The following is a 288,358-nucleotide window of genomic DNA, read 5'->3' as shown; positions in this document are numbered from 1 at the left end:
AGAAGGTGATACTAGATGTCTTCACCCTGAGTCAGCAGGAATGACGTCGTGAATTATCGCGATCAGGCGACAGACAGAAAGAAAGTATTAAGAGACAATTCTATGCAATTAACATTATCTTGTTCAATGCAAGTGTGTATGTGGTTGTGACGCGTGCCATCGGTGGCTTTTTCGAGAGCACCTGGTATCATCACTATTTGATAGTGATTCATATACACTTCCTTATGACACAGATGGACTCTCAAAGTCACCCTTAAATATTCGTTCAATGTAGCAGTTGTGCCGTGTGGTTTGGCACAAACCAATATTAAGAAATAGAAATATTAAACAATTGCGCATTGTTAAATAGTAATAATAGTTCAATCATTTACCAACAGCAATATAGCTATGATATACCATGCTTCGTTAGTCCAGGCACTGTTCATCCTGAAACATCGGAACAAATACTGCTGGGGATGTCTACATATAGCTGACGGGACATTACTGCTAATCAGTAATCAGGAAATTCTTAATCCGGACAATTTCAGTAGAAACGACCCCGAACGGGTTTCACTGTCCTACATACCCCTGAAGATCCGGGTTAGAATTGGTCTTCCGTAACCCATGTTTTCCGTAAGAGGCGACTAACGCTGACTTGGTTGATGCGAGTCATCGTATCCCATTTGCCAAGATCGATGATCCGGATGCTAATCAATAATTGTCTGGTGGAGATCGATCATTGAGACCGCCGTCTGATTGCTGAAATATGGCGTTAAACAAAAAATAGTGGTGTCAGTGTCAGTGAGTATGGTTTTACGCGGCTTTTAGCAATATTCCAGCAATATCACGTCGGGGGACACCAGAATATATGCTTCACACATTGTACCCATGTCGGGAATCGAACCCGGGTCTTCGGCGTGACGAGCGAACGCTTTAACCACTAGGCTACCCGACCGCCTCTTAAACAAAAAATAACACAGTGCTACTATTTAAAATCTTAAATTGTTTCAAGTCTTGTGATAGTTCTTTTGGAGCTTGACGAATGCAAAGTATTCTGGCGCGCAACATATTTATGATATACTCGGAATCGTACAGTCCTTTAGCAGAGATTTCTTATGATTATGTAAATGTTTCTGTTGCGTATATTTTCAGGCGTGTGATACTGCGTAACATGCAGTTGTACTAAGAGATGCCCATGTATGTAGATAGAGGGATGTAATGATCCTAAATGAATGTCGCATAACATGTGTTACTTGTCTTGACTATTGGCACCAGCGCTCTGTAAATGATGGTAATTGATACATTAGAAGGCACATGTCTAAAGGTGTCCGTACTATAATCAGTCTTACTCATTAAAGGAATGTTTTTTTGTCTCCTTGTACGTGTTTTTGCATAAGAATAGCCGCCCACATTAATCATTCGCTAAACATAATGTCATGTTTGAGACAACATTAAGTTGCAATTTATCCCATGACATTTGATTGGCAAGCCAAGCAGTGTTTTGCGTTTATGTTTGTAAGTTTGCGCTGCATTATTGCGAGGATCAATTTCACTTACTCTGTATGTGAGTCTATAGTTCTTCATGTTAATGATTAAATAAGCAATCTGTGAAGTAAATCTTGTTTATTTATTTATTTATTTATTTATTTATTTATTTATTTATTTTTATTTTATTTTTTTATTAGAACTGACTTCAATTGTATTATGCGTTTACGGAAGTATGAACGTAAACACAGACTTCCCTAATATATAAATTCGTTACACGGATTATAATAACGGCCTGAGACGTTAATAAGACGAGTGCTAATAAGTATGGTGCTGACAAACTTGGAAACATTTTTAGTGCGAATTTGTTACACGGCCACAGGTTTCTGGCACGTCTAAGTTACGTAACACTGCAAAGCGAATTGGTGCGTCTCAGGAGAATAATTATTTTGGCGAATCTGGAATTGAACCCCATACTCATACGATCCTGACGCGCCTAAGGGACGCAATTGGACATAGTGAATTGCAGCGGCTTTGAAGACTATACCAGTCGTGCTCTGAGCGGGTCTATGACCACTCTGTAGTTAATATAAAATCCGAGCAAACAGTTCCATTGCAGTTCACAAATCGCATATCTTACAGACACTGGAGAAGAAGAAGTGTTTACATCACTGAAATAATTTGACAACGTTGCTACTGATGTCAGTTATCTGATCTGTTGACGCACAGATTCAAAAACATAAACATATACAAGTGTACAATACATATACAATAGATTAATTCAATTCTCTGTGTGTTCTGATAGTACCCTTTTCTCGTTCACGTTTTTGTATCGTTCTCCCTTTCAAAATATCTCAGGAACTTCTAAGTTTATATACCTTGCCTAAGTGAATGATTGGTCATTATACATGAATTTAGTTTCTGTGCTTGGCACTTATAATACAGTTGCATTTTCTTTTCTTTAACGCCGCTCTTCGCAATATTCGGCAATATATCAAGCCCTGTTCCCTGGGGGGGCACGGGTGGCCCAGTCGTCTAAGGCACCGCTATTTGCTGTGCAGAGTTGCGTCCCTTTCGTACGCCAGAAACATATGATTGTGGGTCCGAATCACGGTTCGCCCCGATTATGTTTCTAGGTTTGTCAGGTGGGTTTCACCGAAGTGGTAAACGTCTGAGACCTGCATCACTTCGGACTTTCCTCCCACTTAATATTAAGCTGACACGCCGCGATATAATTGTAATACTGTTAAAGAGAGGCGTTAAACCCAACTCACTCACTCACTCCAGGAAATCATGTTTATTTAAACATTTATGACTTGACGCTGACTAAAATTTAACCAAATCCAATCAAAAGTATATAAACGAGCAGGTATATCTCTGTCAACAATAGTGTCTGCATTACTACAACAAAGCTGAACTTGGTGCGATATGTAGCCTTCAATAGAAAATACATGGCGCTACGTCTCAAGGTACAAGATTGCCGAGCTAGGTCTTTAAATTGTCGATATATAGAATAACATGTCAAGATATAATGAATAACATGTCAACAAGTACACGAGCTACATCCGTGAAAATATATATTGTACTGAGTGTGGGTTAATATCTTATGTACGTGCCAGCTTCATTATGGGTGATTAAGGAAGTTTTGTGAGTTTCGATAGACTCTGACGTTAACGGGGTAACGTTGCTTAGTTGTGTCCACATAACCGCTGTGTTAACATTGACGTTTTGGGGCTGAAGAAATGTTACTTGTAATGGGATCATAAAGTGCACTCCTCCCCTGTGAAAACGCCAGTATGCGTGAGCTTCCCCCCGGCGAAATCCGCCTGTGATCTCAAAGCATCACAAATGTATCTTAGCAACACTTCAAACATATAATGCAGCAGCTCCACCCAAGAGGTTTTCTCTTAGAAAATTAGTTAGTTTAATATGCCCTTATTAGCGCATAAAATGTCAATTCAAAAACATATTGATCGACATACCGCATTGTAACTCGCCTGATCTTGGTGGTATTTAAGTGCACATTTTCGCTAGGGATATTTGTAAAAAGAAGCAAGAGGGTTTAAATTACTTTTGTCGTAAACCGTAGCCGAGATCAAGAAACTGCTGTCAGTATGGAAGCTTAAACGGAAAATAATTCACTAATCTAATTTTTTTCTGAAATTGAGCAACAATGTGACCATGTATACACCTGACACGTAGTACCACGCACGAAGTAATGAACAATATCCATACATTTTATACACATTTGGATGTTATCCACGAGAGAAGACGCTTCTTCATATTGTAATAAGTTTATGATCGGAATTGGATCAAAATCTCCAAATGGGTCAATATGAAATATCTTTCCAATCATAAAACTGAACGCATTGCTACCTTCAACGCAATTTGGTATCTTAATGATCGTTGCAATGCAAGAGCAATGGGATGATTTTTATCCACGTTACTGTTAAACGTCACGTCGTTTTAGACAGCGTTCAACGTTAATTTTCTTGTCGAGTTGTTTTTGACGATGCTTGTGAAACAGGTTCGTGCAATATGAGTTAATAGGAATCCCATATGAAATAGAATATCCTCCACAACTTACCGCTGAGTCAAAAGCAAAACGTATGTGCGTTTGGGACCAAGCTGCGATGCACTCTATCAGTCATGGCGTCCCACAGTGCCAACCGTTAGATACGTGAAATTGGTTTTCAGTTACATTTAGTAATTCAATTTCATTGAATTAAATGAATTGGCAAACTGGGCTTATGGCAGCAAGTAAATGCTTAGAGATGAACTGGAGTGCCCGGGCACCCCGGGGACGGTTGTGATAGGTCCAGTTAGAGACGTTATGCGGTGTGCTCTGTAAAAGCTTTTTAATTCTATGACAAATCTTATCAGTACATCTTGGTTATCGTATAGTTGCCCTTCTGATGCCCTGTCCTGATCCTAAGTGTCAAACCAATTTAGTGGAATATAAATGGTAAACCAAGAAATGCGACGGTAATGCGAGATTTATTACTGAGATTGAAACGTCAATGCATTATTATCTATGTTTTATAATTAATCGATATGATATTCAAAAAGTTCAAATTGTGCTCCTCGGAGGTTTTCTCTGTGGAAATGGTTCGCGTTTGAATCCTCGTCTGACAGTGACGCACGTAAGATTACTTAAGGGAGAGTCTGGTTTATCTATGTGTTCCAGAACTTATTTTGTAAGTGAAAACATGTAAGAGGTTAACATTGATAATTGATATATTCAATGTGTTTGAATATTTTAGCCAGGAATAGAAACACTTCATTGTCAATAAATGATTGTATGTTTGTAAACAATGCACTGCAGGCTGTGTACAACTGTAAGCAATAATTGACCAATTGTAGCGTATATGAGAACAGTTTAAGTGAGGTAAATAGTGTTTATCACGAACCATGACATATGAAACGTAAACTATAATCTGTATTGTCAACATATCATGAAATACGACCATGTAAAGCAATACACACAAATCCGTAGGAATTATGAGTCTCTGATAATGTTGGCGATTCTCAGAAAAAGCTAAATAATTATATCATGCAACAACAAAACATATACGTTGTAGTAAGTCAGAAGCTAGCTATAGTTATAGATAACTATAACGGTAAAGAACCATACAAGCCCGCATAAGTTTTAAATTTATTGCTGTTGACGGTTGCTATGTCGACGGTTACAAGAAGTTCTGTTATAGTAGACAGTTTGGATAATGTTGTATAATTATTTCAGGCAAGATAATTGAATTCAATAACGAAACTAATTACAGCTGTCATTACAAATGGTATTTTCACAACTCGTGTGTGCTTTTTGGAAGCCATTTCAGTAGTAATTTGCATCATGGCGCGGTTTTGTCTCATTAGGAAATCTGGTTGTCCACATCGTGGCATTTGCGATTTTAAAAACACCCGAGTTGTCAATAAAAGTCATTTAAACTTAGCACGTGGTATTGTATTATTAGATAGCTCGTGATTTGATCAAATTCATTTTTTGTAATCGGGACCGAATATATTTACACGATTAAACATTCTGTTCTTTTATTTGGCATTTGGTTTTGTCCATGTGGACATTACACCGCAGACTGCTTAAAGCTTAATTGACACGTCCATGAAGAAGATATGCATTTTTATATTCAATGAATATCTTTTATTTGACTCAGGTTTTTATTCCAATTTTTTAATTGACTCTGACGAATGAGCATCGCCGCACCTTGTCATCTTCCCTCATTAATTGGGCGTGGTGGGGCACATTATTCAGTAATTTGAACATAACAAAACAGTGACCTTCACACGAACACGTGTCTCTTATACTCACATAGTTGTTGGTACAGCTTGGATAAGTCTACACAACATGTTTTCAAAGCAAATATTCGAGTGTCCAGTATACACGAAGGTATCATAAATCAAGTGTCATAAAGGCATATACAGTAAACTACGGTTATAACGAACACGCTTATAACGAACTGACGGATATAACGAACTTACTTTTGGGTCCCGACTATTTGCTGTAGTTATACTATGTATATGCTTATAACGAGCTACGGTTATAACGAACTGAAATAAGTAGTCCCTTTGAGTTCGTTATAACCGTACTTTACTGTACTTTGGAAACTATTGAACATTTCACACGGGGAGTATATTTACATCGTGATAGTTGTTCTTTGGCCATTGCGAATACAAATAAACTACCGGGCAAAAGAAAGTTTTCACTTTAAAAATAGTTGAATAAAAAGAAATAACGCTGGTACAGGTTTGAACCCCCGCAGTAAACATTCGCCCAAATGCAACATGACCACAACCACAACGCGGATTTCGAACGCAGCTTTCCAAATCATGCATTGTTGAAAACGTGCAAAACGTGATTTTGAGACATTGGTCCAAATGCACGTGCGTGATTGTGGCATAAATACCGACGTTGGACAGAGCAGGCATTGAGTAAGCAAAAAAAAACCAAGAATATGCCCAGACTTACGCTCGTACACAAGCGCAACGAGACAGAGCGATCGGTATGGCCGATATGGGGGCTACTCAACGTCAGATAGCCAGAACTTCAACTGCTCCCAGACCACCATCAGCAAGTTGATAATCCGCTACCAACAGACAGGACAGACTCAAAATCGGCCAAGATCGGGAAGACCGAGAGTGACAACACCGGCCGAAGACCTCTACATCCGGCAGATTCACCTCCGAAACAGATGTGTGACGGCGACGTCAACGGCGGCAACAGCACTAGGGCATGCCATCAGCAGACGAACAGTCCTTCGACGACTTCGTACGGCTGGTATACGAGCCTACCGACCCTTCCGTGGAATGGCCTTGACCCGTCAACACCGTCAACGCAGACTGCAATGGGCACGAACTTACGTCGGTGGAGTGGTCTATACAGATGAAAGTCGGTTCTGTCGGTTCAGGAACGACGGCAGTCTTCGAGTTTTTCGACGAAGGGGAGAGCGACTGGCGCCAAACTGCATTAGAGAAGTTCACCCGTTTGGAGGTTGAGGCGTCATGGTATGGGGTGGCGTTTGTGGCCAGATTACAACACGGTGGTTATCATCCGAGGAAACCTGAATGCTCAGCGATACAGGGATGAAGTGTTGAGACCTGTTGTGGTGCCCTTTATTCAACATCAGCCAAGAGGATTAATTTTGCAACAAGACAATGCAAGGCCTCACTACGCCCGAATTGTTCAAGACTACCTGAACAACGTTAACGTGAACGTATTGCCATGGCCACCTTGTTCTCCAGACATGAACCCCATTGAAGATCTCTGGGATCATCTTGATCGTCAACTGGGCCAACATCTACCGCCTCCAGCGAACCGACAGGAACTTGAACAGACTCTATTGAACTTATGGAACAGAATTCCTGTTGACGTTATCCGCCGACTGACGACGTCAATGAGGAGGCGTGTGTTGGCGTGCATGGATGTCCAGGGTGGTCACACTCGCTATTGATGACGTGTTACCTGACTACTGTGTCATTAATGGACTCTTCATGCACTTTTTCAATGAACTCTAATTTGTGTAATTTTTAATTTGGACCTCATGGAAAATGATTTCTGTTTCTAAATCAATCATCATAAATTTCACGTATGCCTTTGTTTATGGTGTTTAGTCAAGTGAAGTCGGTGAAACTTTCTTTTGCCCGGTAGTTTAGTATTTAACATCGCCTTGTAAATTATGTACCCTTAAAACAGTAGGGGATCATGAAATATATATGTTAATACAATAAGAACAAATATAAGTGTTGACGACAAACATCATATACAAGAACGTTTATGTCTGTAAAACTTAACACCAAAACAATCCCTATAGCTTGCACGTTCCGCACGCAGTGGTGCCACACAGGTGCGTGGAGTGTCATTCCTGATTTCGACACTTTCAAGGAAGGTCGATTAATCTCTGCGGACCATTGTTTTATGTCATTCATAATAATTCTGCTCACCATACAATTGTGATTTACTGATTTCATTCATTTTTGTGCGTGAATTAGCGACGCGGCGTCTGCAACGAGCTGGCCTCCTACGGACTGTGCTGGGAATAGGCAAACGTCCGCGTGCGGTGGTCAATACGTCGGATGTTTCACAGTTTATGATTGGCAGATGAGGACAGGTACTAACAAACCCAAACTTTTGACGATCCCATGTCAACGACAAGAGTACAGGATCAAATGATCTGAAACCAGGCCCTACGAAATCGAGTTCAAACTGCGAATCAATTTGCAGCAAACTTTCATCCGGCTGCTGGGGTACGATTAGAAATAGTCTACATGCAGTTCATCTTCATGACATTGAGTGAGTGGGTGCGTTGAGTTTAACGCCGCTTTTAATAGTATTCCAGTTATATCACGGCGTGTCAGCTTAATGTGGGAGGAAAGCCCGAGGTGATACAGGTCTCAGACGTTTACCGCTTTGGTGAAACTCACGAGCACGGGTATGGTGCTGACAAACCTAGAAACATAATCGGGGCGAACCGGGATTCGAACCTACAATCATATGTTTCTGGCGTGCCCAAGGGACGCAGCTCTGCACAGCCAATCGCGGCGCCTTAGACGACTGGGCCACGGTGGTTATCATCCGAGGAAACCTGAATGCTCAGCGATACAGGGATGAAGTGTTGAGACCTGTTGTGGTGCCCTTTATTCAACATCAGCCAAGAGGATTAATTTTGCAACAAGACAATGCAAGGCCTCACTACGCCCGAATTGTTCAAGACTACCTGAACAACGTTAACGTGAACGTATTGCCATGGCCACCTTGTTCTCCAGACATGAACCCCATTGAAGATCTCTGGGATCATCTTGATCGTCAACTGGGCCAACATCTACCGCCTCCAGCGAACCGACAGGAACTTGAACAGACTCTATTGAACTTATGGAACAGAATTCCTGTTGACGTTATCCGCCGACTGACGACGTCAATGAGGAGGCGTGTGTTGGCGTGCATGGATGTCCAGGGTGGTCACACTCGCTATTGATGACGTGTTACCTGACTACTGTGTCATTAATGGACTCTTCATGCACTTTTTCAATGAACTCTAATTTGTGTAATTTTTAATTTGGACCTCATGGAAAATGATTTCTGTTTCTAAATTAATCATCATAAATTTCACATATGCCTTTGTTTTTGGTGTTTAGTCAAGTGAAGTCGGTGAAACTTTCTTTTGCCCGGTAGTTTAGTATTTAACATCGCCTTGTAAATTATGTACCCTTAAAACAGTAGGGGATCATGAAATATATATGTTAATACAATAAGAACAAATATAAGTGTTGACGACAAACATCATATACAAGAACGTTTATGTCTGTAAAACTTAACACCAAAACAATCCCTATAGTCTACATGCAGTTCATCTTCATGACATTGAGTGAGTGGGTGCGTTGAGTTTAACGCCGCTTTTAATAGTATTCCAGTTATATCACGGCGTGTCAGCTTAATGTGGGAGGAAAGCCCGAGGTGATACAGGTCTCAGACGTTTACCGCTTTGGTGAAACTCACGAGCACGGGTATGGTGCTGACAAACCTAGAAACATAATCGGGGCGAACCGGGATTCGAACCTACAATCATATGTTTCTGGCGTGCCCAAGGGACGCAGCTCTGCACAGCCAATCGCGGCGCCTTAGACGACTGGGCCACGGTGGTTATCATCCGAGGAAACCTGAATGCTCAGCGATACAGGGATGAAGTGTTGAGACCTGTTGTGGTGCCCTTTATTCAACATCAGCCAAGAGGATTAATTTTGCAACAAGACAATGCAAGGCCTCACTACGCCCGAATTGTTCAAGACTACCTGAACAACGTTAACGTGAACGTATTGCCATGGCCGCCTTGTTCTCCAGACATGAACCCCATTGAAGATCTCTGGGATCATCTTGATCGTCAACTGGGCCAACATCTACCGCCTCCAGCGAACCGACAGGAACTTGAACAGACTCTATTGAACTTATGGAACAGAATTCCTGTTGACGTTATCCGCCGACTGACGACGTCAATGAGGAGGCGTGTGTTGGCGTGCATGGATGTCCAGGGTGGTCACACTCGCTATTGATGACGTGTTACCTGACTACTGTGTCATTAATGGACTCTTCATGCACTTTTTCAATGAACTCTAATTTGTGTAATTTTTAATTTGGACCTCATGGAAAATGATTTCTGTTTCTAAATTAATCATCATAAATTTCACATATGCCTTTGTTTTTGGTGTTTAGTCAAGTGAAGTCGGTGAAACTTTCTTTTGCCCGGTAGTTTAGTATTTAACATCGCCTTGTAAATTATGTACCCTTAAAACAGTAGGGGATCATGAAATATATATGTTAATACAATAAGAACAAATATAAGTGTTGACGACAAACATCATATACAAGAACGTTTATGTCTGTAAAACTTAACACCAAAACAATCCCTATAGTCTACATGCAGTTCATCTTCATGACATTGAGTGAGTGGGTGCGTTGAGTTTAACGCCGCTTTTAATAGTATTCCAGTTATATCACGGCGTGTCAGCTTAATGTGGGAGGAAAGCCCGAGGTGATACAGGTCTCAGACGTTTACCGCTTTGGTGAAACTCACGAGCACGGGTATGGTGCTGACAAACCTAGAAACATAATCGGGGCGAACCGGGATTCGAACCTACAATCATATGTTTCTGGCGTGCCCAAGGGACGCAGCTCTGCACAGCCAATCGCGGCGCCTTAGACGACTGGGCCACGGTGGTTATCATCCGAGGAAACCTGAATGCTCAGCGATACAGGGATGAAGTGTTGAGACCTGTTGTGGTGCCCTTTATTCAACATCAGCCAAGAGGATTAATTTTGCAACAAGACAATGCAAGGCCTCACTACGCCCGAATTGTTCAAGACTACCTGAACAACGTTAACGTGAACGTATTGCCATGGCCACCTTGTTCTCCAGACATGAACCCCATTGAAGATCTCTGGGATCATCTTGATCGTCAACTGGGCCAACATCTACCGCCTCCAGCGAACCGACAGGAACTTGAACAGACTCTATTGAACTTATGGAACAGAATTCCTGTTGACGTTATCCGCCGACTGACGACGTCAATGAGGAGACGTGTGTTGGCGTGCATGGATGTCCAGGGTGGTCACACTCGCTATTGATGACGTGTTACCTGACTACTGTGTCATTAATGGACTCTTCATGCACTTTTTCAATGAACTCTAATTTGTGTAATTTTTAATTTGGACCTCATGGAAAATGATTTCTGTTTCTAAATTAATCATCATAAATTTCACATATGCCTTTGTTTTTGGTGTTTAGTCAAGTGAAGTCGGTGAAACTTTCTTTTGCCCGGTAGTTTAGTATTTAACATCGCCTTGTAAATTATGTACCCTTAAAACAGTAGGGGATCATGAAATATATATGTTAATACAATAAGAACAAATATAAGTGTTGACGACAAACATCATATACAAGAACGTTTATGTCTGTAAAACTTAACACCAAAACAATCCCTATAGTTTGCACGTTCCGCACGCAGTGGTGCCACACAGGTGCGTGGAGTGTCATTCCTGATTTCGACACTTTCAAGGAAGGTCGATTAATCTCTGCGGACCATTGTTTTATGTCATTCATAATAATTCTGCTCACCATACAATTGTGATTTACTGATTTCATTCATTTTTGTGCGTGAATTAGCGACGCGGCGTCTGCAACGAGCTGGCCTCCTACGGACTGTGCCGGGAATAGGCAAACGTCCGCGTGCGGTGGTCAATACGTCGGATGTTTCACAGTTTATGATTGGCAGATGAGGACAGGTACTAACAAACCCAAACATTTGACGATCCCATGTCAACGACAAGAGTACAGGATCAAATGATCTGAAACCAGGCCCTACGAAATCGAGTTCAAACTGCGAATCAATTTGCAGCAAACTTTCATCCGGCTGCTGGGGTACGATTAGAAATAGTCTGCATGCAGTTCATCTTCAAGACATTGAGTGAGTGGGTGAGTTGAGTTTAACGCCGCTTTTAATAGTATTCCAGTTATATCACGGCGTGTCAGCTTAATGTGGGAGGAAAGCCCGAGGTGATACAGGTCTCAGACGTTTACCGCTTTGGTGAAACTCACGAGCACGGGTATGATGCTGACAAACCTAGAAACATAATCGGGGCGAACCGGGATTCGAACCTACAATCATATGTTTCTGGCGAGCCCAAGGGACGCAGCTCTGCACAGCCAATCGCGGCGCCTTAGACGACTGGGCCACCCGTGTCCCATCCCATGACATTGAAGAATCATTCTGATTGGTTACACAGAGGTACCCCTTTTCCTATTCCATCAGAATACGGTGTACGTTCGATATCAGAGCAACGGCTTATCAAACATGATGAAATAAGCAGTCTCTCGAGTGTCGCTATCTGCAGCTAAAAACGGCGTATTCAGCAATACTCCAGGATGTTTGCATTGGCATTGGTTGTGCAGCTAGCTATAGGCTCGTTTCTGCCAGTAAATTATCGGGTTAATGTTGAACATAACTACAGATCCGGATTGTCCTCTGGGGTCATGTAGTTTGTAAATAACACTACCACCGTGAACGACCCGTGAAGATCCGGGTAGAATAGGTCTTCAGCAACCCATGCTTGCTGTAAAAAATGACTATTCTTATCATAAGAGGCGACTAGAGGGATCGGGTGGTCAGGGTCGCTTACTTGGTTGAAGCATGTCATCGATCCCAATTGCGTGGATCGATGCTCATGATATCAATCACTGGATTGTCTGGTCCAAACTCGATTATTTACAGACCGCCGTCATATAGCTGGAATATTGCTGAGTGCGGCGTAAAACAACAAGCAACCAACCAACTATTTTGGTAGTGAGGGGTAGCCAGGTCGAATTTCGGGTGGAGAGATCGTCATTGGTATTATGTCTTACGGTCAGACAAATGTTTCAAACCAACTGCTAAATAAGTACAACAAAATCCTGGGAACAAATGGATTCATTCAGCCTTTTTTGCTATTTCTACAAACCGTCACCCCCAGAATTCATGTTTATTTTCAATAAGTTGATGATCACGGTGCTTCTTAAACACATGCTCATGATATAGTCTGAATTGTACAATCGACTCTGCTTTGGGCAGAGATTTCATATGAATATGGAAAGGGTTTGTCGTATTTCACGCGTCCCTTCGATTTCCAAGAAATGGCTTGGTTGAGTCCAAGCAGTGCAAATATGCAACAGGTTGCGATGACATTTAATGTATATCTATTGACGGTTATTTCTAACTAATTTTCAAAAAATATACAAAAATATTTTGAATCTGACAAAGGAATTTGAGTTACTTTATGACTACCTGTGTTCGCTGACCTATGTACCCATATGTATTTATGCGTTACAAAAGACTACTGTTTTGAAACCGTTCTTGTCGACATGGCAGAATGGAGATAAATCTACTGTGTTTTGAAAAGTAATGTCGTCCTACGGTAGATTAGATAACTCTTATTTTTACAATTGAAACCTCGCTTTAAAGCGCTACTACAGTGCAAAACACAGTTTATCTCCTAATTGACTGCTTTACACACGAGAACAACAGCGTTTATGAGGGCATAACAAATTAGTTGTCCTATATAATAGAACCCAAAAAGTCTGGACCCTGACAGTGTGAAACCAATCATCCTGATTATTGTTGGGAACGTTTCATATATACAAACGCCATTACTTCATGCCAAGGATTCGTTATTCCAAACATGTGTAAGTGGGGTATGTTTAACTATGAACGGTACCGTCCAGATTTACGCGGGTTCAGTGATTCTTTTGTACCATATTGCTGTATATGAAACTGCCTGGCAAATGAAAAAATACACACGTTTGTTTGATGGTTGCTAAAAATGAAACAAACAAGACATGGTTATTCGATGGTGATATATCTAACGCTGGTATGCAAGGCGATGTTACGTACATCATGTCAGTGCGTATCAATGTTGGTCAAGACCGGTGAAGATCAGAGGTAGAATAGGTCTTCAGCACCCCATGCTTGCTGTAAGAAGCGACTATGCTTGTCGTAAGAGGCGACCAACGGGATCGAGTGGTCAGGCTCGCTGACATGGTTGATGCATGTCTTTGTATCCCATTGCGTGGATCGATGCTCATGATGTCGATTATTGGATTGTCTGGCTAGACTCGATTATATACAGATCGCCGTCATATAGCTGGAATATTGCCGAGTGCGGCGTTGAACAACAAACAAACAAACAACTTTGGTCAAGTCCAATGCGTATGTGAATATTTTCTTTTGCCCGGCAGTTTAGATACAAGATCACCAAGAACCATAGTTCGGATTCCGTCTACATGTATATGCATGCAATATCACTACATCTTCTTCAACACAATGAAAGTAAAGACTACGACTGGGCCAAAACACATCCTACAATGACTGTGGATGATATACAGAATGCGGTTGATTGCAATATCACTATTATCAGCATCTACACTATTACAGAACGCAACAGGGAAAGGTCAATTTTGTTGGCTTCTATTGAATATCCTTGTCTTTGAATGACGCTGTTTTCAATTCAAATGCTGAGCTTTAAATAAACGTCCATTGTGATTTGATTATACGCTTTTATCGAAATATGAATATGATATTACTATATGTTTAAACAATTTCCATAAAACGTACGTGCCTATACATTATACATATACCTTTTACATACATGATGTCCACTAGTATTTGTCTTGCAATTAGAAGATTTTAATAGAGTCTTCCCAAGGAGGGCGCTGCTAAGAAGCAGGGAAATCTTATGCTGAGCACGAACGGGTTCTACTTGAAGTATTGCTCTAAACGAAGTTATGAAAGGGAAAGATTGAGAATGAAGTGCCCTGTCTGGTGAAGAGGATTGTTATGCCAGCACTGTCGGCTTGAGAAGGCTTCATCTTCATCCAGTCCCTATGCTGACAGTTGCCAAGAGTCTCTAGCGATTTGGTTATTGCTAATTTTCCGTCTGAGCGACACTCCCAACTTTGGAACACACCACACGTTTAGAGGACGCCATCTCTGTTCTTGGATCTCAAGAGGTGCCACGACCATTTAAAGGATACTTTAATCATTTAAAGCCGAAGATACGCAATAAAACCAAAGTTTATCAAGTCATGCACCAGGTGGTGTGACTTCTTAACTTTCGGCTCCATAAATAAAATCGATCACTTCCATTATCATAAGACATCTCTAGTAACAGCAGAGTCCGTTGTACTATTCCGACTATCATCATGAGCATGTGTTTCTGAATTATAATCAAATAATGCTGATATCAGATGTTCGCGAAAAGGTGAGCGTACCCTGCCCAGAATATAAGAATATAATACTTTCAACATGAACAAAGGACGACGTCTCATTCATAAGGGTGCTTCAAAAATCTACTCAATGATCAGTAGCTGCGTTTTGTTTCTTCACGGAACGTTGTAAATAAATGAGACAAAAACAGCGACAAACTGGATTTGCGTATGAGGCATAGCTCAGTTTTCCGACCGCTAGTACTCTAAGTATCTCATTTAGAGTCCTCATGTCAATAGATCTTTCCCTCATGTCTCCTAACAAACACATCAGGTAACCAGTGTAATAACCATTGTTTCAAGGTAACCTGACCAACGCTGTTTTATAGTGACCTCAGCAAGATGTGTAACGAACGAGGGAGCTCTGTCGGGCTGAAAACAAATCTGTTAACGAGGGTCCGTAGGGACTTAAGTTGTATCTTTAAACTAAGCTTTGTCATGACATGATAAATCCGGCCAAAGTCTCAACTGTGAAAATAAATGCCAGACTTCGAATAAACGATGACTAAATTCATGAAAAGTAGCAGATTGAGTCACAGAAGATGAACGAGTCTAGCGCCGTGTTTGGAGATTGAAGTATATAATGAATATTCATGTGAATATCCAAGCTGATCGCAAATGCGGTTTTGCGATGTAGCACTTAACTGGACACTTAATTGCAAGTATGTAACACCCATGGCAGATGATGGATATATAAGAACATAACATAAAACTGTTCATTGTCAGCTAAAGCTATAATTCTTACTCAGTTTAATGATAAACGTATATCGGATTTACATACGACATGAGAATTGTGTTAAAGATACAATGTCTGTTGCAGCGTCTGCAAAAACATCCAATAGTTTCTGATTAGGATTAGGATGAGTAAATGTAAGCGACAACACTCTTTCCATGGTCATAAGAAATCTCTTCTAAAAGCAGAGTCCAGCGTATGATTCCAACTAATCATAAGCATGTGTTTGTGAATCACTATCAAGTCGTGATGAAGACATGACACAAAATCAGGATTAAGAACTATTTGCATTATCGGATGGATGGATAACTGATGGTATGTTTTCAGTGTAATGATATATATTTTCATCTGAAGCATATGACAGTGCATACCTTAAGTATACGAAATAAGTAAAATGAGCATCTTTCATGTGTTATTAATCCACATAAATAGAAAAGGCATCACTCGTGTTCTTACTTTCGTAATAAGTTCGAAGACAGTACATTAATTTGTGTGACGATAGCTATTTATGAAGGTCGTGTGTTTGTAGGTAAAACGGCTTTGAAGCTCTAATACTCTATATATTCAGGAAAATGGTAATATTGTTCAAAGAAAACCCAATACAAAGAGTCTTGATCTTCATGCATTTCTATACATGTTTGTCACATAAACATTGACAGGACGAAGTACTCTGTTAAGAAATAAGAAACGGTCAGACACAAAAGGTTTTTACAGACATATACACAAAGTTGATTTAAAAGATCTTAGCTTTGCCGGTAATGAGTTAGACATGTTTGATATTAGTCAAGCGGATGCCAAGCGTTTACATGTGATTGGCTTGTGCATGAGACAATAGTAGAAAACATTTAAGTCGTAATAACGTACCCTTATGCCATATAGTCACTTGAAAGCGACTTTTTGAAAGGGATAGGGGCTTGACATTTTCAGTGAACAATGGTAATTTCCTCACAGTTATCTATGGTAGGTTAGTTATTGGCAGGGTTGTCTGCATTTCCGCCCTGTTCTTTGTTGTATATATAACTATTCTTGTCAGCTTCAGTACACTCGGGGCTACGGAATACCTTACTTTATCCTTTTGTTTTCATTAACTTTGTCATTAGATGTCATTTCGTCATCAAACGGTCATACACTCCGCTCCTGAAGTTCCCTGAAGTGGGTGATGTGAATACTGATGACACCTGGTCATTGTAGTCACTTGTTTTTAAAGGACGACTTTGATTTTTTTGTTTAGGGGCTACATGTTAGATATCCATATAGCTCTATATCACCATGAGATACAGATATCCAATTATTAACTTCACACTAGGACCTTCATCATCCTGCTTCGTGTTAGACATTGTAGATAAGCCTTCATCTCATATACATATACATGGAAAAGACATAAAAGGATTGGACTTTACATTCTTACCATGTGTAGTCTTTTCTAAAAACTTTGGTGGTCACTTTTGTAACCTTGGAGAAGGGTGAGGCATAGCACACACATATAGTGGCTGAGAGGGGACATCGCTTTCTCGCTTTATCGCTTTCTCGCTCTATCGCTTTCTCGCTTTATCGCTTTCTCGCTCTATCGCTTTCTCGCTTTCTCGCTTTCTCGCTCTATCGCTTTCTCGCGGTACAGCGGTATTCCCTTTTGGCCACGATATGGGTCGCATGCGTCATGTGTTTCTATACGATAAAAAGTATATACGTAAAACAACATTAATGAATTGTCCTCAGTGTGTGTGTGTGTGTGGGGTGGGGGGGGGGGGGGGGGGTGGGGGTGGGGGGGGGGGGGGGGTGGGGGCTGATGTGTGTGTGGGGGGGGGGGGGGGGGGGGGGGCTGAGATTTTTCCAAGTCGCATTTCCAATTATACTTATGGACGGAGAATGTTGAAATTTTCTCACTATCTACTTAAAAATAATTTAACAGTACAGACATAGGTGCTTTTATAACAATCCACGTATTTCTGCGTACAAAATGATTTGATTGATTTATGCCCCTATTTAGCTATTGGATCCCCCGCCCCCAGGCCAAGGTATCGAAACAAATAGCAAATAACACCGCTCAACAGCGCTGAGTAGTACGTACTTCCTAAAAGGCAATAGTGTTTTCCTAAAAACAACGCTTATATCAATGCTTATTCTGTTTGCGGAGTAGATGTCATCAAAGTGGAAGTCCTCACCCAAGCAATGGTAATACTACCGGATATTCATTATGTAATTTCTAGTTTTGGGATGACATATTGTTCTCAGTAACCGTAATGTGGAAATAGATAGTTGATTGGTTTTATATTCAAGTTGGTATTTCCGCTATTCAAAGTGTTCAGTGAGGCCGTCTTATCAACAGTCATTTCTGAGACATAAATGCTAAGTTTAATTGCCGCATTCGACGTAATAAGCGCCCCGCTCTAATAAACGCCCACGGCGTTATTTGCTAATATATTGGCTAGTGAACAATCCCAGCACCCCTCCCGATTGATTAATGTAAACAAGACTTATTTATTCGCGTATAATAAGCACTCGTTATATGCACACTTAATTATGGGCAATTAAATTCGGGAAAAATATATCTGTCGTACCTAAACATTTCAGGCTGTCAGAATAAACCCAGAAATTCATCTTTCAACTCAACTTTTTTTACACCAAAATAATATTCTAATTTTGAGAGCGCCCTGTGCGCTTATTACGTCGAATGCGGTAATTAAGTCTACGCTAATTTGTTTGCATTTATTATTAACTCTAACGTTAATTTCAAGATTTACAGTACATACTATTCAAAAGAAGTTAAAGAACACCCGATTCCTTCATATGACTAGTCATTAGAGGAAGCGATAGAGCGATAGAGCGATAAAGCGATAGAGCGATAGAGCGATAGAGCGAGAAAGCGATAGAGCGATAAAGCGATAGAGCGATAGAGCGAGAAAGCGATAGAGCGATAAAGCGATAGAGCGAGAAAGCGATAGAGCGAGAAAGCGATAGAGCGAGAAAGCGATAGAGCGAGAAAGCGATATTTCCCATAATGCCGTTCATTAAAACGGTTTTGCTGACATTTAGTGATCCATTCCTGTAATTCTCACCGCTATTTTGCCTCTTATGATTAGATTTTTTAAACATCTTGTAGTAGATAGATATGTTACAAAATACACACGTAATGTTTTCTCGTTTAGCTTGTATATTTTCTTGTAGTGTAATAAATAAGCAAGATTCACAGAATACAGATAGTCACTGTTCATATTTTCATTTTTTTCATAGTATCCTCCCCTCATTCCCCCATCAATCTTAAAACTGATAATATATTGACAAATAATTGTCAGTTTTATTAGCCAGTTTGTATTGTTTTACAACGTCCAAAGAATTATTTTTTTCGGTCATTAGATTTGGAATTGAAGCCGAATATATGCTCGTCCGATTTCGGGATCACAATTATGTTCATGCAGTTAAGTTGCATGCACATTATGCAAACAAAAGATGTACATGTACACAGTTATGTTTCCCTTACAAAATACAGATGAATTAGATATATGTCTCTATCTTAAGTCATATATACGACTTTCGAGAGCGTCATTAACCCGTAACCCCATTCCTTGGACAACAGAAATGAAATGCGTCGTAGATATTTTTTAAAAACAACTCGTTTCTTATAATGACTTTCGATCAAACTGTCTTCGGGAATTAAATTTAATGCTAAAGTGCTTGTAAAATATAGTTTAACTTTCCCGCCAGGAGAGACTAGATATCCAATTATAGTATAGGCTCAGACAGGAATATACATATTTAAGTAGCAATTCTCTATCCATTTTAACTGTATGGTTAACAATTGTGCGTTCTGATGTGAGTTCTGTAGTTATCTACTACCGGACACACACACAAACACATACACACATACATAATTTTGACAAAACTATACTTAAGATATACATAGCATATTATAATGATAGCTGATTTAATATATGTTATAGATAATTATAGTAATGCATTCCGTATTGTTATCAACCTTAACTATGTGGCCACACTAATTATGTCTCTCCATATGTGTAGTTAACACAAGTACACATATCAACTGTGGTAACGCCACAGCGATGGGGGCAGTGGGATAGCCAAGTGGTTAAAGCGTTCGATCGTCAACCCGAAGACCCAGTTCGATTCCCCACATGGGTACAATGTGTGAAGCCCATTTCTGGTGTTCCCCGTGATATTACTGGATTATTGTTAAAAGCGACGTGAAACCATTCCCACTCACTTACTCACAGCGGTGTTTATCAAATTACTATATGCAAGTACATATATTTGTAGATTTGCACAAGACAAGAAACACAATTCAAGTTAAATGTCAAAAAGAACATTTACGGACAACCAAATTATGACACACTGTAACATCATATACTACCGAAAACTAGTTATAGAACATCCAAAATTATAAGATTGTATTTTTGGAAAACAATCAGCCATGACTAATTAACCAAAGTCTTCTTAACTTGTATATATAGTATATATTTAGATTTTAACCTGATTTATTTAGAACGTATTGCCATGATCTGCCACGCGCTTACGGCGAGATGGTCACATACAACTGAAAAGGGCTATAAATAAATCAATTATATTATACGCAAAATTCGGTGGATTGTTTTAAAATCACCGACGTCTCTACAGTTAAATTATGTTTTAAGTAAATAGTGAGAAAAGTTCAACATTACCTCCCAATTGCAGCAGATATCACATGCGGCCCCTATAGTGGTCAAGAGGGGATATTGCTTAACCGCGAGAAAGCGATAGTGCGAGAAAGCGATAAAGCGAGAAAGCGATAGAGCGAGAAAGCGAGAAAGCGATAAAGCGATAGAGCGAGAAAGCGAGAAAGCGAGAAAGCGATAGAGCGAGAAAGCGATAAAGCGATGTCCCCTCTCAGCCACCATACACACATGCACTAGCATTCACGTACGTGTATTATACCTTAAAGTCTCTTTCTATATCTCTTTTCGAAACGCTTTCTATAACCTGCCACCTAACGGACAGCGCATCAGAGAATACAAGCTGTGATGCTTTGTCTCTGTGCACATTAAAATACATTATGTTCATAATTCATTGTAATTCTCGCTACTGAACACTTATTTTTATTATTCATTTTTACTCACAATATAACACAATATATCGTTGTCTGTTTAAGTGGTCTTGAAACTGTGTTTTGATAAAAGTGACGTCCTTCCTGGGTACAATCCCCCTAGTTATAATGCAGCCTTGGGTGTAATGCCATGTTGTTCTCAGAACGGATATCCGAAGTGCACACTTCCCTGGCTATGGAGCCGCCATGGTTAAAATGTCAATGCCAATGTTTTTTGCAGAACAAACTTTCCAAGTCTCTGGTAATAATGCCATTTTTTATAAAGAAATTGGCTGTGGTTAATCTTTTTGAGACCATTCCCCTTCTTTGATATCAACAAACTAGTTGCATTGATCTCAGTTGTTTTCACTGCTAATCCTCACATAGAGAATCATTCACTTTCTCAACACCATGACTGATGAAGAGATCATCCGCTCAGTTACCAACACAGATGACTCTTCCCAAGATGTGTTTCGGGTTGATGATGAAGATGATGTGATGACTCTGCCCCTACCATCAACGTCTACGACCAAACACTACATCATGGAGGTGATAGGACACCAGCAAATCCACAAGCTAGGGCTTTGGAACAGTGCTCATACTTGATTGACACACTGACACAATTATCAGCTGGCTCTAGGCAGACTTATGTCAAAGACCTTTTTCCACACTATCTGAATTAAAATTGTTCCCATTTGACCCCAGGGTTGGCAATGTATTTGATGCAGTCGTGTTTCAATAAACAGCTTGGATTGAATGGATTTGTCTCGGTTCTTAGTTAATCTTCGATATGTCATGTCAGTAGGTCTGGTTTTCACCCCACTAGTTATAATGGCACCCGTCATAACACCAGAATTTCCCCCTGACAAAAGGTGGCATTGTAACCAGGGAGGACTACTACTTTCTACTCTAATCAACATTGATTGCGTTGCTAAGATGGGAGGTGAAGTATGGTATATTTTCGCATTCATGATTATGACACTTATATAGTGACGTGTGTGTGTGTGTGTGTGTGTGTGTGTGTGTGTGTGTGTGTGTGTGTGTGTGGCGGGAGCGGGTCTTTTTCCAAACTTACATGTTTAGATATTGTGCCAAAATAGAGAGTTGGAACACAACTGAAACAGTACGCGTGTTCAATATGGCATCAGTCTTGCATATTTTGTCTGTAAATATCTGATCTGGCAGTTTCCAAATCTCAGACAGAACATGATAGATTTCCTAACACTGTAAGCAGCGGAAAATTATGACAATGGATGGAACTGAAAAAATAAAGGTTGAATATTGAGCATACAATACGTCTAATTTGGTGATCTAACAGTGATCTAGCAGTAGAGATATGAGAAACTGTTCATCCATCTTGGAGTGAGTGAGTGAGTGAGTATAGTTTTACGCCGCTTTTAGCAATATTCCAGCAATATCACTGCGGAGGACAGCAGAAATGGGCTTCACACATTGTACCCATGTCGGGAATCGAACCCGGGTCTTCGGCGTGACGAGCGAACGCTTTAACCACTGGGCTACCCGACCGCCCCTCATCCATCTGATGTCATTGCCCACTGTTGTCTAAGCAGAAACAGTGGATGCGTTGGGGTTAATGCTACTTTGAAGAGTAATTTACGTTAAGGTGTGAGAATTCAGTGTGGGCGTTAACGTGCATCATTTTGGTCATAATCTGGTTGAATCCGAGATTCGAACCCACGATCAGCAGTTTCTTGAATGAGGAAGAGACGCTACTCTGCAGGGCAAAACGCAGTGAATTGGACGCCTGGACAATCAGTGACCCTCCAAATAAGGTATGGTACACGACTGGAGAGTGGTAAATGTCAGATACCTAATCTGTGTGCGGGGTTTCTCCATCAGTACAGGTGGCCCGGTCAACTACTTAAAGCGTCACAAGTCATAGTGCAGATATGCGATCCTTTAGAACCTGCCCCGCCGGTGGCAACCGTCACAACCACACACCAACACAAGCCAAGTGTTCATCTGAAAAAGAACGGTAATGTATGGTATAAGTCAAAACAGGGAATTGCTTCGGAAATCGTTTTTGTCACTGAAGCGTGAAATATGGAAATAACAATAAAACATCATTGTGTAAAAACTTTTACAAACTCAAATAACAGTATAGGATGCCATACAGTGAAAACCCGTTTCATGGTATTCAAATCAATGGATATAACATTGGACTAAACTATTTACATACCACTTCACAGGCTGTCCATAATGAACATTCGACGCACAATCTCATAGCAGCATTGCAACACACTATCCCTACAATTGAATACTCAGTAAGATGCCATAAAGTGTATACAAAAGGTCGGTTCAAGGGATAATCCTGAACGAAGGAACAAAATGGATTCCATTATTTCCATTTGATTTCCGCCATGAAAAATCGGAGGAACATTAGCCACGGAAGACGGGACAGAGGATTTCCAATATCCTGTTGTAACAAAGAGGTGTAGGTCGTTTTCGGAATCCTAAGCACTTTGGGGAACTAGTAATGCACTCCGTCCTTGCATCACCATATTAGCTTGTATGCCTGATATACTTTAAGCATACCTCATTGGAGAAACATGCAAGATTTCCGTAACTAGGTGTCCAATTACGACCACGGCTATGTATTAGGTGCCAAAATAATGATTTTATCAATATGTTCGCATTGGTAAATTGGCATCATTCGAGTGATATACGCGTCTACATTTGACACGATGGTCTCGAGAGCATCTCACGCCTTGGCGCCCCCTCGTCAGCGCAAGTAGTCATTACTTGGACAAGAAAGGATGGCAGTTTTGTACTCCCTGCCTGGACATAGTAAAAGAAAGACTGCTAAGCAGCAGCACACTGATAGACATTTTATATATCCGCATGACTGGTAGACAAGTTTAGACATTTCATCCTATGAATCAATGCCTTATTAAACACGCATTTTATGGAATATTTTCATTCAATAATTATGCAAAGTTTAATAAAAACGATTACTATAGAAAATGGAAAATTTCATTACGATAATTATATATGTATGGTCAAAGATTAATATTTTCAGAATGAAAATAATAACACTTGGAACTGTAGATGGAACTAATGAAACTAAATAAGTAGGTTTGATCGTGTGTCTACGTTTTGTCTTGCTATGCACTGCCGTTTTACCATGAGTGCTATACAATAGTGATGTGTACTTGCTGTAACTGTAAATGTTATTTAACATGGAAGATACAATTTCTTTTCAGTTCTATTTTCTATGGGTAAAGTAATCCCAAATATTTCATGTTTTACCCCTCGGGCGTACTTTCAGTTAAAATGCATACATTCTATTATGATAAATAACTTGGACCCATTCCCTACCATAGTTTCGTTAAGGAAGTGACGTATCAGTAACTTCGCGCATATTTCCTCTCGCTTATCAATGTAATTGATTGGACAACTATTAATGGCGTCGTGTATTTCGAAGTTATTAGGCGAATGAATCAAGAGTATGAAAATGTATTATCGAGGATGACGAAACAGTAATATCGTGATTAGTTGATTTATACACACTTTAACCAATTGAGCGTGTAGACAAATATTTCTCTATCAACATAAAACATCAAAAACATAATGTACCGCTTGAAAAAAGATAGGATATAGATCTCTAACTTATACCAATAACTTACATCAAGGGATCTGTTTTCAAAAGTTTGAATGGTTGAATGCAATTTTCCGGATTTCAAACCAGCTGCGGCCAGATTAGATTTCTTTATAAAAGTCACCTTACTATATTGATGAAAGCTGTCTAATCGAATGTACTCTCCTGATACATATATCTTTGCACATTCAGACAGGCCTGGGATATAAAGTAACTCGATATCGGCCGGCCATATTGTGATGAAAGCTATTTATCAAATTCCATGTGATTTGGTTTTAATTACAAAGAATAAATCGAAACCCTGGGGAATTATGGAAGACATCACCAAGGCAACCCATCCTGGTGACTGATTTTCAAAGAAGTTGCCATAGATGCTATACTGTTTATGTGCAATTCAATTGAAAGCCTTCGGATGCGTGTGAACCACTCATTCTTGCAAGCCATCATAGACAGGATACTTATTGGGTGTGACAACGCCGGCCAAATCCCAACAAAGAGAGCAAGGTGCCTGAAACCTTGGAAGAATTAACTGAGTAATCAAAGTCAGTGCTATCAGTGTCGTTTCAAATTCAATTTATGTAAGGTGGTCTTTATTTATTACTGTCACATTGGGAAAATTCCTGACTATATCTGATTCGTAGTAGTGATTGAGTGAGCATGTTTTTACGCCGTTTTTAGCACTATTCCAGCAATAACGCGACGGGGTACATCTGAAATGGCTTGTACCCATGAGTGAGTGAGTTGGGTTTAACGCCGCTTTTAACAGTATTCCAGTTATTTCACGGCGTGTCAGCTGTATGTGGGAGGAAAGTCCGAAGTGATGCAGGTCTCGGACGTTTACCACTTCGGTGAAACCCACGAGCACGGGTATGGTGCTGACAAACCTAGAAACATAATCGGGGCGAACCGGGATTCGAACCCACAATCATAGGTTTCTGGCGTGCCCAAGGGAAGCAACTCTGTACAGCGAATCGCGGCGCCTTAGACGACTGGGCCATGCGTGCCCCACTTGTACCCATGAAGGGAATCGAACCCAGGTCTTCGGCGTGTCGAGCGAACACTTTAACCAGTAGGCTACCCCATAGCCCCCTGACTCGTATTAGAGTGACCGAGTTCGGGCCGAGGATTAAAACAAGTCAGTGACTTCATCAGCTTCGTAGACATGGTGGATGTTAAAAATAACTTATCCCAACACCGAAGGGAAAGACTGGGTAAACAGACGATTTCCTGCAAAAACATCATCGTTCCTCAAAGAGTCCATTATGACCTTTTTGTGAACCACGATTAACCACAAAGCAGGTAGCTGTTTATTTTTGATCTTCCTGTGGACTAAACACTCTCGACCTCTCTCAACTTCGCCACCAAATGGACGGACTTGATAAATCATCCACTTGAAACCCGGGCTAGATCCACTGATCGAATCTTTCCTAATTACAATGTAAATAAACGGTGGAGATCAAACGCCCCGAAAAGATCCTTAATTCGTGACAATTCGGAAATCATCGAGCAATTCAATTATTTCAATTTACCCATGTGTATTCTCACCAACATTTGTCTGCAGCGTAGCGCCCGGAGGATACCACGGCGTTCTTTAGAGGGGTAGTTGAACACTTCGCCGGCTAATTTAGTTTGGGTGGTAGTAAGTTCATTGCCATCGGGTGCCCTCAGGGCAGGCAGGCTGCTTGTAAATGTTTATGTTCTACCAAAGGATTTCAGCATCGTTATTCATAGAAAGTGGATTAAAATGCTCTATTCAAGGACAACGTTGACAAGAGAGTGTTATGTTTGGGGTAATGATGAAAACACGTTATCTTCATCAAATAAATTGTCTTTAAGAGTTCAACTCCTGGCGCCGCGAGCTTATTTTGATCTTCCTCCAGAGGTGATTTCGAGACTTTTGAAGTGATAACGGAAACTTTACTCAGTTTTTAACTGTCACTGTAGCTTCTAACACCAATGTTTTCAGTCTGATGGCTATTTCCAAGTATTCCATTGATATAAAAATTCAAAGAAGTTCTCATAAGCAATTCAAAGGAGTCACTTTTTAAAAAACGATGCCCACTTATCCAGCCCTGAAGTCAGAATATTGGGGTGAAAGCACATCACAATATTTTGATACAACGCTTGGTAAACATGTTAGAGTACGGTCTAATCAACTAAAGAAACGATAACACCAATTTCTAAGATTACCATTTTTTATAAACCGAAAGCAGTATGTCTGGGTCAGGCAAAACTCTATTACAGTCTTTCCCGTCTTCCCTGTTTCTCAAAGGCACGTGGTTCCGACTTGGTCATGCGAGTGTCACGCAATTGTCACGCAAGAAATTGTCTGTCTCTCAACTTTGATATTTGCCCCGATTACATCGTCTGAACTCATTACGTGGTTAGTGGGGTGACAAGCTGACTGATAACACGAGATGGGGACAGGTCTTGGTTGTCACATGCCCGAGACATCTTCACGGTGATCCAGTCAAATCTAATACTAGCGGTGAACACTGTGGGCTGAGTGTTGAACGATAGCACTGCATTCTGTTAAAGGTACATTGTCAAAAATAAGTTTGGTATTGGGTTTTGAGAGGTAGTAGCAGTGGAGATGGATTGTGTTGATGGATGATTCGGCTTCTATTGTTATTGGCAGTTTGAATTAACATTTGTTGTTTTTGGAATGCAAGGGAAGGCTGTCGCTGCCGCTGAAGAATCACAGTGATTGTAATGAATGATTGTTTATCGGCCTACCCCCTTGCTAGTGGGAAATGGTATCCAGCCAAGTGAGTGAGTGAGTATGGTTTTACGCCGCTTTTAGCAATATTCCAGTAATATTACGGCACCAGAAATGGGCTTCACACATTGTATCCATGTGGGGAATCGAACCCAGGTCTTAGGCGTGATAAGCGAACGTGTTAACCACTAGGTGAAAGAGACAGTAAAATATTTTGGCAAATCATAATTAGAAATTTCCTATGCCTCATGTACATAAAAATGGCTCATATAAATAAAACGCGACAAAATTCCATTTCAATATTCATAGGAAATCTATACTAAAAGCTGAGTCCATTGTACGATTCCGACTAAGTCATAAGCATGTGTGTTTACGAATCACGATCAAATAGTGGTGATACCTGTGTTTTTAGAAAAGATTTGCCTTTCCTCCCCCACCGGCGGCATCCGTCACAAACACATGCAAATGCAAGTCAATTCTTCATCGGAAAACAAGAGCCATTACTAATAGTACAAGGCAAAAGAGGGAATTGCATCGGACATCATTTCGGTCTCTGATGCGTCAGTTTGGACATGTCCTCCACATTTTTACCATAAAATTTGAACTGTTGCATGGAATCACGGTAGTCTAGGACACACACACACACACACACACACACACACACACACATGCATGCACGTCGCTATATAAGTGCAATAATCTTGAACATACTGTATATGTTACCCCATTTCACCTCACCTCAACTCATGATACACATACAACTCATAATGGTGTCATTCAGTTGTTGAGTCAAAACTAAGTAAAAGAAGAATTGAAATTAAAGTTATATCGAATAAATAAACCTACCTTCGCAAAAGCAAAGACAAATTGGAGACAGAAAAGTCAAGTTGTTCATTGTTCAAATATGTTGCTCATGTGTCGTTATGTACTATCGGGAAAAGAATACTTAAAAATTTGTTTCTCATGTGTTGATTCTGATAGATTGGTGTTTTTGTTGTCAGCAATATCACAGCGGTATCACAGCGGCCTGTACATCATCGATGATTCTGGGCTAGACAAACCAGTCACTGATATAACGGGCACGTCCAAAGCCTCTTACGGCAAGCATATGTTACTAGGGACCTATTCTAACTGAGCACTGACAAAACAGTACACAACTAATGGTTATTCTTCATTGTTTGGTACCCTGTTTGGAAGAGCAATTAAACTTCCGGATCGTCTTTAATTTGGAACCAATTTGCAAAGTTGATGAAAACAAGGGGGACTTGAGAGTGTCAAGATTGCTCGAGAATACGCCAACGCCTAAATTCATTTGCGACAGTTCTACTAGTGGACTGATTCGGTCTGTATGTCTAACAAGTGTCACCACTGATTTCTCAACCGGATAATTACTTTGGTTGACCAACGACTGCAATTAAGTTTCGTAGACTTGAGCGTTCCAACAAATATGTCCATTATTAAGTCGGATAGTACAGGTGGGCGAGTTATTTTTAAGTGTATAAATTGAAGGGCAATATAAACTTTACCTCTCAGTTAATTTATCATGTTTGATTTAATTATTGAAAATATCTTACGTTAGCGATATTGAACCCAAGAAACTGTACTAGCGCTTAGTCAGCACTTAAAGAATGTTTCTACCAAGTATTTTTTTAATATAGTTTGATTTAACACTTTTAGAAATAAAAAAAGTCGCATAATACACACCTGATTATTGTTATGTTAGACATCTTATCTTTGCAAATAAATGAATTTGATTTTGGGCACAAATGTACAACATTTAAACATAGTAGGAATCATGTGGTTGCAAATATATTTCTCACCCCTCTCTGTATTGAACCAATTAAGTTTTACACAAACTTACCCTGCCATAGATTACGTTTTACAAAAAGTTGCAAACCGTCAATTACATAAAAAAACAAAATCCATATACTTTCCTTTGCCTCTATGTGAAAATATATGTTAAACGTAACACATAAATTATTTTGAGAAATTATCTTTTTACGATCACAACTTGTAAATTTTAAAATGTTTTAAAATAAACAGACTGAATTAAAGTCAGTTACATAACGAATAAAATTGCGTTGGACTACGTCGTCCGACTCTACTCATCACACACTCATACAGTTGTGTTACTGGTGGCGATATACTAAGAGCAACGTCTGAGTTGGGCTTGTGAACTGTGCTGTAGGGCGTTAATGTTGTAGACCTCGCTGTCTGATTAGTTTATTATTGGGGTTACTTTGAACGCTGCCTTATCGTAAAAAAAGAAGTTTTCCATGTTTGTCCGGGTAAGAACTATTTCCGTGACTATGACTAATGCCTACTGACCTTCAATATGAACACGGACAAGACCATTTTTTTAAAACTTTTCCCAGAGTTTAAGAGTAATACAATCTTCCGTCAAAAACATATTTCGGATTGCGTAGAATGATGCATGGACGACAGACGTCAGCAGCCATTTTAATGACGGCGTATTTTCGGAAATGAAACTCAAAATAAGCAATCAATATTGCAATTTTGAAATCAAATACACTTTGAGTACAAATATACATCTTATATTCTGTAAATTAAACATTTCCTGCTTCTTTCTATATATATCGCAAGGGTCTACATGACATGGTGACGGACGTTCATTCCAAGCACAGGTCAGTGCGTGGTTTCAACCTTCTTGGAATATCTATGATATCGATGTTGTTCATGTATTGCAAAGGCCGCTGACAATAGTTTGCAACTTTTTGGGATCAGTCCAGTTGCAAAGCGATATTATCGTGATGGATGTGTAAGCACTGTTCCAGCAATATCACGGCGGCGGACACCAGAAATGGGTTTCACTCAGTTTACCCATGTTGGGCATCGAACCAGGGTCTTTGACATGACGAGCGAATGGATAATTAACTTGGCTATCCAACCGCCTTATCATAATCATTATGGCACTGGTACTGTGAATACTGCAACAGCAAATATGTTACCTCAACGACGTCAAGGGAATAATTTATCGTTGGCACTATTAAAATATATCTTGTGTCAATTTGTGAATAACCACTTGTCTGGATATTTGAGAGTGTTCATGATTAAAACAATGACTGGTCTTAATGTAGGGGTAAGGATGGATGAGGTTTAGCATAACCTCAAGTAAAAGTACTGGGGCTGTTGGGTCTCATACTGTATATGTACGCATGAATGATATGACGGAATACTTTAAATATGCATTTCAGAGGGTGATAGGGTGTGAGCTTTTTTAAAAGAAACTATGAATATATGAATCTGCTGTGTATAATAGAGGACGCTATTACTTATGATAGATTCGGCATTGATGTATTTATGTATTAACACATCTGTAAGACTTGGGGCAGTGTGTGTGTTTCTCCAAGGTATGTCCTCTAGAGTCAGCAACCAAGTAATGAACATTGTCATGTGTACTTTGTGACAATGTGTACTTTGTATGACTATTTTGCTAATGGCGTCAACGTGTATGAGTGTTTGATGCTCTGAGTAAAAGTCCAACAAGGTGTTATCTCCCCTTGGGACTACTTGAAACAACATAATTCCATTAGCTGTCGGATTAGCATCAAATGAAGAATTGTTTCACTGTGAATAATGCTTCTCGTCCCCCAAGAAGTTGGAGGGGGTCTAGAAATGGGTGATATTCGATCGTCCTTCTGTCTGGAGATTGAATACCTAACAGGATAACATGACGACAATGATACATAACTGTCAATATATATCACAAAAATAGATATTTGAAATCGTTCAGAAAAATGTCAATAAATCAATAAAAAATCCGAACACCCCGAAACCAAGTGGTAACCAACACTCAATCGATAATGGGGCATAAATAAGCCCTCTCGCGTCATAGAAATTACGCAGGAATGTTCATACAAGAGAAACGCTAGTTATGCTATTGCCGTTTTCAAATAATAATAATAATAATAATAATAATGTCACGCTTGCATCCCATTGTTCTCCCCATCTGTTGACTGACATTGGGAGAGTACCCGGGTTTGCTACCAGGAATACAGCCCTTCTGACAATCTGGGTAATGCAGAGGGCTGCTGTGTTGGGGAGTCTTCACATTCTCAGAAAAGTTCTGGGTGGGTTCGACTAGGCAGCGCTTCCTGGGACAAGTCCCATTCGCTGTCTAGGCTGCGTGCAGAGGGGGGAAGGACCCTGAGCTGATGATGAGCCTAACCAGCCTGACTGTGCCAAGATCACCCAAACCCTCTTTGCTGCATTTTTTAATCTGTAAATAATGATAATAATAATATTTCATTGATGGTTCTGTACTGCTGGACAGTACAGAAATGAAAGTCAACCAAGCGAAGTGACATATCAAATCGACCCAGACTCAGTTTTTCAAGGAGAGGCTATCTGAACGACCACTGCAACCTTGTTTTGACTTTGCCAATCCAAACAGAAATTCTGATTCATATCCAATACCTTTTAGTGGTATTGAGGATAATGTTTTTTCTAATGCCATGCCGTGAAATATCTTTCAAATAAACCCTTAACCTACAAATCAGACTTCTGGCCATTCTAAACAAACTAATTACCATGAATTCGGATTGATCCATCAAATCACAGTTACTCTTATTGAAATAGATGATCTGAGGGCTGTATAATCGTAGAAGCTCATATTCATACAAAGATTACTTCCTTCTAAGTTATTTTCGGAAAGCATTTTGAAATTAAGCTGTATTTGCAATGTCGTTAACTCATTTACATATTCAAAGTATGTGTTCCAATACATTCGGGTAGAAGGCGACCAAGAGAGGTTATTTATGAGAGAGAGCTTGAACATTGTTTATTCCCCTATGACGTCCGTATTAGTATTTTGCGCCACAAAACGTGATATTGTGATAGTGACGGACGTTGTGGACTAATATTAACAAGACTTTCGTGTTTTCTTTTGGGGTGTTCATTTCATGTTGTGTTACATTATACCTGCCGTATATATGCGAGTAGAGTATAATGATCGACAATGGACTTAGCCCATAAAGCTTCACTCAATAGCTTCCCTAGAGCTAAAGTGATCGCATTTAATTTTGTCATAGTAAAATGGAAATAACGTTTCCTTTCATGTAGATGTAGATTACTTCTAAATTTAACTAGGATACCGGTACATTTAAGATCTGAAACCTCTTTAGCACGGTTATTATCTACAGGTAACCCAACTCAATATCTTCCCTGAAACTAAAGTGTTCGCATATAATTTTGTTTTGGTAAAATGGAAATAACGATACTTTCAATGTAGAACTAGATTACCTGTACATTTAACTGAGCTAAAATTAACATTTGAAACCTCTTTTGCGCGGTTATTATCTTCAGGTAACCTCACTCAATATCTTCCCTGAAACTAAAGTGTTCGCGTTTAATTTTATAGTAAATTGAAATAACGATACTTTTCAATGTAGATCTAGATAACCTGAAAATGTAACTGAGATAAATGTAACATTTGAAACCTCACAATTCCATTTAGCGCGGTTATAAACTAGCTCTCTACTTAAAACGCGGTATGTTTATCTCAGAAACACATGAAGCAAATGAAATTATGAAAAAAACGGAAGCCAACGTTTTCATCCCAAAAAAAGCTTCTTTACCAAGAAGAATTAGACTATACAGGTACATGCCTACTGGGCTTATTTCCGAGTTAATTATATGATCCATACTCACTCCACGGAATTACTTTCTACATCCAGAATTGTTCTGGGACAAATCCTAATTACAAACCCTTCATCAATGTTTCAGATCCACCGCCTTGAAATCAGCACTAGCGACGCCGTTGTCGACGATTTCTTTACGAGCCTGAAATGACAGCCTATGAAAAGAAGCTGATTTATTAACTCAAACTTACTAATATTTAACCTCGATAATTAAGACGTAGAAATGCTGCCATGTGGGGGAAATATATCACAATGTCGAACGGAAGAGGATAAAGGGGAAATGGAGGGACGCTTCCAATGTCGGCGCCAGAAAGATGTATGTGGGGAGGTCAGTTCGGGAAGTTCATGCAATGATCAAAGTTGCATAAACTTTACGGGCGAAGATCTATTCCATCACGACCTGACTAGTAAAACCCCAGCTACCAGACCAGCCCTTCAACAGAAGAATGATTGGTTGAAGAATGCCACTCTCGACGAATCGGATTACAAATCCGAACTATTTGCTTTTGTCTAATATATTTTCTTTGAGTAATGTTGTTAATTCTTCACTTTGACGTCGCTATTGTATAGCGCTTCTCTTCTTAGTTTACCTCATTCATATCTGTCAAGATTTCAATATTGGTAGGACGTTTTTAACCATGCCTGTCTCCGTCTGTGAAGCCAGGAATCAGATATAGTGTGGAACTCTTAGGTGTATATTTAAATTACTTGCGCGTTGATCTCTATATTTCACGGCTTTAGAATTGCACGCATTCACCTGAGAGATATTTAATATGCTTAAGAGCAGCTCTTTGGCACTTTGTTCAAAGTGAAAAAAAACCACATTTACAGGCGGAAAAGAAACACGAACTCATTTTGTAATAATCGTGGTCTATAATTGCTAATGGAAGCGTATATTGAGAAACTCGAGACTGTCATGATAAATAACATTCAATCTGGTTCAAGTGATTAAAAAGACATACATTCAGATGAGGTACAGCAGAAATCTAACACGTGAACAATTCAACGATTCATCATTTTGATACAGAGGCAATGGGCCCTTTAAAACTGAAATCCTGAATTTGATACCATTAACTCCAACGTACGACGTGTTGATGAAACGTTAATGCAGTGGAACACTATAATGGAATGGTTTTACAAAATAGGGGATTTTTTAGAGGGATGAGTGACTGCTTAAAGTACCTAAAACATTTCTGGCACGGCGTGGCTGCTTTGTCTCAGAGGAAGAGGATTTCCTTTTGCGTTTGTTGTTCCCAAAACACTGAATGTTCTCATTGTTAGGGCAATTTGCATGGATATATGACCAATATGAGACAAAAATGTAAACTGATTCCGCTGTTAGTTCGCGCAGTTAGCTTAGAGATTTTAGCCAAATGGCGCGGCAAAATACTGTGATAAAATCTATGTCACATGCGCTTAACGTCCTTAATTACGAATGTGAAAAACATAGGATCCATCTGTACACCTGCTCTACTGCTCTACGTTTATTTAGGCGAAAGCAATATGATTATTTTACTTTAAAAACAAAGTACAGGTTGTCAAGAAAGAGGCGCGTCGTGACTAATGTTTTCATTCGATACCAAGAACCAATAAATGTCATGCTGAGTGTCGTCCATTCGCAGCCTACGCAAAGTACCACCACCTGCACGTGATCCCTGAAACATAACCCTAACACAGAACAGTGATCATTATTGTGAAAAACACTTGACGATTGAAGTTGAAAATTACGTTTTCATAGTGTTTCGGTATATACCTCCTCAAACTAATTTAAGGACAATCCTATTCTTTCATTACTATGTGCCAGATTAACTGTCGTAATCTGAAAGACTCGGATACTTTGTTTCAGGTATGAATATGAATTGTTTGTTTGTTTGTTAATTTGTTGTTTAACGCCGCACTCAGTAAGTTTCCACCTAGTGACGGCGTTCTGTAAATAATCGAGTCTGGACCTGACAATCCAGTGATTGACATCATGAGCATCGATCCATTGGATACGATGACATGCATCAACCAAGTCAGCGAGCCGGACCACCCGATCCCGTCAGTCGCCTCTTACGACAAGCATAGTCGCCTTTAAGGCCGACATATAACGGGCATATTGCTAAGTGCGGCGATAAAACACAAACAAACGATTAAACAATTCATATACATAACTGAAACACAGTACCCAAATTGTACATATTCTGACCCCAAATGTGGGTAACACCTTCTTCAGAACACCAAATATAAGTGAAATGGTTATGTTCTAGAGAAATGAGATTACGGACAATCTATGAGTCAGTGATAACCAGTTTTATTTGACTAGGAATATCACTTTGGTCCCCATTGGGATTACGGGTTATAATAGGTTCCCAGCAATGAATGCTTATCGTAAGAGGTGACTATAAAATGAATAGGGTGGTCAGGCTCGGTGACATGGCTGAATATGTGTCATCGTATTGTTGTATGGTAGTATTTAATGTAAATAAAAGCGACAAAACCTTTAAATATTCATAAGAAATATCCGCCTAAAACTATTGTACGATTCCGAATAAGTTGTTTCGGATTATTGTTGTGGCAGCAGACTGAGGCGCTACAATATTGAGCGTATTGTTCTTTTGTTTAGCTCGTGTAATTGAGTGACCTCCCTTAGTGTTTACAGTCCAAACTCCGTCCCACCGTTTGACACCTTCGTTACCCTCCAGGTATGAAGAGCGCCGCTGTGAGGAGCTTGACAGTATAACATTCCGGTAGACGACTCTGTTCGAGGAGCTTCGATGTAGAAATTTCAAGAAGGCTGGCTGTACCTATATGAGTGCGAGAAAAGGGCGATTCGAGGCTTCCTCCTGCGACCTGACATATGCCCTATTAGCTTGCCCCGTGTGGAATTCGACTTTTTTTTACCCTGATTCAAGAACCAGATACTATATCGATGTAAAATCCCTGCAAGAACAGAACACGTGCCTCATCCAAACTATTCAGCTGCGACAAATATATAGATATTCCTGTGTGCAGGGAGCTGAGTAATATGGTGTATTATTTACTACTGCTGGCACACTTTTGTATTGTATTTTTACTATAAACCTAATCCTGTGCTTTTCATTATAATTTCATGATTGTTCATTGATCTTCACAATTTAGGTCGGTACGAATGTATAACGATTTCTGGGTTCACCTTCGCCTTTCAAGTTGGCCATCAATATGTAACAGTATCCCGATGACGTATAATATCAGTTTTCGGTTTGGAGCTGGAATAATACTGAGTGCGACCTTTAACAAAAACAAAACGTATGTTGCATGTAGTTACACAAACACTCCGTCTCCGTAGGCAGATTTTATAGGTTGTTTTCATTGTCTTTATTGTTACAATAAACATTTTCTTTACCGGGGCTTTATCCCGACAAAACGACCTCATGTGTGTCATCGGCGGCTCAACATATTAACTTATTTCAACAAAATAGGCAGCTTTGAAAGGTTGTTTAAGCTCATTAGAACGTTTTGTGTTACAAGAAACATTATCTTTACCGTGGCTTTATCCAGACAAAACGGGACCACCTCCGTGGTCTAGTGGTAGAGCATCTGCCCGGAGAGCGGAAGGTCGGGGGTTCGATACCCGGCCACGTCATTCCAAAAGACGTTAGAAGACAGAACCTGTTACCCTGGCTAAAGCAAGAACTGGTCTTATCGGAGTCAGACCCGTAAAGAATATGTCTTCAGCAACCCATGCTTGCCGTAAGTGGCGACTATGCTTTCGTAAAAAGCGGCTAACCTTGATCGGGTGGTCAGGCTCGCTGACTTGGTTGATGCATGTCATCGATCCCAAATGCATGATATTAATCACTGGATTGTCTGGTCGAGACTCGATTATTCACAGACCGCCGTCATATAGCTGGAATATTGCTACGGCGTACGGCGTTAAACAGCCAACCAACCAGCATACTGTTTCTTGAGTAGTATCGCTATTAAAGTGTAATGGTCTTGAACGCGACCATAAACCTCAGTTGACCTCGTCTCAGTTAATCGTGAGCGTGACAACAGCTGACAGTACCATGATACTAAAACAAATCATAGTAGTTATTCAGTTAAGTCAAAAGTTAAGTGAAGTATTTCACCTCCCTTCACCTCCAGACAGAACGACGTCATGTGTGGTTTCGGCGCAACTACCAACGCTGACTCTGTACAGGAAATGTAACATTTTCGCTGAAATTGAAATACATCATGGGAGTTACAAACAGAGCACTATTCTATTCGACTATTAACGACAACAGTTGTAATTATAGTGTGGAAATAACACACGTTCCTCTTCGCATGGATTCATCCCATTGTGATACGGTAGTCGTTGAGATACCTTGAACGGTGTGAATATCTTTTTCGACAAGGGGATTGATGGGTTTTCAGCTATTTGGCTTGAAAAGATTCATAGGAAATAATACCCGCCTATAATAGAACAATAGAGTGACGTCACAAATATTTATTTACCACGAGCATTTTCAGCCAAATAGCTGACACCCCCCTTAATCAACATGAACTACTCTATTGTCATCTTGTAGCACACATGCAGTCGCCTGTTTCATTTCGACACAGGTGAAGTGGCTTGTGTTTGCACTTTGGCTTCTCGTCAAAGACAGATCTCAAAAGCGTGTATTCGTGACGATATATAGAATCACATATTTTCGTTCTTTCTTCAGGACCCAGTTAGAGGAATCTGTTGTGAAATAAGTTGGATGCAACGCATCATTAATATAGTACCATTATTACTGCATAGTGTATAGATTGAACTTGCTGCTAGAATACGGTGGGTTAATGGTTTACGGAGGAGGTGGTCGAGGAACGAATTGATTCTGGAAGAGTTGTGCGAGGAACAAATTGTTCGAAGAGGAAGGGCAGTCGGGTAGTCTAGTGGTTAAAGCGTTCGCTCGTCACGACGAAGACCCGGGTTCGATCTCTGGGTACAGTGTGTGAAGCCCATTTCTGGTGTCCCCCGGCTTGATATTGCTGGAATATTGCTTAAAGCGGCGTAAAATCGTAATCACTGACCGACTGTTCGAAGAGGAGTTGTGCGCGAAACGAATTGTTTTTAGGGGAGTTGTGTGAGGAAGGAATTGTTTCTGGAGCAGTTGTGCGAGGAAGGAATTGTTTCTGAAGCAGTTGTGCGTGGAAGGAATTGTTTCTGGAGGAGTTGTGCGAGGAATGAATTGTTTCTAATGAGTTGTGCGAGGAATGAATTGTTTGAAATGAGTTGTGCGAGGAATGAATTGTTTCTGGGGGAGTTGTGCGAGGAATGAATTGTTTCTGGAGGAGTTGTGCGAGGAATGAATTGTTTCTAATGAGTTGTGCGAGGAATGAATTGTTTCTGGAGGAGTTGTGCGAGGAACGAATTGTTTCTGGAGGAGTTGTGCGAGGAATGAATTGTTTCTGGAAGAGTTGTGCGAGGAACGAATTGTCTCTGGAGGAGTTGTGCGAGGAATGAATTGTTTCTGGGGGAGTTGTGCGAGGAATGAATTGTTTCTAATGAGTTGTGCGAGGAATGAACTGTTTGAAATTAGTTGTGCGAGGAACGAATTATTTCTGGGGGAGTTGTGCGAGGAACGAATTGTCTCTGGAGGAGTTGTGCGAGGAATGAATTGTTTCTGGGGGAGTTGTGCGAGGAATGAATTGTTTGAAATGAGTTGTGCGAGAAACGAATTATTTCTGGAAGAGTTGTGCGAGGAACGAATTGTTTCTGGAGCAGTTGTGCGAGGAACGAATTATTTCTGGAGGAGTTGTGCGAGGAATGAATTGTTTCTGGAGGAGTTGTGCGAGGAACGAATTGTTTCTGGAGGAGTTGTGCGAGGAATGAATTGTTTCTGGAAGAGTTGTGCGAGGAACGAATTGTCTCTCGAGGAGTTGTGCGAGGAATGAATTGTTTCTGGGGGAGTTGTGCGAGGAATGAATTGTTTCTAATGAGTTGTGCGAGGAATGAACTGTTTGAAATTAGTTGTGCGAGGAACGAATTGTTTCTGGGGGAGTTGTGCGAGGAACGAATTGTCTCTGGAGGAGTTGTGCGAGGAATGAATTGTTTCTGGGGGAGTTGTGCCAGGAATGAATTGTTTGAAATGAGTTGTGCGAGGAACGAATTATTTCTGGAAGAGTTGTGCGAGGAACGAATTGTTTCTGGAGCAGTTGTGCGAGGAACGAATTATTTCTGGAGGAGTTGTGCTAGGAATGAATTGTTTCTGGAGGAGTTGTGCGAGGAATGAATTGTTTGAAATGAGTTGTGCGAGGAACGAATTATTTCTGGAAGAGTTGTGCGAGGAACGAATTGTTTCTGGAGGAGTTGTGCGAGGAACGAATTGTTTCTGGAGGAGTTGTGCGAGGAATGAATTGTTTCTGGAGGAGTTGTGCTAGGAATGAATTGTTTCTGGAGGAGTTGTGCGAGGAATGAATTGTTTGAAATGAGTTGTGCGAGAATCGAATTATTTCTGGAAGAGTTGTGCGAGGAACGAATTGTTTCTGGAGGAGTTGTGCGAGGAATGAATTGTTTCTGGAAGAGTTGTGCGAGGAACGAATTGTCTCTGGAGGAGTTGTGCGAGGAATGAATTGTTTCTGGGGGAGTTGTGCGAGGAACGAATTGTTTCTGGAGGAGTTGTGCGAGGAATGAATTGTTTCTGGAGGAGTTGTGCGAGGAATGAATTGTTTCTGGAAGAGTTGTGCGAGAAACGAATTGTCTCTGGAGGAGTTGTGCTAGGAATGAATTGTTTCTGGAGGAGTTGTGCGAGGAACGAATTGTTTCTGGAGGAGTTGTGCTAGGAACGAATTGTTCCTGGAGGAGTTGGGCTAGGAACGAATTGTTTCTGGAGGAGTTGTGCGAGGAACGAATTGTTTCTGGAGGAGTTGTGCGAGGAACGAATTGTTTCTAATGAGTTGTGCGAGGAATGCATTGTTTGTAAGGGAGGTATGCGATGAACGAATGTGTTCGTCAGGGAGATGTACGATGAACAAATTGTTTGTGAAACTGTGCGAGGAAGGAATTATTTGTTAGGGAGCTGTGCGGCGAACGAATTGTTTGTAGAGGAAGTGTGCGAGGAAGGTATTGTTTGTGAAGATGTGCGAAGAACGAATGGTTTGTCGTGTAGGTGTATGAGAAACGACCTAAATTGTTTGTTGAGGTGTTGTGCGAGAAACGAACTGTTTGTGAAACAGGACTGCGAGGAAGGAATTAGGAAACAATATTGAGTTGATTTTCAGATAGAAGAATTGTAATGAATCAAGGTTGATTTGCCCAAGTTATTGGGAAAACACGTATTAAATGAAGAAATAATGGAAACGCAATATACTTAGATAACATCATTTTATAAGATAATGAGAATTTGACACTATTGGCCCCTAACCTGTTCCATTTGTCTTTGTCATTATGTTCTCTATAGGGACTATTGTCTTTCGCGACATAAACGAATTGTTCTAAATGTTTAAAAATATTTTGATTGAGCAAGAAAAACATAAACTGGACCGTGTTAAATATTGAGTTAAAAGTAGAATCAGCATCATTAATAGTACGTGGTTGAAAAAGCTTAACTGCGAGGAACTGAGGGATTGTGCCTACCAGGCAAAGAGAAGAACACGTTGAATGCTCAAAATAACTTCTGAAAGAAAAACACGGTCAAAGGCGAGAACCCATGAGACCACCTGCTACGACAATTTCCAATTGATTCTTCAGTCGAAAACATACAATTCAACAATTTAAGCCAGTTTTTATTTGAAATCCTGTTTCACGGAGAACGATTCACCGCAATAAACGATCTCTGAGAACATGTCTTGTAGTTGTACCATTTGTCACTGTCAAATACAGATCGTCATAAAAAATAACTCCTTAATCTTCTGTTGATTTGATGCTTGATTAACAAAAATACGAATTCCGTTTCAGTTCTTAAAATGTGGAATAACTAATTTAACAAAAATTGATTCAAAGCACATCAAGTGCCTTCAGTGGAATGTGAATATTGGCGTTTTTACAAGATAGCCCTAGCGATTGGGACACTGGAAGTGCGGACGATATATCAGGGGACTCTTCATTGTAATGTTTGAAATTATATCTTAGTTAATTCAGTTGAGATATTAGACCTGCGTCACATATTATTGTACAATAATATACTTTGACAGTCGGGGGCACGGGTGGCCCAATCGTCTAAGGCGCCGCGATTCGCTGTGCAGAGTTGCGTCCCTTGGGCACGCCAGAAACCTATGATTGTGGGTTCGAATCCCGGTTCGCCCCGATTATGTTTCTAGGTTTGTCAGCACCATAGCCGTGCTCGTGGGTTTCACCAAAGTAAACGTCTAAGACCTGCATCACTTCGGGCTTTCCTCCCACATTAAGCTGACACGCCGTGATATAACTGGAATACTGTTAAAAGCGGCGTAAAACCCAACTCACTCACTCACTCACTTTGACAGTCATATTTTATGCGCTGTAAGATACATACAGTAAATATAATGAAGGGGTGAATGTTGGTGTACGTACTCTGCAATATTCCAGCTATAAAACGGCGACCTGTAAATAATCGAATCTTGGCCAAGCAATCATGTGGCTTATAAAGTGAGCAACGACACATTTTGATCACCTGATCCTCATTATTTGATCCACCTGTGAATATCCGGGTCAGAATAGGTCTTCAGCAACCCATGCCTTCCGTAAAAGGAGACTATGCTTGTCGTAAGAGGCGACTAACGGAATTGGGTGGTCAGGCTAGATGACTTGGTTGATGCATGTATTCGTATCCCAATTGCGTACACCGATGCTCATGATATTAATCACTGGATTGTCTGGTTCAGACTCGATTATTTACAGATCGCCGTCATATAGCTGGAATATTGCTGAGTGCTGCGTTAAACAACAAACAAACAAAGCATTATTCGATCCTTACGAAATGCTTGAGCCATCCCCACGTGTAGCTAAGTAAAACTATGATTTGGGGTCATGTCTGTATAACGCTTGAAAATATAATGAGTGAGTGAGTTAATATTTAAAGTCACATCGGCACAATTTCAGCCATATTGTGACTTGAGCAAGTTATACATTTATATTATATATAAAAACCTGTTGTCGAAGGACAGTACAACAACTAGCAATACATCACAGATTATAATTGTAAAACTAGTTCTAGAACAATAAAATGATCAGATTATAATAGACGATACAATATAAAAACGGGCTGTAGATCGTCAACCACCATACTAGGGACCATGGGGACTTCTGCTACCTACATGGTACCCCAGCAGGATTTACACCATCCCTCTGGCCACTGACGATGATCAGAAAGATTAGCCAAACAGTTAAAATGAACAAAAATACAACGATTAAAATCACAGAGAAATGAAAAGATACTTTTAATGATACCGGACTTACGTACCTTCCCAGTGGGACAATTGTTTTACGATACTTCAACCCCCAATGAAGATACAGCCACTAGCAATTTAAGTTATGAATTCATTCTACCAAATTAAAAACCATTTATTGTATTCTATACATCAATACAATCAAAATGTATCTATCAATTCTATTTCTTTAAAAAAACGATGGTTAAATGAGTACTGATTTGATTAAAAAGATCCTTTATGGATGAAATTTTGAAATACTTATCCCTTGTAATGGAAAAATCAATGCAGTCAAGCAGGACATGTTTGACCGTGATTCTTTCATCACAAGGGATGCAAAATGGAAGATCCTCACCTTTTAAATATATATTTGAGTATACCTGCTATGGCCAATACGACATCGTCGTATGATGACCTTTTCAAATCTGGACTGACAGCCCAAGTAGGTGTAACCAATATTTGGTTTTATTGCATGTACTTTATTGATACCTACTTGGGTGTCCCACTTCTTTTGTATAAGATCTTTGATGTAAGATCTTATAACAGGTTTTTAATCAGTGTACGGGATCAGAAGAGGTTGAAAATATAAATAATATTTGATAAAAAGGTATTTCAGTGGAACTTTGTTATTACAAAAATGTACCTCAGAGCCGCTGTTTGTTTGTTTGTTGGTTGCGTAACACTGCATTTAGCAATTCCCCGGCTACTTGACGGCAACCTGTAAATAATCAAGTCTGAAATGTAGTTATGAACAGGATTGGCATAGTCTTCTGGTAAAGGGTAGTCAATCTTTCTCGTATTCTCTATTCAAGGTATCGTTTGGTACAGAGTTGTATCTTAGCTGTATGACCGTCAGTAAATTGAGAGTGGCGCTAGCTCGGTTTAGATGTTTTTCGCATCAGCTGTGTGTTGAAACTGGGAGATATGCAGATATCCCACGTAACAGAAGACTATGTTGTGTTTGTAATGCTGGGTATGTGGAGGACGAGTTTCATTTTTTGTTAGTTTGCTACGGTTATAACAAGATACGCATGGATCACTTACCACAGACATTTTATGAATATCCGACCATACAAAAATTTAATATCATTATGTCTACAACTGTCTAGCTATCTATATCTATCAAGCGATGTCACTTCGTAGTACATTATTGTCAGAACAATAACAGCTGTGTACATCACGTCCATTGTAATACAAATGTAACTATGGGCCGATGGCCTACACTTACGACATAAACCGAATTGAATTGAATAATCAAGTCCAGACAATCCAGTGATTGATATTGTGAATGACGATCCAAGCCGACGGCGTACAATGACAAGCTATCAACCAAGTCATCGAACATGGCCACCCTATCCACTTGGTCGCCTCTTACGACTTGCACAGGTTGCTATGGAAATGATCTAACATGTAAGATAGTATATATGTCAAAACGTTCGCTAGTCAGGCAGGAGATTCGTGTATTCTTACCAACAAGGAAGCCTCGTGCAGCCCATTCTTGATGTCCCCTGTTGCTGTTGTGTTGAAGATGCGAACACCTTATCTAGTCTCCAAGGTACACAGTAAAACACCCATACACACTCATACTTCAAGAGATATCTTGATCAGTCTTTCCAATGTTATAATATATGAACATATCAATGTCCAATGATGATTTAACAACTCTATACCTTGTCCACAGAGATGTGAAAGAATAAAATGCCTTAATGATATCATTAAAGGCATTACTGTTTAACCAGCATGTCAATAAACCAATCTGTTTTATTAAAGATTTCTGTACAATTCTGGGTGCTCTAAAAACAGGGTTAAGTTCTTGATGCCGATTGATTCTTGAGTTTGTACCTAATTGTTCATTCTGCTTGGTAACCCATTCAGCTAACAAACGATCAATGCAAATCATATCAGTAGCAAACCGTCCGCTGAGAATTCCCTGGTTACATGAGTTTTCGGACCAAATGTGTGCCTTTCAAAACGTTAACTACCTCAAATCAATGACGAATCAAAGGTTCCAAGCGTATTTTGGAAGTTGCAACATTTTACGTTAATAGTTTACATTGAGACTGTACATATAAAAAAAACAATTATTTACATACAAATTGTGAATTGTACAAAAATTAGGTGAAGTGACCGTCCTCTATCAGATTATAAGCGACAAAACCAAAACAATCATTTCCATAATCAAACGAAATCTATTGTACGATTCTGACTACATCAGGAGCATCACAAGCAAATGATGATGATACCAGGTGTTCGCAAAACGGTGAGCGTCTCCTGCCCCACCGGTGCACCCATCACAAACTCATGCAAAGGCGAGTCAATTGTTCACCTGAAAAAACACGGGTCATAGAGGGAAAAAAAAGTCATAGAGGGAATAGCATCGGACATAATTGTTAATACTGACGCGTCAAATTTGACCATATCATTTCGAAATATGAGTGAGTGAGTGAGTGAGTTAAGATTTAACGTCACATCGGCAGTATTTCATCCATATCGTGACGAGAAGTACATTAATAATAAACATATTTAGACAATATAAAAAGCTGTCAACGATGGACAGTACACTAACTAGAATATCACAGAGTCTATTTAAAACTAGTTCAGAATATATAAAAGTCATAAGTATTAGTGAACAACACAATATAAAAATTGGCTAGAGATCGTCAGTAACTAAAGTGAGATCACCATACCAGGGACCATGGGGACTTACAGTGCCTTTGCTTCCTCAATGGACACTGGCTGGATTTATATCATCCCTTCAGTCACTGGCGATATTTTACCAGTTAAGCCGAATATTAAAATGACAAAAGTTCTACGTATTAAAATTCTGGCATGCATATAAACACTTCGAATGATGTGAGACTTACATACCCTCTTAGGGGGATTTTGAAATATGAATGATTACTATCAGCTGTATAATAATTTCACTGTTCACATTCTTCCTACCTCCTTGTGAATTTTATCTGAAACGTTTCCATTTGCATTCTAGCATAACGGCAAGACGAGTTGAGGTTTATGGTATATATCAACTCTGCTTGGGTGAAATGGTGGATTGTTCAGATGAAATATCTGATTGAAATTGTATTTTGTCAAAAGTTATGACCCTTGAAACATGAAGCGGTCGGGTTTTATCACAGGCGCCGTGTTCAAAAACTAATAACAACGGCCGAAGCAATACAGTCGCCCTCCTTCGTGTTTACAAGTTCGTAACTTTGACCAAATACATGTTCAAGCGAAATTGTTGGTTAATTTTTAAACTTGGCGTATTGACAAGTCCGCGATATTCTTTAATATTCACTCTGACCGAGATTGTGAGATGCCTATCTTCGATTACGCAGGTAGCTTTCTAGATGGTGTTTCTAGATGTCAACGTAATAGCAATGCTTACGCCTATGCGGCCTACTTCAGTTTGTTTGTTTGTTTGCACTCAAAAATATTCCAGCAATGTGGTGGCGGCCTATAATTAATCGAGTCTGGACCAGCCAAACCAATGATTGATATTATGAGCATTGGTCTACGCGGTCGGGGTAAGATGACATGCAAAACATGAAGTCACCACTCGATCCATAAAGTCGCTTCTATTGACATGCATAGGTATAACCAGGTATTACCCGGAGTCCCCACGAGGTGCGACCTGCTTCAAGTTGGGCTTACTTCAGACATAGAGTGGACATACTCGAAATTCACTTTTGGTAGTTGGGTATAGAGGTGCCCTATTTCCCACGTTCCCATGTGTCTCTGAGTTGGACGGTACGCTGATCAGGCACTGCGCGAATCATTCGATATTCAATCAATCGATTACTTAAAACATGTCTAGAAAATTAAAACCCTTGTCTAAATATGACCACGCTAATAATACATAAAGTGGTTTATGTCCAGAAAATGCATGTTCGCAAACTTTTGTTCATCATCCTTGGTTCAGGATTTTCATGGAGTGTTTTAACAGATTTTAAGAATGCTTCGACAGTTATTTCCCCTCATTTGTTGACTGTAAATTGTGAACACCACGGGAGGGTTCAAATCTAACGAAATAAATATTACTCATGTTTCCAGTCATATACAAATTAAATTCACTTTTGTCTTTACATAGGCTTCAGAAAACATGAAGTGTGATTGAGGCTACATCAAGGGCTGTCAGTTTAAGGTGGGAGGAAAGCCTCAACTATCTTAATATTTTACTACTTTGATAAAACCCATGAGCACTGGCACGGAGGCAACAACTCAAGAATCTCTAATCAGCTTGTCATATGGCAGTGTAATTTATTGTTAAACAATGCTTGTTACTGTATTACATTGTTTCTCTTCAAATTCAGTAGAAACCCATTGCATTGTATTTTGACAATGTTTTGTTTGTTTTTTGTTTAACGCCGTACTCAGCAATATTCCAGCTATATGACGGTGGTCTGTAAATAATCGAGTCCAGACCAGAAAATCCAGTGGTTGATGTCATGAGCATCGATCCACGCAATTGTGATACGGTGACATGCATCAACACAGTCAGCAAGCCTCACCACCCGATCCCGTTAGTCGCTTCTTACGACAAGCACAGTCGTCTGTTACAGCAAGCATGGGTTGCTGAAGACCTATTCTACCCCGGATCTTCACGGGTCTATTTTGACAATGATTAGTTGTCAGGAATGTGGTACTATTTAATGTAAGCAGTGGTGAGGAAGCGTTAGAAACATGTGGAATATTTAGTGATGTTCAACAAAGTGACATAGGACTGGTCTTGCACTGTTTAGAAAGGGATGGAAGCTGGTTAGACAACATAAGTGGAGCGGGCACGTCCCTATCTCATCTCACATTTCATCTGACATTACATCAAAACCAGCTCCCGTGAGAAGATCACTTTTGCCCCTGGTGTTCAGCCTAGGCCTATCTCGGAAGCTTGACCACTGCTGCGGCCATGCGATTATCATTCTTGTCATTGTCATTTCCACTGCTGTCACATTTTATACTGCCACTGAATATTGTACTTCCACTTATTGTGTACTGCCATTGTAAGTGCTGTGCAGTAAGTTTAATTTGTAAAACAATTGTTGATTGTATACCATTTGTTAGTTGTTGTTTGGTTTCACACTAAATTCCTTTACGTTCAGATTTCTGGGTTAACATATTGTTCTTATTTGGAATGGTCAGGAAACAAACTCATATTGACAGAGTTATTGACATGCATTATTCAACATTACAGTGATTACACCAGGTGTGAGAGACGATAGTAAGCATGTCATACTGGCACCACTCATTGTGTTTCATATCACACAACAGTACAGGGCGCACCACCCATTGTGTTTCATATCACACAACAGTATAGAGCCTACCAGCCATTGTGTTTCATATCACACAACAGTATATAGCTTACCACCCATTGTGTTTCATATCACACAACAGTAAAGAGCTTACCATCCTTTGTGTTTCATATCACACAACAGTATAGTGTCTACCACCCTTTGTGTTCCATATCACACAACAATACAGAGCCTACCACCCTTTGTGTTCCATATCACACAACAGTATAGAGCCTGCCGTCTTTTGGGTTCCATATCACACAACAGTATAGAGCCTACCACCCTTTGTGTTCCATATCACACAACAGTACAGAGCCTACCACCCTTTGTGTTCCATATCACACAACAGTACAGAGCCTACAACCCTTTGTGTTTCATATCATACACAAGTACAGAACCTACCACCCTTTGTGTTTCATATCACACAACAGTACAGAACCTACCACCCTTTGTGTTTCATATCACACAGCAGTATAGAGCCTACCACCCATTGTGTTTCATATCACACAACAGCACAGGGCCTACCACCCATTGTGTTTCATATCACACAACAGTATAGAGCCTGCCACCCATTGCGTTTCATATCACACAACAGCACAGAACTTACCACCCTTTGTGTTCCATATCACACAACAATACAGAGCCTACCACCCTTTGTGTTCCATATCACACAACAGTATAGAGCCTGCCGTCTTTTGGGTTCCATATCACACAACAGTATAGAGCCTACCACCCTTTGTGTTCCATATCACACAACAGTACAGAGCCTACCACCCTTTGTGTTCCATATCACACAACAGTACAGAGCCTACCACCCTTTGTGTTCCATATCACACAACAGTACAGAGCCTACCACCCTTTGTGTTTCATATCATACACAAGTACAGAACCTACCACCCTTTGTGTTTCATATCACACAACAGTACAGAACCTACCACCCTTTGTGTTTCATATCACACAGCAGTATAGAGCCTACCACCCTTTGCGTTTCATATCACAGAACAACACAGAACCTACCACCCTTTGTGTTTCATATCACACAACAGTGTAGAGCCTGCCACCCTTTGTGTTTCATATCACACAACAGCACAGAAATTACCACCCATTGTGTTTCATATCATACAATAGTACAGAGCCTACCACCCTTTGTGATTCATATCACACAACAGTACAGAGCCTACCACCCATTGTGTTTCATATTACACAAAAGCACAAACCTTACAACCTTTTGTATTTCATATCCCACAACAGTATAGAGCTTGCCACCCTTTGTGTTTCATATCACACAACAGTACAGAGCGTACCACCTTTTGTGTTTCATATCACACAACAGTATGGAGCCTACCTTCCTTTGTGTTTCATATCACACAACAGTAAAGAGCTTACCACCCTTTGTCTTTCATATCACATAAGAGTACAGAGCCTACCATCCTTTGTGTTTCATATCACACAACAGTATAGAGCCTACCACCCTTTGTGTTTCATATCACACAACAGTACAGAGCCTACCACCTTTTGTGTTTCATATCACACAGCAGTTTAGAGCCTCCCAAGGATTGTGTTTCATATCACACAACAGTATAGAGCTTACCATCCTTTGTGTTTCATATCACACAACAGTATAGAGCCTACATTCCTTTGTGTTTCATATCACACAACAGTAAAGAGCTTACCACCCTTTGTGTTTCATATCACATAACAGTACAGAGCCTACCACCCTTTGTGTTTCATATCACACAACAGTATAGAGCCTGCCACCCTTTGTGTTTCATATCACACAACAGTATAGAGCTTACCACCCTTTGTGTTTCATATCACACAACAGTACAGAGCGTACCACCCTTTGGGTTTCATATCACACAACAGTACAGAGCTTACCACCATTTGTGATTCATATCACAGAACAGTACAGAGCCTGCCACCCTTTGTATTTCATATCACACAACAGTATAGAGCCTACCACCCTTTGTGTTTCATATCACACATCAGTACAGAGCCTGCCACCCTTTGTATTTCATATCACACAACAGTATAGAGCCTACCACCCTTTGTGTTTCATATCACACAACAGTACAGAGCGTACCACCCTTTGTGTTTCATTTCACACAACAGTATAGAGCTTACCACCCTTTGTGATTCATATCACACATCAGTACAGAGCTTACCACCCATTGTGTTTCATATCACACAACAGTATAGAGCCTACCACCCTTTGTGTTTCATATCACACAACAGTACAGAGCGTACCACCCTTTGTGTTTCATTTCACACAACAGTATAGAGCTTACCACCCTTTGTGATTCATATCACACATCAGCACAGAGCCTACCACCCTTTGTGTTTCATATCACACAACAGTATAGAGCTTACCACCCTTTGTGTTTCATATCACACAACAGTATAGAGCCTACATTCCTTTGGTTTTCATATCACACAACAGTATAGAGCTTACCACCCTTTGTGTTTCATATCACACAACAGTACAGAGCGTACCACCCTTTGTGTTTCATATCACACAACAGTACAGAGCGTACCACCCTTTGTGTTTCATATCACACAACAGTATAGAGCCTACATTCCTTTGTGTTTCATATCACACAACAGTATAGAGCTTACCACCCTTTGTGTTTCATATCACACAACAGTACAGAGCTTACCATCCATTGTGTTTCATATCACACAACAGTATAGAGCTTACCACCCTTTGTGTTTCATATCACACAACAGTATAGAGCTTACCACCCTTTGTGTTTCATATCACACAACAGTATAGAGCTTACCACCCTTTGTGTTTCATATCACACAACAGTATAGAGCTTACCACCCTTTGTGTTTCATATCACACAACAGTATAGAGCCTACATTCCTTTGTGTTTCATATCACACAACAGTATAGAGCTTACCACCCTTTGTGTTTCATATCACACAACAGTATAGAGCTTACCACCCTTTGTGTTTCATATCACACAACAGTATAGAGCTTACCACCCATTGTGTTTCATATCACACAACAGTATAGAGCTTACCACCCTTTGTGTTTCATATTACACAACAGTATAGAGCTTACCACCCTTTGTGTTTCATATCACACAACAGTATAGAGCCTACCTTCCTTTGTGTTTCATATCACACAACAGTAAAGAGCTTACCACCCTTTGTCTTTCATATCACATAACAGTACAGAGCCTACCACCCTTTGTTTCATATCACACAACAGTATAGAGCCTGCCACCCTTTGTGTTTCATATCACACAACAGTAAAGAGCCTACCACCCTTTGTGTTTTTTATGTCACACAACAGTACAGTGCCTCCCAAGCATTGCGTTTTATATCACACAACAGTATAGAGCTTACCACCCATAGATTTTCACATCACACAACAGTATAGAGCTTTCCATATCATCTCGGTGACATCCAAATCACAGCCTGAGCATAGTGTCACCGGATGAAGTGTTTCTAACATTATTTTATTCAAGGTCAAGGTGGGCCAGTTTAATTACAACAGGTACTCTGTAGGTGTAGGAGGCGGTCTTCCAATGTACAGGGTGCACCCTTGAGATATTTGCCGTTCAAGACAACAATAAATTACAAACTTGCATCCATGGGGTTGCAACCATGCAACATCATAAATCTTTTTTGCATATGATAACACATACTAAAACCTCGTTGTAGATGATTCAGTATACTTGCAACTGAATATTCACCTATTGTGTGACGCTGAAATAATATAATAAGACAAATTCATTAAAAAAGCTTTATTTTCAAAATTACATCTAAATTATATCACATAAAGCACCATGGCATTAGAAACTAAACATAATGGAGATAAGCTATACATTCTTCGCTCAAATTTGAATTAATCCTTTACGTATGTTTTGCCTTAAAAATAAAGCAAAAAGTATTAGCTGTCTTTGTTGTACATGATTGCAAGAAACATAATGAGTGTCACATACTCCTCTAATGTGTTTTACATTTATAGTTGATCAACTAGTTGATAGGTAAGAGTCTTTTCGCATTTTATTTGATCTCAGTTCTACCAATACAGAGAAACAACATCCACCACAAGACTTTGGAAACCTTTTTCTGTGACTACATCAGCAATAACAAAATATTCATGAAAAAATTGTTTGCAATCTTAGCTCAATTATCACTCAACTCTGTGTTAAAGTACGAGGGTTACACTTGTCTTATCATTAAGCTTGCTTTGTAGAATGGGTCCCAGATCCAGAATTTGTTTCAAAACATGTGCAAAAGGTGTTGCGTTGCAAGGAGAGACAGAAACCAGTCTCTTTGTCAATCCATCTGACAAGTGATGATAGTGCATCTTAGTCGCATAGGTTACACAGGTATTAAACAAAAGATCTGATCATTTATTATGTGTACACAAAAAATCATAAAAGGTTACAATGAATTTTATCATGTCATATCAACACTCCTTTCTCTCATTTGCTCTTTTGCCAAAAGGGGTCCAAGGTTGACAACCATAGTATCTGCAGTATACTACATGAATATTTTTAGATAAAGTTTAACATTCATTTTGTACATAATACCAAAAAAGTCAAAAATAGAAATATATGAACAAAAACATATATTAGGTGCACCTGTAATCATCGCTGGGACTAAAATCACAGTTCATTTTCATGGTATAGGTTGTTTTAAGTTGGTCTGTGATGTTTGACTAAGATTAAATTGAGTATTGAAAACAAAGCAATATTTGTTTGGTTAAGGAAGGGGCATCACTAAACTTAGATTCATAAGGTTTATGCAATATTTTAACAGTATCGGTATATAAATTTAATGGTTTGGTGCATTTTTCATTTGTTTAGTGATGAAAAGGAACACTTTGTCTCATTTGTACAATTCACGAAAAAATACATTAATATTAATTATCCTACCTATTTAAGTCTGATCCAGTTTATTACTGGTAAGCAATACTGTCAGCAACAGGGCATTCAGAAGCTGAAGAAACATAGAGAATTTTACCATTAAATTTGCTTTATTTGTTAAAAACCATGAAAGGTTTTCAATATTTCTGTAAAATACTTATGGCCAAACATATTACCAAGAATCAACACTTTCAAGAAGTGAAATCTGCAAAGCAGATCGTAAACATCAAAATCCTATACCATTTAGGTGTACAAAGTCATGTACATTTCAGTGGTTTCAATATCAAATATTACATCATATTCTACCTACTACTTCGCTACTTTACAAAATGGGATATGTGGACAGTGACTTGTGTAGTTATTGCTCAAATAATAAGATACAATTTACACCTATTTTGGGAATGTCAAAAGGTACCCCCTCCCCCCCCACCCCCCATCCCATCTCGTCTTATATGGAAAACTGGCTTCTCAATAAAGGGAAAATAAAAATTCATATTTCAAAAGAAAAAGTGGTACTCATTCATATCTCACATAACAATAATCCTGCAAACACCATAATACTGGTGCTGAAAAATTTCATAGTTAACAAAAGAATTCCACACAAAATGCAAACTTTCCAGTAAATTCAATGGGAGCTTACTCAATAATACTTATTAACAAAATATATTTCAAATGGAAATTCTAATATTGTTTTGTTTGTTTGTTTTTTGTTTAACGCCACACTCAGAAATATTCCAGCTATATGACGGCGGTCTGTAAATAATCGAGTCTGGACCAGACAATCTAGTGATGACATCATGAGTATCGATCCACGCAGTTGGTATGATATTGGATATTTCAACAAGTGTCATCTACTCTTCTCTTAATGTACAGCAACTATATGTGTAACATGCACAACTATATAATGAAAATGAAACAGAATAAAAAGCTAAAACAAAAATCATGAAAGAATAATTGGACTACTTCTTTGTTGGCATGTTCAACACACCATTGTTCAGCAGACATATACAGAAAGATAGACAGACAGACATACAGACAGACAGACAGACAGACAGATAATTGAAGGCTCACTCTGTGTGTACAATATATTAAGAAATAATTACTACAGTAAATTATACAAAGACATGAAAAAATAAATTATGCACACACACCATTTCAAAGAGAAATTACAAGAGTGTTCATAAAAAAATATCCGCAGGGAATTTAGTATACACAATAAAACACAATTGGTATAAGATAGAGTGAACAAGGACATAAGTAAGAAAAATGACATAAAATATATAAAACATAAATCACAATAGGATGTAAACAGATTATTAGTATAGGATCTTTAAACTTTAATTGTGTAATACCGTATTCGACATAATAAGCGTCCAGGGCGCTCTCAAAATTAGAATTAGGGTGCTCTTATTAGAATATTATTTTGGTGAAAAAAAACAGAGTTGAAAGGTCGTAAATTTCGTGGTTTATACTGACAGCCTGAAATGTTTTTATACGACAGATATATTTTTCAAGAATTTAATTTCCATAATTAAGGATGCATATAGCACATGTATTATACACGGAAAAATAAGTCTTGTGTACATTGATCAATCGGAAGGGGTGCAAATTGGGATTGTTCACTAGCCAATATATTAACAAATATCGCCGTGGGCGCTTCTTAGAGCAGGGCGCTTATAACGTCGAATACGGTATGGGTACTTTGGGTACATAAAGACATGTCATCCTGTCCTGTCAGATGTGACCTTATTGCTATCCTTCAAATCCTTCAAGAGGTTCCAGACAACATGATATCATAGCACAATCCCCCAGTTGGGAACATCTACCAACATCAGCTCAATCCATGAAGTGGTTGCAGACAAGAAGACAAACACTGAAATGTTTACAGATGGCTTGGTGTTAAATTACGAATACAGTTTAAATAAACTTATGCTGCCTTGATCTTTCAGTGCTATGAAGAATCTACTTGTTATAATCTACATGTATTATTCACTGTCACATTGATAAGGAGTCAGAGCTCCAGATAAGCTGCGAATCTGCGTAAAATACGCATCAAAAATGCAGAAATATGCAGTAAAATAAAATCCAAGCGTGTCAAATACGCAACAAACATTGCAGATTCGCTGCAAAAATAAAACTTGTGTGTATCATCAAAATATTGTGAAGTAACCCTGCGTATTCGATTAGCAAATCAGCAACTTATTTTGAAATTATAAATGGACATTCTGTCAACCTTGCCAAACTCCACAATGACAGTTACATCATGATCATTTGCCATCACACTTTCTTGTGGAAGTATCGTGATATTTTTTAGTCCTATAAAGCTCTCGAACCCACACGACACCAGTTTGCAGGGACTAGATGAATAGTGTTTTTAAATATTTAACTTAAATACCTACATGTGTAAAAACTAGTGGGTAACAGAAATTTGAATACCCAGATAGAATTATTGATACCCAATGATTTTAAAATGCATGGGTAAAATACCCACAACGCCAAAAGCTTATCTGGAGCTCTGTAAGGAGGTAACCAATGTAGCTATTTTGTAGAAACACTCCCTGAATACTGATGAGTGCGTGTGTGAATCGGGTTTAATGCCGCTTTTAACAGTATTCCAGTTATATCACGGCGTGTCAGCGTGGGAGGAAAGCCCAAAGTGATGCAGGTCTCAGATGTTTACCACTTCGGTGAAACCCACGAGCACGGATATGGTGCTGACAAACCTAGAAACAAACCTAGATTCGAACCCACAATCATAGGTTCCTAGCGTGCCCAAGGGAAGCAACTCTGCACAACGAATCGTGGCACCTTAGACGACTGGGCCACCCGTGCTCCCCTTCCCCTGAATACTGAGATGAATAACTCCTGTTGAGTCTAGGCACTTAATACCTTAATACCTTAACACATTGGGCAGCAACATATCTACATTTCTTCTTAATGTTCTACAAAACAGATTGTCTCAGAAAATCAGTAAAAGTATGAAGGTTAAGATATATTTGAAATACACTTGAATCACCATCCCCAAAAGAACACAACATATAATAAATACACTTAAATAACCATCCCCAAATGGAGTGAGTGAGTGAGTTGGGTTTAACGCCCCTTTTAACAGTATTCCAGTTTTATCACGGCGTGTCAGCTTAATGTGGGAGGAAAGCCCGAAGTGATGCAGGTCTCAGACGTTTACCACTTCGGTGAAACCCACAAGCACGGGTATGGTGCTGACAAACCTAGAAACATAATCGGGGCAAACCGGGATGCGAACCCACAATCATAGGTTTCTGGCATGCCCAAGGGACGCAAATTCTGCACAGCGAATCGCGGCGCCTTAGACGACTGGGCAACCCGTGCCCCCCGCCAAATAGAACATAACATATGTCTAAATACATTTGAATCAAATCCCCCAAATCACTGCTGCACGTTTGTTTCCAAATTCAATTTAGATCTACAGGTAACCTAGCTCTACATTGAAAACACAGTATGTATATCTCCTTAATCACCATCCCCAAATGGAACACATCATAAAATAAATACAGTTGAATCACCATCCCAAATAAAACACAACATAGAGTATCAATCTGAAACACCGAGCTGAATAATACCTGGTGAAATAAACATTGCATGCAATTTAAGTCCTCTGAGATACCATGGACACCCCTCTCAGACACAGTATACTGACTCAGACCTGACCTGTCCTTGTTTTAGCACCTTAATGCCGAATGCCAGGCAGGGTAAAACAAGTACCATATTTTAACATATTTTGGTGTGACACTAGATCGAACCCCCAACCTTCCACTCTCCAGACAGACGCTCTATCCACTACACCACAGAGGCAGTTGTACAAAACATTTTGTCTGAAGTATTAATCAAATGGACATGATGAACAAGATGCATATTGTTGATGATCTCAGGTAATTTACAGTTCCTTAAGGTATAAAATATCAAGTTGAGCATAGAGTTTATAACTTATTAGAATGTGTTTATAAAAATACAACAAATAACATCCTTGAGTACCTTTAACAAATACATTAACATTTGTAGAAAGAAAACCAAACTAGTTTGGAATAGCCAACCTCATTAATGTAATACAATATATCTTATATAAAAAATACTTTTGCTACTTGCACACACCCCATGTAGCTGATGTAGGAATCTAAAACGGGCAAAACATCAACAAATGAAACAAATATGGCAGCCAAAGGGCTTCAACGTAAATAGAGAATCTCACCCGAGTGTCTTTTGATATCAAATATATCAACACGAGTTGATAAAAGTGGAAAAATTGCGAGGCTTGCCGAGGATTTTTGCCTCATTTATCAACGAGTGTTGATATATTTGATATAAAAAGTCACGAGGGTGAGATTTTATTTATCATCCAACATCATTCCTCCAACTTTTTCAATTTGTAGACAGTAATTAGCATTGTTTTCAGTGTAAAAAGTACTGCTAACAGCTTCATTAGAGATGTCATTTGATTGTGACGTCATGGTAACCGGTGACGTCACAATGGTCTGCAAAGCATTGTGATGTAATTTCATTGCAGCGATATCTACAGTGTAGATATCGCTTGATCTAATCCAAGCCATATCTCCTGTGGGAGCCAGTTTTGGATGATAAACATGGTTAATAGTTGGATTTCTTACACAATGTGTCTTTTCTGACAATATAAATGGATTTGCTGTTGATAACAAAAGTAAACACAAGGGAATCAAGCCCGCAGTTGATAACAAAAGTAGACTTCAATGCTGGGGAATATATTGACCAAAAAATATAGTCAGTAACATTAAAATACATTGAATATGTGACCATTATTATCACTATTTATGTATAAGATTCTGTGAGCAACAGTAGCAATTATTACAAACAGTGTGCATTTTATATCATCTTTATCATCTATCTGTCTAGATCTATGTACAAGGCTTTTTTACTCAGACTTGCTGAAAGTCATGTTTTGCAAATGAATTAAAAGATTTCCTGTTTGGTTTTTTATAAAATGTACAAATATTCTATAAATCATGTACAAAACATTTTTATGAATATATACATATATAACACCTTGTCAAAAAATCTCACAAAATGTAAAATGTTTTACATTAGAAAAGCAGACATTCATACAAAAACTATTCAATACATTTTATTGTAGAGTACTTAATCAGGTTTCTGTACTTGGATGGTTTAGAGAGAACTTGACTACCGTAAACCGTGATGGCAATCTCTATATCCCAATAACATCTTGGTTTTCTGTTCTGGTTAAGAGTTCAAGCCGATATCTCATCACCCCGATTGCAACAATACACTTTTGTTAATATCATCCCATCATGTCAATAACATCATGTAAGATATTATGAAAGACCTTTAACCGATTCAATTATTTATACCATCCAGACACAGATAATATTATTGTATGGTGATATTCAAATTTCATAATTCGCCATGATTCGAGTGATTCACCATGCCCAAGATAAGGCCACTCTTTTTATGCTTTACATTTGATCAATCATTACTACAAAATCTAACAGCTACATTTTTCGTTTCTTTTTACATACTCACTCATTCATTTTTTAAATATTTATTTTAAATATTATTTTATTCTATTTATTTTATTTTTTTATTTTTATTTATTTTATTTTTTTTGGGGGGGTGGGGGGGTGGGGTGGGGGTGGGTGGCATTCAAGTTCTTATTTTACATAAATAGTACACACCTTTAATCACTTTGACCACCAACCAAATGATTTATAACAAAATTTAAACCAAGTCATAACATGTTACATCAGCAGCCATTACAAGTATACAAGTATATGCAACAACAAATAAAAAGGGGACCCAATTCTCAAATTGGTTAAAGCAAGTGGATTTGGATAGAGGCATTTTGTCAACTTTACAATCCAATTGTATCAAGAACCAGTATTTACAAGATACTACATGTGCTGTCTTTATGGTAGGGATGAATTTGTTGCATTTCATGACATTCTACCATGCATATGCAAATTACTCAATTCTGGTTGTGAAATCACAAAATACACCCTCTGATTGAAACAGCACATTTGACGACTGCATTACCATGGAAGCCAATTTTCACAGAATAGTACCTTTTTCAGTCATTGTCAGTAGGCATATGTAAATAATTATATCTACAATCGTAGGTTACAAATTGCAAAGTTGTGGTTACTACAATATTCAAAGGATATGTGGTAATACATTTCTCCACAAAACAAATGAGAAATCTACAAAGTGAATGTGTTTTAAGTTTTGGGGACAACAGAGAGCATGGAATTTGGTGCTTTTTTATATACGACTTTGATGTCATATGTTTTGCGTCACAATGAACAATATGACATCCATCATAATGGGGAGGTGCGGAACTAAAGCTTTGCAAAGCTTGCTTAGTTTTCTTTAAACTGCACATTCGGTTCCAAATTCAATTTAGCGCGGTTAAATCTACAGTTAACCTGGCTCAACACTGAAAATAATGTTTATCTCCTAATTTCCTCATTCAAAGATGGAGGAAGAAAATCAAACAAAAATAAATCAATAATTTAACCCTTTTTGTGAAGACCTGGAGTCATTGGTGATTTTCAGTGATCCATTCATATAATTCTCATTCTATAATTTGCCTTTAATGCCTAATTGGATCTGTTTTGACAGGTAATCGACACTGAATATTCTTGTTGACATGTTATGTTTAACCAAGACATCATCCATCTAGGTAAATTTAAACCTAACCAACCAATGAGAGACTGCGTCAGAATGACCCTTTCACATAGCATAAAACAGTGTCATGATGCTGTGACAAACACTATCAACACCAGGCATAAAATACCCAGTCCTCTCACAATAACAGCTTGAGAATGTTTGAAAGCACTAAATTAATCAATGTCTTTATCTTTGAAAAATAACATATACACTGGTGTATTTTCTGTCTGAACAAAACATACATTGCAACAGTTTCAATTGAAACTACTGCAACAGAATGCTGTATACAGTTGCTGTTTGCTTTTATTTGCTGCCTGTTCTAGAACTGTCCAGCAAGTGTGTCCTGGCACCAGTCAGTTCTTTCATCTTTTGTTCCAGGTCAGCTTTCTGTTTGCATTCCTGTGAAATGAAACGTTTTTCATAACAATTTCCTTCCTTCCAGCTTCATAGGCTTTAAGGTGAAAATGTGAAAGTTAATAACAGATGGTTTGGTTTAGTTTAGTTTGTTGTTTAACGCCGCACTCAGCAATATTCCAGCTATATGACGGTGGTCTGTAAATAATCGAGTCTGGACCAGACAATCCAGTGATTAATATCATGAGCATCGATCCACGCAATTGGGATCGATGACATGCATCAACCAAGTCAGCGAGCCTGACCACCAGATCCAGTTAGTCGCCTTTTACGACAAGCAGAGTCATCTTTTACGGCAAGCATGGTTTGCTGAAGACCTATTCTACCCTGGCATCTTCACGGGTCTAATAACAGATGGACTGACAGAAGGATGGAGCCTTTGGTGAATGAACTATAAATGTACCATTTCATTCCATGGATCAATATTTGTTATCATTTGTTTTACAAAAGCACTCAAAGGGAAGAATTTGCTTGACATGATATCCTGGAAGTATCTCAAAGATAACGCTTAAAAGCATTTGGCATGTCACATACCAGCATTTCATTTGCTGTCGTTTTGGTCAGTGAATAAAATACTTACATGATTTGAAAGCACTTTCTTCCTTCGAAGACTCTCCAGTTTGTCTTTAACGTGTGTGTGTTTGCTGAACAGGTGACCTGGGGACAACATCAGCTCTCCTTCGGCTCCCACTTGATGGGTTATCTAAAGTAATGTCATATGCCTTTGGCCCAGACCAACTGAAGCCAAGGACGCAGTAGACCCTCTTTAGACACATGGTTCTCTTTTTTGTTGGTTTGGAAGTTGGAATTGTGAGAGGGAATTTGGTTCCTCCCCGAAGCTGAAGGTCCAATTGCACTTCCTGGCCACTCATTAGTAGTGTCCCCTCAAGGCGCTGGAATCTTCGTCTGGCCTGGTCAGACCGCCAGTACTCATCGTCCCGCATTCTGCCTCCTCTCTTCATCAGTTCCTTCTGGTACACAATTTCTGTCAATCCTGAACCGTTACCAAGAAAGAAAAGAGTTGTATCCTTTTTTCGTGAAAACTGTTCCAAGTCACGATGCTTTGGGTAGTTTGTGAAAAAGGCCTCATTCCATCTGTTCACAGCTTCCTGGAGCTTTACTTCAGAACAAGTATTACAAGCCTGTGCCTTCCTACTTTCTGTTGGGAAGTGAAAAAGAACTAGATAGAGATACGTCTCCAAATAAGGCCTACCATCAGGCTGCTTGGCATTGTACAGCTTCATACTCCATTCTAAAATTTTTGAATATGGAATAGGTGCAATTTTTGATGATTCACCAATATGAAGGGTAATAACTGTATTCAAAATTGTCACCAAGTCAAATGCTGTACAAGCTTTAGCTTTCACATTTTCCTTCATCAGGTCATAAACTCTCACCAGTCTGTCTTCCCAGTCCACATGATTCTCATACTTCAGAGAAAGGGCTCCTTGCAAAGATGTCACCCCCATTCTACGTGCATACCTTCTTCTGTATTCACAGGCATCTTCATCACTAAGAGAGCCCGGTATTTCAGTAGACACCTCTCCAAAATGTGCACTCACACTTTCCTTAAGTTGAATAAGACTTTTTCTGTCAAAGTGTTGGTCTAACTTAAATTCCTCTCGTGAATCAGATTTTATCTGCACAGATTCATCTTCCAGTTTTCGAATAGTTTTGAAAGCTGATTCCCCTAGTGATTTCATCATCTCTTCTTCATGTTTCTCTAAAAAGGAGAAAGCGTCAGTTTTAAAGTCCTTGTCAACAAGGTACCTGTGGAAGTCCCTTGCACCAGGGAAACTTTCAAAGTGACAAAATGTCTCAAGTAAACGGAGGATGACCCTGAGTTCTCCAAAGCAGCCACCATTATTTGTCTTGAAACTTTTCTCAGTTTCACTAAGGATTTGTTCCTTTCTGAAGATGTTCATAGCTTTCTGTGCCAGCTGGAGGATCACACTGGCATCCTCTTTGCTGATTTTGACTCCTTTCTTAGCCCTTTCATAGTACTCGAAAAGTTGCTGTTTATAAACCTGTCCATAAGTATCCCAAAGGAAGGAGCTATTAGGGCGATTTTGTGTCGCAATACCAGCATACCTCTCTGCCTCAGTCCAGTTGCTTGTATGGATGTAATATCTTGCAATCTGTTGAGCAATCATTGGATCATGTGTTTTCCTGTGCACTTCAACAAATATTTCAGCTGCTTTTTCAGATCCTTCAGTTTCATGAATATGCAAAATGAGAGGTGAAAATCTTCCAATTCCATCTTTTCCTGTGACTCTTTTCTTCACAACATTCTTAATGATAGTCAAAAGTTTGTTGGTGCTGCCATTTTCATAATCAAATATGACAGATGACAGAAACTCAATCATGATTTCACTTGTTTCTAGACAGTTTTCCTTTTGAATGTAACGAAGAATTTCCTTTGCAAGAAGAGGGCTGGTGATCCTTATTGTCTTTATGTGTGAGCCATGAACTCCTCTTTGTGATGACTCATTCACTAAGACACGCAGAGAAGTACTCATTTTTGTTTCCCACCCTTTTTGCCTTGATCCACTTCTCTCCAATACTCCAAACTGCAAAATTCTCTTTTGTCTTAATTGCTTCTCAGTGATTGGATCAAAAGCAGACACTGGCATTGTTTGGAAATCTACATCATATGAGTTCAACAATGACAAGTACCTAATTAACACTGACTCTTCTGTGTCATCAATTTGTCTCATGAACTCAATGACTATTCTCTTGATGTAGTCACTATCAAAGTTGGTCTTCAGAATATTGAAGCTAACCAAAAGTTTTGGATCAACCTTTCTGTCTTCATGAAATTTCCTTTCAAGGGTTTCATATTTCCTTTGAAACCATTCTAGTTCCCATCTGTGAAGTTCATGCTTTAAAAGAATTTGTGTTCTATCAGATCGTTGAATATCCACACCGCGATGGCACCATAGGACAGCACAGAAAATGTTCAGGGTTTGATCCTCATAATGGGAAGCCACTTTTGCTTTTTCCTCAAGTTCAAACAGCAATTGATGAACCTTATCCTTCTCTTCATTGTCGATGAGAATCAGAGGTGGTTTCCTTGTTGTTGGCTCATCATAGCTTCTCAATTTTGCTATCTGTGCTGCCGTTTCATCAGTGATCTTCCTGACTACGCAACATCTGTACTTTTCCTTCAGATCCCAGAGAATTTGCCTTGATGAAGTTGTCCCTCCTGCACCTGGCTGATGCATCAGTGTCACCAAATTTACCCTCACGTCCTCATCACGGTTGGGGTTTTCTAGAGATTTCTCCACCTCTTTTATAAGGTCCTTATGCTGAAGCCTCTTTAAGACATGGTTGTCTCTGAACCAAAAATTCATCCACTGAACTTGACTTCCCCTGAAGAATTTCTCTTCAACTTTCCTCCTCAACAGCTCCCTTGACTCAGCGTTATTCAGGGCTTCATCTGCCTCACACTCTTTGCTGCTGAGTATCTCCAGATCACACATTTCAATTCTTATTCTGTCTTTCAACACACAAAAGGCTCCAGTTGAAGTGGGCAGTTCACACACCCCTGTTTGTTTAGGGCTAATAATCTGTGTGAAAGTGGAGTTGACATGTCTCCAAGGCATCCCAAGAATACATCTGTTGTCCAAAGATTTCTTTGATACGACATTTCGCATTATTAGTTGCTCTTTCCACAAGTTGGCTATCTCTTCTGTTTCTGCAACAACCATCCACTGGTCTTTAAACTTGAGAATCACTTCATCTGCAGCTTCTAAAAGTACTTCATAATTCTTTGAAAAGAGGAATATCAACAAGATACCTCTGCCAAGAGGAATGCTTGAATGAAAGAATCTAAGGGCCTCCTTAAAGCCATCAAAACGTTTCTGTTTCCAGTCATATGGTTGCATTTCTTCCATTCTAAGTCGGCTGTAACCATTACAAAAAATCCATGACTTTTCTGTTGAAAAATTCAGAGATTCAAGATCCTTTTCTGAATATCCACCTGCAATTTTGTCAAAGTTTTCAGTTGTATGGACTTCATAAACTTGCCTCTTTTCATTTGCAGAATAGATACCTTTGGAGTCACTGGTTGGATCAAAATCAAAGACAGCCTTGGTATCAAAATACTGGATGAAGGACAGGTTTTCTTCAATATAGCCATGATCCATGGATGTGTCTAGTGGACTTATCAGTAACACTGGATATATTTCATCTTCTATTGTTTCACTGCCACCTGTAAACAGATTGAGAATCTTCTTCCTCAAATCTGGTGGCACATAGGAAGGTGATGATTGGATCTCCTGTTGAAGTCTCAATTCTGTCAGGCTCTTCTTCTTCTTCATAAAATCATAAATGTCTTTTTCAGAAAGTGAAGTTATGGTTCCATCAATTAATCTGTACAATTGTTGCTTCTTGGCCTTGTGTGCACCTACCATCTTGCCACGAATAAAGAAGGCTTCCTCCATCACAACCTTTCCACTGGGAACAACATCGACCTCCAACACCCAGAGTGGTCTGTCTTGTGTCTCAGGATCAGCAACTTCTATAAACTTCCCGGACCGAACTGCCTGAAATGCTATGTCCTGCTGATCTTCATAAAATGCCTCTCCAATCAGTTGTCTGATGTTGTCTTCACACTTCTCTCTGTCAAGATGAATTCCAACAACTTGTCCCTGGCCAAGATCAGAAGGCAATGGATTGATGCCGACATAGAGCGTTCCATTAGTTCGGTCATTCATGCAAGCAGATGCAAACATCACCGTCTCCTTGGCAATCTTCCTGTACAAATTTTTCTCGCCTTTCTCAAGTTGCAGAAACTTCTTTACAGGGTTGATCATGTTCTCTCGTGAGTAGCCTGATATTTCTATCATCCTTCCCCTTGTGTATCTATCTGTTGGGGATACAGGGAAGTCAAACCTCCTGAAGTGCTCTTTGTAAGGAGCTGCAGCAATTGATCTTGCTGATGTATCACCCTGTCTAGTTAGCTTTGTTTGTTCAGATGCAGATGCAGCAACTGTTGTTTGTGATGCATTGCCCTCTGTAGTAGTTTGTGTGGTTAGCACAGATGGAGCTGCAGCAACTCTAGCTTCTGGTTTATCAGTTTCACTAGTTAGTGTTGTATGTATTGGGAGTTTAATGTCCTGCTTTGTAAATTCAGTTTTTTGTTCTTTCATCTCTTTGATTTTCAACATTAGTTTACGTCTCTTCCCAAATGAGAGTTCCTTAGGGGAGAATTCCTGTTTGAAATCTTCCTCTTTCATTGTCAAGAACACAACTCCATCAATATCTAATTCTTTGAACTTTTCTGCAAAATGTTCGCCAAGCTTAAGACTCATAAAAATGGGTGTTAGATATGTAATCAGTTCCTCAACTGTCAGTGACTCTATATCTCTGTGGTGACTTGCAGGTTCTGAAATGAAAATTGCATAGCATAAACAATAACAATGGTGAGAGGCTGAAAATAATGCAGAAGTATATTATTCTCAGTTAGTCCTCACAGTCAATTAAAACTTGTTGCCAAGGCCAAGTGACTGATTGAGTTGGGTTTTATTGAGTTGGGTTGGGTCTATTGTAAGTGACCATAGTGATAAAGAAATATATATCGCTGGCGATTTTAATGCCAGAACAAAGGATTTTCAGGACTACATTCCAGATGATAATATTAATTTTGTATCTAGTAATGGTGATAGCATTGATGGATACCCAACTGACGATTTTTGTTTGCCTAGATCTAATAAAGATACTTCTCATAATAACTATGGTAAAACATTGGTCGAAACATGTTGTACATTTGGTAAACATCTATTCAATGGCAGATTGTGTAATGACAAATGTGGTAATTTCACATGTTTTACACATAATGGCCAGAGTGTTGTTGACTACATGATGTCATCAACAGCTATCTTTTCTAATGTATCAGATTTTGGTATAGCTTTGAGTGATTCATCAAATCATTTTCCATTGTACTGCTCGTTAAGAATTTCCTTGGATGATATTAATAATGGACATGAAGGTTGTGTAAGTAAGGTTTTTTCTGATACTGATAAGGGTCCTAATGTTGTCAGTGAGTGGCCAAGATATATATGGAATGGCAATGAATGTCAAGTATTTATGGAGAACTTTATATCAAACCTATCAGATGTTCATGATGTTTTGGGTGATCAGATTATCAATGATGCTGAAGTAGCTTTAGACTCTATTGTCAAGATATATAAGTCTTCAGCAGAACAGTTTAAAAGAATATATAAAGGATGCCCTATAAGAATATGCAATCAACCTCCATGGTGGGATAGCGATTTAGAAGATTTAAAAAATAGAAAGTATCATGCTCTTCGGGCCCATAGAGACCAGGGTTATGACTTTAGTGAATTTAGAAAGTTGCGAAACTTGTTTAAATCTAAATTTAGATTCAAGAGATATGTTTACCAGAATGATATGAGACAAAATTTAATTGACTCTAGAAACAATGCTAAATTATTTTGGAGAAGGCTAAAACAGGTTGCTTATGGTGAAAGCATTTCACAAAGAATTAGTAGCTATGATTGGATTTTAGTAACCTTCTGTGTGTAGATAACATATCCACTGAGGGTTTTGATTATGACATATGTAATACGGAGGTAGAAGAGGCATCTATATTTAACTTAAATGGCCCTATTACTATGATGGAAGTTTTGTTTCATATTGATATGTTGGGATTAAATAAGTCCCCTGGTCCTGATGGCCTTGCTGCTGAATTTCTGAAAGCATCATCAGATTATATTCTACCTGTGTTGGTCTTATTGTTTAACAACATATTTGATAATGGTGAATTCCCTAAAGAATGGGGGAAAAGTATACTATGTCCTTTATTTAAGTCAGGAGATAAACACTGTATTGATAATTATCGTGGAATCTCTTTGATAGATATTATTTGTAAAGATTTTTGCACTACTCTTAAATCCAGAATGCAGCTTTGGTGTGACGAACATAATGTCATTAATGAAGCACAGTTTGGCTTCAGAGCTAATCCCTCCACTATTGATAGTATTTTCTGTTGCAATCTATTGCCCAAAAATATGCCCATAGGAACAATGGAGGATATATTGTTTATTCATAGAGTGAGTGAGTGAGTTAGGTTTAACGCCGCTTTTAACATTATTCCAGTTATATCGCGGCGTGTCAGCTTAATGTGGGAGGAAAGCCCGAAGTGATGCAGGTCTCAGACGTTTACCACTTCGGTGAAACCCACGAGCACGGGTATGGTGCTGACAAACCTAGAAACATAATCGGGGCGAACCGGGATTCGAACCCACAATCATAGGTTTCTGGTGTGCCCAAGGGATGCAACTCTGCACAGCGAATCGCGGCGCCTTAGACGACTGGGCCACCCGTGCCCCCGTTTATTCATAGACTTTTCAAAGGCTTTTGATTCGATTAAACATGACGTTTTGTTAAAAAGCTTAAATGAATTAGGAGTTAGTGGCAAATTTTTTAAGATAATAGTTTCAATGTATTCAATTTAAGTGCTTGTGTAAGACTCTCTGGTGGTTTATCAAATTATTTTAGGTGTAACATTGGTACGAGGCAGGGATGTACCTTAAGCCTGCAGTTTTTTATTATTTTTATAAACAAGTTAATGTACTTCATGCAAGAAACTGGTGGCAGGGGTGTCTATGTTTCACCTTCCTTTAAAGAGATGTTTGTTTTGATGTTTGCTGACGAAGTGTCATCTATGGCAGATTCATGTTTCCAGTTACAAAAAAAGATATATGCCTTGGAACACTTTTGTGATGTAACGGGTATGAAAGTTAATTTGAATAAAACAAAGATAATGGTTTTTCGTAATGGAGGCCCTTTGCGTGCATATGAGAAGTGGTATTTTATGGAAAAAACAGATTGATGTTGTATCTGGGTCTGGTTTTTACGCCCAAACTTGTTTCACTTACCGCCCAAGCACAAAAGGCTTTATTGGCTATTTATACATATTCCAGGAAATTCGGTAATTTATCATGTAAAGATTTGTTTAAAATATTTGATGCTACAGTTGTACCCATTCTTTGTTATGGTGCAGAGATATGGGGTGTGAATAACTGTAGGAGAGTTGAAAGTGTACAGATACAGTTAAGTAAATGGATACTTAAAGTTGGTAAAAGTACTACAAATAATATGGTTCTAGGGGAATGTGGAAGAATTCCTCTCCAGTATATTTATATGACAAGAGCAGTTAAATATTGGACTAAACTTATTTCTTTAAATGACAATAGATTACCATTTCAATGTTATAGCATGATGTTATCACAGGATGGGAGTGGAAACATATTCTGTTTCAATTTGGATTTGGATTTGTTTGGGTTGCACAGGATGTGGGTCATATTGATACATATATTTCAACATTCAAGCAGGAATTGTTTGATAATCTCCATCAAAATTGGGTTGAGGTAGTTCTTCAAAGACATATTATTATAGGCAGTTTAAGTCATTACTCAATGTTGAATTGTATCTATCCTATAATCTACCTTTATCTGTCAGGACAGCCATGTCAAGATTTAGATGTGGTAATTATGGACTTGCAATAGAAACGGGACGTTAAAATAATATTGAATACTTAATGCGATTGTGCCCTTTTTGTCTCAAGGAAGGTATTTCATCTATTGAAGATGTATTACTTGTGTGTAAACAGTATGATACCTTAAGAAGTATGTACATTGTTAATCACTTTAGATCAGCCTCATTACAGGCGTTTATAAGTATTATGTCATCAGATAATTATAATGTTATTCATGATACTTGTCAGTATTTACATAAAGTTTATAAGCACAGAATTGCATTCTTAAAGGAAGAGTGATATCATAGTTCATTTAAACATAATGTTCAATGTTAAACAACTTTTGTCAACATTTGAAACATGTACCACACTTTCTTGCATAAGTATTCTGTCATCATATGATCATGTTATTCATGATACCTGTCAGTATTTACATAACGTTTATAAACACAGAGCTGCACTCTTAAAGGATGTGTGATATTTATAGTTCATACCAACTTACTATTTATAATATTAAACAACTGTTGGCAACATTTGAAACATGTACCACATTTTCTTGCAAAAGTATTAGGTCATCAGATAATTATGTTATTCATGATACTTGTCAGTATTTACAAAAAGTTTATAAACACAGAGCTGCACTCTTAAAGGATGTGTGATATTTAAAGTTCATTCAAACACACTATTTATAATGTTAAACACCATGTACCACATTCTTGCAAAAGTATTAGGTCATCAGATAATTATGTTATTCATGATACTTGTCAGTATTTACATAAAGTTTATAAACACGGAACTGCACTCTTAAATGATGAGTGATATTCATAGTTCAATGAAACATAATGTCTCAATGTTAAACAACTGTTGGCAACATTTGAAACATGTACCACACTTTCTTGCATATGATTGTACATCTGCCTTTATATTAGCGTAAGTGCAGTACATGTTAATAAAATCAAGCATGTATTATGGGCCTTTGGCCTTTATACTGTAATAAAGAATCTGAACTTATCCTGTCTCATATATTGCATATTGTCTCATTTTAAACCTCGATCGCAAATGCAATCATGGCCATTGTACACAAATTGAAAGATCCTACATTAAAGCACCCCCATCTGTGACACACCTTCATTCATCAAAGTCGAAGGACAATTACCGGTAGGCGAGTTGATCCTCAGAGAGGTAGGACAAGTGGGCAATATAAACTAGTGTCCAAAAGAAACGATACCAACTTATTTTCAAAATTGTTTTTTACTAAGTGAATTGTCAAGTATGAAAACATGCCAATTCGTATTGCACATCCCAAACACAGCATTGTCGATAAAAAATACTGGGAACACGTGATCACTTCCGGGAAAAAACGTAAATTTCGTGAAAGTGACATTTCCCTCTCTAGCATGTTCTGCACGTGCAGAAAAACTGTATAAAACGGCTGATGAGACACGTTGATATCACTGCAACAAAAAGAACACAAGATATGCCACGTTTGACAGCCATCGAGAGAGAGAGAGCCATTGGAATGGTCCAACAAGGAACGTCACATGCGGACGTCGCCAGAAGGTTGGGCTGCGCACGCATCACTATCACCAGGTTGATGCAGCGGTTACGTCAGACAGGCCCAGGTGTGGAAGACCACGAGTAACCACGCCCCGTGAAGATCGTTACATCCGGGTATTACACCTGAGGAACCGCACCGTAACAGCGACGTCCACGGCGGCTACAGCACTGGGACACAGGATCAGTCGACAGACCGTCTACAGGAGACTACGGCAGTATGGTATCCGGCCACGTCATCCCTACCGCGGACCGCTCCTGACGCCTCACACCGGAACAACAGACTGATCTGGGCCAGGCGAGTTCGACGTTGGCAACGGCGGGACTGGGCACGTGTTATGTTCTCTGATGAGAGCAGATTCCTCATCTTCAGAAACGATGGACGGCAGCTTGTATACCGACGATTTGGTGAACGTTTGCCGCCTAACTGTATCCAACAGGTCCGGCCGTTTGGAGGTGGAGGGTTAATGGTTTGGGGTGGCATATGTGGTGACGTCAAAACGATGCTTGTCGTAATTCGTGGAAACCTGAATGCACAGCGTTATCTTGATGACATCCTACGGCCTGTTGTGGTGCCCTTTATTCAGCAACAGCCTCGTGGACTCCTTTTCCAACATGACAATGCAAGGCCACACACAGCAAGATTGACACAGAACTTCCTTGCCAACGCCAACGTACAGGTTTTGCCATGGCCCGCATGTTCACCGGACATGAATCCCATCGAGCACTTATGGGACCACCTCGATCGGCAAATCCGACGTTGCCGTGTGCCTCCAGTCAACGTCCAGGACTTGGAACGATGTCTCCTCGAGGAATGGCAACGCATCACTCCCAACGTCATCAGACATTTGACGTCATCAGTCCGTAGGCGTGTTCTGGCATGTATTGATGCTCACGGTGGACATACCCGCTACTGACTTGACTTTGAGACGTGTGGTGTGACATTTCCCGTTGTTTCTGTGATCAGTGCTCTAACGAAATGTTCATTTTTCGACCCCACCCATCTTTAAAGGCTTGTCATATTGGTTGTACAGATTTTATTGAAATGAAATTTTTGTACAGATGTTGTGAAAGGATTTCTCAAAAGCATAACACCAATCCTAAACTTCTGCATTGTTTAGTTTTTCTTTTATGTCGTTGCAAACAGGTGGTATCGTTTCTTTTGGACACTAGTTTATCATGTGAGACAATATAAGAATATTAAATTTAATGTAAAATTAATCTTTTTCACTTATCCTGTCTCACATATTACATATACAACAGTCAAGATGGCGGGAGTTCAATTCGTCCAATAAGATCTGATGGGAATGGGAATATAAACCTCTCATGTGCTAAATTGATTTATGTCAATAACTGGTGTCAACCCAATAGGCACCCGGCAACAACAAAGATATGATTTATGTCAAATAACTGATGTAACCTTAACAGGCACCAACACTAATGACTATGACCAGGGCTAAGAATAACCAGGTACGCAATAAAACAGGATTAACATGCAGGCAGAACATGCATGTGATCTGAGATGACACTGCTGAGTGTGAGGGTGAGGAAAGAGGCTTCGCCACGTTTGAAGTCGGAAAACGGAAGAGCTTAATATGTGGAGGAGAGTAGGAAACTATAGTCATACCAGATGAATGGGCATGACCAAAAGCAGTCAAAGCATTCAAGTCTTCTTTATCTTCCGTATTCCACTCCCTCCTCATGTTGGCCTTGAAGAACTTGTTGAGACAGACGTCAGGTGGCTGCAACAGTGAGGTGCATCCACCGGGGATCACAGCCTGCTGTAATTTGCTGTCCACCAACTTCTTTATGGCTTCACACAAATGGGCATGGAACATGTCCCACACAAGCAGGAACTTGCAGCCTCAGCAGCACTGGGTCTCTTCATCCACACATTCTCTATCCACTTGGGTACTAGAGGCTCATCCATCCACCCTTTTTCTTATACTGTGACGTACCTGCCACTGGGGAAATTGTCTTTAGGCATCGTCCTCCGCTTGAAAATCTGAATTGGGGTTAGCTTGGTCCCATCAGCCAAACAGAAGTGTTGCTTCTCTGCTCCACATGTACGTACTGACACCCTTGGTGTCGATGGTCCTGATCCAAGCATGTCGAAGTTAAGAGAAGTTTCATCCATATTGCCGATCTGGCGTAAATCATAATTAACTTTCTTCCACTCACAGATGACAAACTCTTGAAAAAACTCCACTTCAGGAGGAAGTTTCTGGACAATGTGGGTTTTCTGCCTCAGTGCGAGGTTGTGTCGTCTCAAGAATTGCAAACACCAGTTTCCCGATGCCTTGAACGACTTTGGGAGATCCATGTCCTTCCTCGTCTGATAAATATGGAGAGCTCGCTGCTGTATCATCATGCGTGTGACGATGCATGCTGACTGTCGCAAGTCATCGATCCACTGAAAAAGAATATCTTCGAGTGGCTTGAATGGAGTCTCTGATCCTCACTAGGCCTTCTTCATCTTTGGCAGCTCCTCCAGTGACAGCTTTGCTTTCCTCCAATTCCTTGAGATCTTCTACCACATCTTCTTAACCATGTTAACCCCCTAATCCTAGGTATGAAAAACTTGCCTTATAAAAAGCATGTCTGCTCTGTCTCCTCAGCCGAGGGACACACAGGTGACATAGTGTCCTTTGCGATAGGATGCGACGTATGAGGCAGAACTATTGTTTCTACTGAAATGTCCCAGATGGCGATGGTAGGGGTGTCAGACTGATCATCAGACATTGTTGAACAGCCACCTAGGTCAAGGTAGATTAAACTTTAGCATGGTGTAATACCCATTCATGTTTATCATGAAACAACCACATAGGTCTAACTGTGGCGTGTAACGAATCTGCAAACCAAAATGGATAAAAGTAATCCATGTTCTCTACTGCTTGATGAAGTTAAGCAAGGAGCAAAACCTTGGCCTTGTGCATCATGGACAAGTTGCATACGGGTAGGGTATTGCAAAGTTTGCTTTCGCAAACAAGGTTTCCACCCTTAGTTCGAAAAGAGAGACAAAATGCAATATGTGAGATAGGATAAGAAAACAATTAGTTATATCACAGCTTTCCAGAATAATATGAGAGAAAATGATGCTAGATTCTACAGTTACATCTTTGGTGAAGCTGACATAGCAGAGGGTCATAATCAGGTTGAATCTGGGATTCAAACTGCAATCATCACAACAGACCAGATGAAATTACACTTTATAAGCAGAGAAAGTTTCTGCAGCAGGGCTAATAATCCATTTGTAATGGACTTACCATTACTGGTACCATGAGTAGGTGCTCCAACATTACTGTCTTCACTAGTACCAGTGCTAGCAGCCGCAGCAACAGCAACAGCAGATACTGTAGTAGTTGGCACCTCAAGAGGAGAAGCTACTTTAGGAACCACTACTTTTTCTTCTTTTGCACCAAGGTGCAAAAATGTGGGACTATCTAAGTCAAGGAAATGAATGGATTCGAAGTCTATGCAATGCCCTCAAACATGTTTGGCTATCCATGTACACATTGAGATTGAATTTATAAACCCCAAGGTGAAAATGGTGCAGTAGAGCACTTCTTAATGATGAACAAAGTATCTTAATGACAATTATCATTCACACATAGTTTCAACTTTATGTGTCTTTTAGTTTCTGAGAAGAAGAAAAGAAATGAAATATCATTCACATTTGATTTAGAACACCTACAAAACAAAAATGCTCATTCCTTCTAAAGTTGAAAATGTGAAATGTTATTAGGACAGACAATCCACTGCCTCCCTTTGTGGTATATTATTACTGCATGTTATTGAGTGCTGTAGAAACACATGGTATTACCATGATTACATATTGTCAATATTGTCTTCTGCATTTTGGCACATTGAAAAGAAATGAAACTTGTCTGTAGGCCTTTTTTTGACAATTGAGATATTCAGGACAGATCTAACAGTGTGAACGTCACATATACAATATTTACAATCAATATGTCAGCAGATTGTTAAGGATACACCATTCCCTTCCTGCCTGGCTCAAAGAGAACTCCCGAGAAGACCTCAATGACAAAGTCTTTCAGTTTGTTATCCTTCCAGTCAAAGTTGACACCTCTTCCCCTCAGTACACAGACAGCATTCCTCACATCAGGCAAGGTGCAGCTTTTCCCTGCCTCATCCACAAAGTTCTTCAGAAGTATCTCCCTCACCATGCTGTTGATGTCGTAGCTGGGCTCATCTACAATAAATACCGTATTCAACGTAATATGTGCCCAGGGCTTGTATACATTGATCAATCGGATGGGTGCAAATTGGGATTGTTCACTAGCCAATATATTCGCAAATATCGCCATGGGTGCTTATTTGAGTGGGGCGCTTATTACGTTGAATATGGTAAGCAATATCAACGTTTCTGGACCTCTGGTACTCTGGTCAGTATCTTTACCATTCAAGTGGATGATTCATTGTTGGGTTCCCTGTCATTTTGAATAATAACACGTTTTACCTTGAACATCACTGGCATCAACCTCTGTTTTGTTTAGTCGATCAAAGATGTATTTCTGATGCTTCTTAACAACACCCAGAAACCACTTATAGCCATTTAGGCAAGACGGTTTGTGTTTCAGGATATGCAACAGTTTCTCATTCTTGTCAGCATCCACTGGTTCATATTTCACCCTCTGTTCATCTTCATCAGTCAGTATATCATCTGGACAGGACTTGAGGTCATCGAGGAGGTAGACGGCGGTCAGCTCCTTCCTCAGAAAATCCCAGTTGTTCTGGATCTTTGCCCAGTCTTTTCTGTCCATCTTCTTTGTTCACTGCAAATACATAATGTTTGATATGTCAGTGGGTGCTGCTGTGGTTAACATAAATCCTTATCTACATGTCATTACGAAGGACTAGAATCGACTTAAAGAAAAACCCGACAATGCGTGTTCTGAAGACATGTTTGTTCATTAAAAATGTGCTCCAAAACACACCCGGAAACTATAGATCGCGCTTCACGTGCAGTCATGTTAGTTTTAAAGGGGAAGTGTACACGCAAAAATCACTTTCTTTCTTTTTGGAAACAAAACGCAATTTTAGAATTAATTAGTATCTGTGTTTGAAAATATACACTCATTTCTTTCACAGTGAACGTAGGAAGCTCACAATAGTGTGAAAATGATATGCCGTTATGAGGCCTTCGTTTTTCGAGCTAAACAGGCCTGAGTTATCCCCCTTAGATTATGACGTAATTGGTGCCAATTCAACTGGGTCCCTGTCTATTCTCAACGCAAAAGATATCAAGTACCAGTTTGCGGTAAAACAACATGGCCTACGACACACTCCGGCGCAGTGGTGACTCAGCATAACACTATGCTGGCTGGCATCTGAGACGCTAGAATCACACACCTGGACCTACACCACGTGAAGCGGCTCTAACAAAGCATGATGACGTCATAATGTTTATCAATTGGCACCAATGACGTCATATTGCAAGGGGCATAAGCCATGGTGTTTTTGTTGTGGAAATAGAACACTTGGTAAATGTGAAAAAAAAAATAGTTTTAATGCGAAAAATATGTTAATTAATTGTGATATTTTTATATTTTTGTCTATGACACTTCTAGGTTAACACTTTTAATGTGGAAAAAGTACAAGAAAAATAGGTTCATTTCCGTGTGAACTTGCCCTTTAAATAAAGAATCTGTTCTTCAAAGCGCACCCGATGCATAACGATCGCATCGCCTGAACACACCAAAGTATGGCTGTGACTGCACGTGAAATGTGAGGGTTGTGAACAAATATAAGGCGGTAGCGCGCATCAATTAGTTAGTTGGTGAGAGTTTATTAGAGAGTTTGTTAGTTTGATGGTTAGAGGTGAGGTGAAATTGGGTTTAACGTCGCGTCCAAGATTATTGCACTTATATAGCGACGTGCATGCACGTGTGTGTCTGTGGCTGCTTGTACTAGTCCGGACTAATGCCAATTTATAGTGCTAGCTCACTGAGATACCATGCCGCAGTTTAACATGAATACCCCACTCAGACACAGTATACGGACTCCGAGCCGACCAGTCCTTGTTTTAGCCCCTTGATGTCGAGCGCCAGACAGGGTAACAACAAGTACCATCTTTTAACGTCTTTTGGTATGACGCGGCCGGGGATCGAACCCCGGACCTTCGCTCTCCAGGCGGACGCTCTACCACAAGACCACGGAGGCGGCTTAGATGGTTAGAGAGATGGTTAGAGAGCTGGTGTTAGACAGCTGGTGTTAGACAGCGTTAGACAGTGTTAAGACTCCCGTAGGAGTAACCAATACATTAGCATACAGTAACTGTTAGAATAAGCATTAGTTCTAGATATTTAGTTTCTTTCATTTGAGGTTTATTCATCTTTCCTTCACATAATAACAGGTAATCACGTTTAGTTCCTTTTAGATCTTCATAGTTTTTTAATAGGTTATCACGTTTAGTTCCTTGTTTCTTTCAAAAAAGGTAAGTCATACAAATTTAAGATTAGTTTTCATTTAAGTTAAACCACGCTCAAATATTCAGTTCCACTGCGCAACAATGCGTCTAAAAGAAGTGCAGCCTAGGAGGGGCCATTGGGTAGCCAAGTGGTTAAAGTGTTCGCTCTTCATGCCGAAGACCTTGCTTCCATTTTCTTCATGGGTACAACGTGTGAAGCCCATTTCTGGTGTCCCCATCCATGATATTGCTGATATATTGCTAAAAGCGGTATTAAACCATACTCACTCACTCACTCATTACATCTCCGACTGGTTGCAAATCATAAAATAATTTGTTTGTTAATAATCTCTTTATTATTCACCTACCTCAAAATACATATGTATGTGTATACAGAAAATTGGGGTGTAGGGTGGGTTTGTGTGTGTGGGCATCCTCTTTTTTTAAGCATACTATGCATTTTGATGTATAAGAAAGCATAAAACTAACTATTTTGGTGACGTCAACAAAAATGACAATAAATAAAGTTAAGTTTACATGGTTAACAAACGCAAATTGTTAAGCATTCATGTTTTTTGTTTCAAGTCCAACTCATACTGATAAGGAAATACACAATACGATAACCACAGCTCTTGTGGTAGATGAGGCAAATAATTGAGGCCTGGTATTATGAAGCATACAAACATAAATTAATGGTTCATATTTGAGTGCCAAATGAGATTCCAGGGGTTTGGCCTTGTCAGTTGGGTGTTAGGGGTTGGGCCTTGGGTAAGTATGTTTGTTTGTTTGTTTGTCTGTTTGTTTATTTTTATTTTTTTTATTTATTTGTTGTTTAACGCTGCACTCAGCAATATTCCAGCTATGTGATGGCAGTCTACTCAGTTCGGATAAGATTACATGCATCAACGAAGTCAGAGAGCCTCATTAAACCACCAGACATGACAAGCATAGACAGCTCTTAAGACAAGTAAAAATTGGGTTGCTGAAGACCAATTCTAACCCAGATCTTCAGGGTGGGCCTTGTGGTTTAGTGGTGTCCTTTCCCCCTCCTGTTTGAAGTATACTCTCCATTTATACAATAGTAATAGTTATTGTAATCAACATTACAACTATCTCATTTGTTGCCAGGTTTTTAACACAAAGAACATGTCTACCTAACTCAAAATGTTTCAGATATTTGCAATCATTGAGAACTTGTGATCACAAAATGCAGCACACTTTCCCAAAAAGCTATGTCTACATTTGCATGCCAAAACCCATCACCTTAAAGTTATAATACCTACTTGGATATCCAAAACAAACAGATTTATTTCAAAAATATCTTACTGTTAGGCCAGCCTTCTTATTTCTTGGTTTACATACTTGGTGAGAAATCTTGGTCATAAGTAGGTTGGATAAAAGATAAAATATTTAAGATATTTCAGAATACAGTAAGTCATGAAATTAATGCTTCACCCCATAATGGGAATGTTGACTCCTGGCCTAAAATATGTCATGAATGTTAGGCGAGTAGCCCTGCCTTTGAACCATAAAAAAGCTAATCAGTAAATGATAATACCAAGACTGGAGACATATAATTCCATGATACAGTATAGGGAGACAACAGAGACTGTGAATATCATTTGCTATTTTCACAAACTGATCTTCAACTGCTTCATATGTGGTCAAACAGGCATGAAATAACAGCAGGAAATTCCACCCCAAACAACACATATTCCAAGGAGATAGGTAGATACTGGTTCAAAGTGTTGTTACATGAGTTAGCACTATCCTTTGAACTTGAATGAGGAGTGTCATATATTCAACACAACTCATGTTGCTTTACTTGGGTCTTTATACAAACGTGACGTCTCATGGACTAGAGTAGCTTCCCTTTGATAAAGGGCAGTAACTCTGATGGGTGGACCAATAGATTGCCACAAAAGGCAAGGCAACAAAATGTGAAGGCAATTGGTTTCTTCCCAAATATGTAGTTACGCCACTGTCTAAACACACAGGTTGCAACTATTTATAGAATAACCCACGAGGTACGAGTGATTACGGAAAATATGTCACGAGTGAAATTAATGTTTTAAGTTAAAACATTAATTTCACTCGTGACATATTTTCCGTAATCACTCGTACCGAGTGGGTTATTCTATTTATTACCCATATTCATATTAAAGACATGTTTCAAGAAAAAAACAATCAACTGTCGCCGATCAAGAATCAGCTGTTTTGTATCAATCCGCGTGTGAAAAAACACTGTCCACTCACTCCAACCGCATTACTCAATCAACGTCTTGCTACGCGTAAAAATATAGTTCTGTTAACAAAACTTGAAAGATCACAGTTATATTTCTGTCTGAGTTACACAGCGTACACTATCTAGCATTGCTAAAAGAAGACAATTTTCAAAAAAAGGTTCAACAGGCTTTTTAATCAAGGCTTGTTTTGACAAGACCTCTCATTGACAAGACAATAGCCGTCGTGCATCACCATGGACATGAATTTCACATTGAGAAAAGGATTGCTGTCAGTGTCGGAAAGAATGACCCGACTTGACCCAGATATGAGACAGCCGAAACCAGGAATGACAAGAGAACCGGCGTTACAGTTTAATCCGGACAACAAGTTTAATGAACATCGTTTGTGATTTGAGACAAGTGTGGCTGATGGGAAACATGTGCATGTGGGATTTTAGGAGGACTTGTCAAACGCGCTTGTGGAGTGGACAGTCAGATGACGGGAGTTTGTTGATATTTTGATGTGATTCATAATGGTCGAATACCTGTCGATAGACTAACACGGTATCTGGAGACTTAGTGACAAGCTGTCCGCATTCACGGAGTTCATTTAGTTCAATGTCGGACACAGGATCACCTCGCTGGGGTAAGTTTTCTTTTCCTTGTATTTTTAATTATTTTTGTTTTGATTTCAAAACCTATTTGAGTTCAGCAAAGTGCATCGATTTTGCAACCAGATGTTGGTAATCTTGTCGCTAAGCGAGTGCTACCATGATCTCCTTCAAAGTAGGCATTTCGAATTCTGAACTGTCTGATGTGCATGCCGAAATGATAAATTTGCAAAGAATAATGTTTAGTTGCACCTTTCCTGTGTCATTAACCCTCATAGTCGTATTGTGCCCGAACGTCAGTCAGCATACCGCTCAGCGCCGTACTGTGCTGACGTCACGGTTACAAAAACGTATACATTGTATAAAAAAGTGTCGCGTTCTTATTTCTTAACACAATGTTACAAACTTAAATTCTACGAAATGGCGTATGTTTATAATGTCTTTCGGAAAGTCTAACTGTTGTTGCAAAAGGAATTTGTTTTTATTCTAATGCCATCATTGAAAGTGTGAGTAGTCTTATTTTTCGTGTTTTTCTTACCAGTATAAATTTGAACTAAGTTCATGTCAACTTGTCAAATTTAGTCTTTTTCATTGTGTTTTCCTTTTCATTGGCAGTTATCGATGTCATCATCGTTCACAAAGGCAAACCTGTCTATACAAAGTCCGGTTTTGGGGATTCGTGTGGTCGAAAGATTTGCCAAACAGCAAGTCCTCTAACACAGACGCAAATCCGGACTTGGTGGTGTTGATTTTTAGCGCACTAGAAACAGTTTCTGGCAACATCACAATCTGAATCTTGGAACTTCAATCTGGCCATATGCAGTTTTGACAACAAAGACATTAAATGTGTTCAGAGGTTGAATTATGCGAATAACTCTTCCTGTCAGATCTCCGTCTACTTTAACGAGGTCATTTAGTTTGACAGGTGTCAAATGGTCAGCCATGTTTGTTTACAAACAATGCAGTTTTGTTTTTTGTAATTACGCTTATTGTAAACTAAAACTCGTGCGAAATAAATGCTTTATTCATAATACTGTGAAATCATGTGGTTGATATGAAACTATGTTCTAGTCTTATAAATCTCGATTAAGTGAGATTGTAGCACGTAAAACATCTGAATGAATGCCCTGGATTTGTGAATGAACTCAATGAGAGAAAAATAGTCCCGTCGACCAATGAAAATTGACATTGTTTAACTGACCAATCAGCTTCGAGAATCACTAATTGCACACTGTGCAAATATCAAAAAGTTATTACACTGCATATTTGAGCCCATATGGGTAATAAATCACCTGTTGCCACTGTCCAACTAACTAATCACTGACCTTCTTGACATAATGTATTTTAATGGATACTTTCTAGGAAAACTTGCAATTTTTAGGTATCATTAATGAGAGGTGAGAATATAGGTTTTGGGACAAAAGAAGTTCAAAATGACATTATATGATAAAGAGGTTATCAGGCTTGGGTTTTGGGATGGTAAATATTACTACCCCGGTAATGGCTTTCCTAATACAATGTTCATTTCTAATAAAGGATATTTACCATCCCAAAACACACTGGCGAGATGAGTGTTGATATATTTGATATCAAAAGAAAACAGGAGGATTTTACTTATTAGCAAATTTCATTTAAGGATTGACTGTGTATTTTTTTCGGTTCATTGAGGTATGAATCGAAAAACCAATGTTCAAACTGTATGAATCCTCATTGCGGATTCTTACAAAAGTTTGCACATTGGTTTTTAGATTCATACCTCAATGAACCGAAAAAAAGACACAGTCAATGCTTATAATTACATTCGACAGCATAAAACATGTTTTATCTACAATAGTTTAACCAAAAACAGTTGTATATATCAAAACAGACAAAAATGACGAGATTGATAAACATTCCAGGTGTAGGAATACATACTGTGGCGTGACATGAATCAGGTGATTGTTAAAATTAATGCACATAAATTGACACACCTACACTGTCAGTAGCCAATCAACGGAGAGCAGGATCAATACAATGTTCATTGGACCTGTCAGTTAAGACAAGAGGCGAAAAGAACTGCAACAGTCAAGACTGTAACGAACTGGAAGAAATATGTCCGGGGGAAGGCGGCTGTTTCAAATTACATGGTCAGTTACCGCCAGATTCAAACATTACTTTCCTGAGTACGGTAAAACACAGTTGGAAAAATGCTAGTTAGAAAGAAAACCCAAAGACATGAAAGTTGACCGGGGCGAGCAGAAAAAAACAGGCGAGCGAGCCTGCACGTTTGCTGTTTCATTCATTCTCGGCCATCGGTTTCAAAGGGTAGTTTGGACAATGCATATGCATGAAAGTCGCTAAATTTCCTGTGCATGACGATACACGTGAGCAGAAAGGGAATTCCCTCGGCTGTAATATTCGGATTACCCGACATTCCGAAGTAATAAAAGAAGTGCGCCTCGGTGGGCGTGGCTTAATTTTTTACATTCATTAGGAAATGAATGCAATAACACGTGACCAATTCAGCTAATCAGAATACAGGAATTTCAATGAACACAACGAAAATTTAATTATTAATTAATGATGCAACTGATGGTTGTAATTTAAAAAAGTATTTTGGCGTTTGAAGTCTATGGGCAGCCTTGGATAAAAAATACAAAGTTGAAAAAAAAGACAAAAGTACGCAATAAAGGTCAAATATTACGAATAAAGAACTAAATGTTACTAAAAAGGTCAAAATACAAAACAAACAGACGCCGGTTAAACAAATACAAAGTTGAAATAAAGGTCAAAAGTGTGCAATATTAATAATCAAATGTTACGAAAAGACGTCATAAGAAAGAAAAGGACAATGTGTTCGAAAGAACGTCAATGAGCACAAAAGGACGTTGACAATAAAGAATGCCAGATGGCGCTGCAATTTGTAAAACATTCTGAGTTTAATCGGCTTGTATTACGTCACACCTCGTGCATTCGCCGTCTGACGTGATATATATATATATATATATATATATATATATATATATGTACACATTGTGTATATACATGTTGCGTTTAAGCACTGTCACTGGCCAAGGGCCTTTTCATAAATAAAGTATACTGTGTAATCCGACATCTGACTAATTAGTACATGTATTTTGTATACAACCTTCAATATACATTCATTTGATGCTAAACTAGGATTAATTAACAATGATCCAATAACTGTTCATGCTTGGTGCAACACGAGGGTGCTATGATGCCGAGTTTTGTTTCAGATGCACACATTGTTATAACATCTGAACAGTGAACGTTGTGCGAGAATTTGTTTTATTTAACAGTTTTTCAGAAACTGTGTGCGAACAAAATGCTGCCTAATATCTGAACGTCAAAAATATATAAATAGATTTGTATGCACATGTATAACGTTACACATTCATTAGGAAAAATAACTTGCCATAAATAAAGAATATAGATTTTCCTCTATGACGCCAGCGTTCGTTTTCAAACCAGATTTATTTCGCTTATTTACATTAAAACCGTTTATATTTGTGACAAAGACAAGTTGTAAGTTGATGCCGAAGTGTACGAGTAATTCAGGGATGTATGTATCGCAGCTGTGTGTGAAATATTAGTGATGTCATAGGCGTCCCATAACCGGCATACGTGAAACATGACTTTGTAAACACTATCCAATATGCCGCAAAGTTCACTTCGGCGTTCGTGTTTGCTTATTTTCCAAAACATTTTAAACAATTCTAGGGTTAATAAAAACTGGCATATATATATATATATGTGTGACGTCAGACGGTGCACGAGGAGTGATGTAATACATTGTGCATCTCAGCATGGTTCACTCCCAAAACTTCTACATGCCAAAACGTCTACATGCCAAAACATCTACAGAGAGTTGTCATGGCTGACTGAGTTTACCTATTGTTATAATGGTATAGTCAAAAATCGCACAGTTAGACTTTGGTGCCGCCCCACCCAGCAGGAAGCGAGTTTACAGAGACTGAAAATCGCCTGAGACGTCTTATGGACATGTTGACTCAAGGACAGAAAACCCTTATCGAGTTCCTTGATGCTGTTGGTCATCTTCTCAAACTTGGTTAAGAGAATTGAAATATAATAGTTTTAGTGCTGTATGTGACAGAGTGAGGCCAGTTCTGACATTAAATTAGTGTGTGTACTATTTATTTATACCAGTGCTAACATTAAGTTAGTAAGTAGTCTAGTGCAAAAAGTTTGTGTACCATTTATTTATACCAGTGTTATATGAGTAAATTGTCTTCATTGTCTTCAAATTGTTTTGTTTTGTTGTATGTTGTACACTTAATTAATTGGACTGTTCCAATCAATGCCCAACAGGTAATAGCCAGGAGATTAGTGGTGCAGTGGACCATAAACTTTGTTGTTTTAAGCTGTAGAAGTTTTGGCATGTAGAAGTTTTGGGAGGACACCCTCAGCATACATGTAGTTATCGTATACATAGCGGAACAAGCCGATTAAACTCAGAATGTTTTACAAATTGCAGCGCCATCTGGCGTTCTTTCTTTTATAACCGGCGTCTGTTTGTTTTGTATTTTGATCTTTATTAGTAACATTTAGTTTTTTATTCGTAATATTTGACCTATGTTGTGTACTTTTGTCCTTTTTTTCCAACTTTGTATTTTTTGCCCATAGAAATCATCTTAAAATTTATAAGATACATTAGCGAGACTTAGCTCCTTGAAAGATTGTATTATTGACATATGAAATGTCAATGAGTAAACAATAAGTGCAATATAAAGACAGATAAAACAAAAATGTCCCCATACTAAATGAACTACACATTGAGGTTTATTGGTTTCACAGACTCTTGGAATGCTGTAGATGCATATCTTATGGATGATTGAAATATCATAAGCTAGTATTAATTGATTCATGTGACACAATTTTTTATAGCTCGTCTTAAGATTACATGGCATGCAAGCATCAGTGCCGAAACATTTGAGTCTACTGGCCCCAATATGGCTCTCAGCAACATTTTAAGTGGAGTTCCGTGTTGAGCTTACTTTCTGGTCCATCACTTGATTGTCTGATTTGTTGATTGCTGCTGTCCTGTGGCAGAGTACTGCTGTGTTGCATCAGGCAAACAAACAAACACTTACCATTTTATGCAAATTGTGTGAGTGGCCAGCACTACTGGTATAGCAGGACATGCTTACACTTTTCGCAAACAACTGGTATCATCATTGATTTGCAGTGATCCAGTCATAGAATTTTCTCTACTATTTTGCCTTATATGCCCATGGTATCTGTTTGGACAGTTAATCGAGACTGATTATGATCAGGCGTTGAGATCAAGAGCCTACAGCACATTTTGAGAGAATAAAGAGGATGGTCAAGCAAAGGTCCAAATTTAAAATATTGCAAAAAAATAATAGCTGAATTTCAAGTTTCGACTGTTTTCATTCTGACATCTTTATAATGCTTTACAATTGTATAATAATCTGTCTAATGTCAATTTACAGTCAAAACTATCAAGAAATCCCCAAGAGGACATAAGCTGTCATCACATATGCAGACTGCTATTTTGTTCTGCAGCCCTTGGAAACCCAAGTATATTTGGCTTTCTTTTTTCAGCCTCGAAAGTAAACAGTGATTTGATTGTTCGCCATTTTCCATTTTTCTTACAGGATGTAATGTGTATGTAAATTATTAACAAAGAGGGATTTCATTGGCTAAAGTGTATACAGCAAAAATTGGCAATATGATGTGTCCATAAGCAAGATGCCAACATGAATATTATGGGAAATGAAAGTAATTTTTATTAATCATATAATAGGTAGGTTTCTTTGCAGGATAAAGCCAACGATATAAAAACGGTATACATTGGGGTCATATATACGGATACAGATGCAAATATGAATAGTCAGGTAGGTACTTCTTTCAGTGCTTACAAACAAACATGGCGTCGCCCTTGTCAATAGTTTTGTTTTAAGCATCAGGTATCTGGACAAACTACTGGGATAAATGTTATAGTCTACAGTTTAATTCCAACAATTGTTTAAAATACTGAAGATTAGTGTATAACTGGAAAGAAGCTGAAACATTTTACAAGTTTGGCGACTTTGGAGATATATTTATGAAACAATTAAGGGAGGACACTAGTCTAGCGGGCTCAGTTTCCATATCTGTTCTTGTAGACCTCTGTGGCTTAAATATGTGACCTTTCCCCCCATTTAAAACAGTTGGCCGAAATATGTCCGAAATTGTTGCCTTGTTTCATTTTGTCGCTGTGTGTACGTCTGACTTTGCCTGTGCTGTCATAACATTGCGAAGAACAGACTCATAGACTAGGGTTAGAGTGGCATTCCTTTGATACAGAGAAGTTACAACTGACGAAGATAACATAAGTTCACTTTGACAAAGAAAGGGTTAACTAATATGTTTAACAATGGAAATTCTTATTTCCACCTGCCCAAGCTCACTGGTTTTGCCATAAAGTATGAACGATAAAAAGTTTAGCCTTAGTAACTTTTTCCAACATGTCACAGCTGTAATTTGACAATATGAACAATTATGCTGTAGCAACTACTCGTTTCACCAAAAAGATCCTTATTTCCTGCATAATTACCGACTCTCAGGAAGTGTTTGAAATAAGTGGTATGAACTGTTACATCAATAACATCATTACATTTCACCCCCAATAACCATATTTCAATCCATATCTCTGAGCTATAATATATGGCACAAATATGTGAAATGTGACCATCAAAGATTTGTAAAACCAGCTGACAATTCATATGCAATCATTGTAGTGAAATAATTCGTACATCTGTACACCAGCCCAAAGTCTATAGCAATTTTCAGTAAAAATTCCCAAATGGGAACTAAAAATGTCCTGTTTCATGTAAATATTTTTATAACTAATATGATGGGATGGTCGTGATTTGTGAATTGTATTCCACTGATAACATGAAAATGAGGAACAGGTTTAATTTTAATATTGCATTGAATGCAATGTCACATTGCTATGCTAAAAAACCTCTGGAAATATGAAAGTAAGAACTTTAAAAAAATCCCAATTTTGAGAAAAATAACAATTCTTTTCCAAATTTGCTTGCCAAGGGCACTGAGTTTGGACTCTGGGGTAAATCCCTGGTATATGACTGCCCTTGATGGTTGAATTGCAACATGTTTACACATATCAACATAAAACTAGATAAATACATCATAATGTAACAACTTTTGCAACTATTCCACCCTGTCCAGAACATTTGTCTACAACATATATTACTTGCCATTGGATGCCTGTCACAGCATAGGAAAAAATACAATTTAATATCATCTGCAAAAAGTTAATAAATATCTGGACTTAATATACATCCCTGTTTGACACCAGTTAAAGTAAAGACGAAAACAGGGTTTACCACCAGAATGTGAAGAATCTACCTTACCCTTCAATGTTTACCCTTCATGTTTACCCTTCATGTTTACCCTTCGTGTTTACTTATTAGAGACAGATATCAATTTCCAGCTAAGCTTGCAACTGTGTAAAAATGACCTATTTTGAAAAATTGCAATATGATGATCGTTTGTTAAACAATTTTTTTATTCGGGTATTTCGGTATTTTTCAAACCATCAGAGCTGGTCTGTCCAATTCATGTCGCTGTGCACATTTTGGTTTTGTTGCAATTATTAGATTTTGAGTTAGTGAGCCATTCAACGGTCTCACATCGAATCAAACGGACTGTAGTTGGTGCATGCTTTTTTGCAATATACCTTGTAGTTACAGTGAACGTTCATGGACTGGGGAATCTGCCATGTTGTAATATGCAGAGGCCTGCCATATCTAGTCTACTGTCTGGACAGTTGTCAGCTGACTGTCTCGTTTTCAAAGAGACTGCAGTTCGAGAAGTTGGTCAGAAGCGAGATTTCGAGGATTTGTTCAGATTATGCTGGTTGTCATATTTGCCACTGTGTACTTACCGTTACGTTGAACTTCGATGATGAAACTCCAAAGATCAGCCTCTCGTAACCGACCATCTTTTCCGATAATCCATTACCTGTTCTCCGAAAATACAACTCCGCAACAACGTTCCTGTACTGCTGCGACCTTCGTTATTTTTAGACTTCTAGTACTTTCCAACTTTCGAATTAATTTGCAAAGCAGTTAGTTCCCTTTATCTCTTTAATAAACCGGTAGTGGTGTTTGCAGTGCGCGAACGCTTAGGGACATTCAGCCAAAAATCATCCCCAAACTTCTACATACCAAAACTAAAAATATAAACTCATTGGTCCTCTGCACAGCTATTCCATTGCATGTTACCTTGGCGTAGTTATACGTAATATATCTCACCGTTACCATCGTTAAAGTTATCAATACACACACTTAAATTACACATGCCTTGAATGTTACAGTCCATAATCTTGTCTAATCCCTTGTTTAAGTAACGATTTGATGCTACTGTTGTCACTGCCTCACCTAATCGGTATCTCCTTAATCCGTCCTTAAAGAATCTACCTCAATGGCTTGTCGTAGTCTCAGAAAGAATACTTACCATTACTACTAATAATTTGGTTGGTTTGTTGTTTATCGCCGCACTCAATGTTTCCAGCTATATGACGGCGGTCTGTAAATAATCGAGTCTGGACCAGACAATCCAGTGATTAGTATCATGAGCATCGATCCGTGCAATTGGGATCGATGACATGCATCAACCAAGTCAGTGAGCCTGACCACCCGATCCCGTTAGTCGTCTCTTACGACAAGCATAGTCGCCTTTCACGGCAAGCATGGGTTGCTGAATACCTATTCCTCCCCGAATCTTCACGGATCTTACCACAAATAAAATCTAGCTAGATCTATCTGATTGCGTCTTGTATCTTGAGCCGTGCGAACATCATGACGTCACGGTACAGTTACGGTGTCTATAGTTGCCGAAAACCAGGTTGTTTTCTGCTAACCTAATATGACATCGTATACGGCAAGTAAAGACACCATAACAAATTTATTACGCCGAAAAGTTTCCGCTATTTGTATAACCGACAGGATCAGTACATGTTTTCGATACAACGTCTTAATGTAAACACAAAAGGGAACAATGGAGTGCAGAGGAGATATTTCCCACCCCGTCACTCGACGAGAGAAACAGGGTATTTCACTGGACACATGAAATATCTTCTATGTGCAATTTGATGCTGTCCTACTGTAGAGTAGATACTGCTCTTTAGCGTTCAAAACACGGTAGGTTTATCTCCATTCTTCCATAACGGCAACAGCGCTATGTAAACGGTGCTCTCTGGTAACGCACTATATGCACAGGGAACAAAGTCCGCCATTTTTTAACATTCCGGAAAGGGCTCACATGTAGATATATACTAGCCACATAAGGAAACTGTGCACGGAGAAAATATAGATGTAAGGGCACACCGTCCACATATGAAATATAGGTTTGAACACAGCAATTATTGGAGACATTCAAACGCTCATGCACGTGCCATACGATATGACGCCATTGATGGGGGCCTATGGACGTGCAATGTGTTACTGCACGTGCATCCTGTGCAGCTGTACACAGCATGTGCAACTCAAAATTCGCTGTCACTTTGGAAAGCATGATCTGTGGCCATTCAAAAATTCAAAACATCTCAGGCGCAGACACAAGCATATCACAAGCAAATCATGCCAAGATTGACAGCTGCACAGCCTCATGAAGCCATTGGAATGATCCGAGCAGGAATGAGGCAACAACAGGTGGCAACACATTTCCAATGCCATCGTAACACGATATCGGCATTGGTGAGGCGTTATCAGAACACAAATGACGTTGCCGACCACCCACGTTCAGGACGTCCCCGAATAACGACGCCAAGACAGGACAGATGGATTCGAGTTACACATCTCCGACACAGGTTGCAAACGGCAGTAACGACGTCCCAGACAATTCCTGGACTGCGCCGTATCCATCCCAACACTGTCAGGAATCGTTTACGTCAATACGGGATTCGACCACGACGCCCTGTCATACGTCCCATCCTGACACACCGTCATCGCGTCAACCGTCTAAGATGGTGTCGAAATCATGTTCACCAACCTCAAATATGGTGAAGAAATGTTGTCTTTACAGATGAATCGAGGTTCAACATTTCCCACAGTGACGGGCGCCAACGTGTCAACAGGCACGTGGGAGAACGTTATGCACGCAACTGTATTGTGGAGAGGAATCGTTTTGGAGGTGGCTCTGTGATGATTTGGGGTGGGATAACAGCACGGCACCGAACCCCTTTGGTGGTTGTTCAGGGCAATCTCACCGGTGTTGGCTACAGAGATCAGATTCTGAGGCCTGTGGTCATTCCTTTCCTGCAACGTCATGGCCCGGGAATGACATTTCAACAGGACAACGCTCGTCCTCACACGGCTAGGGGCGCAATGGATTTCCTTCACCGTAACAATGTCATGTTACTGCCATGGCCTGCAAATCCTCCAGATCTCTCCCCAATAGAGCATGTGTGGGATGAAATGGAGCGCTGTCTGCGTCGTCTTCCACATCCTCCAGATAACGTCCGTGACTTGGCACAGGATTTGAGGAGGATATCGCAGGCCATTCCCCAGGCCTTCCATACCCATTTGGTGGACTCCATGCGTCGCCGATGCACTGCTGTGATTCACGCACAGGGTGTCATACCCGTTATTGACTTTGTGACTTTGTCATTTGACCCCCGACTCCATTTTGATCTTCTGACGTCATCGTAACATATGTTGTTCAGGTCCCGTTGACATTTTCTAATGGTCCGATCATTCAGCTGCTACAGCGTCTGCATCATTTTGTTCTTGCTGTGTTGTATTTCAATCCAGAATATATTTTCTCCGTGCACAGTTTCTTTATGTGGCTAGTATCCATGGAACAAATATTACTTAAGTTCAACATTAAATAACCCATGGTCCTAAGTAGTTCAACATAAGTGTTCAAAACACACAGTTGTTTTTTTTCCAAAAGAAGGTGATAAATAACCCTCCAAACCTAGCTCAATGTCCAATAAACACCGAAAAAATAATCTGTAGCTAATGAACATCTTCGGTCTCCATTGTAGTATACCTGCCCATTGAGCTCGTGCGGGTACTTTCACAGACATCTGCTTCTTGGTTCATTGTCTCGGGGGGATAATACCCGAGAAGATCAGAGTGAGAATTAGTCTTCGACAACCCATACCATTCGAAATAGGCGACTAACGGGACGGATTGTCAGTCTCTCTGGCCTGTTTCATGCATGTCATCATATCCAAATTGCGTTAATCGATGCTCATGATATCAATCACTGGATTGTCTGGTTCAGACTCGATTATTTTCAGACCGCCGTCATATAGCTGGAATATTGCTGAGTGCCGTGTTAAACAAACAGAAAAACTTGAGTAAATTAAAGTTCTGTTCTGCTCTGTATTTTCATACCAGTTGTCACTCCATTATAATAAATAAGTGAGACTTCTAAAATGTGTGAACAAAAAATATTTCATTATGTTACAATCAATGTTTAACATCGACACTTATCACGCTAAAAAAACATAGATACAACGAGGGGCGATGGGGTAGCCTGGTGGTCAAAGCATTTTGCTCGTCACGCCGAAGACCCAGGTTCGATTCCCCACATGGGTACAATGCGTGAAGCCCATTTCAACCAGCTTCTGGGGGTGGCCACCCCCCATCCCGAGTTTTCAACATCTTGTGATATTTGCTATGCGCATTGCCAACAATAACATGTTGATTTGGTTCTTAAGGTAAAATGAAATAATGATTTACAAATAGTGTTTGTGATTTTTTAGGTAGGTCTTTGTTTGGACTCCTCCCAAAAGGAAATACCACTTTATAACGTCACTGTTCATCGTATTTAAAGCAGACACGTTGGTTAAAGTAGACCTCTTCTCCCTATACTCTCGACAGTCACACAGTTCGCTCCGACTTGGCCCGGGCTGTCAAAATCAACTTTAAACAGACAGATGTATCTTCAAATGTGATTACCTCTATAGATTAGTGTTATATCTACATATACACCACTTTATAATGTCACAGATCGCAGTATTTATAGAAAACAAGGGGCTCAAAGTGAAGCCCTTTTCTCTCTACATTCTCAACATAGTCTCTATCAGAAGTGTTTGGCTTGTGTTGGGTCCGACTTGGCCCGGGCGGTCAAAATCAACTTTAAACGCACAGATGTATCTTCAAATGTGATTAAATCTATAGATTAGTGTTATATCTACCTAGACACCACTTTATAATGTCCAGGTGTATCGCATTTAAAGAAATCTGCGCCGTTAAAGTGAAGCATTTTTACTGTATTTTCTTTAAAAAATCCAAGTCAGAAATGTTCGGTCCGACCTGGCCCGGGCTGTTAAAATCAACTTAAACCTCACAGATGTATCTTCAAATGTGATTAAATCTATAGACCAGTGTTATGTCTTATATCTACCTATACACCAATTTATAATGTCACAGATCGCAGTATTTATAGAAAACAAGGGGCTCAAAGTGAAGCCCTTTTCTCTCTACATTCTCAACATAGTCTCTATCAGAAGTGTTTGGCCTGTGTTTGGTCCGACTTGGCCCGGGCGGTCATAATCAACTTTAAACGCACAGATGTATCTTCAAATGCGAATAAATCTATAGATTAGTGTTATATCTACCTATACACCAATTTATAATGTCACAGATCGCAGTATTTATAGAAAACAAGGGGCTCAAAGTGAAGCCCTTTTCTCTCTACATTCTCAACATAGTCTCTATCAGAAGTGTTTGGCCTGTGTTTGGTCCGACTTGGCCCGGGCGGTCATAATCAACTTTAAACGCACAGATGTATCTTCAAATGTGATGAAATCTATAGATTAGTGTTATATCTACCTATACACCAATTTATAATGTCACAGATCGCAGTATTTATAGAAAACAAGGGGCTCAAAGTGAAGCCCTTTTCTCTCTACATTCTCAACATAGTCTCTATCAGAAGTGTTTGGCTTGTGTTGGGTCCGACTTGGCCCGGGCGGTCAAAATCAACTTTAAACACACAGATGTATCTTCAAATGTGCTTAAATCTATAGATTAGTATAATATCTACCTAGACACAACTTTATAATGTCCAGGTGTATCGCATTTAAAGAAATCTGCGCCGTTAAAGTGAAGCATTTTTACTGTATTTTCTTTAAAAAATCCAAGGCAGAAATGTTCGGTCCGACCTGGCCCGGGCTGTTAAAATCAACTTAAACCTCACAAATGTATCTTCAAATGTGATTAAATCTATAGACCAGTGTTATATCTACCTAAACACCAATTTATAATGTCACAGTTCGCAGTATTTATAGAAAACAAGGGGCTCAAAGTGAAGCCCTTTTCCCTCTACATTCTCAACATAGTCTCTATCAGAAGTGTTTGGCTTGTGTTGGGTCCGACTTGGCCCGGGCGGTCAAAATCAACTTTAAACACACAGATGTATCTTCAAATGTGCTTAAATCTATAGATTAGTATAATATCTACCTAGACACCACTTTTTAATGTCCAGGTGTATCGCATTCAAAGAAATCTGGGCCGTTAAAGTGAAGCATTTTTACTGTATTTTCTTTAAAAAATCCAAGTCAGAAATGTTCGGTCCGACCTGGCCCGGGCTGTTAAAATCAACTTAAACCTCACAGATGTATCTTCAAATGTGATTAAATCTATAGACCAGTGTTATGTCTTATATCTACCTATACACCAATTTATAATGTCACAGATCGCAGTATTTATAGAAAACAAGGTGCTCAAAGTGAAGCCCTTTTCCCCTCTACATTCTCAACATAGTCTCTATCAGAAGTGTTTGGCTTGTGTTGGGTCCGACTTGGCACGGGCTGTCAAAGTCAACAGATGTATCAAATGTATTAACATGTATACAAAGTGAAGCATTGTTTCGCCTTAGCCAAAATTCACCATAACCTTATAGATTTAAACGTTGTATATGTCATTTTATCTGTAACCTTTTGACTGAAATCCTATTCTTTTGTAAAGGAAAATAACTTACACGTTTAGAGGCCTCCCAATCGTAAATCCTTGGTAGAAAACGATTGACAAGGTAGACGTTACCCATAAAATTGTGTCTACCTCGTCATCCGTCAACTTCAACAAAGAGAAAACAAATGTTTCAACTGTTAGATGCATGGACGTAACACATCCTTCGATCATTGTAGTGGTCAGTTTACTGACCCGGTGTGTTGACATTTGTCATCAGCAGGTTGTCAGTTACTGACCATACCAAACCACACCACGTGTTTGTGTCTACGTAAACATACCAATTGTGTTTTTTAGATCACAGACCCCTACGTATGAAATGAGTCCTTTATAATTGAAAGAAACGCCGGAAAGGATTATTCCAAATAATTAGATACTGGCAGGCTGCGTAGACGGGGCGTAGTTGTTGGCATCTAATTGTGTCACTATTAGTACGATGCATGTACTACATGCCATTCCACTTCCCGTTATTAGTTATACAATATTTATAATTCCAAAATAAGTGAGTAAATGCTTTTGACTTCCCCATTCTCTAGATTAATCTAAGCTTGTATACCTTGTTTGATCTCATTGTAGTGTAAGTTTTGCAGCTATGTTGCTGAATAAATTGTAACTTAAGCTGTTTATTCAAACAACAGATAACGTGTGTTGAAGTCTTGGCATGTTTATATGGTGTCATAAGCTATGATCTTTAGTCAAACGTGTTTTGAATTTATAAGAAATGTAAAAAAACACTATTTCAAGACTCACACATGTTCCTTTTTTATGCTGATTCAGAAAACGCAACATTCATATTCATATTTATTGTAATGTGAATTTTAAACATGTGTTTTAACTTTCTCAATTATGTTTTGCCATTTTACGCAATATTTGTTCTTACATCAGGTGTAGACACTTACGGTTTCTTTCCCGAACGCAAATTATAATCTCAGACGATAACTAAACTGTAATTAGGAATATACCGATGCGGGTTGAGAATGCATTTACAAAACTGATTCACATGTACTCATAGAACAAACGCATAATATTTCCAATTGAGAATTATTCGTAACGTACTACTGGTTAACACATGTGAACACATCTCAATGTTGAAGATTATCGTGAACTCTTAGTATTTGTGCTTACATCTGAGGTACCACTTAGGGACCAGGTTTTCGTACCTTAACATATGCACATGTACATCTTTTTTTGCAAGAAATACACTTTCTTCACAGAAAAACAGTTCCTGCACCCGAACTTGAGTTGATAACCTTAATGTTTGGTTTCACAGTTCAAGCATCGTCTCACAATACGCTAAATTGATTATTCGGAGAATCGTTTTTGCCTTACTTCAAGTCTTGTGTCTCATCGATCCTTCTCATTGCCTCCGTATATGCACTTTAAGTGTGGAATTAATCCAAATTACACCTTAAGCTTGCTTAATTGCCCCTTGCTTAATTGCAATCAAGTAGGTGTTGCGTAATCAATCAACCATTTGCCCTTAATTAGCTGTCTTGAGCTGTAGTTAAGAACGGCAGAACTAATGGGCATGGCCTCAGCCCTCCATAATCAAGAATCCAAAAACACAAAAAAATCCTAATACTTACCGACTCCTTAAGTGGACTGTAAGCCCTCCAAAACAAAAATACCCAAAACCGACCTAAATTAATAAATCAAATACTTAAAAGCTCCAACGACCTAACTAAGGCAGGCAAACAAATAACCTTCTGGTGGATACCCGCCCACGTAGGAATATACGGTAATGAAAACGCCGAAAAAGCAGCTAAACTATCCCTCAAAATCCCAGAAATAAGCTTAAACTTACACATCTCAAAATCAGAAATTAAAAGTGTAAACAAGCAAAAAATCACAAAAAATGGCATAACCTATATCTTAACTCAAATAGCCAAATCAAAAAAGTGCTCAGCAAACCACTAACCAAACCAAAAATTCTCCATCCATCCAAAAAAATCGACAGAGTAATCACTAAACTCCAAACAGGACACACCAACCTAAATAACCACCTAAAAAATTTAAAAAACACACTACAGGTAACTGCCCACACTGCAAACAACCAGAAACCCCAGAACACGCACTCATCCACTGCACACACTACCTAACACATCGAACCGCATTACAAACCACCCTCAATCTAAACAAGGCTCTAACTCTAGAAGCAATACTAAACCCACAAAATAAACTAGAAAACTTCAAGGCCTTAGGCGTATTCTTAATAAAAACGGAACTAATAAAACGCATCTAAAAACACAATAACCTACCAAATCAAAATCACATAAACAAACAAACATCCACCATACCCAGCTCCCTTAGTTCTCCTCCCCAATCCCATCGGCATCTATTCCAAATCTCAAAATTCCCAAATTCTATATAAGCAACCCCTAAAACCCCCCTCTTGGGTTGCACAGACCACTTTCGCCCCTTTCGGAAACACATTAAATGGCCTGGCCGGGCCCGTGTGCGAAATACGCATCAGTCGGAAAGCGCACGTTAAATCTCCAAAGTAAGTAAGTAAGTAAGTAAGCACTGACATCCTATTCCAAATATCACGATCAGAAATGACTGCAATACTCGTTGGCGACTCTTTGGTCAAATATCTTGGACGGTACACTGAGAGAGAAGACATAGTTACGAGATCTCTGTCAGGAGCCAAGGTGGCTGACGTCCCCGATCTCCTCTGGGACATTGAGAGGTTTAAGGTAGGAGACGTCTTCATATCATATCTTTTAGCACTTAAAGGAAGTAACATTTTGCACATTATGAGGACTGTTCCACGCACGTACTAATGAATAATCAGTCATCATAAACTCACCCCAATGATAATTGAAACCGGTATAGATGTTAATCCATTTGATGATACATCTGTGTGTTCAAAGTTGATTTTGACCGCCCGGGCCAAGTCGGACCGAACACTTCTAACAGGGATTCTCTCAAGAAAATACAGTAAAAGAGCTTGACTTTAACGGCCCAGTTTTCTTTGAATGCGATATACTGTTACATTATAAAGTGGTATATGGGTAGATATAACACTAATCTATAGATGTTAACACATTTGAAGATACATCTGTGTGTTTAAAGTTGATTTTGACCGCCCGGGCCAAGTCGGACCCAACACAGGCCAAACACTTCTGATAGAGACTATGTTGAGAATGTAGAGGGAAAAGGGCTTCACTTTGAGCCCTTTGTTTTCTATACATACTGCGATCTGTGACATTATAAATTGGTGTATAGGTAGATATAACACTAATCTATAGATTTAATCACATTTGAAGATACATCTGTGCGTTTAAAGTTGATTTTGACCGCCCGGGCCAAGTCGGACCCAACACAAGCCAAACACTTCTGATAGAGACTATGTTGAGAATGTAGAGGGAAAAGGGCTTCACTTTGAGCCCCTCGTTTTCTATAAATACTGCGATCTGTGACATTATTAATTGGTGTATAGGTAGATATAACACTAGTCTATAGATTTAATCACATTTGAAGATACATTTGTGAGGTTTAAGTTGATTTTAACAGCCCGGACCAGGTCGGACCGAACATTTCTGACTTGGATTTTTTTAAGAAGATACAGTAAAAATGCTTCACTTTAACGGCGCAGATTTCTTTAAATGCGATACACCTGGACATTATAAATTGGTGTATACGTAGATATAACACTAATCTATAGATGTTAACACATTTGAAGATACATCTGTGTGTTTAAAGTTGATTTTGACCGCCCGGGCCAAGTCGGACCCAACACAAGCCAAACACTTCTGATAGAGACTATGTTGAGAATGTAGAGAGAAAAGGGCTTCACTTTGAGCCCCTTGTTTTCTATAAATACTGCGATCTGTGACATTATAAATTGGTGTATAGGTAGATATAACACTAGTCTATAGATTTAATCACATTTGAAGATACATCTGTGAGGTTTAAGTTGATTTTAACAGCCCGGGCCAGGTCGGACCGAACATTTCTGACTTGGATGTTTTTAAGAAAATACAGTAAAAATGCTTCACTTTAACGGCGCAGATTTCTTTAAATGCGATATACCTGGACATTATAAATTGGTGTATAGGTAGATATAACACTAATCTATAGATTTAATCACATTTGAAGATACATCTGTGCGTTTAAAGTTGATTATGACCGCCCGGGCCAAATCGGACCCAACACAAGCGAAACACTTCTGATAGAGACTATGTTGAGAATGTAGAGTGAAAAAGGCTTCACTCTGAGCTCTGTGTTTTCTTTAACTACTGAAATATGAGACAATAAAGTGGTATATAATTAGATATTATACTAGTCTTTAGATATAAATAATGTTAGGAACTTTAGAAGTGCTTGGACAGTTATTAACACGTGTCGTGTCAGTCTTTCGACATTCGCGAATATCCACTTCCAGAAAACATCCTGTGTTGGTTTAACACGAATTAGTAAAGGTTAATTACCTTAACATGTTAATTAAGGAAAGAAGAGTAGTCAAAACACTGTCGTTTCCTGCCCAGGACATCACACCCCTACACGCTAGGGTCGGTGAGAAGCATTCTAATCAAGGAATACACACAGTCAAGACGCTGACTTTTCTACGAGACTCACGGTATGTAGTCATAATCATCAGTTAATTACATTGTTGAAGGTGCATTTTTATTCAAACTCAATTAAATGAGCAAAACTATACGTTTGTGGACATTTGAGATCTGCCTAGATATGCGCGTTTCGTTTTATTATTCTGCAATCCATTTTTAGTATTACCCGCTGGCCCGGCCCGGCCCGACTTTTCTTGGCCCGACTTTTAGGCAATCCCGTATCGCGCAATGACAGCCAAGACAGCGATGCGTTCGTTAGACATCAACAGCTTTGCGGAAGATAGTGTCACGTGCATACACAAGCCACGCCCACTCATGACTATTGTAGACTTAAGACCATTGTAGGTTTAAGGGCACAACATACGTCTTTGGTCAAATAGTCTTGACAAGTCTATCATTCGGTACTATCTCCTGGAGTACTGCCAGGCCCTTTCTACAAAACGAAAAGTCTTCACTTTGAAATGGCAGTGTTTGATGTCAGGATCGAGAACTTGGAGACTTTTGTGAAAATTAAACGAGTCATGTGGAATGTAGTCACACATACCTCAATCAGTCTCCGATGATCGCCAAAAATCAGCATTAGGCCAGCTGACCCCCTCCTCAGGACCTTAATTATCACTCGCTGTTACGTCAGAAAATTCGTAACTCCGTTGCAACGTTCAGGTTCATTATATGGTCTCTGGTTGAACTCATAAATGACAGTGCAAGGAGCCTACAGTAGTAGTTTTCTTTTTAATCTTCTCGTACTTTCCAACTTTCAGATTCCTTTGCGAAGCAGTTAGTTCCCTTCTCGATTTGTTTTTCGAATAATTTTACTTTTAGATCACTATCAATTAATTAAAAAAACATATCAACTAGTTACCAATGACTCACCTGGCAAACTGGCCATTACTGCAGCATTGGGATAAAGACAAACTCGAGTATTGTCTACCACTAAACTTACATTGGATCAAATGGTCGTTCCCTAGTGTTGTATATAAATAAAAATGAAATGTCCACGAGTATAGTGTTGCCGAAATTGTTTGCTACAAGCGGTATATCTTATATGTGTTGGTATACTCTTCCATGTTATGAACTGCAGTTTTTTCAATGCTGGATTTTGTATAGGCAGTCATAAATATTTTGGAAATGATAATTGAAGGTCATTTTAGGGAAAATTGTTCTGGAAGGTAGATTCTTTTCTTTTCTTTTGATTATACTCTACCCATTCATGAAAGGGACTGATTTATTTAATTACCCGTTCACTACTGACTAACAAGTACACAACTGGCTAACTCGTTCACAAACTAGTTAACCGTCCATAACGATAATTAAGTACATGTATTCATTTGTGGAACCCACAAGCTACAGTTACCAATTGGCTTTCCCGATCGTTCGTGTACACCCGTGAAGATTCAGGTTAGAATAGGTCTTCAGCCACCCATGCTTGTCGTAAAAGGCGACTATATAACGCTCGCTGAATTGGTTGATGCATGTCATCGTATCCTAACAACGTGGCTCAATGATCATGATGTAAATCACTGGGATATCTGGTCGCCATATAGCTGGAATATTGCAGAGTGCGGCGTTTAACAACCAATAAACAAACAATGTCCGTATATCTTGGGAACGTCTGAAACCTATGATCGTTGGTTCCATCAGATTGTGTTGGTTGGGCGCCGCCATTTTGTTTGAAGCAAATGCAACTTGAGAGGTGGAATTTGACTGGTCAATAAGAGGGACATAGAAGGGACATAACTTTACTTTTATATTCCCATAGTTTACTCCCTTCAGTTTCAGTACCTTTTTTATTGTTGGTAGTCAAGAACTTCTGTAATTCAAGTACCAGTATAATCTGGAAGTCAAGAATTTCCTTTTTAGTCCAGGAGACTAATACTAGTACGTATGTATGTAATATGTAGCTGGTATATGATTGCATAGTTAATGAGCTTGGTTATTTCTACTTTGTTTTTGTATCAGTGAACTTTGCCTGTGACGATTGGGGGTCCAGTCACTTTAGACTGTCTCTCGTTAATTATATCTACCTGATAATAATAAAACTGTGAACTTTTACAACGTTGTCTATCATTTATTTATTTACATTTATTAACACCCTAGTTTCAGGAGCTCATCTCTGTGCAAGCATCTGATGGACAGCTGGGAATATACCATCTTCCTGAGCCAAGGGCGTCAACTGACTGTAAAAGTCCTGTTTCTACCCTTGTTGAACTAGGCTGGGATTCCGGAGTTACATTTTGACTTGACTTAACAAGTCTACGCATAGTCCAATCAAAATCGCGTAACGAATGACATGGATTTCAACCTGCAGATTTCGGTCGACAGCAGGATTTGCAAAGCATGTGTACCGCCAACTGGGCGTCGACAAATATTTTGCAATGTGTTTCATGTTGTTAATTAAGGTGCTCAAGTGATTTGATTCACTTCGCGGGGTAAGACCCGTTTAAATACAACATAGATCTTGATTATCGGTCAGATCGACTGGACTGGGCGCCGCCATTTTGTTTGAAGCAAATGCAAGTGACATAAGAAATGAAATCTGATTGGTCAATAGGAGGGACATTGAAGGTACATAACTCATAATTGCCGCTTGTGGCGCTACGATCGAGCCTGAAAATTCCAGCCTAGTTCGGCAAGGGTGGACACTGGACTTTTAGAGTCAGTTAATGCCCTTGCCTCGGGAAGATGGGCATATACATGACCAGAATTTAATTGAAGTGTTTCTAACATGATGCTATTCACATTCAAGGTGGTAAAATGTTCTGAGGTTACCTGCAGCTAGTGCAGGTGACGGACTGGTGTTGGAGGCAGTGTTTCATCAGAGTTCGTCAATTAGGAACGCTAAAATTCAAGGCTTTCAGCTGTTCATTTCAAGGCTTTTTAGTTGGGTTATTAGCCTTAGTCTGTCATTTATTAAAATACAACATAGTATATACTAGTCATGACCTAAAAATCATCCTGAACGTCACAAATTTTCCAACAAGATTTATTTTCACAACCAAAAACTACATTATCAGTCATCAGAAGACGACAAATCCCCCGGCCCCAACATATTCGAAAGTAAGTCCAACTTGATGAGAGAATTTCTATCTAATCTATCTGTCCGTATATAAGAGTAGTTGTTGAGCTATCAAAACAATATCATGAAATTGGGATTTGGAACTTTGTATTTCTATGTCAGGAAAACACCAATATGAACAGAGTCAACCTTAACAGCAAAGGCACCAGTTGACAACCTGGTCTTTTTGTGTGCCAAGTTTCATGAAAGAAAACCTATCTGTTTCAATAATATGGTCTGGACAAATGCACCACTAATGAAGGGAGTCAAACTTGTTGCCATGGAAATGGTAAAAAAATCTACAAACAGCAAAAGGCACTATAATATGCCGGGGGATAAAAAATAATAAGTCTGTCATGATTTTTAGTACTTTTATTAACAAGTATATGGTATTTTGTACAAATTTAATGCTTTTCAAGCTCCCACTCCAGCTTGATAACAGTGTAAGAATGTACACTGAAACGTGGCTATATGCAATAAACCATAAGTTGTTAACCATTAAGTTGTATGTTTTCTTGCTTTTGAAGCTTTTTGGGCGATTTTCAAGGTTGACAATAACAAACAAGGCTTTCAAAGAGGGACCTTAAAATTCAAGGCCTTTTCAAGAGATCAACAGGGATGCACCCTTGAGCTGGTTCCAGGGCAATACTCAACAATGCAATCATCGAACATCGCCCACTAACCACCCATAACAAATAAAAACATACAGAAGCAGTAAAGGTTGCAACTGTATATTCTCTTTTAGTAATGCTGATAAACAAACAAACAAACAAATACAGTTCAAATTGAATTACTTCATTAAGTCTCTAATGCCTTAGTGTTTTTGATTATACAGTTTATTCAAACTCTGCAAATATAATAAAAGTAAAAGGTGATCTTCTTTTCATATTTTACCTCAGTTCAATCCAATATGTGGAAATACAAATTCACAATGAGATGGTGAAAACCATTCTGTGGGAAAATTTAGCCCCTACTCAAAAAGACATTGCTATTAAACTATCCACAAATTGTCTCTATATATGAACCAAAAATGTTGCAGTGCAAGGAGAGACAGAAACCAGTCTCTCTATTAATGGCTGTATTGCAGTTTGAACTCTTAAGAGGTGTCAGACAAGTGATGACAGTGGCTATCAATGTCTTTTGTAATCTAATAGGGAACAGGACTAATTGAAATATAATTTTGATTATTTCTTTTGATTTCATATTAATAATTTAACAACTATGTGTAGCAACAACAAAAACACACTATGAAAGAATACTGTACAGTTGCCTTGTAAAGTTTGGTAATACAGCTGAGTCTTATAAGGTCATCACTGTTATGTGCGTCTCCACTATCGCAAAGCCATCATCATGTGTGATGATAATCCTTTTATTAACAGGAAAAACAACTGAATTTTCTGATCAAATAATCAACATTTCTTTTGAAGCAAGGATAAAACATGCTAAGACTTAAAAAAATAAAAGAATTGGTTCTCAGGCAATGGCCTTTGAAAATATAGTGTGAGCAGGTGGTGTTTTTTTATTGAGGGTGTGTGTGTGTGTGTTCAAACTAGTATGGAACCAAATGAACAGTTGTGAAACCAAATAAACAGTTGTCTACAATCAACCCGGGAATGGGCCTCCCTATATAAATGTATTCCTTGATGTGTAAAATACTGGAATTCAGTATATGTCTACTGTTAGACTTGGAATATTTAAGTATTTTTAAAAAAAAATTAAATGGAAATAAAAATGAAACATGCAGCAAACTTTATGATCATGCGGGCGGTGCCTGAGAACCAAGACTATTATTTTTTTTAGCTTCATGAGTAAGATTTAATTAAAATACAGAAAGTAAAACAAGTTATTTATGGTTCATCCTCAATGTTTACCACTACAATTGTGTCACAAAATGGATGACAGGTTATATCTTGTAAACATGATAAAAATATCTTTGCATTATGCCATCCCTAATTTCATTCTACAGTTCATCAATTCACAATAAGTTGAACATATGAGAAGAATTGTAATATTGGCACATAAACTGGTGGTTTAGCATTGTCTAATGTGGCTTGACAAAGACAATTAAGGTTACAATTAAGATATCTTTGAACTTGAAAACTAGTAAAAGTATTACATATATTAATCGTATAACACTCTCTCACTATATAAATACATATATTTATCTACCAGACTTATAATGCAAGGTGGGTTCAATGTCAATCTGTATATTACTTCAGTTGTATCACAGTGTGGTAGTCACATCAGTGTTATCACGGTGTGGTAGTCATGTCAGTGTTATCACAGTGTGGTAGTCACATCAGTGTTATCACAGTGTGATAGTCACGTCAGTGTTATCACGGTGTGGTAGTCACATCAGTGTTATCACGGTGTGGTAGTCATGTCAGTGTTATCACAGTGTGGTAGTCACATCAGTGTTATCACAGTGTGATAGTCACGTCAGTGTTATCACGGTGTGGTAGTCACATCAGTGTTATCACGGTGTGGTAGTCACGTCAGTGTTATCACAGTGTGGTAATCACATCAGTGTTATCACGGTGTGGTAGTCATGTCAGTGTTATCACAGTGTGGTAGTCACATCAGTGTTATCACGGTGTGGTAGTCACATCAGTGTTATCACAGTGTGGTAGCCACATCAGTGTTATCACAGTGTGGTTGTCACATCAGTGTTATCACAGTGTGGTAGTCACATCCGTGTTTTCACAGTGTGGTAGTCACGTCAGTGTTATCACAGTGTGGTAGTCACGTCAGTGTTATCACAGTGTGGTAGTCACATCAGTGTTATCACAGTGTGGTAGTCACATCCGTGTTTTCACAGTGTGGTAGTCACGTCAGTGTTATCACAGTGTGGTAGTCACATCAGTGTTATCACAGCGTGGTAGTCACGTCAGTGTTATCACGGTGTGGTAGTCACATCAGTGTTATCACGGTGTGGTAGTCATGTCAGTGTTATCACAGTGTGGTAGTCACATCAGTGTTATCACAGTGTGATAGTCACGTCAGTGTTATCACGGTGTGGTAGTCACATCAGTGTTATCACGGTGTGGTAGTCACGTCAGTGTTATCACAGTGTGGTAATCACATCAGTGTTATCACGGTGTGGTAGTCATGTCAGTGTTATCACAGTGTGGTAGTCACATCAGTGTTATCACAGTGTGGTAGCCACATCAGTGTTATCACAGTGTGGTTGTCACATCAGTGTTATCACAGTGTGGTAGTCACATCCGTGTTTTCACAGTGTGGTAGTCACGTCAGTGTTATCACAGTGTGGTAGTCACGTCAGTGTTATCACAGTGTGGTAGTCACATCCGTGTTATCACAGTGTGGTAGTCACATCCGTGTTTTCACAGTGTGGTAGTCACGTCAGTGTTATCACAGTGTGGTAGTCACGTCAGTGTTATCACAGTGTGGTAGTCACGTCGGTGTTATCACAGTGTGGTAGTCACATCAGTGTTATCACAGTGTGGTAGTCACATCCGTGTTTTCAGTGTGATAGTCACGTCAGTGTTATCACAGTGTGGTAGTCACGTCAGTGTTATCACAGTGTGGTAGTCACGTCAGTGTTATCACAGTGTGGTAGTCACATCAGTGTTATCACAGTGTGGTAGTCACGTCAGTGTTACCACAGTGTGGTAGTCACATCAGTGTTATCACAGTGTGGTAGTCACATCGGTGTTATTACAGTGTGGTAGTCACATCGGTGTTATCACAGTGTGGTAGTCACATCGGTGTTATCACAGTGTGGTAGTCACATCGGTGTTATCATAGTGTGGTAGTCACATCGGTGTTATCACAGTGTGGTAGTCACATCGGTGTTATCACAGTGTGGTAGTCACATCAGTGTTATCACAGTGTGGTAGTCACGTCCGTGTTTTCAGTGTGGTAGTCACGTCAGTGTTATCACAGTGTGGTAGTCACATCAGTGTTTTCACAGTGTGGTAGTCACATCAGTGTTATCACAGTGTGGTAGTCACATCGGTGTTATCACAGTGTGGTAGTCACATCGGTGTTATCACAGTGTGGTAGTCACATCGGTGTTATCACAGTGTGGTAGTCACATCGGTGTTATCACAGTGTGGTAGTCACATCGGTGTTATCACAGTGTGGTAGTCACATCGGTGTTATCACAGGGTGGTAGTCACATCAGTGTTATCACAGTGTGGTAGTCACGTCAGTGTTATCACAGTGTGGTAGTCACATCGGTGTTATCACAGTGTGGTAGTCACATCGGTGTTATCACAGTGTGGTAGTCACGTCAGTGTTATCACAGTGTGGTAGTCATGTCAGTGTTATCACAGTGTGGTAGTCACATCGTTGTTATCACGGTGTGGTAGTCACATCAGTGTTATCACAGTGTGGTAGTCATGTCAGTGTTATCACAGTGTGGTAGTCACATCGGTGTTATCACAGTGTGGCAGTCACATCAGGGTTATCACAGTGTGGTAGTCACATCGGTGTTATCACAGTGTGGTAGTCACATCGGTGTTATCACAGTGTGGCAGTCACATCAGTGTTATCACAGTGTGGTAGTCACGTCAGTGTTATCACAGTGTGGTAGTCACATCGGTGTTATCACGGTGTGGCAGTCACATCAGTGTTATCACAGTGTGGTAGTCCCGTCAGTGTTATCACAGTGTGGTAGTCACATCCGTGTTTTCACAGTGTGGTAGTCACATCAGTGTTATCACAGTGTGGTAGTCACATCAGTGTTTTCACAGTTTTATGTAGAAAGCCAAAATCGATTCAAATTAAGTAGTCATACTCAAGAGACCTAGGACTCTGGCAGATTGGCAGTTCCCACAAGTTTGATCCAAGGCCTTCAAACAACCATTGTTTGTGTGCTTCTACGATGTTGTATTATGAACGTCAATCTAGTAGTGAATGATTCTCCAAGTTACACCTATTTACACCTACATTTCACATGTGCACTAACTACAAAGTGTTGCCTTGAGCTAGACGTGAGGCCCTGGAGCATAGCCCACATTAAATGCAGCCAATCATTATACAATCTCATTAAAATCATATCTATGTTCTCGCTGCCGCTAAACAAAGATCTGAGGACATCCCATTACAGGTCACGTCAGGACGACCTTTCGAGAACTTTGACCGATGACTGAAATGACATCAGCCAAGTTGACATCAGCCAATTAGAAAGCAGCTTTCTCAAGCTTTACGGCACTTGTTTTAACCTTGCGAATTCCATTTCTGTCTACGCTTGAAAATATTTTGACACAGTTCTCGATTAATATTTTGAAACAAACAAAATATGAACAAACATTCCTGAATGTCTAATATATGGTTGAGAGAGTGGCAGTGCTTCCTACGAAATGTGCAATGTGTCCTCCGTTGAAATGTTTATCCCACGGAACCGAGAGATAGATGATAATTTTGACGGAATCAGTCGTACGGGCCGTAACTGTCGTTCGGAATACCCTGTGTTAACGTTTTCGAGGTTGCATGGTTAGTAAATACATTCCGACTGTCACTTTCATGATCATGGTAAGCGACGCTTTGATTGGTCGGATGAAAGGTCGTTCTGACGTGACCCGTAATGGGATGTCCTCAGATCTTTGTGTAGCGATAGCGAGAACTAAGATCTGCTTTTAATGAGATTGATCATAATATCACCCCGCCGCATCAACCAAAGGATGTTAAAAGATGATACCCTGCCTGGTGCTCAGCATTAAAGTGATATAACACAAGGATTGGTCTGTCGTCAATCCGTCATGGCATGGCATTAACAATGGTAATATGGAGGAATTGTGTGATCCTTCAGTCATAGTGCTGAGGTCGTTTTGTACAACAGCACACTGGTGATGACAATAGTCTACAACAGTTAAGTAAAAATACATATAAAGCATTCCAAAACTACAATTCTGGAACAATGTAAAAAATCTTTTAGACTACTATTAAAAAAGGCATAGAGAAACTGTACAAATAAACAAGTACCCTGTCCTGGACTACGAGACAGAGATTAAATTTGGCTGGGTTTGCAATGTGTCCATTGGTGTTAGTTGATGGCTTCATCCAATTGAAAAAAAACAAAATATCATAATCAGGGCCAACCTTTCGAAGTCAAGCATGGTGAGGACGTGTGTCGTGTGTATGTGGAATGGTGAACATGCTTCCAGAGTACTGGAATATATATCTTTTTGGCTAAAAATGAAAAAATAATATCTGCAAATAATCTCATGCATGTGTGATTGTCTTGCATGTGTCATGTCTGAGATCTGAGATTATTTAAAGCTTATATTCTGTAGCCTTTGGCAACAATAAATCCATAGTCAAAATGTAAAAACAAAGAATTCAATAGCTGAATTTCATCTTTAGCCATGTTGTTTTGTTAAATAGTTTTTACTTATTGCCTTTTCATATGACAGAAGATCCATTAAACAAGAAATTATGGCCTAAACAGAATCAGCAACACCTACAAACTGGGTGATGTCTAACACCTTGTCAACAGTTCCCTTCATTAGATAACAATGGTGAAGATGTGTGACCAGGGTTGTGGAGGAGACTGGTCTTGAGACCAATAGTGGTATCGGTTGCTTCTGACAGTAGCAATTCAGTACCATCAGTGATTTGAGATAAGAAATTCTCAAGTGACAACCGCAGTGATTGTTGGTTTCATGAGATATTTCTAATTTCTTTGTTATAATACAGTTATAGGTGTCACTTCTAGGCAAACATACTGTACTGACAAGTATTGAGCTTAGATCAGAAAATGCTGACATTCAGCTGCTTAGATAGACATGGTCAACTGAATAACAAATAGTGTTGACCTAGTGTTGACCTTGTGTTTGAGAACCAAGAATTCTAAAGCCTTACTCAAACCAATGTGGCAAAAATTTAGTCCAACAACAGAACAAATTTGCTGCAGCATAACACAAATATATCTTCAGTGTTGTCCCAACCATATTCAACAATATACAAAAATTTAGGCATGTGATCAAACTAACAGAAAAAGAGGACAACCACAAGGCTGTAAACACAGTAAATAACACAATGACACATACAGACATTGCTCATGGGAAAACAACAATTTCAACATGGCCTGATAAAGTACAAATTCTGACATACATAATTATCCCTTCAACTACCTTTTTATATGATAAATCAATCCTGTAATGTTGTACTAATTTTGAAACACTGATGTAGATTCTGAGATCTAATTGTAATTACAGCAAGACAAATTTCATCTGTGATGAATCAATTAGGTCCAGTAGTTTCAGAGATAAAATGGAATACGTAGCTGACATCTGACAATTGATGGCACAGGTGAGATATCAGCCATCTAAGTTGCGACCATTGGGTCCAATTTAGTGACCAATTTATCTACTGCTCGCCACTCGGCTACCTAAAAGTCAACATAACTGGTGACAATATCTGTTTGAAATATCTGTTGGTTCCTAAAAACTTAGGTTTGGCTCCTAAAATATTCATGTTTGGAGCCGCTTGGCTCCCTAACAAAAAAACAAGGGCTGGATATATAGATATAATATAAACATGACATCGTTAATCTCCTTCTAAAGTAACCTGCTGCCTTTGTTTGATTCAGTCGTCCACAGCAAAGGGGAGTTCATCTATGTCAGTTCCCCCAGCAGTTCAGTCTTGGCATCATTCAGTTCGTCCAGCTTTCTCTCAAGTGATGTCTTCTTCTTAATGTCCTGAAAACAAGATTTAGAAGCTTTGATTACAGAAGGCATTCAACACATCAACATGAAAAGTAGTAATGAAAATAAAAGAAACAAAACAAGGACTGGTGAGTTTAGAGTCGATTTCCAGAGAGTGAGGTAACCATGTTAAACTGCAGCATGGTATCCCAGTGGGCAAGCACTGTAAATCTGGCATTAGACCAGACTAGTGCAAGCAGACCAACACACACAATCATGCATGTAAATGCAACATAACCTTGAACACAACTTTAAAAACCATTTCTCCCCACCTCCACCTCTAACACACATCGAGCATGTCCCTCAGTGATGTGGATTTTGCCCTATATAAATAGCCTGATTGTTATTATTATTATTATTATTATTGAGTTGAGTAGGTAAGGCAACACTTTTTTTATATGTCAATGGATTAGGGGTAGGGTAACAAGACATGTTAACATATAGCTCACTCTCTATTTCATGTATTTCATACTTACAGCTTTGGAGCGTTTTTTCTTTTGTCCCAGTGCTTCCAGCTGCTCTGTACACTGTGTTATCTCAGCCTCTATGTCCTGTAGTTTCAGGGTGTAGATATCATGGCCACGCTGGACAGATGGTCTTGGGAACAGCTCTCTGCTTTCAACAACAGACTCTTCCCCATTGGATGGGTTGTCAATAGTGATGTCGTAGGCCTTTGGTCCAGACCAACTGAAACCAAGAACAAAGTAGACCCTCTTCTGCCACATACTCCTTTTCATTGTTGGCAGCGATGTCGGGATTGTGATGTGGAACTTGTTTCCACCGGGAAGCTGGAGTTGAACCTGAACGTCCTGACCACCCACGAGCAGAGTGCCTTCAAGGCGCTGGAATCTTCGTTTTGCTTTCTCAGACTGCCAGTATTGATTGTCACGCATTCTTGCTCCTTTACTCAACAGTTCCTTTTGGTACACAACCTCTGTCAAGCCAACGCCTTTGCCTAGAAAGAAAAGTGTGGTATCCTTCCTCCTGGAGAACTGTTCCAAATCGCGATGTTTGGGATAATTTGTAAAAAATGCCTCCCTCCATCGGACCAAAGCTTCCTGTATTTTCACTTCAGAACACATGTTGAATCCCTTCATCCTTCTGCTGTCAGTTGGGAGGTGAAAGAGGACCAGATACAGGTAAGTCTCCAAATATGGTCGGCATTCTGGCTGCTTAGCATTGTACAACTTATTGCTCCATTCTAAAATCTTTGAATATGGAATGGATGCTGTCTTTGAAGATCCAGCAACATGAAGGGCAATAATTGTGTTCAGTATCGTGACTAAATCAAAACCTGTGCAGCTTTCAGATTTGACGTTTTCTTTCATCAGATCATAAACTGCAATCAGACTGTCTTCCCAATCTTCTTCATATTTCAAAGCAAGAGCTCCTTGTAAGGAAGTCACACCCATTCTCCGGGCACGTCGTCTTCTATATTCACAAGCATCTTCACTACTGAGAGATTCTGGTACTTCATCCGAGTCTTCTCCAAAGAAGGTATTTACATTTTCTTTAAGGATAATCAGTGTTTTTCTGTCAAGCGACCAATCTGGCCTGAATTCTTCCCTTGAGTCACCTTTCAACTGTACCATCTCATCCTCCAGCTTCCGAATGGCTCTAAAAGCTGATTCACCCAGTGACTTCATCATTCCTTCTTCATCCCTGTCCAGAAATGAGAAGGAGTGGGGCTTGTAGCATCGATCAACAAGAAACTTGTGAAGGTCTTCCCCTCCAGTGAAGCTCTCAAAGTGACAAAAGGTATTCAATAACCAGAAGATAACCCTCAGTTCCCCGAGGTAGCCACCATGATTCGTCATCAAACTTTTCTCAGTTTCACTCAGGCTTTGCTCTTTTCTGAATATGTCGATAGCCTTTTGTGCAATTTGAAGAATCTCACCAGCATCTTCGTTTCTGATTTTCATTCCTTTCTTGGCCCTTTCGTAGTGGTCCAATAATTGTTGTTTGTACACCTGTCCATAGGTATCCCAGAGGAATGAGTTCTTGGGACGACTCTTTGTTGCAATTCTGGCATACTTCTCGGCTTCAGACCAGTTGCTTGTGTGGATATAGAATCTTGCTATCTGTTGAGCAATCATTGGATCTTCAGTTTTCTTGAAAACTTCAACACAGATGTCAGCAGCTTTATCAGCTCCTTCAGTTTTATTGATATGCAAAATAAGTTGTGAAAACTTGGCAAGTCTTCCACCTTTCTGCATGACCCTTTTCTTAACAAGATTTTTGATAATATTCAATAGTTTGTAGGTGCTGCTGTTCTCACAATCAAATATTGATGAGGAAAGAAACTCAAGCATGATCTCACTGGTCTGAAGGTTATTTTCCCTCATGATGTAGTCAAGGATTTCCCTAGCTAGGAGAGCACTGGTGATCCTGATAGTCTTTATGTGTGTTCCATGGGCACCTCTTTGCGATGATTCATTCACCAAGACACGTAATGAGGTGCTCATAGTCGTCTCCCATCCCTTCCCCCTCAATCCACTTTTCTCTAATATTCCAAACTGCATTATCCTCTTGTGCTTTGTCTGCATTCCAATGATTGGGTCAAATGCAGAAATTGGAATTGTTTGGAAGTCACCATCATATGTGTTGATCAAAGAAAGGTATCTGAGAAGTGTTGACTCTTTAGTGTCATCAATTTCTCTCATGAATTCTGTGACAGTTCTCTTGATGTAGTCAGGGTCAAAGTTAGTCTTAAGGATGTTGAAGGAAATCAGAAGTTTGGGATCAACTTTTTTATCCTCATTAAATTTTTTTTCCAGGTTGTCATATTTCTTCTGAAACCATTCAAGCTCCCATTTCTGAAGTTCATGCTTCAGAAGAACCTTTTGTCCTTCGTGAGACCTTGTCAGGTTCACACCTCTCCTGCACCAAAGGACAACACAGAATACCTTGAAGTATTCCTCGTATCTTGAGGCCACCTTGGCCTTTTCCTCCAGTTCCAGTAGTAACTGATGAACCTTATCCTCCTCTTCATTGTCAATGAGAATCAGAGGTGGTTTCCTTGTTGTTGGCTCATCATAAATTCTCAATTTTGCTATCTGTGCTGATGTTTCATCAGAAATCTTCCTGACTACACAACATCTATACTTTTCCTTCAGATCCCAGAGAATTTGTTTTGATGAAGTTGTCCCTCCTGCACCTGGCTGATGCATCAGCGTTACCAAATTAACCCGCAAGTCTTCATCACGGTTGGGGTTTTCAAGAGCATTTTCGACTTCTCTCATGAGCTCTTTGTGTTGATGTCTCCGTAAGACATGATTATCTCTGAACCAGAAATTCATCCATTGGACTTGTCCTCCTCTAAAAAACTTCACTTCAAGACTCCTTCGTATTGTTTCTCTGGACTGTTTGTCTTCCAGTTCCTCATCTCCTTCACATTCTCTGCTGCTGAGTATTTCCAGATCATTCATCTCTATTATGTTCCTTTCCTTCAGAACACAAAATGCTCCAGAAGATGTTGGCAGCTCACATGTTCCTGTCTGTTTGGGGTTGATAATGTGTGTGAATGTTGTATTGACATGTCTCCATGGCATCCCAAGAACGCATCTGTTCTCAAGAGATTTCTTTGACACAACATGACGCCTAGTCAGTTCATCCTGCCACAAGTTGGCTATTTCCTCTGTTTCTGCAATAACCATCCATTGATCCTTAAACTTAAGAATGACTTCATCGGCTGCTTCCAACAGAACTTCATAGTTCTTGGAGAAAAGAAGGATCAATAGCATACCCCTTCCAAGTGGAATGCTTGAATGAAAGAACCTCAGAGCTTCCTTGAAACCTTCAAATCTCTTATGTTTCCAATCATATGGTTGCATTTCTTCTTTAGCCAGTCGACTGTAGCCATTGCAAAAAATCCAAGATTTTTCTGTTGACAACTTAAGAGATTCTAGAACTTTATCTGAGTATTCCTCTGCATTTTTGTCAAAGTTATCAGTTGTATGGACTTCGTAAACTTGCTCCTTTTCATTAGCTGAATAGATCCCTTTGGAATCACTGCTTGGATCAAAGTCAAAGACAGCCTTGGTATCAAAATACTGGATGAAGGACAGGTTTTCTTCAATATAGCCATGATCCATGGATGTGTCTAGTGGACTTATTAGTAAAACAGGATACATTTCATCTTCTATTGTTTCACTGCCACCTGTAAACAGATTGAGAATCTTCTTCCTCAAATCTGGTGGCACATAGGAAGGTGATGATTGGATCTCCTGTTGAAGTCTCAATTCTGTCAGGCTCTTCTTCTTCTCCATGAAATCATAAATGTCTTTTTCAGAAAGTGAATTTATGGTTCCATCAATTAATCTGTACAAGTGTTGCTTCTTGGCCTTGTGTGCACCTACCACCTTGCCCCGAATAAAGAAAGCTTCCTCCATCACAACCTTTCCACTGGGAACAACATCGACCTCCAACACCCAGAGTGGTCTGTCTGGTGTCTCAGGATCAGCAACTTCAATAAACTTTCCGGACCGAACTGCCTGAAATGCGATGTCCTGCTGATCTTCATAAAATGCCTCTCCAATCAGTTGCCTGATGGTGTCTTCACACTTCTCTCTGTCAAGATGAATTCCAACAACTTGTCCCTGGCAAAGATCAGAAGGCAATGGATTGATGCCGACATAGAACGTTCCATTAGTTCGGTCATTCATGCAAGCAGATGCAAACATCACCGTCTCCTTGGCAATCTTCCTGTACATATTTTTCTCGCCTTTCTCAAGTTGCAGAAACTTCTTTACAGGGTTGATCATGTTCTCTCGTGAGTAGCCTGATATTTCTATCATCCTTCCCCTTGTGTATCTATCTGTTGGGGATACAGGGGAATCAAACCTCCTGAAGTGCTCTTTGTAAGGAGCTGCAGCAATTGATCTTGCTGATGTATCGCTCTCTCTAGCTGGTGTGGTTTGTACAGATGGAGATGCAGTTGGCTCACCCTGTTTGTCCTCCTTTCTCATGACTCTCTGCACTGACATGCTACTGTCACCAGGCGGTGCAATCTGTGGATTTTGTTCCAATACGGCCTTTATCTCAAACATCAATTTGCGTCTCTTTCCAAATGATAATTCTTTGGTGGAGAATTCCCGTCTGAAATCCTCTTCTTTCATTGTTAGAAATACAAACCCATCAATGTCTAGTTCGCGAAATTTTGCTATGAAATTTTCTCCAAGTTCCAGTTTCTGAAACATGGGTGTTAAACATGCAACAAGATCCTCTACTGTCATTGTCTTCATGTCTTTGTGCTGACTGACAGGTTCTGAAATGACGAAGAAGTGTGATTGCTTAAAGTTTTAGAAAAACAAATATATACTCACTTCCAAACGAAACACAAATCCAAAAGTATGAAATGTCCTAAAACAAAAATGTATAATATTACCTTTTCTAACCATCAGTCCATATGGGAGAATATAAATGAAGAAACCAGATAACAAAAGAAAACACCTTCCAGCACCTTAAGACTAATGAAGCTTGCGCTGCTGGAACATTATTCAATCTGTAATGGACTTACCATTACTGATATCAGGATCAGGTCCTCCAGCATCCCCAGCTCCACCAGCTACTGCAGCAGTGGGACCAGCACCAGCACCAGCACCAGCATCAGCATCAGCACCAGCACCAGGTGCTGTAGTAGGCACCTCCAGTGGAGAAGGTACTACAGGAACAATTCCTGTTTCATCTTTTGCTCCAAGATTTAGAAACTTGGGACTGCCTTTGTCAAGGACATAAATGGATCAACAGCAAATAGACCAATGAGCAATAAAGCTCCCTTGATAACCTTATTTTTCTAAAACAAGGAAAACTAGAAAGGTGTTTGCATTCCATACAAAAACAGAAGCTTCCCATTGCACAGCTTTCCTGAATGCTCTAAACCCTTCCCAACAGAAACACATATTTTTGACTTTACCAAATCATGTGACAGACAGACAGACCAATATCTACCTATATTTATCTATGACCCCTAATGTAATGCAGTCCTTAGCCTCAAGAGCACCATCATGGTCACTTGTGGTAGAGCATCTCCCCAGAGAGCGAAACGGCGGGGGTTTGATTCCTGGGCGAATCACACCAAAGATGCCTGGCACTCAGCATAAAGGGGCTAAAACAAGGACTGTTGTGCCTGAGTGGGGTATTCATGTTAAACTATGGCATGGTATCTCAGTGGGCCAGGACCATAAAATTGTCTGGACCAGTATAAGCAGCCACACACACATGTACATGTATGTGCGTGCATGTCACTGTATAAGTGTAATAAATTTGAACGTGACGTCAAACCCCCACTTCACCTCACCTTAGACTGAAGTTACCCTAACCATAAGTGATAAGCACTTCTGGCACAACAGAAATACTGAAATATAAAGTTCCATGCCCATAAATACCTGAATAACAAAGTTTTAAACACTTCTAGCTTAAACATATGACTTCCTGTTTCGGGAAAACTATTTTGAAACATGTGCTCAAAGCAGTACAACTTTGAAAAAGAAACTACCCCAGTTAAAATGTTTCAAGCATATCCTGTCTAATGACCTTGACCTTCAATCTCAGCCACAACCAGCCAAAAAGTTTAATATCTAAAGCAAATCTGGCCCTACAAATGTAAAGTTACTGTTGCATACCCTTAATAGTCAGAATAAAACAGAAGAATGTGTGAATGACCTTGACATTTAACATGACCTTGACACATGCCAAGCTCACAAGGAATTGCTTCAGAGTTATTGATAATCCTAACATCTGCCTTAAGTGATTGATTAAAGGGGTCTGCTTGACAAATTGCCTCATAAATTTCCTTTTAGGCCCAATTGAATCTGTTTCTGCAGATAATTGTGACTAATTATTCTCTGGGGGTGACCTTTTGAATTGTGATGCTTTTACAGAGAATATTGATGTATCCATGACAGTACAAGAAAATAGGCATTGCAAATGTGTCATCAAATTAAGGATACACCTTCTTCCTCTATTGGCAAGGGAGGTATTCATGACAAATCTAACAGTGTGAACATCAAATATACAATAGTTACAATCAATATGTCAGCAGATTGTTAAGGATACACCTTCTTCCTCTTGCCTGGCTCAAAGATAACTCCCGAGAAGACCTCAATGACAAAGTCTTTCAGTTTGTCATCCTTCCAGTCAAAGTTGACACTTCTTCCCCTCAGTACACAGACAGCATTCCTCACATCAGGCAAGGTGCAGCTTTTCCCTGCCTCATCTACAAAGTTCTTCAGAAGTATCTCCCTCACCAAGCTGTTGATGTCATAGCTGGGCTCATCTGAACATTTGTGAATGAATAGGTTTCGGCAGCAGTATTGAGACAGTATTACTACTGAGTAAGACTGTTGTTTTATGGTGTAGTCACCAATTTTGCAGCTCTACCACATCTTCCCGAGGCAAGGGAGTTAACGTGAGTCTAGAAGTCCAGTTTCCACCCTTGCAGGAATTTGTCACCCTTTCCAACTACGCTGGAATTTTGTGGCTCAATCGCAGGGCCACCAGTGGCTATTGCAGGTTATGTCCCTTCTATTGACCAATCAAAATTCCACTGCTCATATCACTTGCTTAAGCTTCAAACAAAATTGTGCCACCCAGTCAAGATGATCATATATAATAAAGATCAATATTGTATTAAAAAAAGGTCATACATAGCGAAGTGCATCATGTTACTTAAGTATGTTGATTTGAAACATGAAAAGATTTGGAAAATATCTGTTCATGCCAAGTTGATGGTAGACTTGTTTTGCAAATCCTGCAATCGACGGAATCTGCTCACCAGTTGCCATGGTATTTACAAACCGAATGCCAATATTGTTACGTGATTTGGATTGGACTGTGCATAGTCTTATTAGACCAGCCAAAATATAACTCAGACATTCAAGCCTAGTTTGGTAAGGATGTGGACTGGACTTCTATAGTCAGTGAATTCCCTTGCCTCGAGAAGACGATCAACCAAGGCTGCCTGTAAATACTTAGGACTGGGACAGGAAAGACAGTGGTTGGTAGCATGAACAACAATCCCTACAATCAGGACCTTTGTCCAAGCCAGGTCACATGTTGTAGAACCCAATCTTCTCCCTATTCCGTGGGAAGGAGCCTCCAGGAGAACTAATGACAGGGGACTCCTGTGGCATGCAACCTGTGGCAATTCCAAGTGTGCTACCAAGGGCTCTACCACAGGTGCTACAAGGGTGCTACCAGGGATGCTACCAAGGGCTCTACCACGGGTGCTACAAAGGTGCTACCAGGGATGCTACCAAGGGCTCTACCACAGGTGCTACAAGGGCTCTACGAGGAGCTCTGAGATGCAACCAAGGGCTCTACCAAGGGTGCTACCAAGGATGCTACCAAGGGCTCTACCACGGGTGCTACCAGGGTGCTACCAGGGATGCTACCAAGGGTTCTACCAAGGATGCTACCAATGATGCAACAAGGAGCTCTGAGATGCTACAAAAGGCTCTTCCAGGGATGCCACAAAGGTTGCTACCAAGGTTGCTGACCCGTGAAGATTCTGGGTAGAATAGGTCTTCAAGAACCCATGACTGTCATAAAAGGCAACTGTGCTTGTTGTAAGAGGCGACTAATAGGATCGGGTGATCAAGCTCACTGACTTGGTTGATGCATGTCATCGTATCCCAATTGTGTGAATCGATGCTTATGATGTCAGTCACTGGATTGTCTGGTCCAAACTCGATTATTTACAGACCGCCGTCGTATAGCTGGAATATTGCTCAGTGCGGCTGCAGTGCATCAAAACGTTACTGCTTAAATGTTTTTTCTATGTTATTCATAAAAATGTTACAATCACTCACTCTTTGTATGAAGATAGAAAGCAGAGTGGTGGGGCATAAGGGATTTATTCTCCCAATCATAAAATTATTTCCCTCCCATGTGTGATATATAGTATTTTATCTAGATCACGTCAAGCAATCACATATCACCATTCTGACATGGAGGTATGATAACACTTCTTACCCCCAACATCACTGGCGTCAAGCTTTGTCTCCTGCAGTCGATCAAAGATGTATTTCTGATGCTTCTTAACAACACCCAGAAACCACTTATAGGCATTTAGGCTAGACGGTTTGTGTTTCAGGATACGCAACAGTCTCTCATTCTTGTCAGCATCCACTGGCTCATATTTCACCCTCTGTTCATCTTCATCAGTCAGTATATCGTCTGGACAGGACTTGAGGTCATCGAGGAGGTAGATGGCAGTCAGGTCCTTCCTCAGAAAAACCCAGTTCTTCTGGATCTTTGCCCAGTCTTTTCTGTCCATCTTCTTTGTTCACTACAAATATGACAATGTTATATCATAAGGTTTGATATACTGGTCATTGAGAGTGAGTGAGTGAGTAAGTGAGTTAGTGGAATTGGATGAGTGAGTGAGTGAGTGAGTGAGTGAGTGAGTGGAATTGGGTGAGTGAATGGGGTTTGTCGGTTGAGTAGGTGAGTGAGTAAAATGCTGTTCAATGCAGGACGAAAGACATCACTCACTCACTCAGATAAAAGCTTTAATAAATAATGCAATCAGTGTCTGAAATAATTTTTACTCCCAACAACCTAGGCTGGTGACTAATAAATGTAAGTAGCCTGTCTTGAAATTTACAGACCAGCATTTGTTTTAAATACATGCTAGAGAAGATAGCAAACAATTAATCATCTTTCTCAGAGGGTAAAATTCCTAACATGGGGATTCTGAGTTATAATAGGTCCCCGGGAATGCTGGTGGTGACCTAATGGATCGGGTGGTTGATTGCGTGTCATACGGAGTGGATCATTATTCACAATATCAATCACTGAATTGTCTGGTCCAGACTTTATTATTTACACACAGAGAACGACGTCATACAGCTGGAATATTGCTTAGTGCAGCATAAAACAACAAACAAACAAGTATATATTTTTAAAATCTCAGCTCCTCCACATACTCATCCCTAGAATATCAAATGATCGGTCAAAAAATATAAATAGTTTTTCTAATTTCAGCTGTTTTTTTGCATGTCAGGGTCGTTAGCTGACAATATTTTTTCCAAGTGTTTTTAATTTGCTAAAATGTCAGGGAAGTTGTCATTAATTGTTTATATTGTGGAATCAGTGAAAACACCTTCACATATTCTGGTGTCAATACTGGACCATATTTACAGTCCTGAATTTACTACAATCACTTATCATCAAGTATGAGACCCGTGAAGATTCCGGGGTAGAATAGGTCTTCAGCAACCCATGTTTGTCGTAAAAGGCGACTAACTGGATTGGGTGGTCAGGCTCGCCGACTTGGTTGATGCATGTCATCGATCCCAATTGCGTGGTTCGATGCTCGTGATGTCAATCACTGGATTGTCTGGTCCAGACTCAATTATTTACAGACCGACGTCATATAGCTGGAATATTGCTGAGTGCAGCGTTAAACAACAAACAAACAAACAACATCAAGTTTGATCTTACTGACCAGGACTTCCTTAACTCTGGATTCTGAAATTAAATTAATTTATTAGTGGTGTAGCTAGTATGCAGCAGAAAAATGAAAAGCTTACACTTTTAAATCATTACAAAAATGAAAAATAATAAAGAAAAGTGCTATTTTGTATCCTTCTTTCACTCGTTTGTTGTAGTCAGATGATCTTTGGTTAATTTACAAGTTGATCCGGCGGCCAATGTGGAAACTGTCGTTGGCTCAATATTGTTGTGTTTGTTCGTTGCATTAGTTTTTGAGGGTATCTGGATTGTATCAAAATGATGAAACTGGTCTACGGTTACTGTATGTTATGTCCAGAACATGGAAGGAAATCTTTGTGATACCTTTGGTTTAGATAAAGTGTACAGTAGGGGTGTCACGATTATCAAATCCATCGACAATTAGATGATACGATACATGTAACACGTTTATTTGTATTGATTCATATTCATAATCTGTATCAATTCATATTTTAACATTGTAACATTTCACATTTCATTCATATCTGAATTATTTAATACTGGGGGCACATCTAAGGTATTTCGTGAAAAGGGAGTTTGCTATTTTATTTAATAGTGGAAAATACTTTTGTGGATACTCAAGTTTCATCTGCAATAAAGTTTCAATTGAATAAAAAAATTCTATTTTCAAAAAGACAAGATTATCAGGAAGTTTTAAGCCTTTTAATAGAGTTTATGCCCTATCAAACATAAAAATACATGCAAAATTGCTGCGAACTGAGTATTGATCGTATCCTGATAAGTATCGGAAGATAGTAGTCATATCGTGACATCCCTAGTGTATGTGCTGGTTGTATTTGGTCTGTTTTTGCTAAACATTATACATGATTCATAAACTGTACTGTTTTATGCTTTGCTTACATATTAACTTCCCCGAGCTACACCCCTGTTTATCATGTAATTAATGCTCCCGAAGTCAAATTCACATTTACATATTTCTCTTTCATGTCCTGAAAATGACCCTCATTTGCTGCCACATACTATGGGGTTATGCTAATTGGGGGTATTGCACAAAAAACATCATTAAAATTTGTTTGTTTGTTTGGCACCAAATCACCAGCACACAAAGTCAGCGATCTAACCCACTCAGCCACCGAGGCTGTGGCAGTGTGGGTTCGAATCCCGATCCCATTATTCGCCTCTAATGGCAAACATGGTTGGTTGGTTTGTTGTTTAACGCCGCACTCAGCAATATTCCAGCTATATGACAGCGGTCTGTAGATAATCGAGTCTGGACCAGACAATCCAGTGATTAATGTCATAAGCATCGATCCACGCAATTGGGATCGATGACATGCATCAACCAAGTCAGCAAGCCTGACCACCCGATCCCGTTAGTCGCCTCTTACGACAAGCATAGTCGCCTTTTACGGCAAGCATGGGTTGCTGAAGATCTATTCTACCCTGGATCTTCACGGGTCGGCAAGCATGGATTGCTGAAGACCAATTCTACCACGGATCTTCATGGTCGGGCAAGCATGGGTTGCTGAAGACCAATTCTACCACGGATCTTCATGGGTTGGCAAGCATGGGTTGCTGAAGACCAATTCTACCATGGATCTTCACAGATCGGCAAGGTGGGATGCCCTCCTGCACTCACCATCTGGATCTATGTGGATTAGTCTTGACCCGCTAGACATAGTGGTTGACCTAGACTAACATCTAGTCCCCTAAATAAACATATCTTACAGATAAAAACCAGTTGTTAAATTATCTTTATAAAAATAGAATAAAAAGGAGCCCAGACACTAGGGATGGGTAACTCGGGTACCCGGGTCGGGTGGGTACTGAGTAGGACCCGGGTACCCACAGGACTACCCGTGGTAAGTCACGTGATATATTGTTTAATGACAAAAATTATCTTGAACTCTACGGTTACACTACAAGCCACTGAGGTTCCCATTTCTTTCTGACTATGCACCCATTCCTTCTGATTTTTTTCATATGGTTGAATAAAGATATAACTTAACTCAGCTTCAGTGTATGGATGACCAGGTTGTTTAATACATGTATCTAAATACGTGTTGGCAGGGCTATGCTAAAAATGTTCCCAATCGGACATTTTGAGACATCTCCTGAGGCCTACAGTAGGTACTCGGGTAGGGTCGGGTAATAGAGGGGTGGGTACCCGGGTAGTATATTTGGATTCATCACAGCCCTACCAGACACTCTTAGTTTTCAGATACTGCACTAATCTAGACTTGCCAAACATATTATACTTGCATGGGCTGTATTGGGGATATTTGTTTCATGGTTGGTATGACGGACTATGGTTGATCAGCTGTTGATAATGAACATGATATTCAAAGCAGCTGCCTCATTGAATAGGTCTTCAGCAACCCATGCTTGCCGTAAAAGGTGACTTTGCTTGTCGTAAGAGGCGACAAACGGGATCGGGTGTCCAGGCTCGCTGACTTGGTTTGAAGCATGTCATCGATTCCCAATTGTGTGGATGGTTGCTCATGATATCAATCACTGGATTGTCTGGTCCAGACTCAATTGTTTCAAGACCACCGTCATAGAGCTGGAATTTTGCTGAGTGTGGCGTAAAACAACAAAGCAACCAACCAACCCTCATTGACACTCTCTAATCCCCTTCACCCTCAATGACAAGGGAGAAATTTTGGCACTATGGGGATTTCTCTAATTGTTAGATATATATACGTTTACAAATTAATTACTCTGTATGCTGCTACTAGATATCTGTACCTATCTCTCGAGACCTACAGGCGGTGGTGTCGGGTAATATGGAGGTGGGTACCCGGGTAGTAAATCTGGTCTTGTTCCAGCCCCAGTTGTGATAAACAGAGGCCTGGTTAACATATCCTGTCAAGACAGTCAGTTGGTCAGTTGGCTCACAGGAACTCGTTTGTTGGTCAGTTGATATATATCCCCTATATGTAACATGGTTGGGGGGGGGGGGGGATATATATTTTTATTTACTGACCAACAACGAGTTCATGTGAGTTCGCTGTCTCGTTTTCATGTTCAAAGACACTGCGCGCAGCTCGAGAGGTTGGCTAGAAGCGATATTTCGAGGGGGTTTGTGTTCAGATTATGCTGGCTGTCATATTTGCCACCGTGTACTTACCGATACGTTCAACTTAACCTTTCTTGGCAGACAAAACACCAAACATCAGCATTATGTAACCGACCATCGTTTCCGATAATCCATTACCTGTTCGCCGAAAGCTCAACTCCGCAACAACGTTCCTGTTCTAACGCATTTATTGACAACGATGTGAGGAGCCAAAGCAGTTATATTTTTAGGTTTATGGTATTTTCCAACTTTCCAATTCATTTGCAAAGCAGTTAGTTCCCTTCGTCCCTTATACAAAACTGTTAGTAGTCTTGCATTGCGCGAACGCTAAAACCCCTCAACAATAACTCATAACAAAACTTCTACATGCCAAAACTAAAAACAGAAACTGATTGGCCCAATACACAGATAATGCCTTGAATTTTTCCTAGGGTTAGTTATATCAGCGGCGTAGCTTGGGGAAATTCAAATGTTAGCAATCTTATTTTTCTTAAATACTTAATTATAGGCTTATCAAATACAGGCAGGCCCGATCAACTTATCTAAACCAGGGACATCACGAAATATACTTACCCCATTTTGTACATATCACATTTTAAGTATAAAACAGCTACTAGGTTGATTATTGGGATCAAACCCAGATGTCCTCATAAAATATAAATTGTCATTGCAAGAGAATAACCACTCTTGATTATCCACCGAAACCATTAGGCATAAAGGGCAAGCTAGCTGTGAAAGAAATATGAATGGACCACGGAAATTCAGTTATGACACCAGGTGTTCGCGAAAAGGTTAAAGGAAATGTAACAAGCAAACAACACCGAACCAACTCAGCACCGACAATTTTGACACTGGTAGGCGGGTCATCATATGTAAATTAACAAAAGATAAAATAGCTATAGACTTGGAAAACATGATAGATTCTAATTACAAAGAGAAGTTGAGACACTATGAGACAAATGCATATCTGGTCTGGCCGAAACCTATCACCTCTTGGAAGGATCACTGTATTAAAATCTCTAATCATTCCAAAACTAAACCATCTTTTTGCTTCTATACCTAACCCCCCAGAAAGTGAAATTAAAACATTTGAAAAAACATGCTTTAGATTTATATGGGGAAATAAACCAGATAAAATAAAAAGAACTCACCTGCGGTGTGAAAGATGGAGGATTAAACGCTCCTAAACTTAAAGAAATTATACAGTCTCAAAAAATCACACTAATTAAACGATATTATAAACAGACATCTAAATGGTGCAAATTATTCAAAGCCAATTTACCGAAAGTAGGTTCTGCAGAAATATTTGAATATAATTGTTCGAATTTTAAAGATACTCTCAGTCCGTTGATTCGTAATACGTTTTACAGCGATCTTCTCTCAGCCTGGTGGGATTTTACATCCATTGTCAACACATCCAAGTTAGTTACTAATACTATAGCCTCAGAAATCATTTGGAACAATAAAAATATTCTAATAGATAATAAAGTAGTTCACTATCCAAATTGGAGCGAAAGGGGTGTACACTATGTCAATGACCTTTTGTGCAAAAACGGAAACTATCTACCATATGAACAGTTTAAAGGCAAATACAATGTGAACACCAACATTTTAAGATATAGAGGAATACTAAGCGCACTAAAACAGTATTGCTCAATACACTTTGTCGACTTTAAGGACATACAGACCTATCAAAAGCCATTCATACCTACATATCTGTCTGAACTACTGAATGGCAATAGCCAGTCATACTACAGAACCTTGATGAAAACATTTAATGTCAATAACCAACATTGTGCAAAATGGAACCATATTTTAGAAAACGATCTCGAGTTAAGCGTGTGGCATACTTATAACCATATACCATTCCGATACACAAAAGATACTGAACTACAATGGTTCCAGTATAAAGTATTACATCATGTACTACCAACAAACAAAAGACTTTTTAAAATGCGACTGGTTGATTCGGAGACATGTATTTTTTGTTCAAATAGTAAAAAATCTGTTTCCAATGTACTGGCAGACTGTAGCAAAGTGAAACCCATATGGCAAAAACTGGAAGAGTGGCTATCAGATGAGATTCAGGTTAAACTCACATTAACAAGAAAAAACATTCTGCTTGGATCTGATCAGCGACACAACGATCCTATAAATGTAATTATCCTACTTTGTAAATTCGTAATTTTTAAATATAGATATTCAAAAAAGGTACCGAACTTCCAGTTTCTTAAAAAAGAGATTTACAAATATTACATGCTTCCAAAATACACAGCTCTCATAAGTAATGGTATCGATAAATTCTACACATTTTGGTCATCTTGTCATCTTTTGTTTCCCACACAATAATTCTGTTCTCAACATTTGTTTACTGCCTATGTATTACATTGTATAGCCCATGTGTAAAAATGCAACAGAAATAAAGTTAAAAAAAAATAAAATAAAATAGTTATAACAAACGACTGAAAAAAAGAACCCACGAAAGCACTTTTTTATAATCGGTTTTTTAAATTTTATTTTTGTAATAATTTCAAAGTGTAAGCATTTGCTTTTTGTGCAACATGGTAACTACGCCAGTCAAGACGTAAATTATCTCGCCGTTATCACACCAAAAGACCGGGGTTCAATTCCAACCATGGGTACAATGTGTGAAGCCCATTTCTGGTTTCCCCTAACATATCTTGCTAGAATATTGCTAAATGCGGCGTAAAACTATACTTATTCACTCTTATCAACGATCTGCTTATAAACGATCTTTTTGTTAATCCCTATCAACAACAAATGTAAAGACGAAAATAGAAGAAATAGTGATCGAATCACTGGATCGCAGAGAGTAACATAAAATTTACCATAGAGGAATGGTCTGATTTTATACGTACGGATTTTGGTGTTTGGGGAATAGAAAACATTGGATTTCCGTTCTCGTTCGTTGATCAAACCAGTTTCGAATTTTAACTTGATCGCCATTACCAGAACGTTGTTGGGATAATTCCATGATCGCCTATGGACATTTGGTCAAAACAGCAACTATAAACCCATATGGAGAACCAGTTGTCAGTTAAAGAAAACCAGTTATTCAGTTTTCTTCTGACGTTATCGCTCTGTGTGCATCTTCCCGAGGCAAGAGAGTTAACTGTCTTTAAAAGTCCAGTTTCCACCCTTGCCGAGCTAGGCTTGAATTCCTGGGCTCTCGTACCTCTCGTATCACCTGCATTTGTTTCAAACAAACTGCGGCGCCCAGTCAAGACGATCTGATCGATAATCAAGATCTATATATTGTGATAAAATGAGTTTACATCGCGAAGTGCATCAAATCACGTGAGCACCTTCATTAAAAACATGAAAAGATGTAGAAAATATTTGTTGACAACGAGTTAGCGGTGCACATGTTTTGCAAATCCCGCAATCGACCGAAATCTGCATGACAGATTACGAACCGGATTTCGATTTCGGAGCGCGATTTTGATTGGACTACGATAGACTCGTTAGTCCAGCCAAAATGTAACTCCATAATACCAGCCTAGTTCGGCAAGGGTGAAAACTGGACTTTTATAGTCAGTTAACTCACTTGCCCCGGGAAGATGTCTGTGTGAGAAACATCAAATGTGGCATTTGTTTTCCTTTATATATTCAATTATTAAACGTCAACGCCAGAGTACAACCATTCTTTATTATTCCCCTAAACAGATATATTTTGGAGTAACAGGCAAAAGCGTTGAAACTTATATAAATGGATAACTGGAAATGAGTGTTGACACAGGTGTTCTCAAGCAATGATCCATAACGTATACAATACGGTAGTCTGTTGTTCAATATTACAACGATATTTGGAATGTGGCCAGTGACAGCCTGATGGATCAGATATGAATTCCCATAAGTAATATTTATACCGATATTGTCTCCTGTGACAACATCCATATGTTTGGTTCATTTGCTTGATTTGAAATAACATTTATGTAATCACAAATTACAGTACCTGATATCAAGACAATCCGACTATTAACACACACATGCATGTACAATACAAATTATTAAGGGAAGCTCCGTACATCGACGAGCAAGAGTTACTAGACCGTAAGACATGCACACGCAATGCTGAAAGTTTCAGAAAGCCTCGTTATGAATTTTGTGATCACTTCTGACAGCAATCGCAAACAGATCGAAGTTGACTTCGTTAAATCGAGTTCGTTATTCATTTTTATAACCATCCCTGTCCCACAATTAAAAAATACGACTAAAATAGTGCATACACTTGCAAAATGAAGCAATGTTCATTCAAAAATACCAACGAAAATAATTGTTTTGCTTGTGACTTTCTTACCGTTGCCCGATGACCTCCCGCTGACGCTGAGAGTAGATCGCACATCGAAGGTAAAATTCTGTCGTATATCCAGGCACGTTTTGCATTTGTACACACGTTTAGCTAGAGATCGGTAATATTAATGTCTGATAGAATTTTTAAAAATCGAAATTGTGAGGATGCTACACATGCAATCCTGCAGTGTGACGACATTTTCTTCAGATTTGGTTCGAACGTTGAATCGTGTTTGATAAATTTTCAAATGGAATACTCACGTTGGTACTTTTAAATGAATACTGATTCCCCTATTCAATTGTAAGATTTGAAAATAAATTGAACACCACATAAACACATTAAGTAAGCACTTACCGTTATATCAAATCAAAACCGCTTGTGCCTCGAACGTTTGCCGTACCTTCTATGCGTCGGCTGCTTGAAAGGACGCGCGAAAATAACAGCGCCCTCTATTACAAGGTGTTAATTAGGAGTAGCTTCCCTTGAAAAAAGTCAAGAAATGTTTCACAACGTTGTAAAAACGTTGGGCCAACGTCAGAATTCCGACCGCGACATTGCCAACCTTTGCCAACGTTGGCCCAACGTCTGACTGCTATCTGGGTTGATGCTGAACAATAAAGACAACAAACAGGGGCAGCATGTGTTACAGAGCACATTGTCTACCCTACATACGCATATATACACACATGAACACTGCTGAACACAAATAAAGACTGCTTTTATACCATTCTAACACAATACTATGGAAGACTTGAAAGGACATTGTCGCGTTGTCGCGCTTTGTTAAAAAATATTAAAATATGCAGTAATTATTACAAACGTCAAGGATTCCATACAATACTCACTCTGACCCTGTTCATGAAACTATGCGACTATACCGGTAGCTTAAACACAGTTGCTGTATCAATTTGTTAGGTAGATATACTACCCAAAAGAAGTTAAGGACCACCCGATAGTAATATTGTTAATCTGTCATGGCATGAATGAAAGAAAATGCGAGTTTCGTGGCCTAGTTATCATGTAGAATCCATGTACGTGTTGGGTTGTCGTATGTTTAACAATGGGGCTATAATATTTCTATGAAAAGAACACGTCAAGGCCTAGTATGAGGCAAACCAAGTGCCATTGACATGCGTTCACTCAGTCTAGATTCAACCCGTTTCAGGAAAATAAATGTATATTTTTCATTTTAAAAAAGTAGCGGTATATCATACTATTGTCATTGATGTTCATAACGAATTAAAAACCTCAATATTGCAACATATTGGTAACAAGGGCTGAGTTTGTTAAAATTGTAACGTTGTTTTGTTTTGTAATATTGTATATGTTATAATATGATAAGATACTACAATGCGTGTATTAGGTATGATCGGGGAGGTGGGGTAGCCTAGTGGTTAAAGCGTCCGCTCGTCGCGTTGGAGACCCGGGTTCGATTCCCGACATGGGCACAATGTGTGAAGCTCATTTCTGGTGTCCCCCGCCGTGATATTATGGGAATATTTCTTAAAGCGGCATAAAACCATACTCACTCACTCACCTGTAGTCACCCACTCACTCACCTGTAGTCACTCACTCACCTGTAGTCACTCACTCACCTGTAGTCACCCACTCACTCACCTGTAGTCACTCACTCACCTGTAGTCACCCACTCACTCACCTGTAGTCACTCACCCACTCACTCACCTGTAGTCACTCACTCACTCACCTGTAGTCACTCACCCACTCACTCACCTGTAGTCACTCACTCACTCACCTGTAGTCACTCACCCACTCACTCACCTGTAGTCACCCACTCACTCACCTGTAGTCACTCACTCACTCACTCACTCACTCACCTGCAGTCACTCACTCACTCACTCACCTGTAGTCACCCACTCACTCACCTGTAGTCACTCACTCACTCACTCACTCACTCCCATATGAAGTGTGAAATGCATTAATAAACATTTTATTTTCAACATGAAAAACTAATACAAAATACTTACAATTAAATTGTTAAAATATATTTGTTTAACACCGCATCCAGTCATGTTCCAGCTACATAACGGCGGTCATTAATCAATTCTGGACCACACAATCTGGTGATTGATCACTCACTCTTAGGTATAATGAAATAGCGTTCCCTGCCTAGATGATGGTTGGTATTAGTTGGTTTGACAGATATTAAGGTAAGTTGAGAAGACCCATATTTGAACAGATTCATATATCTGTGCAGAACAGGGCCCAGTTTGAAATCGAAAACTACAACTTAATAATATATGTCTTATAACTTAAGAACTAAACCTTGTCCAGGTTTCAAAGTTAAACTTGATAAGGACACACTTTTCCCAACGTTAAATTTCGCTTCATTAAAGTTCTCAGTGTTTATAACAACACGGCCGCTTTTGGCATTGGCGGGTTCGTTGGTGTAATCGGCTGTCGACGAATCGTGTCCGAGATTCATTGTAACGAGATATCGGCCAGTGTTGGCGGTACCTCGCACATAGGATAGTATATTATCGTTGACAACCGCAAATTGAACATCTGGATCTTGAAAGGCAGGGGCCTCTCGCAACGTTGCTAAAGATTTGTAAATATTCAAAGAGGAATCTTTCTTTTTCTTTTGTACCTGGAAGAGGAAGAGGTAGAAAAGATGGATGCAGTGTTATTACATGAGGATCTCTGCAGTAGTGAAGGTATGATTGTGAAAATGGGTGTTTCTAGACAACCGAATTAGTGTCAAATTTATTCTATATTTCAAATATATTCCAAAACCCACTCAAAACGGATAACATTTGCATTTACTTTGGCTAAGCGTATACTTTGTTAAAAGTGGCCTATCATTACGTTCATTGCTAAATATAGTAAACATATTAATCAATTGATTGGCTCTGTTTTTGATGAAGTAAAATCTATACAATTTCAAAATAAAAGAAAGAGGAACAACAAAGAATTCAGTAATATTTAGCATGATATAAATCGACTTACACACTGTCAAGTAAAATAAGAAATATTTAGATTAAGTAATTAATAGTATATTTTACTCCGACCTACTTATGAGTGAGTAAACTGTAAAATAGAATAGTGTGCCGTGACACAATGATCACATATTTGTTGTTCTATACCCATTGGTCTATAAACTTCTAGTAATACATAACAAAACAAATCGGGCCAGAGAAAAACAAATATCACTAAACACACAACCTATGATACAGGTAGGTAATACCTCTAAATGGAGGGGCACGGATGGCCCAGTCGTCTAAGGCGCCGCGATTCGCTGTAAAGAGTTGGTGTCCCTTGGGCACACCAGAAACCTATGATTGTGGGTTCGAATCCCGGTCGAAGCAAGGTTGAAACGAGTGCCGTAAAGCTCGAGAAAGCTGCTTTCTAATTTGGCTGATGTCGACTTCTTGTTACTCATATCAGTGATCGGTCAAAGATAGCGAAAGGTCGTTCTCACGTGACCCGTCATGGGATGTCCTCAGATTTTTGTTTAGCGGCAGTGAGAATTAAGGTCTGACTTTAATGAGATTTACCTGCACGTTGCACGTCTTGTAACCCGGATTGACGGGAAGCCATGGCTTGGAGGAGGAGGTGAAACCCGACTGACTGGATGCGTCCCACTGGAGGGGAGAGCGGCAGGGGTCCCGGGAAAACTCAGTGTAACGCTCCTGAAAAGGGGTTGCAAGAACGTAATGCATATATAGTCAAATAAGGACTGAAATATAGTCAAATAAGGACTGAAATATAGTCAAAATAAGGACTAAAACATTGTCAAATAAGGACAAATCGTAGTAAATAGTTATTTTAGAAATTGTTTCTGAAATCGTGGGTCAATTCAAATATGGTGTAAATTTGTGTTTTACTTATTAAACAGACGTTAACTTTAAGTTTTGTTGAGTTATAAATTTAGACTTCCACTGCGTATCATCGGGCCTGCACGTTTTTAAGCGCTGCACGTTTTTAAGCGCTCGGCCTACTTATGGATTTTACCTATTTTGATTACGTAATCTTTTTATACAAATTTAAGCCCAGGACAAGAACGTGATAGGAAGAATGAATATCGTAAGATTGATGAAACAATACTCACAAATGGAATGAGAGAGTAACACCTTAACATAAGACCTGACGCGTTAAAAACTGAAATGACACGTGTCAAAGAAGTAACAACAAACAAATATCGAAGTTATGCTAAGCTGTCCTATGCCTTTAAACGTGAGTGAGTTGGGTTTAACACCGCTTTAAATTTAACAGTATTCCAGTTATATCACGGCGTGTCAGCTTAATGTGGGAGGAAAGCCTGAAGTGATGCAGGTCTTAGACGTTTACAACTTCGGTGAAAGTCACGAACACGGGTATCGTGCTGACAAACCTAGAAACATAATCGGGGCGAACCGGGATTCGAACCCACAATCATAGGTTTCTGGCGTGCCCAAGGGACGCAACTCTTTACAGCGAATCGCGGCGCCTTAGACGACTGGGCCACCCGTGCCCCTGCCTTTAAAACGTCATATTGAGTATCCAGTATTTTGCCTACGTTATGAGTGAGTAAGTGAGTATGGTTTTACGCCGCTTTTAGCAATATTCCAGCAATATCACGGCGGGGGACACCAGAAATGTGCTTCACACATTGTACCCATGTCGGGGATCGAACCCGGGTCTTCGGCGTGACGAGCGAACGCTTTAACCACTAGGCTATCCGACCGCTCCCCTACGTTATGGGTCCAATGTGGCTTGTTAATGTGGAAACCTCTAATAGCGCTTGAGGTGCAATTATAGGACTGGTGCAAATTTGCCATATAGAAGCGTGAGTGAGTGAGTATGGTTTTACGCCGCATTTAGCAATATTCAAGCAATATCACAGCGGGAGACACAAGAAATTGACTTCTCACATTGTGCCCATATGGGGAATCGAACCCGGGTCTTCAGCGTGACGAGCGGACGCTTTAACCACTAGGCTACCCCACCGCCCCCTATATAGAAGCGTTCTTCAACACTTCTTAAAGTAAATCCGGTAAAGGAGACCAATCAAATCAATGTTTTAAGTTAATTTAAGCCCATGTGCTTAAAAGCGTTTTGTTTTTTCCGGAAAACGAGGGGGCTTAAAAACGTGCCGTCCCGGTTCTGACATTTGTCTGTGTTGATTCCAGATAGGCACTGTATTTGTGTAAAATCAATGTCTGTATAAACTTTCTATATCATGTTATTTTGTGACAGGTTTCTGAACAATCTGTTTACCAGTATAACATGGGCCGGAATCTCATCATTTATTAACAATCATTCGACTCCTTGCATCGGTAATTTCATCTGAATCAAAGGTATGCTTGGAACTGGTCATTCTGTGGAGTCCCTAGTTAGAAGCCGAACTCGTCCCCTTTCCCGCAAATTATAGGATGTGCGTATGCTTAGTGTTAGATAACCTGAATTAAGGTAAAGTCTTCGAAATCAAGGCGGTGTGGAAGCCTAATGGTTAAAGAGTTCTCTTGTCTCGCTGAAGTTTGATTCCCCACATTAGTAAAATGGGCGAAGCCCCTTTCTGATGTCTCCCGCCGTGATGTTGCTAAAATATTACTAAAAGCGGCGTAAAACCATACTCACTCACTCTTCGAAATCTAGTAAAATTAGTCCTGGCCATTGAAGGAACATTCATTGAGAAATAGCCTAAAGGTAATACGCCTAGGCAATAAACCCCAAGTTCTACGTACTGGGAGAGTCTAATTAACAAAGTGATCCTCTTCACTACAGGGGTTCGATTCGCCACATAGGTATACTGTCATATGCATATTGACGGGTCCCCTCGCCCTGATATGGCTGAAATATTTGCCATTGTAGATACACCCACTCACCCAAGCACGCACGCTCTCAATCTCAATCACTGGATTTCTGGGCCCACGATGGCCCCGTCGTCTAAGGCGCCGCGCTTCGCTGTGCAAAGTTGCGTCCCTGGGGCACGCCAGAAACCTATGATCGTGGGTTCGAATCCCTGTTAGCCCCGATTATGATTCTAGGTTCGTAAGCACCATACCCGTAATCGTGGTTTTACCGAAGTGGTAAACGTCTAAGACCTGCATCACTTCGGGCTTTCCTCCCGCATCCAGCTAGCACGCCGTGATATAACTGGAATACTGTTCAAAGCGGCGATTTAACAAAGTCACTGAATCCTTTGTACCTTTCCAAAGTTGATGCCCCAGGGGTCCTGTGTCTCCTCAAAGCTGACCTCAATCTCCTCCATGCCCAGTTCCTCGCCGTAGTAGGTGGTGGGCGTCCCCTTCAACGTCAGTAACAGCATGTTCATGACGTTCACGGACTCGACGCCGAAGCGTTTGGACACCCGCTTACGGTCGTGGTTACCCAGCTATATCACCAACAAAGGCAAGAAGACACAGGAAATCATCTTCAGTAATTCGTACTATAATTCTATTTCATGAATAGTCTCTGCCTCACTCTAATTCAGGAACACTGCATTACACATATATGGAATCACTTAGAAATGTGACGTCACACCAATGAGATTCAATGTCGAACATTCACGGTGTCACAATAGATTTTTCTGATGTGCGTACGAATGTGCGTTTTAGGGCCATTTGTTTTGTTTGGTTTTTTCGATACTATCTTGAAATTTCAACTTAGCATCTTGAAATTTCAACATAACATCTTGAGATTTCAAGTTAGTACCTTGAAATTTCAACATAACAGCTTGAAATTTCAAGTTAGTATCTTGAACTTTCAAGAAAAAGGAAAAACAAAACAAATGGCCATAAAGACTTCCGTTACGAATGATATGCGCTTTGTGAATTACTCTTGAAACTATTTCCATAAAATATCGGCTTTAAAAAATGTTGCTCCTCGGAACGATATTTGCCATAATACATACGCTGCATATCCTCATGTTTGGATTTTTCGGGAAATGCGACTTTTAATTTCTGATGTTTCTTTTTAATTTCTAAGTTATTTCTTAATTCAACCAAATCAATTAAATTGTCCTTCTAAATAACTGTCGTATCATCAGACGTGAAGTATGAATGCAGTCATTTTGATGTCCTGCATTTCGTATACGTTTTCACACAGGTTGATACGTTCATTAAACATATGCCCACATCTTTGTCAATCACTCTTCATAATTACCACAAACTTGGGCCATTCCCCGGCAGGCAGATTGTCATATTCATTACTGATGGCCTCCATAAAGCAGTTACCCCCACAGTCGGCCTTGAGACCCTCTACAAGGTCAAAGTTGAAGGGCATAGCGCCATAGTCATAGTACTTGTTCCTAATGGCCGGGGGATCATACAACTCCACCACGATAAATCTGTAAACAAATTGGAAAGACAGTCGGATAAATAATGTCCAATGATGTCTGATGCAATTCCTTATTTTGAGCACATTTTCCCTTGTTTTCTAAGTCAAACAATTGACTTGCCTTTGCATGTGTTTGTGACGGGTGCCACCTGTGGGGCAGGATACGCTCATCTTTTTGCGAACACCTGGTATCGTCACTATTTGATAGTCTTTTGCTTGTTTGTTTGTTTATAACGCCGCACTCAGCAATATTGCAGCTATATGACTGCGGTCGGTAAATAATCGAGTCTGGATCAGACATTCGAGTAATTGACTTCATGAGCATCGATCCACGTAATAGGGAAACGATGACATGCATCAACCAAGTCAGCAAGCCTGACCACCGATCCCATTAGTCGCCACTTACGACAAGCGTAGTCGCCTTTTATGGCAAGCATGTGTTGCTGAAGACCTATTCTACCCCGGGACTTCACGGGTCGAAAGTATGACAAGGAGTGTTGTCGATAACAACTTCTATATTATACATACACAACGTTTCAAGCTACTTCTTGCCCCTTCATTTGGTGATTATATTAACCCAAATACTCCTTGTCATATGTCCAACTTAAATGCCTTTGAAAGACTCTCCTCTCGAATTTACATTAAAAGTAGCAGGCACTGGCAACCATCACCCCAAACCCCTCTATATCACTATATATTAATCTGCTGGGACATTTCCATTTGGTAGTGCTATTGAAAATGTATGACCTTGATCATCTGACCTTGACTGACCGTCCTTGGCCTCATATTCGTCCATGACCTTCTTCCATCCTCTCACAACGTCCCCGATCTCTGGAAGGTTCTCAGTGTGAATGTGCGTCAGATACTCGTACTGGAACTGTTCACAAAACCCGTATGACTCATGTCAGTTGTGTCTAAACACCATTAGTCAGGAAATACAGAAACAGGTGCTTAGCTCCGTAATAGTCACTAAAACAGGTTCATGAGCTTCAAATTATTGACACTGTACAGTCAGAATGCGTGTTCTGATCCTATCAGCATAGTTCGTGAGTGAATGTTGTGGTCACGGCGGTCAGTAAATAAAAGGAAATGGGACATGTACACCTGTGTTTGATAGAATGACCAAGAGCAGGTCTAGCATTTTTAAATGTCAAAATCCTCTCTCAAATCGGGTAGCCTAGTGGCCGAAGACCCGGGTTCGATTCCCGACATGGGTACAATGTGTGAAGCCCATTTCTGGTGTCCCCCGCCGTGATATTGCTAAAAGCGGCGTAAAACCACACTCACTCACTCACTCACTCACTCACTCTCTCAGATAATTTTACTGCCTACAACACACCACATTCGGTCTCTGGCGGGTTATAATGTCACACTATCAACTAGGTTACTCTCCAGGAATAAACGGTGGTCGACAGTGTAGGCAAGGTGATAGTGGTACATTGTATAATCTGTTTCATGTGTTTCTAGGGGGCCGTAAGGCGCCGTAATTCGCTGGGCAGAATTCGGTGTGACTAGGAGTTGTAACATGTAACATACGTACGGCGGGTAGGGACAAGTAGCTTTTACATGTAACATACGTACGGCGGATAGGGACTAGTAGCTTTTACATGTAAGATACGTACGGCGGGTCGGGACTAGTAGCTTTTACATGTAACATACGTACGGCGGGCAGGGACTAGTAGCTTTTACATGTAACATACGTACGGCGGGTAGGGACTCGTAGCTTTTACATGTAACATACGTACGGCGGGTAGGGACTAGTAGCTTTTACATGTAACATACGTACGGCGGGTCGGGACTAGTAGCTTTTACATGTAACATACGCACGGCGGGTAGGGACTAGTAGCTTTTACATGTAACATACGTACGGCGGGTCGGGACTAGTAGCTTTTACATGTAACATACGTACGGCGGGTAGGGACTAGTAGCTTTTACATGTAACATACGTACGGCGGGTAGGGACTAGTAGCTTTTACATGTAACATACGTACGGCGGGTAGGGACTAGTAGCTTTTACATGTAACATACGTACGGCGGATAGGGACTAGTAGCTGTAACGTGTAACATACGTACGGCGGGTAGGGACTAGTAGCTTTTACATGTAACATACGTACGGCGGGTAGGGACTAGTAGCTTTTACATGTAACACACGTACGGCGGGTCGGGACTAGTAGCTGTAACGTGTAACATACGTACGGCGGGTCGGGACTAGTAGCTGTAACGTGTAACATACGTACGGCGGGGCGGGACAAGTAGCTTTTACATGTAACATACGTACGGCGGGTAGGGACTAGTAGCTTTTACATGTAACATACGTACGGCGGGTAGGGACTAGTAGCTTTTACATGTAACATACGTACGGCGGGTCGGGACTAGTAGCTTTTACATGTAACATACGCACGGCGGGTAGGGACTAGTAGCTTTTACATGTAACATACGTACGGCGGGTCGGGACTAGTAGCTTTTACATGTAACATACGTACGGCGGGTAGGGACTAGTAGCTTTTACATGTAACATACGTACGGCGGGTAGGGACTAGTAGCTTTTACATGTAACATACGTACGGCGGGTAGGGACTAGTAGCTTTTACATGTAACATACGTACGGCGGGTCGGGACTAGTAGCTGTAACGTGTAACATACGTACGGCGGGTCGGGACTAGTAGCTTTTACATGTAACATACGTACGGCGGGTAGGGACTAGTAGCTTTTACATGTAACACACGTACGGCGGGTCGGGACTAGTAGCTGTAACGTGTAACATACGTACGGCGGGTCGGGACTAGTAGCTGTAACGTGTAACATACGTACGGCGGGGCGGGACAAGTAGCTTTTACATGTAACATACGTACGGCGGGTAGGGACTAGTAGCTTTTACATGTAACATACGTACGGCGGGTAGGGACTAGTAGCTTTTACATGTAAGATACGTACGGCGGGTAGGGACTAGTAGCTTTTACATGTAACATACGTACGGCGGGGAGAGACTGGTAGCTGTAACGTGTAACATACGTACGGCGGGTAGGGACTAGTAGCTTTTACATGTAACATACGTACGGCGGGTAGGGACTAGTAGCTTTTACATGTAACATACGTACGGCGGAGAGAGACTGGTAGCTGTAACGTGTAACATACGTACGGCGGGTCGGGACTAGTAGCTTTTACATGTAACATACGTACGGCGGGTAGGGACTAGTAGCTTTTACATGTAACATACGTACGGCGGGTCGGGACTAGTAGCTGTAACGTGTAACATACGTACGGCGGGTACATCAGGTCGGTTGCTCCTGGGCTCGTCCTGGAAGATGTTCTCCGACTCGAACAGTTTCATGATGGCGTCCACCCGGATACCATCCACTCCCCTCTCCATCCAGAACCTCAGCACGTCCTGCAACAGTTGGCCCAGCAGAAACGACACGAAATTAATTAAACTGTGAATTGTAAACAAATCGATGACCTTGAGGCCATTGTAATCTTGTAGAACTATCCGCAGTTGAGCAGATCAGACTGCTACATTCATATATTCGGAGGACGACGTATCTAACGTCGAATTATGTGGGCCATATAATATTAATATAGATTCTACGCTGTTCGGGGAAAACCTTCGACTCTAGTCGGTCAGTCAGAAGTTTCAAATCAAAATAACAACCTCTGACGGTCTCATCAACAAGGAAGCTTATATTTAAAGACAAGTGCTTCTTTCTCAATCCAAACACACATGCAATGAGTAATCTTCTTTTGCGTTCATTCCCTCAGGGGGTTCAAATAATACATTAATATACGTATGTATGTACGAATATAGGTAAAAATGCAGATATTGCCACAGCAATATTTAAAGATACAGTACTTATCCAACGTCGACTTGTGTGGGGCTAAATAATAATAAATATAAACTGTATAAGTCGAAAAATCGTATTGTGGAACCAGTTCGGTTTAACTATCGGTCACACACTACACTCACGTTGATGTCTTCCACAACGTCTGGATTTCTAAAGTTCAAGTCAGGCTGTTCCTTAATAAAAGCATGGTAAAAGTACTGTTTCCTTGTCTTACTCCACTCCCAGCCGCTGCCACCGAAATAGGAAAGCTGAAAGGAAAGGTAGCGATTGGTTGAGGAGCCGTATAGAACTTACGTTCATGTCTTTTACTACATCTGGGTTCCTGTAATTTAGGTCAGGCTGTTCCTTCACAAATGCGTGGTAGTAATACTGCTTTCGCTGTTCGTTCCATCGCCAGCACTCCCCACTAAACACGCCCAGCTGGAAGAACACAGCATGGCATGAGTTGGGATTTTGACTTTTTTGTTTAAACACAAAGCCCCCCTGGTTTACATATAGTACGTGTCAGCTAAAACTTAAAGAAGAATATCTTTAAAAGATACCATGCCGCAGTTTAACATGAATACCCCACTCAGACACCGTATACTGACTCCGAGCCAACCAGTCCTTGTTTTACCCCCTTAATGCCGAGCGCCAGACAGGGTAACAACAAGTACCATCTTTTAATGTCTCTTTGTATGACGCGGTCGGGGATGCTACAACTCATTCAAACTTTGTCCATTATACCGTGTTTCCTCGAATAAAAAGGATCTCAATTAAAACGCCGGGTAATTCTATGTACAGAATTCTCCACAGTATTGCCTCTGCAAGGGGGGAAGGGGAGCCAGATGTACTACTTGTGGTTAAGGTGCTCGGTACATGGCGGTGGATTGACTTTACCCAGTTGTTCGGCGGTTTCCTCATTCCAAATGATGACTTGCCGTCACTCCACAGGAAGTAGTCCCTGTACTTCCCCGTCCCCTTCAGACTCTCCTGGAACCAGGGATGCTGGTCGCTCATGTGGTTGGGGACAAAGTCGATAATCACTTTGATATCTGAAATGGTCATTTCTGGAGATAGAAAATTTGTCATTGTCTTCAGGTTTCCCATTCAAACTTCAGGTTTTGAGAAAATAATTCTGATTTCTTTTCAAACATAAAAAAAATTTCAAGCCGGTGTCGACGTAATGGTTGTTGCTTAATTATGGTAGATAGTAAATTAGAAGTATAAAAACTGTTGTCCATCGGTCTCGGGGGAAGATGGGTTGATGTACCCTCTATGTTGGTTTATATTCCATAAGTTAACAGAGGTAAATCAATCTATGTCACCCGAGAGACCGGTGGATTAGTATTTACGAATGTATCTTACCGCACACCTAGTAAAAATGCAGGTACATGGATGTCTTATGCACGCATGCTTTGGTCACAGTAAGCCATTTATCCACTTCGTTCATATTTCGCATTCATCGAAGCAGCAAATGACAGAGAAGCGCAATTCCCCTCTATCTATTTCATTAGGGGAATATTGTACATATCCGGATAATGGCGTCCGTTGGTATGTTGTAAAATGTAAGACCCGTGAAGATCCGGGGTAAAATAGGTCTTCAGCAACCCATTCTTGCCGTAAAAGCCGACTATGCTTGTCGTCAGAGGCGACTAACGGGATCGGGTGGTCAGGCTCGCTGACTTGGTTGATGCATGTCCCACATTGCGAGGTTCGATGCTCATGATGTCAATCACTGGATTGTCTGGTCCAAGCTTGATTATTTACATACCGCCGTCATATAGCTGGAATGTCGCTGAGTGCGGCGTTAAACAACAAACAAACAAAAGGCATAATGTAAAGCAAACAGTTCGGCCCATTCGAGCTCTTTATTGAAGCGTCGTAAAAAAACAACATTCATGCTAGTTTTGATATAAAAAAAATAGTTTTAAAAAAGCATAAAAATACTACAAAACAATTACAAACCCCTGCTGTGACTTTCTTTGACTAAATCGTCAAAGTCCTTCAGTGTGCCGAAGATGGGGTCGACGTCGGTGTGGTTGGAGATGTCGTATCCGAAGTCCTTCATGGGAGACGTGTAAAATGGACTGAGCCATATCGCCTTGATGTTCAGATACTGGAAGTAGTCTAGTTTCGAGATGATTCCTGAAACAACGTTCCGTCTGTCAATGCTGTGATCGGTATTAGACATATCTTAAAATAACCATCATGTCATTTTATTTCAACACGTAATCATAACGTGTTAATAAAAATATATGGAGTGAGTGAGTGGATTGGGTTTAACGCCACTGTGGACAACATTTCAGTTACGGTGGGTATGTTTAATGTGAGGGAGGTCAAATACTGACACGTGACGGGTGTGGATCAAAATTGGGGCTATCTGGGTTTGAAAACAACGGATCTGGGTTTGAAAACAACGGATCCTAGAACGACTAAGGGACGCAACTCTGTATAACGAGTTAACGAATCTGTTGTAGTTTTTACTTTTTAAATAATTGATATGTAGAATATAGTGTTATTTCTCGCTAGAAACTATCCGTTTTGTCACAGATGCAATATTTCAAGATGCATCCCCTGTTTACAGTTGCATTCATTTTTACTGAACTGATAATTCGTGAAAATGGGGTCAGTGATACAAGGTCACTATAAAGCACAATGCCATGTGTGGTGAGTACGCTGAATAGATGGATTAGAGGTGTAACGCTATACGTATTGATATCGCGCTGGTCGATACATTAGCATGAAAAGAACTTGGAATATCCCGATGATTCGTGAAACTACATGACTCTACTTCTGTACTTGACGAAATGTACATGTAATAGAAATGGTCTCTATGTTTTGCAGACTGCAACCAGCCTTCCAAACTGATCCAACAATGATTGAAATAACATTTCAAAACCACATGGAAAAATGTGTGAAACCCATTACTGCTGGAATATCACGGAATAAAGCGACATCAAACCATGCTCACTCACTCACTCACTCAAAACCATTCACCTGTTGTAGATCATAACTTGTAAGATTTGCCTAGAAAAAGTAAAGGGCCAATGCAGGTTTAAAATCATGTAAGCATTCACGAATGGGTTCATTAATTTATTAGTACTGAAAATGGTGCGAATAGTGTCGTACTATGTACCAGTCTGTCAAGATATGTACAGTACTATGTACCGGTGTGTCGAGATACGTATAGTACTATGTACCAGTGTGTCGGGATACGTACAGTACTATGTACCAGTCTGTCAAGATATGTACAGTACTATGTACCGGTGTTTCGTGATACGTACAGTATTATGTACCAGTGTGTCAAGATACGTACAGTACTATGTACCAGTGCCTTGAGACGTACAGTACTATGTACCAGTGTGTCGAGATACGTACAGTACTATGTACCGGTGTTTCGTGATACGTACAGTACTATGTACCAGTGTGTCGAGATACGTACAGTACTATGTACTAGTGTGTCGTGATACGTACAGTACTATGTACTAGTGTGTCATGATACGTACAGTACTATGTACCAGTGTCTTGAGACGTACAGTACTATGTACCAGTGTGTCGTGATACGTACAGTACTATGTACTAGTGTGTCATGATACGTACAGTACTATGTACTAGTGTGTCGTGATACGTACAGTACTATGTACCAGTGTCTTGAGACGTACAGTACTATGTACTAGTGTGTCGTTAGACGTACAGTACTATGTACTAGTGTGTCGTGATACGTACAGTACTATGTACCAGTGTCTTGAGACGTACAGTACTATGTACTAGTGTGTCATGAGACGTACAGTACTATGTACTAGTGTGTCGTGATACGTACAGTACTATGTACCAGTGTCTTGAGACGTACTGTACTATGTACTAGTGTGTCGTGATACGTACAGTACTATGTACCAGTGTGTCGAGATACGTACAGTACTATGCACCAGTGTCTTGAGACGTACAGTACGATGTACCAGTGTGTCGTGATACGTATAGTACTATGTACCAGTGTGTCGAGATACGTACCGTACTATGTACCAGTCTGTCAAGATACGTACAGTACTATGTACCAGTGTGTCGAGATACGTACAGTACTATGTACCAGTGTCTTGAGACGTACAGTACTATGTACCAGTGTTTCGAGATACGTACAGTACTATGTAACAGTGTGACGTGATACGTACAGTACTATGTACCAGTGAATCGTGATACATGTCTCGCAACAAGGAAACATTTGGCAAAACATCGCTCTTCGAATCGATACAAAGTTTTACACATTTAGGGTTTTACATTATTATTACACAATATCAAAATACTGGGATACCTTTTAGTGAAACAATACAGTAGACACGCTATAAAACGAATTCGATGTCAGCGCGAGAGAGAAAGACCACGTGCAGCATGCGGACAATTGAAGTCATGACATGTAAGATTGAGCACCCTGTCATCCCCTGCCCCGGTGCGCACCCATCAGCCTGTAACTGCTATAACTGTGGATGCGACTTATCGGCGGAGTCATTTTGGAGCAGACCAGACCAAGTCGTAGATAGTTGTGGGTTGTTTGAATTGTTCATTCACAAAGTTTTAGACATAATCATATTGGACAGTTTGAAGCAGTATTACACATGTGACAGTTAAGCATACATCAGAACCATTTCTGAGCATAATAACGTGAAGATATATACAATGAAGGTTTTACTTCGAATGAAAACGTCATATCTTTCGCTCTTCAAATACAATTTCCGTATATAGTATTGCTAGTATCCTTGTGGACAATCCGCCGCCATTTAACCAGTCAAAAATCAACATAAGCAGATTAAAGGGGTGTTAATATAATTCAACTGTTAAACCTAAGTTTTACAATTCAAATGTAAAACCTCTAGGAATGTCAGACTAGAACGTAGTACCTCTCACAAGGTTACTGTAAGATAGTAAGATACCTACAACACTACAGGCAAATGTGGCAGTGTGTTTATGAGGCGATGAACAGAAGCTTGCGTATTTCCAAATACATAAAACCAGTCCAAAGCCATGGGAGAGTCCTGGACCATGCCTGTGGAATATCTGCCTTTAATTTAATCAAAACCAATCTAGATGTTTAAAATAGGCAAGTCTAGCTAGCTATATTCCATATCAGCATAAGATAAATATTAAGAAGGGTTTAATGTATATACAGGTTTTCAAATTATATTGGCCAAGCAATGGGATTAAACACGCACGCACGAACACACACACACACACACACACACACACACACACACACACACACACACACACACACACACACACACACACACACAAACACTTACGACCCATTAGCGTCCTTACCCCTTAAGTCTCCGATTCCATCCCCATCTGAATCTTTGAATGACCGAGGGTATATCTGGTAGATCACCGACGTCTTCCACCATTGTAGGTCAGTGTGCCCCCGCTTAGCATACAGCATGTACCCTCCAATGGCAGCTAGCACCACGACTAGCTGAACCAACAAAAAAACGGTACTGAAATTTTGTTTTTCATTTTGGACATCTTGTGGTCGTTCCTCACTTCTCGTCTTCAATGCTCCCTTCATGTTGTGTGACGCGAACGAGGACGAATCTCAGAAATGCTAGCGTTTTTCAAAATATGCTCTGCAATGCTGATCGGGAATATTACCGAAAATATATGTCTCACCGACAGCTCGCGATGAACAATGCACTCTCACCCGTTCTGGGTCAAGTCTGTATACATTTCACCTTATCCTCTAGATTCAAGGTAAGGCGATAGCGACCACAAATAACATTAACCTGTTTACGTGTGCATCAAAAGTAACAGTACTCAAGACGCAAAATTTATCAACGATCAATAGGTGTTAATGCATAAAGTCTTCTTTTGAACTGAAATTAATACCTAATAGGAAGTACACGTGTACGCTTTGGAATAGCTACACTATGTAATACGTAAGCCGTCAGCTGATTGGGGCGTTCTTCTTTTTAACCTACCCGAGATATGTGACACCGATGTTGTTTGACGAGCTGGGAGGAAGAGGTTCTCTTGTTGGTCTGCCTTATATATATTCAAGGACATGTGCTCATGGTGTTTGTTCGTGTCATCATATACAAACACTGAACCATTATGACACGCGGGGGTTCGTTCAAGCCGACCTCTAGTCACAAATGAGATTTCGTGATAATGATTTTTTAATCTCGTGATAAGGAAACGGTCTACACTGCAGACAAGGATCTGTATACAGTAACACACGATCCCATAGGTAAATTGTGTGTATACATAGAGTAGCACGAGGTGTCTGAAATTCGGTCGTGTCCTTGAACAGGGGCAGAGTATGTTTTTGTTTATTTGTTTGTTGTTTGAAGCCGCAGTCAGCAATATCCCAGCTACATGACGGCTATCTGTAAATAATCGAGTCTGGGCCAGACTAACCAGTGATTGATATCATGAGCATACGACGACATGCTTCAACCAAGTCAGCGAGCCTGACCACCCGATCCCATTAGTCGCATCTAACGTCAAGCATGGGTGCTAAAGGTCAATTCTAACCAGAATTTACGCGAGTGATTATACAGTGAGTGGGTGAGTGTATGTTTTACGCCGCTATCAGCAATATTCCAGCAATATCACGGCGGGGGACACCAGAAATCGGCTTCACACATTGTACCCACGTCGGGGCTCGAACCTGAGCCTTCGGTGTGACGAGCGAACGCTCTAGCCACTAGGCTACTCTACTGTCCCTAGAGTATACTAAACAATGGGGATAGAGTATATACTGCACCTATTAGCTTAGTGAACGATTTAAAACTTCGATCGTTTTCTTTGAAGATTTAAAGATTTACTGGTATTTGATTGGGCTAAATGTGGACCATATGTTCTTCCTTAAGATATTTTTAAATTAAAGATTTATAAATAAAGATCGTGTTCTTTACATGAGTTCTGTTGAAATGTTATTTCCATCCCTCTTGAGTTGTAAATCGGTCCGAAAGGGAAAAAATGAGTGACTATTTTTTATAATCCAATACGTATGAAAACTAAAAGAACTTGTTTTAGTCTGTCTTAAGACAAGTTGTTTGTCAACTTGAATCGTTCAGTGAGTTAAATTATATAAATTATGTGTAATGTATGATCATACGTTTGCCTTTGAGTAAATGTATGTATATAATTTCTACAGTGAACATGGGCGAGATGGGGTATGTACATAAAAATGAAAAGACCCACAGCATCCCTAATCCAAATCAATAAATTGATGATCATATATTTTATCACGCTTCAGATACAGCAATTTTAACATTGCAGTATATACAGGAAGACACCATTCTACACCCCATGAAGAAACACTCTGGTCATATTGTCTCAGTAAGGGAAAATATTTTGCTGAAGTTGAATTGAATATTTTGTTTGTGTGTGAATTTTATAATCTCCCAAGATAAATACATAACCATCCCATCCATACACTCCTTCATATATTGATTTCATCACAAGATTATGAAATATTGCATAACATAAGTGTATTCCTCTTGAAGGTTAATCTAATAAGAAATACTGTTCCTTAAATTCGTTTTAACACGATTACACATCTACTTCTGTATGTATTAAGTATAAATATATTGTGCAGACGGTTATATATCTGCTGAATTCTTTGATAGGCATCACTTAGAGTGAGTGAGTGAGTTTGGTTTTACGCCGCTTTTAGCAATATTCCAGCAATATCACGGCGGGGGACACCAGAAATGGGCTTCACACATTGTACCCATGTCGGGAATCGAACCCAGGTCTTCGGCGTGACGAGCGAACGCTTTAACCACCAGGCTACCCGACCGCCCGCATCACTTAGAAGTTGACGATGACAAAGGAGACACAATTTATGGATAACAACGTTGTTTAAGAAGTTGTTATCCATAGATTGTGTCTCCTTTGTATATCTCTGCTATTCTATAGTATTTAGGGCCAGTGGCCTTATACTGAATAAAAATATCTGTCTGTCTGTCTGTCTGTATAATTGATGATCAGTTATACAACGTCCGGCTACACTCACAATTATACACACGCCGTTGTTTGTTGACAACGCTTTGTACATGGATTTGAGGTGTAACGGTTGAAACACGTATTGATATCCTGATATTCACGTTGATCGATACAATGGCATGGACTGAACTTGGAATATTCCGATGGCTTAGGATTCCTAAACTATGGCTATCAGTCTATTCACGGTGACATCAGCATCATATTTGCCTGGGGGGCCCAGTCGTCTAAGGGGGCGCAATTCGCTGTGCAGAGTGGAACGCCAGAAGCCTAACGTTGTGGGTTCGAATCCCGATTCGCTGCGATCAGGTTTCTAGGTTTGTAAGAAGTTAGCACCATACCCGTGTACCCGCGTCATGTCGGGCTTACGTCCGTGGTATATATAACCGAAATACTGTTTATTGGTAAAGGCGGGGTAAATCTAAACTACGCTACTCAGATACAGAACAATATACACACACTTTACATCTAAATATTCACATATTTCTTTTCGCACAACCACGGACTGGTTATATAGGTCCGTGGCACAACATACTGATTAAACAATTGAATTGCACATGTTCCCTTAATATACTGTTGAATTCATTCATTAATTCATTCATATGAGAGTATGGAAGCAAACTCTCACGACAAAATCATTTGTGACTTCTGTTTTCATCATTAATAAATTATTTTATCATTTAACTTAAGCATTTATCCATGACATAAGCTTATGACATAAAAACATGTATGTCATACCCCAATGACATAAGTATGCAAATTAGATATGCAAATTAGATAACCGGAAGAGCGAGCGGTTTGATTTGAAACTATATATTGTAAGTGAAGTTACACCAGAGATATAATCAGATTACACAGAATCGTTGTTGTTACCGTTATTAAAGTTTCAATTATTCTGCAAAAGTCTGTTCAAGTATTTTGTTTAAAATAATCCGAGGAACTTTTTTTCTCAGCGAATTGTTTATTTTGGTTTACATGGCTATGGAAAACATGTATCACTACGCACGATCTATACGTAAGATTTCGACAAGTTGCTGATGTTAATGTTTAATGCAATTATTCCTTAATTTGGAAGCAAAAATGTGAAAATGATGAATAGAATTCATCACTCGTGTTTTTTAATATGGGAAATATCAACCTCGTCCCGTTAATCGGTATTTGCCTCGCCAAAGGCTCGGCAAATACCGATTAACTAAGACTCGGTTGATATTTCCCATATTAAAAAACACTCGTGATGAATCCTCTATGTAATGAGCTGACTTGATTTCATCTTCAGACAATCCCACAGTTGCAACGGGAAACCCCCTTTGAAACGGAATTCCCCGACTATTTCCGAATGACCAAAGGAAGTACAAGGGAAGTAACTCTAAATAAAGGACGAAAACAACGCGAAAGCTTACGAAGAACGGTGCAATGACGATGCCACATGTAAGATGTGTTGATATTTATCATTTCACTGTTATGATTGAATACTGACGGTTATTTCTTTCTAAAGTCGTTCAGGAAGACGACTACATAGAGACTCATTTTCATTTATTCCACGGAGGCTTTTTAACTTGGACGTATAATTAGCTTTCAGTTCATGCAAACCGGTACAGACAAACAACTACTTGCCTACTGTAGTTGTTATCAGTGGTCATCGGTGTAGCCTGGTCGCGGGACATCACATAGTCTGTCTTACAGACCCTGATACATTTATATCAACTACAGCCCATGCAAGTTTATAATGTTTGGCAAGTCTAGATTACTGCAGTATCAGGCCTGAAAATGAGGGTATCACTGGGCTCCCTTTTTATTAGATTTTTATTAAGATAACTGAACAACTGTTTTTTCTGTACGATATGTTCATTTCAGAGACTAGATGTAAGTCTAGACATCACATAGCATATTCATGGGATGGTAACAAAATAACACGATGGTTTCAACATGTTCAAGATATTACTGTGTAACTAACAACAAACAATTTCACAGACGAGGACGAAGGACTTCGGCCTCGTCTGCGAGTTTGTTATTATTATTAGTTACATGGTCCTGTGCTTCAATTGAGACCACTTATATAGGTGCGATTATACAATCTGTTTGCCACCAAATAGTATTATAACAACTAGATATATTTCAACAAATATTATTCTGTTTTGGAAAAGATGTATGTTTGCATACCTCTTCGTTGTTTATGGTTGGTTGGGTTAGGGTAGATTACCACAACTCTTTCCTTGGATCCTTGAATAAATATAGCGGCTACATTTTATATGACCTTATTGCCTTATCAGTTAATAAGATTTTTGTGATTTATCTTTCATTTGACTTGGTTCCGAGATTCGGGTTAGACTTGATGTTTAGTGACCCATGTAATCATGATGTCAGTCATTGGATTGTCTTGTCCAGACTCGGTTGTTTACAGACCACTGTCGTATAACTTGAATATTGCTGAGTGTTGCGTTAAACAACAGATACACAAACAAACAAATTATTATTATTTTATCATTTCTGATTAATAGAGATGATATTTCCAAGGAAATAAGTCTGCATACAATATGTGTTACTGATTCAGTGTGTTGCTGATTCAGTGTGTTGCTGATTCAGTGTGTTGCTTGCAGATGTAAGCAATGGCCGACAAGGAGGACCAGGAAGATGAGCTGACAGCCCTGACCAGTATCTATGACGACAGCGTTTTGACACTCTCCCAGGACGGGGAAGAGCCAGGGGGCCAGTTTGTGGCCTGCTTCCCCCTCCCCGATCCATTCTACATCCAGATAGATCCCCACAGAGAAAAACAGCAAGATGAAGGTTTGTTGGGGCAGTTTCAGCCTCCTTTTCATCAATTTCTATCAAAGGAATTCATCATTAATTTTCCAAAAATATTTCTAATGGCAGATAATAAAGTAAAATGTAATTACCATGATTACTCAAATTTTTTTAGTTATCTGGTTTATCTTGCCCAGATTAAATTCCTAACAGGCTGTCGTGATATTGCATAATTATTGATAACTGTGGTCCTGGATTTACCGAGGATTCAAAACAAAGTGCTCTTGGTACATGTTGTAAGCAAAGTGGGGGAAATGTTACTTCAAATTTTTCTGAGGTATTTTAATTATTGTATGTGCACTAATATTAAATGAAGCATCTTCCTTTTATTGGTCTACTTACACTCAGTGCAATAGAAGCTGTCTTGATGAAGCCTTCATATTAGCTCTAACTGTACTGACATGAACTGAGAAGTTATTAATTCACATGTGGGAATTTGTACTGCCATTTGATGCCCACTTGGGCCTTATATACCCTCTGAGCAGATCTAGATACAGTTTTTGTTGGGTATGTAGAGGATATGTATCGAGTTTGTGAGTGGGTGAGGAGAAGATATTTACATGAGTGACGTAGCCAAGAGTGAAAATATCCCCTTTCCCCCGTCACATATTTATTATATACATTTTGTGTAGTTGTTTACCTGAAAACTGTTTTTTTTCTCATTACAAATGTAAAACCTTGAGAGACATTTCGAGGGAGTTTGCAAAATCTTAAATAATATAGACAAAAGTAATAATAAATATTTGACGTCGCCAAAATTCTTTGTCATACATTTGTATGTGATGATATAGAACATCAACCTCATCATAAAATATTCTTGAAATGTCTGTTGGAAGCTAAGGAATACATGCTGGTTAAGTAACAAAAATGGCGCTTTGTGAAACAAAGATTCTCAATTGACAAGGTAAATAAGAAATTTACAGTTATGGTGAAACAGTGTCAGGAGATAAACAAACGGCAAGAAGTGACACTAACTCCATAAATGACCGTCTGTCAATATTTTTGCCTTGTCAACTAACAAGGAACTAACGTGTAAAGGCAGTCAACAGTTTGTGTACGGGCCAGACACTTATGATAAATGAAGACAATTTGTTGGGAGATAAGTCTTGTATGCCAGTTGTTCCGTCTAAGTGTTTTGTTCATTGCTGTGAAATATTAAGTGTTCTGTTCTGTGAATACCAAGTGTACATGTCATTACCATTAATTGATTGCATTTTTTAAGTTTGAATTTCATGATTTACATTTCAGCGAATTCAAACAATGTGACACAAGATTTAACAGAAGTGAAGTTTCTACCGCCAGTGACCTTGAACTTTGCCCTGCCCCCCGACTACCCGTCCGTCCAACCCCCACAGTTCACACTGTCGTGTAAGTGGCTCACAAGGCACCAGGTGAGTCATTCCCTGATTTCAGTAGTTGATCATTTTGCAGATACAGGTGTGTTTAATTTTGCATTGCAGAACATTCACAAGCTGCTTATTTCGGAATTGTTTTGTACGGTTACTTATTCCAAGGGAGTTGCCTGTGTTAGTGTGTTTATGTTTTAATTGTTAAAGTGACATACGCGATATGGATTCAAGGTTAGTATTAGTCGCCAAAAACCTGTGCTTGTTGCCCTCATGGTGAGAGGAACTGTTTGTTTGTTTAACTTTAAGGATCCTACCCATGTTTGTTTGATTGTATGATTGATTGTATGTTTGTTTTAGGAGCCTAGCCCATGTTTGTTTGTTTGTTTAAGGAGCTTATCACATGCTTGTTTGTGTGTTGAAAGAGCATATCCCATGTTTGTTTGTTTGTTTGTTTAAGGAACTTATCCCATGCTTGTTTGTTTGTTTGTTGAAGGAGCATATCCCATGTTTGTTTGTTTGTTGTTTAAGGAGCTTATCCCATGCTTGTTTGTTTGTTTGTTTGTTGAAGGAGCATATCCCATGTTTGTTTGTTTGTTGTTTAAGGAGCTTATCCCATGCTTGTTTGTTTGTTGGAGGAGCGTATCCCATGTTTGTTTGTTTGTTGTTTAAGGAGCTTATCCCATGCTTGTTTGTTTGTTTGTTTGTTGAAGGAGCTTATCCCATGTTTGTTTGTTTGTTGTTTAAGGAGCTTATCCCATGCTTGTTTGTTTGTTTGTTGAAGGAGCATATCCCATGTTTGTTTGTTTGTTTGTTTGTTTGTTTGTTGAAGGAGCTTATCCCATGTTTGTTTGTTGTTTAAGGAGCTTATCCCATGCTTGTTTGTTTGTTTGTTGGAGGAGCATATCCCATGTTTGTTTGTTTGTTGTTTAAGGAGCTTATCCCATGTTTGTTTGTTTGTTGTTTAAGGAGCTTATCCCATGCTTGTTTGTTTGTTTGTTTGTTGAAGGAGCATATCCCATGTTTGTTTGTTTGTTGTTTAAGGAGCCTACCCCATGTTTGTTTGTTTGTTTATTTGTTTGCAAGAGGCAACTATATGGATCGTGTGGTGAGGTTTGGTTATTATCTTACCCCCACAGCATGGATTGTTCCTCACAATATCAATCGATGGATTGTCTGGTGCAGAAACGATTATGTCATACAGTTTGAATGTTGCAGCATTAAAGAAGAAACAAATACATCATTATAATAATAATATTGTCCTTTCCCTAGCTGTCACGTCTGTGTCACAAGCTTGATGAACTCTGGGAAGAAAACTCAGGATGTGTGATTCTGTTCATGTGGACCAACTTCCTCCAGAGTGAAGCGTATGATTTCCTGGATCTCTCATCTCCGCTAGATCTGTCCAATGTTGTGTGCCTCCGAAGGACTAGCAAGAGTGATAATGTCCTCACCCCCAGGACTAACCCAAGCGAGGACACGCCCTCCAGCTCTGACCCCCGTGGTATTCAGGACATCGCGTCCCAGCAGTTGCTGTTGCCGGCGATCCGAGACTTCAGTCACCAGGAGCAGCTGCGACAGTTCCAGAAGTCGGTGTATTCCTGTAAGGTGTGCTTCATGGAGAAGCTGGGGTCCCTGTGTATTCAGTTCATCCAGTGTGACCATGTGTACTGCAAGGATTGTATGAAGGACTACTTTGTGATACAGATCGGGGAGGGGAACGTGGCCGCCCTCACCTGCCCCGAGGACCAGTGTCAGTCACAGGCACATCCTGCTCAGGTGGGTTGGGCACGGTTTTGCACAATGCACAAATTTGCATCCAGTACACACAAATGTAGAGAATGGATGCAGAAAAAGAATATAAGATGTACTGCATCTTAGGGACGCACAATAATATTCACTGTACCTACAATGCTTCAAGAGCAGTTGTGGGTGTCTGTTATTTCATCAGGCCTCAAAGTTTAAATTTTTAAGTATTTTTTTCCTGGTAGCCAGTGGTAAAATTAAGAAGTCAAGCCAATAGTGTAGGTAGCCAAAATTATCATTTATCAAATAACTATTATATGTACAAGTCACAGCATTAGCATGATTAGTCTTGGAATTGAATATATTAGTGGAAACTGTACTTGAGTTTTGACAGTAGCCAATTTGAAATTTAGGTCGCATTGGCGACCGTTTAAGTCACAACTTTGAGGCCTGAATTCATCGATAAATCATAACCACTGTCCACATGATTGTTGGTTCATTCTAGGCTCTAAAGTAATAATAATACATAATAATAATAATAACCGCATTATCGGTGGTTTGAGAAGGAAGCCAACTCCGTTTGCCTAATCGAAAGTTCGAGGTGGGCTCACATTCGAAACTAAACGCACTTGTTGTTGAGAATATGTACAGTGTAAACTAACCCGCATTACGAACTGCTATTTTGTCTATTTAAAATAAGTATTATTACTTATAATTGGATTAGAATGTACAAACGCGATGACAATACAGCAGAACTCACTTCTACGAACATCGCCAAACTAGGTCGCGGGGTCATTAATATTCATGAGTTATTCCTTTTATGGAACATGTTCTCGGAAAAGTTTGAGGCTTGTATCATGACTGTCATGTCCGAGATCAATTCAAGTGTAGACATGTTTCAAGCGGCAAACTTATCATCAGATTGATGTGTTATACTTGAAAAAGTAGAATGAGTGGTATTGCCTCTGTAAATTTAAATTGAAGTAGATCTAAGTTTCTTGCTTTGTAACTATTTTTGCAAAACTAGTGTGGTCAGCTATGATGACGTTATTCAAACTTCAAAGACTTTGTGTGCATTTATAAAGATATTTCCCATCAATATTACAAAATGAGAATAATATATAATGTCACATACCCATGCAAATGTGAGCCCACTAGTCTAAATGACTCAGTCAACCCAATGAAGCCCAGCGATTTACAAATGTGGGCCCACCTGTTTCGATCACTATAAGACGGGAACAATGTGGGCTTACATTTTAGAAAATGGTTATAAGTAAGCCAGGCTAATGAAGCTTAGCGATTTATAAATGTGGTCCCTCCTGTTGCAATCACTATGACGGAAGAACGTCTTCCTACTAGGAGATATACAAATGTGGGCCCACTTGTTTCGATCACCATATATGACGGGAACAATGTGGGCCCACATTTGAGAAAATGGTTATCAGCACGGTTATCCATCCGTACACTACACAATTTCATATTGCCTGCAAGGACCCTTAAAATATATTATTGGGGATCCCCTGGACCCCCATTTGTGAAGGCATGTCAGAACCTGGTGTGACTGTAGGCTCGGTTTTGGTGATTGATTGGTTGAGGGAGAGATGCCAACAATAGGTTTATAAAGTCAGTTAACTCCCTTGTCGCGGGGGGATGCATCTCCTGTGGAAGCCAGATTGAATGACAAAATTCCTCTCTCTGTCACAAAGGTAAAGGAGCTGGTTTCCCCTGAACTGTTCACTCGCTACGATCAGCTGCTCCTGAAGACGTCCTTGGAGACGATGACAGACGTGGTGTACTGTCCCCGCCCCGTCTGTCAGTTCCCCGTCATCATGGACCGGGAGAGCAACATGGCGTCCTGCCCCTCGTGTCATTACGTCTTCTGTGTTCTGTGCAAGCTGGTCTTCCATGGACTGTCACCCTGCAAGATCAAGTCAGGTGAGTCCAGAACTGGTACTGGTAACCTGGTAACGGGGGGTATACCATGTATACCCTGGAATGCAGCCCCTTACCTAATTATACCCCAACCTTTTAGGTTGGGGGTATATAGTTATACCAAGGTTCCGTCCGTCTGTCCGTCCGAAAACTTTGTCCACAAGATTTCTCTTAAACTATTCAGTGGATTCTTCTCAAACTAAGTGCATATAATCTGTGTCATATGGAGGGGTGCAGTCAACATGGTCAAAAGAAAAAAAATGTTTTTATTCATTTTCCATTTTTTATGAATTTTTCATGACTAAACATGCTAAAGCAGAGATGACACCGAAAAGGTTGAAGTTGGGGGTATTAGTAAGCTCTGCTTACTTTTTCACTTTTTCAGTTATTTCACTGAAACTAGATATTTCCAGGTGAGCTACAGGGCCACGCTTGGCACTATTTTTAAGCTATTTAATTTGAAACTACTGACACACTAGGCAGGTCGGGGGTATTAGTGAGCCACACTCACTTTTGCCCTTGTTTAATGTTGTGTAACATGTCCAGGGGAACCATCACTTCAGGCTTTCCTCCCACATCAAGCTGACACACCGTGATATAACTGGAGTACTATTCAAAGCAGCTTTAAACCCAATTCACTCACTAAGTGAAGCTTTTAATTTATGTTATTGGGCTACATAGAAACAGGCAATTTGACAAAAAAGATACTTAACTATACTTTTTGCTCACTGTAAATGCACCAGCTTATGAAACATAATGAAGGCATGGCGCTTATTTAGTTTCCATATGGATTCAAGCTTTGGTCACTTGATTGGGTAGCCCAGTGGTTAAAGGGTTAGCTCGTCACACTGAAGATCCTGGTTTGATTCCCGACATGGGTGCAATGTGTGAAGCTATTTCTGGTGTCCCCCCACCGTGATATTGCTGTAATATTGCTAAAAGCAGGGTAAAACAATACTCACTCACTCACTCACTCACATACTCACTCACTCACTCACTCACTCACTCACTCACTCACTCACTCACTCACTCAGATGAACAATAAAATCAGTAATAATATCTTCTATCGCTAGAACTTGTAAATTTGTTTCAGTCTCCCTAATGGTTTTTAACTAATGGTCTCTGAGCGTGCACATTCTTATGTCACTTGTGGTATAGTAAGGTATACAACTTTTGACTTGTCTCTGGGACCCAAATTTTGTAGCTTGTGATCCACAGTTTTTACACCCTGGACCCGTACAATTAAAAGCTGTGAGACCCATAGACACCAATACTAAAATATTTATTCCTCTGTTGGTCCACCTCGATGGCCTAGTGGTAGAGCTTCTGCCCAGAGAGCAGAATGTCGGGGGTTCAATCCCCGTCCATGTCATACCAAAAGACGTTAAAAGATGGTACTTGTTGTTACCCTGTCTGGCACTCGGCATTAAGGGGCTAAAACAAGGACTGGTCGGCTCAGAGTCAGTATACTGTCTGTTTAGGGTTTTTGTTAAACTGCGGCATGGTATCTCAGTGGGCTAGGACTATAATATCGGCCATTTAGTCCAGACTAGTACAAGCACACACACGTGCATGCACGTCGCTATAATCTTGAACGATACATTAAACCCCATTTCACTTCACCACCTAGTTCCTGTATTGATGAGGATATGTTCTTCTTGGCTTGATGGTAACCATGGTAACCTGACTTTAACTGGACCAAAAAAGAAGTAGCGGTACAGGACTTAATGCTTCATTTTACAATATTGACCTGATGCAGCGAAGAACTTTAAAAAGATCTCAACTTTGAAGAACTTAATGATTTTCCCCAGTCCGTGTGCCAGGGGCACTTTGTTAGAATCCTACATATATCCCTGTGGGAATTGGGGATCAAACGAAAGGTAATGTACCAGCATGCATTGTATTGTCAGGAAAATGAATTTTTACACCCCAATGTCAAGCAGTGTTTGATGGCCTTCACTGTCTTTTAGTTACTTAAACCTCTTCAACAGTACGTTACTGATCAGTGAAGCGTGATCTAAACCGAGAGGTTTTGACAGGTTTGGTTCAGATACCAGATCTTTAGATACAGTATTAATTGCAAGCTTGTTGCAGATGAGTTGAAGAAGTTACGAGAGGAATATCAAGCAGCTGATGAAATGGGGAAGAAGTTCCTGGAGAAGAAGTATGGGAAGAGAACAATCGAGCAGGCCCTGGAGGAGACGTGGTCCAGCGAGTGGCTCGAGCAGTACGCCAAACAGTGTCCTTCTTGTGGTACACACATACAGGTGAGCAGTACACCAAACAGTGTCCTCCTTGTAGAACACATACAGGTGAGCAGTACACCAAACAGTGTCCTCCTTGTGGTACACACATACAGGTGAGCAGAACACCAAACAGTGTCCTCCTTGTAGAACACATACAGGTGAGCAGAACACCAAACAGTGTCCTTGTTGCACACACACACACAGGTGAGCAGAACGCCAAACAGTGTCCTCCTTGTTGCACACACATACAGGTGAGCAGTATGCCAAACAGTGTCCTCCTTGTTGCACACACATACAGGTGAGCAGTATGCCAAACAGTGTCCTCCTTGTTGCACACACATACAGGTGAGCAGAATGCCAAACAGTGTCCTTCTTGTTGCACACACATACAGGTGAGCAGTATGCCAAACAGTGTCCTTCTTGTTGCACACACATACAGGTGAGCAGTATGCCAAACAGTGTCCTTCTTGTTGCACACACATACAGGTGAGAAGTACGCCAAACAGTTTCCTCCTTGTAGAACACATACCGGTGAGGAGAACGCCAAACAGTGTCCTCCTTGTTGCACACACATACAGTTGAGAAGTCAACAGACAGTGTACTTCTTGTGGCACACTCATACAGGTGAGCAGTATGCCAAACAGTGTCCTTCTTGTGGCACACACATACAGGTGAGCAGAACACCAAACAGTGTCCTCCTTGTAGAACACATACAGGTGAGGAGAACGCCAAATAGTGTCCTTTTTGTAGTTCACACATACAGCTGAGAAATACACCGAACAGTGTCACACGGATTTATGAGGATTTATACAGAATGCACTCTGGTTTTCACGCATATATCTTGATGAACACAAAAACATATTATAGTCATTCATAGCCTTTCAGCATGTTTAGAATAAAGGAATGGTGCTTTAGGTGCTTGAGCAGTATATTTGTGTACATAGATATACTCGAAAATATGGCAAGGAGAGAAAGTGGGCAGCAAAGCTACTTTGAAAGCCGACCCTGAAGAAGTAAGCCTTGCAAGGTTTAGTTCTACACCGCCTGTTGCTATTATGACCGTAAACATCCAATTAATATGAAAAATACTCATAACGGATACAATTTTCTAACAAGAAGGATAAATAATTCACAACATATGACTTTAGCTCTGAAGGTATCTGTGGAGCAGCAGTGTTAAAGCAGTTTGTTTAGGTCTGTTTCCTCGTTTGCAGAAAATCGATGGTTGTAACAAGATGACGTGTACCAAGTGTCGGTGTTATTTCTGCTGGCTGTGTAACCACACCCTGTCCAGGACTAATCCCTACAGCCACTTCAACATGTCCAACAACTCCTGCTTCAACAGACTCTTCGAAGGGATGGGGCCAATGGATGGGGACTTCTTTGATTTTGAAGAAGAAGAGGACTTCTTAAATCTTATCTGAAGCTTTCATTTGGTACTGCTAATAATTATGGTGTTTGAACAGAAATCTGTGCATTATAGCAATTATTTCCTTGGTTGTTTATCAGGATTTATTCCTTATTGTTTATAGCGACATTGCTCAATTGCTAAAATTTCCAATATGCCAAGAGACATGAAACAATGTGAAAAAATGAAAATAGTTTTTGGGGTTGATTTATATAACGTCTCAAAAATTATCTCAAAATATTATGTTTAACAAAAATATAAACAAAACAATGTCATGAGTACTAGTAATTCTTTACATTCAAACACAGAATTTAGTTTTTTCAATTTATTTAATTAATTTAAGGTTGACTAGTCTTTTAGACAGTAAATTAGTGTGGCTTGGCTGTTGTTGTAATTTACAGACAAGGAAGGTAGTCATTGTTGTCATTTTGTAATAAGAAATTCATGAAGATTAGGAATCGGCAGTGTACATGTATATTGTTCTGTGCATCTTCCAAAAGGTCACTCTTGGCAGTTGGTAAGAAAATTATTCAAATCACACATCAGCTGACCAAAATGTTTTGCTGACTTTATGGCACATAAAACTCAAGCATTCTGTGCATTTATCACAATTGTGCTGAGTATCAGTTAGCTTTCAAAGATCGACATGCTCTGCATGTGTGATGCTGGGACTATGAATGACTTTGAGTTTGAATTATCCGTGTTTTGAGTCTTGCACATTTCCCATGGTTCAGTGACTGTCATCAAGTAGTGGTTGTCTCCCTTTGTTAACCGGGACATTTTAAATAACCACTTGAAACGAGTGACTGTCATGAGGTTAGATTGAGTTTGACTGAAGTAGTTGTCTCCCTTTGTTAACAGGGACATTTTAAATAACCACTTGAAATGAGTGACTGTCATGAGGTTAGATTGAGTTTGACTGAAGTAGTTGTCTCCCTTTGTTAACAGGGACATTTTAAATAACCTCTTGAAATGAGTAACTTTCATGAGGTTAGATGTGTGTGTGAAGTAGTGGTTGTCTCCCTTTGTTAACAGGGACATTTTAAATAACCACTTGAAATGAATGAGTTGAAACCTGGCAATTGGAGTCAGAAGTGATATTGGGTGCATTAATGCCAGTTATTTTGCCATGACTTAGGGAGCCCATTTTATGTTAAAGGCATTTATATGTTCAGCAAGATTATATAAGAAGTATGACTGCTCAGACCTACGTGGGGATTCCGGTTACAACTGGTCCCGAGAAACTATCCTAGTCGTAATAGGCGCCCAAATGGATGGGATGGTCAGGCTCAGTAACTTGGTTGAACGGGTTTCATCGTACCCAATGACATGGGTCATTTTACACAATATCAATCAATGGACTGCCTGGTCCAGATTCGATTATTTGCAGACCGATATCATATAACTTGATATTGCTCAGTGCTGTGTTGAAAGACAGATGTCATCCTCAGAGAAAAAATAGCTGATTCTATGATATATTTTCAGTTTCATCCCTGATGCTTTCATGTATAGAAACACATTTCCCTGGGACTGGAAACACTGCAGATGCTTTTTAGTACAGTGCTGGTCTCATGGTTTTGGAATGTGTGTCTAACAGATTTTTATTCAGTAGGATTTATGTTGAATCAGGTATCTAGTATTGAGACTTCAGAGTCAGGTGTTTCAATCTGTTTTGGTAATTAATACCTTCTTAAGTTTAAGATGCTCCACTGTGTGTTAACATTAAATAAAAAAAACTGACAGTGACTTACTAGTCCTGTAGCAAAAGCTTTGTGTTTTAAAACAAATTGTTAAAAATTATGTGAATAAATATTGCCCTTGCAATATTTAGTTTCTACTTGAATATTTACATCTTGTGCCCGGAATTGTTTATCCATTCTTGCTGAATTTATGCATTTATCAAGTTGACATGAAAAGGGATTGTTTATGTGTATTGTTTTGTCATCATGAAGATGCTTATGTGTGTACTGCTATTGACATGTCTTTCAAGTTTTGTGTACAAGAGAGAAGCGATGAGTTTGTCTACCCCAGGTATTTCAGAATCCACTGAAGATTATTAGCCATGTCTTGTTGACCTTGGACGGCATGAGTGGCCTAGGTGTCTATGGTGCTGCAATTTGCTGTGCACAGTTGTGTCCCCTTCCAAAAGCTAGGATCATGGATTCGAATCCCAGTTTGCTTCGATTATGTTTTCGTGTTTGTCTGCATCAGGGCCGTACATGTGGGTTTCACCAAAGTGTTATTTTCTAGAACCTGCATCACTTTGGGATTTCCTCTCACATCAAGCTGACATGCGGTGATATAAACTGGAATATTGTTCAAACCGGCCTTAAACCCATCTTCCCGAGGCAAGGGATTTAACTGACTGTAAAAGTCCAGTTTCCACTTTTGTAGAGGCTGGAATTATGGAGTTATATTTTGGCTGGACTAATGAGTCTATGCATAGTCCAATCCAAATCACATAACGAAGTCAACATCCAGTTCATAAACTGCTGTGCAGATTTTGGTCGATAGCAGGATTTGCAAATCATGTGCACTGTCAACTGAGCATCAACAAATATTTTCCAAATCCTTTCATGATTTGATGCACTTTGCGAAGAAAGACCCCTTTTATAACATTATAGATCTTGATTATGGGTCGCCGCCATTTTGCTTAAAGCAAATACAAGTGATATGAAAGGTGGAATCTGATTGGTCAGTAGGATGGACACGAACCCAGAAATTCCAGCATAGTTCAGCAAGGGTTGAAACTCGACTTTTGTAGTCAGTTTGCTCCCTTGCTTGGAGAAGATGCCTTAAACAGTCTCCATCTTATTATAATAATGTGTAGAACTAGTTTGTCACATTACCTTCATCAAGCAGAAAAACAAAATGGAACCAAAAAACAGGATTTGAAACATCATTTCCAAAAAGTTCGGAACACACCAAGATATTTCCCGGACTTTTTTATATTATTTTCATAGTTGATGATGGAAATAGGGCCTTCATCCAGCCTACAGCCTCGTTGTTTTAATCTTTTAGCAGCATGATTGAACGAGAAAGGCCTCATCGTGAATGTATATATGTGAAATGAGTTACCATGGTAACTATGAATTGTATCTATCAACCATGTCTTTTACAAAATGTGGTGTCTTCATTTTACTAAAATTTGTTACCTACTGAATGACCCTGGAAGGTAGTTCTAGTTTAGTTATCATTTGTTTCTGTTGGAGATGTTCGGATGTTAAAGTGTATGTTCTTCTTGATGTGGTGAAACCCAGCTAGTCCCAACCTGCTGTGCCAGAAATCACACCTTCCCGATGGGAACTCCTGAATTATTAAGTGATTTCCTATATTATATATGTTACAGTCAATGTGTAAAATAAACAAAAAAAACAATGTGTAAAATGATTGAAATTTTCACATAGGCAATTTTCAAAATGCCAAAATATTTCAGTCACTTTTAATTTATTTTCATTTTATTTATCAATATAAGATAGCTATGCGATAAATCGCAAAGAACAATGAAAAACGAAGTATGGTTTATTTTACGATAAAACATTGTTGTATCATGAGATGATTTCTGGAGATTCGAACATGCACTCGCAACTTGAAGAGGTATATTGGATGACGTTATTTTTGAGAGGGGAATGTCTAGTGAGTTGTTCCCAATAGATGGAGGCGGAAACAGATAAAGCAGTGGCCGTACTATCACATCCAAAAGTGGGAGAGATACGAAAATCGGTATTTGGAGAGAAGGTACAGGTAATCGAGGTGAGGAATATCCTGGAAATACCAACCTGTGCATAAAATGGAGGTCGGATTCTATTGAGGGAGTCATTATTTAAATATGTGTAAATAGTTTTAAAGATTGTATATTTTATCATCACCCTTAAAGAGGCTGTACATAATGTTGATATCTCATATAAGAAACGACTGAAGCCCTCATGGTTTATTCTCCCTGCAGTGTTTTATTGTACGCTTATGGATAAACAACTCCCGCTCTTCTATTTCTGAAATATATCTTGATAACGGCTTCCAAACATTTTTTATGGTCTATTTCATCACCTAGTGACTTAAAATGATGCGATTAAAAGAAAACGAAAGACAATGTCTATTTTGTTTTGATATTGTGGCTGGCTTATAGTCCCAGAATAATCGTCTATTTTGATGCTTTTAAGCCGTTTTTAACTTCTTCATAACTCTTAGTCAAAAGACTGCCTGAAAAATAATGGTAAAATATTACTTAATACTTAAATATTTAGGCATTTTGTAAATTGCCTCAGTGAAAATTTCACTTATTTCACATATTGACTGTAACATATACAATAAATAAGTATTGCACAGACAAAATGTATTTCTAATATTACCTTAGTTTGTTGATCAAGAAATGTGTTAATCAGGTCGATAGGGACGAGGGTGCCAACCAATAACCTCTAGGCGTCCGGCATACCATTTAATTGGATGTGTCTTATCAGTGTACAGCTGGTGGGTAAGTTAGACATAGAATGCATGAACATGCATGCTCTCACTCTTTGCAAGAAAAAAGATGCAAATTATTTTTTACATTGGCATCTGCGTTGCAGATACACATTACATTCGGCATACTGCACTGCCAACAGGCTCGGCATCTGGCGTACTGGAAGGGCTTGGCACCCTCAAGGAACACTTCCAGATTGGCATTGTTTCTTTGTGAGCTGGTGTATGTATCTCCTTAATTGTACATTTGTGATCTTCCATGCTGGTCATAGAACATTCTTGCAATCATGGGAGCTTACTCATTCCTGTTGGTGTTGTGTTCGTTTCTTTACACAATAGAATAAAATATTAGAACAAAAGGAATATATTTGTTAAAATTGTGTTCACTGCTTTACACAATAGAATAAAAGGAATCTTTTTGTTAAAATCGTGTTCACTACTTTACACAATAGAATAAAGGAATCTATTTGTTAACATTGTGTTCGCTACTTAATACAATAGAATAACACAATTGAATAAAAGGAATCTATTTGTGAAGTTATTTTCTTTCAGTGGTTGTCATGTGTATGGTAATCAGTTTGTCTCCCTCCAACAATGCAAGGTGAATATAAAGATTACTGCACGAGTGTTTATCAGATACCTTTTACCTCACGAGTTGTTTCAAAACGAGCAAAATCGTCATTAATTTAACCCAATCTTTCGCTTTAATTTTAAAACGAGTTGTAAGATAAATGGTGCAGTAATTTATTTATTTCCCACCCTAAAATCGCACCATTTTAACAACTGTCAATTATATTAATTCTTATGATCGCAATGGCATATTAACTGCTTACTACTCATACCTAGTGTGACCCTCCAAACAAAAGTTTCCGACACATCTGTGGATTATCAAGGCGATGATGAAAATGCAAATTAAATAAGATCAAAGAACATTTATTAACACACTAAACCCATAATGTTTCCACACAGACGTGACCCGTGACGATTCCGGGGTAGAATACACAGACGTAGGCCTTGGTGAATTCGACTGAATCACGAAAAACTTATCAATGGATTTCAATCAGGAAAATAGTACGTCATCATGGTCATAGTCTGACCTTAGGTCATCACCATGGAGTAGCCAATCACGGACCTAGTGTTTGATCTCACACGTTTGACAGTGGCGGATCCAAGGGGGCGGGTGTCGAGGGGGTCTGAGGGAGGACCCCTCTCTTTTAACAATGCTGGATCCGCCCTTGTGTTTGATACCAGTTATCTCAAATGGGTTTCTCAACAGGTGTGTAACAAAAGAAGGTTTAGAACGGGTCGCTTGGATAATCCTGATCCTGTTCAGAAAGTGTCAGGAGTGAGTGAGTTGGGTTTAACGCCGCTTTTAACAGTATTCCAGTTATATCACGACCTGTAAGCTTAATGTGGGAGGAAAGCCCGAAGGGATGCAGGTCTCAGACGTTTACCACTTCGGTGAAAGAAAGTATGTCAGGATGGCCGAGTCGTCCGAGTTACTTAAAAAGCCGATATTAACTGCTGGAGGTATATGACGGTTTACTGCATTGCCTACAGCCGAAAACGATTCGCACAGGATCATTATGTCCTGTTCCAGTTGGTTTGAGAAGGATTGAATTCCAAACCATTGTGTTTCGCAGTGCTTACTAAACCATGTTAGCTATGAAATTATGTAAATGTGTATGGCAGAAGTTGATGCCAGTGAGCGCCCACGTGCCCCGACAGAGAATGAGAAGGATCCGGCGTGTGGCCAGTTATCAAAGACGCAACAGTTTGCTGTGTTTTGTTTTGTTGTTTAACACCGCACTCAGCTACAAGACGATGGGCTGTAAATATCGAGTCCGTACTAGACAATCTAGTTATTCCATCACGAGATACGATGCACCAAGCAAAGTCAGCGAGTCTGACCACCCATCAAGCTTTGTTTGCTGAAGACCAATTGTAACCCGGATCTTCATGGGCATTGCTGTGTAGATATGAGTTCTTCAGGTGTATAAGGTCATCTTCGAATCACAGATTTGCGAAATTATGATCGTGGTTTCATCAAAGTGGTGCATATTTTACGACCAACGTCACTTAGCTCTCTCTCACATATGATGTTTGAAAGGCATTAATTATTTAACATTTTATTTTCAAAATAAAAAAACTAATACTTACAATTAAATTTGTTAAAAACAACTGTTTAACACCACATCCAGCAATGTTTCAGCTACATAACGGCGGTCATTAATCAATTCTGGACCACACAATCTGGTGATTGGTATGAGCAACGATATACGGGGTCCGGGCACGATGACAGGCCATCAACCAAGTCACGACCACCCGATCCATTAAGGCGCAACTTACGACCAGCATAGGTTGCTGGGGGACCTGTCATAACCAAGACTCCCCACGGTCCGTCAGTTGTAAGAAACTGGGTCCACTTGCACAAAGCGATCTTAGCGCTCAGATGATCGTAACTCCCATACCTAAACGTAGGCTTACAATAGTCGTAGTGCATTGTGCAAGTGGGCCCTGCAGGTAACAATCACATATCCGTTTGAAAGTTTGCGTCCGATGTTTGTAAGGACATGCAGAGTCCTTGACATACGAAACACCCTGGGGGCCTTAAAAAAGTACTTCAATTCAGAATGTCAGAAAATAATGATTTCGACGCCGGGGCTCCGTTCCACAAAGAGATTTTAGTGGTGAGATGATCGTAACTTCCAGACAATCGTAGCGTTATGGTCGCTTAGCGGAACGGGGCCAAGGGCAATAATGCCTATAATTATGTACATCAAGATATCGTGGGATTGATACAAAATGGTCAGAAACACTAGTTGGCTTCCAACACATCAGAAAACCTCAGATATCCCAGGAATGCAGCTGGTAGCCTTGACTCAAGTCTCTAATGTTGAGGTCAATGTTGACCGGAATACACTGGCGAATCTTTATCCTGCACAGAGATGTCAGCCTGAGCGGTGTGGAGCTACACTCGTGGATGAAGGCTAAAAACTCCACCTTCCCCATGTCTGACAGATCGGATTCTTCTACAGCTACACTGAATACCCTCGCAGACTCCTCGTCCATCTCGAACCCAGCCATCACCATGAGTTTTAAACACTTGAGGTAGTGAGGCTCTTGTTCCAACGTTATGGACGGGAAGACTCTCCACAACGACCTCCAGCCGTCACATTCAGGGTAAACTCCACAGGCTAACAATAAGTGTATGGTTCTGACATTCACGCTGCCACAAGCATACTGTAAGCAATTGAACCCAGCACCATTTACCATGCTGACATTAGCTCCGAATTTTAGAATAACCTCAACACTTTTCCAAGAGTCAGGTTTGTCCATTCCACAAGCAACCTGAATAGCGGGTATTAAAGAGAAACTTGAACACATCCGGGATACGTCTACGTTCAAGTCCTTTCTCGTCGTCAAGAGGCGCAGTCTTGACGTCAACCCAGCATCATTAACGCAATCTTTGAAGACCGTGTACAAGAGACCTACACCTTCTGGGTTGTTACTGGCAATACAGTTGTAAAGACAGACACCGAACAGCACGGTTGGGTCTGATCCAGCTACCAGCAATAATCGGATCAGCTCGGGCTTAGTACATGTTGTTGCCTTCACTAATGGCGAGATGTAGTTCATATTTTGGTGATTGACATCCGCGCCGGCTTCAATCAAGAGACGAGCTACAGTCACGTGTCCCTTTCCACATGCATGCATGAGGGGTGTGTTCCCATCCTCATCCCAGACATCGACATCACAGCCCTCGTGGAGGAGACACTGTACAAGGTCTGCCGACCCGGATCTACTTGCTTGGATCAACGGCCAGTACATAACAGGCATGCGGAGGTTGCTTGGGACGGGTCGTGATATGTTACAAACTTCTACCCCGTGGTATAAGAACATGTTCGCTATGTAAGCGTCACCTAACATACACGCTGTTGTGAAGGGAACCACGTAATCCACCCTCTCTCGGCTCGTGTATGCCTCTAGGTGGCGGCGGACAGCATCGTGGTCCCTGCGTTTCACCGCTTCAGTCAGAGCAGCGTGTTGAAGAGACCTCACAGTCCCCCAGGTGCCAGGTCTTTGGTCATAATCCGTCATCACCTCCATGTAATCGGTGGGTCTCGGTAACATCCTGAAAAAAAGAAATCACGAAAATTATGTTTCTGCATTTCAATAATTAGACCCCCGTAAAGATCCGGGTTAATTGGTCTTCAGCAACCGATTGCTTGGCGTAAGAGGCGATTAACGGCATCGGGCGGTCAGGCTCGCTGAATTGGTTGATGCATAAGTCGCATTATATGACAAGCATGTGTTGCTGAAGTCCTATTCTACCCCGGATCTACCGGGTCAAATGACTTGCTTGATCCGGGGTAGAATAGGGTGGTCAGGCTCGCTGAATTGGTTGATGCATCAGTCGCATTATATGACAAGCATGTGTTGCTGAAGACCTATTCTACCCCGGATCTACCGGGTCCAATGACTTGCTTGATCCGGGGTAGAATAGGGTGGTCACTGACAGGCTCGCTGAATTGGTTGATGCATCAGTCGCATTATATGACAAGCATGTGTTGCTGAAGACCTATTCTACCCCGGATCTACCGGGTCCAATGACTTGCTTGATCCGGGGTAGAATAGGGTGGTCACTGACAGGCTCGCTGAATTGGTTGATGCATCAGTCGCATTATATGACAAGCATGTGTTGCTGAAGACCTATTCTACCCCGGATCTACCGGGTCCAATGACTTGCTTGATCCGGGGTAGAATAGGGTGGTCAGACTGGCTGACTTGGTTGATGCATATCATCGTATCCCAATTGCATAGGTCGGTGCTCATGGGGTCAGACACTGGATTACAGACCGCCGTTATATAGCTGGAATATGGTTGGGTGCGACGTCAACAATTAACTGTGAGTTAGTAAAGTTTTACAGCGCTTTTGGCAATATCACGGGGAGAACACAAGAAACGGTTTCACGTATTGTACCCGTGTTTGGAATCAAACCCGTGGCTTCAGCGTAACGAGCGAACGCTTTAACCACCACGCTACCCCGGCTCCCTTCCAATAATCAAATTTAACCACCACGCCACAACAGAATCGTGAAATATCGCGATTATTAATTAACAAAGATGGCTGAAATTTTGCAAATACATATAAAGGGAAAAGGGGGGCACGGGTGACCCAGTCGTCTAAGGCGCCGCGATTCGCTGTGCAGAGTTGCCTCCCTTCGGCACGCCAGAAACCTATGATTGTGGGTTCGAATACCGGTTCGCCCCGATTATGTTTCTAGGTTTGTCAGCACCATACCCGTGCTCGTGGGTTTCATCGAACTGGTAAACGTCGAAGACATGCATCACTTCGGGCTTTCCTCCCACATTAAGCTGACACGCAGTGATAGAATGGAATACTGTTAAAAGCGGCGTTAAACACAACTCACTCACTCTAAAGTGAAAACAAGCCTATCTAGAGGTAAGGAGTATTACCAACAGTAATGACAATTGCAAAGGGCGCTTTTTCAAGAGCTATCCATATTGCTAGCGATAAACATCATCATTGACTTTTCATCAACAAAAAATAATTTCTGCTTTTGTAACAAGCACTACTCCAGAGCGTATCATGCGCGTTTAATGAAAGATCGCATACAAATGAAAACCGAAAAAATCGTAAATGTCTTCTCTGTACATTTTTGTTAAATACATTATATTATAACACGTGGATTAAATTGTATACAGCACAAAATCCCGTACTTTCAAACGGCAGTTCGTTGGTTTTGGACGGGAATTATATATTACGCAAACCAATTAAAGAATGACCACAATTGGAAGGCTGTTTGTTGCAGTACCCACCAGCCATGACAGATTAACTACAGCCACATGAAAATAATGCAAAAAAATATCTTAAACACAATACTGTTCCCAGCGCACTCACCTCCTGCTCTAGAAGATGCGTCAGATGTGATGCCTCTGCTGCTGCAGCTGTTGTCACAGGACCGTTTGATACCGAGGAGTGGTGGTCACCTTAACACACACGTGAATGGGGGGGACTATATACCGATGTCATGAAGCATCATCCGTGAATCTCCGGTATCATTACGTAATTCTTAAAATTATTTGTTTATGTGTTCGTTTACGTGCTTGTATTGGTCGAGTCTTCTAAATGTGTCAACATACTGGCGATTATAGAAGGGTTTGTTCCCACTGTGCCGACAGATAATTCGGATTAATTAAGATTAATCAAGTTAATCCGGATTAGCCGTCATGCCTTGCCGCACTGCCGACACCAGCCAGGTACTTATTAGCTATGGTGAAAAGTGTTCACGAAATATGTCGAGGATGAACTTTCGTGATATGATTTAACGTGTCATATGTAATTGTGAAAAATGTATTTATTTTCCCCATCTTGTGTTTCCCATCTTGTTGTTGGGTTGTAAATGATTGTATGTCTGAAATCAATAAATTTAAGAAATTCATAAATTGTGTTCAGTGCTCCTTTTCCATCGGACCAAAACTTGCCGTCTCGATATTCCCCATTTTAATCCTTCTATTGTCAAAGGGTAGATTAGCTAAATTACCCTAAACAATGGCTGCCGGCACAGTGAGAACACCCCTTATAGAAGATCAGCTGTAGCTGAGTTTACACGAGCATAGGCCGTCGCAAGCATGTTATGTTGACAACAATAACAAGTGCAGAGTGCTTATATATACTACTTAACGTTTGATAATTATAAACATAGTGTCATTCTATCTAAATATACACGACATATTATTGGAATAGGTTTGTTGTATAATGGAAAGATAAGACATATTCCCTATCAAAAGAGGAGATGATACATTGTGATTGCAACTGATATTCGTTTGAAGCAATGTGTTAATACAAATACAAATTTGTAATACAAATGAGAAGGATTAGCTGAAGCAATATCGGACATGGAAAGATCCTTCTTTTCCCCGATAACAACAAATGTCTTGTTATTGTATGCTAAATATCCTAAATATCATTGTGACAATAATGATACATTTTATATTATTTTTTATTGACCATAGAGGAACCACGATTTACACATCCCCTGACATACCTACGTGGTTAAGGGTTACTGGGGTGATAGGGGTCGTGCACCAGAAAAGAAGGATGCGGAGGAGGAGATGCTAGCAATATCTATGAATTATATAAAAAGTTATGAATTGACCATTTTTAGATTATCGTGACACTGTGTGAGGTATGAAACTTTATCGAAATGCAGGGTCTTTGTAGTTCTTTCTTCATACCAGTAAAGGAATATTTCAATTAGGGTTCTAGTCTAATAGCAATAAAAGAAAATATGTTCTATGGTTTTAGATTCTTTATTGTAAAAAGAACATAATTCATCTTTACATTTTCCAAAAACTAGGAAAAACGATTTAGTTGTTATTATTCTATGGATATGTTTGTACTGAAAGTCGTTGAAAGGCATTTGGAAGTGATACGCATAAGGAACAGAATTTATAGATTTATGGATGAGGAACACAACGTTTCGGGGTATATGCTTACTCCATCAGGTGAATAAATGATATCAGGCAGAGAACATATATGTACCTGTAAGAACAACAAACCCAAGAAGATGTCTATTCCAGAGCACCCTGCAACTGTGGCTACCAATACATTAGAGAAACCCCCAACAACTCAACACCAGACCTAAAGAACATCAGACCTCTGTCAAGAAACTAGGCCTGAAATCCGCTATTCCAAAACACACCCTCAAGTACAAAGGCCATAACATCATGTAGGAAGCCACGTCATGTCCACCACCACCACCAACAACAACAACTGGCGACAAAGAAAACTACAAGAAGCCATTGAAACCAGGAGACACCAGCCACGAACCGTGAGCAGGGAACAAATCTGCTACGTGCTTGGGACTTATTGCTTTGATCTTTGTCGGTGCTAATTATCCAGCGACACTCTTACAATCATTAATTATCATTTTCCGTTTAATTCTATCACGTTTCCCATTACAAAATATCGAAACTGTAAAGAGTTAAGCTTCTTGAAAAATTGTTAACTTGGATTAGGGAGGAATGAATGGGGCATAATTTGGGATTTTATTATTATTATTTTACTCCGTAGAATTAATTGTCTCCTTTTCCTTGCATAGTTTATCTGTTTTTTCGAAATTTATAGAAATTATATCATGTAGTGGAATATGGGGACATTACTGTCCATTTGAATATATATGGGATTCTCTATTTACCTTTTACGGAGAATGGAATCGACTTGGTCAGATAATCCAGATTGGTTATTTTCGGGCGCTGACGTTTTATATTCAGATATACAAACATTGTGTACAATCCAGTCAGATGCGACACACGTTCCAAATGTTGAATAATACACTTCTGTCTGGACTCAAAGGCGTAATCGGTCTGCCTGTATTTACGTTTTCAAGGACGCATAATTCGGGATTTTATTATCATTATTTTACTCCTTAGAATTAATTGACTCTTTTTCCTTGCTTTGTTCATCTGTTTTTCGAAATTTATAGAAATTATATCATGTAGTGGAATATGGGGACATAACTGTCCATTTGAATATATATGGGGACAATGGATCCCCCTGTCTGCAGCCTCGACCGAGTTTACAATAGTTCGAAATATGTCCTGAGTTTAATGTTGCACTGAAGCGATTTTCCTGGAAACGTTTGACGCTCTATCCACTAGACCACTATACATATGTAAGGTAATATATGTAAATTGTAAGATAATATACATAATAATATTAGATAGAATTCATACATTACAAATCTTATTTAACATATTTGGCAATTTGTAAAATCTTAATAGTCTTTTTAGTTTATATTTCGCGGTTCTTTAATTAGTAATGGCGTAGAACGGAACTCCGAATGTTTGACAGGTAATGTTAAAGTACTAGTGCTTACAAGGTATTTTTCACCCAGTTACTGATTTATTGATATGAAATATTACATATTCTTGAACCCAAGCCATTTTCATGAGTACATGTACTTCATAAAGCTACAACACCGCGCATGTTCAGAGAAGTTATAGTGATGTTCATTCTCCTCTACAAGGATGATCCGCTCCATTTATTCTTCGCCTGACCAATTATTGTGAAATGAGAAGAGTATGCACATGCACCTCTTCAGAAACAGATCGCCCACTGGCCCCTAGCGTTGATTTGCCAGTCACCAATCGTGATTGATGCTGATAATTATAGCTCCCTGCTTACAAACAACCTGGCGACAATGCGAGTATTGACCACGGACATTCTCGCGTGATTGTATTGCTTCTGATACCCTCGTACTGGTCGAGCGATTCCTGCATTTAGAATCAGAAGTGTTAATTGGTCTTTCACTTAGATGGACGCACAAACAGCCGCGTATTGGTCCAGCGAGTTAAATCACACAATCAGAATTGTTAATTGATACGTACACTTACGCTGTGACACAACGGTCACGATCAAAGAGCCGGGAATAGTCTGCTTTATCACAGGCACATCATCAGTGATGTATCATGTCTTCAGACATTAAACAACAGCCTGCTACAAAACACACGCGACATTAATGTACACAGATGTACAATCAATGAATAAAATTCATTTCTTACACACCCGTGGGTGAGAAACCCATTTGAGATAACTGGTATCAAACATAGTTTTGAGATCAAATTCCAGGCCCGTGATTGGCTATTCCATGGTGATGACCTGAGATCAGATTATGACGGACTACTTTCCAGATCATTGATTGGTTACCATGACGTCACATTCAAATGACATTACTGATGGCTCTGCTACTGAAGTTGTTAGCAGTACTTTTTACACGACACTGCTTATTACTGTCCGCAAACTGCCTCGGAGTCTTTCCACTTTTATCAACTCGTACGCGGGTTGATATATTTGATATCAATAGACACTCGGAGGTTTTCTATTTACCTTTTACGCAGTATGGAATCGGTTTGGTCAGATAATCCAGATTGGTTATTTTCGTGCGCTGACGTTTTATATTCAGATATACAAACATTGTATACAATCCAGTCAGATGCGACACACGTTCCAAATGTTGAATAATACACTTCCATCTGGACTCAAACTTTTGTACGCGGAGAAGGCGTAATCAGTCTGCTTGTAATTACGTTTTCAAGGACGCTTTTTTACAACCAATTATAAATTCAACATCAACCTGACCATTCTGAAGAAGGGTTGTGAACCAGCGCGAAAAGGAATTAGCTAAAGTGCCAACCTTCAACATGATTTGTTGACCTTGGCCCGTAGGGGTCGTAATGATTCCACATCACCTTTCAGACCAACGATCCTTATTCAGTGAGTGAGTATGGTTTTACGCCGCTTTTAGCAATATTCCAGCAATATCACGGCGGGGGACACCAGAAATGGGCTTCACACATTGTACCCATGTCGGGAATCGAACCCGGGTCTTCGGCGTGACGAGAGAACGCTTTAACCACTAGGCTACCCGACCGCCCCTTCCTTATTCAGAGTGAGTGAGTGAGTTGGGTTTAACGCCGCTTTTAACAGTATTCCAGTTATATCACGGCGTGTCAGCTTAATGTGGGAGGAAAGCCCGAAGTGATGCAGGTCTCAGACGTTTACCACTTCGGTGAAACCCACGAGCACGGGTATGGTGCTGACAAACCTAGAAACATAATCGGGGCGAACCGGGATTCGAACCCACAATCATAGGTTTCTGGCGTGCCCAAGGGACACAACTCTGCACAGCGAATCGCGGCGCCTTAGACGACTGGGCCACCCGTGTCCCCCCTTATTCAGAACATCGGACCATAATATAACAGGTATTCTACTTCACTGTTGTTTGAAGCTTACATAAAAGCCCAACAACCAGTCAGTTGTGACATATCCTCAGATGAAGACTTGTTACCGACTCTGGAATTCCTTCCTTACTTTTGTTTGCTTGTGGTTTAGCGCCGCACTCAGCAATATTCCAGCTACATGACGGCGGGCTTCCTTACTACGTATACGGAAACCAGTACATTGAATGATTTTAAAGGAATTTTAAAAGGTGAAAAAATGCACTGAAACAAATTTGATTTAAATTTCCAACCTTTATCTAAGGGCAAACTATGGTATAGACTCTAATGCATCTGATTGTGTGCTTACAACGTTTTACTTTAGAGTCGACAACAGTTTTTATACAAAATAACTACTTTTTATCAGTCACCCTACTTTATATTAGTTGCCCTTGACATTATAATTGATTCAGTATTTGACATCTGGAGGGGTAGTAATATAAGTCTTTACTTGATTATTCTAGCTTCACACATGTTGTGAAATAAATATGATTAAATCACGTGTATTAGATATTACAAATCTACAATAGGAAATGAATACTATGGAATCACTGTGCTTTCCAAAGAAGCAGTTGGGTCAGTTGTCTTAGGTGCCGCAATTCGCTGTACAGAGTTGCGTCCCTTGGGCACACCTGGATGCGGTTGTACAAAACAACCTTAACGCTACGACTGTCGTAAGTCTATGTTAAGGAATGGGATTTACGACCACCTTTGCGCTAAGATCGCTTTGTACAACGCCACCCAGAAACCTATGAGAGTGGGTTAGACTTCCGATTTGTCCTGATTATAGTGAGTGAGTGAGTGAGTTTGATTTTACGCCGCTTTAAGCAATATTCCAGCAATATCACGGCGGGGGACACCAGAAATGGGCTTCACACATTGTACCCATGTCGGGAATCGAACCCGGGTCTTCGGCGTGACGAGCGATCGCTTTAACCACTAGGCTACCCGACCGCCCCCGTCCTGATTATAGCTATAAGTATACCCGCGCTCGTGCTTCACCATAGTGATAAACGTCTAAGACCTACATCACTTCAAGTTATCGCATAACCTCAAGCTGACACGCAAAAAAACTGGATTGCTGTTCAAAAGGGGCAGTCGGGTAGCCTAGTGGTTAAAGCGTTCACTCGTCACGCCGAAGACCCGGGTTCGATTCACAATGTGTGAAGCCACTTTCTGGTGTCCCCCGCCGTGATATTGCTGGAATATTGCTAAAAGCGTCGTAAAACCATACTCATTCACTCACTCACTGTTCAAAGCGGCCTTAAACCAAACTCTCACCAAGTGGTGTTTGATGTTTAAGGCCGAAGTATTACAGTTATATGACGGCGGAGTCAGACAATGCGGTGACTAACACCATGTATGCACATCGATCTATGCATTTGGGATATGATGTGAGGCATCAACCGAGTCAGCGAGCCTGATCACCCGATCCCCTTAGTCGCCTCTTACGATGGGAGGGGGTCTCCAGAGAAGCAGTAATTATTGCTACAATTCACCAGCAAATGACAGATAAACAGACAGATTACAGGTCACTCAGAGGTCATTATATCCAGAGTTTATTGTGAACTCCCAAACAATGAATGATCTGTCAAACATATACTACTCAAAAAAGTTTAAGAACACCCAATTCTTACATAGAAGAAAATAATAGTCTGTTCTTTAACTTCTTTTGAGTAGTATGCATAAGCAGTAGCTTGGGAAGTGATCTGGTGCACAGACCTCAGATCACAAATGTTTTAACTGGCAATTGCCTTCAAAGGGACAATTGTCCCAAGTGGAATGTGTCGGGTAAATGTCCAACTGACAGTTAATAGTACATGGTACATACATGGTAGAGATGTCACTTGTCGGGTTCGTAAAAAGGCGACTATGCTTGTCGTAAGAGGCCACTAACGGGATCTGGTGGTCAGGCTCGTTGAATTGCTTGATGCATGTCATCGAATCCTAATTGCGTAGATCGATGCTCATGATAAATATCACTGGATTGTCTGGTCCAGACTGGATTACTTTACAGACCGCCGTCATATAGCTGGAATATTGCCGAGTGCAGCGTTAAACAACAAACAAAACTTGTAGGGTTAATGTCAAGCATAGTGTTAATGTTAATTGTAGTGTTAATGTTCAGTTGCAATATCCATTAGGCAATTGTTTTATAGGGTCCATGTCCAAGAGGTAACTGTAGAGTTAAGAGTACGATGGCAATATAAATGTGGCAACTATAGGCACAATGTCCAAGTGGCAATTGATGGGATAATGTCATAGTGGCAATTGTAGGCTTGATGTCTTGGTCTGCTTGGCTACCACTGATTCTCACAAGTTACCACAAAGTGCAAACTTGTTGCATTAATATTTACTATCAAAAAGCACAAACTCTGTTACGTTCACAGGTAAAATATCCAGGAACACTTTTCTACTAGCTCACTTTAAAGATGTCAGAAAACCTCAGATATCCCAGGAATGCAGCTGGTAGCCTGGATTCAAGTCTCTTAATGTTGAGGTCAATGTTGACAGGAATACACTGGCGAATCTTTATCCTGCACAGAGAGGTCAGCCTGAGCGGTGTGGAGCTACACTCATGGATGAAGGCTATAAACTCCATCTTCCCCATGTCTGACAGATCGGATTCTTCTACAGCTGCACCGAATACCCTCGCAGACTCCTCGTCCATCTCGAACCCAGCCATCACAATGAGTTTTAAAGATTTGAAGTAGATTTCAGCTTGTTGCTGTGATATACCCGGAGAGAACACCTTCCATAATGGCTTCCAACCCTCAGTCTCTGGGTTAACTCCGTAGGCCAAAAGTAAATGTATGATCCCTACATTGACATTGGAACAAGCATGTTGTAAGCAATTGAAGCCAGCATAATCTTCCCTATGGATCTCAGCTCCTATCTTCAGGATCAGTTCCACGATCTTCCAGGAGTCTGACCTGTCCATACTACAAGCCATGTGTAGTGGAGGTATAGCCATGTTGTCCGCAGCTACTGGGGACAGGTCAGCCGTACTCAGCTCTTTTCGGGCTTTCAGGAGCCTCAATCTTGTACTCAAACCATCAATATCATACACGCAGAGTTTGGTCTCTTTGTATAAGAGTTCCACCCCTTCTAGGCTGTTTAATGCAATACAGCAGCGAAGACAATCACCTCCAAGCACATTAGGGTCAGATCCAGCCTCCAGCAACATCTTCATCAGTTCAATGTTCGGTACTTGGGAGGGCGCCAGTAAAGGAGAAGCATATTCACAGTTTAATTTGTTAACATTTGCTCCAGCTTCAATCAACACACGAGCTACCGAGACATGTTCGTGTTCACAGGCATGATGAAGAGCTGTGTTACCTTCATCATCAGTAACATTGACATCACATCCTTCATCGATGAGAAGCTGCACAAGCTCAGCTGAACCTGAACAGCATGCCTGTATGATAGGCCAATACAATATACAACAGTTTGAACTATTCGTTGGTTTTGATATCCTACTAATTTCTACCCCGTGGGACAAGAACAACTGGACCATGTCAACGTTGCCATATCTGCAAGCTATTGTAAAGGGAACAACGTAATCTGGTTTGTCTGTTTCGGTGTGTGTATGTCTCTCTAGATGGTGTCTTACAGCTTCCAGGTCTCCTGTGTGGACAATTTCTGTCAGTTCTGCGTGTCGTCGAGACCTCAAGGAGCGATCAGCATCATCATAATCTGTCATTACCTCCATGTAGTCAGTGGTTCGTTCAGAAAACGAAAGAGCCATCCTACAATAAAATTATGAAAATTAAAATAATGTTTTCATGTTTAATGTTTTTTTACTTGGCAGGAAGCTTTAATTATAATTATTATGACAATGCTAATAATGATGATAGTCCATGTCCATTTGTATTGCACTTTTACCATGCTTGATATCATGCTCAAAGCACACCCTGTATCCCTGGTCAATGGATCAGTGTGCACTCAATTTTCATTCTCAGCTCCCTGGGATGTATACGACCCATGCTGCCTGTGAGGCCCTGGAAACTTCATGTCATTGCTAATTTTGATAGAACGAAAATGTTTATGGATGAACTGATGAAAAGTTGCCCCTTGAGGTTCATGCTGTGCTTTAACTCAACCTTGAAAGTTGTCAGCCAAAGTCTCCTCACATCCAACCGCACCATATACCACGATGTACAGGGGGCGATTTTAGGTATTAGATATCGCTTGCCACTGCTGCATGTTGACATCCAAACTGTGTTGCACCAGACTCGGTTGCAAACGTTTGTTTATTGGTTAACGACAAAATGTCAGCTAAATGACGGCGGTCTGTATATAATCGAGTACCAGACAATCCAGTGATTGACATCATGAGCATCGATCTACACGATTGGGAATCGATGACATGCATCAACCAAGTCTGCGAGCCTGTCCACCCGATCCTGTTAGTCGCCTTTTACGACAAGCATAGTCACCTATTATGGCAAGCATGGGTTGCTGAAGACCTTTCCTAACCCGGATCTTCACGGGTAACTCGTAACATACCTATGAACAAAGCATATATAATTCAGAAAATAAATTCTCAGATTAATGTCATGTTTTATATTTAGTAACTGTACATGTAGCAAGTTGATGCTCGCTTTCTTGTAATGTGCAGCATCTGGGTCTTCGTCATCCACGAAGCAAATGCAGCTTCTGAGTTTCTTCAGTTTGCTTATTATGATCACTTTTCATTGATACAATGAAGAATGATGCACCAAGTACAACACAAGCATCAGGTGTTAGCCAGCTGTCTCGTTTCAGAAAAAAATTATGACATATTGCTGTAAAATGTCACAGATGTATGTGCACATAGTTGTGAAGTACACACAGGTTTGATGACGTCAAGCTCAAGAAGTGAGTGAGCCAGTTGGGTGAAAGGCTGTTTGACTACATGCACAGTGACACTGACACAGTACGAATCACCAAGAATGGTTTCTGAGGGAGTTTGGTTGAAGGCCGCTTTGAACAAGATTTCAGTTATTTCACCAAATGTCCGCTAAATGTGGGAGGAAAGCCTGAAGTGATGCAGGTCTCGGATGTTTACCACCTTGGCGAAACCCATGAGCAAGTGTATGGTGCTGACAAACCACGAAACATCATCAGGCAATCTCAGTCATGTTCAAAGATCAATGTTCTGTAGAAACCTTGCTTTGTTTGTCACTAACAACATTGTGCCATACTGACATGTACAAGGTGCAGGTAGAAATAAAAACTTGGTTGCATTTTTTAATATCAGGTTGCACTAGTGCATGTTTTATATGGTTAAATCAAACCTTCCAATTAAGATACTGACATATTAATTATATAAAAAAATAATTTCAAATTTCCAATAAGTAAGGCCCACTTGTGTTAAGTAGAAAACAAACACTTTAAAAAAAACTGTTTTATACTTCAAACAGATAAAATTCAAAATCAAATTCAGTTCCACAATATTAACAGTTTAACAATATACTCCTGTAAGCATGAGCATCAGCTGCAATGTCACACTTGCTTGAATGGCTTCCTCAGCATGACGTATTCGTCATATTAAGCACCCTGCTCCATTAAGTTTCCCTGACAAACTTCTACACCAATGTGTAAGTATAGTCTTTGTAAACGCCCCCATAAAGAGACCGAACATTCACATGACAGTCCTGAGTTCGGCGTGTATATAACAATAAAAATAGCTTGATCACGGACAACAAATTTAACTTTAATAATTTTAGTAATATTTACTAAAATGTCCATTAATAATAAATATGCGGGTTTATCAAAACCATACAAGTTAAATTTGTTGTCAGTGATCGAGCGGTAGTGAACAAACATTGCGAAAACGTTAATGAAATTAAAACAGTTTCATAATAGTTGCAAGGCAATTATATTCCCCTTCTGCATTACTGTTCTCTGTACGAAGTATACACTCTCATTCAACGTTCAGTCTATAATGGGAACGCTAATGTAGATTGCTCACAAATTGGTCATGGACGCTTATTGGAGCTAGGCGCTTAATACGGCAAATGCGGTACTTTGAATATATTGACTCAAACCCTCGTTTCTACATTGTCTCAGCAATGCAATAATAATGCATCATTCAAAACAAGCATATAGTCGACGAAGTCATCTATATCCCCCGCCGATTTTAACACGTTATGGTCCCAAACCAGGTTACTGACCCAACATTTCCCTTAGCCCATGTCAAAATAGCTACAATGGAAATTCTAAAATAAACATTTCTAAAACACCTTTATATCAAATGTCACCAGTTCTGTTCAGTATGTGCTTTATATATAGACATGCAATGCTTGGCAAGGAAATATTTCTGGAAATAATGCCCAGTAATACAGATTTCTAAACTTCATAAATAGCAAAAGGCAACAATTCAGCATTGTGTCTGATAGATGTGGAAAATTTGATCCGGAATCGAACCCTACCCTTATTGTTTTCTAAGTAGAACTTGTTGCCATGGAAACGTTAAAAATAAAAATGTCTAAAAGTGCTAAATATCAAAAGGCACCAGTTCAGTATGTACCTAGTAGACACAAAGTAGATTGCAAAGTTTTGTAAGAAAGGAAACGAAACCGGAAACGAAACCGGAAACGAACACCACCCTTACAGAACCGAAGTCCAACTTGCTGCCATGGAAACGTAAATAATAAAAAAATTTAAAATTCCTAAATAGCAAAAGGCACCAGTTCAGCATGAGTCTGATAGACATGCAGAGAAGTATTTAACGCTTTCTGAGTTATGCTCCGGAAACGATTTCGGGATGCACACACACAAGCACGCCCGCCCGCCCGCCCGCATACACTCAGACACGGACGGACATAACCTATTTCTATATCCCCCGCCAACTTCGTTGGGGCGGGGGATAATCAAACAATAATGGTGGCACAACAACTTCACACTGCAGATATCTCACAAGTCTCCGTGGTAAGTCAGGCTGCAACTGTTCGACACATTTATCAACATTTGCTGCCGTAATTTCACACGACAAAGCTCTTTGAGATCCATGGGCAGCAGCCTCCACCGAGTCACAAGGCTAACAAAATGTTTTCGATCTTCAGTGGAAAGTTTGGAACAATCTTCCACAGCTCTGCTGAACATCCGGAAAGATTCTGGTGCACAGACCTCAGATCACAAATCAGGTGAAGTTAGGCAACCTTGCCTCTGACAGTAGTTGGATGGGTGACCTTTTCGGCAGTTTGTCTCATGGAAGTTTCAGGGCTTCAGTCCTGTCTCACACTGAAGCACTGTCTCCTGAGGCAAGTGACTTTGTTTGAAATGTGCCCCTGTTTGCCTTGCAGTGAATGGGTACCCAGTAGGATGTAATGATAATGTGATTGTTAACCTGGCGCCTCACAGGCAGCTTGGCCTGTATGGTCCCCCAGGGAGCTGAGAATGAAAATGGAGTATGGGAAATAATGTAGTACTTTGAGCAGGCTTCAGCATGTGGATTTGGCGCACTATGAATATGCATAATATTATAACACAGGTAATGTCATGGTGGCCACTATAGGGTTAATGTTAAACTGGCAATTGTCTTCAACAGGATAACTGTCCCAAGTGGAATGTGTGGGGTAAATGTCCAACTGGCAATTAATAGTACATATATATGGTAAGGATGGTACTTGAAGGGTTCGTAAAAGGCCATTATGCTTGTTGTAAGAGGCGACTAATGGGATAGGGTGGTCAGGCTCGCTGACTGGGTTGATGCACGTCATCGAATCACATCGATATCAATCACTGGATTGTCTGGTCCAGACTTGATTATTTACAGACCGTCGTCACATAGCTGGAATATTGCGAGTGCTGTGTAAAACAACAAACAAACAAAACTTGTAGGGATAATGTCAAGCATAGTGTTGATGTTAATTGTAATGTTAATTGTAGTGTTAATGTTCAGGTGCAATATCCATTTGGCAGTTATAGGGTTTATGTCCAAGAGGTAATTGTACAGTTAAGGTCATGATGGTAATATAAATGTGGCAACAATAGGCACAATGTCCAAGTGGCAATTGTTGGAATGTCATGGTGGCAATTCTAGGGTTGATGTCTTGGTCTGCTTGGGTACCACTGATTCTCACAAGTTACAACATAATGCAAAATTGTTGCATTAACATTTATTATCAAGAAGCAAAAACTTTGTTACGATCACGGATAACATATCCAGTAACAACTTTTCACTAGCTCACATCAAAGATATCAGAAAACCTCAGATATCCCAGGAATGCAGCTGGTAGCCTGGATTCAAGTCTCTTAATGTTGAGATCAATGTTGACCGGAATACACTGGCGAATCTTTATCCTGCACAGAGAGGTCAGCCTGAGTGGTGTGGAGCTACACTCATGGATGAAGGCTATAAACTCCATCTTCCCCATGTCTGACAGATCGGATTCTTCTACAGCTGCACTGAATACCCTCGCAGACTCCTCATCCATCTCAAACCCAGCCATCACAATGAGTTTTAAAGATTTGAAGTAGATTTCAGCATGTTGCTGTGATAAACCTGGAGAGAAAACCCTCCATAATGGCTTCCAACCCTCACTCCCTGGGTTAACTCCGTAGGCCAAGAGTAAATGTATGATCCCTACATTGACATTGGAACAAGCATGTTGTAAGCAATTGAAGCCAGCATAATCTTCCCTATGGATCTCAGCTCCTATCTTCAGGATCAGTTCCACGATCTTCCAGGAGTCTGACCTGTCCATACTACACGCCATGTGTAGTGGAGGTATAGCCATGTTGTCTGCAGCTACTGGGGACAAGTCTGTCGCACTCAGATTTTTTCGGGCTTTCAGGAGCCTCAATCTTGTACTCAAACCATCAATATCATACACACAGAGTTTGGTCTCTTTGTATAAGAGTTCCACCCCTTCTAGGCTGTTTAATGCAATACAGCAGCGAAGACAATCACCTCCAAGCACATTAGGGTCAGATCCAGCCTCCAGCAACATCTTCATCAGTTCAATGTTCGGTACATGGATGGGTGCCAGTAAAGGAGAAGCATATTCACAGTTTAATTTGTTAACATTTGCTCCAGCTTCAATCAACACACGAGCTACCGAGACATGTTCGTGTTCACAGGCATGATGAAGAGCTGTGTTACCTTCATCATCAGTAACATTGACATCACATCCTCCATCGATGAGAAGCTGCACAAGCTTAGCTGAACCTGAACAGCATGCCTGTATGATAGGCCAATTCAATATACAGCAATTTGAACTTATTGTTGGTTTTGATATCCTACTAATTTTTACTCCGAGGGACAAGAACAAATGGGCCATGTCAACGTTGCCATATCTGTAAGCTAATGTAAAGGGAACAACGTAATCTGGTTTGTCTGTATTTCTCTCTAGATAGTGCCTTACAGCTTCCAGGTCTCCTGTGTGGACAATTTCGGTCAGATTAGCATGTAGTCGTGACCTCAAGGAGCGATCAGCATCATCATAATCTGTCATTACCTCCATGTAGTCAGAAAATGAAAGAGCCATCCTAAAATAAAATATGAAAATTAAAATACTTGGATTTTTTTTATTTCAAAGGAAGCTTTAATAACAATTATTATTAACAATGGTAATAATAATGATAGTCCATTTGTATTGCACTTTTTCCATGCTTGATATCATACTCAAAGTGCACCATTATTATCCGGGTCAATGGATCAGTGTGCACTCAATTTTCATTCTCAGCTCCCTGGGATGTATACAACCCAAGCAGCCTGTGAGGCGCCAGAAGTATAACAGTCACATTACCATCTCCTGTTACTGGGTACATAACATGTTCTCATTATTACAAGACCTATCACTGCCAACGCAGAATAATGATCTCAAAATGGTGCATTTATACCGACAACATGAACTCCTTATCAAAAATTCATGTGAGTCTCATATTGGAGTAGAATATAGGTCTTCTGCAAACCAAGCTTGCCTTAAATGGCGACTATGCTTGTCATAAGAGTCGACTAACAGGATCGGGTGGTCAGGCTCGCTGACTTGGTTGATGCATGTCATCGTATCCCAATTGCATAGATCGATGCTCATGATGTCAATCAGTGGATTTTCTGGTCCAGACTTAAACAAACAACAAAATTGATGGAAAAAACTGTTTATGGATGAACTGTTGATGAAGGACTGATGGAAAGTTGCCCAATGAGGTTCATGCTGTGTCTTAACTGAACCTTGAAATTTGTCAGCCCAAGTCACCTTACCACATTCCATGATTTTAGGTGTTAGATATCGCTTGCACCTGGTGCATGTTGACATCCAATCTGTGTTGCACCAGACTAGGTTGCTCTCGTAACATACCTATTAACTATAGGTATAAATTTCAGAAAATAAATTCTCAGATCAGTGTCATGTTTTTAATTTAGTTACTGAACATGAAGCAAGTTGATGCTCGCCTGATTGTAATGTGCCGTAAATGGGTCTTCGCCATCCACGAAGCACCTGCAGCTTCTGGGTTTTCTTCTGTTTGCTCGTCATCACTTTTCACTGATGCACCAAGTACCAGGTACAACACAGGCATCACGTGTTAGCCAGCTATCTTCTTTCAGAAAAATTAATGACATATTGCTGTAAAACGTCGCAGGTGTATGTGCACATAATCGTGTGGAACACACAGGTTTTTATGACGTCAAGCTCAAGGAGTGAGTGAGCTGCATGTCAGCTAAATGTGGGAAGAAAGCCTGAGATGATGCAGGTCTTAAGACATTTACCACTTTGGTCATCTAACCACAAGCATGAGTATGGGGCTCACAAACCACAAAATATAATCTGGGCAAACAGGCAAATTCAATAAGGTTGAAAGATCAATGTTCTGCAGAAAACTTGCTTCGTATGTGAGTCACAACATTATACATGTACAATACTGACATGTACAAGGTGCAGGTTGCACCAGTGCATCTTTAATGTGGTTAAATCAGGCTTTCAAACTTTTCAATCACATTACCGACGCATTATTTATATAAAACAAAAATTTCAATTATCCAACGTGTTAATTAGAAATCAAACACTTCAATAAAACTGTTTTATACTTCAAACAAATGAAATACAAATTCAGTACACAATAGGAACAGTACAACAACAAAATCCTGTAAGCATGAGCTTCAGCTGCAATGTCTCTTGTTTAAATGGTTTCCTAGGCAACCAAAAACATCAAATTGATCAAATATACGTCATATATCAGCATGACGTATTCGTCATATTAAGCACCCTGCTCCATTAAGTGTCCCTGACTAACTTCTACACCAATGTGTAAGTATAGTCTTTGTAAGTGTCCCCATAAAGAGACCAAACATTCACATGAGTCCTTAGTTTGGCGTGTGTATATTACAATGAAAATAGCTTTAGTTTCATTGACATTTTCACTTAGTTTGTTCACTACCGCTTGATCACGGACAACAAATTTAACTTTAATAATTTTTGTAATATTTACTAAAATGTTCATTAATAATAAATATGTGGGGTTTTTAAAACCCTATAAGTTAAATTAGTTGTCAGTGATCAAGCGGTAGTGAACAAACGCAGGGCAAACCTAAAGAAAACTAAAACAGTTTCATAATAGTTGCGTGGCAATCATATTCCCTTTCTGCATTGCTGTTCTCTGTACGAAATATACACTCTCATTCAAATGTTCAGTCTAACATTGGGATGCTAATGTAGATTGCTTACAAATTGGTCAGGGGCACTTATTGGAGCAGGGAGCTTAATAAGGCAAATGCAGTACTTTGAATACATTGAATCACACTCTTGTTTCTAAATTGTCTCAGCACTGCAATAGTAATACATCATTCAAAATCAAACAATAATGGTGGCACAACATCGTCATACTGCAAATATCTCACAAGGCTCCGTGGTAAGTCAGGATGCAACTGTTGGACACATTTATCAACATTTGCTGGAAGTAGCTGCCGTAATTTCACACGACAAAGCTCTTTAAGATCCAAGGGCAGCAGCCTCCACTGAGTCACAAGGCTCACAAATCGTTTTCTTTCTTCAGTGGAAAGTTTGGAACAATCTTCCACAGCTCTGCTGAACATCCTGAAAGATTCCTCATCCATTCGGAAACCTGTCAACATTAACAACTTCAAGACCAAGAAATAATCCTCCAAATTGTGCAGGACGGGTGAGGGGAAAAACTTCCATAATGGCCTCCATCCATCAAGAAGTGGGTTAGCTCCATACGCAAGTAGAACCTGAACTGCATGAAGATTGACAGTGGAGCAAGCATATTGTAGAGGCGAGTAACCTGCATAATCTTTCTTATGGACATCGTTACGAACCTCCAAAATACTAACTATCACTTTGTAGGATGGACAGAATAAAGGGTTTGAACAGGTTACATGAAGAGGTGGAAGCTTTCCTGTAAAGCCATCTTCTTGTGGAAAGGTGCCTTGGTGTAACAGATCTGTCCTGCTTACCAACATCTTTTTGGAGGCAGTCAGCATCAACACATCTATTAGTTCTAGGTCTGGGCATAACTTATACAGTACATAAACTCCTTTGAAGTTGTCTCGTAAAATACAGGTCAATAAACAGGTTCCGTTTCTCTGGGAAGGATCCGATCCATGCGTGAGCAGCATCTCTACCAATGTGTTCTCACCTGCATAGCAGGATCGGAGTAAGGCAGTCTCCCCATCCACATCCTCCAGAGTGACGTCTGCTCCGGAGTTGAGGAGCAGTCGTGTAACTTCAACATTTGACTGGGTGCAGGCAAGATGAAGAGCAGTGTTACCATCTTCGTCCTGGGCATTTATATCACAGCCTGCTTCAAGAAGACATTCAATAAGGTTCATTCTGTCCTCTGGGGTGTCGCAGGCAAAATGAAGAGGTTGTTTGCCTAGGCTGTTTGAGTGGGCATTAACTCTAGCACCAGATGAAAGAAGCAATAATGCTATGTCCCTGGCATTGACATGACACGCCTCGCATAAGGGTGTCAGAACATCATAGACTTCATCAATATCAGTTATCTCCCCAGAGTCAAGAAGGTTCCCAACCCGATCTACGTCATTGTTTCGTATGGCTTCAGTTAGGGACTCCATGACATCATCTGAAAGGAGGGAACCGCACCTATAGCACACAGGTGAGTCATCAACACCGTAACTTTAATTCAACACATGCATTAGTTCAACACATGCTTTAGGTCAGCGCATTCTGGAATATCCCATTCTGAGCTTGAGTGTGTTGGTTCGAATGAATAATTGATCAGTGCCCCTACCTACAATTAAATGCCATAGCGTGTACCTGTAAGTGCAAATATAAGCGACACAATATTTGCACAATCACGAGACATGTCTACTGTACAATTCTGACTATATCACAAACATGCGATGATACCATGTCTTCACAAAAGGTTAATAAAGGTGTTTTCATTGGCACCCGTTGCCCAAGTACCATTATCTTATTTTCTGTGTCTTCCTAAAACAAGAGGCAGCTATTTCATTACCATCACACTCTAAATAAGCAACATGTTCAAAAGCCTTACTACTGCAAAAGTCCATGACTATTATGAACAAGAAAACAGTGTTATCACTTTGCCCTGCCAAGGGGCACATTACAATCTTGTTTGTTCAAAAAATTGGTGAATAATGTGGAAGTTGAGGTTAACAATAAAAAAAAGAGTCTTATATAAAGCCTTAAGAACAGATAGGCACTGGGTAGGCTTTGTCATAAGAAAATCTGATGAAATTAAAACACTTAAAAGGCCCTTTCTATATTTTTAAGTATGAACAATTGCTCAACCAATGAATGAGCGAGTATTGTTTTATGCCGCTTTTAGCAATATTTCAGCAATATCACAGCCAGCGACAACAGAAATGAGCTTCACACATTGTACCCATGTCGTGATTTGAACCCAGGTCTTTGGCGTGACGAGCCAACGCTTTAACCACTAGGCAACCCGACCGCCCCACTCAACCCATGAAGCTGTATTAATGGGAAATAGATAACATAATGAAATCACATGGACATAACTTCACAATTGGAAAAGGACTTGAAAACAGGATGCACAAAATCTAAAAACGTGTAGCAAGGGACGTAACACTGGAAAAAATACATTATGGCACTCATTTTTTAACTCAGTCTTCATACATATGTCATAGAAAGCTTGCAAAATTTCATTCATTTAACTTCAGTAGTTTCTGAGAAAACTTGTCCACATTTCACGCAGTACGCACAAAGTTGAAAAGCATGGAGCGAGAGCCTTAACTGAGTAAAAATTTTAATTTAAGACACCAATGTTTGAACTCATTTTAGATCTCGACCAGTAAAATCAGTGTGTAAAATGTCATTCCACTAACTTAAATAGTTTGAGAAAATGTGTCCCAATTGAGCGCAGATGGACGGATGAACAAACGCTGTCCCTCTACTCCCCGCCCCATTTCGAGGCGGAGGATAATAATCTCCCCAGCATATGTTATGAAAGTTAGTAAAGGAGATAACAAGTCATAAGCAGCATACATTCACCTCACATTAAATAGTCGATAGAACATCTGCCTTGAGAGCAGAAGGTCGGTGGTTCAATACCTCGCCATTTCATACTATAAGACGTTAAAAGATGGTACATGTTGTTCTGCCTTGCACTTGGCATAAAGGGGATAAAAGAAGGACTGGTCGGCTTGGAGTCAGCATACTGTGTCTGAGTAGGGTATCCATGTTAAACTGCGGCATTGTATGTCAGTGGGCTAGCACAATAATAGCGACATTTGTCCGGGTTACTACAAGCATACACACACAAAAATCCGCAAATCGCTGTATAATTGCAATAATCATGAACGCGATGTTAAACCCCATTTATGACCTCACCTGGCATTGAATAACTATTCTGAACCAAACCAATGTATCTTCATTACATGCAAAACTCATGACAGATAACCTCACCAATATCTGATGTTGTCCAACACAGTATAACTTAGTCCTTTTCATCTAGAGACCTGTGAAGATCTGGGGTAGAATAGGTCTTCAGCAACCCATGCTTGCCGTAAAAGGCGACTATGCTAGTCGTAAGAGGTGACTCACTTGATCGGGTGGTCAGGCTCACTGACTTGGTTTATGCACGTCATTGATGCCAATAGCTTGGATCGATGCTCATGATATTAATCACTGGCTGACTTGGTTGATGCATGTCATCGAATCCCAATTGCGTAGATCGATGCTCATGATATCAATAACTGGATTGTCTGGTCCAGACTTGATTATTTACATTCCACCATCATATAGCTGGAATATTCTTAGTGCGGTGTTAAACAACAAATAAACAAACAAAAACTACAGAAAGTCCCTTGCTTCCAGTTACTGTAACAACAGTTAATAACATAGTTCTGAGCACTTCTGGTTAAATGGCCACAGCCAGGGAAAGCATATTCCCAATATGACCAGTGCAGTATAACTTGAAACAAAAGTTCCTATGCTAATAGCTACCTCAATAACAAAGATAAAAACATTTTCTATTTAAGGTTCTATGCTTTGTTTGTTTGTTTGTTGTTTAACGTCGCACTCAGCAATATTCCAGCTGTATGGCTGTTTGTAAATAATTAAGTATGGACCAGATAGAGCAGTGAGTGACATCATGAACATTGATCTACGTAATAGGGATACGATCCTTCCGATCTAATGACCTTGACCTTCGATCTCAGCAATGCGCCGCCAAATATTTTAAATTGACAGAAGATGTGGTGTTACAAACATGAAGTTATTGTATTATGAATTCCATGTTCTGACAAAAAGGTTTCTGAGGAACTTGACCTTAACCAGGTTCATTGGAGTTAACCCAAGTTTTGGTAAATTCCAATTAAAAATACTCAATGTTATTGTGTTCACAAACTCTGTTTGAGTGACCTTGACCTTCAATGGCATCCATAATACACGTGACATTACTTTTTGTCCGAAGCCTTGTTCATACCTAGTGACCTGGACCTTCAATGTCAACCAATCATGTCAGTGGCATGTAGCCATACTCGGCAATATTCCAGCTATATCATGGATGTCTGTAAATAATCAAGTCTGGACTAGAGAATCAAGTGATGGATATCATCAGCATTCATTCATGCAATTAGGATACGATGACATGCATCAACCAAGTCAGCGAGCCTAACCACCCGATCCCGTTTGTCGTCTCTTACAACAAGCATAGTCACCTTTTACGGCAAGCATGGATTGCTGAAGACCTATTCTCACACACATCTTCATGGCTGGTCTCTAACACACAGTCTGGCACGAACACATTTTGAGACAGTAGGCGTTTCGGGTGCAATGAAAGAATCCATTTCAATTGAGTTGGGGACTGGGACGGACAGTGCTTTGGTGCACGGGGAATTCAAGCTCAGATGTAGTCATCAATGCACCATGCCAACTGGCCCCATAGTTAACCATCCACAACACTTACTTACAAAACTGTGGATCCAGGTGACCCCCAATAATTAATTTCAGGGGTCCTTAGAGGTAATATGAGGGTCCTGTAAAGTATTGGTATGGTGTTGTATACTGTACTATAAGATATTATTTCAGGACCTTTATATTTCAGATCATGAATTTAGTACAAAGAAAATTATTGTGCATCCTTTGGGATGCAATCTTTTTTTGAGCGTCCATTTTATACATTTGTGCAATTTTTCTGAAGGTTATTTTGCCAGGGATTTATCTTGGCTGCCAAACGAAGTGCCTTTGGCAGGCAAACTGGGAAATTTTTATATATATTTTTGCAAATTGGCATCATTATTAAAGTTTTTATTTTCTCAAATTACGACGCATTTTAAAACTGCATTCAATGCAATGGTGTAAAACTAAGCACCATAACCTTTTTCATGTTATTAGTCATGTTGTCAGTGAAATACAAGTCAGCTCTATAGAGCCATGACACTGGCCATCATTGGCAATCACTACGACTACATGAATTGGGAAATTTATGTGTGTGTGTGAGGGGTGAGGGGTGTGTGTGAGTGTGTGTGTGTGTGTGTGTGAGTGTGTGTGTGTGTGTGTAACATAAACTTTTTCCTTTCTTATTGTTTTCTCATACAGAATAGTTGACTTGACTCAGTGTCAGGTTGATGGGTGTTAGTCAGTTGTCAGTTTTCCTTCTTTACTTTAATGAGCGAGTAGACTATGGCTACTATTCTCAGACTGGGTTTTCTGCACAAAATGTTGTATATCAAGATACTAGGGCTGGGACGAGTCCAAATTTACTACCCGGGTACCCCCCCCCCCCTATTACCCGACCCTACCTGGGTACCCACTGTAGGTCTCAGGAGATGTCTCAAAAGGTCTGATTGGGAACATTTTTAGAATAGCCCTGGCAAAACGTATTTAGATACATGTATTAAACAATCTGGTCATTCATACACTGAAGTTGAATTAAGTTATGTCTTTATTCAACCATATGAAAAAATCAGAAGGAATTAGTGTCTTGTAGTGTAACCATAGAGTTCAAGATTATTTTTGTCATTAAACAATATATCACATGACTAACCACGGGTCCGGGTATTCCTGTGGGTACCTGGGTCCTACTCAGTACCCACCCGACCCAGGTACCCGAGTTACCCGTCCCAGCCCTACAAGATATGTATCATAATGTGGCTTCTGTATCAGATATGTATCAGATATGTATCATATCTTGTGACACCTGTATCGTGACATCCCTACTGCTTACTGGCCATGCTCACAGTGACCACAATTTTTTAAAGTAAAATCAGCAATAGCCAAATCACTTTGTTTATTTGTTTGCCCAATCGGGAAAAACAACATACACATGGCAATTCATGGAAGGTTAACTAACATTAGTGCTTATATAAGCGGGTGACATGTGTGGCTCATTGATGATTGACCAAAATCTACAATGCAGTTTTCAGCAACATTACTCCGTCATCCAAACCAGTTTGGACCAAAGCAGCTTTGGTGCTGTGCGGTATCGCTACTGCTACCAGACCATAACACAGATCTATTTTATGGTCTCTGCTGCTGCTGAACACCAAAGGAAGCTTTACCAATTCCTTAACAGCTACGTTACGTTTTAGACAGTGTGGCGTGTTCAGGTCTTACATAACATAAAACCATTAATAGTTACGCAAAGTTGTTCCAAAGCCATAATCACATGCGCGAAAACCGGGGCCAAAAACATGGCTAACATATGAAACCATTGCCATTGGGAGTGAATGCTACATCTGAAAGATCTTGTCGTGCCTGCACATATACTGTACTAACAGCCAATGATCGTGGCCTTATTCACAAAGTTGATCATATTTACCTCTCGGATCTACACAGGTATCAGGGCCACCTGGTGACAGAAGTGTTACGCCAAGTCCGAGAACCCATGCAAGCCCATGATTAGCACTGATTCAATCTTGTTGGTATGAAACGCCTGCCACACTCACCACCCCATTCGTCACCACTCGCTTCTTTCCGTAACCTACAAGAATGGCACGAGTTGGACACGAATGCACAAATACAGCAGACTATAGACTTAGTTTGAGAAGTAAGTGTTCTCGCCAAACTACACAGTAGGCCTATTTGCAAAGCGGATTGTTATAACCATATAATTAAATATTCGTTGTTCATTTTAATTCCTGCATTCTGATCAGCTACGCGGATTCATACAGTTTGCACATCGGGTTTTCGATTCATACCTCAATGAATCGAAAATAAATCCACAGTCAATCCTGAATGTAACAGCTCTAATCAAATTTCGAGATAACGTCATGTAGGCCTATCTATTTTTATTTACATTCTAAAACCATGGCTCCTTTGTCTTTGACCCTGGTCCAACTAACTGAGTTGTTTTTTAAACATCACTTGGTAATTACGGAACTTCTTTTTTTCCCTATCATTTATCTTGATGATATGACAATTTCATGAAAAACGTTTGTCGGCAGCGGGATTCGAACCCACGAATTCCGCACGGAAGGCTGACGAACAAGGGAAAAATTGTTCGAATTAACAACTAAATATGTACTTACATCAGAGACCTATTTTCTGGTCTCTGCTTACAGGACTACTGGCTTATCCGTTTATGAACTGCGAAATATGTTTGTTACAGTATGTTACGCTTTGCATTCTGGTATTTGTACAGTACTTGTGATTTGGTAGCTTATCGAAACGAAACAAAACGAACAGACAGCAATGAAATTATTATCATCTTGATCAGGGCTATGTTTGCTAATAATAGACACATCAACATGGACAAGTGTTATCAAGGTGATTGATAAAAGTGCTGCAGTTGGTCCAAAATGAATGGTACATTTGCCCCGGGATATGCATTCTATAACCCAAATCAACAAAGTGCGAGGTGCACGTGCGAAAGGCTCGGGGGACAGATTTCACGTGCTTCACGCAAAGTTAGTATCAACCTTGACTTATCCTTATAAACTTCCCTTCGTGAAAGAACGTCGTTGGTCTTTGGCGCATCGTAAATATAGCTATGTGTGACATTTTTTTTATTTCGCCGTTCACAGACTAATTTCATTTGTGAAATCTAAATTGATATTTTCTCGGAGAATTCAATCACACAAAAATAGAACATAAGTGAGTAATGGTATATGTGATTTATCAGGACACCAGTAATCATTCAGAAACGTCATCCACAACCCTAGAATCGTTTGGTTATAAGACAATACCTAAACACTAATGTCAAAGTAAACGTCTCTCAGTATTGGATAGTGTTTCCAAAATCTCGTTTCGCGTGTGCTAGCTATACGACGCCTATTACACCACACATATTTCACTTTCAGTTGACATACATAATCCCTAAATTCCTCATACTGCTTCGAATCAAATGACAAACTGTCTGGGAAGAAAATGTAAATGGTCTGGATGAAATCAGGCGAAACAAATCGCGTGTGACAGAAACCTGTATGGAAGCAAAATGCCAAACAGATGACCTTGACATTATCATAAAGGTCATCAATGACCTCAAAATCTACTTAATGATTCTTTTACACACAATCAACGAACTCGCTAGATCATGGTGTTTGTACTGGAGAAGGTGAGGTGAAATGGGGTTTAACGTCGCATCCAAGATTATTGCACTTATAAATGGCGACGTGCAAGTTCGTGTGGCGGCTTGTACTAGTCCGGAGTGATGCCAATTAATAGTGCTAGCTCACTGAGATACCATGCCGCAGTTTAACATAAATACCCCACTCAGACACAGTTTACTGACTCCGAACGGTCCTTGTTTTAGCCCCTTAATGACGAGCGCAAGACAGGGTAACAACAAGTACCATCTTTTTACGTCTTTTGGTATGACGCGGCCGGGGATCGAACCCCGGACCTTCCGCTCTCCGGGCGGACGCTCTACCACTAGACCAGGAAGTTGTACTTGAGAACATAACGGTGACTACAAGCTCCAAATGTATGTTGCCTTTGTGCTCGATTTAGTAACGCAAGGTTTGCAGCCATTTCAGACGGAGACGTCTAGAGTGAGTATGGTTTTACGCCGCTTTCAGCTGTATATTATCCCAGCAGCACCATGGCGGGGGACACAAAAAATGGCTTCACACATTCCACCCATATCGGGAATCGAACCCAGGTCAACCGCGTGATGAACGAACACTTTAACACACTGGCTACCCCAGCGCTCTTGGGGATACAGAGATGGGGCTCTACATTAATTGTATTCATGTGGGGAACAGAGCGTGTGCGATCTGCGTGACAAGTTAACGCACTATCTACAATGACACCATTCGTCACCGTTCGTCCCTTTCCGTTACCTGCAAGAAGACTCGTTCCCCCAATCGATGAATGTTATGTGCGAAAATACGACAAACCATTCAGAATGCGCATATGACTTCAAGTTCTTCGTCAAAGAACTGTTCGAAACCGTCTGAGAACTGCTCACCTTCAAGCACGACGGCCATACTGCGGGCCGATTCTGACTCAATTACACAGACGTCAACGTCAATTTTGGGCACAGCGACACTTACGATGGACTCAGAGGAATTGGAATCAAGTCGTCTTCAGTGATGAATCCCGATTTAATCTTCGATTTGCTGATGGTAGGGCGAGGGTGTGAAGGCGCCGTCACGAACGTTACGCCCAGTGTTGTGTACAGGAAGTTGACAGATTTCGAGGCGGAAGTGTCATGGTGTGGGGTGCTTTCTGTGGCAATGCACGTTCCAGGCTTCTCAACCTCAACGCTGCTGCTTACCGCGACCAGGTACTGGCACCAGAACTTCTGCCTTTTATGGCAGCACATGGACCCGGTTTGATCTTCCAACACGACAATGCCAGACCCCACATAGCAATTTTGACAAGGAATTTCCTTCAGAATGCGGGAGTCAACGTCATGGGCTGGCCGTCAAGGTCTCCCGACCTCAATCCCATCGAACATGTCTGGGATGCTCTTGGCAGAAGTCTGCGCACTCTCTAGAACCAACCACAGAATTTGCAAGATCTTGGCACCATTTTGCAGCAATAATGGCGTCGTCTTCCCAATCATGTGTTCACAAGCATCACAAGGTCCATGCGGAGGCGTTGTGTGGCAGTTGTCAACGCACATGGTGGCCATACACGCTACTGAACTTGTGTGCCATCAGATTCTCATGCTTGGGATTTAAACTGTTGATGTTATTACCGAATACCGTAGGTGCTTGGAACAAATTATGGTTACCACCGTTAATTATAATCCTTCTTTGGACATTAATGATTAAAAATTACCTTCTCTGATACATTTGTCCGTTTTATATCATATATGGGATTACTTTTAAAAATGTGAAGTTTTTAATTTGACTATTTATATCTACAAAATGAAAAAAATAAAATCCAGAATAAAATGGAGGCCAGAACAATCCTAGAGCCGAGGCATCTGGACTTGACAAATCATTCTAGACTTGAGTTGGAATCCTTATTATTTTTCCTCAAGGGTCTGGGACACAGACTACGTGAGAGGCGACGTGATGGGCCAGGCCAGGTGGCGTTGTTGATTGCGGTCATCACAGGGTTGTCTTGTTCAGATTCGATTACTTACAGGAGGTCATAATATGGTTGCCCAATGACCAATCCCACCACCCCCTCCCCTCCGTTCTCCTCCTATGATAAATAACTAGTCCCTTACTTCAATTGGTATTATGGGTCATCACTGCAGTTGTCCCCCTTGACCATGATCAGAAATTGTTTCGGTTGGAAGGGTATTAGTATTGATTATTCGCCGCGTTAAAAGGAAATTGCAGCACAAATATACCACCGATCGCTTTTAACAGCAATCACGGACTGAGATACTCTGATTACAAAGCCCTCGACCTGAACGTTGACACACATCATTGTTTGACATATTACTCCAGATGGTGACAACTCTGGGAACGTACGTGGTGAAATGGCTCTTTACAAACCAGCGTGAACGGGATGCTAGCTGTACATCTGTTTTAATTACACCCTATCCTCTTAGCTAACTGTTTATGTGAAGCGGAACGCGTTGGCATTGAGAGTCAGTTCAGCAACGACGTATTCATTACTATAACGGTCGGCTGTATTCATCGTGTCGACAAACCTAGGAGTAGTGCTCTTTTTCTGTTACGGATTTGGGATCTTCTAATCATGGATACACGTTTTTGGTAAGTGAACCTCTTTGTTCAATGAATCCATTGAAGAATCGACAATTATCAATAATTACTGACAAGGTCCTTGACGAAGAAAACATATTCGATAACACTGAGATTTAAACCCTCGAGTCCATGGCTGAAGATATTTTGAAAAGTGAAACCATCATTCATTGAAACCATGGACCAAGACATTTATAACTAGTTGCAGACGAAGCTCTCTGGTCGATTTGTTTCAGTTGACCAATCACATCCTTGCACACACGGGAAGACACTTTGAACTGTTTGCAAATGAGATCCTCGCATTCTTGGAGGAACAGTTCTTGAACTAATACAAGGTGAAAGGTATGACATTTGTTCTTCGCCTTGAAATCATATCTCCTTATGTTTGAGTGTATATACATGTTTGTTGACAGAAACATTGTTTAGACGCAATGGATGTTAGAGAATTATAAACGATTTCAGTTCATTGTCGATGGTTTGTTGTTTAACGCCGCACTCAGCAATATTCAGATATTTAACAACAGTCTGTAAATAATCGAGTATGGACCAGGCAATCCAATTACTAACATCAGGGGCATCGATCTACCCATTTCGAATACGATGACGAGAAATCAACTAAGTCAGTGAGTCTGACCACCCGATCCATTTATTTACCTCTTACGACAAGAATGGGTTGTTGGGGACCTTTCCGCTTACCCGGTGTCCTCACGGGTAAAACGCGATTTAATAGAAATACTCAGGATGGTCTTCTCATTTGATATTCCTAGCAGTGGGACCCGTGAAGATCCGGGGTAAAATAGGTCTTCAGCAACCCATGCTTGCCGTAAAAGGCGACTATGCTTGTCGCAAAAGGCAACTAAGTCAGGCTCGCAACAAACCAACCAACCAATCATAGCAGTGAGTGAGTGAGTTGGGTTTAACGCCGCTTTTAACAGTATTCCAGTTATATCGCGGCGTGTCAGCTTAATGTGGGAGGAGTGATGCAGGTCTCAGACGTTTACCACTTCGGTGCAACCCACGAGCACGGGTATGGTGCTGACAAACTTAGAAACATAATCGGGGCGAACCGGGATTCGAACCCACAATCATAGGTGTCTGGCGTGCCCAAGGGTTTGGTTTGGTTTTGTTGTTTAACGCCGCACTCAGCAATATTCCAGCTATATGACGGCGGTCTGTAAATAATCGAGTCTGGACCAGACAATCCAGTGATTAATATCATGAGCATCGATCCACACAATTGGGATCGATGACATGCATCAACCAAGTCAGCGAGCCTGACCACCCGATCCCGTTAGTCGCCTTTTACGACAAGCATAGTCACCTTTTACGGCAAGCATGGGTTGCTGAAGACCTATTCTACCCCGGAATCTTCACGGGTCGGCGTGCCCAAGGGACGATATTCCTAGCAACATACCATGTGACTTGGCAGATTTCATGAAATTAATCTGAAGGAATTTGGTTTGCAGAGGTCACGTAACTCAATCTAAACACCGTGTTTTTATCTAAACAAAAAATGTAAACATGTTTTCAAAATTTATGAGGAGTGGCGGAGTAGCCTAGTGGTTAAAGTGTCATGCCAAAGGTCTGGGTTTGATTCTACAAAGTACAATGTGTGGAACCAATTTATGTGGTCCCCCGCCGTTATCTTGCTGGAATATTGTTGAAGGCGGCGAAAAAACATACTCACTAATCATGACATCAGTTCAAACAACAACTTCTCTTAAATCGTTACATTCTTTATGCCATTAAGTATCGGCCAACGGGCCTAATTCATTTGGGAAACAAACTGTTCAAATTATTAGTTGACAATCAATTTGGAAAAAAATAGAGTAATCATTTATGGTTTTCAAAGAAGGTGGAAGAAGGTCTAGGTATGGGCAATTGTTTACTCTGTAGATATCTTGGCGACCCGTGAAAATCCGGGTTAGACTAGGTCTTCAGCAACCCATGCTTGCGGTAAAAGGCGACTATGCTTGTCGTAAGAGGGCGACTTACGGGATCGGATGGTCAGGCTCGCTCACTTGGTTGAAGCATGTCATCGATCCTCATTATATGGTAGCCCAATGACAATCCCACCGCCCCTTCCCCTCCGTTCTCCTCCTAAAAAATAGGGGCGGTCGGGTAGCCTAGCGGTTAAAGCGTTCGCTCGTCACGACGAAGACCCGGGTTCGATTCCCGACATAGGTACAATGCGTGAAGACCATTTCTGGTTTTCCCCGCCGCGATATTGCTGGAATAGTGCTAAAAGCGGCGTTAAACCATACTCACTCACTCACTCACTCCTAAAAATAACTAGTCGCTTACTTCAATTGGTATAATGGGTCATCACTGCAGTTGTCCCCCTTGTACATGATGAGAAAATGTTTCGGTTGGCAGGGTATTAGTATTGATTATTCGCCGCGTTAAAAGGATATTGCAGCACAAATACCACCGATCGCTTTTAACAGCAATCACGGACTGAGATACTCTGATTACAAAGCCCTCGACCTAAACGTTGACACACATCATTGTTTGACATATTACTCCAGATAATGACAACTCTGTGGGAACGTACGCGGTGACATAGCTCTTTACAAACCAGCGTGAACGGGATGCTAGCTGTACATCTGTTTTAATTACACCCTATCCTCTTAGCTAACTGTTTATGTGAAGCGGAACGCGTTGGCATTGAGAGTCAGTTCAGCAACGACGTATTAATTACTATAACGGTCGGCTGTATTCGTCGTGTCGACAAACCTAGGAGTAGTGCTCATTTCTGTTACGGATTTGGGATCTTCTAATCATGGATACACGTTTTTGGTAAGTGAAACTCTTTGTTCAATGAATCCATTGAAGAATCGACAATGATCAATTACTGACAAGGTCATTGACGAAGAAAACATATTCGATAACTGAGATTTAAACCCTCGAGTCCATGGCTGAAGATATTTTGAAAAGTGAAACCATCATTCATTGAAACCATGGACCAAGACATTTATAACTAGTTGCAGACGAAGCTCTCTGGTCGATTTGTTTCAGTTGACCAATCACATCCTCGCACACGGGAAGACACTTTGAACTGTTTGCAAATGAGATCCTCGCATCCTTGGAGGAACAGTTCTTGAACTAATACAAGGTGAAAGATATGACATTTGTTCTTCGCCTTGAAATCAGATCTCCTTATGTTTGAGTGTACGAGTATATGCATGTTTGTTGACAGAAACATTGTTTAGACGCAATGGAAGTTAGAGCATTTACAAGCGATTTCAGTTCATTGTTGTTTGTTTGTTGTTAAACGCAGCACTCAGCAATATTCCAGGTATATGACGGCAGTCTGTAAATAATCGAGTATGGACCAGACAATCCACTGACTAACATAAGGGGCATCGATCTACCCATTTCGAATACGATGACGAGAAATCAACCAAGTCAGTAAGTCTGAATATTCCTACCAACATACCATGTGATTTTGCAGATTTCATGAAATTAATCTAAAGGAATTTGGTTTGCAGAGGCCACGTAACTCGATCTAAACACCGTGTTTATCTGAACAAAAAATATAAACATGTTTTCAAATTTCATGAGGAGTGGTGGATTAACCTAGTGGTTAAAGTGTCATGCCAAAGGTCTGGGTTTGATTCTACAAAGTACAATGTGTGGTACCAATTTATGCAGTCCCCCGCCGTTATCTTGCTGGAATATTGCTGAAGGCGGCGAAACACCATATTCACTAATCGTGACGTCAGCTCAAACAACAACTTCTCTTAATTCGTTACATTCTTTTTGCCATTAAGTATCGGCCAACGGGCCTAATTCATTTGGGAAAAACATTGTTCAAATTATTAGTTGACAATCAATTTGGATAAAACTAGAGTAATCATTTATGGTTTTCAAAGAAGGTGGCAGAGGGTCTAGGTATGGACAAGGGTTTTACTCTGTAGATATCTTGGCGATCCGTGAAGATCTGGGGTGGAATAGGTCTGGGTGGTCAAGACTCGATTATTTACAGACCGCCGTCATATAGCTTGAACATTGCTGAGTGCGGCGTAAAACAACAAACCAACCACTAACTGGTCTCAACCCAGGAATTGTTCGAGCTGTTGAGGCAGTTTGCTATCGAATCCGTAGATGCATCATGGCTGGTTGAATTGGGTGTCTTGTTGACGTGACGTCACACGTGGATACCGGTCAATGACAAGTCGTGTGTGTTGCACTGCTGTAGATAATGTCTACAAAGAGAGATGATATTGTGTTTCGTTGAACTTTAAAATATCTGGCAACTTCTTTTTACGCCATTCCTGTTTGCAGCATAACCAAGGCGCGTAGACGTTGTCATTGTGCAAGCGTTATTTACGGTCAAACAAAAGTATTCTTTATGAGCTCCAGGTAGCTAAACAATTCTTTGTGCTCTTCGCTCACGCGTGCGAGTATCAATGCTCCATGGAAACACCAAACATTCAAACTGTGAACGGTGCAAATTGTAAATCAAGACAAAAGTCGAGTTGTCTTTATGAATACCCATTGAAAGATGTATTATTCGATTTCAGAATAAGTTAATTTTTATTGCACTTAATATGAAGCACGGTCACCTTTTTCTGTTGGTATAGAACGAAGCCAGATACAATGTGGCAGACGATGAGTATCATGTTTTCGAACAATCAATTACGTATAAAGCACATACCTATAATCTATGAAACCTACTAACCATACACTTGATATGTTGATTCCGAGCAGCGATTGTAATTTAACCCAAAACACATTAATGTACATCGATCATACTATGTTTGTATAGTGCGCAGGGATCACGAGTGTCATTCGTGACCAACTCGTGTCATTCCGGGACAAGCCGAATAGCTTGCAGGTTACGGAAAGGGGCGAGTGTGTCACGACTTAACCCGTCTGCTGGTGAAGCTTTACACAGAACGTCAAACCTCAGTATTCTAAACATCTGGAAACAAGGACTTGAACCTTTCAGAAACACTTATATAAATAGTTGATGTTCGTTCCCCTGTGGGGACGCTGGGCAAGGATAAATCAATGTCTACTGGTAATTCAGGACAATTTGATCCAACTCACAAAACGCGTTTGAGACAAGTAGGCGGTGCACAGAATGTGGGCAAATATATTTCGTTTGTTACAGTTAAAGAGGGTGTACGCATGTTGTGAACGTGCAGGTCATGACAATTAAACTGACTACGTACACGTGGACACGTGTTGGTCATAAGACGAGTGAGTGAGTGAGTTGGGTTTCACGCCGCTTTTAACAGTATTCAAGTTATATCGCGGCGTGTCAGCTTAATGTGTGAGGAAAGCCCGAAGTGATGCAGGTCTCAGACGTTTACCACCTCGGTGAAACCCACGAGCACGGGTATGGTGCTGACAAACCTAGAAACATTATCGGGGCAAACCGGGATTCGAACCCACAATCATAGGTTTCTGGCATGCCCAAGGGGCGCAACTCTGCATAGCGAATCGCGGCGCCTTAGATGACTGGGCCACCCGTGCCCCCCAGACTATTAAGAGGTTGATGTGACAAGTCGATACCAGAATGCTCTTAAAGTCGATTGATTGAAGTTAGTTACAAATGTATAAACACGTCAAAGGTAGGTAAGCATGGCCAAATCATACATTCTCAGGCTCGGGAATTGGCCTTCAATGTCACAAATTGGAGAAAGAATGTACAAATGATCTCAAGCATTGTCAAGAGATAGCATTGCCACTGTTGTTAGCCGAGACAGGACACGCACATATCGATCGTACCACTTGTCGCGGACCACCCGCTACCCCTTTCCTCACAGTGGTACGCGCCATACAGAGTCATTCGGAATTGTCTCGTTAGTTGTCTGGTTAATTGTCAGGTTAATTGTCAGGTCACAACTCATCCTGGCTTCCCATAGTGAAATGAGGACTGTGTCACCACAATAGTTGCTGATGTTCGATACCGCGAGGACGAACGAACTGGTTAGTTGTAATAATTCTTTACACCCCTAGGTGTGCATGTCCATTGTTTCAACTGGTTGTATATGCACCTGCCGAGGTTGGACGTTTCGATTTAGCTGAGAGGAAAGTTAGCTTTGGTTCAGGGTTTTGCACTATTGTTTGTTTGTGTGTTTGTTTGATGTTTAACGCCGCACTCAGCAATATTCCAGCTATATGACGGCGGTCTGTAAATAATCGAGACTGGACCAGACAATCCAGTGATTGACATCACGAGCATCGATCCACGCAAGTCAGCGAACCTGACCACCCGATCTCGTTTGTCGCCTCTTACGACAAGCATAGACGCCTCTTACGACAAGCATAGACGCCTCTTACGACAAGCATAGACGCCTCTTACGACAAGCATAGTCGCCTCTTACGACAAGCATGGGTTGTTGAAGACCTATTCTCACCCGGATCTTCACGGGTTTTTGCATTATTGTGAACAACGCATCGTGTTCATAACGTAAGTAGTTTGGCGCCGTGTATGCGGGTGATTGTGATTCATGGCGTTGACATCAATATCATTAATATCAATATCAATATCAACCTTCAGGGGAAGTTGCTCGCTCACAAGAATATCACATGTATGTACACACGCACTCATAGCGTCAGTGTTCTTGGTGTTTTTCCGTAGGGATTCCATGGATAAATATTTCACCAGCACCCGATGAATGCCAAGCTAACCTTCGACTGTTTGTGAATGCGTGTCTTCGGACGCGACGCCGTGGATATATTTGCTGGCTTTTAACAAGTAATTTATCTTCTTGACTCAGGAATAGGTCGGCGTGACATAATACCATTTCCGATTTCAACGTGGGTTCCAAACATTAAATTAGTTGTGTTGATTTGAAATAAACTGCCGGAAAGAAAGTTTACACTCATATTTGATGATGGCAAAAAATAAACATACAAGATGGTGGTGAGGTGAAATGGGGTTTAAAGTCGTGTCCAAGATTACTGCACTTATATAGCGACGTGAATGCACGTGTGTGTGTGCCTCAGTTTAATATGATACCCCACTCAGACACCGTATACTGACCCCGAGCCGACCAGTCCTTGTTTTAGCCCCTTAATGCCGAGCGCCAGACACGATAACAAGAAGTGCCATCGTTTAATGTATTTTGGTATGACGCGGTCGGGGATCGAACCCCGGACCTTCCCCTCTCCGGGCGGACGCTCTACCATTAGACCACGGAGGCAGTCTGAAAAAAAAGGTTCGTTGATCGTAATGTATGTGATATGGGTATCATAGGCGATATAACATGCATCATAGCAATCATGTGTATCTCACAGGCGACAAGGGCAACACGTGACAAGAACATGGGGGTCATGCAAATTAGGAGAGTGAAACAGGTATTGTCATGATCAGTTTGGGTTTTTCTCAGATACCAGATATTCTCAACAGCGGACATGACCACCGCGAGCACCAGTGTACGCCCAGGCTCATTGGCTTCCCTTTGTTAACGGGTCTGACGATCCAGAAGATCTCACAAATGCTCAATAGGGTTTGAGTCTGATGAGCGAACTGGCCATGGAAGAACGGCGACATTGTTGGCAGCTTAGAAATCCTGCACAACCCGCATTCCCTCTCTCTTTCGTGGCATATCTTTTGAGCGTTTTCATTACCAGTGATGTTTTGGTAATGCTCCATTGCACTTTATACCTTTTCTGCGCGTGCATTTCCAAATTTGACTTGCCTTTGCATGTGTTTGTGACGGGTGCCACCGGTGGGGCAGGATACGGTCACCTTTTCGCGAATACCTGGTATCATGACTAATTGATTGTGATTCATAAACACATGCTCATGATATAGTCGGAATCGTACAATTGGATACGGAACGTGTTTGTCGCTTTATTTTACTGGTAAAAAAGGGTTTAGTGATTTTTCACTGCTGCACGTGCACCTTCCAAACCAACGGGTTGTGTTTTGGACCTTACGTTTGCAGTGTTTCGGCGACTGTTTTCAGCTTTTAGTAACGTTTTCATAACGTTTGTAATTTGTTGGTTAAATCCAATTTTCAAGTGTATACTTTCTTTTGCCCGGTAGTTTTGATATCAGCGTTTCCATCCACCGGTATGTACTGCATACAGACCACCCACTTCAGGGTGTAATACGTTCACTTCTTTACTCTAGGTTAACATCTTTTACCAACAAACTTTAATAATAACGTCGTACTTTTTTTAATAATTGTTCCCAAATGTGGAATAATGTACGGAATATGTCAGAGTTGTATTTGTTCGTCCACCGTAATCAGTGAATTAATTTTATTCTGAAAACAACCCTTTCTCAAAGTAACCCTTCTTTGACATTTTGTTCTTATTTCACCCGATCGAAATGTTTTTCAAATTTTAAAAAAATATGCTTTTGAATTATCAGTTTTAGAAGAAAATCGTTAAACAGATATTAAAAATAAAACTAACTGAACTTCATGTGGCTCCGCTAACATGATAGAAACTATGATGTTTAGATTACCTGTACTTGAAATACTGTGAGTGAGTGATTTGGGATTAATGCTACATTGACAATTACTTATCTTTATACGTCCTGTCAGTTTCAGAAGGTAAGAGACCCGTGAAGATCCGGGGTAGAATAGGTCTTCAGCAACCCATGCTTGCCGTAAAAAGTCGACTATGCTTGTAAAAGGCGACTATGCTTGTCGTGAGAGGCGACTTACGTGATCGAGTGGTCAGGCTCGCTGCCTTGATGGATGCATGTCATCGTATCCCAATTGCGTGGATCGATGCTCATGATGTCAATCACTGGATTCTCTGGTCCAGACTCGATTATTAACAGCCCGCCGGCATATAGCTAGATTATTGCCGAGTACTAGAAAGTAGGAAGCCCAAAGTTTAAGTATGGAAACAAAATGATATATGTTATTATACTCAAAAAAGTATTTGGCATGAACAGCGTACACAAGATGCGTGAAACCATTAACATATGCGTATATTTAATTTTGTATGGTTTGTTTCTGTCTCTTGTTCTTCGCTTTGGTACTGGATACGTTAACTCAGCATATATCATTTGTCAACGTGGTAGAATAAATGTACGGATTGCCTTCACACAAGAACAAAATACGTCATTAATGCGCTGTACATCAGTTTGTATACAACACAATGCAGATATTCTTTGACCCTAGGATAAAAAATCTTCGTTTTTAATACTCCAAACAGTGACGTCCAATTTCCTCTGCTTACAGCTTGACGAGCACAGACGGGATGACTGGAACGGAGAAAACTGGTGCAGAAGGACCTCCTCCAAAATACACGTTGTGCAGCCTGTGGACTGAGTTCAGTCTGACTACGGGGATTCATGGATTCAATAAGATCTCACCTTCTGGCCGAATCAGCTATCGCGGGTAGGTGCCAGGTGTTACGTAGTGACGTATGAGTATTTGGTAGAACGTCAAATGTAATATTGTTATGTTGCTAAGCAGTGCCTCTCGTTGCTAACCAAACTGGTTTCCGGACCCAGTTTCACAAAGCGATCTTGGCACTGCGGATATCATACTTTAATCTTTACGTAAATTCATAATAGTTGAAACGTTAAGATCGCTTTGTGCAAACGGATCTTAGTTTTCGCCATTGTGTTTAGACATGTGGCTGAGTCAAGTTACGCCCTTTCAGAACAGTGATGTTTTCCACAATAAGCAGGGGCGGTCGGGTAGCCTAGTGGTTAAAGCGTTCGCTCGTCACGCCAAAGACCCGGGTTCGATTCCCGACATGGGTACAATGTGTGAAGCCCATTTCTGGTGTCCCCCGCCGTGATATTGCTGGAATATTGCTAAAAGCGGCGTAAAACCATACTCACCACCATAATAAGCAAAATATGGATATCTTATGCTACGTCCAGTAGTAATCATCACTGGTATGTCAATGGCTACAGTAAATGATCGTCCTTGATCTTGTGTAATGACCATATGACCCTTCTGGTTCAGCTCACGCTACTTCTACACTCAACTTCGTACATGTGGCAGCTGGATATATTGGACATTCTGCTATAAGCGAACCAATCCCAATGGGGTCATGTAACTGTTATTGTATCGTTACGAACCTCGGATATTGCGAGCTAATTTTTCTGTGTGAGTGAGTGTGTGAGTGAGTGAGTGAGTGGGTGGGTGGGTGGGTGGGTGGGTGGGTGGGTGGGTGAGCGAGCGAGCGAGCGAGTGAGTGAGTGAGTGAATGAGTGGGTGGGTGGGTGGGTGGGGTGAGTGAGTGAGTGAGTGAGTGAGTGAGTGAGTGAGTGAGTGGGTGGGTGGATGAGTGAGTGAGTGAGTGAGTGAGTGAGTGAGTGAGATTAGAATGTTTCCACCTTCACTGTGGGGACGCCAAGGATGGGCGCAGTATTGTGAGTTGGGGAGTATGGCTTTACAGCGCTTTAAGAACCCGGGCCTTAGACGTGATGAGCGACCGCTTTAACCACTGGGCTACTTTACCGCCTTTCGACGAAGTCTAGCCTGTAATTGCACGCTACAATCCCTGATCCCCCATTATTTGTGGAAGCAGGTGTTGTTAGTCTTGTTAGAAATGACTATACATGTCATAACGTGTTTTTTAAACGTCTTTAAAAAATTGAGTATCTTTTCAGTGGATCTATTCACATTTACATATTTCTTTACTCAGATTGCTATGGATATTGGCTATAAGTGGTGCTACGGCGTTTCTCATTTACAACCTGGTCAAGGAGTTTGGGGATTACTACAGCTACCCCACCGCCACCAAGGTCACCAACAAGGTCCAGAGCTCCATCGAGTTCCCCGCCGTCACCATTTGCAACAGATGCCCCCTCAACAAAACTCGTCTTAACGTTAACCCCCACATTGAGTCGTATTTTCAAACGTCAAGTCTTCTAAAAAGGTTCAATAAACAGGGAACATTTAACTTCACCGACAGTAGGTATAGTGACCTTCGCCAGCCACTGTCTTTGGACTGGTGGACGAATATGTCAATGGATGGGTCTTCGTTGCTTCATGAGTGTTACTTTGGAGGAGACAACATCGACTGTGCGACCCATTTCCAACCTGTGTTCACCGATGAGGGTCTGTGTCATACCTTTAACTTCAACGTCAGTGACATTGTCAACGTTAACAACGCCGGCAATGCTGCCAACTTCATTATAATCTACAACATCGCCCAGAGATATTACACTTACAGAGAAAACATGGCGGCAGGGATAAAGGTAAGATAGGAGCCTAAGTTCTTAACAAAATGAATGTTTGTTCTCAGAAGTTCAATTCCATGGTCAAGTGGATGGAGCATCTGCCCGGATAGCGGAAGGTCGATGGTTCGATCCCTGGCTGCCTCATACCAAAATACATTACACTATGGTGCTTGTTGTTGCCCTGTTAAACAGCGTCATGGTATATCAGTGAACTGGTCCGTAAAACAGGCATTAGTCCGGACTAGTACAAGTAGACACAATAAACGCCATACGGGGAATCAACACGTGGCTTTGGCGCGTAATGCCAACTAATTTTACTGCAAGCTATATAGGGTATCCTTCATCCTGTGGAAAGTGAATTAAACGTCGCTGACGTTAGTTCTAAAGCCCGCATTATATCATCACAACGTTCAATATGACGGCATCTTATTGAGACAATTAATTGACGTTTTGACGTCATGACGCAATACAATATGACCGTCCAAGCTGTCTGAGTTGTTTTTCAGGATTTGGTAGGATTTTCTTGTCTTAAATGTGGTGTCATGCTTACTTTGAATATACTAGAAACTACAATTTGGCAGTTTATAGCCCATACATTTTCAAATCAGAGCATCTAAGAATGTTCTATGTTAGATACATCCCATCGCTGTAGAGATGCACACCAGTTTGAACGGGGAAGAAAATTAGACTGGTAATTTTTTTTTTATCCAAAGCACATTAAAAGTCAAGAAACAACCTTGAACTTCCTTGTTGTGTACATAATCAGAAGGTTATACTGTGTAAAGCAATCTATCCCATACCACTATAATAATAATATACTCTTGAGATATCAACCAAATTACGCGATGAATTACCTCAGATGTTATAAAAGATATTATATTGATAAAGAGTTAGCGAGAAGCGCATATATAAACTCTATTACGCCCCAAAACAAAATAAACAGAAACTAATAACGAAGCACGCATTTCACATTATATTTTCAAGCAAATATTTATTATTTCAGACACAATTGACTTACCTCATGCAAGGACTTTTTTAAAACATGCAGTTAATGGGAATACATTTAAATAGATCAATAAACGCATTGTGGAACCAAATTTATCCTTCTGGTTGTTTAAGTAATGATCACTATTTTTATGGTATTGTCGCCTTTGCTATTCAGGAACCAGTTCATCAAGGATACATCGATATAAACACTCTAACTAAGGGGAATCGACAGCACACAATAACGCCAATATAATTGCCTATTGTCGTCATCAGAATTGATCAAACAAATGACCCGCCTGATCGTGATGGTGAGTGTATTTGTCAGTATGCAACAAAGCAACCGTGTACACATTTTATGACAGAAAACAGTTGTATTGTAGACCTGGTTTTTCTGAAGCTGTAAACTGCATACTTTCACTCCTTTTGATGTTCCGTATAGATATAACATGCAAGTCAGATATGTGCATAATGCATGATCAATATTTATCACTGGCCCCCTCCACTGTCATCATCATCAGCAACAACAGCAGAAACACCATCCTTAATTAACATCATCACTTTCTGTGATACCCAGAGTACCACTACATGTGAGACCCCTCATCGTGATCCTCACCGCCATCCACCACCACCACCATCATCATCATCATCATCATCCTCACCATCAGTGTTCGAAATAGACACGGCCCGTAGGCCCGAGGCCGACAGATTTGTTCTCGGGCTGATAGTTTCTAAATTTCAGCAGGCTCTGAAGGCCTGCAGTTTATTTTAAGCTGAAAACATGGCAATGTCATTAAAATCAGATCTTAGTTCTCGCTACCGCCAAACAAAGATCTGAGGACATCGCACGAGGGGTCACGTCAGAACGACCTTTCATCCGACCAATCAGAGCGTCGCTTACCAGATCATGAAAGTAACTTTCGGAATGTGAATTCTGATAATGCAACCTCGAAAACTTTAACACGGAGTATTCCGAACGATAGTTACGGGTTTAACGACTGAATCCATACAATGTTGGCCATCTATTAGCCATTCCAGAATGTTCTTTTATTCAGGTTTCAAATTTGTAATCGAGAATTTGTCAAAATATGTTTCGAAGCGTAGTGGCCAATTTGAAATTAGTGGAATTAATAATATCATAATGAAGTTTCATGAACTTACCTGACATTTATTAAATTTATCACTTTTCGCAATGTCAGAAAATACGTATTTCATTTCAGTTTATCATATTTTATCAATAGATTTAAAATTATTCACTAATCCCCGCAATGTTATTGAAAAACGAATCTGGGACCCATGCTTCCACAACAGGTCCATATCGAACATGTCAAAGAAAAAAATAAGGAAGTTTCAAGCAAAATCGTAAATTAAATAAATAAAGTAATAAATAAAATCAACAAACATATTTTTAAAAATTGTCAAACTTACATCAAAGTTACTTTTTCCATCATTTCGTACGATCGTGAAATGTAAGTCAAATGACACTTCGGCATTTGTCGCCTCGATGTTTAGATTCGGACACGATGTTTAATGCCAGAATATATGTACGGGAAATCTTTGTCACAGGTCGTAACCTAGCACGATATGTCCACGAAGTTTATATTTATATATAAACATAGGTCGCGATTTCCTGTTTCAAACGTTAAACTTAAAAATAACACGATTTAATCACTGAAATACACTCTTCACAGGTAGATTTTTAAGTAAATTTATTGTACCTAATAAAGTCGATATATTTAATTTAATATCATAGATACGAATATGAAATTTTGGAACTCGATAGTCACATGTTGTCGTTGAACACAGGCATTGAAAACTATTCATTGTCATGTCACATAAGGCCACTAGGTTGGGCTGAACTCAGTATCTCGTGTGACCGCCCCGGGCAGCAATCACGGCTTTGCATCTCCACGCCACTGACTGGATAAGTGTACGAATTCTGTCCTGCGGAATTCTGCGCCATTCTGCTTGTAACGCATGGGTAAGTTGTGGGAGTGTCTGCGGCGTGTTCTGACGTTGACGTACACGTCGATCGAGTTCATACCAGAGGTGTTCGATTGGGTTGAGATCTGGAAATCTCGACGGCCAGGGCAAAGCTTTGATGTTGGCATTATGAAGGTAGTCTACCGTGATACGAGCTGTGTGCGGTGGAGCGTTGCCATGTTGAAACAGGGATAGCCCCCCCCCCCCCCCCCCCCCCGGTCTGCGGTGAAATTGAACTGTGTGTATCGGTCTTTGGATACGTCCTCTGGCGATGTTCCGATCGGCAGCGCTGAGCCTCAGCTATTTCGAACTTGAAAAATGTTGACAATTGAATGACAAGTTGTTGGCTTATGCTTGCCTTTTTAGAGCCACTATCACGAGTTGCGAATGGCATAACTTGCACGTGCATTTCGGTTTACTATTTACCTCCATGACATTTTTGAACAAATGTGACATTGCAATTCGACAATGGCTGCGTTTTGACGCACTTTTTGTCAAATATCATGCCACCAACATTTCCCAATAACATATATCCAATTTGTATACCGGATTTTGGGTGTGTAGTCATACATACTACCTGTGCGTTTCTTTTTTTTTGAAGAGTGTATATCATACAGGCGGATGGTATCCATTGCAATAGTTTGATTGGCTGCCTTAGGTCACGTGCTTGAATTTGACCAGTCACGACCCACATAGCTGATTACGGCAAATTGTCATTAGAAACCAATTTCTATCCAATAAAATTGCATGTCACAAATACTGGCGAGGTAACTGTAATATTATTGATGTTCGGAGCTTTCTAACGATACCAAAGATCGAACGAATCTTCGCACGTGTTATTTATACAAAGCTTCACAAACGGAGGTATTTGCCGGGATTTTCTCACGTAACTGAGCGGAAAGCCACTATTATCTGAAAATATGTGATGATAGATAGTATTTAAATTTCTTTTGCTCATCATTTTCCTATAACTTTAACAATGAAAATAAAAAAGAAATAAGTTAGTGGATAGTTCTATTATGAAATCTTAAATTGCCAAAAATCACCCTAATTTTCGCTTCCTTGGTGCTCATCTAATTTTTTTATTAAAAAATAACTTAATTAAGTTCTATATTATTATTTTTTTAAATTACGAACATAATTTTCATATTTATAAACAATAGAATTAGCAGAAGATTCCTTGATAAATATAGGCTTCATCTATTACCACACAATCTCTGGGAACTCGGTGTGACAGCAGTTAAAGCTTCTGACTGGTAGGGTTTTGTTATTCATACTGCAAGAGTATGTCTCCCTACTTCAGCTGAAATGTTTGGGCCTACAGCTTTTTACGGAAGCCTTTTAGGGCCATTTGTTTTTTTAATTTTTTTCGATAGTATCTTGAAATTTCAAGATACTAAGTTGAAATTTCAAGATATTAAGTTGAAATTTCAAGATATTAAGTTGAAATTTCAAGATACTTAGTTGAAATTTCAAGATAATAAGTTGAAATTTCAAGAAAATAAGTTGAAATTTCAAGATACTAAGTTGAAATTTCAAGATACTAAGTTGAAATTTCAAGATATTAAGTTGAAATTTCAAGATATTAAGTTGAAATTTCAAGATACTAAGTTGAAAATTCAAGATATTAAGTTGAAATTTCAAGATATTAAGTTGAAATTTCAAGATACTAAGTTGAAATTTCAAGATACTAAGTTGAAATTTCAAGATACTAAGTTGAAATTTCAAGATCGTATCGAAAAAAATAAAAAACAAATGGCCCTAAAAGGCTTCCGTAGCTTTTTCTAGGGGTCTACAGTTTTTTAAAATGAGCTAGCCCTTTAGACTCTCAGTTTATTCTGCTGAGTTTCAGACACTGCTCACCATCAAACCCCCTACATGATATTATATTCCTGAAAATGATAATGATTTCCCACCTGATAGTATATTACTGATTATGATAAAGGCTTCCTACATGATAATATATCTCTAATGATGAGTGAGTGAGTATGGTTTTACGCCGCACTCAGCAATATCACGGCGGGGGACACCAGAAATGGGCTTCACACATTGTACCCATGTCGGGAATCGAACCCGTCTCTAATGATGATTGTTTGTTTGTTTGTTTGTTTGTTTGTTTGGTTTGTTGTTTAACGCCGCACTCAGCAATATTCCAGCTATATGACGGCGGTCTGTAAATAATCGAGTCTGGACCAGACAATCCAGTGATTAATATCATGAACATCAATCAACGCAATTGGGATCGATGACATGCATCAACCAAGTCAGCGAACCTGACCACCTGATCCCGTTAGTCGCCTTTTACGACAAGCATAGTCACCTTTTACGGCAAGTATGGGTTGCTGAAGACCTATTCTACCCCGGATCTACACGGGTCCGGCATTAAGGGGCTCAAACAAGGACTGGTCGGCTTGGAGTCAGTATACTGTGTCTGAGTGGGTATTCATGTTAATCCGTGGCATGGTATCTCAATGGCCTAGTCCGGACTAGTACAAACAGCCACACACACGTGCATGCACGTCACTATATACGTGCAATAATCTTGGACGAGACGTTAATCCCAATTGCACCTCATCTCACCTTATGTCAACGCCAGAGAATAACCAGTCTCGATTATCCGACGACCAAAAATTCACTGGGCATAAAAGGCGTAATAGCGGTGAATATTATATGAATGGATAATTGAAAATTATTGATGACACCAGGCTTTCGCGAAAGGGTAAGCATGTCCTACCCTAACCCCAACGATGACTCTCATAACAGTTTTAAAGGTTTTTCTCTTTCAATTTTGTCAGTTCACACTCGCCCAAGAATGTGACCATACCACATCTTTCCACGGAATCGCGGTCAAGCATGTCTTGCTTGAATGTGTTGATTTTGCCATCACAAGGGATAACTATTTCAAAGTTTCGTCCTTTTTAATATCAGTGCTCGTTTAATTATTTTTTTTTTTAAAAATTGAATTGTTACTTAAATTTTGATTGATATGTTTTGTATATTATGTAGTTTTATATAATTGGTAAAATAAATTTGATAACTGAGATTGTCCGTAGCTGTCCCCTCGAAGGGGGTTGAAGTAGTGTAAAATTATTGTCCCCCTGAAAGGGTATGTAAGACCACGTCTTTCAAAGTGTACCACGTTTTTAATCGTAGAATATGTGTTGTTTTAATGTTCGGCTAATTGTGTCAGCCATCGCCAACACCTGAAGGGATGATGTAAACCCGGCTGGGGTCCATGCAGGTAGCAAAAGTACTGTAAGTCCCCATGGTCCCTAGTGAGGTGATCTATCTTCAGTTGCTGGCGATCTATAGCCTTTTTTATATTGTACCGTTACGTATAGTGAAATCTTTTTATGGCTGTATACTAGTTTTAAATAATATTCTGTGATCTTCTAGTTTACTGTCCTTTGTTGACAGGCTTTTATTGTTTAAATGTATATATTATGTATAACTTTTGTTAGTCACGATATGGCTGAAATACTGCCGTGGTGACTATAAATTTTAACTCACTAACACTCACTCTTCTTTCCACGGTGTTGTACAAACCGCTACATAGATCCCTTATATCTGTGGCTATTTTCACAAGTCGCCAGTAATCGATACAGCTACAACTTTACTAGTCTGAAGCATAATGGTACCTGTCCTGTAGGAAGCGCACACGGAAACGATACGGATAACATGATTGATACTATAATAACGAAAAGGAGGCGAATGTAATCCAACTAAGAGTTGCGGGGAGTGTTACCGTTCTAGGAAAATCCATTACTTACTTACTTACTTTGGAGATTTAACGTGCGCTTTCCGACATGCGTATTTCGCACACGGGCCCGGCCAGGCCATTTAATGTGTTTCCAAAAAGGGCGAAAGTGGTCTGTGCAACCCAAGAGGGGCTTTAAGAGTTGCTTATATAGAATTTGGGAATTTTGAGATTTTGAATAGATGCCGATGGGGTTGGGGGGGGGGGGGGGGGGGGGGGAGAACTAAGGGAGCTGGGTATGGTGGATGTTTGTTTGTTTATATGATTTTTATTTGGTAGATTATTGTGTTTTTAGATGCGTTTTATTAGTTCCGTTTTGATTAAGAATACGCCTAAGGCCTTGAAGTTTTCTAGGTTTTTTTTGTGGGTTTAGTATTGCTTCTAGAGTGAGAGCCTTGTTTAGATTGAGGGTGGTTTGTGATGCGGTTCGATGTGTTAGGTAGTGTGTGCAGTAGATGAGTGCGTGTTCTTGGGTTTCTTGTTGTTTGCAGTGTGGTCAGTTACCTGTAGTGTTTTTGTTTTTTTTATTAGGTGGTTATTTAGGTTGGTGTGTCCTGTTTGGAGTTTAGTGATTACTCTGTCGATATTTTTTGATGGATGGAGAATTTTTGGTTTGGTTAGTGGTTTGCTGAGTACTTTTTTGATTTGGCTATTTGAGTTTAGATATAGGTTATGCCATTTTTTGGTGATTTTTTTGCTTGTTTACACTTTTAATTTCTGATTTTGAGATGGGTAAGTTTAAGCTTATTTCTGGGATTTTAAGGGATAGTTTAGCTGCTTTATCGGCGTTTTCATTACCGTATATTCCTACGTGGGCGGGTATCCACAAGAAGGTTATTTGTTTGCCTGCCTTAGTTAGGTCGTTGGAACTTTTAAGTATTTGATTTATTAATTTAGGTCGGTTTTTGGTATTTTTGTTTTGGAGGGCTTGCAGTCCACTTAGGGAGTCGGTAAGTATTAGGATTTTTTTTTGTGGTTTTTGGATTCTTGATTATGGAGGGCTGAGGCGATGCCCATTAGTTCTGCCGTGAATATTGATTGGTTGTTTGGGAGTCGGAAGGATTGTGTGGTTTTAGTTGGTTGTGTGGTATGGACTCCGAAACCTGTGTGTTTGGAGGTCGGATCTGAAGATCCGTCCGTGTAAATGTGACACCAATTTGGCCAATTTTCGTGTATGTATGCTAGTGTGGTGGTTTTAGCTATGTTTGGGTCGGTTTGTTTATTTATTTGGCTAGCTAGTGTTGTGTCTATTTTGGGTATTTTAAGTTTAGGGGTGAAGATATTTGATTGTTTGCAGTTTTGTTTAAGATTTTTAATTAGGTGTTCATTTAGGTAGTTTGTTATCCTTTGGGATATTGGGGTAAGTAAGGGGTGTTTACGAACTAGAGCTGGGTTTTTGGGGCTGATGTTTTGGTTTATTAAGTTTTGGATGAGAGGGTTTGATTGGGACGAGGTTAGATGGGTGTATCGTCGGGGGCAAAATGGGAGGTGTCACTAGAGGGTAGACGGGTGGGGCAAATGGGAGGTGTCACTAGAGGGTAGATGGGTGTATCACATGGGGCAAAATGAGAGGTGTCACTAGAGGGTAGATGGGTGGGGCAAAATGGGAGGTGTCACTAGAGGGTAGATGGGTGTATCACCTGGGGCAAAATGAGAGGTGTCACTAGAGGGTAGATGGGTGGGGCAAAATGGGAGTGTCACTAGAGAGTAGATGGGTGTATCACCTGGGGCAAAATGAGAGGTGTCACTAGAGGGTAGATGGGTGTATCACCTGGGGCAAAATGAGAGGTGTCACTAGAGGGTAGATGGGTGGGGCAAAATGGGAGGTGTCACTACATGGTAGATGGGTGTATCACCTGGGGCAAAATGAGAGGTGTCACTAGAGGGTAGATGGGTGTATCGTCGGGGGCAAAATGGGAGGTGTCACTAGAGGGTAGATGGGTGGGGCAAAATGGGAGGTGTCACTAGAGGGTAGATGGGTGTATCACCTGGGGCAAAATGAGAGGTGTCACTAGAGGGTAGATGGGTGGGGCAAAATGGGAGGTGTCACTAGAGGGTAGATGGGTGTATCACCTGGGGCAAAATGAGAGGTGCCACTAGAGGGTAGATGGGTGGGGCAAAATGGGAGGAGTCACTAGAGGGTAGATTGGTGTATCACCTGGGGCAAAATGAGAGGTGTCACTAGAGGGTCGATTGGTGTATTACCTGGGGCAAAATGAGAGGTGTCACTAGAGGGTAGATAGGTGGGGCAAAATGGGAGGTGTCACTAGAGGGTAGATGGGTGTATCACCTGGGGCAAAATGAGAGGTGTCACTAGAGGGTAGATGGCTCGGGCAAAATGAGAGGTGCCACTAGAGGGTAGATGGGTGGGGCAAAATGGGAGGTGTCACTAGAGGGTAGATTGGTGTATCACCTGGGGCAAAATGAGAGGTGCCACTAGAGGGTTGATGGGTGGGGCAAAATGGGAGGTGTCACTAGAGGGTAGATGGGTGTATCACCTGGGGCAAAATGGGAGGTGTCACTAGAGGGTAGATTGGTGTATCACCCGGGGCAAATTAAGAGGTGTCACTAGAGGGTAGATGGGTGGGGCAAAATGGGAGGTGTCACTAGAGGGTAGATGGGTGTATCACCTGGGGCAAAATGGGAGGTGCCACTAGAGGGTAGATCGGGGGGGGGGGGGGGGGGGTATATTGGTAGTGTCGAATTGAAGGGGAGGGGGGGGGGGGGGGGGTAGAAGGGTCACAGGGGCGACAATGCGCCCTGTCACAAGAAGTTGGGTGTATCAGAAGAGGGAGCGTTTCATACAGGGGGAGACGGGCGTATCACGTGCAGGAAGTTGGTGGGAGGCATATCGTGATGACACATGTAAACATCAAATCAAAGTATCCCACGTGATTGCTATTGATTTGCGGTAATCGCCATATTAATGAGGATATGGCTTTCATGTCACAAACATTTGTCTCGTCACACGCGTTGCCAGGGGACAATGGTATGTTTGGGGTAATGTTTATCGAGTGAAATGAGTTTCCAACACATTTAGTTCTGAGACTGATATCATGCTTAATGGACTCGTTTGTAGGAGGCACATGTGAGTTGAGTTGTGTTGAACACTTCTGTAAAATCGTTAAACACAGACTGTAGACAGGAACTGATTGACGCAGTGCGCATATATGTGTAAACACTATCCATCACTGAGCACACACATTGCATAACATTTTCTGTGTGGGGACGGTGGGGTAGCCTAGCGGCTTAATCGTTCACTCGTCACATCACACGGGTAGATGTGTGAAGCCCATTTCTGGAGTCCCCCGTCGTGATATTGCGGGAATATTTTCTGAAGGGGACGTAAAAGTATACTTACTCATCGATGCGTTAATAATATTGCTGACAACTTCAGTATTTATACACTGTTGCTACGTTTTAGATAGCATGTGAGATGTGCACAGTAATTAAGCATATTTAAACCACGGATGGTGAACTTATATCGCCCTATCAGTGGCACCCGTCGTAAACACATGCAGTACAAGTCAGTTGTTCACGACACAGGAACACAAATAGGGAATTGCATGGGACATTGTTTTTTGTCAATGATGAATCGAATTCGGAAATGTCCTAACATGACTCCCATGAAACGTTTTGAGGTCTTGTAACCTTGATCAAACAACTTTTGAGAAAGAATCGTATGGCGTTCGTCGTACAACGACCAAGGAAATATAAGGTTTTTATTACCCGTAGGGTCAGAAATAAACGAGTTCATTAAAGTCGTATGTGCGCTAGTGCAAATATCACTTCTCGCGCACCAGAGTATTGTTACAGTCATCCAAACGGCATTGTTGACGTCATTCCAAACTTAATTGTTCTAAAGATATCGTGAATGGAATTGAAGATATCGTGAATGGAATTGAAGATATCGTGAATGGAATTGAAGATATCGTGAATGGAATTGAAGATATCTTAAATACAGATAATTGTAGATATCTGCAATACAATTTAAGATATCACGAAATGAATTAAGGATATGGTGTAGCTTATTACTGATGTCTTAAAAAGAATTACTGATATCTTAAATTCGATTAATGATATCAAAATATGATTTAAAAATATCAAAAAGTCATGTTTTGTTATGATATCAGTAATTTAATTCCTGATATCTTGAAACTAAATTCAGATATCAATAATTAATTATTAATATCTTTAATTGTTGATATCATTAAAGAGATACGCTTATTTATAGATATCTTTAAATACTTCTGTCTGTTACGTACTGTGGGTAATGTTTCTAACCACGGTTGAAAATTTCTTCTCACTACGGAGACCATGTTTTCATATTGACCACTGCTGTCATAGTCCATCCCCTCAACTCCTTCTCTCATTGCATGGCGTGCTGTTGAGACAAGTTTCACAAGTTGGGCATGGTTTGCCGCCATTTTGGAACCGGAAGAATTTACGCATAAGTAGCCAGACCGGAAGTATTTAAAGGTATCTATAAATCACTTCCCGCACTTTCGGGGACCGGAATAATTCTTTTGCCAGTCCTTCGTGTTACCTAAATTATATTACAGATATCAACAATTGATATAAAGATATCTTCATAAATATTAATGATATCTTTAATTTGCTTTTTGATATCAGTAATGGGCATATTTTATGATATCTTGAATTGAATGAAATATATCTCTAATTGAATTAAAGATTCCTAAAACGAATGAATGATATATGTAATGCACTCGTGGATATGTATAACTTTTTTCAAGATATCTTGAACTTAATTTAGGATATCTTGAATTTATTTCTACTATCATTATGTACAGTGGGATGGTAATTGTTTGATGATATCTTAAATACATTAAGAGATTTTACGAAATATTTTGTTGATATCACCGTAAAAATTTAAGATATCAGTAATTGTATTATGGATATCTGAAATGAATTCAAGATATATTTAATTATTTTGTATATCTTAAAAAACATTATTTATAGCTTTACATAGAATACTGATATCTTTAAAACAATTGAAGATATCAGTAATTTCGTAATAAATGTGAAAACGGCATGCCATACGGTATGCCTGCAGAGTCTGCTAGTGGCCATTGGGAAGATGATGCCTTCGCTTGTTTGCAACATTATCACTGTGAACAATTTGACGAAAATATATTGCGACAGAAACGTTGTGAGTTAAATGTTACATGCAAATAAACACGAACATATCACAAATATATTACCAGATAACTTTCATGTGAACAATGTACTTATACTATAGGACCCGTGAAGATTCCGGGGTAGAATAGGTCTTCAGCAACCCATGCTTGCCGTAAAAGGCGACTATGCTTGTCGTAAAAGGCGACTAACGGGATCGGGTGGTCAGGCTCGCTGACTTGGTTGATACATGTCATCAATCCCATTTGCGTGGATCGATGCTCATGATATCAATCACTGGATTGTCTGGTACAGACGCGATTATTAACAGACCGCCGGCATATAGCTAGATTATTGCTGAGTACTAGAAAGTAGGAAAGCCCAAAGTTTAAGTATGGAAACAAAATGATACATGTTATTATACTCAAACAAGTATTTGGCATGAACAGCGTACACACGATGCGTGAAACCATTAACATATGCGTATATTTAATTCTGTATTATTTGTTTCTGTCTCTTGTTCTTCGCTTTGGTACTGGATACGTTAACTCAGCATATACCATTTGTCAACGTGGTAGAATAAATGTACGGATTGCCTTCACACAAGAACAAAATTCGTCATTATTTTCAGACCGCCGTCATATAGCTGCAATATTGCTGAGTGCGGCGTTAAACAACAAACCAACCAACAAACCAACCAACTTATACTATAGCCTTCTTATATTACTTAGGCAATCAGACAGACAGACAGACCGACAGACAGACAGACAGATCTTACATTGTCTTTTCATCGTTACTCAGAATGAAACCATGCTATGACAAGGCCCATCCGCTTCCTGGGATATGTTACAACCATTGGAGCAATAAACAATGATCAGTGTTTTTATAACTTTAGTTATAAGTGTCGTGAAGGAAATTCAATGTATGAAAGAATATTTGATATCAGAAATGCTTGTTTTGGAGTCAGATATGGATATGTTTCCAGATACAGACATTCTGCCGTGTTTTGACATATTGCAATGTATTGACACTTCTTTGAGAGCCATTAAGAAGTTGGAGTTCTAAGTAAGAATCAGATATATGGATGCATAACTTCTTTATTACTATTAGGAGCGACGTTTCGGTGTAGGTTCTAACACCGTTATCAAGCAAGTGATTACAGAGTATGGTTGACAAGCACATATATAGGTATGAGGCAGTGTTTATACATTTAGGTAAGAAGTAGGCAGCCCCATGGGCACTAATTGTGCTTCCCTTCTTGCGGATCTGTGTCTTTATGCATATGAATCGTAAGTTCTGTTCGTTTTGGCAAAGCTAAAACAAGGTAATCTTGCCAAGAAGTTTAAATTAACCTTCAGGTATATCGATGATCTGATATCGTTCAATAACAATCAAATAGCCAATTTCCTTCCACTGATTTACCCACCTGTACTAGAAATACAGGAGACCAGTGAGACCGCCTCATCTATATCATATTAAGATATAAGCATAAAGATTGAGAGTGACAAAACACTCTCCACAAGACAAGAGGGGTGGCTTCAACTTTCCAATTCAAGGCCTCAGTAAAACTTTCAAAACGTTTTGTGGTAGACATGTTGATTTCCAAATTCGACGCATCAGTGATAAAAATGATGTTCGATGCAATTCCCTATTTTGACATGTACCATATGTTACCGCGTTTCATCATGTGAACAATTGAGTTGCCTTTGCATGTGTTTATGACAGGGGCCACCGGTGGGACAGGATACGCTCACCTTTTCGCGAACACCTGGTATCAATATTGTTTGACAGTGATTCATAAACACATGCGCATGATATTGTCGGAATCGTACAATCGGATCTGTTTCTTATGCAGATATTTCTATTGGATGTGGAAAGGGTCTTGTCCCTTCAATTATACTGTTGAGTATATTTGGATGTAGTTTCACTGGAGTGGAGAAGCCTGTTATGTACTCGAAATGGTTGACAATAGGTTAATATCATAACAGATGAAGCCAGTAGTATAAGCAAAAGGAATGTAACTGATTGTGGTCTTTGATGAGTTGATGCTACGCAGGGGGTATGTACTAGTCTTGATCACGGTTGATTGATGTTTGGAGTTTCCTGATTTTGTAATCTTTGAGATTGGTTGACTGAAAAACGCCACTACTAGGTGTAATAAAGAAGTTGTTTATCCATATATGCTATCCTTACAATGCATTGACACACTGCCATTTGTTTCTAGGTGCTGCTCCACAACCCAAGACACCACCCAGACGCGAATCCCACTGTGGTGATGGCCGCCCCAGGGTTCTCCACCTATGTTGCAATGCACAAGTCCGAGGTCAATAAGTATATTTCATTCTTGTTTCACATTGGAATTATTCAGTTTACATGACCTTAGTGAATGTCATTCACTTTTGTCACACTATACCTGGAGCAAAAGTACCCAGCAGCTGACGTTTCTGTAGAAACGGTATAAGGATGCATACCGACACGTCGCCTTCACAGTTATTAAAGAAGTTGTTATCCATAAATTGCGTTTACTTTGTCAACTGGATTGAACAATAAGTATTTCCACAATAGTACAAACATAAAAGTAAACTTGCATGTACTCTAACAACTGGGGATGTGGAAACTCGGCATTCAACCAGATGAGCATATATCAGCAGTAAAATCAGTTTAATTCAATCATATAGTGATGCTTAGATTTACAGTGAAAGAACTTTGTTTAGGACTTTATCATTACCATAGAGTCATATTGTAACCTTTGTGTAGAAAGTTTGAGACAGCATAATATTTGGACAATAATACATGTTGGATATATCATGGAAACCTGTTGAAAAGCCATGTTTTGTGGACGAAGGGTTTGTATGTAAAAGCAAAAGGACTGAATGTGTGGACACAGTGCCAAAATAGACTTCCAGTATCATAAACTTGGTGTAAGAGTAGGCTAAAATAGGTAGTGGTAGCCAGGACATGTGACGTAGCTGGCATAATACGTTAAACAACATGTATTCACTACCTCTCGTCAGATAAGAATACCATATTGCAGTGACGTTTAGGCCTGTACATACAAATGGATCTTTGTCTCGCAGTACGTGTATCTGCCCGATCCCTACATGGCATTTGATGATACTACATGTGTTGACACAACTAGTACCACGTTTGTGAACCCTCTCAAGCACTACTCCCCCTACACCTACGATCATTGCTTCATGGAGTGTGTTCAAATCAAGGCTTTCAATGTGTGTGGATGTGTCGGACCTGCTGATCCACGTAAGTTTTACTTATTATAATATCCAATGTGCTGTAATTGGCATTTGTGTGTCGGTTAGTAATGTTTTACGACATTTTTCTGGCGGATTTGGAGAAAATCTTACGAAATAATCTGTAATTCTGTGTTGCGAATAGTTTTTTCTAAACATTACCCATAATTTTTTGTGAGAAATCATACAAGAATGTTAGCTTCTGATCTCAACTATACACATCAGCTCAGTTGAATTATTGTTGGAAAGAGGTCACATGCAATCTTTTGTGACGTCATGAATACTGGGTGACGTCATCTTCAATTATTTGCGGCAATACGTTCATATGACGTCACGTCTCAAACAACGAAAACAATGGAACAATTGGATCGCACAAGCCAATCAGTATCAGTGACAAAATGCAATGCCTTGTGAGAACAACTAAAAACACTTGCAATAGGCGTCTCTATGGATAAAAACCTAAGCGTCCAATATTCAATAGCAAATAGAATTAAAACTGATTTGTACCTGGGAGATATATTGGAGAGGTGACTAGACTTATATATGATATAATAGATTACAAAGAAAGTTATCAAATCCCAGGTTTACTGGTGTTAATAGACTTCGAGAAAGCTTTTAATGCGGTAAATAGAACTTTTATCATTAATGCACTATTCAATTTGGACCAAGTCTTCAAAAATGGATGTCAACATTTTTTAATGGCATGGAATCTAGTGTAGTAGTTAATGGATTTGCGAGATATTAAGAGGCTGTCGCCAAGGTGACCCAGTGTCGCCATATATCTTTATAATTTGTGCGAAAAGTTTGGCAAATATGACAAGAAATAATCCTAAAATATAAGGAATTAAGATAGGAAAAATTGAAATATTTGCAGATGATACATCACTAAATTTGGATGGAACAGAAAAAGGCCATTATGCTGTATTGCACACATTGCAGTGTTTTACTAGATTTTCGGATCTTAAGGTTCATGCGGAGAAAACTAGTTCAAAAAAGAGATAAAGATATAAACTATGTAAGGATTCGCATCTAGACTGGCCTAACACAAAGTTTAAACTATTTGGAATAAACTTTGATGTTGATTAAGATAATATTGTTGAGGATAACTATAAAATAAAGTTTGAAAATTTTGAGAGAGAAATGAACCTATGGACGGTAAGAAATGTTACTACAATAAGTGGAAATGTAGCCCTTAAAAGCCTCTTATTGTCAAAATTGAATCATGTTTTTTAATCCATACCCAACCTTCCAAAAGATGTGATTGATACTTTTCAGAAAAGATGTATTAAATTTGTATGGAAGTGAAAACCGGATAAAGTGAAAAGACAAATAATGTCTCAACCCAAAAAACAAACGGAATTAACATGCCAATTGTGGTTGCGGCACAACAACTTTCATGGATCAGAAGATTATATTGTTATCACTCAAAATGGACTGAGTAATTCTGCTGTATTTCAGTTAGAGAGAGAGAGATTATGGTTGGCAGATGCCTCCTATGTTGATGTATAGGTCTTCAGCAACCCATGCTTGCCGTAAAATGCGACTATGCTTGTCGTAAGAGGCGACTTACGGGATCGGGTGGTCAGGCTCGCTGACTTGGTTGATGCATGTCATCGATACCAATTGCGTGGATCGATGCTCATGATGTCAATCACTGGATTGTCTGGTCCACACTCGATTATTTACAGACCATCGTCATATAGCTTGAATATTGCTGAGTGCGGAGTTAAACAACATACAAAAGAACAAGATTCCGAAAGTATGCACAATGTGTGTTGCCCGTTCTTGGTGTCCCCAATAACCTATGGTATGGATAATGACGCATTTCACGATAACCATTATGTGAATGAATGCACTTTATTGTTCATGGATTTGTTTCCAAACAGAGCCCGACGTCCCAATATGCTCCTTGGAGAAGCAGGATACTTGTTACACAGCCTTTGTTCGTGAGTATCACATTCCTATTTATTATGATACTAAAATTCGCCCTTGTTGGGATTCCAGGTTGGAATAGATAGCCAGCAGGCTGTGCTGATTATTTAAGAGGTGACCTGGTCAGATTCACTGACTTAGTGGATAGCGTGTCATAGTATTCCGACGGTGTGACACGTTGTTCATGCTGTCAATCACTGGATTGTCTGGTCCAGAGTCGCTTGTTTAAATATTTCATATATACTGAACAAATGTGCCCAGTCTCCACTTAAAAGATATCCCCCAAAATATTCACGATCCCTAATTTCTTTTGTCCAGTATAGATGGAATATTGCTGAGTGCGGTTTGTTCTACAAACTTAAATTTGTGGAAGTCACATTTTAATGCAATTGCATGTGTTTACGACGGATGACACCAATACGGTAGGGAACATTCATCATATTCTTATTATTATGTACCGATTAAAATAAAAAATGCAACAAAGAGGGTTTGGGTGATCCTGGAACAGTCAGGCTGGTTAGGCTCATCATCAGCTCAGGGCCCTTGCCCCCTCTACACGCAGCCCAGACAGCAAATGGGACTTCTCCCAGGAAGCACTGCCTGGTCGAACCCACCCAGAACATTTCGGAGAATGTGAAGACACCCCAGCACTGCAACCTTCTGCATTACTCATTGCACAATCTACATCCGACATTTACAGGTAGATGCAAAATCACACATTGACGGTTGAGAGTAGGAATGAGCAGCAAACAGAAAACCTGTTTCACTTTTCAGGCCTGTTGACTTTATCCAAGCGATGGACTCTGCAAGGTTGCTGATCTTCTCAACACTGCAAGTGTTATTGAAAGAGTTTTGCCTCTTTTATTTGAACAATATTCATCGTTGCTTGTGATATTAACCACTGTGTCAGTCGTCCAGACACACCGCAGTAGATTAGAAAACATAACAGATTAAAAGATCATTTTAGATAAAATTGGAAACGTGCTACCGTATTCGACGTAATAGGCGCACAGGGGGTTCTCAAAACTAGTTGTAAGGTCGTAAGTTTCGTGGTGTATGCTGACAGCCACAAAATAAAAGTCTGTGGGTATATTACACGACAGATATCTGTTTCAAGAATCTAATTGCCCATAATTAAGGGTGCATATAACACACGAGTGCATATTATACACGAATAAATAAGTCGTGTGTACGTTGATCATAAGCAAATATCACAGTGGGCGCTTATTAGAGCGGGGCGCTTATTAAGTCGAATACGGTATGTGTAAAATAGCAGTAACCTTTTTTTAATCAAATCCGTCACTGTCGGAAAGAAAATACGTATACTGATTTTAAGGGCGCTTCACTAATTCTTCGTTATGCTAACCCTAACCCTAACTCCAACCCTCAGAGTATTCCTTTTCTGATTGTTTGATAACCATGTCTAAGACCATGAATTAAATGGGTGAGGTAAGACCTGAGGGACGGTTGGTTGCGAAGGTCGTATGTTTGGAGCTACTTTTATCTTCATTAGTACGGATTCCGGGGTAGAATAGGTATTCAGCAACCAATACTTGCCGTAAAAGGTGACTATGCGTGTCGTATAAGGCGACTAACGGGATCGGGTGGTCAGGTTCGCTGAAAAGGTTGATACATGTCATCGATCACAATTGGGTGGATCGATGATCAAGATATCAATCACTGGATTGTCTGGTCCAGACTCGATTATTTACAGACCGCCGTCATATAGCTGGAATATTGCTGAGTGCGGCGTTAAACAACAAACCAACCAACCAACTAACCAACAACGACGACATCTCAATTTAAATGTCATATTGCTGAATTCCACATTTTACATACCACACTTTTGATTGTTTGGATGCCTACGGAAGCCTTTTAGGGCCATATCCAAAAAAAATTCATATCCCTATTAACTGGGAATTTCCACTTAGTATCTGGAAAATTCCACTTAGTATCTGGAAATTTCCACTTAGTATCTTTTAATAAGTATTCACTCCCTTCAGTCAATGGGTATTTTTTTAAACAACGATCTATTTTTCAAGTCATTCTGCTTAAATGCAGTTTCAGGTAACAATCGAGAAAAAAGTCATTAGTTTGTCGTTTAACGCCGCACTCAGCAATATTCCAGCTTTATGACGGCGTTCTGTAAATAATCGAGTCTGGACCAGACAATGCACTGCTTGATCCACGCAATTGGGATCGATGTCATGCAACAAACAAAGCCTGACCACATGATCCCGTTTGTCGCCTCTTACGACAAGCATAGTCGCCTGATATACTGTTAAGATGTAACAGTTGGTTGGTTTGTTGTTTAACGCCGCACTCAGCAATATTCCAGCTATATGACGGCGGTCTGTAAATAATCGAGTGTTGACCAGACAATCCAGTGATTAATATCATGAGCATCGATCCACGCAATTGGGATCAATGACATGCATCAACCAAGTCAGCGACCCTGACCACCCGACCCCGTTAGTCGCCTTTTACGACAAGCATAGTCACCTTTTACGGCAAGCATGGGTTGCTGAAGACCTATTCTACCCCGGAATCTTCACACATCCATACTACTAAACATAGGTAAAACCGCTTGTCCATTCGGTTCAATCTGACCCAAACCATTCCGCTGATGAGGCAAATAATGCATAGGAATCAAAATCCGTAAAAATTGCAATGGAGACATCATTAAAAGTTAATGACGGGGATATCAATATTGCTTGTTGAAATGATTCTATGAAATTTGTTTTCCCTGCTTCAATATTTGGAGCACCTGTGACGGAGCCAAATAACTGATCTGTTATGTAGACAATATCGCTTGAGGCAGTGGCTGCTGGTAGCTGATTATGACTTAAATACCCCTCATAGCCTTCGGTGTTAACTATGTGACTGTAGAGAGCTGTGCCTTCATCCAACAGATTATCGAGGTCAGGGAACACGATACAGACGCAAATAGATTTGAGCCATGGGACACAAAATATATGAGTGACCAGAGCTACATTGAATTCCATTAAACGGTGGAAAAATACTACAGCCTTGATGCAAATTCGCCGACACACTACTCCGATTTTGCTTTGACTTTGCTACCAAACGTTTCACACTAATTTAAAAAAAACACCGGGGACTGGGTTAATTCAAAATACGGAATATAACTTCCAAATATTTCCAGTGAACATGAGCATCCTACGGAAGCCTTTTAGGGCCATGTCCCCAAAAAATTCATATCCCTATTAACTGGAAATTTCCACTAAGTATCTGAAAATTTCCACTTAGTATCTGGAAATTTCCATTTAGTATCTGGAAATTTCCACTTAGTATCTGGAAAATTTCACTTACTAACTGGAAATTTCCACTTAGTATCTGGAAATTTCCACTTAAATGCTTTAAATAGAGTCAACAGCTATATTGGAATACCTATTAACCTCAAACTATTGAGAGAGGTGTTAACATCATTCGAACATACGTATGCTTAGGTTTGAGCAATAAAGACATCCGATATTTTCTTGCTCATGATCACAAGATTTTGATAAGTGAACGCACACTGGAAAGAAAACTTGCAAAAATTAAGCTCTATCGGAGAAAAGGAAAATCAAAGCTGGTTGATGTCGCTCTCTTCATCTTGTGTGAGTCTCTGAGTTTTTTCACTTTTATCAACTCGTGGTGATATATTTGATATCAAAAGACACTTGAGTGAGATTTTATTTATCACCCAATATCATTCTACACGAGGAAACATCCAGAAAACACTGCCTGGCTAAGCAGCTCTACTTCCATCAGCCATTGTCATAATGACGTCAAAGCCTTTGCTACGTGACGTCATAAAGTATACTGAACAGCATTGAAAACGCACCACCATGAAAATGGATGTATTGGTATCCGGGCTTAAGTCATATGAAAATATATAAGTGAATGAGCAATATACGACGTTCTGGACGAAGCATGAAGAAGAACAGCTCGTCAAAACACATTCCTAATTTTTTTGTGAGCGACATCGCCAAAATGCAACAAATTGCATGCATATAATGGAAAACGTGTTTTCTTTCACGGGAAGCATGCAGAATAGGGCTATAAAAGACAGACTTTTAAAAGCCACATCACTTGTTGCTGCAGACGTAAAGGGTTGATACGACGTAAATTGTAATAAAAAGGTAAATTGTAATACTTGCAGCAAATTGTAATAATTTTGACGTACATTGTAATAACAACGTAAATTGTAATAAAATGTGACGTAAATTGTAATACGCAAATTGTAATCAAAATTGACGTAAATTGTAATAATCTCAACTTGCGGTAAAATGTAATAACTTTTTACGTAAATTGTAATAACCTGATAAGTTTAGTGTCAAAGGCGTTAAATGACTAGAACCTATCCTTGTCAGGGTTGGTACAGGGTTTATCGTACAATCGTCATTAAAGTATGGGTGTGGGGGAGGATTGAGGTCGTTATCGTACATTGTTGTATAATTATATGTATATATAAATGCATTGGAATTTCATTTCTATGGTTGTCAAGAAGAGGATTAATTACTAGAATGAACTTAGTTTTCTTATTTATTTGAGAAATACTCTGTGTGTTTTGTATTATATTTTGACGAAGAATTCAAATACAACAATTGAGTGACAGATCTCCTGTGTGCAATGTCAAATGAAAAAAAACCGGTAGTCAGCAAATGCAGCATAGATTTCCCATGCTCGGGAAAGGAGAATACTTAATACATAACATTATATACAATGTTTTTATTGATATCAAAAGAGGGGCGAGAATATTCTTTACCTACATTGCATATACTATTAGATATTGTGTATTCTCGATCTCTGTGAACTTCTCACAGATAAATAAATAATAATAATAAATAAATGCAAACCATGTTAACTTATGCAATATTTGTAGCAATGTATGATTAACATATGGATCATTAATATAACATAAAATATTTCCTTTCATAGGAAGAAGTATATTTAATGAAATAAATGAATAAATGTAACTGTCTGGATTCCTTTCATGTGTCATGAAGAACTAACATCAACTTACTGACAACTTATGCTGGGAAAATAACTCCTTGCCCCAACAACAAAAACAGAATCCATCATGACAACGGCACGAAAACATAATTCACAAGCATACACAAATTTAATTCGGTATCTTCGGGCATGTCTTGTTGAGTTTCAAAGAGCATCAGAATGTATAATCAATTTGTTGCAATCAATTATTGCTGAAAAAAACCTGTTTTGATCAAAATTGAAAGGATGGAAAATCTATAATGAAAAGGGTTTTGTCACTAACGTAAATATTCTCTTTGACCTTATACGAAGAGTATTCTAAGATCATTAAACTCGGCAACCGTTGGTGGATTGCGCCAAGCAACCTTGATACCAAATTTGGTACCTCACGTATAATGCGGTACATAATTTTCGAAACAGATAATTACGTTTTTCATAAGTTATCACTAATTTGTGACATATATACGGACAAAAATAACCTCAGAGGATAATCTTCTCTAAGAGGATTAAAATTATTCCAGCAAACATCAAGCACTGTAATAAAATATTGAAATTATAGCATACCTTCTTAACATTCCAATGAAAAGAATAGTGACTAACTAAGAAACCAAATTATATTTATCTCCGATACTATTTCTCTCATCAGTATAGACACACACACATACATACACACATACACACAAACACACATATACACACCAACACACACACATAGGTATGTATGTATGTATGTATGTAAGTATGTGTGTGTGTGTGTGTGTGTGTGTGTGTGTGTGTGTGTGTGTGTGTGTGTGTGTGTGTGTGTATGTATGTATGCATGTAGGTGTGTATGTAATGACAGTTAATGTGAGCTCTATGTCATTGGTATCACATATATGACTGCACTTCTACATACTCTAGATGACAGTATCATGTACGTAGATGAAAGTATGTAAGTGGACGATAGTATCTAGATGGCATATTATCATCTACGTAGAAGATACTATCATATACGTAGATGAAAGTATCTTTTACGTAGATGATAGTATCTTCTACGTAGATAGGGGTCACGGGTGGCCCAGTCGTCTAAGGCGCCGCGATTCGCTGTGCAGAGTTGCGTCCCCTGGACACGCCAGAAACCTATGATTGTGGGTTCGAATCCCGGTTCGCCCCAATTATGTTTCTAGGTTTGTCAGCACCATACCCGTGCTCGTGGGTTTCACCGAAGTGGTAAACGTCGGAGACCTGCATGACTTCGGGCTTTCCTACCACATTAAGCTGACACGCCGTGATATAACTGGAATAATGTTAAAAGCGGCGTTAAACCCAACTCACTCACTCACTCAATTCTACGTAGATGATAGTATTTTCTACGCAGATGGTAGTATCTTCTACGTAGATGATACCATGCCACAAACATCACATCACTTCCAATAAATGTCTTTCACTATGTTGACACCACCCTTTAATGACGATTGTACGATAAAGCCTATACCAACCATCCCTAACTTAACAGTTTTGTACGTTTGTCATCATACACAGTATTTCTCGTAATTTTTATTTTTTTATTACAATTTGCGTATTACAATTTACGTCAAATATTATTACAATTTACGTTGTTATTACAATTTACGTCAAAATTATTACAATTTGCTGCAAGTATTACAATTTACCTTTTTATTACAATTTACGTCGTAACAAGGGTACTGACACAAGAAATGCCAAGATTAACAGCAGAGGAACGTGAACGTGCCTTGGGCATGCTTCAAGTTGGTACGTCAAGTGGAGTCGTTGCACGACGGTTTCAATGCCATCATTCAACAGTCCTCAGGCTAATGAGCAGATACCAGCAGACAAGAACCACCAGAGATCGACCACGTCAGGGTCAACGTCGTGTAACTACACCACGTCAGGATCGCCATATTGTTCGTCGGTATCTTCGTGATCGTACACTTCCGGCTACCAGGACTGCAGCAACCGTACAAGGCCGACGGGGTTTGATCAGCGCTGACACCGTACGTCGACGTCTCCACTCAGCAGGGCTATGTGCTCGACGTCTATATGTTTGACCCATGCTCACTGATCGACATCGAAATGAACGTCTCCGTTGGGCCAAAAGGCATCGTCACTGGAGATTGCGGCAGTGGCATGGTCTGCTGTTCTATGATGAGTCCCGCTTTCATTTACGGAATGCTGATGGTCGACTGCGAGTGTGGCGTCGACGTTGAGAACGTTACCACAATGACTGCCTTGTACAGACAGATCGATGGGGGGAGGGAGTGTCATGGTGTGGGGCGGCATCAGTCATAACCATCGAACAGAGCTCCATGTTTGTCGTGGAAGAGTTAATGCCCTTTACTACAGAATGAATATTGGCAAATCACGTCATCCAATTCTTTCATCAGCACCAGGATATGCACACCTTCAAGCAAGATAATGCAAGAGCGCACACAGCACGTGTTTCAACACAGTACCTAGCGAACAATAATGAGCCTCTGCTTCCATGGCCAGCCCTGTCACCCGATCTATCGCCAATTGAACATCTATGGGATTACCTGGGTCAACGCCTCTCACGTCGTCCGCAAGTACAGAACCTGAGATAACTTGAAGATACACTACGTCAAGAGTGGAATGCCCCAGAACACTATTCGCAGACTTATTTGATCAATGAGAAGACGTTGCATGGCCTGTGTTGCTGCCAATGGCGGACATACCAGATATTGACTTTTCATTTTAACCCTATTTGTCTTCCTTACACTGATGACGTAAATGTAATTACTGTGTGGTATTCCTGTTTCCTTTGTCGTCTTTCTTAATAATCCGTCTATGTCTGTTCTAATTAAAATTGGTCATTGCTCAAGTTGTTTTTGTAATATTTCAAGATTTATTGCTGGTGCGTTTTTCAGTGTATGTATGCATTGTAATACCATTGTCATGTTGCAACACTGTCAGTGTCACTGATAATAAATTTATGGCCCCTGAAAATGCAGATGGCTCCACTTTTTCGAAAAAATACCTGAAAAAAAACCTTTGAATTTTTTTCAAAACTTTATTCATTTCAAGAAAAAGCCGGAGAGTAAACCCAACGCAGAGACGCACTTTATACAAAACCGGCCCGTTGACTCCGTTACAAAGCCCAATGCACAGCCACAACGGACTTGTGACAAAACAGAAGTGATGGGCGCACTTTGTAACAACGGACTTTAAAAAATTTATAAACAATGTCAAACTTGCAATCTCACAACTTTTGGAAAGGGTGTGGATGAAATAATGTTCTCAAACTAGCAGTGTTCTCTCATGCTCCAAGTTTCTGTAATACTTAGGGAGGTGGGTCTTTAGCACCATTGTGTCATGGATAGTGTTGTCTTTCAGTATTCATATTCCACTGCGAGAATATGCATCCAGAGCGACATCCGGATAATGCACTTTGTGTAAAGTTTACGCCAAGTCTATCATCCAGATGTCACTCTTCAGCACAGACGTGAATTCGGACCTGAACTCAAGATAGTTGTCGTACTGCTCGGGTAGTTCCAGCACATAACCACAGGTGTGAGCCACAGGACGACGTTCTATTCCCTTCAGTGTGTTGAACCTCACAGCGATGGATTTCTGCTTCCCAAAAAGCATCGATTAGCAGTAGATCAGAACCAGTACAAAATCTGAGTAGCTTTGCCAACATATCGGATTCTAGTTCTTTAACAAACTTGATAAGAAACTTTGAAGTAGCTGTTTGACAAGATGACATGGTTGCTGGAAATGTGAAGAGTTTGACCACCTTTCTGACATTTGGGATCTGTCCACATGATTATTCCTCAGAAAGTATTGCATCTGCTCAACAGATGTATTTTCTGTCCCCGCATCAGAGCGCACTCTCTCTGGGCATCCTTGATATGTTGATACAGCATCAATGAAATAATTTGCTACCAGCTTTGGATTGTTATTCGTGTTCCATGCATGCAACCATATGATGTTACGTGAAAATCCATCAATGCATCCATGAATGCAAATTCCGTAGGGCTTCAATTTGTCATACCTATCGATATGCCACACAGCGTTAGGTCCTGATGAAAGGTACTTTCGGCGCTCCAGTCTTCTTTTACTACGACGTTTCACACCCCGAGGATCAACGATACCAAGCAATATTCTTACAGTTTCTTTGTCAACAGTCAAACCATTTTCCCTACACCTTTGATGCATCCGTCGATAGCCATGTAGCATACCAGAGGTTTCACATTCAGACAAGATGAAGAGAGCGACATCAACCAGCTTTGATTTTCCTTTTCTCCGATATAGCTTCATTTTTGCAAGTTTTCTTTTCAGTGTGCGTTCACTTATCAAAATCTTGTGATCATGAGCCAGAACATATAGGATGTCTTTATTGCTCAAACCTAAGCATACGTATGTTCGAATGATGTTAACACACCTCTCCAAAGTTTGAGGTGAATAGGTATTCCAATATAGCTGTTGACTCTATTAAAGCATTTAAGTGGAAATTTCCAGATACTAAGTGGAAATTTCCAGTTAGTAAGTGGAATTTTCCAGATACTTAGTGGAAATTTCCAGATACTAAGTGGAATTTTCCAGATACTAAGTGGAATTTTCCAGATACTAAGTGGAAATTTCCAGTTAATAGGGATATGAATTTTTTTTGGACATGGCCCTAAAAGGCTTCCGTAGGCATCCAAACAATCAAAAGTGTGGTATGTAAAATGTGGAATTCAGCCATATGACATTTAAATTGAGATGTCGTCGTTGTTGGTTGGTTGGTTGGTTGGTTTGTTGCTTAACGCCACACTCAGCAATATTCCAGCTATATGATGGCGGTCTGTGTAAATAATCGAGTCTGGACCAGGCAATCCAGTTATTGATATTATGAGCATCGATCCACGCAATTGTGATCGATGGCATGCATCAACCAGGTCAGCGAGTCTGACCACCCAATCCCGTTTGTCGCCTTTTACGACAAGCATAGTCACCTTTTACGGCAAGCATGGGTTGTTGAAGACCTATTCTACCCCGGAATCTTCACGGGTCGGAATATTGCTTAGTGCGGCGTAAAACAAAAAAACCAAACCAAACAAACCAAATCTTAGACATTTACTACGAGCACGGTTATAATGCTGACAAACCAAGAAACATAATCAGTGCGAATCTAGGATTCGAACCCACGACCATCGGTTTCTTGCACCTTTAGAGGGAACTCTGCACAATAATAATTGTGACGCCTTTGGGCGACTGTGACACCACCCTCCCATAACACCCCTCTCAGCACCAACGAACTATCTGTTTGGTACTATCTGTATAAGTACTAGATGCCACTATCTGTGTAATAACTGTATGTTACTATCTGTGTAAACACTATATTTATAGGTGAAATGACCAAGAACATCACATTCGAGGCCGAGTGTGGGTGCGGCATTCAGTGTAGATTTGAGACGTTCACTGCGCAGGTGTCATCGAGCGTGTTTCCCGCAGACATCTGGTCGGCCTCATTGTTAAACACCACTAAGGCGGAGAATTCTGAGTTCCTGAGGTAAGCTCCATTGTCATCAATAGCTTGCCATTGTAGATTGTCTGGTTTTCGATCACCCCTTTAAAACTAAAATTCTTCTTACATCTTTATCGTAATACCATTTTCAGTTGTCCATCTGCAAACTATTGTCCACTGGTAATTCGTCATGTACATGTATCAGTTAAGTCAAAACAATTGTAACATTTATTATTAATCACTATTTAGGATATGGGTTTGACGAGGTTTAGCGATGAGATATGTTTTGTTTGTTTGTTTGTTTGTTGTTTAACGCCGCACTCAGCAATATTCCAGCTATATGACGGCGGTTGATGAGATATGTTGAGCTTATAATATCTTGCAGTATATGAGGGTAGGTACTATAATTCGTTGTGTTAATTTGGTGTCACGTTTGAGAAAAAATGGATGACATAACAGTATTTGGAATAGACAAGTGATTTATATATCCATAAAAAGTAGTTATCAAGATGCAAACAGCAGTATATGGGATATCTGCAGGAGTATTTGAAATTTATTTCAAAGTACTGGGTAATCATATATGATTATTGTCCATACCTCATTTGGCACGTCGCCGCAACCAAGAGTTTCGGCATGAAAACAGCCGTGCCAACAAACCGCCCTGCTAGTATATCTATATTGTTGTGCGTCGCCTATGACTACAATGTAAGTGACCCGTGAAGATTCCGGGGTAGAATAGGTCTTCAGCAACCCATACTCGCCGTAAAAGGCGACTATGCTTGTCGTAAAAGGCGACTAACGGGGTCGGGTGGTCAGGCTCGCTGACTTGGTTGATACATGTCATCGATCCCAATTCCGTGAATCGATGCTCATGATGTCAATCACTGGATTGTCTCTTCCAGACTCGATTATTTTACAGACCGCCGTCATATAGCTTGAATATTGCTGAGTGCAATGTACTTTTAAGTTTTCATTACACCTGAAGAGCCGTTGAACGGCGGAAGATCTTGTGTGGATAAAGGAGTTTTGACAATCACGAATATCTAGACTCTGTTTTTTCCCCGTATATTTAATACTTATACACCTGATAAAATCACTGAAATATATATATATACTGAACCGCAAAAGAAACGTCACCCCAAGTAACATTGCATGAAAAGTTGTATAAATATCTGGGTAATTTTTGTCAAAGTTTCTAAAATGTAACATTACTTTGTCCGGAAAGATGAAATTTTATAATAAAAACGGCAACGGCAACGGCCATTGCAACCCGATCCACGTGGATTCCGTGCAAATTGAAATGCACTCGCGTTCCCCCATTTCTTGCCCTATAAAAATCCACCCAGATCGGATAACATTCATTCGTTATTGAATTGTTACCACATGCCAAGATTAACAAGAAATCAGCGACAACAAGCCCTTGCACGATTGCAAGCTGTACAAACCGCCCGGCAAGTAGCAAATGCATTTCAAGTCCACGTAAGGACCATATACAGGCTCCAGCAACGGTACCAGACCACCAACACTACAGATGACCGACCACGTAGTGGGAGACCAAGGGTCACCACCCGACGTCAGGATGGTCAGACAGCATCTTCAAGATTGCTTTGTTACTGCTGCGGAAACTGCTCAACAGACCATGGGGACACACCAGCGACACATTAGTGCGTACACCGTGCATCGACGAGTGACGAGCAGACACCTCCACTGTCACAGGCCACACCGAGGACCCATTCTGACACAACGTCATCGACGGGACTGTCTTCAGTGGGCAACACAACACCAGCATTGGCGCCACCGGCAGTGGAGAAGAGGCCTCTTCTCAGACGAGAGCCGTTACTGTATCTCAACTGCAGATGGCAGAGAGAGAGTCGGATGCTTGTGTTGTTGAGAGCTACTCGTGGGGTGGTCCGAGCATCATGGTGTGGGGTGGAATTGGTGTTGCACAGAGGGTCGGCCCTGTGGTCTTCCAGATCATCGGCCCGGGGAGGGGCAATGGTGTCACAGCAGCTCGGTACATTGATCAAGTCTTGAGACCACACGCCATACCTAATTTGGCAATTCGCCGCATCCACGAGTTTCAGCATGATAACGCCCGTGCCCACACTGCGAGAGCAACAAGAGACTTCCTCCAGCGGAGTGGCATCAGAACCATGCAGTGGTCTGCCCTCAGTCCCGATCTAAATCCCATTGAGCACCTGTGGGACGAGATTCAAAGACGGCTGAATGACGTCCGACCAAGGCCGACAACTGCAGCTGAACAGCGTCTGACGTTCCTCAGAGTGTGGGCTCAAGTGCCTATGGCCTTCATCAACCGCCTCATCAATTCCGTTGATCGACGTTGCACGGCAGTCATCAATGCATATGGCTGACACACGAGATACTGACTTGTGATGCCATTTTCTCCAAGACTAGTATTGTGTTTTCACTTTAAGAACATTTGACACTTTAATTTCAACCTTTATCAGTTTTGCAAAGTTTCATCTTTTTAATATGTCTCAAAGTATGTGTACAGTGTTTGGACAAATAAGGTTTCTCATATATCTATCCATGGTGACGTTTCTTTTGCGGTTTGCATATGATGTATATATATATATATATATATATATATATATATATATATATATATATATATATATAATTTATATATATATATATATTCATACAACAATAATCACTACAATAAATTAGATTTGGGAGTATATTGACAATTGATCCTTATTTTAGCTTTATCCTTTAATGCAGGAACAACTTCTTGGAGCTGAGAGTGTTCTATGACAGGATGATGGTGACATCCACAAAACAGCACCCACAGTACAGCCAAAGCACACTTTTCTGTTAGTACACACTACTACCCACTTAGTATAACACCCTTTAGTTTAGCTGAAAACAACTGGACACCCGTGAAGATCCAGGGTTAGAACTGGTCTTCAGCAACTAATGCTTGTCGTAAGACGCGACGAACGGGATCGGGTAGTCAACCTAGGTTACTTGGTCCATGCATGCACTGGATTGTAAGATCGATATTCGATTATTAACAGACAACCGTCCTGTAGTTGGAATATTGCTGAATGTGTCGTTAACAACAAACAAACAATATCTCGTACATTAACACACTGTTGATAATATAAAACATAATTTTCGAAAAAAGCACTGTTCAGCGTTGCGTCCCTTGGCAACCAGGATCATCTTGTCTTGGCTTCATATACAGATCTCTCAAACAATATCTCGTACATTAACATACTGTTGATAATATAAAACATAATTTTCGAAAAAAGCACTGTTCAGCGTTGCGTCCCTTGGCAACCAGGATCATCTTGTCTTGGCTTCTAATACAGATCTCTCCGATTGTAATGTTTGGTAAACCTGGTAAACGTCAACAACATGTGTTCCTTTTCGCTTTTCAATATGACACACTGTGATGTAACGGAGTGTTCTTCATGTCGTCATTGAAACCCAAATCATTCTCAAACACTGGTTATGGTCAGGAAAATAATTAAATTACACAGGTAAATATCTAGTTCCTTATGTTTAAACAAACAAAATTTGTTTACAAGCATATGATATGTTTACATTCAATAAAATAATAGCTGTTTTGTTGGGAAATACAAGGTTGGTGAAGTAAGCTGTTGTTGTTGCAGCCAATGTCGGGGGTCAGATGGGACTGTGCCTCGGAGCCAGCATCTTGACTATCACGGAGATCACGGAGCTACTGGTGTTCATCATCTTCTACCTATGTGACAGGTGTAGAGGAAGAAAAGCCCGAAACAGAATCAACAACTGGTAGACAATACTACACAACCCCTTAAAGATGGGGGCTTTATTGTCAACAGAATAACCCCGCTGCAATAACGTTTGTGACCAAAAATGTCTGTATCGCGTAAAGTTTATACCTCATTTAAAATCAGCCTGGGACTTCTGAAATAATCTTTGACCATTAAGTGACTAAAGTCAGGATCAGCCAATGATTCATCGAATACACCTGATGAGGGGTTCTACATTTTCACCTTAGACATGGGGCTTATTTATTGCAGACTAATTTGCACTTGCGTCAGCTATTATAGAATATTCTCACACAATTGTAGTGGATATTCGAAAATAACAGATGATTACAGAACGACATAACAATCATCAGAACATGATATATAATACTATAATCACTTTTATGTCTGACCACAAGTGTATACATGTAGATATGAAGTAGAGTATCTTCATCCACCCCCACCCCACCCAATTAACATTTGATTTCACCTGTGATGAAATATCAAACATTTAGATATAAGATATCTATGTGAGATGACAAAAGATATTTTATGATCAAAGATCATGCCAAAAAACATGGTTTCCTTGAGCTAATTGACTGAAAGGACATTTAAATATATTTACATTCTGAATTATTACGAAGTTTATTTTAAATTGACCATGTGTGGTCAAGGTTTTGAAAAATATAATCCTTCTCCGGTGATCACTTATGGATTTTCAATGGTTTTCATATTTCCATCAAGGTATACAATATTAAAATCATCGACAAAATATGTCCCATCAATATTTTCATTTAAATCTTAACAAGGCTGTTTCATTTACTACTATAATGTCTGATACCATACCACATTGAGGCACACCTGATGAAATAGCTCAGACCTTGTGGAGCCCACTCTGACCAAGTTCCTGTCTTAAATATGAAGTACAGCCGTGTATGCCCATATCGTGGACTTTTCAAGATCCATATTTCAATGTTGTATCATGAACTTTCTCCAAATAATAGGGTTGCCTATTAACAAAACTATTACGTGCGAAGGATTCTTATCAGACAAGATGATCGATGGTACTCCTCTGGTGTTAAACCACACTGAATATCTGTGATCAGATTATTTGATTCACGACACCAAGACGCCTGTTGATCATCCTGTAAATGGTTTTATAGATATAACTAGAGCAATAGGTCTGTAATCTATGTGATCCTTTACTGGTTTAGGCACATGTCTTACAGTCGCCTTGTTGCAGGAAGGTTGGTTGGTTGGTTTGTTGTTTAACGCCGCACTCAGCAATATTCCAGCTATATGACGGCGGTCTGTAAATAATCGAGTCTGGACCAGACAATCCAATGATTGACATCATGCGCATCGATCCACGCAATTGGGACCAATGACATGCATCAACCAAGTCAGCGAGCCTGACCACCCGATCCCGTTAGTCGCCTTTTACGACAAGCATAGTCACCTTTTACGGCAAGCATCGGTCGCTGAAGACCTACTCTACCCCGGATCCTCACGGGCTTTAATTAAAGCTGTTACAGGAAGGAGGGAAATTCCAAAGAGAGTTTCCAATGGTGCAGGAAGCTGTTTCTGGCCAAGATGAGCCTTGTTCAAACTCTCTTGCAACTCGGTCAAGGAAAATCATTTATTGTAATCTTCCTATTTTCCTTTCTTGCTGATTTTGAAACCAACAACAATGAGGGTCTTAGTTGGCAGATGGTGAATTTTTGCTAATCGTTTCTCAATACTAACAATGTCTTCTTTTATGTCACAATATCATTATTTGATTGTAGATACTGAATACTGTTCACAAACCCTTCACATATTATCTTTCTTATTATATTCCATATTTCATGAAGTGTGGGTACATGTATTATTTTGGAAACAAACTCTTTCCAACTCTTTCAGGAGTTATTCTTATTTTTGTCAAAATCATCATTTTACCATAATCTATTATTAAACCCTAAGTTTATAAAACATAAGTTTTACAGTAAATGGGTAGGTTGTTTTGAAAAACAGTATACAGATACAGGGTGGACAAACTTTAACCTTATGGCAAAACGATGTACACAAAGTTCTGAATTAAGATGGTTTCAGTTTATAGTTATGCACAATATTTTTAGTACTAACTGTTATATTTTTAAATTGGATATGTTGAATCGCCAGTTTGTTCATTATGTAATGAACCATCTGAAACAATTACTCATGTATTATGTAATTGTCACTATGATGCTGATATATGGACGAAACTCTCAGGAAGCTATACAGAAGGCAGAGTTTTAGTAATGAACACCTACTGTTTGGATTTAAAGAGAAGAATAACAATTCACACAATGCAGTAATTATGGTAACAAAATCTATGCTGTACACATTTAATAGAAAAAAGTAAAACAAATCGTTTTACTAATTCCAAAAGAAATAGTTCAATATTATGAAATTACAAAATGAATTGCATATTCAAATTGTAATTATGCAAGTTTCCATGCCTTCTAGTCTTCTTTACATGGAACTATGCTTGTCGTAGGAGGCGACAAACGGGATCGGGTGGTCAGGCTCGCTGACTTGGTTGATACATGTCATCGTTTCCCAATTTGATGTAGTCCCACAATATCTTAGATACCTCCTATATTAATTAGGAACCGAACGTTTTCAGCCTCGGTGACTTGTTGCCTTCATGTCATCGTACCCTGTTGGCATTGGACGAGGGTCATATATGGATCGACCCGTGAAGATTCCGGGGTAGAATAGGTCTTCAGCAACCCATGCTTGCCGTAAAAGGCGACTATGCTTGTCGTAAAAGGCGACTAACGGGATCGGGTGGTCAGGCTCGCTGACTTGGTTGATACATGTCATCGGTCCCATTTGCGCGGATCGATGCTCATGATATTAATCACTGGAATGTCTGGTCCAGACTCGATAATTTACAGACCGCCGTCATATAGCTGGAATATTGCTGAGTGCGTCGTTAAACAACAAACCAAACCAAAACCCTCGGTAAATTTTCGGTAAAAGTATAAAGGTCATCATATACTGACCATGACAACTTGTCAAAGAGGAATGGCTAACACCAGATCAAAATAGGCGTTGTCACCACCTTCCAAATTACACCCATGTAGATGATGCCTCTGGAGCAACTCTTCCAGTACTTTCTCTAAAACCCGTGAAGATCCGGGGTAGAACAGGTTTTCAGCAACCCATGTTTGCCATAAAAGGCGGCTATGCTTGTCGTAAAAGACGACTAACGGGATCGGGTGGTCAGGCTCGCTGACTTGGTTGATGCATGTCATCGTATCTCAATTGTGTAGATCGATGCTCATGATATCAATCACTGGATTGTCTGGTCCAGACTCGATTATTTACAGACCGCCGTCATGTAGGTGGAATATTGCTGAGTGCGGCGTTAAACAACAAACCAACCAACAACCAAACCAACCCTTTATGATTGTCATCAGTTGTGGACCAGTTATGGGTTGTGACCATTTCGTTCTGCCTGAAGCAAAATTGCCTCAGGAAGTTGAGTGACCTTTATAGCATGTCCGTCCGTCTGTCTGTCCACCGTCCGTTTCCCGTTTCCTGAGCAGAATTCCAAAACCGTTAGATATTTCTTAATGAAACTTGCTATGCCCATAGCTAGCGATTAAGTTTTGCCTTTTGATGATTTCGGATATTGCAAAAAAACATTATGTTTTTCTTCACTGAACTGAAGGTATCCAATGGCAATGAACCAGAAGTGGTATATAAGTAGCCAAACTCCATTTCCGAATTGCCCCAAACCAGGGGGATATGTGATGTCCTGATGACTCTTGTCTAAATACTTCATTGACGAGCAGATGATGATGGTATGTATAGAGAACATTGTGTAATAGCAAAATGCAAACAGCAATCGCCTGCAGCTTAGTATTTTGTGGATTGACACTGTGAATTGTCCCTTGCTCAACGAGTATGGTGGCACCACCAGTGACTTTACCGTTAATGACAAATTGTCTTTCATACATCTTTTGCGCTGTTATTTCTGACATCATTTGAATACAGAAAGTGCCAATGTTAATTGTATTTGGTTGTTTCTTTTGGAATGGGTTTTCTCAATCCCCTCAGCAAGCTCACCTTGAGCTGATCTTTAAACTGGAAGATGTCATCATTGCACTATCTGCGTTATCGCATCGCACAGTATGCCTCGTTATACCACACAGCGCGGTGCAATGAAAATACAATACTAGTATAGTATAAGTACATTATTGGCAAATTTACAGTGTATAAGCAAGACAAACTCCCAATAAAACAAATCCAAATGTAGCTGTGTAGGCCTACTAGGTTGGGTTGGTTGGTTTGTTGTTTAACGCCGCACTCAGCAATATTCCAGCTATATGACGCCGGTCTATTATAAATAATCGAGTGTGGACCAGACAATCCAGTGATTGATATCATGAGCATCGATCCACGCAATTGGGATCGGCTTTTACGGCAAGTATAGGTCTTCAGCAACCCATACTTGCCGTAAAAGGCGACTATGCCTGTCGTAAAAGGCGACTAACGGGATCGGGTGGTCAGGCTCGCTGACTTGGTTGATACATGTCATCGATCCCAAATGCGTGGATCGATGCTCATGATATCAATCACTGGATTGTATGGTCCACACTCGATTATTTACAGACCGCCGTCATATAGCTGCAATATTGCTGAGTGCGGCATTAAACAACAAAACCAACCAACCAACCAATTTAGCAGTGTTCATAGACTTGGTCATACTGTAATGTCTGTTCCCTCGGAAACATTGTGTATACCTTTCCTCCACGTTGCTTTGATCGAACGAGTGACGTATGTTTCACGACACAACAACAGTCATCCAGATGACAATACCCTTCACACTCCAAAACACTTTCTTCTGGATGGAGCACACAACAACTTTTCTCCCGAAGTCTTTTCAATTTCAACACCAGATCAAGCTGACTCTATATATTCAGCTTACTATGAATATGTGCGATATGGATATGTGCGATATGGATATGTGCTAATATTTTACAGTCACTGAGTTTTAGTTTATTTATTATCTACAGACTTACTCGATATCATGTCTTGAATATCGCTGCTGTCAGTGCAACTGTCAACAACATTCACTCACTCACTCACCATAGCCCTGAAATCATTACAATCCTAATCTATAAAGAGGAAAAGTAAATAAGCCTGGAAGAAGTTTCAGTAAGCATAATATTTGTAATTCGTCCGGTTCTATTTGTTGTCAATCATGCAGTGCTCTTACCTTATCATTTATTTGAAATCAACGTGTGTTTCACAATACGAAAGAATCCACAAAAAATAACCGTTTCCATAGCATTTATAAATGTTTACTGCGATTATTGTATCGACAATTTAATTACTTGTGTTTCAAGTCCATATATTCGCTCAAACATGTAACTACCGAGAATAAAGCAGGTAAATGTCAAACAGTCTCACTTGGGAAATGAGGGAGATAGATCTGTAAGTGGCTGATGCTATTCTCCATTATACTTAACTAATGGAGAGTTGATTATCCATGAGTTAATCAAAGATGCATAACTATAAGGAGATTCAATTCCATATTAAATACGGTGTATTTGACAGTGTGGTAACTTCTTTCAAACACTGGACTGCCTCCGTAGTCTAGTGGTAAAGCGTCCGCCCGGAGAGTTGAAGGTCGGGTTCGATCCCCAGCCGCGTCATTACATATGTTAAAATATGGTACTTGTTGTTACCCTGTCTGGCGCCTGGCTGGTTGGTTGGTTGGTTATTTAACGGCGCACTCAGCAATATTCCAGCTATATGACGGCGGTTGGTACCAGACAATCCAGTGATTGATATCATGAGCATCGATCTACGCAATTTGGATCGATGACATGCATCAACCAAGTCAGCGAGCCTGACCAACCGATCCCGTTAGTCGCCTCTTACGACAAGCATAGTCGCATTTTACAGCAAGCATGGTTCCAAGAATTTGGAATGCTGGACGCAAAACGTTTGTCATCGGTCTTCATGTGGACAGTTTCAGCAGATGCACTCGGTGATCTCTCAGTGGAATATTTGCCAGACAAGTACTCTCTGTATGCTATGCATAATATTATATAAAACATCAACACCATAGAAGAATCAGTCTCGATTTTCTGCCGAAACAGATTCCATTTGGCATAAAAGGCGAAATAGAGATGTACATTATATGATTGTATCAATGAAAATCAGCAGTGAAACCAGGTATTCTGACGTTGACTTTTTATATTTATCTCACTTATTGCAGACTCGTGAAGATACGGGGTAGAATAGGTCTCCAGTTACCAATGCTTGTCGTAAGAGGCGACTGACCGTATCCCGATTACGTGGATCGATGCTCATGTTGTCAAGCTCTGGATTGTCTGGTCCACACTCGATTAGTTACAGACAGCCGTCATATAGCTGGAATATTGCTGAGTGCGACTGTGGCCTGAAAATAATCACGTCTGATAATCCAGTGACTGACCTTGTCAACAACGATCGGGTACGCTAACATGCCATCAAATAATTCAACGAGCGTTGTCATTTGATCAATTTTGATGCCTCTTACGGCCAGCATAGGTTGCTTGGGACCTATTTTAACCCAGAATGCCCGGAATATCAAATCCTTGCTGGCCGGACCATCATATATTTCTGGGGACCTATTCTAACCGGGATTCCCCCCTGGATGGACCAACATAGGTTGCTGGGGACCCATTTTATCCCGGATGGCCCACGGGATGGACCAGTATTGGTTCCTGGGGACCAATTCTAACCCGATTCCCCATGAGTTGGACCAGCATAGGTTGCTGGGAACCTATTCTAACCCGCAATCCCCAAAGGATATATTGAGGATAATTCTGCGCCACAATTGAAAATATCTCCTTTTCCACGTCCCGAGATGAGCGATGCATCATATTTCACTAGACACATGAATATCCTATTTATTATATAATGTTATGTACTTCAATTACCCAAAACAATTAAAATGCAAAATTTCCCTTCTCCCTACTATACACATTGACCTTTTCAGACATAGCTGCACGCAAATAATATCAATCATATTAAACATAAAATACGTGAACTTTATATTAAATATCACTTTTATACCCTTTAGAAATCTCAGTCGTTCACCCTTAAGTATATAATAATAGCCATTAATCAAGAGAAGAAAAATTAAATATAAATATTTGTTATATCATAGCAGTTATATCAATTACATCTGTAATATTTAATTACTTCAGAGTGTTGTTTTCGGTAGTTTGTATCCGTTTGTATCTGTAAGGGATTGCTGAAAGTAAGTATAAACATTTAAGGAATGACTCACTATCAATAGGGACGCTCACTGTTTTGTGGTCTCGCTGATGCAGCTGATATCCATGGTGATATTGTCAATGACATCAACATCAACGTGAAATCCACAGAAAATGCAAACAGTGGTACGGGAGACTCACAGCTCGCGACGAATGTATTTTAATGAGTAATCAATTTTGAGAAATAGGGAAACAGAGAACCATTAACACAATTATTGACAAAAAGCTTCACAATCACATTACTCTTTGTTTTGTTATGGGTAGAATGGGTGGGTGCAAACTCACAGGGAATGTAGAAACACAGTGGTATTGAGCCCACTGTGGACATGTAACTAGTTTCTGATTTTGTGCGTGTTGTCAATTCATTTACGCCGTTGTGAAAATGCACGACATGTACCGGATGACCTGTCAGTCAATGCTGGCCTGAGCGGGACATCTGATACAGCTGCATAGAAGCTCCACCTGCCTTGTCACCTGCCCCATGCTGGGATCATGATGGGGATGAAGAAGCAAAGATAGCGAAGATCATATAGAGTGTCAGGATATTCTTCATAGAAGGTACAGTTACCTATGTATTGTTCATACACACCAGCCCCAGTCGTGTATTTATTTTATCTTTGACTCTTTTATTATATATATACCGTCTTTAGGTCATCTATATATTGTTCAGATAAACACATAATGGAAATGGCATTTGATGATAATAAAAAAGATAAAGTCAAAAGTCAAATCAGTTTTAAATATTGTTTTACCATCTTCGGGACTTTCCATTTAGTATTTTAGGCGGAGCCGCTTTTCATGTTGTCGAAAGGATATTGTTTTAGGCAAAAAAGACCCGTGAAGATTCCGGGGTAGAATAGGTCTTCAGCAACCCATACTTGCCGTAAAAGGCGACTATGCTCGTCGTAAAAGGCGACTAACGGGATCGGGTGGTCAGGCTCGCAGACTTGGTTGATACATGACATCGATCCCAATTGCGTAGATCGATGCTCATGATGTCAATCACAGGATTGTCTGGTCCAGACTCGATTATTTTACAGACCGCCGTCATATAGCTGGAATATTGCTGAGTGCGGCGTTAAACAACAAACAAACAACCAAACAATGCTTCAAAACACAAAAAGGTAGAAGTCGAAATATTCAATGTATTTTCAAAACACTGTTGTTTCAAGAGATCGAACATCAGGACAACAGTTTCTCTTGGAAACATACAAACCCAATTCCTCATGTACAGTTATCAAAAGCTACTTATATTGATGCAGTTTTTACAACATTCGAAACATCCCTGACGTCCAAATACAGTAAACTACGGTTATAACGAACACGCTTATAACGAACTGACGGATATAACGAACTTACTTTTTGGTCCCGACTATTTGCTGTAGTTATACTGTGTATATGCTTATAACGTACTACGGTTATAACGAACTAAAATAAGTAGTCCCTTTGAGTTCGTTATAACCGTACTTTACTGTATTTAAAAAAGAGCATATCCTGAAACGTAAATGTCGACCATACCTTTCCTAGAATAAACTGACCAGGTTTTTTTTGTTGTGAAAGCATATTGTGTCTGTAAAATTTGAATAATATGTAGAAGAACCAATGCAACTGGGATATGGTTTGGTTTCTTGTTTAACGCCGCACTCAGCAATAGTACAGCTATATGACGGCGGTCTGTAAATAATCGAGTCTGGACCAGACAATCCAGTGATTAATATCATGGCATCGATCCACCCAATTCGGACCGATGACATGCATCAACCAAGTCAGCGAGCCTGACCACCCGATCCGTTGGTCGCCTTTTACAACAAGCAGAGTCACCTTTTACGGCAAGCATGGGTTGCTGAAGACCTATTCTACCCCGGAATCTTCACGGGAAACTGGAATATGTACATGTAGACACCATACGCTAGATGTGATAGGATGTTGATCAGGTAACAATACTCATTTTTCTTGGCATTGCTGAATAACTATATATCTGAATCTTGGACGGATATATGTCCTTTCATTGACTTAACTAAAGTTGTCAAACAATGCGATTCCTACGCACAAAGAAGTAGATCAGAAACGAGAGGGGCACACTGAGTACCAATGAGGATACGTAGAACTTGTCTAAATGTAATATCCCCTAATTTGACCAAGAGATATTGTCAATTAGTAAATCAAGCAACTCGCATATTTGGGTAGCTGAATAGATCCCAGTATTGTTTCTCAGAGTTGTATGAAGAGTTGAAAAATCAAAAGTAATTTTAACTTGAACATTTTTCCCGATATGGTATTCCAAAGCGCCAATAAATTTTGATCTTTTTCTGTATCTACTTTGGCATTTCTTGGAATAGGAACTTGGTGTAAGTGAGAAAATCAAATATTGCAACACATAAGTCAAGCATGTTAACTGACAAAGATATCTGTCCAAAACTATGCATCAGTATAATTCACTTTTGCCAAGATTCTAAAACCCGAAGACTTGTCCGTTCCTCGTTTGTACTGTAAAAAAGATCCATAAAAATAGGTACAATGGGAAATAAAATGCTGGGTCATCAAATTCCCCACCAACTCTCGGTCTCAATGATTAACCATGATCAATAATACAGCCAAGGAAGGACTTTCTTTATATTCACAGAAAGTAATTTTGGACAAGTGGAATTAATCTAATGCGTATTCTAAAAAAGTCAAAGGATTTACTTGAACTTTTACAATCTCAGAAATTCTCATATTTTGTTTATTTATTGCACCTTGCAAAACCACTTTTCCACACGCCTAACCAAAATGAAAACTGCATTCCTTGATCCACTGGGCACCACAAATATACAGTAAAGTACGGTTATAACGAACTCAAAGGGACTACTTATTTTAGTTCGTTATAACCGTAGTTCGTTATAAGCATATACACAGTATAACTACAGCAAATAGTCGGGACCAAAAAGTAAGTTCGTTATATCCGTCAGTTCGTTATAAGCGTGTTCGTTATAACCGTAGTTTACTGTAGTTACATATCCATCTTCAGAGGTTCAGAACAATTTGTCAAAAATGAAGGCAAGGTTCTTTTGAAGTTTACTGAGAAAAAAAATATGTGTTGGACATCTATGTAAAAAATGAGGGTAAGGTTTTTAGGTAAGAAGTGACATTCCCATGACACCAATTGTGCTTCCCTTCTTGCGGATCTGTTTCTTTATGCATATGAATTTCTGTGCTCGGATCGGCAAATTCAAAACAAAGAAATTTGGCCAATAGCTTTAACTTAAGCCTCAGGTATATCGATGATATCAATAACGGTAAAAAAGCCAATAACTTTCCACTGATTTACTCCCCTGAACTAGAAATAACAGACCCCAGTGAAACCGTCCCATCTATTTTATATTTAGATCCATGCATAACTGACAAAAAGGTGAGAAAAAAACCTGATTGGAAACATTCTTCACAATTCCACAAGACAAGGGGGACGACTTCAACTTGGCCTTTATGTCGAACAATATTACAGCAGCATTAGTTTAATTTCTGGTGCTGACGTTTTCTATTGTTTAGAAATAAAGGTGAATGTTGCGTGATGTTGTGATTATTCAATGTGCAATCCGCTGGTATTTCCTGATAGAATAGGTCCCTTAAGTGAGTTATTGGATCGGGTGTACGGGAAACAAAACACCAACCATTAACATGCATGCTTTATGTTCACAATAGCCATACATTTTTCCTATCAGGCTCGCACACAATCACATCATACACCCCTCGAGACCGGTCCACAACTTATTTAAAGTAGCCCTAATGCACGTTTTAATTTGTCTCCCGTATTTTACGGACCCTGTACATTTGCCTTATTTCAAATTGACGATCTACAAATAATAATTATTTGAAACCAGCGTGTTTCGCAGTATTTTGTGGGACCCATACATTTGCCTTATTCCAAATTGATGATCTAAAAAAATAAATATTTGAAACTAACAGGGGTTTGCAGTTAGCCCGGACTTATACTGATTTTATAGTGCCAGCCCACTGTGATGCCATGCCGCAGTTTAAAATGAATACCCCACTCAGACACAGTAAACTGACTCCGAACCGATCAGTCCTTGTTTTCGCCCCTTAATGCCGAACGCCAGGCAGGGTAACAACAAGTACCACAGTGTAACGTATTATGTATGACGTGTCCGGGGATTGATTCTACGACCTCTCTATTCACGAGACAATGGAGGCGGTCTTGTTTCGCAGTAGAAAAGCGTCGACACAAATAGTGCTTCTACAATGTAGCTCACCTGGATATGTAGTCAACTATGTGTTGCTGTCATCATTGCTATTCAAATACTTTGTGCAAAAAATCTGACGAAGAAAGTCTTAACAAATGTGAAGCAAGTTACACAATTTCCACAATGTTTCTACATCTACAAGAATGAAGTACTTTGCCTAAAATACAAGACAGTAAGATAAACCAAAACACTATTTCAAACCGGATTTCGCTGAATTTGGTCAGGAATTTATTTGGGAAGATCATTATATAAATGTCTGTCGATTGTGCAAATAGAGAATTACATCCCAATTTGAGTATTCTGACATTCAGTGGTTCAGTATGTTTGAGTAATACAGTAAACTACGTTTATAAAGAACACGCTTATAACGAACCGACCGATATAACGAACCTATGTTTTAGTTCCGGCCATGTGTTGTATATATGCTGTATATATGCAGGGTATGAAACTCCCAAAAATTTCAGCCAGACCACAGGACTGGCTAGCTGAAATACTTGCCAGCCCTGACCAAAACCTGCTTTCCCACTATAATCATATGTTTCTCAGGATAAGCTAACGGGGTTTCTTTTTGGTTACATTTTATCATTCATCTTTACATGTGAATTAATGATTATCATCGGGGAAATATTTAGAATATTGTCATATATGAAATATAACCCGACCGTCGGGCAGGGGGATTTGAAAATCAACCCGTCTCGGACGGTCGGGCAGGCAGGTATTTCGAACACTGATATATGCTTATAACGAACTACGGTTATTACGAACTAAACTAAGTGGTCAATTTGAGTTCGTTACAACCGTAGGTTACTGTACTTAAACTTAAAACGACCGTTAGTCATGGAATGACGACACATCCATGAACGATGCTCAGTTAGTTTGATTAGATAATGACATATGGAAATATTGATTGACATATTATATATGTATCGATATCTATAAACAAGGGACTAAATCTTACGTGTCTTTTCCGCAAACATTTCTTTGACCATTGACATAGATATGATGGAAAAAAATATCGTTGACATATTTAATAAGACGTTTATTAAAAACATATTTTTAAAAAAGTGATGATACCAGGTTTTCGCAAGGTTGATTATCATGTCGTGCCTATTGGTACTGATTGAAGGTCACGTGTGATTGAAGTGTTACATGTACATATTGTTTGTTTGTTGTTTTACACTGCACTCAGCAATATTCCTGCTATATGACCCCGGTCTGTAAAAAATCGAGTCTGGACCAGACAGTCCAGTGATTGATGTCATGTGCATCGATCTACGCAATTGGGATACAATGACATGCATCAACCAAGTCAGCGAGCCTGGTCATCCGATCCCGTTACTCGCCTCTTACGACAAGCATGGGTTGCTGAAGACTTATTCTAACCTGGATCTTCACGGGTCTACATGTAAATGTAACTGTTACTGTGTAAATATGAATGTTTTGTTTGTTTGTTTGTTGTTTAACGCCGCACTCAGCAATATTCCAGCTGTATGACGGCTGTCTCTAAAATAATCGAGTCTGGACCAGACAATCCAGTGATTGACATCATGAGCATCGATCTACGTAATTGGGATCGATGACATGTATCAACCAAGACCAGCGAGCCTGACCACCCGATCCCGTTAGTCGCCTTTTACGGCAAGCATGGGTTGCTGAAGATTAGGCTGGTTATCTCTAGCATTGACAATTTATATTTCTGAATTCCAAGTGGCGGTCTGGTAGCCTAGTGGTTAAAGCGTTCGCTCGTCACGCCGGCAAGTATGGGTTGCTGATGAAAATATGAAAGTGTGAATGTAACAAGTTTGTGACCATGTTAACCATGACCATGTCTAATGATTGTGGCCTCACCAGGAAATGATATGTTTGTCTACAGAGATGAATGTGGACAAAAATATGACTGACACTACCACAGCCGATGCAAAGAAACATTCACCAACGTATGGATTGAAAGATCTGTGGGATGAATTTAGTCACTCCACAGGCATTCATGCAGTTGAAAAGATTAAAGCCCCTTCTATCAACCCATTCAGCGTTCGTGGGTATGTGTGGTTGTAGGTGTAAACACTAGTATACATGACAAGTATAGAATGACTGAAATTTTTACTTTGGCAATTTTCGTTATATATTTTAGTGTTTTTTTTATATTGACTGAAAAATCTGTACATTTATTTGATTATAATAACGCATTCCAAATAGTTTGATGTTTAATTTCATCCCTCAGTGACTGAACATGGTATGATACAAAGAAAACAAAAGTCAATATTTGGCTTCTAATCCTTGCATAATTAGTCGATTATGATGTTTTAAAGCCTTTCTGAACTTTGTTTATTGAGTGAAATATTTAGCAATATTATCAATTTTACACATTGACATTGTTTTACATATAGGCACGCGTAAGATGTTTTGACTTATTATGAACCACATCATATTTTACGAGGCCTATTGAAATAGCAGCTAGAAAAAACTATTTGGGTGTACATACAGTTTACTGGGTAGAGATTATACGATGCTTATTCTACCACTGGTTATCAGATCCAGATAGAGAGACTTCATGATATCAACATACTACTGTAAACGTCGCAAAAGTCACTCTAATCATTTTCCTTCGACAGGTTGATGTGGACGTTAGCTATATGTACAACTACAGCGTTCCTCATCTATAACCTTATCGAGGAGTTAGGGAACTACTACAGCTACCCCATTGTCACCAAGGTCACATCCAACATCAAGCATTTCATCGAGTTCCCCGCCGTCACCATCTGCAACCGATGCACACTCAACAAAACTCGTCTTGACGTTTACCCAGAAATGGAGAGCTACTTCGCCAATACTTCTCTTCAACGGAATAAAAATTTCACATTTCCTACACCAACTTCAGATGTCTTTCAGAATCCATTGTCTTTAGAATGGTGGAGGAATATGTCAATGGAAGGATCAAAGATGTTGGTTCAATGTGCCTTTGGTGGAGACAACTTTGATTGCATGACCGAGTTCCGACCTGTTTTCACTACCCAAGGATTGTGCCATTCCTACAACTTCAATGTCACTGAAATTGTCAAAGTTTGGACGGCAGGAGACGACGCTAACCTGATCGTCTCTTTCAACATCCACCAGGATGACTACACATTCAGGGCTAACATGGCCGCGGGGATTAAGGTAAATCGCCTCCTTTCAGATTGGAGCAGTGATTGAGTTGGGTTTAACGCCACTTTATTACAAACTGATGAAGTAAACATCAGACCCGTGAAGATCCGGGCGAGAACAGGTCTTCTGCAACCCATGCTTGCCGTAAAAAGCGACTCTGCTTGTCGTAGGAGGCGTCTAACGGGATCGGGTGATCCACACAATTGGTGTTCCACATCTCACCAGAGGTGTTCATCCTTGATGTTTACTTTGCTTGTTAGATTGTTTGTTTGTTGTTTACGCCGCACTCAGCAATATTCCAGCTATATGACGGCGGTCCGTAAATAATCGAGTCTGGACCAGACAATTCAGTGACACATATCATGAGCATCGAGCAACGCACTTGGGATCGATGACATGCATCAACCAAGTATGACATGCATCAACCAAGTCAGCGAGCCTGACCAACCGATCCCTTTTGTCGCCTCTTACGACAAGCATAGTCACCTTTTACAGCAAGCATGGGTTGCTGAAGACCTATTCTAACCCAGATTTTCACGAAACAAACCAAGTCCTGTATATATTTCCAGGTGCTACTCCATAATCCACGCCTACACCCAGAAGCTGATCCCACTGTTGTGATGGCCTCACCCGGATTCTCAACATATGTTGCCTTGCAAAAAAAGGAGGTGCGTGTATCTATTTCTATAAGACAGTTACGCGATTCATCGCAAAGAACAATGAAGAACGAAGCGTGCATTGTTCTATCATGACGTCATTTCTGGAGATTCGAACATGCGCGCGCATCTTGATGACGTCGTAATTTTTCGTGAGGGGAATGTCCACACTCCGTCGCAGTGGTGACTCAGCATAACACCACTGCCACAGGCTAATTTGCATATCACGTGACCGGACTTTTCTCTTGTTTGTAAACAAACGCGCTTTTTCAGAAATCAGTATAGAACGGACTAATTTGGGGGCGCTTTACATATTGTTTTGCATAACTATATAGATATGCTACTACAACTGCGACAGTGAGTTGCATGACAATATATATTTATGCATCAAAGTGACCGTGTCGCTAGCTCTCCGTTGGGCTTCAATGACAGCACGTGGAGCCGTACAACCAATGTAAACATAGGATAACTACGCAAAAACAAGTAGATTTTTACGTATTTGCATACTTTCTCAATGAAAGTTAACCATTCTTTGACATTTGTTTATGAAAATGTGTAGACTTGTCAAACATGAAACGGATGAAAAGCATATGCAATATCTTGAATGGACTGTGAAAGATGTGACGAATCGTCACATGGCGCTGGCCTGTGGCAGAGGTACTATGCTAGCTGCCTGCCGGCCGCATGGAACTCTGGGTAGGAGAGTGGGGAATGTCTAGTGATTTGTTCCCAATGGACCTAGCTGGCAACCGCAGCTGAACGCAATGACCGAACGATCGCATTCAGATTGGGAGAGATAAGACAATATGTATTGTAGAAAAGGTACATAGAATTGGCGTGAAAATTGTGAAAATATCCGGGAAATACGAGACGTAACCCCCTGTTCATAAAATGGTCTTGTCCGATAGTGCCGACTGCACTGTATTCAGGGAGTCATCATTATTTGAATACGGGTAAATTTGATGCTGGTACATTCTATAAACAACGTCAAAGAGGCTGTAAAAAATGTTGATATGTTAGAAATTAAATCAAGTATAAATACATAGTATGTGAGTGAGTAAGTTGGGTTCTACGCCGCTTTGAACAATATTCAAAGTTATATAACGGCGTTTCAGCTTGATGTGGGAGGAAAAGCCGAAGTAATACAGGTCTCAGACGTTTATCACTTTTGTGAAACCCACGAGCTCGGGTATGGTGCTGATAAACCTCGAACCAGGATTCGAACCCACGTTGATAGCGTCTGTCGAGCCCAAGAGACGCATCTCTGCACAGTGAATTGCGGTGCCCCGGAATACATAGTGACATTTTGTTTTGGACTGGAAGTTTCGCAACAAATACGCATCCTTCTTACACTCCAGAGAATGTTGACATCTCCTGGGAAAGTAAATCACAATGGGACAGTGTTGAAAGCTGTCTTCTTCTATGCAGCTTTTCATTTTTTTCTATTTGAACACATTTACATTTTGTATTCACCCTCTATATAGTAATGTCATTTTCTCTATACATTATTTTCAATTGCCATTTCCAATAGTTGGCAGTTTTAAATGGGACATCACTAACTTGTGACTTTGATTTGTAGTATAGTTTCCTGCCCGGTCCCTACAAGGCATTTGATGACATGGAATGTGTGGACACAAATAGTGCCGAGTTTGTGAACCCTCTCAAGTACTACTCCCCCTTCACCTACGAACATTGCTTCATGGAGTGTGTCCGGATAAAGGCTTTCGATGAGTGTGGATGTGTCGGTCCATCTGATCCACGTAAGACCCGTGAAGATCCGGGGGAGAATAGGTCTTCAGCAACCCATGCTTGCCGTAATGGGCTACTATGCTTGTCGTAAGAGTCGACTTACGGGATCGGGTGGTCAGGCTCGCTGACTTGGTTTGTTTGTTTGTTGTTTAACGCCGAACTCGGCAATATTCCAGCTATATGACGGCGGTCTGTTTCGGGAAGTCTGGCTCGCTGACTTGGTTGATACACGTCCTCGATCCCAATTGCGTGGATCGATGCTCATGATGTCATCACTGGATTGTCTGGACCAGACTCGATTATTTCCAGACCGCCGTCATATAGCTGGAATTTCGCTGAGTGCGGCGTTAAACAACAAACAAATCATACCAACTTCTAAATGCCACTTAAAGGAGTTTAACATCACTACTGTTTGAGCATGATGACACACATTCCCGGCAGGTTGAACTAATTCGTTCACGAATACTGACAAGGTAAGATTACTACTTGAACAATCACTAAACAAACCCGTCAGTGTTATAAAACGTAGAACTTAATTACAATTCTTTGATATTAATTGCAGAGGATCTTCCCAGGTGCTCTCTGGTGAAGCAGGATAGCTGTTACACGACCTTTGTCAGTGAGTATTACAACCGTTCACCGGTGATATTCTAGACGGATGAGCGGAGTAGGGGTGTGGTTAGTAGGGACAAATTTGTCACCAAAAATTCATTCAGGATAAATCAGATTTATGCAATAACTATCAATCGTACTTTGGACAGTTTCTGAAAATAACATTTCAAATATTGTTTTCTCAGTAAACTTGTGACATCTGCTTTCATTTGGACAATTTTTCATTAACCTTGAAGATAAAGATAACTGTATCTATCGTCAGCATGTTTTGGATTAGAACATGAAAATTTCCTCAGTTGATCGTGTATGATAATGGTGTATAGTGGGGTTAAATGAGGGCAGGACATGCTTACCCTTTTCGCGAACACCTGGTGTCATCACTGATTTTCAGTGGTCCATTCTTAAAATTTCAGCTGCTACGCCAAGGGGAATCCGTTTCGGCAGAACGTATATAGGCTGGTTATTCTCTTGCATGTACAATTTACATTTATTTGAACTGGATCGATGTTTTTGCTGGTGGACTGAAGTTCCCACGTTTCATCATCAGCTCAGTAGCATTAATCTGTGCTGAGTCAACTACAAAAGAAATGTTGGGGCCGAGACTATAAAACTGCACCCTTCGTGTTTCAAAACGAATATATTTTAAATGTTTTTCAAAATTTCTGTATTTGTACACAGCAGACGTAATTCAAAATTAACATACCTTTTTTGTTAGTTTCAACAAAATCAGTAATGGTCCTGTCTTGTCATTGGATTTTCTGGGTCATCCATCACTTGATAGTGTGGTCGCATGGCAGGAGTACTGCTGTGTGGCATCAGGCAATAAATACTTACTTTTTTTATCCAAATTGTATGATTGGCGGGTGCAACTGGTAGGGCAGGACATGCGTACCCTTTTCGCGAACACCTGGTGTCATCACTCATTTTCAGTGGTTCATTCATATAATTTCCAGGGCTATTTGTCCTTTACGCCAAGTGGAATCTGTTCCGGCAGAACATCGTTTGGCTGGTTGGTTTGTTGTTTAACGCCGCACTCAGCAATATTCCAGCTGTATGACGGCGGTCTGTAAATAATTGAGTCTGGACCAGACAATCCAGTGATTGACATCATGAGCATCGATCCACGCAATTGGGATCGATGACATGCATCAACCAAGTCAGCGAGCCTGACCACCCGATCCCGTTAGTCGCCTTTTACGACAAGCATAGTCACCTTTTACGGCAAGCATGGGTTGCTGAAGACTAGGCTGGCTATCTCTAGCATTGACAATTTATATTTCTGAATTCCAAGGGGCGGTCGGGTAGCCTAGTGGTTAAAGCGTTCGCTCGTCACGCCAAAAACCCGGGTTCGGTTCCCGACATGGGTACAATGTGTGAAGCCCATTTCTGGTGTCCCCCGCCGTGGTATTGTTGGAATATTGCTAAAAGCGGCGTAAAACCATACTCACTCACTCATTCACTCTGAATTCCAAGCAGATCCTTTTGATATTTTTGGAAACCAAGCACATTATCTGATAATAAATGTTAGTTGCATTCCATAACCACTCCTTTTAACTTGCCGTAAAAGGTGACTATGCTTGTCGTAAAAGGCGACTAACGGGATCGGGTGGTCAGGCTCGCCGACTTGGTTGATGCATATCATCGATCCCAATTGCGTGGATCGATGCTCATGACATTAATCACTGGATTGTCTGGTCCAGACTCCATTATTTACAGACCGCCGTCATATAGCTGGAATATTGCTGAGTGCGGCGTTAAAAACCAACCAACCAACCAACCAACCTTTTAACTGGAAATTGTCAATTTCCAAAAATAATCTGAAACTGATTCATGGACCGAGGAACATTACCTAATAAGGGTTACTAACAAGAAAGCTATTTTCAGGACAATAGCAACTGATTAATATATTTATCTTCATGGAATACTGTTTTCCAGTAGTAAATTGTTTAAAATGATTAATGATACGGTTATTAATCTGTACCCAATATGTATCCCTATGTAAAATGGACTTTTAAGCGTGACACAAAGGTTTGTTTTGTGAATTGTTTGTGAGCAGAGACAGGCAGGTAGCGCCGTAATTAAAGCACTTGTTATGAAAAACGATGAGTACTTGAGTATGTGTGAAGTCCCTGTTATTTGTGTTCCCTGTCATGATGTTGCTGGAGTAAATAGGTAGAGTCTCCGCGACTGGGAACATCCTGGCCCTTTTCTTTAAACTTAAGAAAAACACAACATGTGCAATTATCTAAAAAATGACGCGGAACAAAACCGAACGACATCACTGATTTTCCAGTGGTCCACTCTTATATTTTTCAAAGGTATGTTGCCCTTTACGCCAAAAGGGATGTTTTGGGGGGCACGGGAGGCCCATTCGTCTAAGGCGCCGCGATTCGCTGTGCAGAGGTGCGTCCCTTGGTTCGAATCCCGGTTCGCCTCGATTATGTTTGTAGGCACCACACCCGTGCTTGTGTGTTTCTCGGAAGTGGTAAACGTCTGAGACCCGCACCACTCGGGGCTTTCCTCCCGCTAAGCTAACACGCATTCATGTAACTGGAGTACTGTCAAAAGACTCACTCACTCACTGGAATGTTTCTGCAGATAGTCAAGACTAGTTATTATCTCGCATTGACTTTTTACACGTCTACAGCCCTGAAAGTTATTAGGCCATGTCATTAGTCAAGCTGAAATATTGCTGAGTGCTGCGTTAAACAACAAATAAACAAACAAACAAATGAAGAATCATGGCACAAAGACTATTTGTTTACACAGGAGAAATGTCCAAGAATGGTACCTTCGTGAAGGAATGTGGGTGCGTCGGTGAATGCACGCTCATCAGGTACACTGCCCAGGTGTCCTCCAGCTCCTTCCCAGCAAACATCTGGGTCAACACCTTCCTCAACTCTACAGAGACTCGGGACAGGGCGACCATGGTGTAAGATTTGCATATAAACTGACACCAGACTCTTTTTCCAAAACACACATTCACATCTTTTATGTGTTTCAAATACACTAAACTACCCGTGGTAAACACTTTGGAAGAATATTTCAATTTTGTTCAATTGTTTTCGTCCGTTGTTTCCAAATAGAATAGGGGGCAAGGGTGGCCCAGTCGTCTAAGGCGCCGCGGTTCACTGTGCAGAGTTGCGTCCCCGGGGCACGCCAGAAATCTATGATTGTGTTTTCGAATCCCGGTTCGCCCCGATTATGTTTCAAGGTTTGTCAGCACCAGACCCGCGCTCGTTGGTTTCACCGAACTGGTAAACGTCTAAGACCTGCATCACGTCGAGCTTTCCTCCCATATTAAGCTGACACGCCGCAATATAACTGGAATACTGTTAAAAGCGGCGTTAATCCCAACTCACTCACTCACTCCAAATAAAATATTCAGGAATTGAATACTCATGCGCATCCAAACATCTACAGACACATACTATTCATTTCTTAATTTATGCCTCTTTATTGTCTTTGTAGCAATGAAATACAGTTTAAGTCGATATTTTACTCAGGTGCAAAGCTGGAACTATTTTCAGTCCGCCCCACCTACACGATGTTTCTTCAGTCAATTGCAGAATTGCATAATAGGTAGAACATTTGCAATTGCTTGTCACATAATATCTCGTCTCCTGACCCAAAAGGGTTGAAATTGTCACTTGGTGTTGCAGTGCAAAGATAATTTTCTACTTATCTGCTAATTACAGCACTGATTAAAACAAATTCAATTTATCTTCATTCTCTATAATCAGCTCTGTAATTCACCTATACGTAGACACTGTGTAGCGTACAGTCTGAAACGTTTTGCTGATGTACCTGAACAACGGATCGGAAACAAAGGAAGGATTGGTCTGAACTCTCCTCAAGACTGGATGACTTCAACTTTCAAACGTTTTCTTCATGTCGAGCAATATTCCAGCAGCTCCAGCCTTTGGTGTCTACATGTCATATTTTTTTAGGAAAAACAAAGCATGTCCTTTCTCCGAACATTTCAAAGAGCTTTATACGACTCTTGCTCAAAAGTCGTTTCATCAATTTTACCAAATCCAAACCCCAGCAAATCTTTCAAAAAGTTCTATGGCAGACACGTGGAGCGCACTGTCTAAATATGATGTCCGAGCAATTGATTTGCATTCGCATGTGTTCGTGATGGGTGCCACCGGTGGGGCAGGATACACTAACCTTTTCGCGAACACCTGGTATCATCACAATTCGTTAGTGATTCATAAAGACATACTCACGACATAGTCAGAATCGTACAATCAAGATTTCGCATTAATACAGAAAGGGTCTTTTATGTTTTAAGTTTCTTCTGAATGAAACGCAATTTTAGCAAACGAAATGAACCTTCAAAATTGTCATGTCCCTTAGATGGAAAGGTCGCTGGTCATACATCCAAAGCCAGATTACCATCGAATATGATCGTACACTTTTGGATTCCCAACCATATTAAGTTTCTCACTACATTAGTTGTGCATGTTCATGATATCAATCACTGGATTGTCTGTTCCAGACTTGATTATTTACAGACCGCCATCATATAGCTGGAATATTGCTGAGTGCGGCGTTAAACAACAAACAAACATACAAACAAAGTTGTGCATGTATTTGCTGTTATTCAGAGAAAACTTCCTGGAGCTTAGAGTGTTTTACGACAATATGATGGTGACATCCACAGCACAGCAACCTCAATATACGGTGGCCTCGCTGTTTTGTAAGTGACATGCTTTTCCAGGGTTTATCTTATGATGTACGCATTGCTCAGTTTCCAACAGACCCGTGAAGATTCAGGGGTAGAATAGGTCTTCAGCAACCTATGCTTGCCGTAAAAGGTGACTATGCTTGTCGTAAAAGGCGACAAACAGGATCGGGTGGTCAGGGTCGCTGACTTGGTTGAAGCATATCATCGATCCCAATTGCGCGGATCGATGCTCATGATATAAATCACTGGATTGTCTGGTCCAGACTTGATTATTTACAGACCGCCATCATATAGCTGGAATATTGCTGAGTGCAGCGTTAAACAAACAAACAAACCACGGATCATAAACGTTTATATAGACGAGCGGATATGAAAAAACATGCACTGTCAGAATCATATGCTTGCTCGAAATCACGTTCGAAGCAGCGTTAACCCAAACTTATTCGCACGAGTCGGAAGAAAACTGAAATCACGAAATAATTTACACCTTTGGTAAAACATTACAATAAACAACCAATCCAAACCTCTACATTGCAAATACAACCATATTATATCCAATTCGATGTCCCACATGCTGTTGTAATAAAGAATTATATTCCTCCATCATCTGGCCCTGCAGCTGTCAATGCGCTTTCCTAGTTCATGATATGTCAGAGGTTGACTGCACCTGTGACGATCCGGGTTAGACTAGGTCTTCAGCAACCCATGCGTGCCATAAAATGCGACTCTGCTTGTCGTAAGAGGCGACTAACGGGATCGGCTGGTCAGGATCGCTGACGTGGTTGATGCATGTCATCATATCGCAACTTAACAATGCTCATGATGTCAGTCACTGGATTGTCTGGTCCAGACTGCATTATTTATACAGACCGCTGTAATTAAGCTGGAATATTGTTGAACAACAAACAAACCAACCTAACAGAGTTTGACTGATTTTCATTAGTTGATGTCTACAAGCATACGAGATTTTTGCATTCCATAAAGTAATAGCAACTTTGTTGGGAATTACGAGGTTGATGAATTGAGCTATTGTTGTTGTAGCTAATATCGGGGGACAGATGGGATTGTGCCTCGGAGCCAGCAATTTGACAATCATGGAGATCACGGAGCTCTTGGTGTTCATCATCCTCTTCCTCTGTGACAAGTGTAGAGGAAGAAAAGCCCGTAACAGAATCAACACCTGGTAGACAACACAACTGACAAGACGATAGCAATTCCATTATTGCTTTTCACAAATGTTAGACAGTGCAAATAGGAAGAAGTATTTCCTGTGACTGTCGTAACACAACTTTATACATAATGTAAACTTATATCAATAAATGTTGTTATAAACCAGAGAAAGTGCTTCTCCTCGGATTCGGTTGAAAATGTATGGGGTTGGAATATCGAATCATGAAAAAACCATATATTTTATCATATTATTATTATAATTCATTATAGCTGTTATTACCCTTGTTTGACAATTTAAGCGTGGTGCGGGGGCACGGGTGGCCTAGTCGTCTAAGGCGCCGCGATTCGCTGTGCAGAGTTGCATCCCTTGGGCACGCCAGAAACCTATGATTGTGGGTTCGAATCCCGGATCGCCCCAATTATGTTTCTAGGTTTGTCAGCACCATACCCGTGCTCGTGGGTTACACCGAAGTGGTAAATGTCTGAGACCTGCATCACTTCGGGCTTTCCTGCCACATTAAGCTGACACGCCGCAATATGCCTGGAATACTGTTAAACGCGGCGTTAAACCCAACTCACTCACTCACTAAGCGTGGTGCACACAGTACCGCTGATTTCTGGAAACCACTATAAATGTAATTGTGAATGCATCATTACTTGATGAATATGATATTAAGTTTGAAAACCACCATAGAGAAATAATATGAACCAGTGACACTTGTTATGCCCCTTGTACTGACGTTTGCTCAAAAAGCTGCTGGGATTCGTTGAATGGCATAACCTGTAAACCTTTTCTTATAGCTTTGTATACACATCGGGCAACTGTTAAAATGGCTCCTATAATATTTCCGGAATCTTTCAAAATTTAATGTTTCTGGTGCAAACACGTTCAGCATTTCTTCAAGAAACTTTGCAAATGTATTGGACAAGTTGGTAGTGGTGTCTATCGTTTTGACAGAAATCAAGTATTATGTATTTACAATTGCAAACATACAATCATCTTCTTTGTCATGCTTGTTCAACAATAAGGATGAACAATTTAACACTTCAGAATAATATATTGGAATCGCGTTTAACTTTCAAAAAATTACCTTTCTTGAATTCATGTTGGGTTCATCAAGCGAATTTCGTTGTTTAGATAATGAGCACTTCAACCATACCTAGATAAACCTCAGATGAACTTGTCTGTATCTTATCGTACAGTTCTTCAGAAAAAATTAAATATTTTGCCTGAACAGTGTTTTCAATCCAAAATGTATTTCAAAAGTGAAGTATACACAAGTTCGTTGAATCTACGACAGCAATTGAAGTTACCATTGGTTTTGGTTTGGTTTGTTGTTTTACGCCGCACTCAGCAATATTCGAGCTATATGACGGATGTCTGTAAATAATCGAGTCTGGACCAGACAATCCAGTGATTGACATCATGAGCATCGATCTACGCAATTTGGATCGATGACATGCATCAACCAAGTCAGCGAGCCTGACCACCCGATCCCGTTAGTCGCCTCTTACGACAAGCATAGTCGCATTTTACAGCAAGCATGGTTCCAAGAATTTGGAATGCTGGACGCAAACGTTTGTCATCGGTCTTCATGTGGACAGTTTCAGCAGATGCACTCGGTGATCTCTCAGTGGAATATTTGCCAGACAAGTACTCTCTATGCTATGCATAATATTATATAAAACATCAACACCATAGAAGAATCAGTCTCGATTTTCTGCCGAAACAGATTCCATTTGGCATAAAAGGCGAAATAGAGATGTACATTATATGATTGTATCAATGAAAATCAGCAATGAAACCAGGTATTCTGACGTTGACTTTTTATATTTATCTCACTTATTGCAGACCCGTGAAGATACGGGGTAGAATAGGTCTTCAGTTACCAATGCTTGTCGTAAGAGGCGACTGACGGGAAGGGGTGTCCAGGCTCGCTGACTTGGTTGATGCACGTTATCGTATCCCGATTACGTGGATCGATGCTCAAGTTGTCAAGCTCTGGATTGTCTGGTCCAGACTCGATTAGTTACAGATCGCCGGCATATAGCTGGAATATTGCTGAGTGCGACTGCAGTGGCCTGAAAATAATCACGTCTGATAATCCAGTGACTGACCTTGTCAACAACGATCGGGTACGCTAACATGCCATCAAATAATTCAACGAGCGTTGTCATTCGATCAACTTTGATGCCTCTTACGGCCAGCATAGGTTGCTTGGGACCTATTTTAACCAAGAATGCCCGGAATATCAAATCCTTGCGGGGTGGACCATCATATATTTCTGGGGACCTATTCTAACCCGGATTCCCCCCTGGATGGACCAACATAGTTGCTGGGGACCCATTTTAACCCGGAATGCCCATGGGATGGACCAGTATTGGTTCCCGGGGACCAATTCTAACTCGATTTCACATGAGTGGGACCAGCATAGGTTGCTGGGAACCTATTCTAACCCGATTCCCCATGAGTGGGACCAGCATAGGTTGCTGGGAACCTATTCTAACCCGCAATCCCCAAAGGATATATTGAGGATAATTCTGCGCCACAATTGAAAATATCTCCTTTTCCACGTCCCGAGATGAGCGATGCATCATATTTCAATAGACACATGAATATCCTATTTATTATATAATGTTATGTACTTCAATTACCCAAAACAATTAAAACGCAAAATTTCCCTTCTCCCTACTATACACATTGACCTTTTCAGACATAGCTGCACGCAAATAATATCAATCATATTAAACATAAAATACGTGAACTTTATATTAAATATCACTTTTATAACCTTTAGAAATCTCAGTCGTTCACCCTTAAGTATATAATAATAGCCATTAATCAAGAGAAGAAAAATTAAATATAAAAATTTGTTATATCATAGCAGTTATATCAATTACATCTGTAATATTTAATTACTTCAGAGTGTTGTTTTCGGTAGTTTGTATCCGTTTGTATCTGTAAGGGATTGCTGAAAGTAAGTATAAACATTAAAGGAATGACTCACTATCAATAGGGACGCTCACTGTTTTGTGGTCTCGCTGATGCAGCTGATATCCATGGTGATATTGTCAATGACACTGATGGATAACATCAACGTGAAATCCACAGAAAATGCAAACAGTGGTACGGGAGACTCCCAGCTCGCGACGAATGTATTTTAATGAGTAATCAATTTTGAGAAATAGTGAAACAGGGAACCATTAACACAATTATTGACAAAAAGCTTCACAATCACATTACTCTTTGTTTTGTTATGGGTAGAATGGGTGGGTGCAAACTCACAGGGAGTGTAGAAACACAGTGGTATTGAGCCCACTGTGGACATGTAACTTGTTTCTGATTTTGTGCGTGTTGTCAATTCATTTACGCACGACACGTACCGGATGACCTGTCAGTCAATGCTGGCCTGAGCAGGACATCTGATACAGCTGCATAGAAGCTCCACCTGCCTTGTCATCTGCCCCATGCTGAGATCATGATGGGGATGAAGAAGCCAAGATAGCGAAGATCATATAGAGTGTCAGGATATTCTTCATAGAAGGTACAGTTACCTATGTATTGTTCATACACACCAACCCCAGTCGTGCATTTATTTTATCTTTGACTCTTTTATTATATATATACCGTCTTTAGGTCATTTATATATTGTTCAGATAAACACATAATGGAAATGGCATTTGATGATAATGAAAAAGATAATGATTGGTTTGGTCAAACGTCAAATCAGTTTTAAATATTGTTTTACCATCTTCGGGACTTTCCATTTAGTATTTTAGGCAGAGCCGCTTTTCATGTTGTCGAAAGGATATTGTTTTAGGCAAAAAGACCCGTGAAGTTTCCGGGGTAGAATAGGTCTTCAGCAACCCATACTTGCCATAAAAGGAGACTATGCTTGTCGTAAAAGGCGACTAACGGGATCGGGTGGTCAGGCTCGCTGACTTGGTTGATACATGTCATCGATCCCAATTGCGTAGATCGATGCTCATGATGTCAATCACTGGATTGTCTGGTCCAGACTCGATTATTTTACAGACCGCCGTCATGTAGCTCGAATATTGCTGAGTGCGGCGTTAAACAAGAAACCAAACCATATCCTAGTTGCAGCTGGGATATCTGCATATAGACGCCATACGTCCACATGGGACACTGAATGTATTGATTCTAGGTTGGTTCATTCATATCCAACTGATGGATAGATGAGGTAACAATGCTCATTTTTCTTGGCACTGCTGAAGGAAATGAGGTCATCTATATATCTGAATCTAAGCTTGGACGGAATTATGTCCTTTCCTTGACTTAACTAAAGTTGTCAAACAATGCGATTCCTACGCACAAAGAAGAAGACCAGAAACGAGAGGGGCACATTGAGTACCAATGAGGATACCTAGAACTTGTCTAAATGTAATATCCCCAAATGTGACTAAGAGATATTGTCAATTAGTAAATCACAACTCGCATATTTGGGTAGCTGAATAGATCTCAGTATAGTTTCTCAGAGTTGCATGAAGAGTTGAAAAATCAAAAGTGTTTTTAACTTGAACATTTTTCCCGATATGGTATTCCAAAGCGCAGATGAATTTTGATCTTTTTCTGTATCTACTTTGGCATTGCTTGGAATGGGAACTTGGTGTAAGTGAGAAAATCAAATATTGCAACACATAAGTCAAGCATGTTAACTGAGAAAGATATCTGTCCAAAACTATGCATCAGTATAATTCACTTTTGCCATGATTCTAAAACCCGAAGACTTGTCCGTTTCTCGTTTATACTGTAAAAAAAGATCCATAAAAATAGGTACAATGGGAGATAAATTGCTGGGTCATCAAATTTCCCACCAACTCCCGGTCTCAATTGATTAACCATGATCAATAATACAGCCAAGGAAGGACTTTCTTTATATTCACAGAAAGTAATTTTGGACAAGTGGAATTAATCTAATGCGTATTCTAAAAATGTCAAAGGATTTACTTGAACTTGTGCAATCTCAGAAATTCTCATATTTTGTTTATTTATTGCACCTTGCACACCACTTTTTCACACGCCTAACCAAAATGAAAACTGCATTCCTTGATCCACTGGGCACCATAAATATACAGTAAACTACGGTTATAACGAACTCAAAGGGACTACTTATTTTAGTTCGTTATAACCGTAGTTCGTTATAACCATATACACAGTATAACTACAGCAAATAGTCGGGACCAAAAAGTAAGTTCGTTATATCCGTCAGTTCGTTATAAGCTAGTTCGTTATAACCGTAGTTTACTGTAGTTACATATCCATCTTCAGAGGTTCAGAACAATTTGTCAAAAATGATTTTAATGAGATTGATCGTGGCACGTTTCAGTTTGTAATTTGTCTCCCGTATTTTACGGACCCTGTACATTTGCCTTATTCCAAATTGACGATGTACAAATATTAATTATTTGAAACCAGCATTCGTTTTGTAGTATTTTGTGGGCCCCATACATTTGCCTTATTCCAAATTGATGATCTAAAAAAAATATTTGAAACAAGGGGTTTGCAGTTAGCCCGGACTTATACCGATTTTATAGTGCCAGCCCACTGTGATGCCATTCCGCAGTTTAAAATGAATACCCCACTCAGACACAGTAAACTGACTCCGAACCGATCAGTCCTTGTTTTCGCCCCATAATGCCGAAAGCCAGGCAGGGTAACAACAAGTACCACAGTGTAACGTATTATGTATGACGTGTCCGGGGATTGATTCTACGACCTCTCTATTCACGAGACAATGGAGGCGGTCTTGTTTCGCAGTAGTAAAGCGTCGACACAAATAGTGCTTCTACAATGTAGCTCACCTGGATATGTAGTCAACTATGTGTTGCTGTCATCATTGCTATTCAAATACTTTGTGCAAAAAATCTGACGAAGAAAGTCTTTACAAATTTGAAGCAATTCCCACAATGTTTCTACATCTACAAGAATGAAGTACTTTGCCTAAAATACAAGACAGTAAGATAAACCAAAACACTATTTCAAACCGGATTTCGCTGAATTTGGTCAGGAATTTATCTGGGAAGATTATTATATAAATTTCTGTCGATTGTGCAAATAGAGAATTACATCCCAATTTGAGTACTCTGACATTCATTGGTTCAGTATGTTTGACTAATACAGTAAACTACGTTTATAAAGAACACGCTTATAACGAATCGACCGATATAACGAACCTATGTTTTAGTTCCGGCCATTTGTTGTATATATGCTGTATATATGCAGAGTATGAAACTCCCAAAAATTTCAGCCAGACCACAGGACTGGCTAGCTGAAATACTTGCCAGCCCTGACCAAAACCTGCCTGCCCACTATAATCATATGTTTCTCAGGATAAGCTAACGGGGTTTCTTTTTGGTTACATTTTATCATTCATCTTTACATGTGAATTAATGATTATCATCGGGAAATATTTAGAATATTGTCACATATGAAATATAACCCGACCGTCGGGCAGGGGGATTTGAAAATCTGGCAGCCCGAGTTGAAATCAACCCGTCTCTGACGGTCGGGCAGGCAGGTATTTCGAACACTGATATATGCTTATAACGAACTACGGTTATTACGAACTAAACTAAGTGGTCAATTTGAGTTCGTTACAACCGTAGGTTACTGTACTTAAACTTAAAACGACCGTTAGTCATGGAATGACGACACATCCATGAACGATGCTCAGTTAGTTTGATTAGATAATGACATATGGAAATATTGATTGACATATTATATATGTATCGATATCTATAAACAAGGGACTAAATCTTACGTGTCTTTTCCGCAAACTTTTCTTTGACCATTGACATAGATATGATGGAATAAAATATCGTTGAAATATTTAATAAGACGTTTATGCCACTTTTGCCACAGCTGATTTACATACTGCTGTAAATATATATCATTAAACTGTCCTGAAGGTATTCATATTTTTAAAAAAGTGATGATACCAGGTTTTCGCAAGGTTGATTATCATGTCGTGCCTATTAGTAGTGATTGAAGGTCACGTGTGATTGAAGTGTTACATGTACATATTGTTTGTTTGTTGTTTTACGCTGCACTCAGCAATATTCCTGCTAAATGACCTCGGTCTGTAAATAATCGAGTCTGGACCAGACAGTCCAGTGATTGATGTCATGTGCATCGATCTTCGCAATTGGGATACAATGACATGCATCAACCAAGTCAGCGAGCCTGGCCATCCGATCCCGTTACTCGCCTCATACGACAAGCATGGGTTGCTGAAGACTTATTCTAACCTGGATCTTCACGGGTCTACATGTAAATGTAACTGTTACTGTGTAAATATGAATGTTTTGTTTGTTTGTTTGTTGTTTAACGCCGCACTCAGCAATATTCAAGCTGTGTGATGGCGGTCTCTAAAATAATCGAGTCTGGACCAGACAATCCAGTGATTGACATCATGAGCATCGATCTACGTAATTGGGATCGATGACATGTATCAACCAAGACCAGCGAGCCTGACCACCCGATCCCGTTAGTCGCCTTTTACGACAAGCATAGTCGCCTTTTACGGCAAGCATGGGTTGCTGAAGACTAGGCTGGTTATCTCTAGCATTGACAATTTATATTTCTGAATTCCAAGTGGCGGTCTGGTAGCCTAGTGGTTAAAGCGTTCGCTCGTCACGCCGGCAAGTATGGGTTGCTGAAGAATATATGAACGTGTGAATGTAACAAGTTTGTGACCATGTTAACCATGACCATGTCTAATGATTGTGGCCTCACCAGGAAATGATATGTTTGTCTACAGAGATGAATGTGGACGAAAATATGACTGACACTACCACAGCCGATGCAAAGAAACATTCACCAACGTATGGATTGAAAGATCTGTGGGATGAATTTAGTCACTCCACAGGCATTCATGCAGTTGAAAAGATTAAAGCCCCTTCTATCAACCCATTCAGCGTTCGTGGGTAGGTGTGGTTGTACGTGTATACATGACAAGTATAGAATGACTGAAATTTTTACTTTGGCAATTTTCGTTATATCTTTTAGTTATTTTTCATATTGACTGAAACATCTGTACATTTATTTGATTATAATAACGCATTCCAAATAGTTTGATGTTTAATTTCATCCCTCAGTGACTGAACATGGTATGATACAAAGAAAACAAAAGTCAATTTTTGGCTTCTAATCCTTGCATAATTAGTCGATTATGATGTTTTAAAGCCTTTCTGAACTTTGTTTAATGAGTGAAATATTTAGCAATTTTATCAATTTTACACATTGACAGTGTTTTACATATAGGCACGCGTAAGATGTTTTGACTTATTATAAACCACATCATATATTACGAGGCCTATTGAAATAGCAGCTAGAAAAAACTATTTGGGTGTACATACAGTTTACTGGGTAGAGATTATACGATGCTTATGCTACCACTGGTTATCAGATCCAGATAGAGAGACTTCATGATATAAACGGGCGGTCGGGTAGCCTAGTGGTTAAAGCGTTCGCTCGTCACGCCGAAGACCCCGGTTCGATTCCCGACATGGGTACAATGTGTGAAGCCCATTTCTGGTGTCCCCCGCCATGATATTGCGGGAATATTGCTAAAAGCGGCGTAAAACCATACTCACTCATTCATGATATAAACATACTACTGTAAACGTCGCAAAAGTCACTGCAATCATTTTCCTTCGACAGGTTGATGTGGACGTTAGCTATATGTACAACTACAGCGTTCCTCATCTATAACCTTATCGAGGAGTTTGGGAACTACTACAGCTACCCCATTGTCACCAAGGTCACATCCAACATCAAGCATTTCATCGAGTTCCCCGCCGTCACCATCTGCAACCGATGCACACTAAACAAAACTCGTCTTGACGTTTACCCAGAAATGGAGAGCTACTTCGCCAATACTTCTCTTCAACGGAATATAAATTTCACATTTCCTACACCAACTTCAGATGTCTTTCAGAATCCATTGTCTTTAGAATGGTGGAGGAATATGTCAATGGAAGGATCAAAGATGTTGGTTCAATGTGCCTTTGGTAGAGACAACTTTGATTGCATGACCGAGTTCCGACCTGTTTTCACTACTCAAGGATTGTGCCATTCCTACAACTTCAATGTCACTGAAATTGTCAAAGTTTGGACGGCAGGAGACGACGCTAACCTGATCGTCACATTCAACATCCACCAGGACGACTACACATTCAGGGCTAACATGGCCGCGGGGATTAAAGTAAATCGCCCCCTTTCCGAGTGGATCAGTGATTGAGTTGGGTTTAACGCCACTTTATTACAAACTGATGAAGTAAACATCAGACCCGTGAAGATCCGGGCGAGAACAGGTCTTCTGCAACCCATGCTTGCCGTAAAAAGCGACTCTGCTTGTCGTAAGAGGCGTCTAACGGGATCGGGTGATCCACACAATTGGTATTCAACATCTCACCAGATGTGTTCATCCTTGATGTTTACTTTGCTTGTTAGATTGTTTGTTTGTTGTTTACGCCGCACTCAGCAATATTCCAGCTATATGACGGCGGTCCGTAAATAATCGAGTCTGGACCAGACAATTCAGTGACACATATCATGAGCATCGATCCACGCACTTGGGATCGATGACATGCATCAACCGAGATGACATGCATCAACCAAGTCAGCGAGCCTGACCACCCGATCACTTTTGTCGCCTCTTACGACAAGCATGGTCACCTTTTACAGCAAGCATGGGTTGCTGAAGACCTATTCTAACCCAGATTTTCACGAAACAAACCAAGTCCTGTATATATTTCCAGGTGCTACTCCATAATCCACGCCTACACCCAGAAGCTGATCCGACTGTTGTGATGGCCTCACCCGGATTCTCAACATATGTTGCCTTGCAAAAAAAGGAGGTGCGTGTATCTATTTCTATAAGACAGTTACGCGATACATCGCAAAGAACAATGAAGAACGAAGCGTGCATTGTTCTATCATGACGTCATTTCTGGAGATTCGAACATGCGCGCGCATCTTGATGACGTCGTAATTTTTCGTGAGGGGAATGTCTAGTGAGTTGTTCCCCATGGACCTAGCTGGCAACCGCAGCTGAACGCAATGGCCGAACGATCGCATTCAGATTGGGAGAGATAAGACAATATGTATTGTGGAAAAGGTACATAGAATTGGCGTGAAAATATCCGGGAAATACAAGACGTAACCCCCTGTTCATAAAATGGTCTTGTCCGATAGTGCCGACTGCACTGTATTCAGGGAGTAATCATTATTTGAATACGGGTAAATTTGATGCTGGTACATTCTATAAACAACGTCAAAGAGGCTGTAAAAAATGTTGATATGTTAGAAATTAAATCAAGTATAAATACATAGTATGTGAGTGAGTAAGTTGGGTTCTACGCCGCTTTGAACAATATTCAAAGTTATATTACGGCGTTTTAGCTTGATGTGGGAGGAAAACCCGAAGTAATACAGGTCTCAGACGTTTACCACTTTTGTGAAACCCACGAGCTCGGGTATGATGCTGATAAACCTCGAACCAGGATTCGAACCCACGTTGATAGCGTCTGTCGAGCCCAAGAGACGCATCTCTGCAAAGTGAATTGCGGTGCCTCAGACGACTGGGCCACTAGTGCCCCGGAATACATAGTGACATTTGGTTTTGGACTGGAAGTTTCGCAACAAATACGCATCCTTCTTACACTCCAGAGAATGTTCACATCTCCAGGGAAAGTAAATCACAATGGGACAGTCTTCTATGCAGCTTTTCATTTTTTCTATTTGAACACATTTACATTTTGTATTCACGTCCTATATAGTAATGTCATTTTCTCCATACATTATTTTAAATTGCCATTTCCAATATTTGGCAAAATGGGACATCACTAACTTGTGACTTTGATTTGTAGTATAGTTTCCTGCCCGGTCCCTATATGGCATTTGATGACGTGGAATGTGTGGACACAAATAGTGCCAAGTTTGTGAACCCTCTCAAGTACTACTCCCCCTTCACCTACGAACATTGCTTCATGGAGTGTGTCCGGATAAAGGCTTTCGATGAGTGTGGATGTGTCGGTCCATCTGATCCACGTAAGACCCGTGAAGATCCGGGGAAGAATAGGTCTTCAGCAACCCATGCTTGCCGTAATGGGCTACTATGCTTGTCGTAAGAGTCGACTAACGGGATCGGGTGGTCAGGCTCGCTGACTTGGTTTGTTTGTTTGTTGTTTAACGCCGCACTCGGCAAAATTCCAGCTATATGACGGCGGTCTGTAAATAATCGAGTCTGGAACAGACAATCCAGTGATTGATAGCATGAGCATCGATCAACGCAATTGGGATCGATGACATGCTTCAACCAAGTCAAGGAACCTGACCACCCGATCCCGTTACTCGCCTTTTACGACAAGCATATTCACCTTTTACGGCAAGCATGGGTTGCTGAAGACCTATTCTACCCCCGGAATCTTCACGGGTCGCTGACTCGGTTAATGCATGTCATCGTATCCCAATTGCGTGGATCGATGGCCATGATGTCAATAACTGGATTGTCCGATCCAGACTCTATTATTTACAGTTCGCCGTCATTTTGCTGGAATATTGCAGAGTGCGGCGTTGAACAACCATCAAACAAATACTTCCTGGTCACAATAGCCCACAGCATTACTGAACAAGGGATACAATTCTATGGATATACAACTTCTTAGGTACAATGAATGCGACGTTTCGGTGTTGATACTAACACCGGTATCAATCAAATAATGTGCTGTGTTTGTGGTGTTAGTATATATACCGAAACGTAACGTCGCATTCATTGTAATAAAAGTCTTCAGCAACCCATGCTTGCCGTAAAAGGCGACCATGCTTGTCCTAAGATGTTACTGACGGGATCGGGAAGTCTGGCTCGCTGACATGGTTGATAAACGTCATCGATCCCAATTGCGTGGATCGATGCTCATGATGTCATCACTGGATTGTCTGGACCAGACTCGATTATTTCCAGACCGCCGTCATATAGCTGGAATTTTGCTGAGTGCGGCGTTAAACAACAAACAAATCATACCAACTTCTAAATGCCACTTAAAGGAGTTTAACATCACTACTGTTTGAGCATGATGACACATATTCCCGGCAGGTTGAACTAATTCTTTCACGAATACTGACAAGGTAAGACTACTAATTGAACAATCACTAAACAAACCCGTCAGTGTTATAAAACGTAGAACTTAATTACAATTCTTTGATATTAATTGCAGAGGATCTTCCCAGGTGCTCTCTGGTGAAGCAGGATAGCTGTTACACGACCTTTGTCAGTGAGTATTACAACCGTTCACCGGTGATATTCTAGACGGATGAGCGGAGTAGGGGTGTGGTTAGTAGGGACAAATTTGTCACCAAAAATTCATTCAGGATAAATCAGATTTATGCAATAACTATCAATCGTACTTTGGACAGTTCCTGAAAATAACATTTCACATATTGTTTTCTCAGTAAACTTGTGACATCTGCTTTCATTTTGACCATTTTTCATTAACTTTGAAGATAAAGATAACTGTATCTATCGTCAGCATGTTTTGGATTAGAACATGAAAATTTCCTCAGTTGATCGTGTATGATAATGGTGTATAGTGGGGTTAAATGAGGGCAGGACATGCTTACCCTTTTCGCGAACACCTGGTGTCATAACTGATTTTCAGTGGTCCATTCTTAACATTTCAGCTGTTACGCCGAGGGGAATCCGTTTCGGCAGAACGTATATAGGCTGGTTATTCTCTTGCATTTACAATTTACATTTACTTGAACTGGATCGATGTTTTTGCTGATGATGAAGTTCCCACGTTTCATCATAAGCTCAGTAGCATTTATCTGTGCTGAGTCAACTACAAAAGAAATGTTTGGGCCGAGACTTTAAAACTGCACCCGTCGTGTTTCAAAACGAATATATTTTAAATGTTTTCAAAATTTCTGTATTTGTACACAGCAGACGTAATTCAAAATTAACATACCGTTTTTGTTAGTTTCAACAAAATCAGTAATGGTACTGTTTTGTCATTGGATTTTCTGGGTCATCCATCACTTGATTGTGTGGTCGCATGGCAGGAGTACTGCTGTGTGGCATCAGGCAATAAATACTTACTTTTTTTTATCCAAATTGTATGATTGGCGGGTGCAACTGGTAGGGCAGGACATGCTTACCCTTTTCGCGAACACCTGGTGTCATCACCCCATTCATATAATTTCCAGAGCTATTTGTCCTTTACGCCAAGTGGAATCTGTTCCGGCAGAACATCGTTTGGCTGGTTGGTTTGTTGTTTAACGCCGCACTCAGCAATACTCCAGCTATACGACGGCGGTCTGTAAATAATCGAGTCTGGATCAGACAATCCAGTGATTGACATCATGAGCATCGATCCACGCAATTGGGATCGATGACATGCATCAACCAAGTCAGCGAGCCTGACCACCCGATCCCGTTAGTCGCCTTTTACGTCAAGCATAGTCACCTTTTACGGCAAGCATGGGTTGCTGAAGACTAGGCTGGTTATCTCTAGTATTGACAATTTATATTTCTGAATTCCAAGGGGCGGTCGGGTAGCCTAGTGGTTAAAGCGTTCGCTCGTCACGCCGAAAACCCGGGTTCGGTTCCCGACATGGGTACAATGTGTGAAGCCCATTGCTGGTGTCCCCCGCCGTGAAATTGCTGGAATATTGCTAAAAGCGGCGTAAAACCATACTCACTCACTCATTCACTCTTAATTCCAAGCAGATCCTTTTGATATTTTGCGAAACCAAGCACATTATCTGATAATAAATGTTAGTTGCATTCAATAACCACTCCCATAACCACTGGCCGTAAAAGGTGACTATGCTTGTCGTAAAAGGCGACTAACGGGATCGGGTGGTCAGGCTCGCCGACTTGGTTGATGCATATCATCGATCCAAATTGCGTGGATCGATGCTCATGACATTAATCACTGGATTGTCTGGTCCAGACTCGATTATTTACAGATCGCCGTCTTATAGCTGGAATATTGCTGAGTGCGGCGTTAAAAAACCAACCAACCTTTTAACTGGAAATTATCAATTTCCAAAAATAATTCTGAAACTGATTCCTGGACAGAGGAACATTACCTAATAAGGGTTACTAACAAGAAAGCTATTTTCAGGACAATAGCAACTGATTAATATATTTATCTTCATTGAATACTGTTTTCCAGTAGTAAATTGTTTAAAATGATTAATGATACGGTTATTAATCTGTACCCAATATGTATCCCTATGTAAAATGGACTTTTAAGCGTGACACAAAGGTTTGTTTTGTGAATTGTTTGTGAGCAGAGATAGGCAGGTAGCGCCGTAATTAAAGCACTTGTTATTAAAAACGATGAGTACTTGAGTATGTGTGAAGTCCCCATTATTTGTGTTCCCTGACATGTTGTTGCTGGAGTAAATAGGTAGAGTCTCTGCGACTGGGAACATCCTGGCCCTTTTCTTTAAACTTAAGAAAAACACAACATTATCTAAAAAATGACGCGGAACAAAACCGAACGACATCACTGATTTTCCGGTGGTCCACTCTTATATTTTTCAAAGGTATGTTGCCCTTTACGCCAAAAGGAATGTTTTGGGGGGCACGGGAGGCCCATTCGTCTAAGGCGCCGCGATTAGCCGTGCAGAGGTGCGTCCCTTGGTTCGAATCCCGGTTCGCCTCGATTATGTTTGTATCATGAAAGTCATATATTTTATCATATTATTATTATTATTATAATTCATATAGCAGTTATTACCCTTGTTTGACAGTTTAAGCGTGGTGCCGGGGCTCGGGTGGCCCAGTCGTCAAAGGCGCCGCGATTCGCTGTGCAGAGATGCATCCCTTGGGCACGCCAGAAACCTATGATTGTGGGTTCGAATCCCGGTTCGCTCCAATTATGATTCTAGGTTTGTCAGCACCATACCCGTGCTTGTGTGTTTCTCGGAAGTGGTAAACGTCTGAGACCCGCACCACTTCGGGCTTTCCTCCCACTAAGCTAACACGCATTCATGTAACTGGAGTACTGTCAAAAGACTCAATCACTCACTGGAATGTTTCTGCAGATAGTCAAGACTAGTTATTATCTCGCATTGACTTTTTACACGTCTACAGCCCTGAAACTGATTAGACCATGTCATTAGTCAAGCTGAAATATTGCTGAGTGCTGCGTTAAACAACAAATAAACAACAAACAAATCAAGAATCATGGCACAAAGACTTTTTGTTTACACAGGAGAAATGTCCAAGAATGGTACCTTCGTGAAGGAATGTGGGTGTGTCGGTGAATGCACGCTCATCAGGTACACTGCCCAGGTGTCCTCAAGCTCCTTCCCAGCAAACATCTGAGTCAACACCTTCCTCAACTCCACAGAGACTCGGGACAGGGCGACCATGGTGTAAGATTTGCATATAAACTGACACCAGACTCTATTTCCAAAACACACATTCACATCTTTTATGTGTTTCAAATACACTAAACTACCCGTGGTAAACACTTTGGAAGAATATTTCAATTTTGTTCAATTGTTTTCGTCCGTTGTTTCCAAATAAAATAGGGGGCAATGGTGGCCCAGTCGTCTAAGGCGCCGCGATTCACTGCGCAGAGTTGCGTCCCCGGGGCACGCCAGAAATCTATGATTGTGTTTTCGAATCCCGGTTCGCCCCGATTATGTTTCAAGGTTTGTCAGCACCAGACCCGCGCTCGTTGGTTTCACCGAACTGGTAAACGTCTAAGACCTGCATCACGTCGAGCTTTCCTCCCATATTAAGCTGACACGCCGCAATATAACTGGAATACTGTTAAAAGCGGCGTTAATCCCAACTCACTCACTCACTCCAAATAAAATATTCAGGAATTGAATACTCATGCGCATCCAAACATCTACAGACACATACTATTCATTTCTTAAATTATGCCTCTTTATTGTCTTTGTAGCAATGAAATACAGTTTAAGTCGATATTTTACTCCGGTGCAAAGCTGGAACTATTTTCAGTCCGCCCCACCTACACGATGTTTCTTCAGTCAATTGCAGAATTGCATAATAGGTAGAACATTTGCAATTGCTTGTCACATAATATCTCGTCTCCTGACCAAAAAGGGTTGAAATTGTCACTTGGTGTTGCAGTGCAAAGATAATTTTCTACTTATCTGCTAATTACAGCACTGATTAAAATAAATTCAATTTATCTTCTTTCTCTATAATCAGCTCTGTAATTCACCTATACGTAGACACTGTGTAGCGTACTGTCTGAAACGTTTTGCTGATGTTTCCGAACAACGGATCGGAAACAAAGGAAGGATTGGTCTGGACTCTCCACAAGACTGGATGACTTCAACTTTCTAACGTTTTCTTCATGTCGAGCAATATTCCAGCAGCTCCAGCCTTTGGTGTCTACATGTCATAAATTTGGAGGAAAAACAAAGCATGTTCTTTCTCCGAACATTTCAAAGAGCTTCCTACGACTCTTGCTCAAAAGTCGTTTCATCAATTTTACCAAATCCAAACCTCAGCAAAACTTTCAAAACGTACTATGGCAGACACGTGGAGCGCACTGTCTAAATATGATGTCCGAGCAATTGCTTTGCATTCGCATGTGTTCGTGATGGGTGCCACCGGTTGGGCAGGATACACTAACCTTTTCGCGAAAACCTGGTATCATCACCATTAGATAGTGATTCATAAAGACACACTCACGATATAGTCAGAATCGTACAATCAAGATTCCGCATTAATATAGAATGGGTCTTGTATGTTTTAAGTTTCTTCTGAATGGAACGCAATTTTAGCAAACGAAATGAACCTTCAAAATTGTCATGTCCTTTAGATGGAAAGGTCGCTGGTCATACAGCCAGGTCGCTGGTCATACATCCAAAGCCAGTTTAACATCGAATATGATCTTTAGTCTGTTAAAACCACTTTTGGATTCCCAACCATATTAAGTTTCTCACTACATTAGTTGTGCATGTTCATGATATCAATCACTGGATTGTCTGGTCCAGATTGATTATTTACAGACCGCCATCATATAGCTGGAATATTGCTGAGTGCGGCGTTAAACAACAAACAAACACACAAACAAAGTTGTGCATGTATTTGCTGTTATTCAGAGAAAACCTCCTGGAGCTCAGAGTGTTTTACGACAATATGATGGTGACATCCACAGCACAACAACCTCAATATACGGTGGCCTCGCTGTTTTGTAAGTGACATGCTTTTCCAGGCTTTTTCTTATGATGTACGCATTTCACCGTTTCCAACAGACCCGGGTAGAATAGGTCTTCAGCAACCCATGTTTGCCGTAAAAGGCGACTATGCTTGTCGTAAAAGGCGACAAACGGGATCGGGTGGTCAGGGTCGCTGACTTGGTTGAAGCATATCATCGATCCCAATTGCGCGGATCGATGCTCATGATATAAATCACTGGATTGTCTGGTCCAGACTCGATTATTTCCAGACCGCCGTCATATAGCTGGAATATTGCTGAGTGCGGCGTTAAACAACAAACCAAACCATACCAAACCAAAACCGTTTCCAACATTCCAAGGAATATTAATCCTTGGGGGTTGCCATGGTATCTAACGCATCGCCCCATTTGTGTCCACGGATCATAAGACCCGTGAAGATCCGGGGTAGAATAGGTAAAATGTGACTATGCTTGTTGTAAGGGGCGACTAACGGGATCGGGTGGTCAGGCTCGCTGACTTGGTTGAAGCATATCATCGATCCCAATTGCGTGGATCGATGCTCATGATGTCAATCACTGGATTGTCTGGTCCACACTCGATTATTTATAATAGACCGGCGTCATATAGCTGGAATATTGCTGAGTGCGGCGTTAAACAAACAAACAAACCACGGATCATAAACGTTTATATAGAGTAGCGGATATGAAAAAAACATGCACTGTCAGAATCATATGCTTGCTCGAAATCACGTTCGAAGCAGCGTTAACCCAAACTTATTCGCACGAGTCGGAAGAAAACTGAAATCACGAAATAATTTACACCTTTGGTAAAACATTACAATAAACAACCAATCCAAACCTCAACATTGCAAATACAACCATATTATATCCAATTCGATGTCCCACATGCTATTTTAATAAAGAATTATATTCCTCCATCATCTGGCCCTGCATGGGACCGGTGAAGATTCCGGGGTAGAAAAGGTCTTCAGCAACGCATGCTTGCCGTAAAAGGCGACTCTGCTAGTCGTAAGAGGCGACTAACGGGATCGGCTGGTCAGGATCGCTGACGTGGTTGATGCATGTCATCATATCACAACTTAACAATGCTCTCAGTCAGTCTGGATTGTGTGGTCCAGACTGGATTATTTACAGACCGCTGTCATGTAGCTGGAATATTGTTGAACAACAAACAAACAAACAAACAAAACTAACAGAGTTTGACTGATTTTCATTAGTTGATGTCTACAAGCATACGAGATTTTTGCATTCCATAAAGAAATAGCAACTTTGTTGGGAAATACGAGGTTGATGAATTTGGCTTTTGTTGTTATAGCTAATATCGGGGGACAGATGGGATTGTGCCTGGGAGCCAGCAATTTGACAATCATGGAGATCACGGAGCTCTTGGTGTTCATCATCCTCTTCCTCTGGGACAAGTGTAGAGGAAGAAAAGCCCGTAACAGAATCAACACCTGGTAGACAACACAACTGACAAGACGATAGCAATTCCATTATGGTTTTCACAAATGTTAGACAGTGCAAATAGGAAGTAGTATTTCCTGTGACTGTCGTAACACAACTTTATACATAATGTAAACTTATATTAATAAATGTTGTTATAAACCAGAGAAATTGCTCCTTCTCGGTTTCGGTTGAAAATGTATGGGGTTTGAATATCGAATCATGAAAAAATCATATATTTTATCATATTATTATTATAATTCATTATAGCAGTTATTACCCTTGTTTGACAATTTAAGCGTGGTGCGGGGACACGGGTGGCCCAGTCGTCTAAGGCGCCGCGATTCGCTGTGCAGAGTTGCATCCCTTGGGCACGCCAGAAACCTACGATTGTTGGTTCGAATCCCGGTTCGCCCCAATTATGTTTCTAGGTTTGTCAGCACCATACCCGTGCTCGTGGGTTTCACCGAAGTGGTAAATGTCTGAGACCTGCATCACTTCGGGCTTTCCTCCGACATTAAGCTGACACGCCGCGATATGACTGGAATACTGTTAAAATTGGCGTTAAACCCAACTCACTCACGAACTAAGCGTGGTGCACAGTACCACGGATTTCTGGAAACCACTATAAATGTAATTGTGAATGCATCATTACTTGATGAATATGATATCAAGTTTGAAAACCACCATAGAGGAATAATATGAACCCGTGACATTTGTTATGCCCCTTGTACTGGCGTTTGCTCAACAAGCTGCTAGGATTCGTTCAATGGCATAACCTGTAAACCTTTTCTTATAACTTTGTATTAGAGGTGTAACGATACGGGAGGGTCGCGATAGGATACGTATCGCGATACAGGGGTCGCGATACGATACATATCACGATACAGTGTTTACTGGTACAAGCTAAGCCAAGTTGATGTCTTTCTGCTCTCTAAAAGATGTGACAAGTACAGTTGAAGAAGATATAAGGTGTTTATTTACTGTTATAGCAAATTGTCAGCAATACAGTATGTTTTACTGAAAAAACAACCTGGCTAAAAGAAAAAGTTACTCATAACTTTATGCAAAAAATATAAACATAAACATTAAATACTATTTATCAAGTTTCAACTTGAGAATACATTTCTGGCACAGCTTTATCATAAAAGTAGGGTCTTGACGGAATCTTGTATCTGGGTTCCAACTGGTAAATCATTCGCTTGAAACCTTCGTTTTCAACAACCGAAAAAGGTCAGAGGTCTTTCACAATATATTCGGTACTAGATCGGGTTATGGCCTGAGATCTAGCACTTGTAAATTTCAACTTATTGTCAAAGTTCAGCTTAGGTTGAGAGGAAGTTGCAAATGCGCCACTACTTGTCGCTGTCTGACTTCTTCCAGACTGGGATTTTGCGAGATGAACATCCGGGTGACGCCGTTGCATGTGCGTCGTCAAGTTTGTGGTATTGCCAGAATACTTCACCGCTATTCTACAATGTTTGCATATTACTTTTGATTAATCGGGAGTTGCTACACCTCTGCTGTCATACGTTGCTTCAAAACCAAAATGTTTCCACACAGCAGCCCGAGATACTGCCGGTGGATCTAGCAGTTTCGTCTGCTCTTTATTGGCGGCCATGTTTGTTGTTAACTTGATATGAAGAGCATTGTGGGTAAACGTAATACTAATCAAACTATCTTTTTCTAAATCTACTAACTTTTTAACATTTTAGGACCACGTTCATAGTAATTTCATGTATTTCGTTTCGGAAAAGTGAACAGAAACTCTCGTGGCACGTTCGGATTGTCTGGTTTTCATTCACTGGACATTCCTTTGAAACTGTTAAACGTATTTCATGTTTAAAAGTAAGTAAAACTGTGTTATGAAAATATCGTATGTATCGCGATACATGCTTTCCAAATCGATGCATCGTATCGTGGGCTGTGCATCGGGATACAATACTGTATCGCCGTATCGTTACACCACTACTTTGTATACACATCAGGCAACTGTTAAACTGGTTCCTATAATATTTCCCGAATCTTTCAAAATTTAATGTTTCTGGTGCCAAAACGTTCAATATTTCTTCAAGAATCTTTGCGAATGTATTGGACAAGTTGGTAGTGGTAGTGGTGTCGTTTGGACAGAAATCAAGTATTTAATCAAGTGTATTTACAATTGCAAACATGCAATCTTCTTCTTTGTTATGCTTGTTCAACAATAAGGATTAACACTTCAGAATAATGTATTGGAATTGTGTTTAACTTTCAAAAAATTACCTTTCTTGAATTCATGTTGGGTTCATCAAGCGTATTTACTTGTTTAGATGATGAGCACTTCAACCATACCTAGATGAACTTGTATCTTTTCGTACAGTTCTTTAGATAAAATTTAATATTTTGCCTGAACAGTGTTTTCAATCCAAAATGTTTTTCAAAAGTGACGTATACACAAGTTCGTTCAATCTACGACAGCAACTGAAGTTACCCTTGGTTTTGGTTTGGTTTGTTGTTTAACGCCGCACTCAGCAATATTCCAGCTATATGACGGCGGTCTGTAAATAATCGAGTCTGGACCAGACAATTCAGTGATTGATATCATGAGCATCGATCCACGCAATTGGGATCGATGACCTGCATCAACCAAGTCAGCCCACCTGATCCCGTTAGTCGCCTTTTACAACAAGCATTGGTTGCTGAAGACCTATTCTACCCCGAATCTTCACGAGCCTTGTCACGCCATGACCTGAGCATGGAAATCATTCATGTCTAAATTATTTGGACTTATTTGACTATTGATGAATGTTAACGGAAATCATGTTAAATGAATTGCCCAGAGTCCTATGCAAGAAGGCGGTGTCTCGTGGGCCAATCTGAAATCTGTGGCTCTTGGGAATTATGTCATGGGCCGAATCAGCCTGACATTACTTCTTTTAGCTATTCAAGTCTTTATTTCTGGAGAATAACATCCCTGTAACCCCGGTGTTGCAGCCTGGCTTCCACTGCACACCGTCCTTGTTGCCACTCGATGGGAGCAGGGATGCTGAAACTTATACTTACAACATGTCTCTAAATCTACACTCCGGTTCTTCAAAAGCAAACAAGCGTAGGCATACAGATTCTGTCTCGTCTAATGAAGATGTCTCCCCACAAGTGGCTGATGCTTTGCCTAGGTTCATCGTCATTACATCCGCTGATGACTCGCCTTTAAAGCTGATTTTTTTGTCATCTCCAAGGGAATCCAAAGTACTTGTGGGGAAATTAAGAAAGTCACTCGTCTTCGTTCTGGCTCAATCCTCGTCCAATGTGCAGGGAGACAACGATCCGTTAATCTGCTGGGTCTCAAGCAGGTTGTTAACACAGAGGTTGTTGTCTCAGTGCACAAGACACTGAATTCTTGCAGAGGCATTGTGAGAGATCGTGTCCGCTGTCTGTCAAACATGACAGAAGAAGACATAGCAGCTGAATTAAAAAAACTAAGGCGTCACTGCAGTTAGGCTGTTTACAAGAAAGACAGAGGAAGGTAACACATAAACTTATCTTTTCATCTTTTCAATGTAAACTCTTCCTAAATCAATTAAAGCTGGTTACTTTTACAATGGAGTGGAGGTTTTATGTCCCAAATCCACTCCGATGTTATAAGTGTCAAAAGTTCGTCCACGGAGCTAAATGTTGCACTGCTAATACAAGATGCTTCCGTTGCAGATGAGAGTTTAGATTGCACAAATGACATCAAATGTGCCAAATGTGACGTACTGTACTTGTCCTCATCCAAATCCTGTCCTGTATTTGGACATGAAACAAAAATATTAAAAATCAAATGTACTAACAACATTTCTTACACTGAAGCAAAAAAGTTACTTCCGTTGCAAACCCCTTCACCCAAAACGTATTGAGCTGTTGTGTCCTCTCCAACTCCAGTTGTCAAAGTATCAACAATCTCCACACAAACTGATACCTCTTGGATTCAGGATGAACAGATTACCATTGATGAAACCAAGATATCTCAAATTGACCAGTCAAAAGTAACATCTGCTTCCCAAAACCTACAACTACTAATCTATTAGAACCAAACTGTTCAGGGTGAAGCCCACATTTCAAGAAAGAGAAAGCAACTGAGGGAAAAAGCCAAGGCACACCAGCATTTGGAGGTGCCTTCTCCTACAACAACTCCTCCAGAGGTCTATAATCCTTTTGAACCTCTTGAGATGGAGGTCAGTCCCTCAGTCCCAGCTCATGGGAATGGACCTCCCTCCTGCTCACGATCTCCAGTTGAGCCACCATGAGTAGCTCTTCTCATATTACCCAAAGGAATTGCAGAGGACTAAGGACCAACTTCAATGATTTACAATTATTCATTCAGGATTATAAACCATAAATACTGATTTACTTGACATAAGACAGTATGATTCATATAATTTCTACTCACCTCCAGCCGCTTAAGCCACTGGAGGTTCTTCTGTCATGGTGAGGCAGGGTATTATACATAGCCGCCTTCTTCCTTTTAATACACCAATTCAAGTTGTTTCTGTTCGGTCAACTTTAAATTTTGTTTTCATATTATGTTCTCTATATGTTCCACTCTATCTGATCTTCAAGCACAATATGACCAGCTCTCCAAGCCCTATATCATTATGGGAGATCTAAAACCGCTTTTGGGTAGTGATGCTACAAACAGTAAAGGGAAGATATTAGAAGACTTTATTTCTAACAATGACATATGCATTTTTAACGATAACTCTAAAACTTATTTACATCCCGGTACAGGCACATATTCATCTCTTGATCTATCACTTACCAATTCTGATCTTCTAAATGAACTTGAATGGTCAGTCCATGACGACGTATGTGGAAGTGACCATTTTCCGATTATTCTTCAAACAATAACTCCATCTGATATTCCTCCATCATCAAGATGGAATTTCACTAAAGCTGAATGGTCTTTGTTCGAATTACTCTGTAAAAGCAAATTACATCCTGATCGTTTTATTAATGTTCCTGATTCAATACAAGTGTTTTCTGATGAACTAAATAAAATTGATGATCAGTGTATTCCTTAGTCCTCTGCCAATCCATACATCCGTAAACATTGATTTAATGATACTTGCAAACAAGCTAGGAAGGCACGGAAGAAAGCTGAAAAATATTTCCGTCACCATCCTATGCTACATAATTTAATATAAGTTCGAAATCGTAAATGCTAAAGCGCAGCGTACATTTAAGCAAAATAAACGCATGTCTTGGCAAGCTTACGTTTCAAAAATAAATTCACGTACGCCAATGTCGAAGGTATGGAACATGATTAGAAAGATCAAAAGATGAGCGATCTAAATCTGGTATCCACCATCTTCAAAAATGGGAATAAATTATTAATCAGATATTGGAAATAAACTGGGTGAAACTTTGGCTTAACAAAATTCCTCATCGAATTATGTACCTCAATTCCAAAAATACTAACAGCTGGAAAAGAAACTAATTGATTTTAATTCAGATAATAGAGAAGATTACCATGAAATATTCTCTATTCATGAACTACACACTGCCCTCGGACAAGCTCACGATACTGCTACTGCTGCTGATAACATACATTATTAACTCCTGAAGCACTTATCAGAATCATGTTTACAATCACTGTTAAATATTTTTAATGAAATTTAGACGTCAGAACGATTTCCACCTTCTTGGCGTGATGCCATTGCTGTTTCAATACCTAAACGAGGACGTGATCATACTGATCCATCAAATTATCGACCAATCTGACGATCCTCTGCATGTGACGTCACACGTGGTCGACCTGGCCGAGGGCGATCAGCGGTGGTACCCGTTTGCTGTAGACGCGTCTGTGAATCATAAACAGTCCGTCGACTACAACCCATCGTCCTTGCGACTTCAGCTACGGACGTTCCCGTCTGCAACATGCCGATGGCACGTTCACGTTGCACATTTGAAAGGCGTGGCATGACAAATGGCCGTAAAGACTTTTGTTTTCTTGTGTTTTTCTTTTTTTGTTAATGACTGCTTACAAGTAAACACGTGCGGTATTATGGCCACGTGACCAGTTGCACGTGGAAAAAACCCTTTTGCCACTATAATGCTGTGCACATGATTTTGATCGATTCACCTGCACAAAAACGGGTGTTATCTGAAAACAATACGTGGCCATTACTGTTTAAATACACAATAAGGGCCCACAATGATAACTGGTCATTAAATGTTAAACTTTTAGGATTGTGAAGTTTTTAATTTGGTTCAGTATATTATACTATGGTCAAGATCACGTTGATTTTTATGTATCTGTTAAATCTGAACTGTACTATGGGCCATATGGCCTTGCATACTAATAAACTGTCTGTCTGTCTGTCTGCTATTGATTTTATGATTACATACTAGTTTTAAATATATTTCTGTGACAAGTCTAGTTTCTTTTACTGTCCTTCGTTGCCAGGTTTTTTATGTCCCTATGTATGTATTATGTTTAACCCTTGATAGTCACGATATGGCTGAAATATTGCCGATATGACTTAAAATTTTAACTCACTCACTCACTCCTTATGTGTGAGGGAATGTCCTTTTTCTTTTATAATCTGTTGGTTGGTTGGTTTGTTGTTTAACGCCGCACTCAGCAATATTCCAGCTATATGGCGGCGGTCTGGAAATAATCGAGTCTGGACCAGACAATCCAGTGATTGATATCATGATCATCGTTCCACGCAATTGGTATCGATGACATGTATCAACCAAGTCAGCGAGCCTGACCACCCGATCCCGTTAGTCGCCTTTTACGACAAGCATAGTCGCCTTTTACGGCAAGCATGCGTTGCTGAAGACCTATTCTACCCCGGAATCTTCACCGGTCCCATTGAACGCATATGAATAATCGACTAGCTTGGTACTTAGAAACCAATAATTTCATTACAAATATGCAATGTGGTTTCCGTAAGAACAGAAGTACTATCGATCATTCAGTATGTTTAGAATCATGTGTAAAAATGCCATAATAAACAAACAACATACAGTGTAAATCTTTTTCGATCTCGAAAAAACATATGACACTACATGGAAACATGGTATTTTAAAAGATTTACATAACTTTGGATTGCGAGGTCGTTTGCCTCAGTTTATATCCAACTTTTTAACAGACAATTTCAAATCCGCGTGGGTTCTACCCTGTCTGATCATTATAATCAGGATCCGGTTTTTCGAAATCTAAAACAAACTGTATCCAATCTTTGCAAAAAAGACAAACCTCACAAAGACCCAGGACCAGTTTTTAGAAGGCAATTCTATTAAAGTTGTAAAGGAGGCTACAATCTGATATTTCTGCTGCAAAAATAATTTTTGAAAATATTGCCTCCCCTCAGCTTTTGTCTTCTCCACCATGGCAGTTAATAAAGCCAGAGGTAGACCTAACGTAACTAAACTAAAGTAATCTGAAACAAATAAACTAATATATCAACAGCAAAATAATTAATAAAGAAATACATATGTAATCACAAATCTATCTTTACAGATGGATCTAAGGATGGTAACGCTGTTGACAGTGCCACTGTTATCGGATCCAGAACTATCTCATCCAGATTACCTGATTACTGTTCTGTTTTCACAGCAAAAGCCAATGCCATTCTTACAGCTCTAAAATATATAAGTAAATAGTCAAAACATCAGAAGTTTATAACATTTTCTGAATATCTTTCATGACTGCAGACTATTCATAACCTGTCATATGTACATCCACTTTTAATCGATATGTTCTATTGTATAATGATCTTGCTACTGGCCAATACGACATTGTTTTTTTTATGACCCAGCCATGTTGTAATTATTTGTAATTATTGGTTTGTTTGTTTGTTGTTTAATGCCGCGTTGTTGGTTAACGGCGGTCTGTAAATAATCAAGTCTGGACCAGACAATCCAGTGATTGACATGAACATCGATCCACACAATTGGGATACGATGACATGCATCCACCAAGTCAGCGAGCCTGACCACCCGATCCCGTTAGTCGCCTTTTACGACAAGAACAGTCGCCTTTTACGGCAAGCATGGGTTGCTGAAGACCTATTCTACCTATTCACGGAAATTAATTATTGGTAACTCCATGGCCGATGCTTCTGCAAAGGCAGCGCTCAACAAATCTGTGACACCACTCCTTATCCAGTACACTGATTGTAAACCCTTGATTAGATCCTACATCCGTGAAGTGGGACACCCACGTAGGTATCAATACATTACATGAAATTTAACCAAATATCGGTTACACTACTTGGGTTGTCAGTCCAGAGTTGATGACGTCATTATGTGACGATGTCGTACTGGCCATTTAAGATACACTCATGAATATATATTGAAAGATGAGGATCATCCCTTCTGTATCCCTTGTGATGAAAGAATCACAGTATTGTATTGATTTTTCCATCACAAGGGAAAAGTATTTCAAAGTTACAGCCATCAAGGATATTTTTCATCAGGTAAGTTCTCATTTAATTAAATGTTTTAAAAAATAAAATATTTTTTTAAATGAAATTGAATTGATAAATTAATTTGATTGCTATATTATGTAAATAAATATATTAACTTTTTCAATAGGTAGTATAAATCAGTAGCTGAGATTATGAGTGGCTATATCCTTGAAGGGGGTTAAAGTGGTGCAAAATTATTGTCCCCCCAGAGAAGATATGTAAGACCACTTCATTCAAAGGATTTTATCGATCACTGTTTTAACAGCAAAATATTTGTATATTTTAATCTTTTGTTAATCTCCTCAGCAATCAGTAATGGCGAGAGGGATGCTATTTATTCTACTGGGAAACCATGCAGGTAGCAAAGGTACTGTAAGTCGCCATGATATCTTCAATACAAATATTTTAGTGCACTCACTTATATACTTATATATTTCAGATTCTCCACAGGAAGTGTTTTACACTCCACTGATAGCTACAAGCACAGGAGAAACTGATTGTGGAACTAGCACAGGTATGAAATAATTTTAATAATAAAAATAATCAAATGTTACAATTTACACAGACATGGTGAATAAATTCATATACTTGGTGCTATTTTATTCTAAAGATCCAAGTGTATGCTGTAAATACATGTGAACAAACTGAATACCGGTACCCCATGTGAGATGTTAGCAGTTACAATTATCTGAAAAATATTATATACATTTCAGAAAAGAACCAAGCCAGTCTGGAGGATATAATGATGACTCCTGCTATCAGAATCAGTATGTATTAAACATTATGCAACTTTATTCAATAATAAATTTGAATTAACATTAAAAAAATCAAGATACTATATCATGAA

General features: G+C 40.0%; 11 protein-coding genes and 1 long non-coding RNA gene across 16 annotated transcripts; 6 read left to right on the top strand and 6 right to left on the bottom strand.

Moving 5' to 3' along the window:
* Positions 1 to 58,212: 58,212 nt before the first annotated feature.
* Positions 58,213 to 87,063, bottom strand: LOC124133678 (sterile alpha motif domain-containing protein 9-like). The gene is made up of 6 exons (XM_046498139.2): positions 86,933 to 87,063; positions 74,211 to 74,526; positions 73,724 to 73,943; positions 72,997 to 73,169; positions 60,254 to 65,062; positions 58,213 to 59,658 (listed from the first exon to the last, which is right to left on the bottom strand). The coding sequence occupies exons 2-5, from the start codon at positions 74,512 to 74,514 to the stop codon at positions 60,300 to 60,302; spliced, it is 5,460 nt and encodes a 1,819-aa protein (XP_046354095.2). The 5' UTR covers positions 74,515 to 74,526; positions 86,933 to 87,063; the 3' UTR covers positions 58,213 to 59,658; positions 60,254 to 60,299.
* LOC125376063 lies at positions 78,674 to 80,025 on the top strand. Its single transcript, XR_007218941.1, has 2 exons — positions 78,674 to 79,031; positions 79,612 to 80,025. It is a non-coding gene; the product is annotated as an uncharacterized LOC125376063 (long non-coding RNA).
* A 19,084-nt stretch (positions 87,064 to 106,147) lies between the features above and the next one.
* On the bottom strand, positions 106,148 to 121,965 carry LOC124133676 (sterile alpha motif domain-containing protein 9-like). Its single transcript, XM_046498134.2, has 6 exons — positions 121,839 to 121,965; positions 117,245 to 117,560; positions 115,328 to 115,547; positions 113,790 to 113,986; positions 108,748 to 113,537; positions 106,148 to 108,265 (listed from the first exon to the last, which is right to left on the bottom strand). The coding sequence occupies exons 2-6, from the start codon at positions 117,546 to 117,548 to the stop codon at positions 108,182 to 108,184; spliced, it is 5,595 nt and encodes a 1,864-aa protein (XP_046354090.2). The 5' UTR covers positions 117,549 to 117,560; positions 121,839 to 121,965; the 3' UTR covers positions 106,148 to 108,181.
* A 6,069-nt stretch (positions 121,966 to 128,034) lies between these two features.
* Positions 128,035 to 143,320, bottom strand: LOC124133766 (alpha-glucosidase-like). 3 transcript variants are annotated; one of them, XM_046498291.2, is made up of 11 exons: positions 143,165 to 143,320; positions 142,512 to 142,662; positions 139,167 to 139,346; positions 138,099 to 138,253; positions 137,514 to 137,639; positions 136,643 to 136,768; positions 134,142 to 134,257; positions 133,207 to 133,390; positions 132,251 to 132,436; positions 129,618 to 129,752; positions 128,035 to 128,710 (listed from the first exon to the last, which is right to left on the bottom strand). In XM_046498291.2, the coding sequence occupies exons 2-11, from the start codon at positions 142,627 to 142,629 to the stop codon at positions 128,366 to 128,368; spliced, it is 1,671 nt and encodes a 556-aa protein (XP_046354247.2). In that variant the 5' UTR covers positions 142,630 to 142,662; positions 143,165 to 143,320; the 3' UTR covers positions 128,035 to 128,365. The 3 variants fall into 3 exon arrangements, with proteins under 3 accessions (XP_046354247.2, XP_046354245.2, XP_046354246.2); XM_046498289.2 differs by lacking the exon at positions 143,165 to 143,320 and having other exon boundaries at positions 142,512 to 143,101; XM_046498290.2 differs by lacking the exons at positions 137,514 to 137,639; positions 143,165 to 143,320 and adding an exon at positions 137,342 to 137,467 and having other exon boundaries at positions 142,512 to 143,101.
* A 3,216-nt stretch (positions 143,321 to 146,536) lies between these two features.
* Positions 146,537 to 160,134, top strand: LOC124133675 (E3 ubiquitin-protein ligase RNF14-like). The gene is made up of 7 exons (XM_046498133.2): positions 146,537 to 146,624; positions 147,794 to 147,983; positions 149,250 to 149,392; positions 150,620 to 151,126; positions 152,800 to 153,028; positions 155,120 to 155,292; positions 156,486 to 160,134. The coding sequence occupies exons 2-7, from the start codon at positions 147,803 to 147,805 to the stop codon at positions 156,693 to 156,695; spliced, it is 1,443 nt and encodes a 480-aa protein (XP_046354089.2). The 5' UTR covers positions 146,537 to 146,624; positions 147,794 to 147,802; the 3' UTR covers positions 156,696 to 160,134.
* Positions 160,135 to 163,984: 3,850 nt separating this feature from the next.
* On the bottom strand, positions 163,985 to 167,314 carry LOC124133764 (ankyrin repeat and KH domain-containing protein 1-like). The gene is made up of 2 exons (XM_046498288.2): positions 167,064 to 167,314; positions 163,985 to 165,272 (listed from the first exon to the last, which is right to left on the bottom strand). Exon 2 carries the CDS (start codon positions 165,269 to 165,271, stop codon positions 163,985 to 163,987), a length of 1,287 nt encoding a protein of 428 aa, XP_046354244.2. The 5' UTR covers position 165,272; positions 167,064 to 167,314.
* A 5,800-nt stretch (positions 167,315 to 173,114) lies between these two features.
* Positions 173,115 to 190,299, bottom strand: LOC124133751 (poly [ADP-ribose] polymerase tankyrase-2-like). The gene is made up of 4 exons (XM_046498274.2): positions 190,163 to 190,299; positions 180,117 to 181,420; positions 178,848 to 179,043; positions 173,115 to 175,692 (listed from the first exon to the last, which is right to left on the bottom strand). The coding sequence occupies exons 2-4, from the start codon at positions 181,417 to 181,419 to the stop codon at positions 174,360 to 174,362; spliced, it is 2,832 nt and encodes a 943-aa protein (XP_046354230.2). The 5' UTR covers position 181,420; positions 190,163 to 190,299; the 3' UTR covers positions 173,115 to 174,359.
* On the bottom strand, positions 183,714 to 185,160 carry LOC124133750 (putative ankyrin repeat protein RF_0381). The gene is made up of 3 exons (XM_048388215.1): positions 185,148 to 185,160; positions 184,529 to 184,975; positions 183,714 to 183,994 (listed from the first exon to the last, which is right to left on the bottom strand). The coding sequence occupies exons 1-3, from the start codon at positions 185,158 to 185,160 to the stop codon at positions 183,714 to 183,716; spliced, it is 741 nt and encodes a 246-aa protein (XP_048244172.1).
* Positions 190,300 to 197,009: 6,710 nt separating the features above from the next.
* Positions 197,010 to 238,159, top strand: LOC124133673 (acid-sensing ion channel 4-A-like). Of its 2 annotated transcripts, XM_048388288.1 has the most exons (10): positions 197,010 to 197,249; positions 197,469 to 197,565; positions 203,612 to 203,770; positions 205,035 to 205,590; positions 219,657 to 219,755; positions 220,510 to 220,690; positions 222,567 to 222,626; positions 232,957 to 233,119; positions 235,820 to 235,911; positions 236,716 to 238,159. In XM_048388288.1, the coding sequence occupies exons 3-10, from the start codon at positions 203,631 to 203,633 to the stop codon at positions 236,859 to 236,861; spliced, it is 1,437 nt and encodes a 478-aa protein (XP_048244245.1). In that variant the 5' UTR covers positions 197,010 to 197,249; positions 197,469 to 197,565; positions 203,612 to 203,630; the 3' UTR covers positions 236,862 to 238,159. The 2 variants fall into 2 exon arrangements, with proteins under 2 accessions (XP_048244245.1, XP_046354088.2); XM_046498132.2 differs by lacking the exon at positions 197,469 to 197,565.
* Positions 238,160 to 243,950: 5,791 nt separating this feature from the next.
* Positions 243,951 to 260,689, top strand: LOC124133670 (acid-sensing ion channel 1A-like). The gene is made up of 9 exons (XM_048388316.1): positions 243,951 to 244,697; positions 250,251 to 250,416; positions 250,990 to 251,533; positions 252,091 to 252,189; positions 253,757 to 253,937; positions 254,489 to 254,545; positions 257,308 to 257,470; positions 259,152 to 259,243; positions 260,273 to 260,689. The coding sequence occupies exons 2-9, from the start codon at positions 250,253 to 250,255 to the stop codon at positions 260,416 to 260,418; spliced, it is 1,446 nt and encodes a 481-aa protein (XP_048244273.1). The 5' UTR covers positions 243,951 to 244,697; positions 250,251 to 250,252; the 3' UTR covers positions 260,419 to 260,689.
* A 1,769-nt stretch (positions 260,690 to 262,458) lies between these two features.
* On the top strand, positions 262,459 to 269,922 carry LOC125376050 (acid-sensing ion channel 4-A-like). Of its 2 annotated transcripts, XM_048387349.1 has the most exons (3): positions 262,459 to 263,946; positions 268,186 to 268,351; positions 269,088 to 269,922. In XM_048387349.1, exons 2-3 carry the CDS (start codon positions 268,188 to 268,190, stop codon positions 269,665 to 269,667), a joined length of 744 nt encoding a protein of 247 aa, XP_048243306.1. In that variant the 5' UTR covers positions 262,459 to 263,946; positions 268,186 to 268,187; the 3' UTR covers positions 269,668 to 269,922. The 2 variants fall into 2 exon arrangements, with proteins under 2 accessions (XP_048243306.1, XP_048243305.1); XM_048387348.1 differs by lacking the exon at positions 262,459 to 263,946 and having other exon boundaries at positions 268,029 to 268,351.
* Positions 269,923 to 270,215: 293 nt separating this feature from the next.
* LOC124133749 (acid-sensing ion channel 3-like) lies at positions 270,216 to 275,953 on the top strand. The gene is made up of 4 exons (XM_048387958.1): positions 270,216 to 270,286; positions 271,298 to 271,478; positions 272,645 to 272,701; positions 275,654 to 275,953. Exons 1-4 carry the CDS (start codon positions 270,239 to 270,241, stop codon positions 275,764 to 275,766), a joined length of 399 nt encoding a protein of 132 aa, XP_048243915.1. The 5' UTR covers positions 270,216 to 270,238; the 3' UTR covers positions 275,767 to 275,953.
* The last annotated feature ends 12,405 nt before the right edge of the window (positions 275,954 to 288,358 follow it).

Source organism: Haliotis rufescens, unplaced genomic scaffold (genome assembly GCF_023055435.1).
Source record: "Haliotis rufescens isolate VD_foot unplaced genomic scaffold, xgHalRufe1.0.p SCAF_7, whole genome shotgun sequence".
Taxonomy (NCBI): domain Eukaryota; kingdom Metazoa; phylum Mollusca; class Gastropoda; order Lepetellida; family Haliotidae; genus Haliotis; species Haliotis rufescens.
This window is presented reverse-complemented; position numbering and strand designations above follow the sequence as displayed.

What these genes read in the sequence shown, in the direction of transcription:
- LOC124133678 (XM_046498139.2), bottom strand. Translation starts at nt 74,514, where the DNA reads ATGGACAGAAAAGACTGGGCAAAGATCCAGAACAACTGGGATTTTCTG. An exon ending in CCAGGCAGGAAGGGAATGGT is followed by an intron (nt 73,170 to 73,723) that starts GTATCCTTAACA and finishes TGACTTAGATAG; the next exon opens with TCCCACATTTTTGCACCTTG. An exon ending in TACTCATGGTACCAGTAATG is followed by an intron (nt 65,063 to 72,996) that starts GTAAGTCCATTA and finishes TTTTCATTTCAG; the next exon opens with AACCTGCAAGTCACCACAGA.
- LOC124133676 (XM_046498134.2), bottom strand. Translation starts at nt 117,548, where the DNA reads ATGGACAGAAAAGACTGGGCAAAGATCCAGAAGAACTGGGTTTTTCTG. An exon ending in TGACGCCAGTGATGTTGGGG is followed by an intron (nt 115,548 to 117,244) that starts GTAAGAAGTGTT and finishes ACAAATGTTCAG; the next exon opens with ATGAGCCCAGCTATGACATC. An exon ending in CCAGGCAAGAGGAAGAAGGT is followed by an intron (nt 113,987 to 115,327) that starts GTATCCTTAACA and finishes TGACAAAGGCAG; the next exon opens with TCCCAAGTTTCTAAATCTTG.
- LOC124133766 (XM_046498289.2), bottom strand. Translation starts at nt 142,755, where the DNA reads ATGAAGGGAGCATTGAAGACGAGAAGTGAGGAACGACCACAAGATGTC. An exon ending in CAAAGAAAGTCACAGCAGGG is followed by an intron (nt 138,254 to 139,166) that starts GTTTGTAATTGT and finishes TGACCATTTCAG; the next exon opens with ATATCAAAGTGATTATCGAC. An exon ending in GGGGCATCAACTTTGGAAAG is followed by an intron (nt 129,753 to 132,250) that starts GTACAAAGGATT and finishes ACCCCTTTTCAG; the next exon opens with GAGCGTTACACTGAGTTTTC.
- LOC124133675 (XM_046498133.2), top strand. Translation starts at nt 147,803, where the DNA reads ATGGCCGACAAGGAGGACCAGGAAGATGAGCTGACAGCCCTGACCAGT. An exon ending in AGAAAAACAGCAAGATGAAG is followed by an intron (nt 147,984 to 149,249) that starts GTTTGTTGGGGC and finishes TTTACATTTCAG; the next exon opens with CGAATTCAAACAATGTGACA. An exon ending in CACAGGCACATCCTGCTCAG is followed by an intron (nt 151,127 to 152,799) that starts GTGGGTTGGGCA and finishes TCTGTCACAAAG; the next exon opens with GTAAAGGAGCTGGTTTCCCC.
- LOC124133764 (XM_046498288.2), bottom strand. Translation starts at nt 165,271, where the DNA reads ATGTTACCGAGACCCACCGATTACATGGAGGTGATGACGGATTATGAC.
- LOC124133751 (XM_046498274.2), bottom strand. Translation starts at nt 181,419, where the DNA reads ATGGCTCTTTCATTTTCTGACTACATGGAGGTAATGACAGATTATGAT. An exon ending in TTCTGATATCTTTGATGTGA is followed by an intron (nt 179,044 to 180,116) that starts GCTAGTGAAAAG and finishes TCTGTGCACCAG; the next exon opens with AATCTTTCCGGATGTTCAGC. An exon ending in CTGACTTACCACGGAGACTT is followed by an intron (nt 175,693 to 178,847) that starts GTGAGATATCTG and finishes ATTTTATTGTAG; the next exon opens with GATGGCTCTTTCGTTTTCTG.
- LOC124133750 (XM_048388215.1), bottom strand. An exon ending in ACTCCGATCCTGCTATGCAG is followed by an intron (nt 183,995 to 184,528) that starts GTGAGAACACAT and finishes TAATGTTGACAG; the next exon opens with GTTTCCGAATGGATGAGGAA.
- LOC124133673 (XM_046498132.2), top strand. An exon ending in TTGCAATGCACAAGTCCGAG is followed by an intron (nt 219,756 to 220,509) that starts GTCAATAAGTAT and finishes TTTGTCTCGCAG; the next exon opens with TACGTGTATCTGCCCGATCC. An exon ending in CAGCCAAAGCACACTTTTCT is followed by an intron (nt 235,912 to 236,715) that starts GTTAGTACACAC and finishes TTGTTGTTGCAG; the next exon opens with CCAATGTCGGGGGTCAGATG.
- LOC124133670 (XM_048388316.1), top strand. Translation starts at nt 250,253, where the DNA reads ATGAATGTGGACAAAAATATGACTGACACTACCACAGCCGATGCAAAG. An exon ending in ACATGGCCGCGGGGATTAAG is followed by an intron (nt 251,534 to 252,090) that starts GTAAATCGCCTC and finishes ATATATTTCCAG; the next exon opens with GTGCTACTCCATAATCCACG. An exon ending in CGGGACAGGGCGACCATGGT is followed by an intron (nt 257,471 to 259,151) that starts GTAAGATTTGCA and finishes GCTGTTATTCAG; the next exon opens with AGAAAACTTCCTGGAGCTTA.
- LOC125376050 (XM_048387348.1), top strand. Translation starts at nt 268,167, where the DNA reads ATGATATGTTTGTCTACAGAGATGAATGTGGACGAAAATATGACTGAC. An exon ending in AACCCATTCAGCGTTCGTGG is followed by an intron (nt 268,352 to 269,087) that starts GTAGGTGTGGTT and finishes TTCCTTCGACAG; the next exon opens with GTTGATGTGGACGTTAGCTA.
- LOC124133749 (XM_048387958.1), top strand. Translation starts at nt 270,239, where the DNA reads ATGGCCTCACCCGGATTCTCAACATATGTTGCCTTGCAAAAAAAGGAG. An exon ending in TTGCCTTGCAAAAAAAGGAG is followed by an intron (nt 270,287 to 271,297) that starts GTGCGTGTATCT and finishes TTTGATTTGTAG; the next exon opens with TATAGTTTCCTGCCCGGTCC. An exon ending in TGTCGGTCCATCTGATCCAC is followed by an intron (nt 271,479 to 272,644) that starts GTAAGACCCGTG and finishes TATTAATTGCAG; the next exon opens with AGGATCTTCCCAGGTGCTCT.